Source organism: Hyaloscypha bicolor (genome assembly GCF_002865645.1).
Source record: "Hyaloscypha bicolor E unplaced genomic scaffold K444scaffold_60, whole genome shotgun sequence".
Lineage (NCBI taxonomy): Eukaryota > Fungi > Ascomycota > Leotiomycetes > Helotiales > Hyaloscyphaceae > Hyaloscypha > Hyaloscypha bicolor.
The window spans coordinates 950,833-1,229,610 of record NW_020194562.1 but is presented as its reverse complement, the minus strand read 5'-3'; the positions used below and the strand labels follow the sequence as shown (position 1 = coordinate 1,229,610).

The window sequence follows — 278,778 nt, the reverse complement described above, 5'->3', positions numbered from 1 at the left end:
GGAAGCAAATTTCCTTATATAAAAATAAAATAAATAAGGCTAGAATAAAAGAATTCTAGTAAACTTTATATATCTATATCTAAATAGCCTAAAGATTAAGATAATATAGATAATAAAAGCTATTAGAACGGGCTCTAGTTAGTTATACTTACCTAGAATAAACTAAATATATCTTGTAAGCCCGTTTTAATTCTTAAAGTAGCTAGGCTTATATTATAAAACCAGATAATTATAAGTACTTTAAACTCAAGTTATTAAATATATATTTAAATTAGAGACTTAAATAAATAAATAGGCCAAATTTTTAGGTAAGTTAAGTTATTAATATAAAAAAGTTATAACTAAAAAGTTTATATTATATTTTACTTTATCTCGAACCTTATATTAGGTTCTAATAACTTAATATAAATATATTATTTATAATAGTACTAATAATACTAGTATCTAGTACTAAGGCAAATACTATAATTATTTCTATTAAAGCCTATTTCTTTCCGTTTTTATAATATTTAATAAGCTCTAGAAACTCTTATTAATTTAGGTAATATATGTCTTTACTTATTATTTCAATTAGTAAAAATAGAATATATAGGCTTAGAATTAGTACCTTTATTTCTTTATCTAAATTAGTAGTTAAATAAAGCTAGCCTAACTTAATTATACTAGCTATATCTTAATTATAGGAAATAAATATAATAGCTATAATATTAGTAGTATTAATATTTTATTTTATCTAATTATTTCAAGTATTATTATCTTTAAATTTAGAAATAATAAAATATAATCTAGTTATACTATATCCAAGAATTATCTAATAAATAAAATTAAAGAAATTATTTTAGGCTATAACTTTAATATTATATAAGTCTTTAATATTTCTCTATAATAATTTCTTATTAAATAAAAATTAATTCTTAATCTAAAAGTTAATAATTCTCAAGTTATTACTAGTAATAAAAGCAAAAAAGTTCTAATAAGTATAATATATAATAATAGTTACTATATTCTATCTGGTTATAGTACTATAAATATAGTAAAACTTAATATAAATAGTTCTACTAATAATATATAGGGTAATCTTAATAAGTTAAGTATATTAACTAGTTTTTTTAGTACTAATATTAAATAAGAACTAGAGTATTAGTATATAGTAATAGAACTAGAGAGTATTATTAATTATATAAAAGGTAAAGATAAGAGCCTATAATAAGCCTTTACTTAAGGCTTTAACTTTAATACTACTTATAGCTTAAAATACTTTATATTCTCGAGAATAGCTTATAATAAATATTAGCTTTACTATTACTAAGAAATTATATATTATTCTTTTAGATTTCTTATAAATAGTTAGTAAACTAGCTAGACTAAGAAAAACCTATATAAAGCTAATATAGTTTTTAATCTTAATATTTTTTATATTCTTATTATAATAAAAAAGTAATACCTTTACTACTTTTTCTAAGTTTTATATTTAATCTATTATATATATTATTAGTATAATAAAATATAGAAATAGAAGAAACCTAATAGAGATAAAAAGGTAGTAAATTATTAATAAGTAATCTAATAAAGAATTTAAGAATAATACTAGATTTATAATTCTCTAGCTTTATAAATTAAATAATATTATAAGAATTAAAAGTTACTAAGCTTCTTAACCTATCTTTTTTAATAATTCTTCCTAAATAATTATAGGCCTAAAATATATATTAGATATAGATTTTAGGAATTAATTTTTATATTCTAGTATATATAAATAGGATATAGAAACAGGATATAGAAATAGGATATAGAAGTAAGATATAGAAGCAGGATATAGAAATAAGATATAAAAGCAGGATATAAAAGCAAGATATAGAAACAGAATACAGAAATAAGATAGGCAGGGCCCTATTATATCGTATTTTATATTCTATATTATAGAGCTAGAATATTTAGTATATTTATTAGCTAATATATATAATATTAATCTTTTTATTATATAACTATTTATATAAAAATTACAAATGAATTATATTAGGAGGTTTAGATAAGATCTACTTTCTAAGCCGGAAATAAGATAAAGTATTTATATTTGGTTTATCTTATATATAATTAATAGTTTATTATAAATAAGCTAGTAAAATATAATATAATAAGAATAAGAAAAATTATTTATATAATATATTTTTTCTATAGCTTTACTTATTTCTCTCTGTTTCTATAACTAATATACTCTATTATTAGTTTTAATACTTTTATAAAAATACTCATGAATTCTTAAATATTAAAGGCTCTTACCTAGAAATATCGGAATTTGGCTTGGCCTTATAAGTTAATATCTAGTAAATAAAAACTATTAACTAGATAGTATAGAAATAACTATTCTAAATAATTCTAGTTATTATTAAAATTATTATATAATAAAGGCCTCTGGATATCTTATTAGCTTTCTAGAATAAGGAATTAATAAGCTTGATCCAATATTTATAGTTATACTAATATAATAGTAATAAGGATAATAATATTATTAATAATATTCTAAAAGTATATTTTATAATTAATTAATAAGATTTTTATTTTTTCTAGTTATAAGTTATAGATCTAGCTAGTTATTTATTTATATTATTTTAATAGAAGTTAATTTAAGATAGTTATAAGAATAATAGCAGATATAATAGGTTTAATACCTAATTATTAGGTCCTGTTTTATGAAAATTTATAATAATTATAGATAATCTTATCTCGAAATAGAACTTCTATAGTATTAGAATAAGCTTTCTTTTCTAGAACCAGAATTAGTTCTAGAGAGGCATTTTTTCTTTTAATAATTATATTTAATTTCTTTTCTAAAAGAACTAGTATTATTTAAGTATTATATAGCCTTAATTTTCAGTTAGTAAATATTATATAATTTTGTAGATAATATAATATATAAGAAAGAAGAGAGTTAATATAGTAATATACTAAACTAGATAAGTAAAAATAAAATAAAGAGGCTATATATAGAATATTTATTATAAAGCTTTACTAGATTTCTATTAAAGAAAGTTTATATATTAGTCCTAAAAATTAGAGTAATAATATCTAAAACCCTAGTAACTTAATTTACTAAAAGAACTAATTAAAAATATAATACTAATAAAAAAAATAAGATTTTCGTATTTTATTATTATATAAATATTTTTTACTAAAATACTACTTATAAGCCCTCTAATAAGATTCCCTATTCCCTACTAGAATTCAAATATACTATATAGCTATAGTTCTATAATAGACTTATTAGTTAATATTATAATTACTAGTAAAAAGCCTATATAATAAGTAAAATATAAATAAAAAAGCAAAACTTTTACTAAAGTACTAGATATAAATAATAATAATATAGAAGCAAAGTATTAAGCCAATTATAAGAGTAATTAGCTTAAAATAGTCCGAGAAGTAGCCTATACTAATTTAGCTAATTATTTGGGAAATATTAAAAAGAAAAAGTATTAGAGTTTCTTAGCTAGATAAGAGACTAATTATAAATATATAGGCTATACCTATATTAGTTTTTCTAATATAAGATTATTCTAGTATAACTTATATAGGAAATAAATACCTAGTAAGAAAAATACTAGCCCTTAAAATATATTTAATTATATAATTATAAAGAAAATAAGTTCTTTAAAAATTATAGAATTGAGTTTATTTTCGGGATTAGTTCTTGGCTAGTATAAAAAACAATTATAAAGAAAAGAAAGTATTAGTCTAATAAGTATAAACTAAATAAAGAATATTATTAATATTTCTCTCTAGTTAATAAGTTAAGATATATATAATAATAATTATATATACTTTTAATATTATAATATACTTATATTATTTTAGTATTTTCTTAATTAAAAATAGTAGCCTAAGGCTATAAATCCTAGTAGAACCAAATCTGTATATAAATTAGATAAAATTAGAAAGACTAAAGTAAAACTTATAAAATATTATAAGCTAGTTCTTACTATTTAATAAACTATTTATTTAATATATAATTAAGAAGCTAAAGCTATAGAGAAATCCTTATATAACTATTAAATACTATATCTTTATAATAAAGCTACTACTAACTAATATAAGAATATGAACTAACTATTTATCTTATATTATATATTATTAGTATATAAGATACCTAATAATAAAAAATATAATTAAAGATATACTAAGATATAATATTATTTATTAAGTAAAATATTAGTTATTTTATAAATAGATTTATATATTATAAAGAAAAAAGAATAGTAATATATAGTAATAAAAGTTCTAACTAATAAACGATATTAATTATTAATAAAGATATTATTATTTTAATAATATAATTAGAAGACTCTAAAGGCTAATAGGAAACTTATTAATATTAGTTAAGTAATTAAGATATGAAAAGTAATATTTACTCTATATTAAGTTCTTAATTATAAAGGCTTCTAGTATAAAAGCCTATATTTATTAATTACTATTAACTAGTAGAAGTATATTATCTTTATTAATATTTTTAATATATTTTATAGTATTTTCCGAATACTCGCGTAAACTATTACTATTAATTATATTAAAAATATACGGTTTTGAAGTTTTTCCGAGCTTAGATATTTTTTTGAGATACTAAAGTAAGTAGAAAGGAAATTAGTAAAGTTATAAACTCGAAAAAGAAGTAATAGAAAATAATATAAAGAATTAGGAAATATTAATTTTTATATTTGAAATTTTTTATATTATATCCTAGCTAATTAATAAATAATAAGGCTCTTTAATAATAACTATTAACTAGAGACTAGACTAAAGGGCAGATAGAGGTAATATATTAGCTTATCTTATATACTTATATATTAACTTTCTAAAATAGCTCGGCTAATTTAATATAGTTATAAATTCTATTAAATATTATAATATTAGTAAAAATAATAGTATTATTCTAGTATATCTTCTATATTATAAATTATAATCTAACTAGTAAATATAAATATAGTATATAAGACTAAAGTAGTAATTATAAAAAATAAAAAGATTATATAGAAATAAGATATAAAGCCAGAATATAGAACTAGGATATAACTTAGTATACTTAAGACATTTACAAGATTTTATTACCTCTAATTCTTTCCTAAATAAACTAGTTTCTAATTAAAGTTAATAATAGCTATTAAAAACTATAAATAAATTTAAGCCGCAAAATTTGAACTCTCTAATATAATTATATATAGGATAAGAATTACTATTTAAACTATTTTAAAATATATAAATAAAATTAATAAAAGACTATATTTTATAAATACTTTACTTAATATTTGATTTACTACTTTTAAAATTATAAAACAAATAATTAGACTAAATAATTCTTATTATATATATAAGTAATAAAACCCGGAGAATAAGTAATTATAAACTTTTAGAACCTCTTTCCTAAGCTAAGTATAGTTATAATCTTGTAATTTCCTAAATAGAATCCGAATAAAAAATATTAATAATTTTATTATTAGATTAAAAAGTATAAGAAGAAATATAGCTAGAGTTTTTCAAAAACCAAGAGTACTAATTCTTTATAGTATATGCTTTTATTAAAATACTATTAAGGAACTTTATAATAATATACTTATTACTTTATACTTATAGGAAATATAAAGTTAGGAGTATTATTTAAATATAAGACTCGATTTATTAGGAATCTTCTCGAGAATACTTATTTATTTTTTTCTAATAAAATAAAGTTATTCTATCTTATTATATTATATTATATCTAGCCTGCAAGTTTAATTACTAAAGCTAGTAAGAGAATTATAATAGAGGAAAGAGATCTTAATACCTGGATTTGGGGATTTAGAAATTATATAATAGAAGTAATATAAGGCTATAAATAAATAATCTATTATATACTTAAAGTAATCCAGATTATAGGTTTCTTTATAGGAATTATTGAATTCTCTACTAGTATAACTATAGCCCATATACTAGTATTTCTTATAAAGTATTAAATATTTCCCGAGCTTATATAGAACTTTTAAATTAATTTAAATATATGTTTTTTCTATATCTTAATTCTAGTATAGATCCAAAAATATAAATATAATAAATAAAGACTAATATAATATAATAGCTACTTTTATTACTATTTTATTTTATTATTTACTATAATAGCTTTAAATTATCTTATCCTTAATATAAATTTCTTTACTATTCGCGAATTCAAATACCTGTTTTATATTTTATTAGGAATCTTAATCTAGTTATATCCGAGAATTATATATTAAAGTTTATAGGAAGATATAAGAATAGTTTAATAATATATTATCTAGATACTTACTTTATATTAAAAAATAAAATATTTTAAGAGGCTATATTAGATTTTATAATAAAATAACTGAGAATAGATATAATAGATAGTCCAGGAGTTCTTTAGGCAGAAGCTAGTACTAGCTTTATATAAAGTAATATAGATTATTAGTTTAGAAGATATTAAGAGAAATACTAGCTTTAGAATAACTTTAAATAAGAAAAAGAAGTGAATTTTCATATATTATTATAGGGGCCTAGGGGATTTCTTTATTTCATATTTCTATTTAGTATTATTATTTTTTAATTAAAAAAATTATCTAAAGAGAAGTTTTCTATTAAGTTAGTTCTTATATATATATTTATTCGAGCTATATTAATAGCTTTAAGCTAGAAATATCTAGTACTATTCTATTATATCTTTTGTACTATTTATTAGGTTACTACTAGATTTGTCTTAGCCTATAGGCCTTGCCTAAGGGCACTTATAATAATATAAATTACTATTATTACCTATAAGCGAAATAAGGAATTAGTAGTAAATTAATAATAAATTAGGGGTAATAATTAGAGCAGATATAATATAAATTTTATATTAGGATATAGATAAGAATATAGAAATAAGAATACAGAAATATAATATACTTTCGTTTTATATTATATTAGAAGTTTATAAATTTAAATAACAGAAATATATAAATATTAATATGAGTTTAATATGTGATTTTTGGGAGATGTTTAGTTCTTCTCTAGTTTAAAAAAACCAGATATAATTTGGTATAATAATAATTAACTTAATATATAAGCTCTTCTCAAAATTCTAGATTAAAGTCTAATATATAGAAGTTAAAATATTTTTTTATTATATTTTAAATTATTTATTATAATATATTTAATATAAATAAGATTAAGGATATGGCTTCTTTTCTTCTTATACTAGTTACTTATCTAGAAAGAAAGCTTTAGGTTTTTATATAATTTATTTTTTACTATAATAATATTATAATTCGAAATTATAAATCTAATAATACGAGTATTTAGGATATTAGTCTAGTATATTCTAGTATTACTAGTAATATATATACTAATAAGTTTAAGAATTCAATAAATAGTAAATTAATACTAGAGAAAGCCGGCTATAATAAGAAGTTAGAACAGACTAACTTGAAAATTATTATAGCTAAAGTTAGTTTTTAGAAAATAATAGAGAAATTATATAAGAAATTAATTTTAGTAAAGGAAATCTGAGGTTTATTCTAAATTGTTTTTTTATATATTACTACTTTCGAGCTTTTTTATCTAATTTACCTATTATTATTTTTTAAGAATATCTTTAATAAATTAGTATTATTATTATTATATAAGAAATTACTATAAAATTTCTCTTTGGCTTTTTTACTTAATTAATAAATATTATTCCTTTATTTCTTTTAGTATAGCCCATTTTTCTATTACTAATAGTTATAATATTATAATATTAAACTTATAATAAATAAAATAATAATTATAAGTAATAAGATAATAATATTACTAATTAAGTATATATATCTCTTAATATTCTTTTACTACACGCGTTTATATACTTTACTAGCCCTATTATAAGTACTATAAGAAGTTATAAATAGTTTATTAGTTTTATTTTTAAATGAATTTAGATATTTCTTTTATTCTAGTAAATTATTTATAATATCTCATATAGTATAAATAATAGTATTAACTTAAGCTTATAAAATACTCGCTATTTTATTATAAGTTAATAAATTAAAGAAAAGTTATTTAGAGGAAAATATCTAATATTATAGTAACTTAATTAGATAATGCAAATATAATCTATTTATATTATATTTAGATATAGGGATATCGGGAAAAGAAAACGGCTCCTCTAAAGCCATTTGAGGTTACTACTATTTATAGAGTATAATATTATTAAAAATAGAATTATACTAAATAAAAATAATATATTAATAATATAAAGTATCCGGGTTTATCTTTAGTAATATCTTATCTAGTATCTTATTTGCATTTATTTTAATTTAAGCTACTTTTATATATAACTCAGAACTCGAGTTATAACTATAAATCTTATTATAGTCTTTGCTTTTCTAATTTCTATAAACGCCTATTCATATTATAGAAAGGTTAATAAGATACTTGTTCCAGAGTTCGGGGTCATTAGAGAAACTGACTGTAATATTCTCTAAATAGGCAGTTATACCGGATTTAATGAGTAGTGTATTCTAATTCCCTATACCTGTTTACTTAACTATAATCTGTTTATTAATACACTAAATAATGCTCTTAAACTGGGTAATATCGAGGGAGAGCCAATTACGTTTAGTAATAATACTAGTAACTAGTCCGGGACCATAAATAAATAGCAAGCTACTGCTTGTATAATTATTCTGCAAAGTTTTAATAGCGAGAAAGGGGATGGATGTCTAGTTACTTCCGCGCCTAACTTTAAGGCCTAATAAGATACAGGCATCCGGAGTAATAAGATAATTGTAGAGTAATCGTAAAGCTAAATACATAATATTAATGAAGGAAAGCCAGGTGGATAATCTTTATAAAAAAATTATAGATAACGTCCGTCCCTGCATAGCGAGAAACCCACCGTGCCGAGAAAAATGATAGTTACTTTGACTTTAAACATGTCAAACTATGTATACACATCGATGACTTTTATATTTGTGCGTAAGCCGTGTTACATTACTACTGCTGAATACTCTAAGCCTATCCTACTAAAAAATTACGTTCGTATTGTCGCCCTTGCGCCTGGTTTGTGGACAGTCTCTATTCATAATATAATAGAGTCCCTTTACCGCAGCTCTACTATCGAGCTTTTATCACTTCTGGTACATATGAAAATGTTATTCCCGAGCTCTAGGGCCTCAGTACTTTGCTAGAAGTCGCTATCAACCTTGTGGCTGCGGTGGCGCTGAAATTCATATAATGTCGCGATGCTGGTCGGTACCTCTATGAAGGTGCAGGTCCTAATTTTTGTCACACCGCCTTGATGGCAGAATCGAAGAACAACCGAAATCACGCACCAGTTAATTCTGCCGTCAAGGCGGTGTGACAAGCATTCAGCCTGCCCTTTGTAATCAAAGGAGACCGAAAGCCGAAATAACCCCGCGTATCGCGCAGAATTAGAACGGAACCACGTCAACCCAGTTTTCTGCATCCTACAGACACCCTCTACTGCTTTCGCCTTTGATCGCAACGCAGACACATGGCTTACTCGGTCTCTAGCCTTCCTGTCCCTTCCGAGCTCGGTGACGAGGTTGACGATGCCGACCTCCCTCCCGGACACATATGGGCCTAGGAAGCAACTTTCTCCTTTATCTGCAAGAGCGAGAGGCACATGAAACTCAGCAACGACACCTTCTGCACGGCGTGCGATCGAGATAAATTGGCGGTATACCACTGATCCTTATCTGCCACCTCGGGCGGCCCCAGATTTTCGTTCTCGAGAAGATCCTGACGAGCAAGTCTGGGACTACAGCTTTAAAGATGATAACGGTAGGGTGATAACAGGGAGGGGCACACAAAAGCAGATGGAAATGCATTAGGCCTCACGACGCCTGCAAGTAGAAGGAACGCCGGACGCGTAGCTGCGTTCCTGTTGATGTGCGCGACAACAAACGGGTGCTTGTTGGCATAGCGAGAATGCAAGTTTTGGTTTCAAATATAGTTAAGGATTATATACTGTAAACGAGAGTTGCCAGCACTTCCAGAAACAGTGAGCCGAAATCAGAGCATCCCACCCTGCCTGACTTGGACCCAACTCAATCTCGTCCTCCCACAAGTTAATAAGTTGCTTTAGGAAGACCACCAATGCTTAGCGTACCCAAGTGTGAAACCCCCAACAAAGCAAACTGCTGTAACGGGACCGCCTAGAACAGCAAGGCCGCAGCCTATACTCCCAACTACTAAAACTCCGATTGATATAGTGTCGTTGATTGTCTTCTCTTCTTTCATGATGTACTCCTTTGTAGGATTCAGCCCTAGTCCTAGCCTATATATTCTGTCTTCGATGCCGAGCGACTCACATGAAGCATGTATCCTGCGAATACATTCATTGCACCCACGCCGACCTTCAAGGCCACGTTCCCAACTTTGCTTGCTATGCCTGCTGCTTCGTTTGTAGTGGCTGACCCAGCGCCAGTAACGCTAGGCTTGGCAGAAGAGGCACCTACTGGAGTTGCCTCCCCTTTCATCACATAGGTGTTGGCCGCGGTTGCTTTGGTGTTGTTCGAAGTAGTAATGATTTCCGCTATTTGGAAGGCAAGGGCCCCTATAGTCATGACCTATCGAAGGCAGGATTCAGGTGTTATCAATAATTCGAAGGCAAGCGAAAGAAGGTAGCGAGGCTGCAGTGAGTAACTCACAGGGTAGACTGCTGGATGGCGGGCTATCAGAGGCAACGTAAAAATGCTATTTGATTAAGCATAATTCGGAATTCATTCTTAATCGAGAAATAAGAGTTAAAGCAGTGCATTCTTCGGATGTTAACTTGGTATCTCATTGTGATTCGGCGAATGTCTACGAAAATCTACCCTGCGTAAGTCTGGTAATAACAGAGTTTCATTTGGATAAAGATTCTTCATAAAGTGGAGCGAGCACTGGTAAAACGAGAATTATAAGCGTTTCAACGGTGATCTCTTGATGGTATTTACGAAATTAATTTTTGTGAAGGGTTGGCCGTCAGGAACCTCCCTAGATGAGGAGCCTCAAATACGTGCCACGGAGATACAATTAGAGGTTCGACATCTCATCATTCAAAGGTGGAGTGATTGGGGAGCTACTATCAGAGTCGGTGCCGGAACCTGTTTTATTGTCAGGATCAACCTTTTCAAAGCGGAATTTCCACTTACCGCTTACATTGCCTTTATTCATCGCAAGAAGAACCTCAGCACCCTCACTCACATTCTCATCAATACTCCTGCTGGCAGCCGAGTTCTCGGTACTGGAGCTCCTCAGGCGTTCGTTGATGATGTTCTGGTATTGCCAGTTGTCTCTTTGTGCATAGCTTAAGCGCGTTTGCAGAGCTAAAATCTCGGCATTTAGCCGTTGCTCGCGTTCTTCGGCTTCGTTGAGCAGTTCTCGTGTACTTCTAGCGCGTCCATGAGATCCTTCCTCGCGGTGGGAGGACGTCCGCACAAGACGCTCTCTACCGCGCCCATCCCGCTCGATTCTATAGCTCTTGCCTCGCCCATCCCGCTCGGTTCTATAATTCTTGGCTCGTACTTGTCGTTTATCGAACCAGTCCTGCTAATCATCAGTAAAGTTGGCTACTGTACTTTGGAATTATGTGAGTGTACGTTAATTGTTGCGAGTGGAACACCTATATCTTCAGCGAATCGTCGCTTGACCTCAAGTGGAGGACTGGGGTTCTCGCTGAATTCACTCTCTAGTATCACAACGTCATCATTCGTGAGGTGATTAGGCGGTTCCATAGTGGAGCCTTCTGCTGCCTGCTGCTCCTGGGATCTGACTATGCTCATCAACCGCACCCTCTGAAAGTCTGCCGGCGTGGTAGTAACGACCTTCGCCTGCTTGGTTCTGACGCTGCTGTGAGCAGCAGTGGGACGTTCGATAAGCTCCGGGATTGGCTCCAGATTGGTCTCATCATCTAACTCCACGAGTCTTTGAAACCACATGTGGCAAGAGGCACTGTACAAGAATCAGCTTTGTTTCTAAAATCCGTCAACTCTTTGATTCGAAGGTTTCCAAAAAAATTTAAAAAAAAAAAATGACTTTCAATAGACTCGAGCATCGCTTACTCAAATGAAACGATCAATTCGTGTCTGAGCTTAAGTATAAAGACCTCTTCCATATAACTTACCATTGAGTTCTAGTTCCAACAGAAGCTTCCGACTTCGTTTGACAACGAGGGCAATGGTTACTGTCTGCGTCGTGATCCGAGAAGATCATACTCATGTCAACCTTCTGCCCTGGGCGAAAGCACATCTTGAACTGAGTCTTCCGGCTAATATCTTTTCCCGTCTTGTCTTCCTCAATAGCAAACTCACCCTTGAGGATTTTCTGGTGTCCATGCCGGTTTTCGAAGCGCTCTAGGAGGAGGACGTCGAGGATCTGGATCAAATCAGCATACAAATATAGTAGGCTCAAAAGAGGCACATACTTTCCAAGAGGTGACTATGTCCAGGGGGATCGTGTGTCGAAAGCCAAGTGCGTCTTCTAACGTTACGGGATCAGACTGCCAGCCCGTCCCAATGCCTCGAGGGGTCTCTTTCTCCAATCTCATATGACTCTGAAAGAGACAAAGTGTGTTCTTGATCTCAACTGTTATACAATGAAGTTGTGTCCTGACGCGAAGGATTAGTCATATCCAAGATTATATCGAGTTCTCCAAGATGTTTACAGAGATATAATGCCACTCTTGATAGTACTCAGGATATCATCTGAAGTCTTCGAATGCGCTTCAATCTTCGCGTTAATTGCCTTGAGCTGTGTAACTTGTTCTTCAGTACGCTTCTTTACATCTTCTAACATTAGATGCACGACGCGGACTCGAAACTTGATCTCCCCCTCAGCCAACTTAGTCGATTTCCTGCCACACGTTAATAACCATCTCATCGAAGGAGAAAGTAACAGACCCCATAGCCGCAATTGTTAATAGAGTGAGAGTCTCACTCGCGGAATGCAACTTCGTCCTCAGCTCCATAATATCCGCCTTCTCCGTCTGCCACAGCACCTTCTTTGACACGTCTATTACCCAGTTCCCCGATCCCGAAGCCGCCAAGTGACGGCCATATTTCCTGTCAACCTTCCCTTGAAAGGTGCGAAGTGTATCCAGCCAATCTTTCGTGATGTCTGTCGTGCTCACATCAGGGCAGTCGTAATTCTGCCAGAGCGCAACGACCTGCGACAGATGTCAGACTCCTAGTCTACTTTACGAATGGAAGATGATTGGAGACGTACTTGCAACACAGCTCGTTCAAAAGCCCCCAGCTCCTTGATCAGGCCCTGATACTCTTTCGCAGAGCCCCTCGAGTCGCTCAACGATTGCGCAAGCGACCACGCGATCTGGCCGACCGCTATTATGTCTCCCACGCTTCCGAAGGTAATCGGCATTGTGAAGCTGGCTACTACCGCAGCTCAACGATCTTCGTGTTTCCATGCGTGTGAGAGGGTTTTTATCGTGCGAGTGAAGTGTGTGTTGTCGCGAGGCTGAGCTGTCTCAACTCCGCCTGGCGAGAGCGCCTGTTGATGCAAGCAAGCGTCGTGGTGGGGTGAAGTGTGGGGGCCAAAGAGTTTGTCTCAAGTGATTCGAGAGTCGAGAATCTGGGGACCAGGAGGAATTTACATTGCTTGCCAAACTCATTTTGACATAATTCAGAGAAATGATTCCTGACGGGACAAATTGACGTTTGATGAGGTGAGTATGATCTACTATGAATTCGTGGTCAGAAGTCCAGGATACAGAGCACTCAAGCGCTGTAAAGCCCTATCTATTATCATCCTCTCCCAGTGCTACTATAGAAGTCCCTGTAATTACAGGGCGATAGCCTATAAGAGCCGAGAAGTGATCTCGCTTACTTTGCAGAAATGTTGGGCTTATGCTCAGCAAGACCTCCGTCCCTTTAGCTCTATGCAACTGTTCCAGAGGCAACAGAGTTCTTAAGAAGAGAGCTATATACCACAGTTCAAGCTTTGACAACACATGATCACTACGAAGTATGCGTTCACAGGTGAACAGTCTAATAAGAAGATTACTGATAGCCCTAGAACAGAGAGTGCGCCTGCCACCAGCCAAAAATCCTACCAACTTGCGACGAGACCTCCTGGAAAGCTATCAAGGAAATGAGGTCTCCCTCTTCTTTTGGTGCCAGGGTCTTGTTCCAGAGCCGTTCCGTCACCGAAGCTCGTCACGTGGTCCGGCACCATACCAACATCCCACAGTCCTGCATGCAGCGCCACGGTTAGCGTAGCGGGAGACCTCACTTTTTACCTTGCAACCATTTAAATCGCCCATGCCCCCTCATGCCTCAACGTAGTGCAACGCTTCTTTCCTTTCAATTGAGACCACTCTTGAACCCTAACGCACCGCGGAACTCTGCACTGCTGATTGCAGCAGCAGTGCAACCGCAACACCACGAGGCTAGCTTCGAGGCCTCTTCCCATTTTGGCAGCTCCGCCTTTGGACGGCGGGCGCTGCACAGCACCGCAGAATTCAATCAGCAAATCAGTTCGACCTTGATTGGAGCACAGAACCCCAGGCCGGCTGTTCCGAGAATGACGACCTTTTTAATCTCAGTGTTGATGCATCTTTTCTTTTCACTGCTTTGCAGGATGATTCATGTCCGTTCCCTGAGGTCGGCGCATTTGAATTTGGCAATACTTCACATCCGGAGCACTCATCATCTGGATCTCCTTTCCTGTCCACTATCGATACTGTTGGACACCAGAGTATTGGTAGCGGCGGCCTCAACTTCTCCGAAGAATGGAGGATCTCGAACTCATCTCTAATTGGGAATAGCACAATCCCGACCGGACTCTTCGGCGATAGTTCTGGCCCTCCACAAGATGTTCCCGGCTCAATAAATGTAAACTGCGTCCCATGGTCTACTGATCCGTTCCTTGAGGACTTCGACCCTGGTCCCTTTCATCCCCTGATCGTGACCTCTGGGAACCAAAGGCTCACAGCAGCCACTTTCGACTTCGATCCGGAACGGAGAACTAGCAGTCCCTCCGAAAAGCCAACTAGTAAGTCCCAAAAATAAGGTCCTAAGTAGGACGGCTCGAGTAAACAGTATCGAGTTTCCCCCTTTCTAAAACTTCGAGTACCACAGTCTCGGGTTATTGGAGTTTAATAGTAGTCTATGTAGCTTTGGAAACCCCTTCACCAATCTCTGGTGGATCTACAACCTCCCATTCTTCTGTCCTAGGGATCAAATGTACTTGGCCAGGCTACGAGAAGATTTTCAAGACGACAAGTGACTACAAGTGAGTTAAGCAGACCTGACGGTCTTCCCTCTGAGTACCACGAATTCTCATTTGACTGCAGCCATCACGTAAAGAATCATACCCGTCCCTGCCAATGTCCGACATGCTCCGCGCGGATTGCAACCAAACGGCAACTTGATCGCCACGTTAACGAGCGTCATCTTCACATCAAAAAGTACTTCTGCACATCCTCTACGTGTAAGCGGTCGAGAGGTGGTAGTGGGCTGCCTTTCTCCCGAGAAGCAAATTGTAAAAGACACATCAGGAGCAGGCATGGAATAACAGATACTGTGACTGTGTGTGATATGGATGAGGAGACAAAGAGGATTCGAAGACAGAGAAAGGTTACTTCGCGAGATGCAGAGTAGTTTTGATTGACTTCTCCCCGTTAGCAATCTCAATCCATTGAATCAGTAGCATATTGTTATCGGCATTAGTCCATTGAGTCTTTAGTTCCGACCTCGCAGCTACAGCATATACGTACTCATAAGCAGAAAACTTTTTCTATGTCTATTCTTGATTTTGGAATGCAGTATGCTGCAGCAAATCGTGGGTCCTCCATAGATACTTCGCCATAGTCATGAAAAGGGGGTCAATCACGTGGTTCATACTTAGCAAAGAGTACTGTACCTAGGTACTTATCATCTCAGACTCTTTGCAACTTATCACGCTAAGATCATCAAGCAATAACTTCATAAGGGAGCGTGGACATTTGCTCACTACGTTATTAATTTATAATACAGTATAAAGAAATTTCTTATAATTATAAAAGGAGACTCTTTGTGAATTAAATGTAATAAGCTAGTAACGATATAAAATGATTTTTTAAGAAGAGGAGTTTAAGATATCCAGGAATAGCTATAAACTATAGATTATAAAATATTATAAGAGGTAATAAGGTGTTTCCGGTATATATTGGCGTTGATTAACATCGCGGCTAGCAAATCCCGAAACACCATATTCATCAACGATAGTCATTTTAGAATCCAAAAAGGTAGCGGGAGCATGACAACCATACTGTGCGTTCATGCCAACGGAGCCGAAGCCAGTGCTTCGGTCTAAGTTATACTCAAGAGTAACGCCTTTAGGAAGGTTGGGGCTCGAGTAGAGCGTGCAAGAGCGTTTGATAGATACAAAAGGAGTGTGCCCCTGCCAATCCCTGTAACATCCCTGTTTTGCTCGCGTAGTATTCCTAAAATATGGGTGTACGCCCAAAGGGGAAATGACAGGAGGCTAACTCTGATTGGAATGCATAAGCACTCTCTCTGGGCAGACCCTAGAACGGGTGCTTATGCAAAGAGAGAACTATTTGATCCCTCCTGACCTCCCATATTAGAAAATTATTAATTCTGTAAGTTTTTCCATATAATGCCCTATTTCTTATATACTATCTCGCGATCCTGTATACATACTCGCTTTCTTGGGTATAATATATGTTTACTACTCTTGCCTAAGGTATGTCTTTTGCCAAGCCTTGCGAATAGCTTTATTCGCTATACCTATAGCTTCTATACTATAATACTATATCCCTATAATATTAATACTATAGTATATGATTTCTTATTTACTAAGTAAATTTAAGATTTAACTTTCCTTTATTATAAAATTAATTCTATAGTAAATAAAGCCCTATAAGATTAATTCTATAGTAAAGAAAGCCCTATAAAATTTAATTTTATAAGTACTTTTTAATATTATTTTAGTAAATTAAATTCTTTTCTCTTTATATTATAATAAATAATATAATATAAAATATTAAACTTATTACTAGTAATCTTATATTAATAAAAAAAATAAAAAGAACTTAATATAAGCAAAAATATTATTAATTTATATTTTTTTACTATTTGAAAATATAAAAAAAATTAATATAAATAAGATATTTTAAATTATACTTTAGCTATTATTATAAGAAGTATAAATACTAAATATAAATAAAATACAAGTCTAAGTTATATTATACTAGCTATAAAAGAAGTTATTAAGCCTCTTATTAGTCTTATACGAGCCATAATTCTCTTTTTAGTCTTGTAATATTATTAAAGTATACTAAAGTATATCTCTTTATTTCCTACTTTATATATTAATCTATATTATAGCTATTTAGTAAACCATGCCTTAATCTAATTATTAAGAAAGACCTATCTAGATAAAGGGTCTATATGGATCTATTTTGCTATATACTAGAATAAAGATAGTTAATTATAAAAGTAGATATTAAATAGTAACTAGTAGATATTAGTTATATCTAGAATCACGTATTGGGAATAAAGGTCGAGTTCTGAGAAAGTATAGTTATTTAATTAGTCTATAAAGTATGAAATTAATACCTAAAAATTAATTAATAGCTTACTAGAAGATTTCTATTATTCTCTTACGAGATATATATATATATACTTTAAGATACTAGACTCGAAATCTCCTGTAATAATATAATAATATAGCCTGTTTTATAAATATCCGGTATAGCTAATAAGTCAAAATTCGGACTACTAAATTACATAAAAGAAATAGTATTTAAAAACTAATAATAGTATATCTTCTATAATTCCCGTAGTATTAAGCCTAATTCTCTATATTAATGAATTCCCCGGGCTCTGGTACTCTCGCTATATAATTAATATAGGCTAACTAGTAATTAAATATCTATAATATGGCTCTATAACTATTTCCTATTCCCGTTTTATATATATATCTCGTTAAGAGTTAAGCTTTTTATTCTAGCTTTTTAGAATATAATACTTTTATTTATAAAAGATTATATTAGAGAAAAGAAAATATACTATATTTTAGCTTATTATATTAACTATAACTATTTCCCAGGACCTAGTAAGAATTATTATTAATAGGGATTTTATTATATATATAATATAAATAGAATTAGATATATTATTTAATTATAAATACAAAAATAATTTATAAAAGAGTTATCTATTCTAGTAAGAGATTATATTCTTAAGAATATGAACTTTAAGCCTATAGATATTTTTACTTATAAATATAGTAAGATATATAAGAAAGTAATAATATTTTATTAGTATAAAGAGAAGAAATACTATTTTAATATTATTAATAATCCAGATATATTTAGATTTAGATAAGAATACTTGAATATAATAGTTTATAATATAGTTCCTAAACCAGAAAATAATTATTTCTTACTAGTTTCTCTTATTATACTTCCTAAAGCTATTATAGATATAAGTAAGAAAAGAATCTAGTCTATAGCTAATTATATAAAACCTATTAAAAGTAGTAAACCTAAGAGAAATAATATTAACTAGCTAGTAAGAAGTCTAGAAAAACTATTTATTATTATTATAACTTAAGAGAACTTATAAAAATAACTTAATATAACTATTATTATAATTTGAAAGAATATCTATAGCTAAACTACTTATATAGCCTAGCTAACTATAGCTAGTATAATAATATTAATAGTCTAATAAACATAATTCGAGTTTTTAAGAAAAATATACTAGAAATTATAGTAGGAAATATAGAAAATACTATAGTAGCTATAGTAATTAAGCTAGATTAGATAGAGAATCTAGATAACTATATTCTAGAAAAAGTTAGTCTTAAGTATAATTAGAAAATACTATTTAAATTAATATGGCCTATAGTATAAACCTAGAACTAAAAGAACAAATTTACTATAGATACTATAATAGGAATAAGAATAATAATATTAATCCAGAATATATCTATATTTCTTAATTTTATTATTTACTAATAAAAGAACTTATAAATTATAAATATATTTACTAATTTAATAAAAGATAATATAAAGAACTATTTAAGTCTAGATAAGAAAGTTTTTCCTTTTTTCTTACTAATAAGTATTAGTAGTTTAACTAAATTATTTCTCAAGTCCAAAAAAGAGAATTTACCTATAACTTAAATACTTAATCCAAAAATATCCAGAAATTAATAGAGAATATCTAGTTTACTAGATAAGAAAGAGAAAAAGAAACTAGCTAACCAGAATCTATATATAGAAGTAAATAAGTTATATCTAGGGAATCTAAATAGCTACTTTACCTTAGAGGAAATTATATTGAAATTACTAATACTTTAGGTTCTAGAATTAATAAATAATACTAAGATTTAGTTATAAATAGTATTTCTATTAATATTATAACGGGTTTCTTATTAAGAAAAAAGAGAAAAGAAATAGAAATAACTAAAAAGGTTTTCTAAAAATAAGCCAGAGTAAAAGAAAAGCTATCTTATATAAGAAGCCAGAAGAATATTATTCTAAGAAATAATAAATAAGGAAATAGCCTAACTAAGGATATAAATATTAATATTTCCGGAAATAAACTAGATAAATTAGAAACCTAGTATATTCTTAACTATAATAAATATAGGACTTCTAAAATTAATAATATTTTAATAAGGCTATTAAAGAAAATAATTATTTTATTTCTAAAAAGTCAGAAAGAAATAAGAATACTTATTAATATCTTAAAAATACTAGATCTAGCTATTATATTTTAGAACTAATAAATTAAGAATAATATTTCCTATCTTACTATCTTATAAATAAGAAATACTATTATATTAAATATAGTTAGATATACTAGAAGATCTATAGAACTAGTAGCTATAGCTTATATAATAAATAGAATATTTAAAGAATTAGAAATACTAGCTTAGATATCTAATACTAATAGTATTAATATTCGAATATTACTAGCTTATAAATATATTATATAATCTCTATATTTCTGATTTATATTTTAAGAATCTTAAGAGAATATTAAATATAAAGAAATAATTAATACTAGAACTAAAGTTAATATTTTCCCCAAAAAAATCTCTAGAAATATTAGTAAAGTAATATATAATATTATAGATTATTAAATATTTATTATTATTAGGGCAGAATTTAGATTTATAGAAATAGTAATATTTAAAGCTAAGATTATAAATAGAATAAAATATTAAGATATATTCTTTCTAATTAAAAAAGCTCTAAAGATCTTATTTAATTAATTATTTTTAGTAAAAATAAAAATAAATATTATATATAGAAATAATAATTTATAAGATAAAAGATTTACTAATCCTAAAGATAACTAAAATACCTATACTATTATAATTATTTTACTTTTAAAAAATACCGGAAAGTAGAAGAAAATAATAGTTTAAAAGTACTAAGCTTCTAGAATTAAGGAATTAAATAATATGAAATAGAAAACTAAAGATAAAAAGAAAAAATAGAGCCTAATATTATAACTAGTAGTAATATTAGGAGAAATAGAAAAATACTGGAATTTCTTATAAATTCTTTTATTTTGGGTTTAGAAGTTTAGGAAATTAATAATATTTTTAAAAAAAACTAAAGTAGAAAAGACTCTAATTAGAGTATTATTAAAAGTAGTTCCGAATCTAATAAAAAAAGAAGTAAAAAGAATATTAAATAAAGATATTTCTAAAGAAAAGATAAAGTAATATCTTCTAATAATAAAGGAATATATTTCTAAAGCTAAGAAATATTAGACCTAAAACTAGACAGAATTCTGGAATATATAAGAGCTTAAGAAAAATATATTAAAATACTAAATAAAAAGGCACTTTCTATATTTAATTAGAAAGAAACTAAATAAGAAAATTACAAATTCCGGAGATTAAATAAAAAAAGTAATAAAGAAAATAACTATAGCTCTTAAAAAAAAGAATAAGAAGGTTTAACTAATAAATACTAATAATAGAACTAGAGAAAATCTAGGCAAATATCCGAACTAGTTTAAAAAATCTAAAGCTAGAGAATACTTATAGAAATATACTAGGAAATATAAGAACTATTTTTTACTAAAAATATTAGTTATTCTAAAAGATTTATAACTTATTCCGAAATGCCTTAAATAATTAGATATTAGTAACTAGCTCTAAGAAAAGAAACTAGCTATATTTCAAGAATTAATAGTTAATTAAGAAAGTATAATTATATTTAATTAGAAAGAAGTAAGAAAAGTCTATAAAAATATTAGCTTATTTATTCTAATTAAGATTATTAAATATAAAGCCTAGTAAGAAAAGAATTTCCTATATTCTAAAGTTCTAGTACTAGTAATAGTAAAAATATTATTAAAATACCTAGATTATAAAATCTTTAAGAAATATAATAGACTTTACTAGAATCTATAGTTTTTGGTTATAAAGAAGATTACTAGAACTTATAAACTAATTAATACTACTATAAAAATAAATTTAGTAATCCTATAAGATATTAACTTATTTTTATTTACTAACGAGATCTTAAAGAAATTTACTAGATATATTTATATTTTTCTAATTAATTTCTTTTCCGGATATAATTAACTTATACTAGATACTTATAATAGAAATTTAACTATATTTATAATACTTCTAGAGCTATTAAGAATAATTATATTATTTTAGAAAGTTACTAATTCTATTATATAGTTTATATAAGTTATTATAATTATTCTAAAGAATTTATTTCCCAAAATCACTATATTATTTATTAATAATATTAGAGTTAAGAGACCTTATATAAACTATAGTAAATAACTTATTTTATCTGGAATTTAGTATTTTATATTCGAATACTTTTAAAACCTGAATATAACCTTAGATAGAATTAAATAAGCCAGAGCTAGTATTAAAGAAAAATCATAGTTCTATTATAATAGTATAATTATTATTAGCTTTATTTATAAAGTACTTAGAAGAAGTTTTTCGAGTTCAGGAATTACTAAGATCTTAAGATAGGAATATTATAATAATATAACTAAAAGTAAGGCATTTATTAGAATTATTATTTACTATTATATTTGAATTAAAGGCTTTATAATTATTACTAAATTCATTTACTACTTAATAAGGAAAGATATAATATAGAACTAGAATAATAAATAAAAGCAAGCTATATGAATTCTTTAAAAAAAGCTTATTACTATTCTAATACTTTATAAGTTATACTATAATTTATTAGAAAATTAGGGAATAATTATATTAATAGTAAATACTAACCTAAATAAATAGAACAGAACTCTTAGTTAATATAATAATAAAGGAAAAAAGAGAATTATATAATATAAGTCTAGAATCTAAAATAATACTAAATAGAAATATAATATTACTAAAAGAAAATACTAAAAACTAATAAAGTATTTATAGAAAATATAATTCTAGCTATATGGAATTTACTTTATTCTTAAACTAGATACTAATATACTTATTATATAGCTAAATAAAGCGGTTATAAATCTTCCTAGAGCTCTAGTTACTTACTAGCTAATATAAATTTAACTATTTGACTTTAAAGTTAAATATATTAAAGAAATCAAATATATTACTATAGACAAATTATTAAGGCACCTATAATAAGAAAGTAATACTAAAGATAATAAGAATATTAATAAATAATTAGTAATAGAGCTTAATATTATTAGAATAGTACTTATTAGATAAAAAGTTTAATTAAAAAAAGTAGTTCTAATTTAGTTATATAATATTATTTTAAGGAATCTGACTTTTAAGCCCTTTATTAAATATTTAGATAATAGTATCTAGTTACTAGAAATTAATAATTAAAGCCTTATTATATCTGAAAGCAAATTAGTAATATTAAAAAATAATAAAATCCGGAAGTTATATAATAAAGGCAATAGCCTTTTATATATAATCTTTAGTAAAGTAATAAATAATAATACTAATTCTTATATTTTACTTAATAACCCGACTATTTTACTAGATTTCTTAAATAATAGCTATTCTAAATAATACTAGAATATTATATAATATCTTATAATATTTTCTAAACTAGAAGAAATATCTAGAACCGAGTTTCGAAAGTTAAGTAAAGAAGCTTTAAATTATAATATAAGAGATTAATTACTATAGAAAGTTATATTCAAAATATATTTACCTTAACTTATTATTAATAACTAAGAGTAAAGAGAAACTATTATTAAAGAGCTATATAATAAGATTAGATATATAGAAAGAGAAAATATCTTTTATTTAGTAGCTAGCTACTATTACTAGGAAAGTTACTATAACTATATATAAAAATATATTAATATTTATAAGATTTATTAGTATAAGAGTAAAAGAAGATAAAAAGAAGCTCTATATTTAATAAAAGCTATATTTCTTTTTTATTACCTTAGAATTAATATTATTAAATTACTAGACTATAAAAAATATAACTTATTAGTTATTACTAAGAATACCTTTTTAGAATAAGTTAAAGCTAGATCTTTAAAGAACCTAACTAATAAGAAGATTACTAAGTTTATTTAAAAAGAAATTATTTATAAATATAGTTTATTTAAATAGCTTAAAATAAATAATAGATTAGAATTTAAAAAAAATAGTAATTTAAGAACTTAATAAGCTAGGAATTAATAGAATTACGATTTTGGCCTATAATTCTAAGAGAAATAATATAATTAAAAAAGAATATTAACTAATTATTTAAGTATTTATTATATTTATAATAGATAGAAAGAAGCCTTAAATAGATTTACTATTATATATTCTATTTATTAACTAAATTACTATATATAAACTTACTGGATTTATTTCTTTTTATATAATCTATAATAAAGAAGCTATATTACCTATAGAAATATGCTTTCTAATCTAGAAAATACTTGAATAAAATAAAGTTTATAATAAAGAAATATTTCTGGAGATATATATAAAGTAAATATAAATAAGAGATAAAGATATTAAAGAAGCCAGAATAAAGAAAAATAGATAATACCTAGAGTAAAAGAAGTAATTTAATATTATTTACTAGATTTATTTAAAGCCTATTTCTAAAAAAATCTAGTTCTTATATATAATATTAAATTAATAAATTAAGATAAGTTAAGAAATATAAAGCTATTATATTATTAGCTTAGCCTATATAAAGTAAGATATATAAATTAACTAAAAGAATATTATATACTAGAAGAATTTAATAGTATTATATTTTAAGAAATATATATCGGGAATTAATTTAAGTAGTTTATTAAAAGAAATAAATTCTAATACTTTTTTAAAGACAAAGTTAATAATAAGTATATATCTATAAATAAATATTTTAAAACAGATATAGAACTAGAAAAAGAAGCTATTATAGAATACTATAAGTGAAATAGTATTTAGGAGATCGAGAAAGCTACTAGTATTAGAAAAAGTAAAGTATATTTCTTTTATAAAGAACTAAGAAAAAGTATCTAATAATAGAAGCTTTTCTTAATCTAAAATAAAGCTTATTATTTTTAATTTTTTATATGTCTTTTATTTTTTCTTTCTAATTATTATTTATAACTTTTAGAAAATATTATTATTAGACTATTATTCTAGAAATCGGACGAGCTTTATTATTATTTATTTCCTATTATTATTTAATTACTATTACTAAATAATATTCTTAATATATAAAATTCTATTATTAGATCTTAGAAATTAAATATAAAATATTTCTTTTAATATAAAAAATAAATAGAAAGTTAAGGAATTACTTTATAGATTCTTAATTCCGAATTATAGTAATAGATAGTAATTATATTTAGAAATAGGAAAAGAAAAAAAGAAAAAAGAAGGCCTTTTATATATATCTTACTAAACTAGAAATCTTTTAGAAACTTTACTTGCCTTTTTAACTAGCTATTTTTATGGCTTATACTGGTTTAAAGCTTAATTATAATATTTTTAAATCTCGATTTTAACTTGAATTATTATTATAAGTTTTTTTATAATATCTAAATAAACTTTCTAATTAGAAGTTATATATAGATAAAATAGCTAAACTAAAAGCCCTATAAAAGAAAAGGGAAACCTTATTAAACCTAATAGTTATTTCCAAAAATACTTAATAATATATAATTCTGGAAATCTCTTAGATATTAGATAAACTAGATTTATTTATTTAAAGCCTATTTTATATCTAGCTTATTTCTTATTAAGGAATTCACCTTTCTTCCTATATACTTTTAGCTATATTTAAAGCATATATTATAGCTACTTTAAAAATATATACTAAAACTTAGTTAGTATATTATATATTTCTATTTCTATATAAAGAGAACTTCTCTTATATAAAACTCTTTTTCCGATTATAATACTATTTTATTACCAGAAATCGGTTACTTTTTTAAAAAGCTAGTATAATTTACTTATTCTTACTATTAATCTATTTCTTATTATTAAATATTAACTTTAATATTAACTATTTCAAACTTAATAATAGTATTATAAATTCTATTTATATTATCTTATAGTTCTTTTTTTTATAAATCCTAATATCTTTAATATTATTTTTATAAATATAGATATTATTTTAAAGTTCTAACTAACTAAATAGATTTATATTATATAAAGTTAATTTTAATAAATACTAAATAAATAAGATTAGCTTTTAGAAGAAATATAGATTAGTTTTAGAAAAAGTAATACTTTATTTTAAGTTATTTTTTAATTTTATTATTTTAATTTTTTTTCTATTAATACTTATTTTATATTTTCCTAATATCTTTAGTATATTTATATATTTTATCTTTTATATATTTCCTATATTATTTCCCTTCTTTTATACTATTTTTTGAGTTAATAGAAATGTCTTTAAATAAATAAGGAATTAGGATATATCTATATTATAAAAAATTTATTATTTTCTTTTATATTTTAATATTTTAGATATTATTATTATATTTATATTTCTATTATATTACTTTCTTATTTTCCTATTATTACTATTTAGTTAACTTGCCTTAATTATTTCCTTAATTATATTTCTTTAGGTATATATATTTATATTCTTTTTATAATAAAAACTTAACTTTATATTTTATTTTTTATAATTATTTCAAATATATCTAATTATTATACTTATTTTCCCTATTATATATACTACTATTTTAGTTTTAGTTTTTTACTAAAAAGAAAGAAAAAACTCGAATATATATAATACTTTTATATAATTTAAGCCTATTTTAATTTACTTTTTATTTTGAAATATATTTAAAAGAAATTCTTATAATCTCGAGAATCTTTAATTCTATAACTTATAATTATTATACTAATAATATTTTTATAACCTATTAAGAATAATAAAATAGCTAAAATATAAATTTCTTAAGCTAGTAAAGTATAATAGCTAGTTCTTATAAGCTATAGTATTATTAAAAGCCTATAGATTAATAATATTAAAGTTTAGAGTATTAAAAAAGTTTAGATAATTATAGAAGGCCTACTAATACTAGAAAAAATAGCTATAATTACTGAATTTAATATAAATGTTCTAGATAAGCTAAGTAATATATATAATAAGCTCTTAAAATAAAAAACCTTTATTAGAGATAGAACTAAACTGTCACGTGTGGCGGTCACGTGACTAAGATCCAGCCATTTAACCGTAATTAGGCGTATTTACCGTACGGTGAATACTATAGTCTTTTGGTCCAGTGAACTGTAGTACGAGCCTAATTCTCACACGTTATATAAACTAGAATTAACTAAAAAGAAGCTAAAAGATTACTAAGCTAATAATAGAGAATTCGAGAATATTATTAAAGATATTTCTAAAGATAAATAAGAAAAGCTTAATAAGATTAAGACTATAGTAAATAGTCTTAATATTAAGAGTTAGAATGAAATTATACTATATAGTAAAGCTTTTAGCTAATATATTAATAATATCTATAATAACCTTAGTAAAAATATTTATAAGAAGTTATACTTTCTCTTTAAGATAAAAGCTTTAGTATATAAAGCTATTTAGTTAATTAATAAAGCTACTTTAGAATATATTAAGGACAAGAAATATTAGAATACTAGTATATTTACTAAATTAGATATTACTAAGATACTTAAGTATATTAAAGCTATTTCGGAACCTAAAGAATTAGAATTTAAGCTATTATTAGTTAATAATCTTAAGGCTAGATAGTATATCTTTAATATTTCTAGAATTCTAATTAAAGGAGTTTATAATAATGAGTCTTTTCCTACTTTCCGAAATAAGCCTAAAGAATAGGCCCCTATTATAATTTCAGCTTTAATTTAACCGGATCTAGCTAAGAAAAATAGAGCTAATTTAATAAAGCCTAGTAAGAAAACTACTAGTAGGGCTAGTAGAACTAATATAACTAGATAAGAAGAACCTAGTAAGAATAAAGAATAAGCTAAGCCTAAAACTCTTAATAAATAGTAGAGATCTAAGTACTAGATTAAATATAAGATTAGTAAAATAGAGAAGAGTAAGGAGAAATCCTTTACTTTAAAGGAAAAGATACTATCTAGAAAAACTCTCGTAATTATACCTAGAACTAAGAAATAAAAGACTAAAGATATTAAATTCAGAGAATTTAATAAAGGTATTTAGTATACTTATAAGATACTAGCTAAATAGAAGCTAATTCTTGCTTAGTAAAATAAGTATATCTTTAAGGAAATATATAATAGTATTTTGGGACTTATTTATAAATAAGAATATTATAGAATTAATAATAGAATTCTTAAAGTTCCCTATATAGGATATATTTAGTAACTTACTAATGTTTTTTTATTAATATATAAGATATTAAGGACGCTCTAAAACTAGTTACTAAAATCTATAAAGTTACTAAAAGCAAGAAATATATTTCTATTACTTAAATAAATAAGGAAATATGAGATTTCTTTTTTAAAACCCAGGAAATTAAGTAGTATAAATATAAATACCATATTTCTAATTAATTTTACTCTAATCTATAGCTCTAATTCAATATTATAATTCCTGTTCCTGAGTCTAGTATTACTAATCTAGATATAAATAGCTATATTTATAAGAAGAATTACCTAAAATAAATTAAGAAGCTTAGTATTTAAGAACTCTTAATAAAGGAAATAGAGATATTATAGTTCTATTTCCGAAAAAATAATATATTAATATATAGAGATCTTAGTAATAGCTATTTTATTTTAGCCTCTTAACTCTTAATAATAGATCTATTAATATAGCTCGGATTTTATAAGATATTAAATAAGTATTCTATTTATCTAGTTACTTACTCTTAGCTAGCCTAATACTATATTTCTAGAAATATTAATTATAATTAGTATAAAGATAATACTAAAGATCTGGCTATTATTAAAGCTTCAAATAGCGAATTTTATTTTAGTAAAGAATATTAAAATATTAGCTATATTTTCTTTAAATACTATAAGAAAACTACTATTTTGAGTAAGAAGTTCTTTAAAGATATTAATTACTTCTCTATTTCTAATAAATTTAAGCCAGAAGTAGCTAAGAAATTAGGTAAGTATTTACTAAAGGTAATAGGAGAAAAGACTTCAAATATAATCTATTTAATTAGATAAATAAATATCTTTAGCTAGATAATCTATAAGTCTGGAATTATAGGAAAGTATTAATTCTCGAATAATATATAAGTTAAAGAATAGCTTAATAATAATTTGCTACTTAATAGGCCTTTTACTATAATTCTAATAAGTCTAGTTATTATTAAGAACGAAATATATAAAAATGAAGTTTCCTATAAAGTTATTAAAGTCTTTTATCTAGAGCTTTCTTCTTTTATTAAAAGTCGATTTAAGAATATTATAAATAATACGAAATTCGAAAAAGCTATTTATTTAAAGTATATTAGTATAATTTATAATATAATTTACTATAATAAGCCTTTTTAATATCCTATAATAAAAGCAGAAATTAAGTAATAGTTAAAGGCAAATACTAATTAATATAAGAATATAGTTAAGCGAGTTCGGATTGCCTTTAAGTAAGTTCGGGAATATGAAATAAGACTATTTAAAAGTAATAAGTCTTATTTTAGATATATAGAAGAGAAATTAAATTAACTAATAAAGAAAGATCCTAAATATTTTTATTATTTTGAATTCTAAATAGGATTTTTCTATTATTTTTGGTATTTAGGAAACAAGTATAAATAAATAAGAGGTCGGATATAGTATAATAGGCTATATTTATTAAAAATTATATTATTTTAGCGGTTTTGAGATTTAGGTTATATAGTAAAGGCTATAGCCTTTTATATATAACTTACGGAAATTATATAAGAAAGCTAGTTTTTCTATAGATTTAGAGAATAATTCTTTATAAGTATTTAATTAATTAAGCTTTTATATACTATATACTATTTATACTTTACTATTTATACTTTACTATTTATACTTTACTATTTATACTTTACTATTTATACTTTACTATTTATGCTTTTAATTTATTATTTTACTATTAAATTACATTTTATACTCTAGTATACTTTATATGAGTTTTTGTCTTATTATAATTTCCCTTCTATAATAACCTAGCCAGATATTTAGAGAAGTATCTAATTAGGTATTCTTTATATTATCTAATTAGAAAAAGAAAATAGAACTCAGATATTTCTAGAACTAGCTAATAGAATAATAATAATAGAGAAATTAGTAATAGCTTATTATTATATTACTAAATTAGAAATAGAAATATAATAGAAAGAGAATTTAAAGAAGCTAGAAGCTCAGATTTATTATTTTAAAGATATTCGAATATCTAATATAGAATCTATTATATTTCTAATAATATTTTTAATTTAGAGAATTCTAAAAACCCGAGAACTATTAATTTATAAAAGAAAAAATATTAAAGAAATCCAGGATTTCTTTTATTAAATAGAACTAAAATAATATAAAAATAATAGAATTATCTAAATTATAAATATAATAAAAGTTATATATTATATTTCCTATTTTAAGAATATAGCTAAAAATATATAGAAATATAAAAAGTAATTAGTAAATATTAATATTATAAATTAGGAAACCTTTATTAAATTTATAAAGAATTCTATTTTAGATCTAGAAAACTATAATAATAATATTTTTACTAAGTTTAAAAATATTAAATAATAATTAAACTAGAATATTTAAAGCTTTATATCTTATTTAAATAATCTATTAGATAATTTAAAATATACGAATTTATTATAAGAATAGAATAACTTATTTAATAGCTTAAAATAGAAGATTCGGAATAAGATTAATTATTAAGGAAATATTCTATAAGAAAAAGAAACGCTTATTTCTATAGCTATAAAAATTAAAAATAACTTAAACCTATTTATTTAATAAAAATAAAATAATGAAAGAAAAGAAATAAAATAAAAAATAAAAATATTTCTATTATAAGATTTATAAAACTAGAATAATAAAGATATAGTAATAGAATTTATAAAACCGAATTTTATTTATTTTATTTATTAGAAAAAGAATTATTATATTACTATTTATTTAAATCAGGAAAACCCGATTTATTATAATTATAATAAGTCTAGCTATAAAATATATAAGTATCTAGAACTAAAGAAGCCGAGAAATAAATATATTTTATAGTAATTATATTTATTTATATTATAGAAAATAAAGCCCCTAAAATAAAAAGAATAAGAAAAAGTAAATATAAAATTAAAATATTAATTAATTCGGATATAAAGACTAATTATATAAAGAGAAGGCTAGCTTTAGATATAGGTATTTTATTAATATTAAAAGTAATTCCTTTAACCTTATTAAAAAAAAAGGAAAATTCATTTATATAAAAATTATATTCTTAGAATTATTATTAAGAATATATTAGGAAACTGAAAAGAAACTAATATATATTTTATATTATATAATTTTAATCTAAATTATATTAATATAATATTTGAATTCTTATAGCTTTATTAAATTAATTCTCTAATTTCTTTTAGGAAAATAATATAGAAATACCAGATTTAATTATAGAAAATTAAAGTTCTAAATATTAGGAAATTTACTAAAATAGTAAAATATAAAATATATATTTTTCTATTAATTACTTATTCTATAATAAATAACTAAAGAATTATTATTATTACTATAAACGGGATAATTATATTTTCTAGAAAATATTAGAACTTTTTTTTAAATATTTTCTATAAAAGCTATAAATATACTATTTAACTATTATATAATAAAATATTATATAAATCTAAAACCAGGATTCTAATTACTATATAGCCCTATATATATTTTATTAAAAAGGAAATTTAAAGTTTTTTTTAGAAATATCTTAATATTAGCTTAGAAAAGAAATAAATCTATTATTTTATTAGTTTAGCTAGTATTTTAATTATATTTATATATTAATTACTGGAATCTAAATAGAATTATTATTAAAACCCAAATATTATTACTATTTATTAGTAAAATAAAAATATATATAAAACTAGATTTAAAAAATATTTATTATTAGTTATAAATTTAAAAGAATAATAAATAGAAAATAGTATTTTAAATACTATATTATATCTTTTAAATTCTCTAATATTCTAATAATATTTTAGATATATATTAATTATATACTAATAAGCCTTATAGATATTATTTATATAGTTTATTTAAATAATATTTTAATTTATTTAGAAAACCCAAAATAGTATATAATAATAGTCTAATATATATTTAAATAATTATAATAATGCTAACTTTTTATAAATTTAATAAAATATGAATTTAATATAGAAAAAATAAAGTTTCTAGAATTTATAATTAGTTTAGATAATATAAAAATAGAAGCTAGCCAGATTATAGCTATTAGAAAATAGCCGGCTCTAAAAAATAATATCCGGAAAGTCTAAATATTTCTGAGTTTTATTAACTTTTATTAGAAGTTTATTTATAGATATTTTAGAATAATAAAAAAATTAACTAATTTATTAAAAACTAGTAGAAACCTATAATATTATTTTAGCTAGACAAATAAAATAGATAAGGCTTTTAGGGAACTATAAATTATATTTATAATAGTATTAATTCTTTATTATTTTAATCTAGTCTTAAAAATTTATATAAAAACAAATACTTTAGGATTTATAACTATAAGTATAATTTTCTAGCTTTTTAATAAAGTAATAGAAACCAGATAATATTCTATTACCTTTTATTTAAAAAAAAAATAACTATAATTAAAAACAGATATAAAATATATAATTCTAAACTTTTGGCTATTATTCTAGTATTTCATATTTAATAATATTACCTAATATATATCTAATATACTATTATTATTAAAATAAATTATAATAACTTGAGACATTTTATAATTAAAAGGAAACTAAATAGTTAATAAATAAAATAGATAAAGAAACTAACTGTTTTTGATTTCGGTTTAGAATACTAGCCAAAATATAATAATTCTATTAATAGACTATTAAAGAAACCAGATTTTATAATAGATATAAATAAAGATATTTTATTATTTATATTTTATAATAAGCTATAGAATATAGAATAGAAAGCCCTATAAATAATAATAATAGAATATTATACTGTTTCTATAATACTATAATATAAGACTTAGAAAAGAAAAAATAGGTATTTTTTAATTAATAAAATACTAAGGAATTCCAAAAAGAAAATCTATTTTAGTAATAAAATAATACTAGAAATATTACTATTTGAATTTATTACTAGTATAACTAGTTATAAGTAGTATATACTATAGATTATAGCTATATAGGTAGCTAGATGTAAAATAGTATATAAGAAAAATAAAGAGGTATTATTTAAGCTATTATTATAATACTAGTAATATAAATAGTTCGCAAGATTCTTGATTTTGTGGTCACAGAAGACGATCCCAGAGATTATTTGTTCATAGTATACTACGCGGGGCATGCCAAGCTCACGTCTGATCGCTTGCTATCTTGGACAAGGTTCGTGGGCTTATAGCCAAAGTCACCCGCTTCTCAATTACACCTATTTCCTAGCCAGGTCTAATCTTTGTATTACAGTTGGCGAAATGACCGCAACACTAGATGCCCAACGGTACAACGGAGCGGTATTCAGAATGTGTTAGAATAAGCCGAAAGTGATATCCTTATTCTACTAGACTGCTGTCACTCTGCGACAGCCAATACAAGTGCGGGCAACGGAGTTACAGAGCTCATTTCAGCATGTGCCTACAACGCAGTTGCAAATGAAGTTGGCTATTACTCCTTCACTAAAGAGCTTACTATTGAGTTCCGAGATCTAAGCACGAAGCCTTCATTTACAGTTGCAGAGCTATACCGGAACGTATTCAGCAGAATCCAGGCCCGTGGGCCCGAAGACGGAAGGGAACGACACCCTGTACCAATCCACCTCTCTCTTACTCAGGATAAACCTCAGTATCCCTGTAGTATACAACTTTCTATTTGCCCAGGACATGTTGATGGGAATAGTCGTGCTAAAAGCTCTCTTATGGACGCTCCTACAACCCCGCCGAGTGTTCAGAATAATTCGAACGTTTATCGTGGATCGAACCTATCCAGCCTACAGAGAGTTGAAGAGGTAACCGGCCACCTCGGTGAAGTCAGTGTCACAGATTCAATCTTGTCCTTATCAACCAATGTACCGCGAATGCTTTTGGCTGTCTGACTCCTAAAAGTTCGGGAAATTTGAGTGATCATGTGACCTTCAATCCTTTAGGCCGCAAACTTCTCGTCATGTGATTGCAATCATATCGAATGTTCTAGAATCGTTAGAAAGACAGGGATTCCCTAAAGTCACAGAAGTACGCCTCCTCTCTTTGCATTAATGCTTTTACCACATGATTTAGAGTACGTGGGTGCTAGCCTGCGGCTCACACGAAGCCTTCGAAATTGGTTAGAGTAGTGGAATTTCTATTGAGAAACGTTAGAATACAGTAGAGTTTCGAAATCGGCTTCAGTTCCGACTCTTAATGACTTGTTTTTGGACCCATATTTATGCGGCACTAACCTTCTATGGCTAGCTGGCTCGCCAACCTTTACCTTCGCTTATTTCCTTTGCTACATGTGGGCTGATTATTTAGCACGTTGCCGGTCATCGGCGCTGGTGGCGTTGTTTGTTACATTACGTAATGAGCTGATAACTGATCTGGTGGATGTTACCTGGTGTTACTGGACATATCAATCACAATCAGCTTTATCCTCAGATATTACTACTTTGACATGCAACCACAACTAAGCTCGCAACCGACACTAACTCTATCGGCCCCTCCTATCTCAAGGTGAACGTTTTGCTGCTTCAATCAGCCGTCGTTTGACCGGCGGTGGAGTCCGTCATGTGGCTTATCAATACATCGACTACCAGACTGGAACCGAAGCCATTCTACGAGCCAGATATTCCTCCATATGCCATATTATCTCATACGTGGGGTGACGACGAGGTTGATTTCCAAGAATTCAAGGAGGATAAACCGGCAAAACTCAGAGAAGGCTGGTACAAGATAAAGAACATATGTGAGAAGGCGCTCTGCGATGGACTGCAATATGCCTGGGTGGATACATGTTGTATCGACAAGTCAAGCAGCGCCGAGCTTAGCGAATCGATCAATTCCATGTTCTTCTGGTACCGCCAGGCGGCAAAGTGTTATGTCTTCCTGTCTGACTTCAAGCATGGAAGTACACCAGAGGATCAGTTTCCTAGATGCAGATGGTTCACACGTGGATGGACCCTTCAAGAGCTCCTGGCACCGCGGATCGTCATCTTCTATGATCGGGTCTGGGAGGAGATTGGCAGTAAGATTCAGCTTTGCCATGTCATATCGGGCATTACGTCAATTCCAAAGGAAGCCATATTGAATGATACCCCACTGGCCTACTACTCAATTTCGCAGAAAATGTCATGGGCGGCCTCGCGCGTCACAACTCGCATCGAAGATACGGCTTACTGTCTTTTAGGCATATTCGACGTTTATATCCCTTTGCTCTATGGGGAAAGACATCGCGCATTTTTCAGATTGCAGGAGGAGATTTCGAAGAACACACTCGACATGACGCTACTTGCTTGGGAACCCACGCCGGAAGATTTCGAGGATGGTTTCTGCAGTTTTATTGCTCGATCTCCGGCGTCGTTTAAGAGCAGTGGAAACATCCGGAGATTTGGGCGTGAGACCCGGGCTTGTTCTATGAGTGCGCGAGGTCTGCAGTTCAACGACAAACACCCGGCGAGGCTTATCCCGACTAGTCCGGACTATTACACTGATATCGGTAAGATAGGGAAGAGGCCGAAGCAATTTATTGTGTTCATAGCCGTGACGATGATAGGCCCAAGCCTTTATGCTCGAAATGGACGAGTCCACCTACGAATTCAAGTCAATGGCTTTGACGAGCGAAGGCCCTACTACTTTCAACCTCTAACCTATCCAATCTACTTGGCAACAATGCCGCGACATGCTTTCGTAAGTATCAAGGACAGTTTGCACTTTCAAGCAGATCCTAGGTTGAGAATATTCGACGGCTCTCCTCGCAAATTGTGGAACGAAGTCGACAGTCTGTTCTACTATTCTCGTGACAGCAATTTGCGAGTTCTTGATATGAGGGGCACATTTGGATCGATTTTGATGCAGCTGGTAGTTTTGGTCTTTTTCAGAAACGGCGAACCGCGCTGTCTTATATTTGATCGGAAGGAATATCCGGAATATGCGACTAAACTCCTGAACCATACCTGGTCCGAACACAATGAGGGTTGGGTTCCCGAATCTCCCGAGCTCTCGAAACTTGATAGTCACACGCGTATTTGCCAAGGAGGGAATAGCATCACCATAAGTTCATCCATTAAACATGGTGTGGTTAACAGCATTTCAAACAAAAGGATATGGAGTGTTAGCATCGGACTAAGTGAAATTTTTGAGTTGCCTAGATTCGGCGTAAAGTAAAGAAATCTTTGACACAAATGGCGTTGGTGTGGAAGGCGAAAATGGAATAGAACAACGCGAGTTATGTATACGTACAGTATTATGCAGTAAGATCTTACTATATAATAACTTTATAACATAGGTCTTTGTTAGCAAATGACAAGTGCCATTACTGCTTGAGCTTTTGACTCTTTGGCAGAGCTAAGTCAGCATCCGCCGACATCGGCTAGTCTATAGATAGAAGTCCATGTAATATATGGAATAAGGAATTGAACGAGTGCAGGGATCTAGATCTAGGCTAAACATATATGGTTAGTGCTGCATAAAATGTGGATCAAAAATAGAATCAATGAGTGTTAGAACTGAAGCCATTTTCGAGCTTTGCTGTAAGCAGTTGGTAAGTGGGTGGATGAAATCGACAAAGTTTCAGGCAGTGCGCACGGATAGCAGCAAGCCATCCAGTCAAACACGTGACACAAAGCATCAGAAACAGCAGGGTAGGATTAAATGGGCCGTGAACCGTGAAAAGGGAAGATCATAGACAGGAACAGCTTGCATATAAATACATGTTAGGAGAAGACGTAAGTCTACTATAGTATACGTCTCCGTTTAGTGACTGGGCTACTATTCAAGCTCGAGGAACTAGAAATACCAGCCCGCAACCTCCATAACTTTAACAGGCGGAACGTGGGTCCAGATACAGTCTTCCCAGACTTGTTTGTAAAGACGTAGCTACCAAATCAAACTTAAACGGCGACAATTATTTTACTAGCAAACCTGGCAGCTATAATACTAACCTCTCGAACAAAACTCGTCTGGAGTACCTGGACGATGCGAAGGGCTCAGACGAGGCTGGTACAAAACAGAAACACAGTGTTAAGAAGGAAGCAATGCACGTGACCTTCTAGTAACCTTCCAGAATCCGGAACGGATTAAAAATTGGGCCGTACGGAATAAAGAAAGACCGAACCCACTTCTCTCTCTCTCTTCGAAGAACCTTCTTATTTAGCTTTCAGCTAAACGTGGGTGCCAGCCTGCGGCTCACACGAAGCCTTCGAAATTGATTAGAGTAGTGGAATTTCAATTGAGAAACGTTAGAATGAGCAGTTGGCAAGTGTAAGGTGGATGAAATCGACAAAGTTTCAGGTGTGGCGCACGGACAGCAGCAACCCACCCACGCGAGCACTAATAAGCAAAACACGTGAGGACAATGCGTAAAAGAAAACCAGATCTACCATTGAAACTCGACTTCAAGTACGGGACGGATTATATTTACAGCGACCTGTAAGAAACAATACGGATTATATTTCCACCGAATTGTAAGAAACCACGCGAACCATGTTCGGAAAAGCGCCAAGACCGGATCGAAGAATCACCGAAGCGCCCGCCCTCTCTTCTTATCGAAGGCATTTCGAAGGCAAAAGGGGGTCAAAATCAGAAACGGCTAGAGTGCTATTCGTACTAAGTCTAAAAATGCTCTAGTATAATACCACATGAAACTAATCAGATTACAAAAATAATAGACTTGAAACAAATATAAAAGGAAAGGCAAATTCAATAAAAAGAGGGATAGCAAGCAAGTTCTAGGGGGCCATATATCGAGTAAGGAAAGCTCCCAGACCTAAAAATCAGAACTAATTAAAAGAAAAGAATAACGGCTATAGGCTAAGCATATCTTAAATAGTTTTAAATATAGCTATTAACTTTATTAGCTTTATAGGATCTGTATCTAGCTTTATATTATACTTCTTTTTATACTAAGTAGTAAAAGAAAGAAAGTTAGTTGAATTAAATCCGCTTTATACTTCTATTATAATTACAGGCTACCTTTTAACCTTAATTATTAGTTATACTTTGGCCTTTATTACTTGCGAGACTAATACTCTAATATATAAGAAGATCCTATTTTAAATTACAGGTATATTAGCCTTTTTCTTATAGATGCGAATATACTTATTCTCTATTTAATCTCGGCTTTCTGGTTCTTTCTTAATACTATACTCTAAATAGAATTAAGCCCTCTTATTTTTTTTCCCGTTCTATATATTTCTAAAATAAGTTATCTATAGCTCTTTTATTTTTTACCTAATCTCAAAGATCTATATACTATATCTAAATAGGATTTTTTTCTTTCTATTTATATAAGATATAGATTATAGGTTTTTTTAGAAACTCCGGACTATAAGATTCGGCTATAATATAAAGGATTTTAATAAATTCTTTTTTTTAATTCTTTTACTAACCTCTATTATATAAATATAATTCAGATATATATTAATTATATTTCTAGTAAAGTCTTTATAGGAAAGAACTTTAATATAAGAGCAGGCTTATAATCTAATTATAATAAAAAGTTACTTACTAAATACCTGGCCTTTTTTATTACTTTTTCTAAAATACTTAAACTTATATTCTATAATTATCTTTTTATTTTTAGTAAAGCCCGGTTTTCCCGTATTTAGTTTATTTAATTTATAATAGTTTATATTAATATTAGTTTTACCTATACTATTATTTATAATACTACTAACTATAATACTAATAGAAGTAATACTTATAAAAGTAGTATTAGTAAAAGTAGTATTTATAAAACTAGTATTATTATCTCTAAATAATAGAGGCTTTAGTATTTTAGATAATAGCTTTAATATTCAAGTACTAGAATAAGAGCTTGCTTTAACTAGCTTAATAAATTCCTATATTTTACTAAAAAACTATTCTTTTATTCTTATATTAATAGAATTTTTTTCAAATTTTATAGCCTGGAAATAGGCCTTAATTATAATATTCTTAATTCTCTTTATATTAATTAAGTTAACTATATTCTCTTTATTAGAATAGCTTTATTACTAGCTTACTATAGTATTATTTGCTTCTAGAATTTCTATATAAAACTTATTATTATTATTACTATTTAAGATCTTTTCTATAATAGATATAATATATATATAAACTTTTTAAATAAAAATTATAGTCTTTTTATCTTCTATTTCCTTGTTTTCTTTTTTATTTTAGATTAATTTTAACTTATAATTTATTATTTCTATTTAGCCTCTAACAATTCCTAATATTTTAATTATAGCTTATAGTTCCGGAACTTTTAGTTAGTAAATAGCTAGTTATAAAGATCTCGATTTATTTTACTAAGTTTCCTTATTTCAAATAACTTATAAAGCCTTTACTATATAGATCTGCTTAATTTCTTTAAGCTAATTAATATTAGAAATATTCTTTATATTAAGAATTTACTTGATCTCTTTTAGAAATATTACTTTTTTATATTATATTTCTCTAGATAATATTAAAATATAGCTGGAATTTATTTAATCGGGAATTAGTTTAAGCTATTTATTTGTTTTATTTATCTACTTTTTACTAATTCCCGTTATTATATATATTATTATTAGTACTAATATATAGATTAAATAAAGTAGTTAATAGTATTTAAGAATATTTACTTATCTAATTAATTACCTTTATTCTTAATAGCTATTAGGCCTTTTCCAGGTAAATCTTCTTAATCTCTTCTACCTAATCAAGATAATAGTTAACTTTAATACCGAGAACTTTCTCAAGCTCCGAAATTTCTATACTTTAATATAGTTAATTAGTATGGCAAAAATTCTACCGGCAGATGGGAAATTACAGACTAGATCCCAAACAAGCCATTTGTAGACGACGTTGGATACTGTTTCTAGATGAGGCTGAATGCCGTTTGTGGAGTCGGGACTTCGAGAAGCCAAAAATGAAGTAGCAAAGCTCAAACCAGGGTATCAGAATTGGACCAAAATCCAAAATCATGACCAGCAGGTACTGTAATCACGTTGGAATTTGCTGTACGGGGTGAGAACGCTTCAGTTGTCTCCAAGCCTTATTCCGGCCATCGCATTATTCTTCAAAATTCCAACATATGATAGATCCCGTAACTCATACCATAATGCTAAAGAGGTTATAACAGCTCTCTATATTCTAATACCAGAGGTATTATACTCGCCAGCGGCATCCCACGTTCATTATTATATTTGTTCCTATAGTTCTACTAAATTATAAGGAATATGTCTTCGAGTACAGATACTTATTTAACGGCATTCCTAGGTTCCGAAACCGATAGTAAGCTCGCTCCGTATTTTGCCTTATAAATTATTATTAAATCCGTATAAGCAAAACGAGTATACTAACCTGGTTATTTATAATAGAAGTCGTCTCTATTGCCTCGATTACAGAATTATTATTATAGCTTGCAATTAGTTCTCTTCTTATTAAATCGAAAAAGTTAATAGAATCGGTAGTAAATAATATTCTCTAGCCAGACCTTAATACGAGTCGGGATTATAAATTCATTACAGAAAACAATAAATGCTTTATATTAGTAAACGAATTTCGGAAATACTAGAATATTAGTAATAAGCCTTAGCGAAATTTTATATGTCTTCTTTATAACTATATAAGATTCCTTTTCTTGCTTTTATAGAATCTATTCAAAGCATATATCGAGTCCTATAAAATAATAATTCAATATTATATAATTATTTGAATATTTACGAGTTTTTAAGGTCTTAGATTATTACTAAATAAAGTCTATATCTTGGATATTTAGATCCTTTTTAGTAATAATAATCTGAATATAATAAATAAAGAAAAGAAATAGTATATAGTTAAAGCTACTTATATACTAATAGAGAAAATAATAAGAATCCAATAACCTAGTATATTAATATATATTATAATATAAGAATAAAAAAAACTTATTCTATAGCTTATTATTAAAACTAAAACCGAATATTATTAGATAATAAATAAGGAAATTGCTCTCTATTAGATTCTCTAATTTAATATTATTATTTTTAACTTAATTATAAGATAGTTATTCTAGAAGTAATAATAATAGCCCGCCTATATATACTACTAATAGGCTATTTCCTAGCCTTATTCTAGTTAGGTTAGTATATAGCCGGAAATAGTTTGAATTCGTTTTTTAGAAAAAATTAGTAATTATAATCTAATTATTAATAGAAAACTTTACTAGTTTTTTCTAATATATTAGAAATACTTTATTCTAATAGTAATAATAATAAGTTCTAATTAGATAAATAAACTTTTAATTATATTTAATAAGATTAGACTTAACTTATTACTTATTTAGATAATATTTAAAAAAGAAAGCTAGTAAAATATTAATATATTTTATATTCCGGAATTTCGAAATAATTAGTTTAATAGAGGCTCTATTAAATATTTTATTATTAAAATCGAGAAATTAATAGTTTAAACTAAAATACTTCTTTTTATTTTATTAGTTCTCTTTTTAATAGAGTTATATATAATATATTATAGTTTTTTAGTATTAAAATAAGTAATATAAACCGGGGTATTTAGTATAAAAAGTATCTAAAATAGATTATATATAATTTTACTATATTTAAAAAATAAAAAAAACATATAATTATAGAAATATAGATTTCCTTTATATAATTAATTAATAAATTAAGGTAATTTATAGATATTATATTAATATATATTATACTTTAATATAATTCAAGTTCTAATAAATAATAATATAGGAAATATTACTTAACTTATATCTGGCTTAATAAAAGATTTATTATTAGCTTTTTTTTTATTAAATTTATATTATAAATATTCTTTAAAACCTTTTTTAAGATATTTTAGAGCTTTTCTAATTTAATATTAATATAAAAAGTCAGGTTTTTAGTATTTTTATCTAAAAGCTTATTAATATAAAAGTATATTTAAAAGTAATTATTATTTATTACTTTATATATATATATAATAAATATATATTTATTAAATGTTTTTATTTTCCTTTTTAGAAATTTCTTAATCTTATATTTCTTCTTTTTCTTATTTTATCTAAATAAATTATTAGTAGAATTTAATTTATACTTTATTATAGATATATATTTTGTTTACTATTTTAAATTCTAGTTTAGAAGATAGAGTTATTTTAGGCTATTTTCGAATATTAGTTTTTATATCTTTAGCTATTTTAATTAAATCAAGTAATTTTAGTAGAAATTCTTATTAAATACTAAGAAACTTGAGAATCTCTAAGAACTATTAGATATATTTAGTAAATATAACCTGTACTAATAACTAGTTTACCGGAAATATATAACCGGGAGCTAGTAAATAGGGCTCGGTTAGGGTCGCTTCTAAAAGAAGTATATAAGAGCAAATATACTAAGATTTTAGAAAAGCCTCTAGAGCTATTTATATCTATAATTAATTTAACTAACTTTTGAGTATTACTCAAGATAATAAAGTACTTGAAAAATAATAGATTTGGGCTATTTAGTAATATAATTAGTTATATAAAGTTAAAGGAGGTTTGAATTATTTCAGTTAAGACTTTTATTATTAAGGATTTCTTATTTTACTTAAATGAATTATTAGTAAAGTTTTTATTTATATTTTATTAGATTTATACTAACTAGATATCTTTAGGCTTAATATTTTCGGATATTCTTAATAGCTTTAATTTTACTTTAATAAACTTTAAAATAAGTTATTCTATATTATTAATAGCTTCTTCTAGTAATTTCCTATATTTTAGAAAAAACAAGAAAATTTCTACTAGACTGAATTTTAGTTCTAGTATCTTAGAAATAAATCCTTTTATTAATTACTTAATTCTTTTAGCCTCTTTTCTTTAATTTACTATAGCTTTATAGACCTTTATATTATCTTCTAGTTAAGTATTCTTAAAAAGAATAATATTCTTTTATAATAGCTTAAAAATAAATCAGAAAAGATTAGCTATTATTTTATAATTAGTAAACTTAAGCTCGACCTTTTTATTTATATAGCTAGATTATATAAATACTTTATTAAAGCATATAATATGATTAGTAGTTATAATTAGAATTCGGCTTTCTTATAACCTTATACTATTAATAATATTTAAAAAAGTAAATAAAGATATCTTTTTACTAGTAGATTTACTTATTCGGAAAAAAGAGCCTATTATAATCTAGTAAGAGTTCTCGGTTTTAGTATTTTAATTTAAACTAATAATATTAATATTTTCTAAAAGAATAATATAATAACTTGAAAGCTTATTAAATAGGCTCTTTAAGTTAGCTTTACTAATAATAAAAAGGCTAAAAATATAAATATTTAAACTAAAATAATTAGTAATAGCCGAGTTTAGTTCCAGAAAATCTATATAATAAATAACCCTATTAATAGGAATTATTATAATTAGAATACTATTATTAGGATATTAGATTAAAGAACTCTCTAATATTTTCTAATAGCTCTATTTTCCTATTTTTATTAAAAATAATAGTCGAGATATATCTTGTTTTAGATACTATAAACCTAATTTATTAGCTATCTTAATACTTATAAAAACAGGTTTTGCCCTAAATAAGCTTTATATATTCGGTATAATATTTATTAAATAGTTCTATAAGAATTTATAAAGACTTACTAAAGCAGGAAATAGAAATATTCTTTTAATTACTAAATTCTCTAGCTTAAAAATAATACCGGAATATAAGCTAATAGCTATTATATTAGAAGAAAAAGTATTTATTTTAGGATATATAATATAGTTTTCTTATTTATATTTTTATTATTTAAATAATTATTTCTCGACTAGTTTAATAATAAGGCCAAGTTTATAATAATAAGAGAAAAGAAAGTATTTTTAATAAAGCTTTAAAAGAATATTTATAATATAAGTATATTATATATATTTTTATAATATTAAAAATAAATAATTAAAGCTATTTAGTATTAGAAAATAAGTTCTCTTATTCGGATAAAGGAAGTTTTTACTATAATAAATCTCAAATAATTCTAATAAATACTTATAAATATATCTATAACTAAATATAATTAATTCAAAGAAATATAGTAGAGAAATATAAATGTTTAAATTAATAATAAGATATTTCTGGATAGTAGTAGATATATAAATAAAGCCTGAAAATAAGAAATCCAGAATTAAGGCTTAAATATCCGAGAATAATTAAATTAGTAAAGAAATATTCTTAATATATCCTGCTATTTTCTTATTTTATAAGATAGTAATAAGACGTTTTCAGATAAATAATAGATTATTTTATATATATAATAAATAAGATATATATTAAATAAGAAGATTTAGAAAAATAATTAAAAGAACTAGATATAAAAAATATAGAAGGCAATAATAATAAAAACTTTAGAGGAATTATATTCTTATATATCTGTTTATATTAATATTAGACTTCTAATAAAAAAAGCCGGACTATTTTTAGATATATTTATAGCCTATAGCTATAATATAATATATTAGTACCTGAATAATTAAGATAGCTTTACCGATTCTCTATATAGTAATATAGGGAAAGTAATATATTAATATAGAATATTAATAGTATTTAGACCTGGATATTATTAGAGAAAGAGTTTATATTATATCGATTTTATAGTTTCCAAAAATAGAATATCTCTATATAATACTCCTTTAATACCTCTATTATATTAAGGCAATACTATAGAATATTAAAGCTTATATATAGGAGAATAATTAATATAGCTTTATTAATCTTTTATATAAATAATATAGGAGAAGTAGTATATTAAAGTAATTAATTCTCGAAAGATATTTGCCTAATAATTTAACTTATAATAGCCTTATTTCTATATTCTTTTATAAACTAGAATATTATAAGGAAATACTATTTCTAATAATAAACCGGGTATTATAGTTTAATAAAGTAATTCTAAGCTGAATTCATCTTATACTAAGATATAATAACTTAACTAGAGCCATAAAAAGACAAGTCTAAAGAAACTTCTTTTCTGAAATAACTATTTCTTCTAAAAATATAGATATTATAGATAAGAAGTTAGAAGAATTAGCTATCTATAAATTAAATAGCCGGTAAATAAACTACCTTATTAAATCCCTAGCCTTTATCTTACTAATATTCTTTTAGATAAAAAATATTATATTTATAGCTTAAGCTTTTATAACTAAGAAAAGAAGCAAGATAGTATTTATATATACTAAGAAGACTATAAAGGCAAATAAGACCTTTTCTCGGAAGTTTTATAGGAAACATTTTGTTAATACTACTTACGGTTAGCTATATACTAATAGAGAAGATATTATAGTATTTGAAATGAATTCGGAAAGTCTACCAGATTGCAAATATAGGTTATTTTTTATTCTATTAGAATTCAATTACTTTCAGGTAATAGATATATTAAGGAATCGAATATATACTAAATCCAATAATATATTTCTTAATTCTATATCTATATTATAATCTTGGTTATTTCTGGGACCTTATAAACCCTACTAAAACATATCTGCCTAATCAAGTTCTATCCAGTATTACTTAGGGGAGAAGTAGTCGTCCTTGTGTGACGCGACGTTGCCGATGTCGCCAAGAAGTGCTAGGTAAGGTGCCTTCGGAATGATGTTGAAGACATCGTAGGCTTTTAGAGCCTCCAAATGCAAGTCTGAGAGGATCTGAACCGCCATTGCGAGTGGAGGATTATGGACAAGACTGATTAATGCGCAACGGTTGCTGAGAAACCTCTTTAGGGGGCTAGGGTCCGTCCCTTGCTGAGGCGTCGCTAGGCGGTCGCGCCAAATGGAATTAAGCCTGAACCCCCAAAAAAATACGGTCCCACCCCTACACGCGCTAGCCCCTTCCCGCCCTAGCCCCCTACCCCCTGCACCCTCACCAAACCGGCCGCCCGCACAATCACCCCTCCCACCCCGCGCCCCGCACCCACCCCAAAAATTATCGTACGGGCCTAAAAATTTGAGATTCTGAAAGCGTATATACGGTTTCACGATTCTAGAACCAAAAATTAGTTAAAACGGCCTGTGGGGGCGGCCAAAAAGTGCTATTCTTTTGCATATATATTATACTAGCGGACAGTAGTCCGAGGGCGAGGGCTTCAGGGTACTAAGCGAGCCCTAGAGCGGGTACTACACCCCTCTAACTTACTCACTTATTATATAGCTATAACTTTAGTAGAAATAATCATAAAAATAAAAAGACTTTAGATTCTAAAAGAGCAGAAGCTAATAGTGATTTTGACCTCAGCTTATGCTTAATATTATTAAAGATTAGCCGCTATAGGCAGCCGAGAAAAAAAATCGGATTTACATATATAGTACTTTAAGCGAGATATACCTATTAACTTCTCCCTTAGCCAGGTAAATAACTACCTTATCTCTACTTTCTTAGTATATTTTGGGACTATAATTTTCCTATTATAAATATTCTTTCTATAATAATAGGACCTATATAAAATTACGATAGAAAGAGTATAAATAGGTAAGAAATCAAAAAAAATACAGTCCTAAGATATAATCCTATTTAAGACTATATCTTTTTTCTTACTTCTTATATTATATTCTAGTTTTATTCCCGAAGATTTTGCCTCTATTAAAGGCATTTCTAGCTTCTTTAATTCCTATTAGTTTACTATTCTTATATAATTTTTAATTATTTTATAGTTTATAAAATTATAATATATTATATTAGGATCTTCGAAATTTTCGAGAAAAAAAGTATATATATACTAATTAAAGTATTTATTTTATATAAAAGTAATTCTCTTATATTTTCTATACTAGTAAGTAATCTCTTATACTTCCTTTATTATAGTTATTTTTTTACTCTTATAAAAGCTAAAATACTTCTTAAACTCCTATTAAATATATTCTTGCCTTATAAGCCTAGTATACTTTATATCCTCTATTTTCTATATAGTTATAATACTAGTATAGATTTTATTAAAGTTGCTTTCGGGACAGGAGCTTCTATTAGGCAGTCTAATAGTTATATATTACTTATAGAAAATATCCTAATTAGAGCCTACTAGGCAAAAAGTAATAAGAATATCCTAAAAAGAAATTAGTAAATTCTTTAAAAATTCCGAAAATTTTACAAGTTTAAAAGAGCCTATTTTCTAGAGCCTCTACTTATTCTACTAGTATTTGTACTTTATTATAGGCTTTTTTTAATAGATCTTTACCTAGTATTTTAAGGAAATAGGTACTTTCCTAATTACTAGATATACTAAAGCCTTCTAGTCTTAGGGAATTAGGTAATAGTTCTATATAATATAGATAATAATAGGAACTTTAGGAATATTATCTATAATATATTCTAGATTTAAATTATTAATTTTAAACTTTTATAATAGGCTAGGTAAGCTATTAAAGAATACTTTTACTATATACTTCTCTATAATAGAAATAAGTAATTCTAATATCTTATTTCTAGCTATAAGTATTACTTATTAAATAATTTCCTGAGATATTTCTTTAGAGTTTGAACTCAAGAAAAAGATAATATAGTTCTTATATCTAATAGTAATTACCCTACTAGTAAACTGACTTTTATTAGAAGTATAAGAAACTAATACTATTTATAAAGTATATAAGAATAGGAAATCTTTAAAATTTTTAAAAATTTCTATATTTTTATTTCTTTAGAAAGTAGTATATTCTAAAGATATTTGCTTATTTAGAACTATATACTTATTAGTCTAATAAGTAATCTTACTTCTTTTAGAAGCATACTAGTTCTCGCCCTTACTAGTCTCTATAAACATGGCCTCTTATATAGAAATCCTGCCTTTAAGCTTTTGTTTCTTAGATAATATAATACTTTTTTTTATATAAGTAAAAACTTTTTACTTTAAGGGCAACTTGTTTAGAATAATAAAAGCAGAGAAGAAAGGAGATAAAGATATATTAAAAAGTACTAAGAATATAATAAGTAGTAATAATAGTAAATAAAAATAAAGAAATATAAAATATAAGAAATAGTACTATTAATATAATAATATAATAGGAAATTAGATTATTATTTTATACTAAATTAATATATAAATAAATAATAATTCTTTGCTTCTTATTATTCTACTTATAAATATTTATACTTTATTATTTTCTTCGAAATTTTCGAACCAAACCATGCCTTATAAATAGCCTCTTTTCTCTCGAAATTTTCAAAGTAATTATAATATAGCAGGTATAAAGCAGTCCTGCTCTTCCTTTATATAGCCTAATTTATAAGACCTCTACTAGCCTAATTAGATATTTTCTCCTCTTGCAAATTACCGTAATCTGCCTATAGTAGATAATTATTATATTAAGTAATCCTGAAATAATATAAAATAGAAATAGCTTACTAGTCTCAAGATTCTAATAACTAATTATAAAGTTAATATCTTTAAGGCCTGGGACCAAAAACAAGAAGTAATAGAGGGGCAGGAGCCGGATAACTTTAACTTAAAGAAAGATATATGAGACGAGCTTAATAAGGCCTAGAAATAGCTAAAGCTTAATATATTCTTAATACTAGAAAAAGAAAAAGAAAAGAATAAAAGTAATAGGCTATTTGAGTAAAATAAGAAGGCGGCTATAATACTAACTAAAGATATACTTATAAAATTAATAGTTTAAAACTATAAGAAATAAGTTTATAAGTATAATTCCTTGAAATTTTCGAAATTAATAAGGATTTTTCTTAGGCTCTAGAAATGCTTTAAGGCTTATATTAAGGTATTAGGAGGCTAGTACTATAATTAATACTTTGAAATTAGGGCTTATATATTATATTATATTATTTATTAAATTATAAATATATATGAGAATTAAGCTATTAGAAAGAAGTATAATAAAGAAATTAAGGAAAATACCAAGAATACTTCTTATTCTTATATCTTAAAAATAAAAGCGGCTTTTAGTTAGGGCTTTACTCGTGATTTTTAATACGAGTACCAGAAATATAAAAACTAGAAAAAGAGTAAATAAGATAAGAATTCTTTATTAGTATATAAAATAAGTAAATATATAATAAGCTTATAAAGAAGAAAAATAAGTAATTTCTCTCGAAATTTTCGAGCTAATTTAACTAACTAGAAGTAAATTTATATAGGAAAGATCTCCTTAAATATTAAGGCAGTTTCTAAAGATATTATTAAATACCTTTATAAATCGAGTATAAGATTCCCTATACTAAAAAAGAATTAAGGCTTTATTATTAGCCTTAATAATAATAACTTAATAAACTAGAGAAGTTACTAGTAGCGGGTAATACTTTATATAATATATATTCTTATATTTCTTTATATACTTTACTTTAATAAGATTCTTAGAATTAAGGTATATTATATTAAGGTTATTAATATAACTAGGGAAATAAATAAAATTAAGCTTAGTTTACTCTTTTACAAGACTTACTAAACTAGTAATAAGTTACTAGCTCTAAATATTTTAGAATTTTCAAGAAATTATTATAGCTAATATAATATTCAGAAATTAAGTTCTTCTATTTATATTATAACCGGGAAAGATTATGGCTAGATCTAGTCTATATTCTTTTTTACTAGTAATATATAGCAAGAATTAAAAAAGAATTTCTCTTTTAAAAAATTAATAAGTTTAATTAAGTAATTAATCCGGGCCTAACTAGAAAAAGTATAGTAGGTTTCCTCGGAATTTTCGAGGATTTTAACTAATTAATACTAGATAGCTAAGGTTTTTCTTAAGGTTTTTTATTATTACTTAATTAAAATAGACCTAGATTCTAGGCTCTATAATATGTATTCTTTCTATTATAGAGGCTATTAGTATTTCTCTTCTATTCTAGGATAAGTATTACGAGTATAAGATCTAGGGCCTAAAAAGCGTAATTAGACTATTTCTATTTTAATAATTCAAAGCTAAAGAAAGAAAAGAATCTCAAAGGAGCCTCGGATCTAAATAATTGCGAGCTATATACGGGCCCACATACTAGCTTAAGCTCGGGGTCACGTATAATAATCAGGTAACTACAGATGCCTAATGCCTCTCTAGCTCTAGTCTAACCCCTACTAGTACTATATATTATAATAATTATAACATTACTTCCCTCTTTAAAATAGGCTTATTCCCGAGCTTTAAAAGTCCCTATTAAATTTCAAGTTATAAGTTATATATTAAAGGTCAGGGTCTTTTATATATAACTTTAAAGAATTTCCGTCCGTATTATATAATTCCGGTAATATATTATTCTTGGTATAATCTAACTAATAGGGGAAATTCTGAGGCGGTCCTGGCTATTTGGGATTCTTATTATAGAAGCTTTAAAGAGCTAAGGCACTATTACTTAATAAGAAAGCAGGATACTACTCCGGATCTAGGTTCTATTCTTTTTACTAGACTCGGTACTTTAGCTTCCTATAAAGCAGTTTCACTGCTTATATCTCTTAAACTTTATATTCTATTTCCCCGTTTTATAATTCTAATAATAAAGGTTCCGGATTTATTTATTCGGGAAAAAAATTACCTGGATTTTTATATAGCTTCTCTATATAAAATACTAGATATATTCTTATTAATTCCGGAAGCTTAAGCCTAAAGAAATATTCTACTTATTTCAGGATTTTATATAATTCTTCTATATAATAAATTAGCTTATAGCTTAGATAATTATTCTTCTAATACTTAGTAGTAATTTATATCTTATTTCCTATTTTAAAGTTTACTAATTAATAATATTTATTAGTTTAAGTAATATAATATTCTTATACTTATATTATATTTTCTTATATCTTTTATTATAATTTATAAAGCTATATTACTAGGGCCTTTGCCTCTTATCTATTTAATTCTTTCTTTAGAATACCTAATTATACTTGGGTTTTCTAATTAAATAATATTTGCGGTTTATAGCTCTTTTCTATAAAAAATAGGAATTAGCCTATAATTTTATAAACTAGAGCTACTTACTAGTAATTAATTATTACTACCTATTTATCCTAATTATTCTAGTAATAATTTATATAGGAATATAGCTATTAGTTAAAATACTAGTTAATAATCTCTATCTAGCTATTAGTTTAGGAATAATTAGTAATTAATAACTTGAGCTTTATACTAATATATTTATAAAACTCGCTCTAGAAATCTAATATAAACTAGGGCCTTAATTAGATATTATAGTTTCCGGGATACTAACTTAATAAACTATATAAATAAGAAATAGAAGTACTAATTCTTTAGCTATTATTATATTTCAAACAGGAATTATAATAAGGTACTTACCTAAATAATTAATAAAGATTACTATTATATTATACTTATTTCTATTCTCTAGGCATTTCTTAAAATTTACTAATATATATTACTAGGAATAATTAGGAACTAGTAATAGATATAAGAGTCCTGGCTTCTTATTTCTAGAAATATGAAATTATTAGTAAGTATAATAGTTATTTCTATACTAATTAATATTTATATCTTGACTTAGCTAGTAATAGCAGGCCTAAAGAAGCTATTAAAGCTTGACTTATTCTAGATATCCTATTAGGGGCTATATATATGCCTCCTAAATAAGGGTAATATATAAGGATATTTTGGATATTATTATATTATTAGATATAAATAGTTTACTATATTATAAGAAAAAGCTATTTTATAGTATTTAAGTGCTTTTCTTCTTATTTCTTGCCTTGTCTTATAGCTTTTCTAGCTCTAGTAACTCTTGGTTCTTGCTTAATAGCTTATTTACTAGCTAGATACTATTATACTAGGTTTCTTTCTAAGCCGGGCTTACTAAGGCCTTAATTAGGGCTAACTAGAAATCCCGTATAATATTATTATTAATCTTTTATTATAAGAGGAGAATTTGGGTCTAGTAAACTACTATTACTTTATCCTAGATAATTATATTCTTATATTTCTTACTTAGGGCATTTGCTTATTTATTTAACTTATTTATCTAATATATAAACTTAAAATAATAGCAGGAAAAGTACTTTACCTAGTAAGCTTATTTTACTAAGAGCTTCTTTATAGTTATAAAATACTCGAGAGCTTAGTAGTCTAAGTAAATTATAAAAGGTACCTTCTATAGACCTTTTAGTTCCGCTTGCTATTTAGTTAAGAAGAAAATAATAGCAAGTATTTCTTTATTATAGATATTATAGTTTAGCTTTATTAACTATATAGTTTTAGAGAGAAAAATACTATCGGATATTAGAGTTCTATCTAGGGGTCTTATTATAAAAGAATACCGGCTATAACTTCATTTAGTATATTTGTTTTAACTATAATTAGGAGATTCGGATTATAGTAATATAAAATTAGTACTAAGAATATAGCTTGCTTTAGCTTAGTAAAACCTTTTTAATACTAATCTATTTACTTAAACGAAACTTCCTTATATATTAGAGCTATTAGAGGCTTTACTATACGGCTATATTCTATAATAAAATACTAATAAAAGTTATAAAAACCCAGAAAGCTTTATATTTCTTTAATTATCTTTAGTAATTACTAGTTCTTAATAATTATTATCTTATCTAGATCTATTTTAATATCTCTAGTAAAGATAATAAAGCCTAAATACTTTATATAAGTAACCTTAAACTCTAATTTCTTAATATTTACTTAGAGACTAGTATTTTATAATTACTAAAGGACCTTTTATATATAGTCTTTATATTCTAGGGAATTATTTGAGTAAATTAGAATATTATTTAAATAAGTTATATAAAAGACATTAAGGTAATTAAAGAAAATATTATTTATATATCTCTAATATATAATAGGGCTATTAATTAGGCCTTCCTAAAGAATTTTATACTTATAGGCCCTATATCTCATACGAAATATTATAAGTTCTTCTAATTCTAGATCTATTTAGATCTAATAGAATACTTACTAAATATCTAGCTTTATATAGACCTTAGTTTAAGCTAGCTATATAAGAGTCTTATAAATAAGAAAAAAAGAATAATAATTTTTCTGTATTAAGTTATTTAGCTTATAATAATTAATATAGAATTAAAAAGCTCTATTAGCTTTCTTTATAAAAAGAATTAGAAATATAAAAAAGAACTAGCTTAGCTTAATAAAGCCTTATTAAAGGTTCTCTTTAAGGAAATACTTGACTTCCTATAGCTTATAGGTCGATTATTAATAAAGCGAGAAATATCCTAGATACTCTAGGCCTTTAGAATTATTAATCTAAATCTTATAGTTATATAATTAATACGGGAATAAGACATTTAATACTTCTTTTAAGAAAATATCTATAAAATTCTTAAACTTCTCTAGTAAGACTCTTATTAGCTATTATAGCTTTGTTTCTCCTAGCTATTATTTGCCCGGAATAAACTCGTTCTTTTACTATAATTCTAGCTCTTTATTAATCTCAAAAAATAATATTATAAAGAAAAAGTTCTTCTTCTTCTATAGGTTTATCTAGAAAACAGCTAGCAAGATATCTATAATATTAACTATAGGCCTTAACTAGCTCTTATAGCTTTTTTTTAGATAATATAGTTTTAATATTCCTATTTCTGACTTAGGAAAAACCTTTATATTTCCCAAGGCCACCTATATTTCTCTATAGTATTAAGCTTAATTCTTTTACTATATATGGCTTTTTAAGCCCGAGTTAGGAAAAGAATAAGAGAATTTCCTCTTTATAAGCTAAGATTTCTAGAACTTATCTATAGCTATAGCTTTATTTCTTTTATTTATATCTTCTTAGTACTAGTTACTTTTTCTAGATTTCAAGTTCTTATATATAATAGTTAGAACCTTATCCTAACTCTTTTTTCTAGGCTAATTATCTAGCTAGATTAATCTTCTATTCTTATAATTAATTAGAATACTAATATTTATAAATTACTATTATTCCAAAATTATATTATACTTTCCTAATTCTATAACTAGTATAAGTACTAGGACCTTCTGTCTATTAATTAAGAGTATAAGCTTAATATAATAAGTAATAGGTACGGCCTACTTACTATTAAATTCTTTTATATTATAGGGTAATACTAATTAAATAGGCTTAATATCTAGAAATTATTTAATTATTTTTATAAACTTGAAATTAATAAAAGTATATCTATTTACTCTAGTATTAATAAGAGAAAAAGTCTTAATATCTAATCTATTATTACTAATTATATAAGCGAATATAAATACTTTATCTTCTAGTAACTAGCTCAAATTAACTTCTATTATATCTATATAATATGGCCCTAAAAAGAAAACTTCCTTTAGAAATCCTTATTTCCTTATTTTATATCTTTAGACGGCTTACTTATAGTAAGTACTACTAGCTTGGCTACTAAGACTTATATTATATACTTGGTTTTGGGCTCTAGATAGCTTCTAGATATATAACTAAATCTATTATAATTATAGTATTTAAGATCTAAGAATCCGGGCTTTAAGGCAATAGGCTTATCTATTACTAGAATCTTGGGAGCAGGCTTTATATAAAGGGCACTTCCTAAACTTGGCTTATTTATATCTTTATTAGCTTTCTTGAATATCTAGTCTTTCTTTTTATAATAAGCTCGAATTTATTAGTTATTTATAATATAGTATTATATAAACTTTATAATATAAATGGCCGGGTTATTATAATATATAGCTATGGCTTCTTAGAGCTTCTAGATAAGATTATTATTTAGGTTATTTTTAAGATCTTATAAGTTAATATTTCCGTCTGCTATATATCTTAGGAATAGAATATAAAATTCCTAAAAAATCTGGCCCTTCTTTATAAATAGTTTCTTAAAGGCTTACTAAGTATTATATTCTTTATTTGAGTTATTATATAGCTTTTCTAGATAAATATATAGTTTTCTAATAATCTCGTATATATATTAATTATCCTAGTTTAGGTAAGAAAAGATTAATATAAGGAAATAGCTACTTATATAGCCAGAAATATAAATAATCTTAAGGTTCTTTATCTAGTAAATATTAAAGTTATTATAGAGCTTATTCTTAATCTAAACTAACTAATTATTAAAGATAATACTATCCTTAGTTATATCTTTAAAAATAGGAAAGTTAGGGAATTTAACTAAATATTTACTTTCTAGAATAGAGAAACCGGTTATTTCTATAGGCTATATAATAAGCTTCTTAATAATAGCTTTATTCTTTTATAAGGCTTATTTAGTTTCTCTTAGCTAATTATAATAATTCTCGCTATAGGCAAGAATATTATATGTCTTTAGAATTAGCTTAATAATCTCCTTATATAAAGCCTTTAGACTTTAGAATAACTCTTAAAAGTCTGTCTTTAATAGGGCAGGTTTCTCTTCTTTTTTGGCTCTCTAAAAGAAAATATCTCTCCTATTATAAGTATTAATGGGATATTTGAACTCTTTAGGAAACTTAATAAGAGATTCTAGTTTACTTTCTAGTAATATACTAGTAATATCTTATACTATAGCTCCTTCTAATTTACCTAGTTATTCTGGAACTTGCTTTCTTATAGGTCTTCGTTTAGTAATAAGGTTACTAGCCTATCCGCTTGCCTGGCTAGTCTAGGGCTTTCTTGCCTAGTTATTCTAGGGCTTTCTTTTATTCTAATATTAGCTAACTAGTACGGGAATAGCCATAATATATTATATTTATACTTGTTAAAAACTAATCGGGTAGGTATTATTTAAATCCTTTATAGGATTAAGAAGTAGGTGAGCTTTGAATTATATTATGAGTATAAGATCTAGGGCCTAGAAAGTATAGTTAGACTATCTCTATTTTAATAATTTAAAGCTAAAGAAAGAAAAGGATCTCGAAAAAGCCTCGGATCTAAATAATTGCGAGCTATATACGGGCCTATATACTAGCTTAAGCTCGGGGTCACGTGTAATAATCAGGTAATTATAGATGCCTAATGCCTCTCTAGCTCTAGTCTAACCCCTACTAGTACTATATATTATAATAATTATAATAATAAGTAATAAGGAAGCTTTATAATTAGGAAAAGTAATTAACTAATTTTAATAACTTAATAATTATTTACTACTTAATAGGAATTAATAATAATTCTATAAATCCTCGGGAGAACTTTCTAAAGCCTAAGAAGTTTAAAAGAAAAAAATATAAGCTATATAAAAAAGGAATTAGCTAAGAACTTATAAGTAATTTAGTTATAATATACTTTATTTTTTTTCGAAAATTTCAAGGATTTCTAGTAATATAATTTATTTAATTAAATTAATAAAAAGCTAATATAGCTTAATTAGCTATTTAATTTTATTAAGCTAAGCTTAAGCCTAATATAGAAATTACTAAATCTAATTTTAATATTTTATTTAAGAATTCTGAAAGTAAAAGATTTAAATTAAGAATTTTATTTTAATTAAAAAAAACTCTATTAAAAAACTTATATAATTAAATAAATAAATAAATAAATCTTAAAATAAATAAATCTTAAAATAAATAAATCCTAAAATAAATAATAATAAAAAAGAAATTGAAGAGAATTTCTTTCTTATATTATAATAAAATCTTAAAATAAAATAAATAATAATAAAAGAAGGATTTAAGGAAATCTCTCTCTTATATTATAATAAAATCTTAAAATAAAATAAATAATAATAAAAAAAGAATTTAAGGAAGTCTTTCTCTTATATTATAATAAAATCTTAAAATAAAATAAATAATAATAAAAAAAGAATTTAAGGAAATCTTTTTCTTATATTATAATAAAATCTTAAAATAAAATAAATAATAATAAAAAAAGAATTTAAGGAAATCTTCTTTTTATATTATAATAACATTTTATAATAAAATTAATAATAAGAAAAAAGAAATTTAAATAATTCTTTTTTTATATTATAATAAAATTTTAATTTTAAAGAAATTATTTTATTTAAGTCTTTATTATTAAGTTTTATATATAAGTTTATTTTATATTATAATTATTTAGAAATTATTATTTTAGAAATTATTATTTTAGAAATTATTATTTTAGAAATTATTATTTTAGAAATTATTATTTTAGAAATTTTTAGTTTTCTTTTTTAAAAAAAAAACTTTTATTAAATCTCTTAACTAAGTTCTTATTATTAAGTACTATATATAAGCTTAGTTTAAAGACCTATATAACTTATATTTTAAATTAATATTTATAAGTAATAATAATTTGCTTCGAAAATTTTAAAGAATCTCGAAAAATTAATATTATATAAAAAAGATACTTAAAAGAAAGCAGTTTTTAGCCCAAATTTAGTATTTATTATAATTCCTTAATAATTGCAAAGAATTTAGGTATTATAAAAAGTAATACTAGCTTAGAAATATCTTAAAAGCAAACTTTAGACTTTAGTTTTAGCCCTAAACTTTCTTAAACCTAAAGATTAATAATTATATTATTAACTATACTATTTTAAATACTAGCTAGGTAATTTTAGGTATTTAGAAATTAGTATATATTGAAATTAGAACTAAGTTAATTTTATAAAAAAAGAAGAATTATATTATAAATATCTTTAGGTAAAGTATTTAGTATATTAGTAATAGAATTAGGGCCTAATTATCTATAATAAATAAAATAGGCTTTAAGAAAGGCCTCTTTATAATAGTAGCCATAATAAAGATAATTCTTATAAAAGAATAATTAAGAGACCTAAAATATAATATATTAATAAGAAATCCTCGAAATTTTCGAGAAATATTAGGGCTAAATTTAGGAAACTTATATTAATAAAAGTACTACTTTTATAATACAAATAATACTTTTATAATACAAATAATACTTTTATAATACAAATAATACTTTATAGTACCCAAATGCTAGATAATATCATTATTTCTCTTTAGGAATATATCTGCCCTATATATTATATTAGTTTCTTATTCAGGAACTAAAAGAAATAGAAAGGGAGAAGTAGGGGGAATTTAGCTTATCGCAAATACTTAGCAGGATTAGGATTAGTAGGCAAAGATATTATATCAGGTACTTAGCTATCCTATTAAGCTTTCCAAGTATTAACTCTATTACTATAAAAAGATATAAGATCAGATTCTCGTAATTTTCGAAGAAAATTAAAGATAAGAAGGGGGTATTTTAGCCTTATATATTACTCTAATACTGCAAGACAAGCCAGCTCTAGCCTTATATAACTAGTCCAGAGGGGAATATAAAGCGCTGCGGCATTTTAATAGTCTTAAAGGACTCTTTTGGTTCGTAAATCGTGGTATTATTATAGTTATAATTCATAGAGTTGTATATAGTGAGTTAATATTTTAATGTTACTCGGGTTATACGTGATTTTCTCTCATTGGCTGGATTAAGCGAGCCGCGATTTTAGCGTGTTTTGGGACCGTCTTTCTTCAGGAAGAATGGCAGTTCAAGGAATAGAAGGGTTCACCCACCAACCGCCCAAACCCACTTCCCGCCCAAGCAAAAAATCGATTTTTCTCACTGTTTATAATACTAATAATTGATAAAAATCGATTTCCGTTATTTAATAATACTGGCTCTCTTAATTATAGGAATTTTTATAAGAGGACTTATTTTAATTCTTTTTTATATTGCTTTAAAATTCTTAAAATATAAATAAAAACTCAGTTTTATAAGTAATATTAATAATCATTTTTACTTGAAAAAAAAATTGTGATTAAAGAGTATATTTGTTAAGTAAAACTTAACAAAATATAAAATCATATTAATAATTGATAAATTAATCTTAAAGTCGAATTTGGGCTTGGGCAGGAAGTAGGTTTGGGCGGTTGGTGGGTGAACCCTTCTAACCATTCGGCGTTTCCCACCTACAATTCGCCTAGCACGCCTTGTAGGTGAGGGATAGCGATACGCACAGAACAGCGATACGCAAATCTGAGATTTGGTGGGAATTTCTCCTTTTCTCCCTTTGAATTCTCATAACGCAGCGTAATAAAATAGTGTCTAAGTATTGGGAATTGATCCCAAGGTACAGGCCCTTTAGCTTAGTAAATTTTAAAACTAAAAAATTAAGGCGTTATTATGATGCAATTCTGCCCGATTTGCCCATACAAATTTTGGTGCGATTTGCGTATCGCTGTCCCTCACCTACAAGGCGTGCTAGGCGAATTGTAGGTGGGAAACGCCGAACGGTTACGGAGCGTAGGACGCAAAGACTTGCCCAAGCACAGGCCCGCTCCTATTGGCTCACGAAGCGAAATTGTCTGGACACGTCTCTGTATCTCAAGACATTACACATTTGATATCACGATGAATATGCCCTGCAACCAACACTTTTCTCTTAACCACCTTTGAATGCCTGCAAATAAGGGACATTGTCTGGACTGAGGTTCACTGCCCTGCCAGCTCACAGACTCTTCAGCACTTGGATCGATCGACTAATCAGCACCACTGTCACAACGTTCAAGGGCTTCTGGTCTCAGACACAAGATAGAAAATGCGCTTGCTCAAAACAGACACCATTGAACTCCATGAGTATTTTGATACTCAGATCCCACCATATGCAATTCTTTCTCATCGATGGGGAGATGGCGAAGTCACTTTACAGAAGGTGCAAAGTGGGGAAGGCCCACAAATGCCAGGATATCAGAAGATCATCAAGTGTTGCGCCCAGGCTATCAGGGATGGATGGAACTATGTTGTGAGTATTTGAAGTCAATTGCTACAATGGAGAGCTGGTCGTAGCCAATTGTTCAAGTAGCGAAACTGACTGTTGATCAGTGGATTGATACCTGCTGCATAGATAAGACGAGTAGCGCGGAGCTCTCGGAAGCCATCAATTCAATGTACAGATGGTACCAAAAATCGCAGGTATGCTACGCATATTTAGTCGACGTTCCGGATGGTACGGCCGACCATTCCCGCCCGGATTCGCTTTTCCGGCAAAGCAAGTGGTTTACTCGAGGTTGGACGCTTCAGGAGCTCTTAGCTCCGACTTTTGTGGAATTCTATGACCAAAACTGGATCGAAATTGGCACAAAATCCAGTATGCGCACTCTCGTTCAAGAAATTTCAAAAATTTCAACTTTAGTTGATATCGACAAGGCCTGCGTTGCAGAAAAATTGTCTTGGGCTTCTACCCGAGTGACGACTCGGATTGAAGATCTGGCTTATTGTCTAATGGGTCTTTTTGATGTCAACATGCCTCTGCTTTATGGGGAAGGGCACAACGCATTCTTAAGATTGCAGCTCGAAATTTGGAGTAGGACGAATGATGAGTCAATATTTGCGTGGGGTATGCCAAGCTTGGAGGCTCCGCACCGAGATCCGAGCTCCGCTAGACTGCCAATTCCCTCTTTGCTCGCTTCAAGGCTATATCTCTTTGAGGGATTGAACGGCATTGAAACGTTTGAGAGAATTTGGGAACAAACCTTCCCCGAAGCACACTTACTCGATGCCATAACATTGACCAATAGAGGAACGCGTTTGGATTTTCGCGCTCTCGAGTTCCCCGTCATCCGCGTAAGCCCGAACAGCGGTTTTTGGATGAACGAATTTCTATTACCACTTAAATGTGGTCGCAAAGATATTGTGCAAGGCATACAGCTTTTTGCCATACGTTTGTATCAAAACTCAGAACTTAACTGGTACCGGGATCCACTACTGGAATTAGTAAGTATTGAGTTGATTAAAGCCAACTCTTTGAAATCAGAGCATGTCTTGATCAACATCCCTCATTACTCTCGGAAAATGGCACGGCAAGTAGCTACTGGCTATACTGGCGTCCTGTTTGACACGGCTTCCCTTTCCGATAATAGACTACGAGTTTCGGAGAAGTTTTGCTCTTCTCCTAACGAAAGAGGGGGCTTTCAGTGGACCATTATTGACGGCAAGAACGTGCTACTCTCTTTCGACCAACAATTTTCAATATACGGACTCTTTGCGGCCCTACGTATTAGTGCTGAGTGGGCTGAGTGGGACACTATTCTTCTCCTTGAATACAAAGTTCTTCGCGATGGGGATGGAGCAGCCTCACTCTCTATTCAATCGCTCCCTAGAATCCAGGGACTAGATGACTGGATAAATACAAAGTCGCGAAGTGAATTGAGTGGTTTATTTGTGGAGGGGAATGATCGAGGGACTTGTCCTCTTCGAGATGGTAGATATATTTCAGCAAAGCTCAAGAAGGGTATTCATTCCGAAAGTCCCGTATTCAAGGTCACCATTACGATTAGCGCAGGAAAAGAGCAACTTGGGTCCTACGCCATTGCTGAATCAGATATCCACTCTCGATTTTGGCCTTAGACAAGCCTCTACACTATGCGATATCTCGTTTTTCCAACTATGGAAGAGCCGCGACTGGAGCTTCAACTTCAACATCGTTTGAGCTCCCCCACCATCTCACGTTTCTTAATGTCGCCGGTTTCAAGAAATTGAGCCAGTGGCGACGTCAAAACGATTGCAACTCCATGAAGGCCTGACAGAACAGTTCCAGGATAGAGCGTACTATTTACCCTGGTACGTATGGCTGCTTTCGCTTAATCCCATTTGCTGACTAGAAAAAATCTAGCTGAGCCGTTAATTTTGATAGTTTAAAGGCAAAGAAGAATTGCAAGTCTCTCTTTATATATTTAATGCTATTACAAATTATATTAACATGACCAGTGTGGGAAATGAGTAGAGTAGAGTAGAGTAGTGGGCCCTACTCATATTCTACTCAATTATATTTCTCACTACTCATACTCTACTCAATACTCAACTCAACTACTCTAGAGTATTTTTAGAGTAGTTGAGTAGTGGGCACGTGATCCGTGCACGTGACGCGCTAGCCTAATTTAGTAAGGCCCCGGGATGGCCCGAGCCTAGCGCTATTGTACTGCCCAATCAGTGGTAGTGAGGCTTGGTAAGCGAGGTAGAACCTTTACAATACTACTAGAACCACCATGACTCATATATTATATTATATTACTAATATAAGAGCTACAAATCAGAAATTAAAGGACTAGAACCTTCGAAATATAGCGGTTCTTTGTAAGTAGGGGAATAATAAAGAAGCCTATAGAATATTAGAATTTTCTATAAGAATACATGGTTTTCCTCGAATTCTCGCTTTTTTTAAAATTATAATTCCTTATATATCTTCAACCATTACTCTTATAATAATACTTTATACTATAAATATCTTTATATATACTCTATATACTCGAAAATGTCTCAGCAATCCTCGATTAAGCTTAATATAAGTCAAAACCACCCTGATTTTATATTAAGGTCCCTCGATAAAGAACCTCTTCTCTTTAAAAAAGGTTATCTAAAAAAGACTTTAAATCCAATTCAAGAGAACCCAGAGGAGACTCGTACGTATAATATTAGGTGCCTAGTACAAGGCTATTCGTAAGTTAATAATCTTAAAGTTTAGTATTTTTATATTAACTAATATTTTAGAAAAATGTGGCTAAATCAACGAATATATAGTCAAACGAGTAATTATTTAGCTCACTTTCGAAACTCACATAAGTTTATTAATCTTAATACTCTTTCTGATAGTGGGAATAGTAGTAAGTTAATTAATATTATTTAAAGAATTATATACTAATTAGATATTAGGTAAAAATGAAGCTTCTTCTTCTCAGGTCTCTCAACCAACTATAAATAGTCTTTTTAATAGACAATCAGGCCAAAGAGAAGATAGCTTTACTATTAGTCACTTTAAGAGATTATTATTAAGCTTTATTATTAGTAATAATATCTCTTTTCGAGTAGTTACTATTCCGAGCTTTAAAGCACTTTTAAAATATTTAAATTAGTAAGTACTTATATTATTATTATTACTACTATATAAACTAATATTTTATAGTCAAGTACTACCTTTATATAAGAAAACACTAAAGGACGAGCTTAATTTGAGCTATATAGAAAAGAGTTTAAATATTAAAGAAGAATTACAAGAGAATATTAATTCTCAAGGAACCTTCTCTATTACTTTAGATACTTGGACAGCTATAAATCAAAAGGCCTTCCTTGGAATTACTATATAAGTTTATATATTCTTATAATATTAAGTAAAGCTTATACTAATATATTATTAGATATTTTATAAATAAGGATTTTAAATTAAAATCTTATTTATTAGCTATAAAAGACTTAAACGATATACACTCTGGCGTTTATATACTTTCTGTCTTATTAAATGCTTTAAAACAATATAATATTGAGTATAATATTACTAGGTAAGTAATAAAATTATATTTCTATAATATAATTACTAATATATTTTATTTAGTATTACTCGAGATAATACTAGCTCAAATAATATCTTATTAAAGGCTTTTATAAAGCATTATAATAAGGAAGGCATTAAATTTCAAGGAGATATTTCTTGTATAGCTTACGTATTAAATTTAGTAGTTTAAGATATTTTAAAAGCTCTTATTAAGAACGATTACGATACTTCTTATTCTACTGATTTATATAAGCAAGAAATAGAAGAACTTGAAGATAGAGAAGAAGAAGAAGGAGAACAAGTAACAAGTAAGTTTCTTATATATTTTATAAGAGATTTATTAATAAATTATAGATTTATCGATTTAGAGAAAGGTTAGAAAGACTATTATAGGTCTTAAATATAACCAAGAAAACCGACGATTATTAGAAGCTCAGATTAAAGCTTTTAATATAGAAAATACTCGATTCCCTCAACTTGGTAAGTAATTAATAATCTAATTATTAATTAATACTAATTATTTATAGATCAAAAAACACGGTAGTCTTCGACTTATTATATATTAAAGAACTTTTTACATATATATAAAGCTATTGAGGTTATTATTAATAGCTCTAATTCGAAGGCTTTTAAAAATAAAAGTTTAGTTTTAACTAATATTAAAATTACTTATTTAAATAATATTTTAAATATAATTTCAATATTTATTAAAGCTACTACTAAGTTACAAGCCGAGAACTACCCTACTATATATTATATTATACCCGAGGTATATAAAATATATAATAAACTAGAAAATTTCAAAAAGGAATTTAAAGTAAGTCTTTTCTTAAACTCTTCTTATATTATTAATAATAGTATACTAATATTTAATAGGATAAAGCATTTACAGATGCTATTAATAAGGGTATAGCTAAGCTTCGAAAATATTATCCTAAAATAGGCGTTTTAGATAATAAAAGCAAAGCTTTATATTTAGCTCTTATTCTCGATCCTCGAATTAAACAAGAAGGATTAACTAGTATTAGCTTATCTAGTGGTATATCTTCGGATATATATAATAGATTAAAGACCGATTATAACATATAAGTAATTCCTTTAATTAACTTTTAATAAATTAATAAATTACTAATTTTATTTAGATATAAATATAATTATAATCTATCTCAAGCTAGATCCGATTTCTCGGATATTAATATGGCTGATTCCGACGAAGACGAAGACGATATATATATTACTAATAAATATTCTAATATAGAAGACGAATTAGTAACTTATTTAGAAGAAAAGAGAGAAGATAGAAAAGTAAGTATATTTCACTTAAATTTTATTAAATAACTACCCGATATTCTCTTAATCTCTTTTTACGAATTAGTACTAATATATATATAGACTAAGCCCTTAGACTACTGGAAGTCTAATGCCGCTAGATTCCCTGTTTTAGCTCTAATAGCTAGGAAATATCTAGGAATCCCGGCTTCCTCGGCTGCTAGCGAGAGATTCTTCTCTCAAGGTGCTCTTATTATGTCTAAATTACGTAATAGACTTAATAAGAGTACTTTTGAGATTATATCTTGTCTAAAAAGCTGGGGGTTATTTAAGGACGAATTAGAAGAAGTAAAAAGAGAGGAAAAGAAGGAGGAAAAAAGAGAGGAAAAGAATGATTCTGAAGAAGGAAATCTGTTTTTTATTCAGGAAAAGTAGTATTTAAGTAGCCTTATATAAGTACTAGTTTAGATTATATAGTACTACTATATAAGTACCTTCTTTTATTTATTAATAATTAAATAAACATTAATTTACTAAGTCACGTGACTTGCACGTGACTACTCTAGAGTTACTCTAGAGTTACTCTAGAGTAGTACTCTACTCTACTCTACTCAAGTACAATATTACGCTACTCAAACTCTACTCTACTCTACTCAAGACTACTCTAGAGTAGCTTGAGTAGAGTAGAGTAGTTTTTGCCCACACTGAACATGACTTAATAAAGCTATTATATTTAATTCGAGAGCGAAAAGTATAATACTTATATAAAATAAAATAAAAATTTTATATTATTATTTTTAAGTTAAAAGAGTTCGAGAAATTTCTTATTTAAAAATTATTATATTAATTATTTTTTATTATTTCTATTTTTAATAAAAGAAGATATTAAAGAATTAATTAAAGTAATTATATTTTATCTTTTAAATAATAATAATATAGTTTATTGAGACTTTATATAAAATATTTATATTACTTTAAATAACTTCTTTAAGTGCATTTGTTAGCAGCCCATTAGGGTTATCAAGTGTCGCCAAGTTTATAGTGAGTGTTGCCGTCTGAAAATTGTTTGAATTGTGTGACGGCGCTTGCTAGGGTCATAAGGGGGGTGGCTATCACATGACTGGTTTCACCTAACCAGCCGGCGTTTCAGTGGTTTTAGCTAGTATTCCCCCCCTTTTATCCTCTCCTTCTCCCTCTCTCTCTCCTTCTTCTCTTTAGCTTAGTATTTTCAATACATGAGATTCTTGGATCTTTGAGCCTTGGCCATTGCCTCGATCCCGCCGTCACAAATTGACAAGTATTTCCAGATACTCGGTCACTATGGCCGTTGACACGCCCGACGAGTTTCCGAGTGTTAATGCAATTGGCTTCCTCGTGATGCCAGGCGGCAAAACTCTCGAGACTGTTGCTGTAGATTAATCAAAGGAATAGATGTGGTGGTGCTGGGAATTTAGGTCAAAACTTCTCTCCCGCCCGAACACCAGTCATCATTTGAATAGGTGTTGTTGGGTTGCCATCACGGTTGTGAAAATGTTCAAGAGCCAGCAGAAGATCAAAGCAGACATCACTTCAAAAGCATTAAAACGCACAAGCAATACTGAAAGTCAAGGCATTTCATTGTTCAAGGGTATCTCGGCGCATTGAAAAATAAACGCCAATTATGCTTTGCCACTTCCACCTTCATCATCCCCTCTCAGTGATTGAATGAATTTTGAAATTAACGAAAACGCATGCATCGATCAACCACGAATGTCCCACCCTCCACCAGCCCAATGACAAAGAAAGACCGAGATCCGTGCAATCCAGATCCAAGCCCTGTCCTCACTTCTGGTTCTTCCAACGCGCAACATTGCCCTCAACACTGCTTCGTCTGACGAAAACAGCACCCTCAAGCTTGCGTTCCCGCTCCCTCAGGATCTTATTGCGCTCGCGGTCCAACCACTTCAGCGGATAATCCCACTCGCGAACCGGGATGCTGCTCGTCAGAAACTCCGTGCAGTAGCTGACCTTCCAGTCCGTGAAACCCAGATCGTAGAACGGGAGCACGAGCGTCAACTGCGGGATGCTGATTGGACGGGAGTTGTGGGCGGAGAGGACGCGGAGGTTGATGACCATGTGTTTGAGGGCGGTGAAGGCCTGAAGGGCGCGCACGAGGGAGGTGATGGATGCGAAGACTAGGCCGAAGGAGAGCGGGCCGGTCAACAAGGGGGTGGGGGTGCCGCGGGGGCCGGTCGGGATTGCGGTTGGTTCGGAGGAGGTAGAGGAGGAGGAGTAGGAGGAGGGGATGGATGTGAAGTCGAGGGTTACGAAGAGGGATTTGGTGTTGGAGGCGAAGTCGGGACCGAGGGTGTTAAGGGTGTCGATGACGGTTGTGGCCTTCGCTCCTCCCTCTTCTGCAACTTGAGTGGTATCCTCCTCCTCGTTGCCTTTGTCCTTGTTGTCAACTCCCTGAGAAGATTCTCCCTCCTTGGCGTGTACCTTCTTCTTGCCTTTACCCTTCTTCTTCACAGCAACAATCTCCACCTTCTCTTCCCTATCATAGCTCTCCAACTTAACCAAAATCTCGACCTGCTTATGAGCCAACAGATCCGTCTTCTCCTTGACGCTCATCTTCTTAAACTCCTCCACAAAGTTGTACTCAGGACCGTCAAATTCGGATGTGTAGTCGTGGTACGGGCTGCCGTTCGGGAGGAAGCGCTCGACGACTTTGACTGCGTTGCGAGTCACGCCGCTGGCGGTGACGATAATGTCTTTCTTGGACTTTTCGGCGCGTTGGTAGTAGACGCGTGGTGGTCGGGTGGGGGCGAGGAGTTGGTAGTCAGGGGTGGCGGGCAATGGTGATGGTCCGGAGGTGGGTGGGGTGTAGAACGGGTTGTAGGCTGGGACCTGGTGGCTAGGACCTGCGTTGGCTGGTGAACGAAGGTCATTGAGGAGGTTTTGGACGCGCTGGAAGGCAGGTGTGACAGTGTTTAGGGAAGGCAAAATACCTTTGGCAGCCATAGTAGGTGGTTGAGGGGTGCGAGGTACGAAGGCTGGCGTGGTCGCAGACAGCTGAGATGGCTTCGGAGATGGCTTTGGCGGCGGGAAGGCCTCAATGAAGGCATCCGCAGGAACACCGTTGTTGGTAATGAGAGTGCCGGTCTTGTAAGACTTGAATTTGAGCGACGGCTTCGTTGAAGACTCGTCCTGGATGCTCAGATTCGCAACTCCACTCTCCATCAAGCCCTTCTCCAAGCTAACACTGCCGATGTCACCCATGCTGTTGTCGGTCTGAGAAGAACCAGAGTCGAGGGCTCCTCTCTTCGAAGGTGTCTTTGGGGAGACTGCAGAGTCGTAAGTGTGGTTGGATTGTTGAGAATCTGTTCTTCGGATGCTCCCTCTCTTAGGTCTTGCGTTTGGATTACCCATCCCGAGCTAGTTTATGCCAGTGTTATCTCTGGCTAATAGCGCTTGGTGCTAGCTGTGAATTTTTTCAAGATTGTCGGCCGGACGATGGGGGTCTAAAGGCATGGAAACGTCAACAATGCCCGCTTAAAAGAAACAGTGAAGCGTGTATAAAGCGGGGCTTCGGGAGTTCAATGACTTACCCTGCCAAATTAGTTTCCTGCTTCTTCTGTCTTTAATTAACCACGTGAAGAAGACTGTGTAACCTAATAGAGTATCAGAATGATAATTTGCAAAGCGGAATGGGTGAACTTACAATCGAGAGGATAGATGGACTCTATCGATCTGTGCTGCTAAATAAAACTATGCCTCTTCCACGAGATCGAGGAATTCCTTCGACTCGGCAAGATATGAGGAGGACCAATGCGGATGTAAGTGTAGGGAAGATGTATGTAAGTCCAGTTAATGACCAGAGCAACTCTGTCGATCTGTGTCTTTCGGCTGGGATTGGGTTGGAAAGAATAAGGAAGAACTAGTTGCTAAATTGCTAAATTGCTTGATGACGAGCAAAGATCGACACTTTGACTACTATTGCCTGTTATGATAGAGACGGTTGTGATTGACTCTGGGACCGGCACGATCTATCACAGTCAGACTCGAGTAAGTGAACCGGTGGAGCTCCGGTTCAAGACAGAATGTGATCTCCTCTTTGTACTCTGAGTCGTTTGAGATGCAGTAAACAAGCTCAAGATATGTCGCAAATGCGACGGGAGTGGTACTTGGATGGTGAGCGAAACAGGAGTTGAGTTGTTGTGGGATGACGAAAGGAGGATAAAGGAAAGAAAGTTGTTTACGTACTAAATAAAAGGTCTTAAAAAGACGCTAACGTTGGTAGAATGGGATGCTTAGTTTGCAAAGAACAGTAGTGAATAGAAAGATCTTTGTTTGTTGATCAAAATGTGGGTAAAGATATGACGTAGTTGTGCCAAAAGGTAAAAGTTGAGGGCAGCAGCGAAGGCGGTAAGGAATATTGATAAATTTGGCAGGAGACGAAGTTGCTTCGTCTCAAGTAGTCGCTTGGAATTTGAGTTGAGATGAGCGGTTGTCCACAGTGTTAAAGCTGAGCGAGGTGGCAAAGGCGGTGAGAAATTTAGTAAATTTGACAAGAACCCAAGAGAATATTCGCTTGATGAACTCAGGGATGCTAGCGTCAAGACAAGGTGCTTTGCAAAAAGGGCAAATATGAAGCAGATAACAAAGGTGGTAAATGAACGTAAATGAGAAATGCGGGCCGAGATCAGCTCCGTATTAGCAAAAGGTCGCTTAACAATATGCTAGGTTGTATTGTGAAGGGAAGCTGTTGTCTTTGAAGAAGTTTGTTAATGATTTGAGGGGTCGAGTTTTAACGGCGAGTAGCGATCTATTTATGAACTCAATACCAACAGGCTATGGCAACACTTCAAATTAGATGAGGATTCCAGAGTAAATTTGCAATGGACTAGACTCCATCACAGCACTATTAGATATAGCAATTGTTTCAAAAGCAAAAGTGCCGCGGTTAGCAAGGCCGTCGCTTAAAGCTGTAAAGTGAGTGGACCCAAGACAAATAGTCAACTATGCAAGTTCAAACGCGAAGCACCAAAGCACGAAGGCAAAATACCAGACAAAGTTCAGCAAGCACGATGTTACCAGCGCAAGGTTCCCCAAGGTTGGGGGATTCATGCACATTGTCAAATTAGTTCCAAACGCCACATCTTCTCTTGCTGCCTGACACATGGTCCTGGCGCCTGGCCAAGGCTCGCCAGGGCACGCTTATGCCGACATTTATAAAAGCATAAGAACCCACACTCTATGCTGTACCTGATCCTGTACCTGATCCTCCATGCGGTATTCTATCCAACCAGCCAAACGCCTTGTCCAAGTCAGGTGATTTATCCCCACAGAACGTCCTTACCCCATCGCTTTCCCGAAATAGATGGCGGGGAAAGTATTACCGAGGACCAAGCTTCAACGCCGTCGACATAAAGGCGGAACTTCAGGATGCTCTGATCGCTTCCGGTGTTCTCAATTGTAACGGCTCCAAGTTTCGAATTACCAGCAGGAATATACCTTCAGGAGATTAGTGACTGTCAATGGAAAGATGTCAGGAAACTCACTTGATCATAATATCTCCGTCGTCAACCTGTCGATATGTCGGAGTTGGGAGCCAGAACTGACTAAGTGGACTCGTTGAAAATTCGTGTACGGTCGCGCTGATAGGCCAGTCTCCTCCTTTTGGCGGAGGGAAAGCGGTGGCAGCAAATTCGTGACGGTCACCTGAGAGAACCACAACACCGACCCCTCCTCGAAGACCCACATCCCACATCGCCTCCAAGATTTTCTGACGCTCACCGAGGAATCCAGCCCAGGTATCTAGGTTATTCACTCGCCAGTTCTTCGTAAATGGGACACTTGATACGACAATCTTCCACTTGACTCCTTTCGGCTCAGGCTTCTCGAGAAAAGCGAGAAGGTCTGCAAGTTGTTCTTCGCCCAGCATGGTTTTCTCTGTGCTATTGACCGGAAGCGCTGAATTTGAGTCTCGATGGGTTCTCGTATCTAGCATGAAAAAGGTTGCCGGACCTTGTGTAAACTCAAAATAAGTTGCATCGCTCCTGAGAGTGTTGTATGTACCAGCCTGTCGAGCTTTTGGTGGATTGACTGCAGTGTGGTAGTGGTGCCATGGATCTACTGCTGCTTGATAGACTCCTGTGGTATTGCGATCCCAATCATTCGCAATATCATGGTCGTCCAATACATGAATCCAGCTCAGGTTTTGCCCGACCTTCGGCCAATCTGGTGAAGCATAAACTTGGCGGTATTTGCTGCGATAGTCCTCGGCAGAGCTGCCAAAACGTTTCGGGACGTCAACATAAATGAAGTCTCCTAGAAATAGCATGAACCGAGCTCCTCCCGGAATCGACTTAATTACATCCGCCATGTGCCTAAAGCCTGGAATGGCTAATGCGTGATCGAGAGGATTGTACGGGAATCTAGGTATGATGCAGCTGGTTGTCAAGAACGTGAAATCTCCGTGTTTCGTAACCTGGCCTGCTTTTGGTGGAACAGCGAAAAATCCAGTATGGTTGTTGGATGTTGCCCATTGATATGTTCTATCCGGGTGCTGGGGTAGAGGAAAGGTAACAGCCTTTGTATAGTCGGTGGAATTGTCAAGGGAGGTAATTGTCCCCGCAGATTGCCAAGCTGGATCTTCGTAGGTAGCCGCTGGAGAGGCCAATCGATAGGAAACAAAGATTGGCAACTGGGACAAGTCTGGTTCCCTAACCAGCAAACTTGCCTGGGTAGAGGAGACATACCCAAGTCGAGCAAACGAAAGATTCTGCGTAGGATGAAATGCATTCGGACTGTATATGAGATCCGTGACAGCCAATACCAAGGCAACATTTATCAACAATGTAAGGAGTGACAGTGCTGCCGAGTTGGGATCTGGCAGGCCAGTCAAGAGGGTACGCCAGGGTCGAGGTGCCTTCTCCTCCAATATAATTGTCTCGTCGATTTCGACTTCCTCCTCCACATGCGTGGGTACGTCTTGGTTGTCTTTGCTTCGCAGATTATGAGCAAGAGGTTGATCCTCCACTTCCTTCTCCGTAACGATAATGTCTATGTCATCCTCTAGAACGTTGTATTGGGGAAGCGTAACGAAGCTGGCGATGAAAGAGGGAATGTAGATTGCGAATAGGCCGTAGATGAGAGGAGGGAGATGCTGTATTGCTATGTTAGTCCTCATCTGGTGATGCCTGCCAGAGGGGGCACATACATGGCCAGGGATCCATCTCAGGAAGATGTACCCGAGAATCCTCAACACACTAGAGCTCAGAACAGTTGCTCTGTCTTGGAGAGTAGCCATGGCAGTGTTATGGGGGTGCTGCCACAAGAAGGCAATTCACCCAAAGGCTTGCAAGAGCAGAAGCTGGATTGGGGAAGATGGTAGCTGTTGAAACATTTGACCTCGAAGCTCAGAGCTCATGAGGATCAGATGTTAGGCGGGCACGGGCCCACGTTTCTGGGGTTGCGTCATGAGCGATCGGAAACCGGGAACGAGCCACAGTTAGGCCTCTTCAGGCATGGCGGCCCCCATCTCTGTCCCCATCCCTGTTAACAAGCCTCACTGTGAATCGCTCAAGCGTCGAGCCAATGGGAGGGCTTTGCCATGTTGGCAGTTGACGGTTGCCGGATTGGCTTGGTATGTCTCATTTTGCTTTGTTTTCCTTCGGGAGTGTATCAATCGCGGATGGGAGGTCCAGACCAGGCCAAACATTAATAAAGGAGAATACTCGTAAAGCGATAGCTAGAAGCGGAAACCTAGGTTATCGATTGGTACTGTAGTGCAAGCTAAACCCTAAACCACCAAGGCTTACAAACAAAGCGAAAGATCTAGAGCTTCACAGGATCGACGCAGATCCGGTCATCTGATTGATCTCAGAGCGAACTGTGCCAAGCGCCGCCTGCCCCGCATTTTCACAGTACAGTACAGTAACAGATCTGCCTTTGCTGACAATCTCCCCCGCGTCTGACTTGACTCCTCGGCGCCCGACGGAGTGCGAGCAGTCGCCACGTTTGATTCGCATCATCACATGGTATTTGGACTGCTTACTTCGCCATGCAAATACACGGTACCACACGAAAATGCAGCAACCCCTCGAAGCGGCAAGCCGGTTGGTAATACGGAGGAAGTATCACGACCAGATGCCCCTGCGTCATTCGATGATCACCTTTGATTCGCTGGATTTTAGCCATGCTTGCTCCTTCCTATTTGCTATATAGATGCCCGATGTTTCTCACACAGAATTCTCGATTTTCGCTCTCCAAGAGATTGCTCTTCAACACCACTCCCCAGCAGCGTTCACACACAACAACAACATCTTTCCAGGAGTGGCGAAGAGCTGCCACCGGGCGCAACGACGATATGGCTACACCAAACAAGGTCCACCTTACGGTTGACAACACCGGCATTGTCCAATTCAAACCCCAAACCGCAGAAACTGCAGCAAAGACCTCCGAGCTGCTCCAGGAGAATCATGAGGCACGGCGTCAAAAACCTCAACAACTTAGAAACAGTTAGCTAACACGTGACCAGAAACACCACATCTTCTTCAACAAAGATGGGTTTCACAATCACATTGTCCACCATCTCCTCACCCTCTACGGCCTCGGTGCTCCTGCTGAAATAATCGAGCAACGCTACAAAGAAAATGTAAACTACCAGCGTGATATCATACAGTCGGGAGCGCGACCTGACATGAGCGACCCGGAAAATTTCAAGCAATATCTTGACAACGAGAAATACTATCATGAGTATCTCATTTTCTGGCAAAATGAAATGGAAAAGAAAGGTTGGGAAAATGTCCTGAATGAGTATGTGTTTGCTGGGGACGAACGAGCAGATGGTTTGCTTGGAAGATTCTACGGAGGTGCGTGCCCTTTCCCGGTTCTCAGCAAGCACTAACAGATCCAGGATTTCTCCATCCAATCATCCACCTAGGATTTGGAATCGAGTTTCACCAGCCGGCTATCATAGCAGAAGCGCTTGCTCAAGCTTGCTGCCACCAGAACTGGACAGGCGAATTCCTGCTTGCGGCCGAGAAAGATTCCAAATCCCGTGCGTCAACAAGCAGCAAGACAATCCCAGAACTTCTGGATGAAATCAGAGCAAATAAGAAGCTCTCCACAGCGGCCGAGTGGTCCGACCCGAACAAAATTCGAGACGGAGTCATCGCCCGTGCTTCAGACGAAATGTTGAAGTACACCTCTGAATGGCACGTAACACCCGAGAACCTGGAGCAAAAGACCGCCGAGATGATAAATAGCTGTATCTACTACACAGCCGCGGCCCAGAATCCACCGAAGCAGGTAAAAATCGACTTTTACTTTATGCACTGCGTCAACTCATCCATCTTCTGGCCAACCTTCAACGCCCAACCCTGGCTCTCAACGGCTAATAAGGTGCGTCTCCTGCAATGGAAAGGCTACCTCGACCTCGCTATGTACGCCTCTCGCCGTTCTCCGCCTCTCCTTGTATCCGAAATCACAGATTATGCGCCTGCAAAGCCGAAAGAGGCGGACTGGGAGGGTGTTTTTACGAGGCTGTTCGCGTTTGAGGATGATGGGCATGCGGTGAAACTTGGACGGGCGGTGAGGAATGGGGAACTGGTTAGCAAGGCATGGGAGGGTAAGGGAGAGGAAGTTGAGAGGGGGATGAAGGTGAAGGGTGATATGTGGGGAAAGATTGGGAATATGGCGATTGATAGTGTGGAGGATTCGGGTGTGCATTGGGCGAGGAGTGTGGGGTTTGCGGAGGCTTGGGTGGAGTATGGGGATCGGTCGAAGAAGAGCCAGTTGTGAATTTCAGTATGCATTGGCAAGGCCCTTCGCTTCACTTACTACCAAGAACGTAAGATCACGAGTTGTGGTTGTCTATTTATGTTCTGGGTATCTTACGAGCGTCTTGCTGTTTCTTCGCAAGTTAACATCCTACCTTCTCTTTTAAATCAGACGAAATCAAACGTCTCCCCGGTCCCAAATATCTTCAACGATGCAGCATCAGCCCCAGATCCGTCTTTTGACACACCTCCCCGCGCCAAAGCAAGAACACCCCTCTCATCATCCACCGCCACCACAGCGCCCGAATAAAACGGCGCTCCAAACGTACACCCGCCGACCTCCAAATTAAGTAAACAAACCCCGTCGTCTCCTCCATTCAGCATCGCCCCTCTCGCATAATTCCTCAACGGGACATCGATTTTGATGGTTTTGCCTGACGTAAAGCCGCCGAAGGTGTACGTAAGATTCAGATCCCTCGGGATCGAGTCACACGTCCCATTATATCCCACCACACCGTTCTCGTCGACTAGCTGTCCGCCTGAGGAGTTGAAGAACCGCGATGGGAGGGCGGACAGGGGTGCGAAAGGCAGATAATCAGCGTGCGTCCCTGAATCTAATAAACAGGTCGTGTTCTGGTCCGGCACCAGCTCCTGCCCGTTAAACGTGATGTTTGGCTTCGCGATGTAGTACCCGACTTGCCCACTCTCCACCACATTCTGCACTCGCACCAACGGGCCGGAGAATTTCGAGGTATCGATTGCACCGAGTAAGAGGCCGCCGGAGAGGGTTGAGAGGGTGGAGGGAGGGGCGTTGAACCAGGTGACCATTGTTTTTGCTTTAATGCGCGAGGCGGAGAAGAGGTTTTGCCGGAACGAGGGGCCTTGGATTGCTGTGCTGTTTGTGGGGATGTAGGGTGAGAGGCCGATTATTCCTTTGTCGTAGCTTGGAGGTGGGGCACAGGAGCCGTTGTCGCGGAGGCGTAATATGGCGCTGTTCTCCAGGGCGAGCTGGATATTCGGGATCGAGGACGTGGAGGTGGTGTTTGATGCGGTGGGTGAGGAGAGGAAGGTGAGTGTGTCGTTGGAGTACAGGTTGCCTTGCACAATCTTGCTGTTCCCTGCATAGACGTACTCGCTACTTATGTTTTGCGTGTGGGAGGTGAGGGAGAGAGCGGGGTTGTAGGTGGTTGTGTTTGGGACGGTCAGGTTGCAGGGCCCAGGGTCGAAGAGGTAGGGTGAGCCCCAGTGGACGAGGGCGCCGCTTTGCCAGATCCAGGCATTGGCGCTGCCGGTGTCCATTACTACGGTTATGGGGTGGGAGGAGGGCGAGCTGCCAAATGTTATGTTGGTTGTTACGCGGGAGTCGGCGCCGTAGAGGAACTCGATGGGGATGTAAATATAGGACGCATCTTGCCGGTGGGAGATTGAGAAGGCGGTTGAGAGACCGAGGAGAGTGGCTAGATTGAGAGCAGAGCGCAGCATATTTGAAGTCCAAGAGCAGGAGAACTGAGAAGACAGGTTCGGTGGTTGGACAAGTGCAGTTGGCACGTTAGGAATCGAAAACTCGATGTTTATGGAGAGGGAAAGGTACCACGACCTTCGACATGACGTTGGGTTGATCACCGAGCCACTAAGCTCCACTTTAGCCAGGTACCGACCACTCGGCAGTGCGTTGGCAGAGCGATCAGCAAGCCCCTGAAAATCAGATGAGAAAACTGCAGGAATTTTCGAATCGGACCTGGCGGGACGAATCATCAAGACGTCCTCGAGCGTTGGCAGCCGGGATGCGAGCAGTTGACAGGTCATTCAGACAGTGCGAGCTCGTTCAGAACTTTCGGAAGAAATCGACTTTGATTTCGATTCAAGGCACATCGACCTCTATAGATTTTGTGCAGTGGAATCTCGAATTGATGAAGTTCGATATTTCATGTTTCAAGTTGATGGAAGAAGTTTAAAGAAACCCTGGGGGGTCGCGGATGTGGGGGTGGTCTAAATTAGGCGGCGTTTCACGTGACGCTGCCGAGATTTTATCTTTCGACGTCAAAACTTCACTCCCACACATCAAAAGGACAACCTCGAGCTTCGAAATGCACTCACAGAGAGCCACTTCAGCTTCATCTGATCACAAATGCCCCGATGATGCGCGATTGGGGCTTGACAGCTTCCGTGTTGGCTCCATCTGAACGAGGCCTTTCCTTTGCCTTTTTATTTCCATGCGCCCGCGCGACTGTTCAGATTTACGATAAATCCTTGCTTTTTTGATATTTGCTGACTTGCTCTTTACTCAAGCATGCTATCGTCTTGAAACGCTTCTTCCCTGCCATTGACAATGGATTTTGGCTGGTCCGAGTCAGGTTGCCTCCCTTCTCGATCGGACAAGTGGGGCACTAGATCAAATACTCCAAGAATGGTTCATTGGTTCCGAGTTTTGCTGACCTTTCATTCCCTCGTCATGCCTTATATTTTCATTTGCCCCTCTTTTTGAGCCTTTCTCTTTACAATTTTCGTCCCTGAACCCCTTTTCGAGGTTTTCCCAGGTTTCGCTTAAACCTTTTCCCGTCCTCAAGCAATGACGGTATCACCGCGGGGATTGGCCGGTCCCAACTCAAGGTGCCAATCAACCACCTTCGCCCCAGAAAATGGTTGGGATCGAGAGGGGTTGTAAGAGTGTGGATTGAGAATAGAGAGAGAAACTAGCTAAGTAGACTCTAAGGCCTAACAAGGCAACCACGCGTCAGTAAGACTACTTCCGATGTCGCTCCTTCCACGGCCCCTCCTTTCCTTTGTCAAACTTTAAACCATAACCTAATCAGGCCGGTGTCTTCGGGCATCTAAAGCTTGTTATCTGACACCTACTTTTTCCCTTCTCAGGTTCTCTTTTATATTTTCATGCTCATGTTGTATACCATGGCGTTGGATGCTCCAGAATATTTTGATAAGGAATCCATTCGACCAACCCTTACTTCCGAAGTTCAATTCAGAGCACAAATATTCATAAGTGGGCTCTGGCAGCCGCTCAAGTATGGCCACCCGGATACCATCTTCCTCATTTTCAGAGGCAGACACCTCGCCTTCAACCTCCAGACCCGACTACATGGGACTGGATCTTGAAAAGCAAGAGAGCGCCAAAGACGAGCCCAACCGATCTGCAATAGCTTCTACCCCGTCAAACCCCAACAGCATATCCCGTGCCCGCATAACGAGAATTCAAACACTCACCCGAAGGGCTTCTAATCGCGGACGTTTCACACATCCTTTAGCTCACGTCAAGACTACCGATGCACAGATTGTTGACTTCGATGGCGACGATGATCCCTATCGTCCGATTAATTGGCCGTTTAGGAAGAAGTTGATTACAACTTTGCTGTATGGACTGACGGCGATGGGAAGCACGTGGGCGAGCAGTGTTTATGCACCAGCAATCGGTCAGATTTCGGGTCAGTTTCATGTAGGAGAGGAGGTGGGATTGCTTGGATTGAGCTTCTTATTAATGGGTTTCGGGTTGGGACCTTTGCTGTGGGCGCCTTTGAGTGAGCTGTGAGTAGAGTTCGAGAGTGGGTGATGCGGACGTCATGCTGATAGATTGGAGGAGACCCGCAGTTTTGGTGCCATATTTCATTGCCGCTTGCTTCTCTTTCGGAACTGCGACAGCAAAAGATATTCAAACCGTTTTGATCACCAGGTTCTTCGCGGGGTTATTTGGCTCGGCTCCAGTCACGAACACTGGTGGGGTGCTTGGAGATATTTGGTCTCCTTCACAGAGAGGGACAGCCATTGTTGGATATTCATTTGCTGTTATTGGTGGCCCTACTCTTGGGTGAGTAGATCAGCTTCATCAATTCCGTTCAGGACCCTAATCTCTATGCAGACCTATCGCCGGAGGTGCCATCGTTTCAAGCTATCTAAGGTGGAGATGGACCGAATATGTATGCTTCCTCGATCCTCGGCTTTTCTTATATCTAATCGCTGCCTCAGATCACAGGAATTATGATGATGTTCTTTCTGCTTTTAGATGTACTAATACTCGACGAATCTTACCCTCCTGTTTTGCTGGTCAACAAAGCTCGTCGGTTAAGGCATGAAACAGGGAACTGGGCATTGCACGCTCGACACGAGGAGTGGGATGTCAGCTTAAAAGAAATGGCCAACAAGTTCGGAAAGACGCCCTTCCGGCTCTTTGCAACACCCATCTGTTTCTTGGTTGCACTCTACGCTTCCTTCGTCTACGGAATTCTGTACCTGTAAGCTGTCAGCGAACCTCACTTCAACTCAACTCAACCTAACACTTCTCAGAAGTTTAGCAGCAGTACCAATTCAATTCACAGAAGACCGAGGATGGGGCCCCGTCACCTCGGAACTTCCCTTCCTAGCCCTCCTACTCGGAGTAATCATGGGTGGTCTAGCAAACATCTAGTCAGTCCCTCTCTCCCCTCTCTCTACCCATGCCCCTCGTCACTAATTCTTTCACCCAGCAACAATAAATTCTACATCAAGATATTCCAGGCAAACAACAACAAAGCCGTCCCCGAAGCCCGCCTCCCACCAATGATGATCGGCTCCCTTTTTTTCTCGGGCGGGCTCTTCATCTTCGGCTGGACCTCCTCCAAATCTATCCACTGGATCGCGCCCATGATCGGGTTCGTCTGCATGGGCTTCGGCTTTTCTACTATCTTCCAGGCGGCGCTCAACTACCTCATCGACACGTTCCAGAAATTCTCGGCCTCAGCTGTCGCTGCCACTACTTTCCTGAGAAGTGTGTTTGCTGCGGCGTTCCCGATGTTTGTTAATCCGATGTTCCATAACTTAGGGATTCCTTGGGCGAGCAGTATTCTGGGATTCATAGCTGCGGCGTTGATTCCGATTCGGTATTTGTTTTATATTTATGGCCCGATGATTAGGAAGAAGGGGAAGTCTACGGCTCAGGTCATGTAATAGTTGGAGATTGAGAGATTTGGATACCCATAGATTTTGATTTGTAGAGAAATTTTCCATAGTTGCTTCCGAGTTTGGAAGAATGAGTTCTTGGTGAGGTGCAGATCACCATTCTAGACTGACCAAGACCTGCGACTTCCTAGATCAAGAGAAACTAATCCCCGCACGAGTGGGGTGTCCCCAGCTCGCACTTTCCTGCACAATACGCGTTCGCATCCCTCTTCTTGATTTCCTATCCTTTCTTTCTCGTTGTATATTATTTGTTTTGGTACAGACGTTGCGGCTTTTTTGATCACGCTTTTGAAATATTCATGTCTAAAGCCGCTTCAAACCCGAGGCTTCAAGTATGAATCTCGGACCTTTGGTAAATAATTACAGTACCACTATGAGAGCTGATCTTAAGCTTCAGCAATGTGCCCTTTTCTCCCTTCCATCTGGTTCGCAAGAGCCTCGGCAGATGCCTGATCTGCTTGCTCAAGGAGCCCAAGTGTGTTCTTCAGCTCATCTAGTCCAGCAAGCGTCGGCAAAGAGCGTGACTCGACTGCTCTCACGCTCGCTAGAGCAATATCTAATGCTGTCTGCCCCTGTTCATCCTTCGCATTAATATCTGCTCCATGTTTGAGAAAGTCTTTCACGACTTTTGCAGCCCCACGTCACATCGGACGAAGCGATGTGCAGTGGTGTACATCCGTTATCGTCTCTAGACTCTAGCCCCTAGATCTGCGCCCTGCTGGGGCAGATGAAAACCGATTCTGAAAACTCGGATTTTGGTTGCAAAAAGCAGCGCTGTCCATCCCAAATTGGTCCTGACATGAACATCGATTTCATGTTTGGTCAGGAGCAGGAAATAAGCATTGCAAGCATTGCACATAGCTATGTATAGCGGTGTGGCCCCTCGCGCCTTTCCTATCAGTCGCGGCGGTGCCTTTTTTCAGTAGAGTCTGTATAACGGAAAGTGCTCGACTGTTACTTTCGCAGGATTTTAAGGCAGCGTGCAGTGGTGTACCGGTACCTCCCTCCTTGTCTCTTGCTTCGATATTGGCCCCATTCGTAAGAAGCAATTTTACCGCCTCATTTCCACCGCATCTTGAGGTCTCATGCAACGGCGTCGGTTAAGTCGTGAAGCTCGTTATCATCAACATCGGGTATCTGCAGAGCAGCTAGCATATTGCGGACCGCCTGCCGAAATAAATCTATTTATCCTTTGCCCATCATTTCTAGGAATGACCCAAGTTTGGAATAGCGTACAGAATTTTTTTGCACAGAAGTTAGACTGAGGTCTTCTGACTTTTCTGCTCTTCTCGGAGGATTCCGTAGCGTTTTTGTGATCGAATAAGCGCCTGCTCGTGTTCTATCCACCAGGAGTCGATGGAAGATAATTCGCCTAAATCCAGCCTGGCCAGCGCTGCCTCGTAGACCATCTTATCGACTCTGTCTCTCTCCAGGCGTACCTCCAATTTCCCACGAGACGCATATCAGCGAAGCGTATTCACGAGCGTCAGTCAATTCAGCGACCATGGAGAATATGTTTGACCTGGATAGAAGTCGCCTGGTTCACCAGGCTTCAGATGGCCGCCTTCACAATGAACATCAAAATCATCCATCTCAATATCCGCCTGCATACGAAGACAATCGCTACGAGGCACCTTCAGGCATGGCACCGGTTCTACTGCCTCTTTTATCCCCACGTCGCCCGAACGCTTCGTACGCGGCACGAGTTCCATCACCTCCTCTCCCTTCGACCGCGGCACGATTTCCATCATCTCCTCTCCCTTCGACCGCGGCACGATTTCCATCACCTCCTCCGTTCGCTCCAAGACTAGCCCCCCCCGTTGCCTCGGATTTTCGGATCCCTTCACCTCCAAGGGACCCACGAATCCCATTACCTACTACCTTCGATCAGCGCGGCAAAGGCGGCAAGCTTACGAACGCAACCAGCCGCAAGAATCCGCGGGTCCATAAATATGAACATATCCCACCGCCTGATCAATGGACGCTTCCTCCCCAACCACCTCGCCCCTCCCAAATAATACCTCGGAAGGTTGATATTGGTTATTCGACTCCTCTAGACCCAGCTGACAACTCTTCGTCTGGGTGGCCTTCACATGGGCTGAAGCGCTCGGAGGGCGAGAGAACTCCGAAGAGAAGGGTGGTGACCCCGACACATCTGACTGGACAGCCATGGGGCAGCACACCTACAACCTCTGTAGACTTCTCAAATTCTTCATTTGGATCGTCTCGGTCTGGAGTGCTCGGGGACAAAGCATATCAGTATAGGCCCCTTCAGGACATGGAATTCAGGTTGGTGAGGCTTCTTCCGGAAAGGAAGACTATGATTAAGTGCGAAATACTCCACTCTTCGCTGGAGAATCCACCTCGATATGTGGCTCTTTCTTACGCCTGGGGGGATGCCGGAAACACAAGAAAAATCGAATTGGAAGGGTCTCTCATCCCCATATCTGTCAGCCTATATGGTGCCTTGGAAGCGCTTCGCCAGAAGGCTGAGTCTGCAATGGTGTGGGTAGATGCCCTTTGTATAGATCAACAGAATAGGGGTGAACGCACTCAGCAGGTCCAGCTCATGACCAACATATACTCGACGGCTGGGTCCGTAGCAATCTGGCTAGGGCCAGAGGAAGATGACAGTGCACGCGCAACAGATCTTCTCCGCGACATTGCAGATCAAGCAAAGTCTCTAGAGAGGGTCTTGAGCTTGATACTATCAAGAGCGCAAAGTGACCTTACAGCAGTAGTTGCACTATTCGAAAGGGATTATTGGAGAAGGTTGTGGGTGGTCCAAGAAATATACAACGCGAGGTCAATTGAAGTATACTGTGGATCCACCAAACTCCCGTGGAAGACGTACCAACTCGCCTCTCAAACCTTCAGTCGATGCAGACGTGACTTAGACCATGCTCTCCCAGGTTCCAAAAGAGATAGCGGAAGAATTACAACATCGCCAAACCAGTTGAGTGCATCCCAGGTCTTAGTATACCAAGGCCCCGCCAGCCTTCCAGATCTTCAATCATACATAGGACTTCAAGAAGATGCTCTACTTGCAGTTTTACGTGCTTGCCGACGGAAGATTACCTCAGATGCAAAAGACAAGCTCTTTGGGGTCCTTGGTATTCTGCCAGAGGAGATCCGCAACGATTCTCGTGCAGATTATAACCTTTTAGTCAAGGATATATACACTGAAATCGTGGACTATCTCTTGAAGACGACTGAGCACGTGGATGTCATATGTGATGCTATTCATTTCCCGATCCATATAGGTTCAGCAAATCTACCCTCTTACGTCCCCGACTGGTCACACATCCCTCAAACAATAGCTATAGGCCACGCATACCACTTTTCAGCAGGGGGCACCACAAAGGCCAAGTGCAAATTTCTCGATGAGCGTCTAAATAAGCTAGAAATGTCGGCAATCTACCTAGATACCATCAATATTCATGGCGTTGCTGTAGGCACTGTTTGCACAATCGGCGATTACCTCATGGCATTTCTACACTGGAGAGCCTTACTTCTAGGTAGTCTGGTCGACGACAACGAAACCAACGAATGGGGTTTACTGGTCCAAGAGGGCTTCTGCAGGACTATTAGTCTCGGCCAGGTACCTGCTGCTTACAATGGATCAAATCAGTGGCTGACCACCACCTACCACATATTCGCCTCCCTTATCCGCAAGCGCTTGCCTCAACTTCCACTCGATCTCGAATTACAAAAGTACGTCGATGCGAAGGTAGATGTCAAACCCGAAGAATGCAGGCAATTTCTCCAGAAGCATTTTGGAGATCGGATGATGGGACGATGCTTTTGTCGTACAGAGGAGGGCCGGATTGGGATGGGTACTGGCTTTATGTTGCCCGGCGATGTCGTCGTCGTCCCTCTGGGTTGTTCGACCCTAGTTCTTCTGCGGCTGGAAGGTACGAGGTGTGAGTACCGGTTTGTGGGTGATGTGTATATCAACGGCTACATGGATGGGAGAGCGGTTGAGGAGTGGAATGATGGGAAGAGAGAATTGAGGAAGTATGTACTTCATTGAACGAGGTGGGGGAAAGCAGTTAAAAGGAACGGATCAATCACATGTCAACAAGGCTAAATCCAGGCATTTTTCAGTGACGGAGGGCTACCAGTCACAGAATCGAGAAGAGTGAAGATGTAAATTCAAATGCATTTATGTGTATTCTGTTCAAGGGGATGGCTTCTTGCTTGTGAATTCGATGCATATGATAGCCAATTTGGCTCGCTGGAAACCATTCCAGTCTGAAGTCGATCTCTAAAAAGCAAAGAACCAATCTTCGAACTCAACAATTGCTTCCCTTCGTCCTCATCTATCACAACGTCACTTTTCTGCTTTCGACACCCTCGATCTGGTCTCCCCCACCCCCACTTGGGCGATTCGTCACTTTTCTGCTCCTCGACATTTGCGACCTCACCCGTCTCCTCCATTTGGGCAATTCTTCAAGTATTGGCTGCAAGGAACGTTCCCAGCAGAGCTACCAAACCTGAAGTATTTACTCTATACGCTATTGACTATCGAACGGAGCAAGCAGCTCTCCATGAGTGAGGTTTTCGGTATTGCAAAAGTGGATGTAGCTATGACGGGTTAAGACCCGTAGTAGGACTGGGTGTCTTAGAGCCCAAGGTGCCTGCGTTGCCCTGCTAATAGCTCCGTATAGAGAACATATTACCGTGCTAAGCTTAAGCCTAGCTTTCTCTCCTTAGATTATTCTTCTTATATTTAGGGAAACTATTTAATTGAGGATATTATTGCCGACCCGTGACATTAGAATAATCTCAGCCTTTTGCTTATTTACACGAGCTATTTGTTTAGTTTGTCGTGCGAGATAGCTGGGCAGATGACTTAGAAACTCGAAGATCAACGTCGGGATTTGTGTTCGATATTGGAAGCGGTGCAATTAGTTGGTCCTCGAAGCGTTAACCTACGGTGGCGCTCTCGACCTGCGAAGTAGAGTACATGGCACAGACAGTTGCAGCAAAAGAAGCCATTTGGTTACGACAACTCCTTCAAGAACTATGCCCGACTGACGAATCCCCTTACGCAACGATCATTTACGCCGACAACCAAGGTGCTATTGCTCTTGCAAAAGCCCCCAAGTTTCACGCTCGAACCAAACATATTGCTCTCCGACATCACTTCATTCGAGAGAAGATTGCGGACGGAGATATTGAACTGGAATACATACAAACAAGTCGACAAATGGCTGATGGTTTCACGAAGGCGTTGCCAAAAGATGCATTCTATGCGTTCAGAGATGCTTCGAGCCCAGAGAGATATTAATGTCTTTTGTGGCCTTTATATTGTTACCCATATCCAGCTCAAGGGGGCCTGTTGAAGTGGGGTTCCGTTAGTGTGTTTTGCTTTTTATCGGGTAGGACTTCTGACACTGTTCTATATAATGGTCGCCTCCCCACCCTCTTAGAAGGGTATGCTCAATCAAGATCATTATCAAATCATACCTATGTTAACATCTGGCAGGAAACATATTGTCAATCTTGCTAAGAAGGAATGCGATTGTGGGTCCTTTTACGAATACCAGTCTCCTTGTGCTCATGCAATTGCTGCTGCAAAGTATCAGGCTGAAGACTCGCTCAGCTTCTTTTATAATGCATATTCAACGAGAGCATATAGAAAAACATATGGCCACCCTCTCTCTCCTATCTTAATCGAAGATCTAGCAGTAGACGGTAATATCAAACCTGCTATCCTCCGGAAGCAAGCTGGCCGTCCTCGTACAAAGCGAATCCGTAAAGGCACATGGCAAAGAACACAGACCCGGTGTGGTAACTGCCTTGATTGGGGACATAATAAGAGGTCATGCAGAAGTCAGCCCGTCTCAAACGGAAGGAGAGAACGTGCAAGGGACTGGCTTGCTGAAGGAGCAATAGAGAATTAGAAGTCAATTCTGATAGATAAGATCAAGAAACTGAGATTGAGGATGAGGACGAGGATGAGGATGAGGAAATTGAGCAAGAGGAAGAAGATCAGGCAGTTAAGGAAGAGGATAGTGAACTTTCAGATGTTGGAAGTGATCAATTTAAGGATTGCGATATGATATATAGTGTTATATGACCGGAATCTCGACGCCTCCCACCCATCAAGTTCTCGTAATCTCGCGCCGCCTTTGCTCAGGCTGGCTCAGGCCCGGCTCACCTTCGGCTCATGTCTGCTCAGGTCTGCTCACCCATCTCACCAGACATCGTCAACTTTTGGCGAGGGACCCGAAAAGGCCCCCTTTCCCAGCCAAGGGATCCCAAATCTGTTCCCACTGCACTTTCACCACCTGTATTAGCCAGAACTCATTCTCAGACAGTTACTCCCGTCTGCCCGTCTTCATGCAAAACGGCACATGCCTGACGTCATTCTCTGCGGTTTGCCTAGGGCTTCATACTCTATAAATGGCTATCTCCCTCTTGCCTTAACATATTTTATCTCCTATCTTCTCTCCTTCTCACACATCTCCTCACACATCTCCTCACACATCCTCTCGTCCATCCTCTCACTTCTTCTCACCCTCTTCTCATCCTCTTCTCACCTCTCTTTCCAATTACTCCCATTCCTCAAGCCAGACCTTCTTTTCTCGTTTCCACTCCAGATCTACACATCCACGCCTATACCATGAGCACCGAGCGGGCAAAAGGGAATAAGAGAGAACTGAATCCAGACGAGCGGATAGAGGCAGCCCTGAGGGATGGGCTCTCCAAGGACAGGTCCGGGATCAATAGTAATCCGGTTTACAGAAAACTTAATGAAAAAACCAGTTAATCATAATATAATATAATATGAGATTTTTAGGAAGCATATATTACTAATATTATAAAGTCAAGAATAGCAAGTACTAATATATCTTAGGTATAAAAGGAAATATCCAGGATCGGACTTATATAATATAGAAGATATAAAGTATATTACTAAAGCTATAGTATACTTAATCCCCGGTAAACTAGATAAAGAGACGAGAAAAGCAACTATTAAAATAGTATGAAATAAGATATAAAAACTTATATTAATATAGTAATATAAGAAAAACTTTACTATTTCTCTAGAAGTCTATAACTCGGTAGCTCCTATAAGTATATCTATAGGCTAGCCTATTCTAAAGTATTAATATATAATATATTTACTAATAAGAAAAATAGTATATTAAAGATATATTTAGATATATAATTCTACTATTAATAAAGAAAAAGGCACCTATATTCTTAATAATAAAGAACTATATTAATATAAAAGAGCTCTTATAATAGTATAACTATTATAACTATATCTATAAAGGATACTATATAGATTTAAATACCTTATTAAAGATATATTACTATATTTTTATAAGATTATAGGAAATATATAAGGTAATATATAAAGTAAAATACTAAATCTAAAGTAGAAATAAAACCCTGATTTTCATACTAACTATTACTAATAGAACCTTATTTATATAGTTATATAGAAAGATAGAAAGCTAGAGATTAAAATAAATTTCAAAAGAGAATTTTCTAAAGAAATATAAGATATTTCGAAAAAATAAGTTTAAAGTAATTTATTCTAAAGCTTAAGTAGTTACTAATAGCTTATATATAGACTAAAATATCTATTATATAAGAAATTAAAACCCGCACTTACTCTTTCTACTAATAGCCTCTTATTTTTACTTATTATTATTATTTCGGCCAGTATATTTAGGAACTATAATACTATTAAGGATATTCTTATTACTAGACTACTATTAGGTAAAAAGTACCGGATTATAGATTAAATAAACGGGATATTAAATAATTTAGTCTTTCCGGAAATATCTATAAATAGACTAACTAAAAAAACCAAAAACGAGACTATATAGAGCTACTAATATTTAAACTAGGTAAAAAGAGCCGATTTTATAAGAGAAATAGGGCTTTATATTATTCGTTATAAAGCGTTTATTAAGATAAATAATAAGAAATACTTACTTTAAATAAGTTTATAATATAATAAGCTAATTAGTAATAGATAGTAGCTATTTACTAGGGCAGGTTATAAAGTTTACTATATATAGGAACTTAAAAACTCTTATTAGCTACTACTTAAATAATATAAGTAATATAGATAGTATAATATATTGAATTAGTACTAGCTTACTAGTTCTTCTAGTACCAGGTTTAATTACTAATATTAGCTTTACTACTTTCATTTATAATAGTTTACTATAGAAGCCTATAAAATAGCTTACTATAGAAGCTCAGGAAACGCTTACTAATATATATAAGTTATCTAATTTATAATATACTAGAGGAAATCGCTATCTACTAATAGGTATATAAGAACTATACTTTAGATTCCTTCCTCTCCTTTTTTACTTTTTACTTTCCTATATCTAGTTATTTTATAGATTATTAAACTCTAATATATTAATTTTCTATTAATAAATTAATTACTTTCTAATATAATAGTCTTTTTTGGCCTGAAGTTCCGGCGGAATCTTATAGAAGATTTCTGCTCTATATTTATAAAAAGAAATCCGGATCTCTAATATTTACTTCCAAAAAAGTATCTAAATAAACTAAGGTAATATTAGGACTTTACTAATCTTAGTAAGTAGATTAATAATCTCTCTATTTAGATTACGGCTTCTATTATAGAAAAAAAGTATTAAAAGCTTAAGGTTTAATAGTATTATATTTATAATTAGTATTAAAAGCTTATTACTAAAAAGTTAGTAAATTATTATAGAATATAATAATAAGTATATATTATCTAATATAAGATAAATAACCAGAATAAGTAGTATTATAATTATTTTAACTATATTATTTACTATATAGTTCCTAAATATAATTACCTTATTTATATTTTATTAATTATTACCCTATTATAGAATTTAGAAAATATCTTTACCTTCTAAAACCTTATTATACTTTATATAAATAATTCCTGTATTATATACTAGAAAGTATTATAATCTATAGGAGATTACTATCTAGTACTAATCTATAGCCAGAAGATTAAAGAATAAAAATAGTTTCCCTTTATTAGTATTACTTCTATTAATAAAATATATTAATATTATTATAAAAGAAAAATAGAAGTATATATACTAGTATTCTAAAGACTATTATAAGAAGTAATTTGGCTCTATTAAATTTTACTTCTAATATAATAGGTAAATAACTAGTAAGATAAATTAGAAAGCTTATTACTAAGGTTATATTAATAATCTTAATATATCTCTCTAATATAAACTAGTTACTTTCTATTATACTATTACTTATATTAGATATTATAGCAGATATATAAGGAAAAAATGGCTACTAGTAGCTATATAAATAAAATAGTTCTATAATTAGATAAATTAGTAAAGATATATCTTTAATTATATTCTAGAGTATATTAAGAATCTAAATAATAAGAACTCTATCCTATATTTATATTTATTATATATTATAGTACTTTATTCGGAATTAGACTTATAAAACTATCTTAGAAATATATATAGTACTTATAAGTCAGATATATAAAAGAAATACTAATATTAAAAAAAAAAAAGTAATAATACTAAAATATTAGGTATTATTAAGAAGAAGTAGCCTTAATTTTAAAGAAAGCTAGAAAATAAGAACTATAAAGTACCAGATAATTAAAAATTAGTCCCTAAAGGTTATTCTAAAGATTCTCTTAGTTATATATTTATAAATATCTTAGTAATAGATTTTAATCTATATCTAGTAAATAATATTAAAATAATAGTAATATCTAGTAGTTCCTTATTACATTATAGTAGCCTAGTTAGTAATATCTGAGATAATTATAATAACTATTATAATATAAATACTTTACTCTTATTTCTATTAAATAATATTCTCGAAATAGTTTCTTAGGCTAGAGAGAATTACTATTCTCTCTAGATAACTTTATTAGAAGCTACTATTATTAATTTCCTTAGTAATTTTAAATCTTAGTATTTTAATATAATTATAAATACTATTTCTTTTTCTATTAAGTTTTAGGAGAACTGGATTCTATCTAGCCCCGAGATTTCTCTATTATATCTATTTAGTACTCTAATAAAGTTAGTTAATCCGGAGCTTTAAAATACTCTTCCTTTTTCTATATTAAGTCTACTAGCTATTACTGACTTAATTAAGAATACTTACGGAAATATACTAATAACTATATTAGGATATATAGAAAGCTTAGTAATATAGCTGCTTTATAATAGTTAGCTAATTATAATTAATACTAAGAGAAAGATATAAGAGGCTAAAATATTATTTACTAAATAGAAATAAGGCAAAATAACTTAGTATCTTATAAAATAGAGAGAATTTCCGTATAAGGGCAATATATAAGAGAGATAGAAAGATATAAGCTCGGAGTTTATTAAAGAGTTTAAGGTAATCTATTAAGGGAATTATTCGGGTATATAATTATTTAAGAAGTAAGTATTATATAGAAGAGTTAAATACCTTATTAAATAAAAGAATTATCCGGAAAATAAGAATTCTTGGGAGAAAGAAGCTATTATAAGTTATAAATAAATTATAGAGTTTGAGGCAAGTTAAAAAAGAAAACTATTATATTATATAAGTATTATTTTTAGCTAGTAACTTGGTTTATAATCTTATTCCCGTATCTATTATTAAAAGTATATTATAAATATCTGTTATAAGGCAAGTATATTAAAGGTACTAAATATATAATTAGCCCGGAATAATATAGAGCCGCTTTTATAATCTAGAAAGTTCTAAAAGAAGTATTATTTTTAGGTAAGAATATTTGCTTTCTAAGATATATAAATTATATTATAACTTTTTTTATAAAATTATAAATATAGAATTCAAATAAATATATCTTAGACTTAAGTAATATCTATTAATCTTTATAGAATTAGGCTTTAGTAATTAGTATTTATTCTATAATATATTATTATTTATAGAAAACTATAACTAATATAAAGCCTAAATAGTAGTAATTACTTTACCTCTAATAAATTAGGCAAAGGAGCTATATTAGGTCCCTATAATTATTTAGAGGCCATACTATAATCTTCTATTAGATAATATATCTTTATTTTTCTAAATTTATATATTAATATTTACTATATAAAGGAAGCTAGAAAGAGATTTTTATAAAAATAAATAGTTTAGAAAAAAATCTATAAAATAATACTTTATTAATTTAAGCTATATAAATAATTAAGGTAAGTTTAATTATAAATATATCTAACTATTAAAAAAAAATAGCTTTGCCTTAACTAAGTAATCTAGATTATATTAGATAGAGAATGAAATACTATAAAAAGCTTTTAAAATATATTAGTAAGATCTATATTTTTATAAATAACGGAATTTACTTAATACTAATAAGATATAATAAAGAATAAGCTAGAAATATTAATTAACTTATTAGAAATTCGTCTTATTACTTATATAAAGGATCTCTATTCTTAGTAATCTCTACTAATAAGAATATATCTCTTTGAAAAGAACCTAAATAAGTATTTAATTAGAGCTTATATAGAATTATATTAAGAAATTAGTATTTTATTTAAAGCTATAGTAAAAGAAGTAATATCTATTCCTATATACCGAGAAACCCTATATACTAAGAAAAGCTAAAGATACTTTAACTTTAAATATCTTAAATTCTATATTAATTTATAAGTCTATAAAAATAAAAGATTAGTAGTATTAAATAGCTATTTATTAGTAATTTAATACTTTTAGAAGAAAATTTTATATTTATATTATTACTTTTTGGCCTAATTTATAAGAAGCCTTTATTTATACTTTAGTACGAGTTTTTTACTATAGCTATACTAGTAAGCTCTTATTATTCCTTATATTTCTTAAAAGTTCTTATCTAAACTTTAGATTCTTATTTTATTTATCCGAGATTCTAATAAGCTTTATAGCTACTATAGTATATAAATAGTTATAGGGCCGTTATACGGGTTTAGTACTTCTAATAAACGGAACTAATAATTCTCGGCTAGAAAAAACTAACCCCATATCTTCTATTAAGCTTTATTTATTTCTATATTTAGTAAATAGTTATTATAAGACATTTTACTATTTTATAGAGTAAGTATAAAATAGAAAACTAATTATATTATCCTTATATATTACGTGACTTTTTTCTTATATAGATAGTATTATTAGAAAGTTATATAATTTCGTTAGCTTATTCTAGAAGATTTTAGAAATAAGTAATTATTAAAATACTATAAAGTCTTAAGCTCTCCTAAAACCCTCTATAAAATAGAAATAAAAGAAAAAGAGATATTATATTAAAAGCTTTATATACTATATATAGGCAAGTACCATTATACTTTTCATATTAGTAGGTTTAGCCCTTATTAAATCTAAAGAAATAATAATCTCCCTAACAAATGCCCCAAAACCACAATCCTGTCCTATATAGCTTTACAAGTAGGTCGATAATTAGTAGGTAGCCAGAGATACCTAGCAGTACCTTCTACTAGCCATTCACCAGATACATATAAGGTCGGAATGTATTTGCCGTCGGGAGAGAAGGCTACAGACATGACAATGCGAGAATGGCCCTCGAGCGTCTGCTGTAAGGCCCCTGTCGCTGCGTCCCAGAGCCGCACTGTCTCATCCCTCGAGCCCGACACGACCTGCTTGCCGTCGGGAGAGAAGGCCACAGAGGTGACCTCGCGAGAATGGCCCTCTAGTATTTGAAGCATCGCAGTCCAATATACTCCTACTCTAGGCTTTCTCTAGATCCAAGACGGAATATATTCCTCGAAAGTTTCTCGAATAAAGCTCTTCTCTAGTATAAAGACAAGAGCTAAATAATATACTTAAAGAGGGACCTATTTAATAATTAATTAATTATATAAGGCAAACTGCCTTATATTATAAATAAATATATATATCTTAGGGCTTTTATTAACCTTATTTATATTAGTAGAGTCTTGTCTAAAGGGATCCTCAAAATCGTAATATAACTTACCTTAATCTAGTTCTCGAGCTTTATTATTATTATAATACTATCTGGCAAGCATTTTATTAAGCTAAGTACCTCAAGCCAGAATATATAATTCGTTCTTAAAAATTAATAAATAGAGCTACCGTCTATAAGATTAATAGTAATATATCCTCTATTATAGTCAAATAGATAGTTAACCTAATAGAGATATAAGTATTATATTATTATAAGTAGATCTGGAACTAGTAGCTTAATTATCTTAATCAGGAACCCAGGTATATATAACTCGTATATATTATATTAAAGCATTTTAGATATAATCTCGAGTAATTTTGAAAATATAGTATAATTTATATCTGCCTTTCTAGAAAGAAATACTTTATTAAATGCCCTTTTAAATAAGAAGTTCTTTACTAATTAATAAATGAAATATATATAATTATTTTATATAGTAAGAAATAAGCCGTATTTATTTATAATTTTTATAACTTTATTAAGATTAGAAGAGATTTGCCAAGAAAGATTAGAGAGGGCTCCTACTTCAAGGAAATAAAATAGGCAGTATATAAGTATTATAGTAGAAAGAATAAGATAGTAGAACTCGGGGTCTTTGCGGTATAGCTATTTAACTTGCGGTAATATATAATTATAGAGCGGTTATAGCTCCGGTAATATATCCTAGCTCTCTATAAACTCAAGCTTCTTTAAAATAAGAGTTACCTAGAGAAATGTTTTATTAGCCTTAGTATATATCTGACCGCAAATAGTCTCTTATAGTATACTATTATCTATAATAAATAAAAGCTTGGATACTTTTAAGCTAATAAATAATTTAATACTATAAGAAATATACTCTTTATTTAGCTCAAGGCTAAGCCTTATTTTTATATTATTAAGTCTTAGCTATAATTCAATATCGGGTTAGTTACGGCTCGATATAATCTATTTAATACAAGAAGAAATTAAAGTAGTTTAATTAATAAGATTTAAAAGCTAGTAAAAACTTCTTTCGTATTTATCGAGTATATTAATAACCAGGTAAGTACTCTTTAAGCTTAGGTCTTACAAAATGCTTATAAAAATTTCACATAATATAATCTATATATTTATATCTTTAAAGAGGTCCTTACTAGTATAATTATACTTTTCCCGTATATATAAGACAAGTAATAGTTACTAGTTAATAAGCAAATAGATTAGGCCTCGGAGTATAGCTACTATATTATTAATATGCAAATCGGTAGCCTAATAGAAGAAGTATACTAATAGCGTAATTACTTCCTTGTCTCTTAGCTTTATTTATGGACTTATTTTATTAATAATACTACAAATCAGTATTGTCTTGCCTTTGCCAGGATTACCTTTGATCCAGAGCAGCCGGCTCTGTTTATTATTACGCTATTATTAAAAATCGGGATGTTCGAGGATCTATTAGTAAGAGTCTCGTAATAGCCCGCCCTTTGTATTCTCGATCCGCTTCTTGTCCTTGCAAGGATCTATTATCCGTAGGTTTTAAATACAGCTCTGACTCTGAGGGTCGGGTGGGTTCTGCTCGGCTTCTTGCAAAGAGTAATTAGTAGCTGGCTAGAGATAAAGTAATTTATTATATGTTTACCTGTTGGCGAGTTCTGGATCTCCTTTATAAGTCGTCTAAATGCGTGCTCTTTCCCTTTCCTATAGATAAGTGGCAAATGAATACCAAACAGACCTAGTAGGAAGTATGCCATGTCTTCTTGGCGGTGAGTCTTACGATTTGCCGCCCAGGACATTCGCTTAGCGACGCTAAAGTTCGACAAGGGGTCCCCTCGAAGTATACTAGCTAGAATGCCTGTTATCTCGCAGATGTTTCGCTCGAGAGAGGTCTTATTGCCTAATAGTTCTCCCTCTTTGGAGAAGAAGTCGACTAATGCCGGTGTAATAAGCTCTTGCAGAGTCCAGCCTTGTAAGAACCATTCGCTTTTCCGAAACGTCCATTCCCAGGCTTCGTTAGATCGGTCAGCCGAATCGGTACAAGGCCACGAAACATCTCGCAGATAAATGTAGTACTTGCTCGCATCCCGGTACCAGCGAAACATCGAGTTGATTGCTTCCTGAAGCTCGACAGCATTGGTTTTATCGATACAGCAGGTGTCCACCCAAAAGTATTACAGGCCATTACGCCTTGCCTGTTCTCCGCAGAACTATATCTTGCCGTAGCCAGCCTTGCCTTTGCTTGTGCCGTCTGTCAGATCCTTGAAAGTGATCTCCTCTGCTCCCCATCTGTGCGAAAGTATAGCATATTTCTTGGGTATATCGCCTTCAAAGAACTCGGTCAGGCTGAAGTCGCCGTCGTTATTGTACTGTAGCAGACGCATTATTCGACTAGGTTCGAGGATCGTAAAGAGGAGGGTTCTCGGTAGTAGTTGAGCCGTCGAGATGGCATAGATGCGAACGGTGAAGACTTCATGTCGGGTTGAGGCTGGCGCACTCAGCTGGGCGGCAGCCTCGCGGCAACAGCATCGTCGTACATAACTGGAAGCGCACAAGACCGGCCCAGTTGCTCAGGCTCACCGTAGGAAAGCTGGAAGTCATAAGCATAATGGATTCTTGTTGCTAAGACGGAAGCTAAAGAAGTCTGGGAATTGAGTGATAAAAAAAGAAATTCAGGACACAGTCTACCTTCGATCATCCATCTCTTGTCGAATTCTAGCCTTAAGTCTCAGGCTGGCATTTATTAAGCAGGCTACGGCGAAACTACGGCGAAATTACCGGGAGGTGCGGGGTCCGCCTAGCCGAGAATCGTTAGTTTTGTCGATCAGAGGTACCAAACCGCATAGCGGCCCTGCAACTGTTTGCGCGCCACAGCAGCCACAAAGCTTCTGAGGGCCTCGGACAAAAAAAGTAAGGATCTAAAGCTCAGATAAGAACTTTTGAGAAGTGTAAGGGACTATAAGAGCTCGCTAGTATAGCTGCGGTAATGGACTCGTACTAAAGTATAAGTAGAGGCTTCTTATAAATCAGGCGAAAGGGCAATGATGCGAATATAGAATTTTCTTCCGAAGGAGTCAAATTGCTAAGGAATAGCTGATCAATACGGCTAACCCTTTGTATTTATAGATTTATAAGTTGGTGTGGAGATTGACATACGTAAAGTCAAAGTACCTCTCGTTTTTCTCGGTACGCAGGGTTTCCCAGCACGCAGGGAGGGACGTTACGTAAGCTCATTGTCACCCGCAGTATGAAGCTAATGCCGGCGCCAGAATATTCTTTTCACTGGACCAGTAGTAAATTTTACTGACAGAATTACGGAATTAGAAGTAGAAAATTTAAGGTTAATAGGTGAGGTTAACAAGTTGAAGGATACTGCTACGGCAGAGTCAATATTTAAGCGAGATGCTCAAGAGGCCGCAAACCAGCTTACAGCGATGCTATATATAGCAGAATTAGAAAACCAGTATCTAAAGAGGGATATTCAAAAATGGGCTACTATAGTAGAAGATTTTAGAGTAAGTACTGCAGATTCCCACCAGATTGTGAATGAGGCGTCTTTGGTATTAGAAAAGTTAAAATCTTCACTGCCTTCTATTTGTATGTAATTCTTCAAGACAACTTCACTTGCGCTGTTGGGTTCGCTTAAATTGCCACTCATATCTACGGAAGTAAAGTGACATAAGCATATCTCATTGGTTATACGATCTCACCTAAGAGACGGGGTGCAAAGACAGGGGGCAGAGACAAGGGGCAGAAAATGGTGCCTTGCCGAATTCTAATTATATCTGGGATCGACGAGGAGCCGCATCGGGCCCCCCAATCGTCCAAGATAGGGTGCCTTTTTCCAATTATAGCTTTGGCGATCGACAGGAATCGACAGGGGGCCCGATCGAGCCCCGCAACCCGTTCGATAAGCGAGAGTCAGAGCTAACAGTTTGGCCTTGCTGATGACGCTTGATGGACGAGCCTGTGCGTTTGAGCTACTCAGTCACATGATCAATACTCTCCCCCCCCAAGAATAATTGCTAGCGCGCCACATTGACCAGGGCTTCTGATCAGGGGTTTATAGCCAATCAAAGGAAGGAACCTTCTAGAATTGCCCTTCCCTTTACTAAATACTGCCGGCAGAATCGTCCACTGCGCAATTGAAGCTATTCAGAGCTTTAGTACATACAATGGACATACATCGACTCCTTAATACTCCTCCGCGAAGACGCTTACCGTCTGAGATCCTTGAGACTCCACCACCACCATCACCACCACCACCAATTCCGCTTTCACAGCTCTCTATGCAATCATGGGACTCTCAAAATGGTCCCCGTCCTCTTTCACAGCTCTCTACACAATCGTGGGACTCCCAAAATGGCCCTAGGCCCCTTCGTGAGTCCTCCTTTATCTCGGCAAGCTCACAAAGTGATCTGCCACAGACTCCAAAGAAAGGACCTTATGCCCCAACACTTACGCGTACCGATCGAATACGAATCAAGACCGCTTTCGACTTTAATATCTCACCAGAGGAGATCCGCAAGCAATATGGCTATACAATCTCTCAAATCCAGCGTGCAAAGAATCTTCGGCTTACTCCTCAAGTCCACCGCCGTGGAGCGAAACCCAAAATCGATACCCCTCGCCGCTCTGCTTTAGAGAAATGGCTCCTTGAATCACCATCTCGTCGATACGTTACTTGGAGACATATACGAGAGATTGCTCCACCAGACCTTCGTTTACAAGATTGTGGACCATATGCTATGCGGACAGCTTTTAAGCTTGTCGGATACGGTCGACGGGTTGCTAAGAGGAAGGGGTTTTCAGACGATCCGGAGGTTATACAGGAACGTGTGGACTTTGCGGAGGAAGGCCTTACTTGGACGCCCGAACGTCTCTTTTACCAGATCTTTTCTGACGAGGTTTGGGCCTCTGGCGGAGCACATACGCAATCGTATGTAACGGTCAAGGAAGATGGCTCTGATCGCTTCGATTCTGAGTATTTACAGCACAAATATCGTAAGCTACCCGCTTGGATGTTCCGTGGTATAATTGTTATGGGAGGGAAGGGGCCAGCTACGTTCTGGGAAAAGGAATGGGGAAGTATGGACTCTTACAAATACGACGCCGTAATCCTGAATAATGTGGAATCGTTCCTTGATGCGAATCGAGATAAACCCTTTGTTTGGATGCAAGATAACGCCTCCTGCCACCGCTCAAAAGAGACCCAAGAGAACCTACGGATACGACGAATACTTTATATCAAATGGCCACGGTACTCACCTGATCTCAACCTTATTGAGCATGTGTGGAGTTGGATGAAGAATTGGATCCAAAAGCACTATTACACAGCTTACTACGATGCCTCCAAGATCCCGCTATCGCAATTGAAAAGGATTATATGGGAGGCATGGGAGGCTGTACCTATAGACTTTATTATGAAGCTATATATGTCCTGGTGGAAGCGGTGTCAAGCTGTAATCGATGCAAAAGGCGGGCCAACAAAGTACTAGATCTGGAAGGCGGTGAAGTGTGTATGTAGAGAGAATCTAGAAGATTCTAAGCTTTTTGATTGGCTATAACCCCCTGTTTAACCCCCTTGTAAGGCTTTCTATATTAGGTGCGCTAGCAATTATTCTTGGGGGGGGGAGAGTAGGATTGGAATGGCTTTTTGTTGTACGTCGCAAAAAGAAGGGAACTTTTCGTACTAGGCCGCAATGGCAAGCAGCTATTGGATATGACCTTGACTTGCGTGGCAAGGGTCAATGGGAATTACGTATATAACGCTTTGGACTTGAGAAAAAAGTCTTGAGAGAAATTTCTTAAGAAAGTACCGTTCTTAAGAAATTTCTTATAGGAGCTATACTCTCCTAAGAGCTATAATATCTCAAGAATCTTATCTCAAGACCTGTAATCTCTTAAGATATTTCTCTCGAGACTTTTCTCTTTAGATTTTATAGCTCTTATAAGAATATAGCTCTTAAGATAATTATCTTATAATAGTATAGTATTTGGGATACTAGGAGTCTTGGGAGAATTCTCTAAAGATATCTATAATTTTGAAAGTATTATCTTTATATTTATAGGGTCTTATAAGCCCTAATATCTTAAGATACTTATTTTTAATAAAAAAAAAGTAGAAATTAGATTGAATACTTCTGGAAGTCCGATATTTCTAAAGGTAAAAGTAGGTAAATAAGATAAAGAAAATAAAGAAGGCCTATAAATACTAATAGATAATAACCTTATAGATATAGCTTACTTATATCTTATATATATATCTATTTCTAAATTAATAAATAATATAAAATACCAAATTCGGACTTATTTTCTCTTATTAGACTAGTATAAGTAATTCTATAGACGGATTTAAGCCTAAATAGCTATTATAATACTAGTATTAGCTAATAAGTATTAGAGAATATTTCTATAGGAAAAGATAAAACAAAAATACTATATTACTTTAATCTAAGATATTAAACTAATCTAATCTATTCTATATATATTATAAAGAGATCTTATAATTATACTAACTCGTATTCTAATTCCCTAAACTTACTTTTCTAGCTATACTAGCTAGTATTCTAACTCCTATAGACTTACCTTATTATTTAGGTACCTATATACTTTATCTTATAGTTAATTATATAGCTAGTCGGTTCCTAAGACTAAAACTAGTTAGTAAATTAATTAAAAAAGTTAAAAAAATAAATACTTTTATTAGAAATAAAAACTTACCTATTATTAGTATTTTTTCTTATTCTTTTATTTCTTCTTATATTCTTTTAATATATTTCTCTTTTGTCTCTTTTTAAAGAATTATAATTAGATTAGCTATATTACTATATACTATAATATATTAACTAAAAGATACCCGGTTTATTTTTCCTAATTAGATATAAATTAAGATACTAAGAATCTAATCCAAGTTAGAAGTTATATAAAAACGTAAATAAGAAAGTAACTAATATAACCTTTATCTAAAGTATTATTAGCTAGGATATTATTAAATAAAGACTTTACTATAATCCTAATATCTATTTATAATTAGCCTGAATTTATAATCCGACCTAATTCTAATATATCTAGGGTCTCTAACTACTATATTAAATAAATATAATAAATATATATCTTATAGATATTATACCTATATATTAGTTATTTTAGGTAAGATAACTATATAGCTATACTAAAGCCGCTTATTACTATAAGAATAGTCTTATATTTGCCTACTAGTATACTAGTACTATATAGCCTACTAAATAGAGCTAAGTAGGAGAGGTAATTAGACTTATTATATTCTAGAAGTTTTTAAGTAAAGCCTTAGTAAGACTCTATAAATAGATCCAAAATACTTTATTTCTTCTTGGACCAGAATATTATAATAAATAAATAGCTTTACTAAAAAGACTAAAAACTAACTAGGATCTATAGTCTAATATATTATCTAGCTTTGACTTTTAATAGTCGAGATAAAGTTAAGTAAATCTTAATTATATTATTTATATAAGTAATAGAAGCTCGAGGAAAACTATAGCTAATAGCTTTATTTTACTAGATAATAAATCTATATTAGAGAAGAAATATTAAAAGATATATTCTTATAAAGATATAGATATATATATATAAAAGAAGTAGCTATAATACTAAGTATTACTAAATTAAATAAGTAATAAGTATTACTAATACTTAATATATATAAATAAAGACTTTATATAAGAATATATAAAAAAGAGATAGGAAAAGTATAAAAAGATATAGTAATAATTCTTCCTATATAGAGTTAGATATAGCTAATATATAATAGAAAAGATTAAAACTTATAATTAATTCCTATAGATTCTCTGGTATATATAAAGAGAAAGAGGTTTAACTAACTATAACTATAATTATATAGAAGGCTAGAAAAACAAATAATATTACCCTAGCTAGGTAGTAAAATTATTAAAACTTACTTAAGGAAATACTAAGGAAATCTATAAGAATATTAAAAAAGAAGCTAGAAAGAAGCAGAATTAAGTTAATTAATAAGAGATTTATAGCCTATAGCCTAGCTTTTAATATAGATAATATCTTATATATAAAACAGAAAATAATTATCCCGAAATAAATAGATTATAAAAGAATATTAGCTTAATTCTATAAACCCAGGTATTAGTAATAGTAAAGAAATAGTAAATAAATAAAATATTTATTTATCTAAAATAAAAAAGCTTCTAGGAACTACCTTATATAGTAGTATATCTTAAAAAGTATAAGAGAAAGAAAGATACTACCTATAGTAATACTAAATACTAGAGTAATCTCTATTAGAAAGCAAGTATAGGATTTATATAAGAAGTAAGTAAAAAAGAAAGAGGAAAGAATATAGAGAAATTAAAATAACTAAAAGGAAATATATAATCTAAAGGCAGGCTATAATAGTAGTCCGAATTAGATAAGAGCCAGAAATAGACCCTAAAACTAAAAATAAAAGAAAAGCAGAATAGTTCTCTTAGAATTAAAAACAGAAAAGCTAGTAATAGTTCTATAGGACCGAGAAAAGATACTATAAAATCCAGCTTTATAGCTCTTACTATTTAATAAACTATAGCAAATCTAGTTAAAAATAGTAAATAACTATATTAATCTAATAATTATTAAGGACAAATAGCTTACTAAGGCTCTAAGTATATTTATAATAATATATACTTTTATAAAAATTACCTAACTTAGTATATACTTATAGTCTTTATATACCTAGAGGCTAGTAAGAGATACCAGGCCCTTAAGCTTTTCTTTTTACTAGGGAAGTCGTATTAGTAAGTACTATAGTATAGTAGGCTATACTTATTAAAAATTATATTATTTTAGCGGTTTTGAGATTTAGGTTATATAGTAAAGACCGCGGCCTTTTATATATGATTTGTAGAAATCATATAAGAAAGCTGGTTTTTCTATAGATTTAGAGAATAATTCTTTATAAGTATTTAATTAATTAAGCTTTTATATATTATATATTATTTATATTTTATTATTTATACTTTTGATTTATTATTTTACTATTAAGTTACGTTTTGTACTCTAGTATACTTTATATGGGTTTTTGTCTTATTATAGTTTCTTTTTTATAATACTAGAAAATATTAGAATATAATATAGAAATATAAGCCTTTAACTTATATTTATTAACTCGCCTATTAAGCTAGTAAATATTATCTCTAAAAGAAAGCTAATAGTATTAGAGTTATTAGGCTAATAATATAGATTATCTATACTAATAGCTCCGTTATCCTTAATATAATCCTATATTAATTCTATTATAATTAAGCCTAAGGCTCTAATATTATAAGGTTTAGTACTTTTTAGGGAATAGGTATAGTAGTATTCTTGGTTTACTATAATTTTTGGGTTAATAGAAATATTCTAAGGCAAAGATTATTACTAACTAATTTTAATATCGCTATCTAGGTTAATAAGAATATTTAAATAAGTTAATAAACTATACTTTAATTCTTTTATTATAAGATAGGCAAAGCCCTTAAATACCTATTATAGTTAATACCCGTTCTATATTTATTACTTTATTAATACTTATCTATTCAAGTATTAAAGCCAAGTAAAGTTTATTAATATAAGAATTACTAGTAATATATTATAGAGAAATAAATATATACTCGAAAATAATATATAATAATTACTTAAACTTAAAAGTATTAAAAGCTAAAACGAAGTTAAAATATTAAATTTGTTATAATATATAAAGCTTGTCTTTAATATATAGTTCTAAGAAGCTTCTTACTATAATAATATTAAACGGAAGGCTTTTATACTCTATTATATTAATATAATTACTAATACCGAGCTATAGCTAATAGATTCTCTTATAGCTCCTTTATAAAAACCCCTCTTTAGTTATTATATATTTATATATTTTAATTCTAGTATTAATAGCTTCTATTAGTCTGAAATATATTATACCTGTCTCGGGATTAATAATATTACTTTCTAAGAATAATACTCTTTTTCTAGCCGGCTATTTTATAGTATTTTATCTAGTAGCTATATAATTACTATTACTATCTAGCTATTCCGTATTACTTCCAGAATATAAATATAGCCTATATTTCCTTAATTTGTTTAAGAAGAGCTATATATAGTATTTATTTAGGTTAGAAGTTATTTTAAGTATATATAATAGGGTAAAAAGGGCCTAAAGATCTTATTAGTTAGAGAGAATAGATCTAAGAATAGCCTTTAACTTATACCTCTTATAAAAAAGTTTAAGGACTAAAACGGGAGACTAACGGGAGCCAGAATAGGCTCCTATATTACTATTTATAGTATTATAAGTTAACTTTAATAGGGAGTTAATTTCTTATTAGAAACGGAATTACTAAAAGGTAATAAGTAATAAATAACTCCTATTTTCTCCTAAAAGAATAAGATCTTATATATTAATTATCTCGAGATATAGTATATATAATTCCTGGAATAGAAATAATAATAAGAGATAGAAAGAAGTATTAAGTATAGAAATATAGCTAGTATTAAGCTTAATATACTTTATTTTCTATATAAAGAATTAAGAGAGCTAAATAAAAATAATATTAAGAAACTAAAAATTTTATTTTATAGAAAGGGTAATTACTATTAACTAGACTTTCGAAATTATATTCCTGCTATTCTTAGCTAGCTATAGTTAGAGGCTACTATAAAAGCTTCTAGAATCTTTACTAAGTAACTCCTAGAAAATATATATAATAATTATCCGGAACTAGATTTTCCGCCCGGTTATTAGTTAGAATACCTCTATAAATACTATTAAATACTTATAATAGCCTAAGTTCTTTCTTTAGATAATAAGTATTAGATAATAGACCTATATCTTAAAAGTATAATCTCTCTTTTCCGAATCCAGAGAAGCTACTAACTTTTCTTTTTTATTTTAGATCTTAATTAGAAACTAAAAATAACTCAAATTAAAAAGTATTTAGCTAAAAAGAAGCCTAATAATAGTAAGATCTATAGTAAAATCCGTAAATATTAAGGATATAGGAAAGCGGGAAATCCATATTTCGAGAAATAATAGTAGGCTTATTTAGCTATTATATTAAATTATAAGAAAAAGAACCTTAAAAAGATCTTCTATTATACGGATTATAGGGCTATATTTAATATTTAATTAAATATCCCAGGACTAGTAAAGGAAATAAGATTAGGTATAATATATATAATATTTACTATAAAATACTATAAGATAAGCTCTATATCTATAAGTAGTTCGAAAGTACTAACTAAACTAAATAGCCAAATCTCTATTATCTTAATAATATTATTAGGAACTTCTAGACTAAAAAGATCTTCTATAATAATAGAAAAATAATATAGAAAGTAAATCAAGTAATAATAAAAGCCTTAGAGCTTATTATACCAGATATTTATAAGGCGGATTTCCAGGCTCTATATAGTAAAGTATAAAGCGGCCAGATTCTTAGTATTTTTAGTAAGCGAGACTACAAAAATATATAAAGCAGGATACTTTCCGCTATTATTAATTACTTAGTTCCTTCTCTTTTTAGCTTTTTCGAGAACCTTAATTATCTCAAAAATATTACTAATAGTATAAAATAATTATTCCCGCTATTACCTAATAATATAGTCTTCTTTACTATAGAAAATAAGTATTCTAATATAAACTATAAACCTAATTAGTATATAATCCAAGAATCGGAATTCTCTTATATATTCTGGCCCGGAAGTCTAGTAAACCGGATAAATCTTAAATAATAATAGATATAGATATTCGTAATATATAACTACTCCTATATATCTATAATACTAAAAAGAAAAAAGAAGTTATTAATAAAGCCTATTACTAGAAAGGCAAATAAGATTATCTTATATAAGTTTACTACTTTTGCCTACTAATTAGGATATAAGTTTAAGCCTATTTTTAGCCTAATCTAGTAATTAGCTAATAAGGATATTACTTATAGTACCTTTCTAAAGGCTTATAAACCTAACCGTTATAAATATAATAAAGCAATATTTAAGGACTATATAGGACGGATAGCAAGTCTATTCTCCGAGGCTTAGCTAATAATAGTAGAGCAGGTAAGTACTATAGTCAAGATAAATTATTCTAACGGACTACTAAAAAGATCCGGGATCCCGTATATACTAGATTATAAACGGGATAGATTATCCCTTTTCTTAAATAAGCTATATAATACCGGCGAGAAATAATATAATGAGATATTATCTTTCTTTATCCACAGGTCAGTATACTTTATATTTTTCGGTAAGCCGAGTCGCCCCACTCCTCGTTCTCCTAAAGAGGTATTGCTATTAGATACTCCAATTTCAGCTTATCCAGAAGACGATCAGGTAAGGGAAGAACAGGAAAGACTAGCATAACAGGAATAAGAACGGCTCGAGCAAGAAGAACAACAGAGACTCGGAAGAGAACGAGAACGGCTAGTACGAGAACAAGAACGGTTCGCCCGGGAGGAGCAGGAGCGGCTTGTACGGGAGGAGCAAGAAAGACTCGCAAGAGAACAAGAGCAGCTTGCAAGAGAGGAACAAGAGCGATTAGCGAGAGAAGAGCAGGAGAGACTGGCACGGGAGGAACAAGAAAGACTGGCCCGAGAGGAGCAGGCTACTAGGGAGGAACGAGACAAACTCGCACGGGAGGAACAGGAGCGGCTTGCAAGGGAACAGGAAAGACTTGCATGAGAGGAACAGGAGCGGCTCGCACGAGAAGTACAGGAGAGACTGGCTAGAGAGGAACAAGAGTGATTAGCGAGAGAAGAACAAGAGCGCCTTGCGAGAGAACAGGAAAGACTTGCTCGAGAGGAACAGGAACGGCTGGCAAGAGAGGAGCAGGAGCGGCAGGAGCGTCTTGCAAGGGAGGAACAAGAAAGACTTGCGCGAGAAGAGCAAGAAAGACTCGTACGAGAGGAGCAGGAGCGTCTTACAAGGGATGAGCAAGAGAGACTGGTACGAGAGGAGCAGGAGCGGTTAGTAAGAGAAGAACAAGAGAGAGTCGCAAGAGAAGAACAGGAGAGACTTGCGAAAGAAGAGCAGGAGCGACAGGAGCAGGCTGCTAGGAAGGAACAAGACAAACTCGCACGGGAGGAGCAAGAACGCTTGGCAAAAGAAGAACAAGAGCGTCTTGAGAGGGAAGAACAGGAGAGGCTTGCGAAAGAGGATCAGGAGCGGTTAGCAAAAGAGGAACAAGAAAGACTTGCAGCGGAAGAACAAGACTATATCGTACAAGAACAAGAACGACTTATTAGGGCGGAGCAAGAATAGTCAGCAAGAGAGGAACAAGAGCGAGTTATACGAGAAGAGCAGGTAGCAGAGAACCTTGCTAAGTAATAGAAAGACAGGCCCAAATAAAAGAAGCCCGATAAGAACCAGCTAGACAAGGGACCTAAGGTGCCAAGAAGTCAAAACGGCATATAAAGAGGTCTCCGTATATCGGCTTTAGCCAAAAAGAGAGAACGGCCACTTATATAACTTGACTTAAAGAAAGTTACTAATAGTAAGTCTTCAGAAGCTAACTATCGTTTTATACTGCCATTATAGGTATTTAACTTTTTACTAGAAGCCGCAGGAGATCAAGTTAAAATTAATAATACTAGCCATCCTCTATAGCCTAGCTTGGATTCTTTAGTAGCAGATAACTCAATAGCCTCAGGCAAGCTACTATAACTTGCTTCTGACTCCAGAGAATAAAACCAAGCTATTAAGAGGCCTATATAAGAGAAGCAGGGAAAACTTATAATAGAAGAAAAGAAGCGGCTAGTAAGGGAAAAGCAAGAGCGGGTTATATATAAAGAGCAGGAGAAACCTATAGGAAAAGAGTAAGAGGAACCTGTAACTAAGGAAAAGGAAAGGCTTATAAAGAATATTACTAAGTAATAAGAAGAGAGACTTGGGCAAAAAATATCAAAGAAGAAGATATAAGACTAGAGTAGACCTAAGGTAATAGGAAAAGGGACCCGAAAAGGTATAGGTATAGCAAAAAGAAACCAGCTACTTACTTAGTTTATATTTGAGACTCTTAGAGATACTAAGTCTCAAGAACTTATATAAGAAGATCTATTACCCCAGATTACTATAGAGAATAAATATTAAACTATAGCAGACCAAGAAATTATCCGAAATCCTACCTATAGTATATAGCCTAGTACGAATTTTTTAATAACTAATAATAGTAACTTAATATTTGCCTTAAATAAAATACTAGATTATATTACTAATTCTAAAGAATAGATTTAGGCTATTAAGCTATAAATAAGGGCTTGAGTTCTCTTTTACTTATAGCTAAGCTTATATATCTATAGACTATAAGATAATCGAGTAACCAGGGACTAGACCTTTCAAGAGTTTATATAGAATATAAGATCTATAATTACGGTATTTGAAAAGTTTTATATACTTTTTTAGTTAATTCTTCCGACCTATTAGAGGCCAGGCAAATAGTAATAAAGTATATAAGAAAACGGATTTATATATTTAATATAAGCTTCCGTATATTAATACTCTAAATATATTTTAAGAATATTACTATAAATAGTATAAATATAATACTTTTAATTCCGGAATAGAATATTAATATAAATAATTTCCTAACTTCTATATCTGAGAAATACTCTAATTTATAGACGAATTCGGAAGCAGACCGCTCTATTCCAGAACCTAATCTAAAGAATAATAGTTTAGAGAATAAAGAGACTATTTATAAGAAAGTTACTAGGCATAATTCAAGGTAAGTTCTAACTTAGATAAAGATAGTTTAAACTACCTGGTCTAGTTATATAATAGTATTCTCTATTAGTATCTTTGGTATTAGAAAAGTTAAAATCTATACTACCTTCTATTCATTATAATTTTTCGCTACTAGGCTCGCTTAAGTTACTATATATATTAACGGAAGTAAAATAACCGTTCTACTAGCTATAAGCATATATTATTAGTTATCCCATAATCTTACCTAAGAGACAGGTATAGAGACAGGTATAGAGACCAGGGGCAGAGACCGGAGGCAGAAATTCTTGATCTAAATTCAGGTACCCTATCTAGCTCCCTTACCAAATTCTAATTATATCCGAGATTAATAAGAGAGCCGTATTGGGCCCCCCAATCATTTAATACTAGTAGAGATAGGGTCCAAATAACTTCCCTGCCTCTTTCCAATTATAGCCTTTAGGATCGACAGGAATAACAGAAGCGGGATCGGCCCCTAATTATCTAATAGTAAGGGGCAGACAAGCTCATATATTTGGACTAGACTAGAATAGCTTTTTATTATATATTACAAAAGAAAAAGACTTTTATTAGGGCAAGTATAGCTATTAGATATACCTCAACTATCCTGCCCCTAATATTATCTATCCAAGACGTTATTTAATTCCTATACTAATTATATACTAATTCTTGAAATAAAAGAATCTTTTAAATATAATTAAGAACTAATAGGGGTACTACAAGAAGAAGTATAAGTAATAAGAAGACTCCTGCAAGAATAATAAGAAAAGAATAGAAGACGGATATAAAGCAAATATTAATTTTTCTTATAATATATATTATAGCTTATATTATATATATTAATACCCTCAAACAAAAATAATATACTATCTAGCTAGCTAGGAAACCAATATAAAATAAACTCGAAAACCTAAGAAATAATAAATAGTCTAGAAAATATATTCAAAAATTAATAATAGCTACCGACTTCGGTAACTCAGCTTATTCTATAAGCTTATCCATCTAACCTAGCTTTATTATTAATATAGTAATTATAACGAATCTGAGCGCTTATTTATTTGCCTTCTATACTTAACAGAAATTTGGAATATATAGGAAGTCTAGAGAGTAAGAACTCGGTAATAAAGTATACTACTATTAAGACAAATATATCTTGGTCGGAAATCGGATTTTATAATATACTTTAGGGATATTAGTATAGAGAAGAGGTATTATCGGATCTGGTATATAGGTTATCTATAATCGAGCTTAATAAGTTACTAGCTATCTCATATAATACTATATTAGTAGTAAGTAATAAAGAAAGTAAAGGAAATAACCTAAGCAAGGATAGTAAAGAGTCTATCTCCGGTTCCTATTATAGAGGCTAAGCTATAATAGAATAGTTTATTAGTCTTATAATAACTAAGATAGGTTATGCCATAATATCCCGAAGTATATCTACCCAAAGATATTTAGTATTATATATACGGAGTAGTTCTCTATCTATAATTAGCTTAATAGAATACCTGTAATAATACTTCTTTTTATAAGAGAAACAGGCAATCGGATTACCCTCTTTACCGGGTATTATATAAAACCCATATACTACTAGCTACTCAGGAGGCTAATATTTATAAGGCTAGTATCCGAAAGAGTCTAATCTAGATGAAATCATAGAAAAGGCGGCTAGAATTTAAACGGTCTTTAATATATTAATTATTAATATATAGATATAGAAGTAAGATAATCTAGTATTAGATAACTTTAGTAAAGGAGTCAATGCTATAACGAGACTTAGTAAGGGCAATAGTGACTTCTATAGCGGATAGGTACTATTTTTAGTATATGGAGCCTATTTGAGCCCCTCTAGTAAATAGAAGGTTTATATAGTTAAGTAATAAAGTTCTATATTAGTAGGGACAAACTAGTATTATAAAGGGGCTAATCTCGCAAAGTTTATTCTGAGAATAGAGGGGTCAAAATATGGTCCCTACTATCTTGGTTTAGAGATCGACTCAGGCTCCTTATTATAAAAAGTTTCATTGGATTAAAAGGATTTATACTTCCCGAATACGGAGTAATTTTAGATATAATGCGTATATAAATACAAGGTGTGCTGTATTATGAGGTCATTATATATTAGAACCGAATTAGGACCCTCGTTCATTGCTTATTATCCAGCTGCTTTATTCAGATCCCCAATCTTTTAGCCGCACACTACTCGTCTAGCCGCCACTCATATCGTCTTCCTCATGTCCTCCCGTCGCCATACATGGCTTCTACCCTTGATTCGGATATTACTTTTAATATAGCTAAAAATATTATTAAATAGGATTACGAATTTCTGATCTTCGAGATATATATTCAGCCATTATATGGGACAAGCCAGTATAGACATTAATAGATAAAAATAGAAAACAAAACTTATAGGTAATACCAAACCTTTCCGATACGTTTATACTTTCAATCTGCATACGCTAAAGTTAGCCTCAAACTCCCCGATACGCATTAATAACCGGACTCTTCAATGCACTTATTAAACTAACCAGAAATGCAAATGCGTAATGCCGAAATCAATTAAGAATATCACCGCCTTCTTGAAGCACCCAAGAATCTGCTCTCTTCATTTGCCTTTTCCCCTCCCTGGTTCTGACTACCCATTCCTGTATATCTTCCACCGCCATATAAGGCGACCGCCTATATTCTAGCAAAAAGGACTAGATCTCAGCCGGGCTAAACTCCTGCTCCGGTATCTTATTTGCAAACTCTGTTATTAGCTTCCTGAGCGTAATTTTATCTCCTCGCCGGCTCCCGTCTAGTAAGGTATCATCACATATAAATAGGGCATAGAAGAGTCGAGTATTAATATCCTGGTTAGTATACCCAAGCTCTAGCTTTATATCCACTCGACCTGGTCAAATTAGTACAGTATCGAGACGCTCCGTATAGTTCGTTATCATAATTAGTACCCGTCCTTCCTGCGAACCAATACTATCGAGAACATTTAGAAGGGCTAATAGAGACACCCTTCCTTGCGACTTTCCCTTTATTAAAGAGCTTATCTTATCTTGACTAGTCTTCGCCGTCCGGTACTATCAAGATTATATTGCGTCTACGGCATTAATATCTTCAAGAAAAATAATACAATATACGGGGAGTTTAGTAAATAGCTCACCCAGTAAGCTATTGTCTATACTAGAGATATTGAGGATATAGATATCTAGGTCGCAGGCCCCGGCAATTGACTTTCCGGTCCCAGGTAGCCCATATAATAGGTATCCTTTCCGGTAAAGAATGCCGTACCGAGAATACCACACTCGTATTTCAGGATCCAAGAAAGCCTTAATATCCTCTAATAGCGCCGTCTTCTTCTTCTCGTCAAGAATAACGGTATTAAGTAGTCTAATATCTATTACTCTCGTTTTTTTCCAGTCGCCATCCCGATACTCAAAGACAGAGATCTTATTCTTAAGTAGCTTCAGGTACTCAGCTCGATACTCGCTAAAGAACTCCCTCAGAACACTCGGAGACCTGCCTATATAGGAGACTGAGATCTCCTCCTCGCGGAACATTCGGCCCTCTTTCTGGATACTCCGAAACGTAAGCAGACGACTCTTGTAATAGAAAGAAAAGCTCCCATTCCAAGGCGAGTACTAAAGAGGTTTCTTCTGGTTCCTATCGGAGTAATTATCGGCATACCCTCTTCTCCTCGCACCCATGCTAACAAGAGAGGAACGTGCCTTATGGGGAAATGGCTGAGAGGATATCCAGGCGACAAGCATATCATATGCTTCGTTAGAATGGGAGACGTAGACTATTGAAGCTATTGCTTGTCAGAATGTATTATTAGTAATCTGAGGAGTTACGAACTGAAATGCGTCGCTACAAATGCTCCGAAGAAGTCTTTAATATATCTGCCAAAGAATACGGCTAATCCGCAGATATAAAGCATACGACCATAGCTATTTGGGTTACTAGCCAGGAGTTACTGGAGGGCAGCAGAGATATTAGTAAGCCCAGGGAAGAAGACGTCTACCATTAATATCGGGCTCAATAGTAGTGGCTGACTTGGCAGAGAATAAGCATTATTATAAGCAGCTATTGCAGGACGTGTTTTGGGTGAGCAGCAAGGCAAAAGGTCGATGGTAGGATAGAATACTGGTCTAAGTCTAGTGAAGCTGAGGTCGGATATGGGAGTGAGTCTGTCCTTGAGGGTCAGAGGGGATCTGTGCCCTTATATATTCATTGGTTTTCGTATCATTATCCGTAACGGAAGTCCATTCTTGTACGGCCAATGCGGGACGGTCGATTAAGGAAGCTGATTCTGTTGGCCTCTGGATGAATCGGCGGCCTACGGTTGCAGCATGATATATTAGCTCCTTGAACGATCAAGCTGGCTTCGTCGATTCTCATTATGGAGCAATACGGGGGAAGCAAGACATTGACGTAGAGCACTGGTAGCGTTCGGACTGCAGATATTGTTAGAGGAAGAGTTTATGGTATATCGATTATGAAATTCTCCAAAAAATGGAACCTCTCCGTATAGTCCCCCGATCCTTGAGAGCTCCCCATTAAGTTAAGGAAATGTTACAGAGACATCGTAGCTTGTATACAGGATTCGTCGATCGAATAAGATACGGTTAAACGAGAAGCCGATACATACTACGTACAGGAAAGATATATGCGACCTCCTAATCTGGCCATTAATACCAAAGTGAAAAGACATATATGCTCTAGAGGAGCTTAAAGTATGGTGTTTTATTATGGACTAAGCGGAAGCGACCCCGGATAGGACTAGTAATTAGAGTCCCAAGTCTTCGGAAACTTGCCGCCATCCCTTCTGCTCGAGCTACTAAAGAGCAGCCAATGTTTCTAAGGAAATGAAGTACGTGGTTTGCGAAGTAATGCAAGGACCGTTAACGTTCTATTCTTGCGAAAAGCCATAGGTTCCTGTATAGACGGAGCGGCCAATCCCTCCCGATACCTGGCGCCTTGCTGGAATTGGTTGGGCAGCATGCGACAAAAATGTCAGCTCGCTCTCGCTAACCTCTACGGTAACCTCGATCTGCGGCCACCTGAGTGATCTCGATCTGCCCCCAACTCCTCGGTAATCTTTACTTTCGCTCACCTGAGTCTACCCCACTTCTTCGGTAATCTCAATCTGCGGCCACATCCTCGGTGGATCTACTTTTGCTCACCTGAGTCTACCCCACCTGGGTCTATGCCCCACCACTCGTCGGTAACCTCGATCTGCGACCGATCTTTACTAGTCCTCTCGCTCACTCCCACTCTGAACCTGCCTCGTCTCGATTCTCGTTCATCCTCCTAGGCAATCTTTACTCTCGCTCACTCAACTCAGATTCAGCCTCGTCACTGGTCTCGATTTTCGCCCACCTCCTTAGTAACCTCGACATTTGCTTACCTCAAGTCTGCCTACTGGCTCGGCTGACCTCCACACGACATGTCTGCAGACTTGCTAGCAAGGATTGAGCGTAACCTTTGCAAAATGGGGGAAGAACTCTGGAATATTAATGGTCCAGATAATATTATTAACAAGGTACTCGAGAGACTCTCATTATTGAAAGCGTAACTCAAAGTCCAGAGATCATTACAAGCTACTGCAAACTTGCTACAACGAGTACCAAGCAACAAAGCTCTTCCAAAGCAGCAAGCTACGAAAGTGAAGCATTTGGTTCGCTTCGCCTTTCGAAAGAACAGTCATCAAGAGCTTCCTGAACGAGGCAAAGAAGGCAAAGAAGGCAGATATCGGAAACTACGCAAATTGGATTGCAATACTTTAAAGCTCTATGGGTTATCTTATACGACCGAAGAAATCATCAAATTAGGTAATACAGAGTTTGAGCTCCTCCAAAAACGTATAGCAGAATTCATCTATTATTACAATCTTTCCTACCTTTTATATCGCCCTAATATAGACAAAGCAGTCGATTCCAAGCTCGAAGATCCCGAGGATAATAAGTCATTCGACAAATTCATATAATATACACAATATGGTTTCTTAAAATAGACTAAGGCTAATTAGACCAGTATATACTGCCCGACGACTATTAATACGCAAACGAAAATACGATATAATTATATTACCGAACGAAGCGGCTCAAGGTAGATTTAATTATTGTACCCCCTTACAAATAGCAGACAGCTAATTGCAAAAGCGCCGACAGAGAAAGAGACAAATATAACAGAAGACGATAACAAGACGAAGCCGGAATAATGTGAGTTGTATCTCCCTAGAAATAGCAGACTTGAACTGATTTCAAAAGCTTTAGCAAATATAAATACAAATGAATATAACGGAGATGCCTTTATTATTAATAGACATTACGTACGAGAGGCTCTAGATCTCAATAATAACGAATATCTTGGGGAAATATGGCTAATAATTCAAAAGAAGGTATATAATGCCATTAATGAGAATATATTATTCCTTAATAAGAAGAGGAGAGCATTTATTATAATTTGGATTTCAGAAGTCTTGGGTAAAGAGTTAGGTAAACGAAGCAGACCGTTTCTAATGGTCGATTATACGAGTAATAAGGAAGTATAACCAACTAATAATAGAAATATCGATATACCTGTATAAACAATCCATATAATTAATATAATCTCACTTAACTATTCGACTTTACAGGTCCATTTCCCTTTAATTTTCAATATAATAAGGAGGCTAAGCTATCTAATCGAGAATTCCAACTTCTATAAGTATATTCTTAATATCCTCAAACGTTTCCAGCTTTGGATAAGGGCTGCCTTTGTTATAAATGTCATGACCGTTAGTATACTGGCCATACGTCTTATTTGCCTGATATATATATAGCTTGCTATCCTTACTTTCGAACTTCCAGCCAGTCTACCTAGTAGGGACGTAACTACTTAGAACCGAGACATCCAGTATGAGAAATGAATAGATTAGATTAGATTAATGGCTATTAATCTAATCTATTCATGAAAAATACCCATTAATTATATTCTATTTATACATTAATCAGATTAATCATGAATATTCATGAATAATTTGATTAATGCGCACGTGACACATGCACGTGATTAGCTAACCTAATTAGGTAGCGCTCCGGGTACTCCCGCCCTAGCGCCACCTTGCCACCCAATCAGAGGGTGGTGACGCTTGGTAAGCGAGCCGAACCCCAATGATACTTCTAGAACTACCTCGACTTAAGTACTTAGTAATAATAACAATTCTATTAGTAAAAATTAGATATTAAAGTAATAGAATCTTCGAAGTAAGGTGATTCTTTCTAATTAGAAGAATAATTAGGAAGCTCTTAGAATATTAGAACTTTCTATAAAAATACATTACTTTCCTTGATTTTTTATTTCTTACTCTCACTTTACTTATATATAAAAACTCAACCATTACTCCTATTAATATACTTTCAATTACAAATATACTTATTTATATTAGGTATACTCGAAAATGTCTCAGTAATCCTCGATTAACCTTAACTTAGCTCAAAATCATCCTAATTTTGAGTTAAAGCCTCTTAACGAATAGCCTTCTCTTTTTAAAGGAGGCTACTTAGAAAAGATATTAGATCCTATACAAGAGAATCCCGAAGATATTCGTACGTGTACTATAAAGTGCTTAGTTCGAGGGTATTCGTAAGTTAATCTATTAATATATAATAAACTTTTAACTAACTAATATTATAGTAAAAAATAGCTAAATTAACGAATATATGCACCTACAAGTAATTATTATACTCATTTTCGAAGCTCTCATAAGTTTATAAACCTTAAGGCTCTTAAAGAGGAAGAGAATAATAGTAAGTCTTCTAATATTAATTAAAAAGCTATATTTACTAATATATTTAATAGGTAAAAGCGAAGCTTCAAGTCAAGTATCTCAACCGACTATAAATAGCCTTTTTAATAAGCAATCGGGACAAAGAGAAGAAAGCTTTACTATTAATTACTTTAAGAGATTATTATTAAACTTTATTATTAATAATAATATCTCTTTTCGAGCAGTTATTACTCCGAGTTTTAAATTACTTTTAAACTATTTAAATTAGTAAGTCTTTATTATATTTCTCTTTATATTATATATACTAATACTTAATAGTCAAACGCCTCCTTTATATCGACAAACGCTTATAGATGAGCTTAATTTAAGCTATATCGAAAAGAGTTTAAATATTAAAGAAGAATTACAAGAGAATATTAAATCTCAAGGAACCTTCTCTATTACTTTAGACGCTTGGACAGCTATAAATCAAAAGGCTTTTCTTGGAATTACTCTATAAGTTTATATATTCTTATAATTATTAAAGAAAACTTATACTAATATACTTTTAGGCACTTTATAAATAAGGATTTTAAATTAAAATCTTATTTATTAGCTATAAAAGACTTAAATAATATATACTCTGGTATTTATATGCTTTCTGTCTTATTAGATGCTCTAAAACAATATAATATCGAGTATAATATTACTAGGTAAGTAATATAAATCTTGTTTAATTTAAATAATTACTAATATATATATTATAGTATTACTCGAGATAATACTAGCTCAAATAATACCTTATTAAAGGCTTTTATAAAGCATTATAATAAGGAAGGCATTAAATTTCAAGGAGATATTCCTTGTATAGCTCATGTATTAAATCTAGTAATTCAAGATATTTTAAAAGCTCTTATTAAGAACAATTATAATACTTCTTATTCTACTAATTTATACGAGCAAGAAATGGAAGAACTTGAAGATAGAGAAGAAGAAGAAGTAGAACAAGTAACAAGTAAGTTCTCTATTTAATTTATAAGAGATTTATTAATAAATTATAGATTTATTGATTTGGAGAAAGGTTAGAAAGACTATTATAGGTCTTAAATATAACCAGGAAAACCGACGGCTATTAGAAGCTCAGATTAAAGCTTTTAATATAGAAAATGCTCGATTCCCTCAACTTGGTAAGTAATTAATACTAATTACTTATAGATCAAAAAACCCGGTAGTCTTCGACTTATTATATGTTAAAGAACTTTTTACATATATATGAAGCTATTAAAGTAGTAATTAATAGCTCTAATTCGAAGGCTTTTAAAAATAAAAGTCTAGTTTTAACTAATATTGAAATTACTTATTTAAATAATATTTTAAATATAATTTCAATATTTGTTAAAGCTACGACTAAGTTACAAGCCGAAAACTACCCTACTATATATTATATTATACCTGAAGTATATAAAATATATAATAGATTAGAGACTTTTAAAAAGGAATTTAAAGTAAGTATTTTTTCTTAACTTATTCTATATTATTAATAATATTATACTAATTTTTAATAGGATAAAGCCTTTACCGATGCTATTAATAAGGGTATAGCTAAGCTCAGAAAATATTATCCTAAAACAGGTGTTTTAGATAATAAAAGTAAAGCTTTATATCTAGCTCTTATTCTTGATCCTCGAATTAAACAAGAAGGATTAACTAGTATTGGCTTATCTACTGGTATATCTTCGGATATATATAATAGACTAAAGACTGATTATAATGTATAAGTAATCCTTTTTATTATTCTTTAATAAATTAATTACTAATTTTTAAATTTAGATATAAATACGATTATAATTTATCTCAAGCTAAATCCGATTCCTCGGATATTAGTATGGCCGATTCCGACTCCAATGACTTGGATATATATATTACTAATTCGTCTTCTAAGATAGATAACGAATTAGTAACTTATTTAGAAGAAAAGAAAGAGAATAAAAGAGTAAGTAAAATTTACTTAAATTATATTAAATAATTACCCGATATTCTCTTAATATTTTTTAATAATTTAGTACTAATATATATATAGACTAAGCCCTTAGACTACTGGAAGTCTAATGCCGCTAGATTCCCTGTTTTAGCTTTAATAACTAGGAAATATCTAGGAATCCCAGCTTCCTTAGCCGCTAGTAAGAGATTCTTCTCTCAAGGTGCTCTTATTATATCTAAATTACGTAATAGACTTAATAAGAGTACTTTTGAGATAATATCTTGCTTAAAAAGCTGGGGGTTATTTAAAGACGAATTAGAAGAAATTAAAAAGGAAGAGGAAAAGGGGAAAAAGCGAGATTCTGAAGAGGATAATTAGTTTATTATTATAGAAAATTAGTATTTAGGTAGCCTTATATAAGTACTAGCTTAGTTTATATAAGGCTGCTTAATGTGTATCTTAGTTCTTTTTTATTAATTAGATATATGTTATTTTACTTAAATCATGTAACTTTTACGTGATTATTTATGAATATTCATGAATAATTATTCTAATCTAATCAAATTACATAAGTATCCCGTTAATTAAATTCTATTCACGCTATTTATGAATATTCATGAATTATTTAATTAATCTGAATAATTTTTTCTCACACTAGAGACATCTAGTATAATAGTTCTTTGAGGGAGAATGAGCTCTAATATATATATGGGATTTGGATCAATAACTTGAAGTCCGATAAGCTTTAAAAGGTTATTTGTAATCAGATATTCGGCGAGTTCCAGGAGGAAGGTACTATTAACTTCGAATAAATCGGGTAGAGGGCCTATTTAATACTTATATGGATGGAAACTATAGTCTGTGAGAACAAATATATATCCATATACATTACTGAGGTCTATAGTCCGGATCGCCATAGGTCTGGCCTATCGAGAGTATGGCTTATTATAGTTAATACCTAGTAGGGTGGTATTATCAGGGGCAGCGAAGTGGCCATGGGCTAGATAGATGCCGAGGACCCTCTTAGTACGATTCCGAACGAAGATTATAGTAAGGTTATATATGTATAACTCAAGGATTTCCGGTTATTGTGAATTGGTCGGGAGTATATTATAACTATATAAACTAGTTAAAAATCGACCAATTTCAGAGCCCCCGTTCCTTATATATTACGGCTTTCCTCCAAGTCCTGGACTTTTAGAGCCTTGTTAAGGCCAGGAATGTCGAATGGTTTTGCTCCTATAGTTTCGTAAAGCTGGCCAAGTGCGTAAATGTGCGACGGTTCTAGATACGAGCTGAAAACGTACGAGCTTGAGGAGAGGAATAGGACTATTGCCTGTATAGTATATAAGTAGCTATGATAGGCTATAGGATGGATAGAGGCTTGTCCTAATATTACCTTGGCTATGGAGGATGTGGTTATGCCGTGGCGAGATTTGGAGAATGAGGTTGACTTATTTATGTAGAGGCCAAAGGTAAAGTCGAGCCTATAATGCCAGAGGCAATTCCTGTGTTTTTAATAGACTATATTAAGTGCGATGGGCAGAAGCAGGTATGGTAAAGGCGTGCGGTACGAGGGAGAAATGAATCTGGTAATATATATTACTGGGGTAAAAATGCTAATATAGAACGGAAAATAGTTACGTAACGGCTATCCTTAGTATAGGTGGGGTGAAATCTATTAGCGGAGCTGGGCGGAGCCGTTCCGGTAGAATAACTAAGTTATTGTTATTGCTCAGGAATAACCTTGGGATATCTGATCTCTTGCTTACAATTCGAGAGGTTAATGAGGTTATTTATGTACGAAATTGTGGTTTACGGGACTTTGCAAGTGGTAGGGCATAATACCATATAATTCGCTCAGCAAGCCGATAGTGGCCGAGTAGACCCGGTACATTTGGGCTCCAATACTCTTCAGGCTAAAAAGATATGCAAAATTCCGCTAAAATTGAAATGCTCCTGAGTACTTTTCTAGTAAAAATTTCGCCGACCGCTTTAGGTATATAGATATTTTGCAAATTCTGGAAGCCTTAATATAATACCCGATCTCAAGAGGTGGCTAAACTATAGGTATATATACTATGGCTATACGGCTTATATGAATTAGGAATAGTACGAAATTCATTTGCTAGCGTCTTCTACTTGTCCTCTTTATAACGGTTCAGAACTAGACGAACCTAATAATAATATGGACCTCTTTATCTGTTATTTTTTTGCCAAACTAATATTAGATCTATTTGAGATATAGAATAAGATTACCTAAGATAACTATAATATGTTTGCCTAGAACCTGGCAAAGGGCTCCGTAATACCAATACCCTGGTAAGGCTTTTATAGTTATATACTATAGTCAAACTCGGGGCTTATTATTTAATTTCGATCAAAAGTATTACCCCTTAATAGTTTAATAACCAAGCTTACTAAATAAGTCTACGGCTATCTTGCTTTAGCTACTATATATTATGGCTTAATGCCTAACTCTTCGGTATCTGTCTAGGTTATGGAAATCATTACTAGTATTAGGTATTTATTTATAGCTAGTATGATTACTATAGCTAAGCTAGATATTATAGTTATAGACTTTGCCAAGTAGGTCTTTGTATATTATTAAATCAATTTATACTACTAGCTAATATAATACTATAGGTTCTATATAGTATTATAGAAAACCCCCTAATCTCTAGCTAAAGACAAAATCCATCTCTATACTACTAAACTCAAGTAGTTATCTATTTCCCTATCTCCTCGATTTACGAAAATCCTCGAAAACATATAGAAAAATATGGGTCTAATAATAGATCTAGTATCTTGGGTTTTAACTTACCAAGATCTCTCAGGTATAAATATCCTTGTTAATCCTAATACCGGCTATATTACTAGTATATTTGACTGGGCAGATACTACTATCGAACCATTCGGTATGGCTCTATAGGAACTAGAGAGTATACTTGGTTACAGCTGCCCTAATGGCTAGTTATACTTTGGAAGTGATCCTTTTTCTTTATACTTTGGATATAATTCTTTCCGATTACGAGTGCTATTTTGGAAGACTTTATTAAGAGAAATCGAATATATAATCTCGGATAAATGTTGCTATGCTATTAATGAAGTTAGAACCCTTGGGGTTCTATTCCGATATGGTTTTCGCTAGAAAAATGGGACGGTAAGCCCTATAAAGGATACTACCTATCTTGATATATTTCTCAAAGATGAGTTAAAGTTGACTGAGGAGTTATATGGGTCGGAAGGGACAGATTAATTAAGGTCAAGCTATTTGTTCCTCTATTATAGGAGAGTTCTAGCTAATATAGGAAACGGTAAAGGGCAGTTGCGTAGACTGGCATAGGCCTTAAAGGAGTGTAATAGAGACCCTATAAGCTACTTGTATCTGACAGGTTCTAACCCTATATAATTATCTAAGAGATTCCCTATAATACTATATTACTATTAGATTTCCCGAAATATATAATAACTTACCTAGTTAATGACCTTATAGCGCTTTAGAATGGCTTTAAGAGCAGTAATGTTTAGTGCGAGTTTTGCGTTAATTAAGACTTTATAAGGCCCCTTTACCGTTTCCATGTGTATCTCATTGCCCTTAAAAGATACCAATCCCTCTTTACGAGTAAAGACCCACCCTATTATCCTAAAAGGAGTTACATAAGAGATATCTTGCTCGTTTAGTATAACCGTTCCGCAGTTTCCGAAGTCGAATTCGGCCATGTTCCTAATAGATTAGCCAAGAATTTGGAGTCTAACGGTGGCTTCCAACTAATGTAATTACAGATATTCAATCAAGTCTTCGAAGAAATCGGTACTAATATCAGACAGATTACTTGCTTTTCCCTTGATATATTCGTAAGCTATAAAGCGACCTCCGTCGACGAGCTTAAAGATATGTCCGTATATGTCTGCAAGATTAACCTCTTCTATCCGGATTAGTTTCGCCCAGCGACCCGAAGGTTCTATAAAGGAATGGCCCAGTATCACGTTGCCAGCTACAACCTTGGTATGGCCATGGATGAGGTGGACTCTAAGCCTCTCGTAGACGTTATACTTAACAAAAATCTCGGTAAGGTTTTGTAAGTGTGTAGTAGATATCTCTGATTATAGCTCCTTGCTATTAACGAGTATATTATACCTGAGTTTCATTTAGCCATGAACTATCGTTAAGTCATTTTGAAGTACTGAAGTGAGACTCATGCGGTAGTCGAGTTTTGGAGATCAGCAAGAGTTAGCTGGCAGTGGAAGCCCGGAATTTGGTTGGGGGATGTGATTAAAGCCATGGTTATTCCAAATGATACGAGTGCTTCTTGGATAGGGGCAGTAGATCCGCAAACGATATCGATTGCAGAAGAGGATGAGGATATCTATACCTGAAGTAGCCCTCTGGAGAGGCAAGTCATTTTCTTGTAGGAGCCTTACCTAATCAGATTCTGTATTCAGAGCCAGCTCTCCAGGCACGAGTAAGTTCAATGGCTGCCAACCTTTCCCGCCGAATCGCACGCAGTGCATCGTGGAATGCTACCTGATTGACCAGTGAGTGCTCCGATAGTAGAAAAGTGTGGTATCAAAGTTTGGTGGCTTGCACATGGGCCAGATTGCAAGTCAACCGAATACAATTAGGTGAACGTCAGGGTGGTAGTCGAGGCAGGTACACCGGCTGTCCCTTATACTCAGAAGCGGGCCGCTAATTATATGCAGATCAACCAGTAATTCTTGATAATAACGACCCAGTTCAATCAAGTGCTGGGGATGAGGCCGAAGGCACTTCCGGTGATGTCGATATTGGACACATTGAACAGGACGCGAGTCTGTACGACACCTTCGCAACCTCAGAACTCGCCTCTGAGCCGTACAGCGTGCCTTCTGCTCCCGCACAAGCTCAAACCAAGACCCTCTCCCAATCCTCCAAGCCACTGTATCAGACCAACCAGCAAGGTCTCGACGATATCACTCAGAGCACATCAGTGGAATTTGCGCTCCACTCCCTCCCCAAGCTTCCCGACAACGGCGATGATGGATGGACAGATGAAAATATGGCTGAATTGGAGAAAGAACTAGGTTTGGCTTTGGGAGAGCAACAAGTGGAATCGTTATCGGCCGGCACACCTACCTCCCCAAGTCCTCGCTCGGCCGAGGCACTACAGGACGAGATCCAGAATCAAGAACGCAGCGAAACCACAGGTAGCGAACCATAAGAGCTGCGAGACGCTTCTCGATGTAGTACCCAAGCTCAAGGCCTTGAGTGGGAGCAGCGAGAGACTCGGATGGCTGTAGAACCACTTGGGGGGAGGGAACTTGTAGAGGAAGAGAATGACGATGAGCCTATCATTGAGCACCAACTCTCAGAACGGACACAATTACAACAGATCCTTTGCGATTTCTCTACCGATTTAACTCTCCAAGCTATCGTTGCTCGGAAGGTATCTGCCATCAATCTTTTCGTCGCGCTCGCCTCTCGACAGGAGTTTCAAACTCGCACTCGCAAGCCACGGTCGGTTCCAGCCTTCAAAGATCTGATCAAAAGATCTGATCAAAAGGGAATCTCCCGCTCCCAAGCCCTCCCAACCGGCTATCGAATTTCCCGTCGTTTGTCAAAAGACTCAATGTATTTTTTGCATCGGAAACGAGCGGCTTCCCTACGAGCAACGAACGCGCACCTTTAACCGCGTTTCGCACATGTGGGACCATGTCGAGAATGTTCACTTGAGCAAGGTGCCAGCAGAGCAGCGGATCATCTGCTACCACCCTGTCTGCAAGGCTCAAGGATTGGTTCTCGACCACGTTATGCACTTCAAAAATCACGTGGCGAGAGTCCACAAGATCGACCTCCGACCGAGGGTTTTTCCTTATTGATTTTTTCATCTTGCGACTTCCTTCTTTGATTCCATGCTATTGGGAGTTATGTAGACCCTAATTTAGCTCAAGTTGCTTTTGGCTTGGTCGGGGGTAGTCACCGGAAGCATATGGTAGGTTGATCCCAGCTAATATTTCACGGCTCGCCTTCATTTCCAACCACGTTTAGAGGTCTCTTCAATTATATCTTTATCTTTTCGTTCCGTCCTAAGTGGCTATTTGATCTAGATGGTCTGTATTGGATGCCCTTGTGTTTGATGATCTCTCGAACGGTCTATTCAGACATTACAGAATACAGTCGCTTGCACAATCGGTCAAAATAATTGTGAGCACAGACCATGTCAGCCATTTTTGGCGCTGGCACCCCCGCGACAACCGCCCAGAAAATCGGACGTCGACTTCACTGCACAATCATTCTCGCCGCTGCGAACGAGTCTGTTCGTCGTCGAAAGTGCTTGTGGGAGCCATGACTGACAATTCATCTGTCAAGGTGGATGGAGATGAGGGATGGGTTGCTGGATCTCTCAATGTGAGGGGACTGGTGAGATGGGATATGATGTGATTATAAGCCTGCGAGAAGAGAGGCGAGCTTCCACACGCATGTACAATACTTATGCCTTATAGTTAGATGTGTCAAGAACCATACACTGTACCAACAGGATAGCAGTGGTTTACAGAGTAATCGATCCTCCATATCCCACATATCCCTCCTTGCTGATTTCGTGCCTGAACTTGCAACCGCTGCTGCTGCCACTGGATCTGCTGGGACAGGTCCTGTTCTCCTAGCCTGATGTGGTCGGCCGCAAACCCCTAATCAAAACCAACGGCGCTGCTCTGCCAACGTGGGGGGTTTGAACCGGGGATCGCTTCATCCCAATTGTAGTAAGCTCTACGGCGCTTGATGCCCACTCCCCGGGCACTCCGTTATTCCACGTATATCCTGCACCCCATCCTCCTGCGCCCCATCTTGTCCCTCCTCTACAACATCAAACGATGCGTGGCCCGACCCATTCGGAATCCCGAATTTCAACTGTTTTCCTTTCAACGACTTTGGTAGCGGTTTAGCTCCCATGCAATTGCACTTTGTGTCCAATTCCGTAGACGCCGTATTGCGGACAATCTGGTCGAGGTTCGGATTGCGAGTTGTCCGCAGGATAGATGAGAAGTTAGCAGCGTAGCTGACGCGGTTTATATAGAGAGCACGGATCCCGACGAGAGTAGCAAAGGTAGTGACGAGGACAGAAAAGAAGTAGGCGAGAAAAAGATCGAGGGTGTTATATTGGAAGATGTTCTGTATAATGTCTGACGTGACGGCTGTAGATCTATTTCATGTAAATGTTAGCCAAGGGCCTAAGACGTTCAACAGCCTGAAATAACATGACACTCTAATGGAATTTGGATTACACCTATACTTACTCATTATACTTTGTCACATTCCCGTCTGCGCCAAATAATGACATCGTGAAATTAAACCACATCTCCTCCAATCCTGCCTGGATCGTCAAATTCGGAAATAGAATACTCCTCGGCTGTTCTGAAGCTAGAGTATTCAGGTCGGGCCCGAAACCCAACTTGGTGTTCAGTACCGACGTAGTAGAATCAGTCGCATCTACGGCGATACTCAGATCCCCAACGATAACATTGGCAAATGCAGTGAGCAAGCCTAGGTAGGAATAGGTTTGAAACACAGGGGAAGTGGATTTGTCAAACTGTGTAGTGTTCACGGGGGCAGTGATGTCCCGAACAATAACGTAAGTACTTCCCGAAATGGCGGTAGGATTGATGATTGTTCGATCTAGCAGATCAACTGTCTGCAATGTGTTCGTGAAGTGGAAATGCACAGTGTAAGATGTGTTGTAGAGCTCACAAAGTACCCCATGGATTTGAGTCCCGTTAACCGTCTTAGTCCAACCAACTAATAGTTGTTCTTGATTATTCAGAACCGCGGTGTATGCTAGCGCCTCGGTCACTGAACTCGCTGAGAGGGGGTATCCCATTCTCAGACTCAGAATATCCATGGTGGTTGAATTTGCGGTGTCACATTGCACCGATGGTCCAAAGAATTGTAAGGTGTAGGTAGCGTTCGGAGCTGGGCTTTCAATAGAAACAATATCACCTCCGATGAGTGCAATGGATGCTAGCCTGGAAAGTTGGGCAATCGGCTTTTGGTAATTCGCTGTATCCACCGGTTGGCGGCTCCCTTGGCCCGGAGTGTGGTGGAAATTGAAATTAACAAATGTCTCCGCCGCGGTAAAATTCGGTGCCTTGACGGGCAGATTGAGAACTTCCGGCGCGACGGCAGGTATGACGAACAATGTTGATGGAGGCACGATCGTTGCCAATGGAATGGTCCTAGTAAGGGATATCTTGTGAGTTTTCTTCTCAGGCTACAGGATCATACTTGGTTTATGAGCTTACCACGTCAGCAAGGCAAGAAGGGCCCCAATCTTTACCCGTTTAAGCATCTCGATGCTTAAGAAGGAAAATGGATCAGTAGTAGCACTAAAAGTCGCGTCTAGTGCACCAATAGACATGCTTTTCTGTCGAAACATAACCCAAATGTGTTGTATGTATGCTGTCGAAACAGCACTGACAAGGCAGGCTTTGACAAGGAACGTGAACGCAGTACCAAATCTGGTGGCCCATTGTTGCGATGTCTTGCCGACAGGTTGTCCAGCCAGGGAATTATAGTACAGATGATGTCCAACGGCCAGAAGAGTTCCGGATGTCAGGAGTACAACCATCTGAGTTGGTACTAGCCAGCCGATTCTCCAGCGGGACGAATTCCTGTCACTCTGATGGGCAGCGTTCGGTGGCTCGAGGGCGACTGGAGAGGAGTCGCTATCTGGTACCTCAGCCACTTCAGAGGCTGACTTTTCCATGGCTATGTTTGCAATGTTGGCACGTATGGGATATGTTCGCTTTAGAGGGTGTAATCAGATACCACAGTAGTCTTAGGGATAGAGATCAGCACCTAGAAGAGCGGGGATGGGCGCGCGGGGACGCAGCTAAATAGACAGAACCAATGCACTAATACTACATACAAGTCAAGCGTCGAGAACCAAAATGAAGCCACTGACATCTACACGTGTCATTCTCGAATGGATTTCTTATCAAAGCGTGGCTGCTGTGGCTGCATGTACTAGACTCTATTGAACTTCTTCTACGCTAGTTCTGAAACCTCTACACCGTAATTGGTCATGGGAGAGTGGTGATAAGATGCGGCTGGAGAGTCGAATGCACTCACAACGCCTCACGATAATTTTGTTCGCCTAGCGAGATAGACAACAAGGTGTGAGATGAAAAGGAGTCGAGAAATAGAAGGACTACCTAATGCAATATTCATCATGACTGTAGGTCGGACGTACCTGTCTTCTCACCCCTCTGATAGGGAGACAAGCTTTCAGCCTGCCGCTGCTGGACTTCCATCGGTCGAGGCAGATGCTTGAAATATTCGGCCAGGGCATCTAGATTCCCTACTCATTAGCGTGGAGATTCTCTGTGGAATCTACATACTCCGCAACTTGCTACCAGTTAAGCGGGAAAGTAAGGAGCGAAATTTGATGGCTAGATTTGATGAATTTGATGGCGGCTATTAGTTAGATTTGAGCGTTTTGAGAGGTGTTCGAGGTAGATCTGCTGCATTTGCTCAATTCGAACGCTGGCAAAGGGCGGTGAGCAAAATAAGCCTAGGTGCATACGTTGATCTGCTTCGTAGGGGACACCACGTACAGGTGTTGAGTCTTCGTCCCCCGTGCCAGGCGCCGATATCCGGCGATATGAATAAATCCTCAGGCAGAAGTCTACACCCCACGTGCAACACGCCTTCGGCGATAGAGAACGTGCGAGCATATGGGATCGATTGCGTTTAGTGGACGGTCTCATTCCGTCTCTCTCTACATTCTTCCAAGACCTTTTATACCTGCAACCCTGTGCTAACTGCGTTAAAAGATTGATAAGAATGCCTCCGAAACAGAAACATCTGAAGCCGACGGTGCTCACCACCATCGAGCAAAGTTATAAAGGCGTGAATCAGGAAGCCAGTCAAGTCACAGTCCAAGTCACATAATATAAGGCAGCCAGAACAAAAGCTCGTCCACCAGCGCCACCCGTATAGACATCCCAGTGCCAATTAATGCTTGTGACTACTACTTGAATGGCTGATATGTTCACGGATGCCTTCCGCAAACAGCGGAGGAAGGGTCGAGCTGCAGAGTTTCGTGGGGCCGGGCCTGACTCAATCCATTGCACTGAAATACACCAATCACCCTCCGGAGGAAGTGCAGATAAAGTCTACGTAGGTGACTAGGGTAATGACGGGCCACAGTACAAGCATCCAAAAGGGGAGGTTACCGAAGAGGCAGGTTCCGAGTTGAGTGAGCAAGAGTAAAGATCGCCTAGGAGGTGGCCGCAGATCGAGGTTACCGAAGAGGTAGGGCACAGACTCGCCTTCGTCGGCACTGGGATTGACTACGGAAAGCGATAAGGATCAGAAGACCAGCGATTTTCGAATCTGGTTTTCGACCTTCGATATCTGATTTGTGGCACGTGTGTACCCTACCAAAAATCACAAACACCTATATACCATGCCTATATATTACGTCCCCTCTCCCTGTACCTCTATTATTACTTTAAATATTTCCTCTCTTTAATTCTTCTCACTCTCTTTATAAGTATAAGGGTAAGAGAGGGAGAAGGGGGCAGGGGGGAAGGGAAGGAGGGGGGAGGGCAGGGCAAGGGGACCTTACTAAAAATTTATATTACAAAGCACTAAATTTTTAGTACCTATAGCCTATAATTTAATAATTATAGCCCTAAAATTTAGTAATAAGTAGCCTATAATTACAGGGCTTCCTTTTCCTCGCGAGTCGCATGCCTTAAAGCTCGCTTTTCGATTTTCGCTTTTCGCTTTTCGCTTTTTGCTTTCCATATTTTAACTTTTACTTTTTACTTTTTACTTTTCACTCGCCCTCTATCTCCTCCCCCTCCCCCTCCCCCCCCCTCCCCCATCCCTATCTATCCCTCTCTTACCCCTCTCTCGTATATATATAAATAAGAATTAAAAAGAGTGTAATATTTTAAGTAGTAATAATAAGTAGAGGCATAGGAAGAGAGGGCATAATATATAGGCGATTTTTGGTTGGGTGTACACGTACCACAAATTAGACATTAAAGGTCGAAAACCAGATTCGAAAATCGCTTGGTCTTCTGATCCTTATTGCTTTCCGTACTTCTTCCCTCGGTAAGTAAATCGGGAGTTACAAAATTCACCTTACGGATCAGGCCGCAAACCAGATTTGTTATAAGGCACAATATCGGCTAATAAGATACCGCTGGATACTAACTAGTCTTTATTTAGCCTAGTACTATTACCCCCCGTTCGTTAATACGAGCAATTGGTCAATCGGAGTCTCTATTGCCCAATCGCGGGCCCCGATTACTTAATCGCCTGCTTAAGCAAACTCCGGTTTATAAATACGAAGTCGAATACAAGCAAATTTTTAAAATACTAAAATACTTTAAACCCTATAAATTATTAAAATCCTATTAATATAATTTATTAGAAATAATTTAGTTAATTATATTAATTAAGTAATATTAGCCCTAACCTTTTATTATAGTTATAAAATCTTTTTATTATAATTTTAATTTAAAACATATAAAATTATATATATCTTTTAATCTTTAATAGAATTTAATCTAAGAAAGATTTATTTGAGTTTCTTATAAATATTAATCCTTTTTATTTAATTAAATTTTGGCCTTTATCCTTTATTAGAAAGTTATAAATTATTTTAAAATTGGGCTCTTTTATTAGCAAATCGGGCTCCTTGCTTAGGTCTAATTAATTAATTGCTCGTATTAACGAACCGGGTGGAATAGTACTAACTAATATTACTAGTATAGCCTATATTACGGTCCGCAAACTTTCTATATCTCCAAAAGTCGGTATTCTAGTACTAGAGCTAACCCAAACTAGCTTGATTCCTGTATTTTCTTAGATGAGCTAATCTCAGATATAAGTAGTTCCGGAGGAAGGGATACTGCATTTACGAAATAACAAAAATAGTAATAGTTACCGCTTCTATATTTTATCCCAAACTCTAGTATATTTTATTACTAATTACCCTTGTCTAGTACTCTATCTCTGACTCTTTCTTCTATCTCTATTTATTACTCCTAGTAGTAATATAAACCCACTTATTACTCCTCCTCCTTCCAGTTAATATAGCCCTATATTAAGCAAAACGAAATATCTAAAAGTTTGGGTAATAACCCTTAGTACTAAAAGACTAAGGTTAGCTATTTGTTCCCGTTACTATATACTTTAACTAATTATTAATAGGGAAGCGGCCTTAAAGTATTAAGAAGGGACGACTATAGCTACTATAACGGCGGGATTAATATAATAGTTAAAGGCTCAAAGTTCAAAGAATCTTATATATTAGAAAATACTAAGCTATAGAATAAAATAGGGAGGATGCCTTAATCTTTAGTATTATTTCGTCTAAGTAATTCTGGCTTAGCTTCGTTTTATACCTGTTTCCGATATCCTGTCCTTAGCAAATTATGCCCTTATACTAGCCGTTATATTACCTCTCTCTAAAGAGAAGTCTAAATGCCCTTATTTAGGGAATTATTTAGCTATAGTATAGAAAAGAAAAAAGAGGAAATAATGGCCATTAATCCTATTCCGTCCAATTTCTATAGCTTACTTATAATCGAAGTATAGTCTTGACTCTACTAGAATAACCCAGTTCCTAGTACATTCCGGCTAGTCCTTAGTATCCGTTACTTGTATTATACCTATACCCATGTTAATAATATGGTCTGAGAGTGACATATAAGCCATAGCCAATATTGGGACTATTATTATTGGGCGGTTTTCGAATAGGGGTGGCAGATCGAGTCTATTTATTAATATAGGCTTCGATATAGTAGCTTGCTTGCCTTTCTTCTTGGTTAGGGTAGCAGTATTTGGCTTGATTATACTGTTTTTAAGCTGCTTAATTAATTTCTGGGCCTTCTCGAGCTTAATATATATATCCTCAAGTTATTTCTCTATAGTAGAGACTTATATATTAAGGGTAGCTACTTGAGCTACTTTATTATTAAATTCCCGGGTCTTAAGCTATATGATTTTGGTTTTATAGGAGCTTCTAAGGGGTTTTCCGACTTCTTAAATAGTATTATCTACTAATTTGTTAATATCTATAGGGTATTGCTTCTTTAATTTGGCCTTTAGGATTATTTACTAGCTCTTGGTTTTAGACTAGTGCTTTATATAATAATTACTACTTAATACTATATGTTTTCTAGTTATAATAGGTATCTTAATACTAGTTTGGCTACCTTTATTATGGTTAGAGTCTCCTTTATTACTAGAAGTCTTTTCGTCCTTAGTCTTTTCGTTATTGGAATCCTTACTATTATCCGATATCTTATATTTCTTGGACAAGCTAGCCTTATTCTTTTTTGCCTTCTTGGTATTTGGCTCTATAAGGTTAATTAGGTAGCCCTTATTAGTATTGTTTATTCCGCCCATTTGACTATTAGACTTGTTATTACTAGTAACTAAAACCTTTATTTTATTATTATTAGAATATTCTGCCAAGATATCTTCTATAGTAATTTCAGGTATATTCTTAAGAGTAGTACGGGCCGTATTCTGTATATTGACCTGTTTTTGGGTAAGGGAATTACTATTTTCGTTTATAAAGGTGGTTTGGCCGGTAATTATATTAATAATAGTAGTAGCTACTAAACTTGAGATATTACTACTATTACTCAAGTTATCTAGGATCTAGCAAGTAGCCTTATTTGGTCTGGCTGCCGATAATATATTACCGGGATTTCTTGTCTGTTTTGCCTTTATTAATGGTTCTATTAAGGCAGTAGTAGTAGTATAAATAGTTGAGGTTATAAAGGTTAAAGTAGTTGGGAAGGTTTCCCTCGATTTTTTAATAATATTTCAAACTAATATAGGCGAGTATTTACCTTTGGCTTAGCTTTAAGAATTCACTTTTTTTGCAATTTGCCTAAATAGTAAAGTATAGCCTAGTATAATAAAAAAAGGTATTTTGCCCAGATTTCTGGAAAAGAGAATAGGTACTAATATAGTAGAATAAAGGAAATATACTAGGGTTTAGATAAAATCCGGGAAGTATCTAGGTTTTTCTTTTTCTCCTCTAGTTATAGAGGCCTTATTATCGAGATTTATTATTATCTGGGTAGTTTTTATTAAACTCGTTCTCTTTAGTATACTAAATCCATTTGTTTAGCTAGATAGGAGGTCTTACTTTATTAGGGTTCTGCTTATAGAATTTATATAGTTCAAGTACTAAGTTCTTGAAGTTTAATATAAGGTACTATTTGTTATTTATATCCTATTTCTTTTATTTAATCTTATAGTAAAGCTTACTATAAAGTACCTTGGAAGAGAGGATCTTTTCGATTTCCTATTTGAGTTTACTATTAACTTTAGTAGAACTAGGCTCTTTATTAGTCTGGCCGGATAGTAGGTTAGCAGGATCCTTATAAAGTCTATTTATATAGAAAATTAGCCAAATCCTATATAATAAAAGAAGGTCTAATTAATATAAATAGCCGACTATTTTATTAATTTTAAATAGTCTAGTAAGGAGGTAGTCTAATTTATTAGACGGACGGTCCGTTTTCTATATCTTTTTAATTATATAGATTATATTTCCTAGACTAAAGTCTAGTTCTTACTATTTCTTATTAGTTTGCTTGGCTTAATACTCCTGAGCTATTATTATATATTCTCGGGTATAATTAATAGCGGTATTAATTCTTTTAGTTTACTATTATATTTCTATTTAATTGAGTTTCTTTCTCGGTATTTTGAACTCTATTATTAGTAGTATCTAGTTAAAGTTTAGCCTGGGTTTATAGCTATAGTTGATTATTAAAGGAAATAAGCCGGTTAATTTATATGGGCAGGCAGTACTTATAGTATTAAGTACCGGAAGTAAATTTACCTAATTATCCTGGAAGTAATTAATAAAGGAATAAAGTCGGGTATTAATAATCTAGTTAATAATTTCTGTTTATTTATTAGTTTGGGTATATTCTATAGTTAAGAGCTTTAGCTTAGTTCTAGTTAATCTTAATAGTTTATTTATAAAGTCTGAAATGAATTAGGGTTCTTGGTTATTTATAATAGTAAAGAGAAATTCTCGGAATTACTAGATATAGTAGTAGAATAGGCCAGTAGTAGTTCTGGCTATAGTATTCTTGGTTATTAGTAGACTTATATATTATTTGAATAATTAATTAATTATAATAAATATATTATTATATTTCTTACTTATAGAGCTAGGAGTATAGAAATCTATAAACAAATTATTTTATGTTTTTAGGGGAACTAGTAATAGGTATAATAAGCCTGGTATTTTATTTTTTAGCTTATAAGACCTTTAATATTTGTAATAGTTTACTATAAAGCAGTTAATATTTATAAAGAAAGTAAGCTATTAGTAAAGTTTCCAAACTAAGATTTTTGTCTTATTTTAACCGGAATATATAGTAGTTATTATACTATAAATTTGTTATAGGAGCCTAGTTTATAGATTATTATATCTGTCTGGTATAGTAAGTTTTTTATTATAAAATATATAGCTATTTAATATTTCTTATAGATCTATATTTTCCCGGGCTTTCTTGTATTTATTCTCTAGAACTGGGTTCGTCTAATTAGCTTATAGGACTTTGACTATAACTAATAGCTTGTCTATTTCTTTTATCTTGGCAGGAGTATAAGCTATATCTTTTGTTTTAGTAGAAGCGAGAATTAGATCTAATAGAATAACTTGTCTAGTTTTCTTAGCCTTTTTAGCCTGTTTCTGGATTAGTATAAGTTTGTTTTTTCGGGATAAGATATTAGTAATAGTATTATCTTTATCTGGCTAATAGGTAATCTAGTAATAGAATTATAATAGGAAACCTATTTATCGGATTTATTATTTATTTAAGGGCCTTTTAGTATTGAAATATTCGAGAGCTTTATAGTTAGTAATAATTAGAAAATTAGGTAAGCTAATTAGTTCTATTTATTATTTCCGGAGTTCTTGGATAATAGTAAGGAGTTCCTTATTATGAATTTTGTAATAGCTTTCGGCTCCTTAAAGAGCTTTGAAATAGAACAAGATTAGATACTATTATTCGTTCTTTGAACTTTTTTAAGAGAATATACTTATAGTAGCTAGGTCCAAATAGTCGGTTTTCAGGCGGATTTCCTTATTATATTTGAAATAGAGAAATATAGGGGCAGAGAAAAGCAAATTCTTAAGCTAATTAAAGGTATCTAGCTAGGTTTTATTAAATATAAACTTTAGTAAAGTATCCCTTTTAGTTAAATAATTTAGGGGGCGAGAGATATATCTATAGGCTTGGATAAACCTATAGTAGAAGTTATAGAAGCCTAAAAATAACTATATTTTCCTTTTTATTATAGGTTAATACTAGTTTCGAATAATAGAGGTTTTGGTAGGGTCTACTTATATATCCTAATCCGAAATAATAAATTCTAAGAATATTATTTTAGAAACTTCAAATTTATATTTATAGATATTAACTTATAATCCGGTATCCTAGAGCTTTTATAGAACTATTCTAATATACTATTAATACTTCTTTTTATTTTTGGAGAAGATTAGTATATTATTAATATAGGCTAAGTAAAAGTTATTTAAATAGTTTATTAGGATAGTATTAATATATTACTAGAAGGTTACTAGACTATTATAGAGTCCGAATAGTAGAACTACCGGTTTAAAGAATTTATATCTTGTTCTAAAAGCTGCCTATACTATAAAAGCTAGTTCTATATGAATTCGATTAAAAGTATATTAAATATCTAATTTAGTAAATACTAATAATTTGGCTAATTAGTCGAGAGTTTTAATAATAAGTAGTAGGGGGTAGTAGTTCTTTTTTATTATGGCATTTAGTTATTAATAGTTAATATAAAATTATAGGCTACTGTCTTTCTTTTTAATAAATAAGACTAGTAATAAAAAGGAAAATTCGAATGGCTTAATAAAACCCTTTTTTAGGTTCTTAATAAGATATTCTTTTATTTTTTCGAGTTTACTAGAGCTTATCTTATAGAGGTGGGCTATTCTTATTAAGGGATCTAGTCTATTAAAACAGAGCTTGTAATTAAAGAATTGAGACTAGGGAAGCTTATTTACTACTTTCTTAGAGAATGCCCTAGCCATATTATATAGCTATATAGAGAGGGATATCTGGAGTTCTTAAAGTTCTTTGGGATTAAAAAATAGTATATTACTAAGGGTATTAGGTTTATTTATATTCAGGGAATATATTAGGTTACTGGTTTAAGTATAGTATCCGGCAGGCTATAGTATTAGTTATCTAATTACTACGGGTAGTAGTAGATATCTCTTTAGTTTATAACCCTGTTTCTTAAGTATATAGTTAATCTCATTAATAGTAATTAATCCGACTAAGTTACCGGAGTTTTTAGTACTTAATTAGAAAACAGCCGCTCTAATAAAATAGTAGAAATAGTCTAGTAGCTTGACTATTTCAAAAGTATTAAGGTCTAGCTCTTTCTTTCTTACTTGGTATTTGGCTTTCCTTATAAGAAGGTCTTATAGAGGGATAAGAAGTATATTCTTTTATTTCTCGGATCTGGTTTTATTAGTTCTTTTTAGGATTCTAGTTAAAGTATTTTTGGAGCGGTTATCTTTTTAATATTTCTTATTAAAATATTGGATTTTCTAAATAAAGTCTGGCTAATTTGTCTTATAGTTCTCTGGCTAATAGAGTTAATTCTATTAATAGTCTAGTAGGATATTATACTTTACTAGCTATTTCCTTTCCAGGATTATATTATAAGAGCCGAGGTTAGTAGTAAGTAGGTATTATTGAGTTTGGGAGTACTAATTAATAGCTAGATCTATAGTAACTAGATATTAAATAGCTTTACTAGATTATTTATTAAAACCTTATAAGGAAACGGGGGTTTTGAGTTTATATAAGGACATTTATAGTACTTTTATTAAGGGGCAAATATATTTTTGGTTAATTAGAATATATATATTTGCTCCGGTATTTACTAAATACTAGAAAGTTATAGTTTTGCCTTTCTAGTATACTTAATAATTAATAAGGAACTAGTTCCTGCTAATTAGCTAAGTGAGATCTATAGGTTCTTGATAGAATTCTTATTCTAGAAAGGCTACTTTTATATCTAGAGCTAGACTTTTCCTGGCTTATTAATATTATATTTCTTATTAGATAATAGATAAGAGTCAGTATCCTTATTATTTATTCCTGAATTATTAGCTTTTTCTAAATAATTCTCTTTAATAGGTATAATTTTATTAAAGTTAGGACAGGTACTTTTTATATATTTAGGCTTTCTATAGCTATAATAATAAAGGCCCTTTGGCCGGTCTAGTCTTTTCTCAAATTCTTGGCGAACTGCTTCCTTTAGCTATAAGAATACCGGCCGCTAAGGTTAATCCGTTAGATATAGAGTTACTATAACTCCTTGGATCCCGGTAGGCTTTTTAGCCCGAGATAGTATTTGGTAGCAAGTAGTTTCTACTAGTTATTTCTCCTAGAATTATTGATTTTTAATTAAGAGAAGCCTGTTTTCTTATTCCATATACTATTTAGTAAGGTTCCTGGAAGTATTAAACTTCTTATTACCCAAGCTTTTAAGTAGCTTAAGATTTATTTTATTTATTAAGTTATTATATTAGTTATTTAATAACTTTCCTAGTTTTATTATTAAGTAAGTAAACTTTATCCAGAATATCGGAAATAGCTTATTCTCTTATCTCAGGTACTAGTATATCTCTTTTGCTTCCTAGTACTCTATCTCTTTACTTTTGCTATAAGCTTACTAGAGACTCTTAAAGATTTATTTGGTAGTTAAGATCTATCCGACTAATCTAGGTTCCAGTCAATTATAAATAAAGTTATAGATATTTCCGGTAACTAGTTATATTATATAAGTAATCTTTAGTAGTTTGCTATTAAATTCAGAGAAGTTCTATATTAGTTTATTTCTTATATTAAATATCTAGTTATTAATTTAGTAATTATTCTTACCTGTAAATAGGGCAGAATTCTTAATTCTAACGAGCTATAGTTAATTACTATAAATAGAAAGCGGGAGGGAGCCTTGGTATTGGCCCCTAAATAGTTCTCCTAATAGAGATCTATAATATTCCTGAATATTTGCCTATTTGGATTTCTACTTTATTACTTTTTCTTATACTAGTCTTTTTCTTATATAGAGTTAACCGGTAATTGCCTCTAGCTCGTTAATTTTCTTAGTAAGTTAGTTAATATATAAATGGAATTTCTAGTAGTATTTCGCTTGTTTATTGGCTATAAGGCGGTATTTATTAATAAGGTTATCCCGTATAAGTAATTTCTACTAGGTCTTATCTGTTTTTGAAGTATTTATATTAATTTTGAGTTTTAAATCGGCTAGTTACTCCTTAATATTTTCTTCTGGAATAGTATTATAATGGTTTTCCCGGTAGTATAGGTTTATAATATTAAAGTCTGGCTCCTTTATTTCGTTATACTAGGGCCTTTTATCTAATATACCTATAGTAGTAGTACTTGGCCCTGGGCTATCTATAATAGCTTTAGAAAGGATATTAGCTATAGAGGTAAATACTAAATAAGTTCTTCTTATTTAATATTAGTAAACTATAACTAATTATTATCTTATCTAGTTTTAAGTTAGTAGACTAAAATCAACTATTATCTTTTCTTATTTTAAATTAGTAAACTATTACTAATTCTTCCTATACTAGGAGAGGGGGCCGGTTTTTTTACTCTTATTAGTATTAAGGAAATATTATTTGCTCTAGTTAAGGGTTAGGCTTTAAGATTAACCGGGTTATAGAGGATAATATCTTTCTTCTTTTATATTAGTAGAGAACTGACTACTAGGAAGGGAATATTATTTGCTCTAGTTAAGGGTTAGGCTCCGAGGTTAACTAGGTTATAGAGGATATTATATTTCTAGTTAAGCTCTCTAGTTCTTTATAGTTCGAGGAGGTTATTAAATATTAAAAGCGGTATTTTGTTTTTACTTTCTAAGAACAAATACAGGTTCTTTACCGGTAGTATTATATTGCCTCTATAGGCCGAGTCAAATAAGTTTAGTATTATGTAATAGTAGGATTAATATAATAGTTAAAGGCTTAAAATTCAAAGAATCTTATATATTGGAAAATATTAAGCTATGAAATAAAGTAGGAAAGATATTTTGATTTTTAGTATTATTTCGTTTAAGTAATTCTGGCTTAGCTTTATTTTATACCTGTTTCTAATATTCTATCCTTAATAGATTATGCCTTTATACTAGCTATTATAGCTACTTTCTTATAAGAGTATATACCTAAAGGAAATATAATATTTCTTAGAATAAACTATATCTAAAGATAGGAATACTAAACTAATCTAATTACTTCCCTAACTAGTAATACTTCTAGTAAAGAGGTATATTATTCTTATTTTACTATATTATAAAGCTAACTTAAGTCAAGTTTTTATAGAATCTATTAGCTCCTTTATAAGATAAGAATTAAAAACGAAAACAAGCCCAAGAACCCGAAGAACTACTTATTTATATACTAATTAAGTGCCTTTAAAAGTAATTACGAATATTTATAGTATACTTGGCTTTTGGAAATATATTTGGCTAGTTAATAGCTAATAGTATTACTAATAATAAGATTAATTCAATTAATTATTAAATTGAAAAATAAAAGTAATTCAAGAAATACTTCAAATAAGACTATTAGACTAGGAGGGATTTCGAAAAGAATAGCTGGCTTGAGAAATACTAGGGGCCAGAAAATAATATAAATTACTTACTTATAAGGAAGAAGTTATTATTATTCCTTTATAGTAAATTATCCGAAGCTAGTTCTACTAGCTTTAGTAATTAAAAGCCAAGAAATATTAAAAGTGCCCTATACCAAAATATATATTATAAAACTATACTTATAACTAAAGGTAGCTTTATAGGCAAATCCGAATTAGGTATTATAGCTATAAATAAGAGCTTATATTAAATTCTTCTCGAGACTAAGTAAATATTTCCTAATAATTTCTTATTTTATAATGATTTATTTAAAGAAACTTATAAGATAGTATAGAATAAAAATAAGGCTAGAATTATCTATAATATTTTATTATTAATAGTTTCTTTTATAGAAATCCTAGCTATATATAGTACTAAGTATCTCAAGATTCTAATTAAAAGTATTAATAAAGGCTAGAATAATTTTATTTCTATTACTAAAACTCGTTTATAATCCGACTACTTTATAGTATTTAGGCGAGGGGTATTTACGGAGAATTAGCTCAAGAGAATTAAACCTTTTATAGGCAAGCTTATAGATATATCTTTCTTTATAGCTATATATTTTATATACTTTCTATTCTTAACCTATAAAATAAAGTATAATACTATAGTATTTAATATTATAGATTAATAAAATATTTATAATATAATAATAGTAGTAAGGGGTATTATTAAACTTTTTAGACTAGTAAAATATAAAAAGGAACTTTATTAGGAAATTCTTGCCTTTTTAATCTCATATAATTATAGTATAGTAAGGATTTATAGCTATTATTCTATAATTAATAGAAATAAGACTACTTTCTATTATTATCCTATTTATAAATTCGACTTTATAGAACTAGATAGCAAAAATAAATAGATTTCTTATAAATTTACTAAAAATATTTATAATATATAAATATTAACTTACTTAAAAAGAATCTATTTAGTTATTAATGAATTACTATCTAATATAAATTTTGAGGTCTTATAATAATCTAAACTAAGGAAATCCGGACTTTTATAGAAGTTAGAAAGTTATTATTTATCTAATTAAACAAGTTATAATATTATATTTCTAAAGGAAGCTAATAGTTAATTAAGCCGTATTAGTTTGCGAGATATTACCCTAGATACTTCTCTATTTTAGAGAATTGAGGGAAAAGTATTTAAAAAATTAAGGAAAAGAAATCGGCCTATAAAATTATATTAGTAAATGGCCTTATTATTATTTATTATAAAGGGTTTTGGGAGAGCTATATAATATATAAAACTATTAAAGGAAATAAATATGAGGTTATAATAAATGTCCGTAACTAATAATCTAAGTAGATTATTAATTAGTATAATATAAATTACTTTCTGTATTTTCTAAAGTCGACTTATTAGCTTTAATAATAATAATACATTATATATAAAGATTAGGTAGCTAAGATAATAAGTTACTTCTAATTATACTATATCTTATTAATATATTTAAATACTAATAAAAAGCCCTAGTTAATAAAACCGAGCCTAGCCTAATTTATAAATATCTGTAATTACTACTTAATTAGCTACTATTCTATATCTATTACTTTACGAATGACTTTCGTAGTAATTATTAGAGGATTAGGCTATAGTATTCGGATTTACTTTATCCTATAAAATAACTATAAGTAAGGATTTCCCTTAATTTGACTAGGAAGCTTTTAAGAAGAAATATACTATATAATTACTTAAAAATATTTTTACTTTTAGTTATTCTTTTAATAATTATATTATTATCTCCTTACTTTATTTTAAAATATATATTAGAATAGTAGTAGTCTTAATTATTAAGCTCTTAGCTATAGCTAGACTTTATATTACTCTTATAATTAGTAATTTGAGAAAGTTATTAAATATATATATAATTTTTATATAATATAATAAGCTTATATTAACTAGTTCTAGAAAAGATATAACTAATTTCTTAATAATAGAAACTAGCCTTAGGTCTTATATTATTATTTTTAGAATCTCGCTAGTATTTTTATATACTATAATATATAAAGTAAGTTCGGACTATATCTTATTTATAGATATTTTAAGGTCTAATAAGATATAATTATATTAGGAATAATCTTTATATAATTATTAGGGTACTAGACTAAACTAATAAGTATTTAGAATATTAATCCCAAAAATATTTATAGCTATATCTTTATATTATTTCTCGATAATTGCCTGGTAGCCTATAAGTATTATAAAGGGCTACTTAATAATATAGCTAGTACTAATCCCGCCTTTTTTCAGGAGCTAATTGAATACTTTTAGAAGAATGCTTTAGTAAGTATTCTCGGACTTTAGGTTTTTCTTAAAAGACTATTAAAGTAGATAGTTAAAATTGGCCTTAAGAATATTAGTACTATTATACTAGATATATTAGAGGCAAAATATAGAGATATTTATAGAATTACGGGATAATATATTAGTTAGAAAGATAGAATTATTAATTTTAATAATAGAGAGTCTTATACTAAAACTATAAAAGGTATTTATTAAATCTTTATTAGTAGAAAGATATTTCTAGACCTAGTAGTACTAAAGTTATTATTAAAAGACAAGGATATTATCTGAGGATATTTCATATGAATTGACTTATATAAGGCTTAAAGATAATAGTTATTGGAATATAATTAGTAGTATAGGATATTACTAATTTTTTAGGTGCTTTATTTTATTTAACTAAAGGAATTTGATCTTTCTATTCTTATTATTACTTTATATTTCCTAGAACTACTTTGGCTACTATTCTATATTTTGGGTCGTTTTATATAGCCTACTAACTAGCTTTTATATATTATTATATTTGTATTCTTAAGTAAGAACTCTCTATTATCTAATTCTTAATAAGTAGATTTCCCAAGTTTCTCTAACTAGCCCTAATTATATAGTGGTTTTATTATTAGTTATATAGAATATATTGAGATATTTTAGAGCCAAATCTGGCTTTTTTATAGGTATTTCTCTAACTTTATTTTTTTAGACAAACCTGTATTATAGGAAAAAGCTAGCTATTCTCGTAATATGAATAGCCTGCCTATAGGCCTCTGAGATTCCTCTAATAGTTTCCTTAAAGGTTTACTAAAATAAGTTCTTAAGTTTATAATAATTATTATAGTAGTACTATTTTTAAGAATTCATATAGCTAAGTATGTTTTCGAACTTCTATAAAGAAATACTAAATAGAAGAATCCTAGCCTTAGCCTAGTTAATTATTCCTATTATATATCTGGTATTAGAATCTATAAAGATATTTATCTTATAGAAATTATTATAACTAAGGACTAAAGAATATATTAATATAAAGAGTAATAGAAGCTTTATATGAACTTTTCTTAAGTTCTTTATAAAGTAAAAGGGTAAGACTCGAGAAAGAAAGTCTAATTTTTACTAGTAATCTTAATAAATAGCTTTAATAATATCTAAGGGCTTTATTTACCTGTATTTCTATAATACTATAAAGAATCTATTTATGAAATTAGTCTAGTATAAAAGTGGTTTATATAGCTTAATATATCTTATAAAACCTACTATAGTATTAGACTATTATAATACTGCCTCTACTAATAGTTTAATAAAGAGACCGTTTATATACTATACTTAAATATAGGTAGTTCCGGGAAGCTTTTTAATTATATATATAGAAAGTAGTAATAATTAGCTAATATTTCTATAATAAGTATAGGCTGCTATAATTTATTTATAAATTACTCGAGCTAGTTTTAAGGTCTTTATATCTAGGGCTGAGCTCTAAGCTCGAAATTAAATAATCTTAGATTACTTAACTCTTGCTATTATAGTATAGCTAAATATATTTTAGATAAGTATAGGATTAGTAGGTTTACTAATAAGAGAGATAGTAAGTTTATTATATTATTATTATATTACGGTTAACTGAGATTTAAAGAAGCTATTAATTATATTATTAAGAAAGTAAATAAAATATATAATAGTAGAATATACTATAGTAATAGTTAATTATTAAATAATTAATTATATTCGTTATACTAAAAGGTAAATAAAAGATTAGAGATAATAAGAGTAAATAGGATAATTATACTACTATTATTATAAAGCCTTTTAGTTACTAAATAATTAATTATACTTATTAAATTTAAAGACATAAACTCAAGAATCGAAATACTATAGAGTTTCTATTACTAGAATAGATTATTATAAATTTTTGGTAGTTTTTAGCTATATTTTTTTTTGTTTTAAGTTAGGAGATAATAAAAATATAGCTAGGATACTAATTTCTTTTAATATTTTCCTATATATAATTTTCGATTTCCGAATTTACTAAAATATAAAAAGCTTACTAGAAATATATATCTTAGGTACTTAGGTAATAATTTTTCTATAGTCTAATCTATTTCTACCTGAGCCGGATTAGCTAATTTAAATATAGTATTCCCGAGCCTTATTATATAATTATCTTTTAAAGAAGAGTTATTATTAAGTCTTATATACTAGAATAGCTAGTATACTATTTGAGGAGTTAGTAGTTACGGAATTAGAGGCAATTATTACTAAGGACCTAAGGAAAACTATATAATATAATAATACTAGGGATAATAATAAATATGTAACTTATTATATAATATATTAATTATTTCTAATAAATATATTATGCCTTATATTTGCTTCTAATATTAATCTCTCTATTTTCTTTATAGTATTTTACTAGGTATCTAATTCCTTATTCTCTCTACTTTAAATACTACTTCCCTTAATTATACTTACTCCTATATTAATAGAAGAATAAGGTTCTTATTAGATATTTGTCCTAATATATATCTAGAGACATATAGGTATATAGAGCTTGAGCTATTATATATCTACTTATAAGAGAAATCTTATTTGCCTCGGAGCCGGACTATATTCTAGTATATATATATTATAGGCAGAGTTCTATTTGGGAATTACTAGAAGATCTAGTTCTAAGGCTTGTTTTCTTTCCTATATACTAGTAAGTACTACTTATATTCTTTCTTATACTTAAATGCCCTTACTTATTCTTACTCGAATATTTATTATTATTATTACTAGAGTTAGGATTACTATTACTTAAACTACTATTATAATTACTACTAGAAGGCTTATTCCCTTATAATATAACAGCTCTAATGGCCCTATTATACCGGAATTGAAATCGTATTATATTGTTATAAATATAGTTTATCTTTATAATAGTTAATATAAGTTATATTACTAGATAAGAGCCGGGATAATATATACTAGCTAAAGCTAGTTAAGAGGAACGAGTATTACTATAGTAGCTTAATTATAAAGTCGTTAATTTTCCTAATATGGCTAATACTCTTAATAAGTTAGGCAAGCTAGCTAAAAGAAATACCTTGCCTATTATAATTTTCCCGGACTATTGCCGTAAAAGAGTAGTAGTATATAGAATACGGACGGAACTTAATCTCGGTTAGTATTAGTAGGATATTACTAGATAATAGGCCAAGGTTATAGTAGTTAGATAGTATCTCTATATCTATGGTCTATAGTATAGAAGGTACTAGCAAAGGCAGTCGACTCTTAGTACTAGAGACTGTGGTGACTCTTGGACCTTGAACTAGTAGGGAGTGAGACTTGAGAGAGTGCCGGTAAGACTTTGAGTATAGTCTTTATTAGCGGGTAGACTTCTACTCAAGATAGTACTTATGCTTTTTATATATTGGGCCGTTATTAGGTAAGGATAGTTATTCCCGCTTCCGCTTAGTAGTTTGTAGTCTCCTATTATCCTCGTCTGACTTGGGAGTATTACTAAACTCGTTTGTTACTATAACTATTCCTATAGCTCCCTAACTTGTCTTGACTAGGCAAGCCCAGATCTTTTATTCTTCTTACTAGATAGATATTACTAATCTTTCCGGTTATTAGTACTGCTGCCATATTTTCTTTTACCTCTTACTATAATTACCTGCCGCTCTTATTATTATTATTATAGTCCTTATTCTCTTGCTCTTCCTTCTGCCTCTATCTCGGGGAAGTTATTAATATCGTACTACTTATTGGGATTAGAAGGAGGAGCCGGAGTTATTAAGTCGGTAGTAGTCTCTGGGTTATTGAGAAGACCCTTGTCTGCTACTACTCTTTCGGTATAAGGATTACTCGAGTCGTTGCCGCCTAGTAGTATAATTGGATCTTCTATACTATATTAGAAAAACTGGTTGTCTATTTCTATAATAAAAGGTATTAGGTATACTCACCTAGACTACCGCCTGAGTTATTGCTTAGTACTAATCCATTATTATTAAAAGAGCTGCCTTTCTCTATAGCCGTATCTCTAACTTCGAAGGCTAAGTTTTTCGGATACTAATCCTCTATTATAAAGTACTCCTTCTATAGTATAGTATATAGCAGTTGTTTAATAGAGAGAAGGTCATAGTCATCGTTATTATTATTGCTATTATAGACTATACCGGTCTCTTCTTAGATTTCTATAGGTTAGTTACTATTACTACTAGCCAAATATCTCGATCTCAGAGCTTACCTCTAATTCCAAGCTCGTCTTCTCTACTATTAGCTACTGCTAGTAGGGCCATACTGAGAGCTGCCTTGCTAAGCTTGCTATACTAGAGCTTATCGAGGATACTGGATTGTTTCGGGGCAGGTTTGCGGGAGGCCATTCCTAATACTTAGTAACTGGTATTGCCTCTGCTACTGTAGACGGACTCCGAGAACTTCGCAAGATATATCGGTGGCTTTTATTAACGAGATTCGATAGATAACCGTAATTAGCTTGGGGCTATATGTTATTAATCTTAGATCTGGTAGTTAATAGTACTATATGGGGGCGATGCTATCCGAACCGGAGCTTTGGGATATACTTGCGGCAGATGGTTAGAGTTGTATTAGGTACTATATATGGCTTTTATTACTTTGCAGGTTATAGGTCTTTATTACTAGTATTGCAGGTATTATTATTATTATTGGTATTTACGGAATAATAGTATATATATCTTGGTGCCTCTGCTTCTCTCCCCGTTTACCCGTATTAGGATCGCCGCTCCGTACCGGGCCTGGTGGAGTAGAGGGAGTATAGCCGTACTTATTATTAATTGGAGTTACTAGATGCTTGGGATAGATCTCAGACTATACTCGGCTTAAGGGATTATAGGAAGACTTGTATAGGCCGATAATGATTCTACTTGTTGCTCTCCTAAGCCAATCCCGGTTCTTTCTCTAATTTAGCCATATTCTCATCTATCTATCTATTATTACCGCTGTTAGAAGACTTGGGGAGGGGGTGGAGCGCAGACTTTACTAATGTACTTCGAGTAATACTGCTAATACCTTGCTGGTGGGTCTGATCTTGCAGTGGTTGGGCTTGTACGGAAGCAGAAGGTACGCTGTACTGCTCGTGAGACCCAAGTCCCGGGGTTGTCTCCTTAATATAGCGGCCCTCCTTAACGTTATACTATGGACCAGATATATTAATGGACTCTGTCGGTACTGAGGAGAGTTCTGAGGTTAGAAGGGAGTTATATAGACTTGCGTCTAGTTTAATATGCCCGGTATCGACTTTACCGGAAGCGCCTTTGGCCTGCTCCTAGTACGTGTTTTATCCAAGTTATTGTCATTATCGAGAATTACTAGTTAATCTTTATATAATTAGTGGATCGCTTCTGTATATAAGGATAGTCGGTATACCTACCTCTCCCGCCCTAATATTCACCCGACCCTAATTATGTTCGGTTAGCTTGTAGTTTATCCCTGTAAAGAGCTAGCTATTCCAGGTACTGAAAGGTGGACCCGGTCTTTGAGGCCTTAGTCGAGATCTTCGGATATAAAGCCGTCCGCTTCTCGAGAGATAGAAGATTTCCGTCTATTTACCGTTATTATTATCAAGAGTATACTTATATTCTAGAGTAATAAGTCAGAATAATTCACTTTTAATATAGGTTTTTAATATACCTTTAGCTCTTGCTACCGTATTTCTATCTGCCTTAATTCGATATCCAGAACGGGAAAGAGTCGCCGCAAGCCTGTATGCTTTCTGGCTGCTGCTAGAGTTGGGTGAACGGATTAAACGGCTAGGTTTAGTAGTCTAGAGAGTATTTCGCTTGAAAAGTGGCAGGTTTAATAGAGGAAATGTAAATGGAATAAATCTCGTATTCTTAAGGGTAGCTATTATAAAATAAAGTAGGCAGAAAGCAAACTAGTTTAAGTATATATATAATATTTACTAAGGGAAATTAAGTGGCTTAAGTATAACCCGTAAGCGCCTACTCGTCGAAACTGGGCTTTTCTTATTTATATATTAGCTTTGCTATTTATAACTACTATAGGCTATTCTGAAATTAAATAATCCGGTCCTATATATGAAATCTTAGCCCCTCCAGGCTCCTGCTAGAATTTATTTATTATACTAATCCCTAGTCTTCCTCGGCTTTACTAATAATTAAGAAATCGGCCTATAATTAGTCTAATCCTGTTCGAAATCTAATCTATAATACCTATCTAATAGAGCTTGCGGTTATTTCTGCGGAGCTAAGCCCAAATTGACTTTCCCTTTATAGAATTGAGACTCTGCGGTATAGATTATACTATACTAATTCTAGTGGCAATTATAGTCCTACTAGGGTAGTACCCTGGAACCAAATAATTCTTGAAATAGCCTTTAAATACCAGATCTATTATTCTAATATGTAATAACTACTAATTGAGCTCTTTCCGAGGTTATATAACGTATCTTCGTACTATTTTCTATATTAGCCTGCCTGCTTATAACCTATTCTCCTACTACCGGTGTTTTATATTTGGTCCCTAGGATACTTAATAGAAGCTTTAATAATACTATTATTATATAGATTATTACCTGCTATAGCTACGTTAGACAGAAATCGGTCCTACTTATTATAGATTAGTCTAGATTAAGGCATTAGTATATGTCGTTGTCTCTACCGGCCTAAGGGAGCTTACCGAGATCCTTCTCGTTATAGATTAGCCCAGATTAGCCCAGATTAGCCCAGATCCAGGTATATGCGTATATTGTTTTCTCCGTAGTATAAAAGAGCTTACCGAGATCCTTCCCTTAATGCGGATTACTATAGTATAGCCAGGTAGAAGCTGGCTATATTATTATAAGGCATTACTTCTATTAGCCAGGTTATATTATATAAAAGGAATACCAAGGGCAGGCCTCTACTATTGCATTTACTAAGGGAGTATTACTATAAGGATTATAATAGTATAACGGCGAGAAAAGGGAGGTGAGGTGAGCTTATACTCGTATCTCAGTTAATGTAATATCCTCCAGAGGAATAACCGCTATTGCGATAGTTAAGAGGATTGAATCCAGAGTAGCAGATTGAGGGTTTTGGCTTCAAACTAGCTGTACCGTTAAGGCTTTTAGCTATAGCAGGGCCGCAAACCAACTATTATAACCCTCGATATAACTGCCATACTGTGCCTTATTATGCGGTCTTATATAAATAATACCTTGTATAGTATCTAGTAGGGTTATATAATAGGTAGTATACTTATAAGAAGTACTAAATGTTAACTTCCAGGATTTATATTATTGTCTCTTTAGCCCTTTAATACCGTATAGAATTATTAATAACTACTATTAAGGTTAGTATTATATATATTTGAGTATAACGTCTTGTGGCAAACAGGAGTTAAATGAGTATTTAATAGATCGGTATGTATTTGTATACGTTAAAGTTGAAATTTGCGAGGTTCGGTAAGTCGTTTGGTATGGCTCTTGTAAACAGGGATCCAAAATCGGCCCCGAAAGAACCCCTGCCTTATTCTTTCCAATTTTAGCCAGCGGCAGTCGTAACCGAGGAGCCCAAACGGGTCGCCCCTGTCCACCGTGGGCTTACCTCCTTGGCTCACTTGCTCAGCCTGGCTCAGGTTTTGCTCACCTACAGCTCAGGCTATAGCAGCAGCTGCTCAGGTCCAAAGACGGAAATGGAAAATGCTCGTGTCGAGATTCCGATATCGAATAAGCTGTTATAGAGGTCCTAGAGTCAGATGTTATACCAGAGGTCATGCTAGAGGTTATGCCAAGAGTTGCAAGTGGAAGGGCAACTCGTTCAGGGAGAGTATTAGGATAGTTATAATAAAACGATGGTATTTCAGAAAGACACCAAATGGTTATTAAATATCTCAAATACCACTATTAAAAAGTTGTGGTGTATGAGATATTGAACCCTGGTGCGCCAGCTCTGGCTCTCTTATACGCCAAGAGAACGGACTTGGATCTGATTATGGGTTGGTTGTCGTCTTGGGAGACTATGAAGGAGGGGTAGAGGAGGGAGAACACAGAATTCATTGATTTAGTGGCGTCGCTGAGGATGGAGAATATGGATAGGGTTGTGGGCTGGTCTCTTACACCGCTTAGGCTTCGAATCTTCAGAGATCCTTCAGAACGATCCGGCGACAAAGATGATAGAGTCGCTCTGTATATTGCACCTGAGTATCTATATAGCTGAGTATTGTGTCCTGTGCTCTAGTTGTCTCCTTAGTTGTTCCCTAGTCAATTTAACTGGGGTATCATCTTGATTGATACTGGCCACGACCTGCGTACTGAACCTCCCCTTAAATGAAAATATGAAAAGGATATAATAGCCTTAATAGTTTCAAAAGTACATGATCCCTCAGCTAATACGCTCTTAAAATCCTTCAACTAGTGTACTGTACCTCCACCTCACCCGCCGCCCAATGGTTCTCAAATGCGTCTACACTCCCTTCCAGTACTTCGTGAGGTATTCTTCCACACTAACAGGTTTGATATCAGGGAACTTAGAATTGACGTTAGCCTTAAACTCAAGCCCCCCGTCGACGATAAGCTGCATGAACTGGTGGAAGAAGAGTTGTTCTGGGTCGGGATTTCCAGCCAGCACAGTCTTGATCTGGCTTTCAGGGTAGTGTGTTTTCTCAAAGCTCGCTGCAGTGATACTCTCTGCCAGATCGACAACCTCCGCATAACTCTTCTCGTCGCCGACGATCCGGCTATCTGGATCCCAATGTTGGAGGTCCAGGCTTGCTGCCACAAATTTGCCTACGTCTCTCATGTTTGTGAAAACTACTTTCTGGGAGCCGTCCCCGGGAATCAAAGCTGTGCGCTTCTTCATGTCGATTAGAAAAGGGGGTCCAGCATAACCAGAGAGTGCTTCGGCTTCATTGCGGGATGTTCCCAGGCCCCAAAGATTCATCCAAATACCATTGATGAAGCGCGTGTACTCCAACCCAGATGCTTTAACAGCATTCCAAACCGTGGTCTTCGCTGCATAGGCATTGACAGAGCCATAATGGTCTGTCCCCCAATCCGAAGGTACAAAGCGTTTGACGCCAGCATCTTCAGCGGCTTTCAATAGAGCAAGCTGCGAAGTTCCGAAGTCTGGACCATATGACCAGATGCAGCTGATCACGGTATGTACTCCTTGGAGAGCAGTTTCGAGACTCTGGGCAGAGCTATAATCCACCAAGCTCACTGACACCCCTTTTTCCTCCAGAGCTGGTCGTTCTGACCGAGACAGCACCACCACACGATGCTTTTTGGTGGCCAAAATCTCGCGGACGACATTGGAGCCGATACCTGTAGTGCCGCCGGCAATGGCGACAGTAACCATAGCGAAAATGAATTAGGAGTAAAATGAATTCGTAAGGGGAATATAAACTTGAAAACTGTTCAATGTCATGTCTACTGTTTCGGCGGAGGGAGTAATATATATCGTCTTCAATCTTTATCTGCTTGTCTCTGGCCAGGGTTTCTAATTCTAAGCTTGATGAAAATCAGTTGCTTCGAAATCAACCCTGCAGAAAACATGTCGGCCGAAAGTGGCCGGCAGCACTATCATCTTCAGCTTAGTTAATTTCTCGGCCGAAAGTGGCCGGCAGTACTGAGGCCATTAGCGGGCTAGCGGACAAATCCGAGAAGCGAAAAGTGATTTTCTGATTTTCTGATTTTCGCGCCCACACCCCCCCCTTATTCTTGACTACTCCTAATCCCCCCTTAGCTTGCATGGTCCGTAAGGCAAATCCCATGGATTACGAGGCATATCTCTATCTCCCTTACTCTCTATATCCTCTATACTACCTATATTACTCGAATTATCTATATCTCCTTTGTCCCCTTCTCCTCTAGTATCCTTACCCTCCTCTGCTATAACCTCCTTCCCTATTGCCTTCTGACCTTGTATCTGTCTTTGTGCTCGCTTTCTATATCTTGTAGGCGGTCGAGGCTTTAGTATAAAGGGTTTTGCAGATATAGAGCAAGGCTTTCCAGACTTAGTAGGATTAGTATTAAGTTAATAGAAAGTATAGACTTTACTATTATTATTATATCTATAATTTATATAAGTACTATCGAATTCGCCTTCTATAACTATATAGTATTTGAAAGGGCCTCTCGGTCTCTTCTTATTACTATAAGTAGTATAAGCTTAAGAGAATTCGGTTCCGTAAGTATATACTAAGCTTGCCTCCAGATTTGCCTTACCTTTCTCTAATTTTTTTAGCTTCTTACCCTGGTATAGCTTTATCTTTCTAACTTTAGCCTTATTATTAATTTGCTTTACTACTTTAGTAGTATTATTAAATAATATAAGGAGATTAAAGTATTATTATAGAAAAGAAGAAAAAGATTATATATGAAGAAAAAGTCAAGAAGTAGAGAGGTTTATTAGTTAAATATATTAATAGAAGAGGATATTATAGACTAAGTCTAGATTATTAGAGAATATATTATAAATATTATCTTTTTACTTATTTATAGCTTTATTGCCTTTTCTATTACTTTTGCCTTTACTAGAGCTATTACCTAAAGCTATATTTAATATATCTTTAATAAAGAAGAGCTTTAATAATAGTATTATATATTAGAATTAAAGTTATTTTTGGAAGAAGGTTAAGGTTAAGGTTAAGGCTAAGGTTAAAGCTAGTATAGCTATATCTTTATTATTTATTTTTGGGATATAAAGATATATATTTAATATAATTATTTAAATCCGAATAAATTTATAATAAATAATACCTGAAAATAGAAATATTAGTACTTAATAGCCCTAGATTAAGTATATTTAAATATTAAAAAAATTATAATTTTAGGTATTATAGTTATAAAAATAAAGATATAAATATTCTTTTTCTTACTAACTCATAAAAGCTAAGGTATACTAATAATAATTAAATTATATTTGACTCGTATAGTTAGCTAATTTACTTTACTAATTATAAATAATTCGAGATAATTTAAATTTCCTTAAATCTCTATATATAGCTTATTATATAAATTTCTATATCTCTATATTTAGTAATACTATAATTATAATTTTTAGATAAGAAGAATTCCCTTATTCTAGTATATATAATTATATTTATTTCTTATTTTTCGAATATATAATTATTAAATTAGAGAGGCTTAAGAATTCTAAGTAATACTTTTTCCTAAAAGATATATATCCTTAATAAATAGTAAAAGTAAATATGGAATTATATAATAATATAACTATCTTATACTAGTAACTTTATTTTCTATAAAACTATAATTCTATTCTATTTTTATTCTAAAACCTTTATTCTTTTTTTATATTTTTCGATTTTACTATTAATACTAAAAGCTTCTGCCCTCTACTAATATTTTCTCTATTAATACCTTTATTAATATCTTTATTAATACCTCTATTAATATTAAGAGCTAGTATCTAATTACCTTATAACCTTCCTCTCTTTCTCTGAACCCCTTTTTACCCCTTCTCTAAATCCCTTTTCCTTACTCCTCTTCCTTTAATACTTCTTTTATTAATATTAAAAGCTAGTATCTAACTGCCTTATAATCTTTCTCTCTTCCTCCAAACTTCTCTAAACCTCTCCTCCAAACCCCTTCTCTAAACCCTTTCTCCTTTAATACTTCTACTAATAATACCAAAAGCTAGTACCTAATTACTACTTCCGGATTACTTTTATCCAGAACTCTTATATTATAAGTCTTTAATCTACTTGCTTTTTAGAAAGCTAAATTTTAGATCCCTTCTTTCCTTTTCTAATATTTCCTTTTTCCCTTTTCTAATATCTCTTATACCTTCGGGCCCTTTGGGAATACTTTCTCTCGAACTTCCAAAAAAGAGGCTAACTCCTATTTAGATCCCTCCAAACTTTAATATCTCCTCCCCTCCTTTAATATTTATAAAAGCCTTTGGGCTATTACTAAATACCCCTATTCTTTATCTTGAAATATATACTAACTTATTCTTATAGGAAATAGCCCTTCTTTCTCTAATCTCAATTTCTTTAATATATACTTCTTGCCTTTGGGCTATTTAGATATCTTCCCGTTTGCTTTTATAGAATATATACTAATTTACTTTTTAGTTCTCCTTATCTCACCTTTCCTTTAATATTACTATATATATACCTAGTTAGTACTAGTTCTTATAATTTATAGTTAGGCTTTCTATTTATTAAATACCCGGATATTTTATTTTACTTTTACTTTATATATTTTATTTTATATACTTTACTTTTCTTTTATTATAAGTTAGGATTCAAATAGTATTTACCTTAAATACTTATACTCTCGGATATATAAGATTCCTATAAATCTTTTGGGATTATAAACTAGCCTATTTTGGTTCGGGGAAGCTTTTTTGAAAGTATTTCAGGAATTATAATATTTATTATAATTCCTCTTAAAGATTAATATAATATAGGTATTTCTGGTCTATTCTCTCTCTATAAAGTAAACCGCTGCCCTAAGTCTATATAAAAGTCCTAATTATTTCTCGAATTAAAATATAGGTACTTTTTATTTCTATTAAATTAGATATAAAGAATAGCAGGCGCCTTTGGGCTAGATTATAGTACTAGTTAAATACTAAGACTTCCTATATCTATCTCGCAAACTTATAGTTTAAGATATATTATATTTAATAGGGCTTCTATATCTAATTACTTTATATTATAGTAAAATATCTTAGTATTATAATTAGGAGAGTTCTGCTTTATAATCTTATCTATTACTTATAGATTTTCTAGCTAATAAGTCTTGGCTAATAGCTAAGAAACTTATTAGCTATTCTATCTAAAGCCTCTAAAAGCGGGAAGTTATCTTAATAAAGACTTAGTATTAAAAATAGGTTTAACTAATTAATCTAAATAAGGAGTTTATAGTAAGAGTCTTTATATATAGGTAATTTCATATAACGAACTCAAGTTCCTATCTCTAGTTATATGAGTAAGCTATATAAGAAACTCTTTCTGGCCTATTAGAGTAGTCCCTATTCCTAGTTATATAAGTTATAATATATAATAAACTCAAACTTTTCTTAGATTATTTTTGGAAGAATTAGTAAGCTTTTCTAAATAGATTTATTAAGGCCTTGGTTTTTAAAGATATTAGTCTAGTCTTCTTACTTTTTCCTTAGGTAATAGTTTGGCTCTTAAGAATTATATATAAATGTCGGAATAAATAAGGAGATATACTATATATACTTTCTAGATAAATTAGAATAGAACTTATAGAATTCCCGTAATATTTTTATTAAATCTATAGTACTAGCTAGTAAAGACTTTAATAACCTTAATAAGACTTGAATTATAAGCCCGGCCCTTAGATTTCCCGTTTAACTTAAAGGTTAAGTAGTCTATAATAGGTTACCTATTATAGAATATATTATACTCTTTTCCTAAAGAGTACTAGATACTAGTAATAGTCCGGAAGCTCTAAAGCCCTTAAAACTCTTTATAAGTTTCGGGCTTTAGGGCTTTTCTATAGCTAGCTAATTATATAAAGTCACGTGACTATACGGGTCCGGTATTAATATAAAGTAATTAATAACTTTATATATAAATATAGTATAGTTTTTAGTATAGCTAGTCTAATATATTATATATTTATATATAAATACCTGTAATTTTATTATTATAATATAATATATCCTTAATATAAAAATCCCTTTATAACCCTAGACTTTTAGGAGCCTCTTTTATACTAAAGGCAAAGTATATAATACTATTTGGGTATTAAACTCAAAAGGCAAAGAATTATAAAGGCCCTAATAATTATAAGACTTTATAAACTTAGGTAAATTTAAGTATTATAAAAGTATTAAATTTAGTAGCCTGACTTTTAAATTATATAAAAACTAATTAAAAAGTATTACTTTAAAGTATTAATTATAAATTCCAAGTATATATATATCTATAAGGAAATAAGACCTAAAATAGTACTAAGCTAATTATAAGATATAGGAAAAAGTATATTAAATATTAGGCCTATTTTTTCTTAACTATCTTAACCTTGGCGGATATTTATATATAATTTATTAGACCTTATATAATAGGTTTACTTAGGAGAAATAAGGTTAATTAGCCTAGGGAGTTTAATAATAATAATTAGACTTCTGTCCAGAATAATAGGCAAAGTACTAGTAGTAGCCCGGATATCTTGGGTTTTACTTATAAAGCTAAAGATATTATATTTATTAATTCTTTATATCTAATAAGAAAAAGAAATAGTATATTTATACCTCTAATATACCCGTTACTATGGAGTAATACTTATATAATTCATAAGATTAATTATAGTTCTCTTTACTAAAGAAGAAAATAGTAAAATTAAAAGAGGATCTAATAACCTACTATTATTATTATTATTATTATTATTAGGATTAGCTTTAGTAGTACTTTTAATAGTACTTTCCGTATTATCTTGCGGCTCCCAGAGGTCGGTAAATAGAGAAGAATTCTAGTATATATAAGTTAATTAAACCTAAAAACAAAAAAGAATCTATAGAAGAAATAAAGAATAAGAGCCAGAATTAAAGAAAAGAATTATATATATATCTTTATTTACTTACCGGTTTATTAGATTCCTTCTTATTCTTAAAGTCTTATGCCTATATTAGCGGGTAATATTTTCCTGGGCTCTTTAGGCCTCCTTAGTTTATTATTTAATCTTCTCAAGTTACTATATCTTTTAAGTATTTTCTAGCTTTTTATAAGTAATTTTAAGATAGAGATCTTTATATAAAGTTTCCTTTTAAGTATTTTCTAGCTCTTTATAAGTAATTTTAAGACGGATATCTTTATATAAAGTCTTATCTTAGTATAAAATAAGGAAAATTATTCAGATATTCTTAGGGCCTAGATATATACTATAATAGGAAAGATTAAAGATAATTTAGATAGAACCTGGCAAGACTATAAGTTCCTGAACTCTTTTATTATTAGGACTAGTATAGAGTACTAGTTTATTTATATTATTAATAAATTAATAATAGTAAGTAAATCTGCTAATATAGAAAGAGAAATAAGGAAGTAGCTACTAAGAAATTATATTAGAAAAAGTAGAAAAGACTCGATTATTTATTTCAAATTAAAAGCTATCTATTAAAAAATATCTATTAGAATTTATATAGAGAATCTAGTAAAAGAAATAGGAGAAAACTTATTACCGATTTCTTTAGAAAGTTAAATAGTTCTTTATTTAGCTCTCTAATTCTTTATATTATTAAATACTTACTTGCGGAGAACTAGCTATAAAACTATAGTCTATAATTCTATAAGACTAGATCCGGCTATATTTTGATTTATGAGACCTTAAAGGGCTCCAGATAGCCTATTACTAGTATAAGGAGCTATAGCCTGGATAGTAGCCTGAGTAACTCTTGTATTTATAGCCCGTTAAGCTTATATAGTAATATAAATACTACTAGAAAAGTAGTTAGGTCAAGTAATATGGCTTATAGTAAAAGGAAATATAGAAGGAAGTAGTTATAGGGCTATTAGAGTAAGAAAAGCCTGGGGTAAAATAGAACTAGTATCTGGTAGCTATATAGTAATAGTAACTAGAGGAATAGGTATAGTAGATATTCTTAGAAAAAAAGATATAGGATAAGAATATTAAGAAAAGCTAGAGATCTAAAATATCCTAGATATAAAGAAAGAGGCAAATATAAACGGAATTCCAGAGCTATAAGGTTCAAGTCTACTAGTATTACTACTCTAAGCAAGTAAAGCAGTAGCCTTTATATTATATTTATTATTAGTAGATTAATAGAACTCATAATATTAGATATTACTATACTAGTATTTAGCTATAGAATATATAGTATTAGGGCAGGTTTTGAGAAATAGTAGTACTATTTTAAGAAATAAGAATTTGAGGATATAGAATATTTATATAATAGATAAACTTAATAATTCTATTAGTACTACTTTTAAAAGTAAGAAAAAAGTTTCGAAAATAATATATTTAATAATAAATAATACCTATCTTAATATACCTAGTTATTCTATAACTGGCTTATTTAATTACCCTATATTATTAGAAATATTACTAATAAAGGGCTATTTCTGGATAAAGTCCTAGATTATTAGGAACTATACGGGTATTCTTCTGGCCTATATATTATTTATATATTCTATATTTATTAGGATAACTTATTTGAGGATCCTATTCCGTATAATAGTAATATTATATTTACTAGTCGGCTTCTCGGACTTTCCTAATATTAGTAGCTGCCCTAAGGCTATATATATCCGGACTATATATTAGAGCTAGTAGTAAGCTTAAATATATAGTCGGTTACTGTTTCTATTAGTATCTCCTATATAAATATTAGCTATATTTATACTATAAGATATAAGCTTCTAATAGTATTACTTTAGTATTTCTCTTAGTAAAAACTCATTAATATTTATATTAGTATATAAGTAAACTATTTATATAGAGCTATACGAGATTATATTACTTACCCTAAACTAAATAATTATTAAGGATTATATTATAAAGCTCTATATCTATAGGGTAACCCTAGTACTATACCCCGCCTGAGGGCCTCGTATATAGTCTAAATAGCTTACTGGCTATTATATTAGGCCTAGATCTGTCTTTTCTAATTCTATAAATATTCTATAAGTCCGTAAACCTATATATCTCGTTTTGGATCCGCTATATATAAAATACTAGTAAAGTAATCCGGTTCTATAGGTATTAGTAATTATAACTTCCGGTATAGGCCAGTTCTTGAAAATAGTTCTATATATACTAATTAGAATTAGTTATATAATCCGGTACTATAATACTAGACCTAATAGCCTTAATAAAAAGTAGTATAATTATTAGTATCCGATATTTCCTTCTAATAATAAAAAAAATAAGAGGCAGATATAGAGAAACGGAATTACTTATATACTACTAGTATAGCTAGCTCTTCTAAAGCTCCTACTATTAGGATTTAACCCGCTAATTCTCGGTACTTTTCCTAGAAATAAAGTAGTTCTCTATATATATAACTAACGGATTAGCTATCTGCAAGAATATAAAGTATACTTTAGTAATAAGGGAGAATTCAGAGCCTTAATTAGCCCTAAAAAAGTAAGGGCAGTAGCCTATTTAAATACAAATCTAAAGATACTACTATATAACCAAATAGGTAATCTAATTAGAGATTCTAATATATACCCAGATAATATTATATAAATAAGTATTAATATAAATATATATCTCGATCCCAAATAGTAATAGCTTATTATTTCTATTAATTAACTAAATCTAGTCCGGCCCAGGTATAATATATTCTCTCTTTTTAAACTATATCCGTTATATTTATAGTATAATTACCTCGGGATCTAGGAATTATAATATTATATATAAGCTCTTCCTATAAATAATAAAATATATTAGTAAATAAGGCTCTAATCTTCTAAGCTAGGACGAAATAGTAAAGTATAGAAAAACTAACCGGGTTACTAGTAAACCTTATTAATAGAAGTATATATATAAATACCGCTATTTATAACCTATAATCTGCCTATTATTTAGCTTACTCTATAGTATTATAAATAATTACTTGTCTGCCGCTTATTTATCTATTATAGTTATATAGTAAATAAGATTAAGCTTCTTATATATACAGATAACTCTAGTAATTAAAGCTATATAACCGTAATTCTTAAGATCCTTAAGTATTTTCTTATTTATATCTTCCAGATAATATAGGATTATAATCTATATATAAAAGAAAGGTATATTTACTATTTAAGTATATATTTGGATATTCTATTCTTATAATTGCCATTAGACTATATATGAATTAACTAAGATTCTATATAAATCTTTTAATCTATTTGTAATTTCTTCTTAATTAATATTTATATAAGCCCATTTAGTAATAGCTTTGTAATATAGTAATAGATTTATTAAAAGTTATAGTATTATTTTAATAAAATTCACTAAGTTATTTTAATAGAGATTAAGTTTAGGGTATACTTTACTATTATAATATACTTTCTAGTAATATAAGTACTAAAAAACTCGAGTAATATTACTCCTATATAATTTTATTAATTAATTACTAAAAAAAAGTAATTAGCCGGCTTTTTAGTTATTTTAATAGTTTAATTTTCTTATTTCTAACCTCGGGAATATTAAGGAAGTTATTAGACCTTATTAATAGTATTATCCTAGAAGGGCTTATAGCCTATAGTCACCTGACTATAGTAATTTGTAATAAATACTTAATTTTATATTATATTACCCGGCCTAATTTTGGCATAATTTCACGCAGTAGTATGGGCTCTCACTTCGTTAATTAGACAAGCAAGCAGCCTTACTATTATTGCGTTATCCAAGCCGAAAGTCACGTGTGGGTACTATACCCCTAATTAGGAATTCTGCCTTGGGGAGGAGGGGGGGGGGGGGGGGGGGGTGTGCGGGGCGCCAGTGCGAAAATCAGAAAATCAGAAAATCACTTTTCGCTTCTCGGATTTGTCCGCTAGCTAGCTGTGGGCCTCAGTAGGCAGCACTACCATCTTCAGCCTGGTTAATTTCTCGGCCGCTTTCCGACTCTCACCGACTAACATGAAAGCAGCCGGTGCCATAATCTCAAGGCATGTTCAAGAGGTTAATCACGCCACTAGATCCCGTGGCCAACAAAAAAAGCCCGCGACATTGAGTTAACTCAACCTTTTGAATTATTTATCTGCAGCCTAGCCTCCTAACTTGCCACTAAATTTCTAAGCAGATCTGCGTAAAGTCTCATGTACTAATACCCCCCCCTACGCCCCGCCCTCGTCAAATAGTGTGATGAGGCAAGGATGATTCTGGAGTGGCTCAAATGAACAGAAGGTTAATGGCGGGTTGGGCTCAAGACTGGCAATAGCCTTGTCCACGGATTTTAAATGGTGTGCTATGTTAAAACATGTCAATAATTTAGATTGAAAAGTTCTAACGGGCCAAAGGAGGTGCTTACTAGCTATTTGCCACCTTCGACCATAGTGCCAGCTTGCCTCCCTCAGCACTTCTAGATCTTGAGACCACTGGCCTCGATCAGTACTACCGTGAAAGCTGATTAACTCCTCTGTAGCGCGGAATATAATATAACAATAGGTTGGAGGGAGGGCAATCATGCTGATTTCCCCCAAACAGCGATTAAAACTACGCGCCACATCGATGACAATCCTTTCTGCCGTCTTCAGTGCGAGTGAAGATGCAGTAGTTGCAACAATGTGGTCATTGCCCTGGACGTCTACAGGCACGACTGACGAATAATCAGAGGGAGAGCTTTGGCCATGGAGAACAAAGAGAGCACTTCGCGAAGATTAGCATCACCCCATGATATCTGGCGGATTTGATGCTTACGCAATGACAATTGCCGAAGCTTCGCAATACTCGCATAGAGAGCCACTATTTTGATCTATAAGAATTCCCAGGAGGCGGCGAATGTCATCGTCAAGTCGTTTCATCTCACCATCAGCTCTATCTGGCTGAGCTGTAACTTTTTGTTGGCGGAGGTAGACCGCCCGATCAAGCAGACGGCACGCCTGGGCGACACGGCGAAAAATACCGATGGTGTTGATAACGGGAGTGGCGTTGAAAGATAGATCGAGATTTTCACAATCGTGAGGAGGTTGCACAGGTATGTAGCGCCTCTCCACGGCAAACGGCTTGTCAAATGCTGTATCTTCAATGTTGAGACATCTGGTCAGGCGGTTTAGCAATGACGCCTACATTTCATATCACGAGGCATAATACTACGTAACTAGAACGAAGAACTTACCTATCCCGAATAACTATGCCCCACCATAAATTGAATCTCTCTGCATTTTCGAGCCAGGCATCACTATCTTTGGGAAGATCTGATTCCAAGCGTTGATTGTGTAATCCCATCCAAGAGCCCATCCTGGCAGACAAGCCTATTGTTCCATAGGCTGCTTCGGCCATGCCGGATGCATGTTCGTAGCATGCAATTAGGACGCCTGCCTGGACCAACTCAATCGATGCTTCCAGACATGAACACAAATGCCAGTACTCGCCCTTGACAATCTTATAGAGCGGGTCTTGTCCTGTATCAATCACCGCGTATCGAATCAGTAAACAGACGCCAAGCAAGAGAACCGCGAAGTCCGGCCGTTTTGTCTTGCTGAATTCTGTCATTCTTTGATAGAAGAGCCTTTGCGAGATGACCGGCATCCACTTATGGACATTTTGAAAATAAATCTGGCAGGCTCCATACACTTCTCCTGGCTTCGATTGTAGCAGTTCGCAAACCTCTTCGCTGAGGTTTGCGAAGTTTACCGCTGCGAGTTGCTCAAGAAAAGGGGCGTGGTTGCCGACCTGTCGTCTACCACCTGGTGGGTCCTCGTGTCTTGAGTGTAGCTGGGCAGGACGAGCGATTTTCGAAGTCCCGGGTATTGCCAATTTCTCCACTTCTCTCAGTCTGTTGCGCAGGTGGCGGAACTCATCTGCGAGGGAGATGCTTGCAGTATCACTATAGATACATTCCACATGATCTCTGCGGTTCACGTCAACTGAGTAGGCTCAATCAGCGGTCGATATGATCTACAGGCGCACTCACTTCTGGCATTGCAAGCAGCTTGGTAGCCTCTTGTCACACTTCGTTTTCCGTCGCCGACAGTATAGACAGACATTGTCTGCCCGTGATGGACTGGACCTCCTCACCCTTGTCCTCTGAGATTGTCGATCGTCATCCATCAGACGAAGCACAATCTCTGAAGAGTGGTATGACAATCAGTTAGGCGTACGGATTTCGGAGCACCGACGCAATGTACGATGTGTACGACATATGTTAGCTCCCCCGGCCGAAAGCGGCCGCCGGCCCAGCACGAATGACGCCACCTTTGAATAACTCGGCATCTGGAGCACGCGTCAATTTTTTGGTCGCGTGCGGCTCGGCCGAAAGCGGCCGAGCGTGCTTCTACTATGATCGCAGGACCTTAAATATTAGCGGCCACCCTAACCGCGATGGGGCAGGTTATTACTATGTTGACCTTAACCCTTTATGGATATGAGTTTCTCAGACCTTACTTCATGGCAGCCTCATCTATTTGCTTACATATAACTGAGTGGAACAAGCCACGGGTTAAAATGAGGTCGATTGTGCCTGAGGTCGAGAGTGTCCTCTCTGGCTGGTCGGACTCGCTGAACACCACATAATTGATATTTGTGCATCTGGTCCAGAAGACACACATCTGCTGACCATGTCTAAGATCCTAACCGTTTTTGGAGCCACGGGCTCTCAGGGTGGCTCTGTTATCAAGTCGATTCGCGAGCATCCAACACTCTCTCGCACGTACAAAATTCGCGGCGTTACGCGGTCGCTGCACAGTGCTGTGTCGAGGAGCTTGGCTGCGGAAGGAGTTGACATGGTCCAGGTAGGGCCGAGTTTGACAGTTATAGGGTAGCAGCTGATTTTTAAAAGGCTGACCTTAACGAAGTCGAGTCAGTGTATCGTGCAATTCTAGGGTCGTACGCAGTATTTGCAATGACCAACTGTGAGATGAATTCAGTTGATATAGATCTGAACAGCCGAAACTAACTCATATGCTGATAGTTTGGGAGTACCGATCTGCAGAAGTCGAATTTGCGCAAGGGAAGGCTATCGCCGACGCATGTAAAAAGGTCGAGATCGAATGTCTCATCTGGTCTACGCTCAGCCATGCTACGACTGGTATTTTCCTGCCACATTTTAAAGTAGCCTATTAAGTCCCTAACAAATTCAATAGTCAGCGCAGGGAAGCTGCGTTTGATACACCACTTCGACTCGAAGGCCGACGTTGAAACTTATATTCGATCAATTCATGTTCCAGCCAGCTTCGTCAATCCCGGTTGCTTCATGTCCAATCTAAAAACGATTCTAACAAAGGTGAGCCATGAGTACTTTGTGTTTGCTTTTAAGCTAACTATTGCAGACCGACGACGGCAGCTATGAACTTACACTACCTATGCCTAGCACAACAGAAATTCCCTTGATTGATGAAGCCAATGATACTGGGAAATGGGTTGCCTCAGTCCTGTCCAAACCGTCAGAGGCACTAGGACAACATTTTCTTGAAGCTGCAAGGTGGTATACCATTAATGATATCTGTGCCATATTCGCCAAAGTCACAGGCAAACAGATACTATTCCAACAAGTTTCCGAATCCGCCTTTGCAGCGACTAACGGTGAAGAGGTATGTGAGGCCTGGATCTTACTGAGAGACTACGCATACTTTGGTTTGGATGCAAAAGTGAGATTGCAAGCGTCCCTGGAGGTAAGCTAACCTCTGGTACTGAGTCAGAAGTGCTTTGCTAACCATACTGTGATTTCAGTTTCTTGGTCAACAACCCACGTCTCTGGAACAGTACCTTGTTGATTCTTCACCGTGGTAGTGTCGACACAATCATGGCCGAGGCAGTAAAGGTAGAAGCATAGCCTAGTTCATGGTACTCCAAGTTTACCTAGTACCGCTCCTCTCCCTTCATGTCGGTTGAATATCATAGCAATAGTGGGTCAGAAACCCTCAGGTGTAGGGTAACCATGAGTAGGTAGCTAATTTCAAGTTGAATTATCTGCACATTTACAAAATGTACTATCCCTGAGACAATACCTCAATCGCAGCACTGTTCTTCTGTGGGCTGTATTAAGTATCCTTATTATATTTATGAATTGAAAGATTCTCGCAAGGGAGCTTTGTTGGTCCAACCTCTTCGTCCGATGCTGATGCTGGGGCTTGTTCTTCTTCAGCAAAGGGATAATCAGTATAGCCCACTTCACACTCCTTATCAAAGAACTTGGACGTGTCTGGATATGCAAGTCGGATCTTTTTCTTCAGACGGACCGGCAAGTCAGGCTTCATCAACGTTGTCAACAGGGTTTGTGACGAAGATAACCGGGTGGAGACTTACATTTGCAACAAAGTACCGTCCGAAGCCAATCAGTCCTCCCTTTTCCTTAGCAGTACTAATGGCGACGTCTCTGTCGTATCCGCCCGTAGAGATCAGGGGCCGCGATCCCCAAATGTTACGCAGGAAGTCATTTGATTCGCCTGGTTGGACTTCCCGAGGTTTAAATCCGTTCACACATGGCTCCACAACGTGAAGATAGGCTAACTCCGGGTACAGGTCACGCACGCGAGATATGAGCTCCATGAAGGTGGGAGCAGGGTCTTTCATGCCCATACCTAGATTTCCGGGGAATAAACTTAGTACGGAATTGCGTGAGGGGAAGACGTAGCGAATAGAGCATACCCCAGAATGTGGCCCATGGGCTCACACGGATTCCAACCTTTCTTGGTCCAATTCCAGCCACCACAGCTGCGATAACTTCCGAGGCAAAGTGGATCCTATTTTCAATCGAACCGCCGTAAACATCAGTCCTGTGATTGGATGTGGTTTGCAGGAACTGATCGATCAAGTACCCATTTGCACAATGAATCTCCACGGCATCAAAACCTGCCCTGAATACCGCATTTTGGGCCGCAACTGCAAATAAATCAACATATTCTTTAATTTCGGGTATGGTTAGAGGACGAGGGTTCGTAGAATAACCAGGCATAGGAATATCGCTAGCTCCGACATAGTCGAAGTCTGGTGCATTATTGATCATCTTGGGTTCTAGTCCTCGTCCGGTGGCCAAGATCTGAAGCACAATATAGGAACCCCTTTCGTGTACTGTATCAACGACCTACAGATATTGTTAGTCTCTCGCAAACATGCGAAGATAGGCTTTAAAACGACAGGAACGATGTCTGACCCCTTTCCATCCCGCAATTTGGCCTCCGGTCCAGATACCGGGGACGTTATACCATCCAATTGCCCTCTTTGCAATATATGTGCCTTCAGTGATAATCATAGTTCCTTTGGTGCTAGCACGCTGGCCATAGTACTTAGCACCTAGTTCATAATGCTCCCCTCTACTGTTACATGCAAATAGCGTTACTGGTGACATGACGGCTCGATGGGACAATCGCATGTCACCAACCTGAATGGGCTGAAATAAAGCCATGTTCGACAAGATTATTGAGACGTTACGATAGAAACTCTATCACTAGACCACATATATCTCCCCCTTATTTGTGATTCGAGTGACGGCAACTGCTGCTAAATATTTCCTTAAGCTTGCTTAGTAACGTCTCATCTTCAAAATATCTTAAAAGGCTGAAAGAAAGCCTATTTCGGCCGACGGTAGTTATTATCCGAAGTCGGCCGACCCGAAAGAGCGGCTTATTACCACGTTCCTGGGCTCTTTGCATGCCACGCAAAAAAAGACCTGACAGGGCCAATCTCAAGACTTATCTGTAGCGGAGATATCCACGTATCTTTTCACAATTTTCCCGATTCCACGCGGACGATTCAAGATAGTGGGTAAAGAACCTTTTGAGGTCTGGAACCAAGGGATAAAAGATAAGACCCTTGACAAAAGCAATGCCTTGGATAAGATAATTACCACTTATTAGGAGCTTGTCCAAAATATAAACCGAAATATTTATAATCTCTTGATACTTGAAAGGTGCTAACTAGTGAAACTCTAGGTATAAGAAATTCACGAAAATAAAACCAATAAATTATTTAAGTTTAATAAAAATAGCCATAATATTTAGAAATAACTAGAAGATATATATAATAAAGTAAATAGAAGAGTTCTTTAAATTACGGATATTATCGGGATTAATATAATAGGCTAGCTAAGCAAATTTCTATTCTTTAATATATATATTATAAAGTAATTATATATAAAGAAGCCGGAGAAGTTATAAAGCCCTATATAATATTAGTATTACTTTCTAATATCGAGTATTTTATTTAGATTAGAGATTATTAATAATTATATTTGCAAATTAATAATTATAGGCTATTACTTAAAAGCAAATAGAGAACTTCTTATTAAACTCGAGTATAGCTAGTTTGAATGGCTTTTAGTAAGGAAGCTAAGCAGGCCTTTATTTCCTGTAACCCAATTAAATATTTAATGGCAAATGTGCTCCGAGATCTTAACCTTAGTTCGGATAATTATTTATTCGCGCTTGATTAACTATAAAACGATAAAGAACTTGCCCGATATTGTAGGAATGAGAAAAAATATCTTTTGGCTTGATTACGAGAGTATGGAGGAAGTGCCCGACGCTGATTGGCATTAAAAGTCGCGAAGTAATGACTGGGAAGTGAATATGACACATGCTCTCGTTTGCCATATTGTTCGGCAAGGTGTATATAGCAGCAGCGATATTGCAGTGCTAACCTCGTGACCAATTGAGGCTTTTCCAAAGCAGCACAAAATGTCCAAAGATCTGCGTCAAGCTGTTCGTCGCTGTAATTCTCGCTCTAGTGCCCTTTTTGCGACGTACAACATACTTAGCTCATATTAGATCTCCCGTTCGTTGCGCGTCCCTGAAATGATCAATGACATGATTACCCTAAAGGCCATTCTAATCTACTGGCACCGGGGTTTGCCAAGACGAAATCGGCATTCAGCCTCACCCAGAAACAAATATTCGACCTCGTCCACAAATGGCTTGTACTTCGCATCTGGTTGTTAACTGAGCAATCACTGGTTTAGCGCTGACATTTCGCCGCGGAGCAGTCTCCGAAGGGTATTCACATGCTCCTTACACTGCTTGCTCCTTTGGGATAGGTGGGGAGACGAGTAACAGGGTAACTTATTTTGTTGCACATCGCAAAAGGGTGATTTGCAAGCCCATTTCGGCCATGCAAGGGGAATATGCCACCCCTCCAACAAGTTACAACGTAACGTACCGCACCCACACCCGCAGCGCTTTCCATCCAATAAGCAGCGCTTTTCCCATGCAACAAAACTTGCAATATGTTAGTGAAAGTCTCGGAGGTGCTTGGAGGCCTTAGCACAGATGGCAAGCCATAGTTTGATGCTCTCCTTCTCCTCTTGCAATCGTTCTCGCTGGCTTGCAGCCTTGTCCGAACTAGACGGTAAGGAGTGGATTTGCATTTCTCGGAGGTGCTCTTCGAGGTTGGTTATCTTAGTCATCGTCTCTTGAATTTCGTTTGTGTGCTGGAGGAAGGTTAAGTCTTGTAATATTTATATTTTGAGTAACACTGACCGTATCGAGAGATGGGAGCTCTTCTTTGATTCTTTGGTTGCTTGGAAAGCCACGAGTGTCAGAGGTAGCTCGCATTTTAGGGTCGGCTGGGTGAAGTCGAAAACAGTCAGCGTAACACTGGTGGATGATTTGGTGGATCGTGACCTTAGGACACTCATGTCGATGTACAGGTCGATGGGGCAGAACTCCCACTGCTTCTCATGAAACTGTTGGGCCAGGTTCTTTGCGTCTGCACCCTCCAACCCCATTGCTTTTATACTGGTATAGAGTTCTTCGAGATTGGCTTGGGAGGCGCGAGTCCTCGATACCGTTCCTTTGGAATCGATGCACGAGTCCTCTTCGGTCCAGATGAAGCAGTATGCTGAAGACCCGTAGGCATCCTTTCGATAACTGTGACGAGGAAATGAGATCGAAGGAGCCTCCGCTCTTTCCATACACGGCGTGATGAAGGCGTTCTGCTTGGGTGACGCCATGGCCGCACCATAGACTTCTCCACCAGTTGACAAGGCTTTCAGGCGGGGAGCGAATCAACCTGCCTTGCGCTCGACCAGGACGGGAAGGGCGGCCGTCGATCTTGTCAGGTTTGAATCTTCGCCACTCTATCCGAAGGAAATACTACTTTGAATGTTGAATGATCCGATTGAATTGCGCAACTGGAGTTCGAACAGAGAATGAATTAGAAAACCGCGCATGGTTATACTTTTGAGCCAAGCTGCGGGGAGACTCGACAAAGCCATGCGGCTTGGGCCGCACTAGGGGTGGCATAAGTATGGATTTGAGAAGACTAATATTGTATACGTAAAATATATGGGGTTTAAACCAATATTATTTATTAAATTGTGGCGTTTTCTTAAAGGGCTAAAAGAATAGTAATAAGATTACCAACCCCCCCCCTTAAATTATAAAAGTTCTTCTCTCTCGGAATTTAACAAAAATTAACTTAAAAGCCCGTGAAAAAGCTGCTTGGGAATCTCGACTTGATCTGCAATTACAAACAATAGAGCAGAACATCAAGCCTGCACATCTTCGCAAAAATGTTATAGTCAATTGTGATCCTAGTAAGCTACATGGATAGTCGAGAGATTTAAGACTCGTGATGTTGAGCTGCTCGCTAGGTCTGTCAGCCAGACCGACATCCAGCAGCCTCGTACGTAGCCAGGTTTGCTTTCTCCTCCAATTGCATTTTAGATGCATCCCGATGCATTGCTGGAGCCATTGTTTTGCTACCTTGCAAGAAAATTCGCTGTTGGTATTCGTCCCGTGTTTTTGTGCTTACGATGTGTCTGAATCTAGAGCTATTCATTCATTCAGAAGATTCTGGGGAAGATATACTTTCTGCCACCATTAAAGCAATGAGGTGCTCAAAGGAAAAAAGAGCGCAACCCATGTTTCCCCCTCACTTCCTTCCCCACCCCTATCAACCAATCTGCCAACTCATGAGGCCACTATCCGCGAGGGTGTATCCATGAGATAACATTTGAACCAAAAAGAACTGCAAGAACATACCGGCCGCACGAATGACATAATAGAACATCTTGAATTCTGATTTTCTCACGTCTGAAGTGAAGGGATGGGGGCGACGCCATCAGACTCGCCAATTTGAATTGAACTGTATGGGGATGCCGAGAACTCGCAGTGTAACCCTGCTCCCACTTCTTCAAGCAGTCCGCTTGTTCTCGGATTTATACTCCTAAAAAAAAGTCTTCTCAGAGATATCTTTCTCCACGTATACTGAAAGTAAACCAAGTCATCGAAGATGGCGGACGGCCCTTTTAAGGCAAAACGACTGAACCCGTCGAATAGTAAAGTGCAAAGTGGGCAACCAGCCACGACTGATTGAAGCGAATGGGTATCAGGATGATGGTCGATTGGCTCGTCGAATTTATCGAAGGTGGATGGACAGATGGCACCTTGCTTTGAGCCGTGACCATAATGTGAGACTATGTTGGAACTAATGGAGGGAGATGTGTTGATATGATCCCGTAGCGGTTGTCCCTTGTATCCTTGGTCGTTGGATACTATGGAAAATCCAACACAGTTGGTTGCAGAAGGCACGATCAATATTCCAAGTAGAGCTTTGACAATGTGTATGCAAAGGGGTAGATAAGAAGGTTCTTGAAGTTCTGCAAGTAGATAATTGGACAGCTTGGTGCTGGAACAAGGTGATTCGAACAAGCAAATTGTACAAGGTCATGCCGAAGTAACCAGATGTTCCACGCCTTGCTGGAACAATCGAATGTCAAGAAGCAGATTGGATGAAGCCGTGACAATGCAGTTCCGAGTACTGAGATGTGGGAAGAGTAATGTACCAAGACCTATCGAAACAATCAGGAACAGTGTGTCAAATGAATAGATTAGATTAGAATACTGGCTAGTAATCTAATCTATTCATCAAAAATACCCACTAATTATATTCTAATCAGATTCCAATTAAGGTAATCATGAATATTCATGAATACTTTGATTACTCTACACGTGACTATTGCACGTGATATACTAACCTAATTAGGTATGGCTCCCTATCTAGCATCGTCTTTGCAAGCCTTTCGCCTACTAATTAGGCAGCGAGGTGGCGCTAAGGCGACACTAGAGCGGGGCCTCTACTTAATTAGGCTAGTATATCACGTGCCACAGTCACGTGTAGAGTAATCAAAGTATTCATGAGTATTCATGATTATATATTCTAATCTAATCAAATTATTTAAGCATTGCGGTAATTATATTCTATTCAAGCTAATCATGAATATTCATGAATATTCGGAATACCTTGATTACTTTTTTGACACACTGATCAGGAAATATTTAACGAAGTTGTGCTGGAACACTCTCTGATGGACGGGAGGAAATTTTGTGAACAGTTCTTGAGATAATCTCTAATGTACTGGAGGAGATTGCATGCGGTCATACTGGAGCAATCTCTGATGCAGTGATGGCGGTTGTACAACTTCAGTTTGGGACAATCACAGTGTACAACCGGAAACAATGGGCAAGGCTGTCGTAGATTTCAGTCACGTGATATGACATCGCTTAGCCGAAAGAAGCCGGCTTGAGCCGTTTAAAACCGCTCAAAGGCCGTGAAAGACTTCGGCAAGTCCCGACCAATGAACGTCTCGCAATGCAGACCGCCAACGTTAGTGTCAAAGCTGCATCTCATCGCTCCCGCCTTGGGAACGATGTCTGGCAAGTAACCAAAGCGGACGGTACAATCGAATACATCGACACCGACCCCGACACCATGGACAACCTGAACGACTCCACTGCGTCTCCCGCCTCTGAGCCTCGAAAGCAGAAAAAGAAGAAGGTCCTGCTCATGGGCAAGTCTGGCTCCGGTAAGAGCTCCATGAGGAGCATTATCTTCTCCAATTATGTTGCGAAGGACACCAGACGCTTGGGAGCTACGATTGATGTCGACCTCAGCTCTGTCAAGTTCTTGGGCAATCTGACCCTCAATCTCTGGGACTGTGGCGGGTGAGTTGCTATATCTTATGTCAATTGTCGTACAAACACCCCTCTTTCAGCCTTGCTCGCAAACAGACGTAAAAGCTATTTGCAGGCCTCAACCTGGCTTGCAACATATCTCCTCCGCAATTTGGCGCTATCTGAGAGCACTACGAAGCTTTATTCAGCCTCTGCTGCTATACCCTTTGTCATCCGAATCTCGAGACCAAAGCTGACTTCTTGCAGACAAGATGCTTTCATGGAAAATTACCTCTCCCAACAACGCCAACATGTCTTCTCCAACGTCGGTGTCCTCATCTATGTCTTCGACATCGAATCTAGAGACTTCGACCGCGATCTACTTACATACCGCTCCATCATTGCTGCCCTCGGCCAATTCTCACCCACCTCGAGCGTCTACATACTCGTCCATAAGATGGATCTGGTTGTTCCTTCCCAACGCGAAGATATCTACAATGAACGAGTCGCTCTCATCCGATCCAAGTCCGATGCCTTCGCTCCCATCCCGTTTGCTACGTCTATTTGGGACCAATCCCTCTACAAGGCCTGGGCTGAAATCATTCACGATCTCGTCCCCAACCTCGACCAAATTGAGAATCATCTCGGCGAGTTGGGCGAGCTTATTCAAGCGGAAGAGGTCTTGCTCTTTGAGCGCTCTTCCTTCCTTGTAGTTTCCTCTTGGTGCAGCAGAATTGGCGCTATGAATCCTACCTCCGACCGATTCGAGCGCTTCAGCAATATCATCAAAAACTTTAAGCAGACCACCAGCCGCTACACCGGTACCCCAAAGAGCGCCGAGCAATTTTCACTTTTGGAGATGAAGCTCCCCAATTTCTCGCTCTTCATTGTCAAATTCACTACCAATACCTACCTCTCGGTCTGCCTGCCCCCAGGCGAGGAGCGGTTCAACCTTGCGATGGAGAACTGCTATATTGCGAGAAAGAAGTTCGAGGATCTCGACTCTCCAGCAAAGAAGGGTGCTGATCGTGGTGCAACTTCTGGATCCGTTGAGGCTTGAGTACGTGTGGGATGATGGGACGGCGTTGATTTGGAGGATGGCTTTAGACATGGCGTCACATGGCATGGATAATGATTGACGACTGATGATTCTGCATGGAATGGAAGGAAAATACCCAGGCGTTTACGGTAGACAGAAAAGGCAATGCAATGCGATGACTTCCACAATGTTCTGATCAGCTCTGGTGCATTGATTCGGGAATACGCATTGTTCTTCGCCCTGATTGCAATGTTCCAGCTCGACAAGGACTTTAATTCAATATCTAATGGATATTTCAGTGCTTACAGCACAAGAGAGCATTCTCACAAGAAAAGTCGCCTTTGGCTAACCAACTGCAGCAAATGGGCGGGGAGCGGCTCAAGGATCCTCCCCGAATAATAAAAATAGGCGATTCTGCACAGCATCGACCGTCGTCAAAAAACCTTCTTCTCCCATCTGATAGCAAGCCAGCCAAGTGGTCCCACGCGGTAGTGCCCGTCCATGACATAGGATTTGCGCGTTAATGACCTGTTCTCCACGAACCCCCGCGGAAATGGGCGAGGCCACAAAGGTGATCGCGAAAACACCCCGTCCCAATCCTTCACTGGATATGCGATCCACGAGGCTAGAGACACAAGGAGGCGAAGCAGCTGGGAGCCTCTATTCCCCTCCCCTCTGATCCTTCCACAAACTGCCTGTTGTTGAATGGCGAACATAGGAGCCACAGCGAGTCCTTCATCCTTCAGCATGGCCTGCGAGGCTGTTCGCTCTGCTTTCGGAGTTAAGGTCTGGATAGCTTCTCTTTAGCCTGTCAGGCTGGCAGTCAGTTCAAAATAGATGTGGCTTCTTCCATTATGCGGGTTTGGATTCCTATGGCTTTTCGAAGAACCAGGAGGCTGGGGAAATGTCTCTCTCTGTTGGAGTGGAGAGAAGTGCAGCCTCACGAGAACTCTAGCTCCCCTTTCCACGTTTATGAGGATATACGGGACTTAGAGTCTCATTGGTGCTTCGCGGGTGAAACCGAACATTCTTTGAGATGGGGAGAGATGTGGGCTTGCGGAGCTATTGACATAGCCCAATTGAGGGATAAGCGTTTGGAGATATGATGAAGACCAAAAGCTCCATGTGTTGTTGTATAAAGATGCCAAGCTCTTCCCCCAAGATGGAGGGAAGACAGCGTTGTTTCCTTATTGCAATTGCTCCTGGTTCAAGATTCCCTCTTCACTTGCAAATACTTCCCACACCCATTGGGGCGTGCTCTCGGCACAATGTTTCTCTCCAAGCTGGTGTATTTCTACACCCCTCATCGCTGCTCTCAGCGAGGCAATCTTTATCGTTAGTCCTACCCCGCCATCGAGCCTCTTATTCCCTCCGAGCGTGCAGACTAACCTCTCCAGCCTACGCTCCTAATAATCAGCATCCCTCCAATCCCAATAATCACCCCAAGCCGCCCCATCACCTCCATCTCATTGATTCCATTCACGATCCCGACACCAATACCACCACCACTGGCAACATCGCCGGCAGAACACCCTCCTCTAGCACCGCCCCTCCCTGTTCCCACCGTCGGCCTAGCACCCAAAACTCCTTCACCATCAGCCATGGCCTTGGGGGCACCACCGTCCCTCTCATCGTCACGCAAACCTTCGAGTCCATGGATTGGAGCACTGTTATTATCTCAAACCTCCCACCTGTCGCTCCACCGCCCGCTTACCGAACAGAGACCCCAGTACCCAAGAGCTCGACTGATCTTACCATTCCTCGAAGCGACATCCAAGCGCGCTTTCTGCTACTTTCCGTAGACTGGCGAAACATTGGCGGCCAAAACTACTTGGCCTCTATTCAAGTAAGCATCATTGGAATCTCCACTTAGATTTAACCACTGACGTTGGAACAGGATCAAGGTGGTTGCGAATCCTGCTGGGTCTTCTCCGCCACCGCGCTCATCGAAACCATGGTCCGCATCCAGCACGGCATGTGGTCCAAACACAGCGAAGACGACTTCCACGACCAAATGGGGGTATCGTGCGCTCAAACTGGCGGACCTGACTTCGCCTTAAACTGGGTAGCCAGCACGGGCGGGGGCGTTGCAGACAAGCAATGCGACAAGTATTATGGGGATGATAAGCCTTGGTTTCCATGTGGTGATCGCAGTAGACGCACTCTGAGGATCCCGCAGTATCAGAGCCTGAATACGATTGTGGATCAGAAACAGTGGTTGGTTCAGGTGGGTCCGATTGCTGCCCGCTTTACTGTTTATTGGGACTTCTTTAGTTGGGATTGGACGAAGGGGCCGTATAAGTATGATAGCACTTCGGGACTTGACGGGGGTTATTGCATCCTCATCGTCGGATAACACCGGTGCTTGGATCTTCAGGAACTCATGGGGCCCTGGATTCCGGGTCGATGGGTATGGGAACTTGGCGTACGTCTCCCCTTCTTCCCCCCTTCTTCCCCCCTCTTTCTTTTAGGATCACTTGCTGATGAGTTTCCTTGGGTAGCTACGGAACAGCTCAAATCGACAACTGGACCAAATTCGGCACCACAAACGTCAACCCCGATCCCTGGACCAGAAGACGGCACCACAACGGCATACTCTACCAATCCGGCAACCATCCTGCAATCCGGTCACGCGCTCGTACAATCTAACGTGAATCTCGATCTCAACGACCCTAATTCGGCGGGGAATCTCTACGTAGTAGCCGTCCCCGCTTCTGGCAAGATGCAAATGTTCTACCGCGCCAGCTCCAACAACCCTTCTTGCCATTGCTCTCTTAATAAGACGTGGATCTCCACCGAAACCTTCGAGTCTGGGATAGGTGATACGGCGCCCGTTATGGTGCAGGATTATTGGAGGACACAGGACGAGAACACACCGGGAGGATTCCAACTGCTGGTGGTGGTGAATGGGCAGGTGCAGCATTGGCAACGTGTAAACACCGACATAACCAGTAATCCTCCGAAGGCTGGCGGTAAGTAATTCTCCCTTCTCCTATCTTTATGTCCCATTCTTTCGAGTTTGGCGCATCAGGACTGATGATTTGCAGGACCGGGGAGATGGCACCACGTCCTCACGTTCGGGATTGACATCAAGAATGTGTGGGGTTTGGTGCATGGCAGCTATGGGATGGCGCTTGAGGCGGTGGTGGAGGATATGCAGGGGGTTTTGTGGCATTGGCAATATACGAACTCATGGGCAAAGGTGGCGGTGATTCCGAACTTGCCCTTTCCTTAGAGAGAGGGTTGGTTGATTTAGGGGCGTCGAGGGATTTCCCTTGTTGGTGGAGAGGTGGGAAGATATTTGGGCACGGGTTCTTTTGACTGGTTGTGGCGTTTTGGTAAGGCGAATGGGAAAGGGGGTGGAGTTGGATTGGATTGGATTACTGGCGTTGGGAGGGCGCTCGGAAGAGGCGGAGTTGTGGGATGGCCTGAGTAGCATTAATTCGCATCTTTTCACAACATAACTAAATATAAAATGGTGCCTTTTCAAATCTGGGCTGAGCTGTACTTGTAATCTCTATTACTTTGTGGTTTGGCTCGTTGCAATTCCGCTTCTAACCGGTAAGTAAATTGATGAAATGAGCTGGTCTACTGAGAAGCGGTGCTGCGGTGGAATCAGAGGGCTACGAGATTGACCACAGTACACTTTCGAAATTGAGGACAGTGCTTCAATTCAATTTCAATTACCATCTTCCAAGCATGGCATAAGCCTTTGTTTGCTGAAAATTGAAAACAAACGGGAAGTCTGCATTGAAGATCACCTGCCATATGCGATTCCTGTAGGGGCATCGAAACTAACGAACATTGTCAAGATCCTGGGTCAATAAAGCTGTTGGAATTACGGTTCTTCGCCTCCTGCTGTGCCATTTCTCTCGTTGTTGAATCTAGAGATTGGCCGCGTGGGCATGCTGCTAACAACGCACAATGCAACAAAATCTTAAGTTGGATCGGACCGTGTTCTTCTCACTCGAGAAAGTGAACCACAATTTGCCGGTCACTCCCTCCGTGTTTCGATTTCACATGATTAAATTCTCAGTCGGAAGATCAACTTGTGGCGGGAACAAACCCTGTTTCACGTGATCTCATCTCAAATCTCAGATCTCGAAACAATCTTTATCTCAACTCGGAGATGAAAGAAGTACCAGTCTTGTCACCGCGAAACATTCCAAATTTCATTCTAACAGCTAAACGAAAAGAAGCTTAGCCGCCGATCCCCTCATGGCCACGTAAGTCCGCGCTCCCCACGAGGCAACAACTGTACTGAATGAAAGCCAAGCCTTTCTAGAACTCTCCTAAATCTCGCTCACAACTCCCGAATAAGGACACACGCAAGCACAAAAACATGCACAAACAAAATCCACTTGGCGTGGCGAACAGGCAGAATATATGCATATTAAGTAAGGAAAGTCCGAGGAAACGAAATAGATGGGGGGAAGGGGCCGGCGAGAATGGCTCGGTGGTCAGACAGCGAGGGTTTGAGCCTCGCGGGAGAGGGAACTGGATCTGCAGAGGAAAGAGATTGAGGTGCACAGCCACTTGGGTATCAAACGGGATAACGGATGCGGCACGACAGCAGAAGCAAAATAGAAATTCCACCTCCAATTCTGGAGCTGACTGAGGGGGAGTTGGTGTTGGTATTTCTATTCTTGCCGTTGCTGGGGACAGCCAAGGCGAAGGATTTTGGCTGAAGTACCCCCGTACCCAATGTGGCGTAGTTGTTGCTCTTCTCTCGCAGGAGAGGCTGCAAGCACCCCAGATCATCTCATCCGATGTTTCTTGCGCTTCTTCCACGAGGTTCATCCCCACTTACCCGCCACTTGGTTTTAAAAAGATTGGCTTGGAGGTTGATCCATCCTGGCCGAGGTAGTCATGGCCCCTGAGAAAGGCAGCATCATTGCCCCTGGCTGCAGTTTCGATCTAACCGCCTCGAGCAAGTGGGGGTGTGCCAACTCCCAGCCGATGCTGCAATTGGCTGGGACGACGACAGCGGGGCAGGAGCGCCGTTTCAGCTTGACGACTTGGGGGTCCCGTTCTCCAGATCGCTTGGTGTTGTGCATGCAAACACAAACTCTCCAGACGAAGGACCATGGGAAAGGACTGCGATCGCGGCCAGAGACTAGGGGCCAGACGGCAGCATGCAGAGCGCTTACAGGTTGCCTTACGACCTAGACGACGGATTCAAGGGAAGCTGCTGCTGTCAGACTTCCCAGCTGAGCAAACCACATGCAGGAGACAGGCTGCCCACTTGGGAAACCATGCAGCCATCGTGAGAACATGGAAAAAGTTCGCCTACACAGACCTCAACCCTGGTGAGCGTGAGCGGCCACCCCATCCCCCTTTTGCAATCGGCTGTCTCAAGAACACCACGCCCCAGGACCACTCACGTCACCCAGCCAGTTGATTCCCAGTTATTCCTGGCCGCTCAGGATCATGCCTTCACCCTCCCAATCTGCCGCCGCAGCCCCAGCCAATCACTCTGCCTATCCGCCTCCCTGCACGGCCAGATTTGCCTTCTGTTTTACAGGAGCGGTACTTGGCAGGTACCGGCGTACTCTTGTTTGACGTTTATCCTCCGCGCATTTCCCTTTTCCTCCCTCTTGCTTCCAATCTCACCTCGTCGTCGACCGCCCCTCGCCCACTGTTCGTTTCGCTATCTTTACTTGCTTGCTTGCGCCCATTTACATTCTTTCGCACACGCTCCTTACACTTGGGCTAGGACCCGACTTCGCTCTTTAGATTGGGTCGCAGGAAAGATTCGCTCTTTGAAATAGACGCTCGTGGTTTGGTTGGTTTGGTTTGGACGACGACAGGGAGAGCTGTTGCAACACTGCGAAACATTAGGACTGGACAAACAGCAAAACACTAGCAGGAAATTGGAGGAATTGAACCTTTCGAGAAAGAGATATTGCAAATAGGACCTGCGTTGGACACGGGAAGTGGGGCTGAAGGGAGAAACTGGTACAAGTGCAATTTGGATGCTGGGGAACTCTTGGGTCAACATATCACCATCTGGATCGCAGAATTTCCTGGACGAGGCTCGCCTATACGTCATTCCAGGTCTCGTGAGCAGTTAGTCTGTTTACTCTGCGGCTCGGCGTGGCAGACGAAGGTCACGAAAGGACGCTAAGGAGTATATCTCGACCCGATCTCGACTCCACTCCTCAGCCTCCATCTCCTTTACACCTTTTTTTCTTTTCGCACCACCAACGCGTCCTGCCAACCACTTCAACGCCTGGTTTTTGCAGAGTGATCACTCCTTTTCACCTGCAGAGACCGTTTCTAACTCTTTCAAACACTTTGCCTGCGTGCAGGTCTTCGTTTACCGAAACATACCGTCATTATGTGTCTTGCTCTCTCCACACCTGCCTTGATGGCAGCCTTTCTTTGTTTGCTTACACCTACTGCCGCTTTCTGGCGTATGCCATGCCGTACCCGCTCTGGTTTGGCCCGAATTGACCCCCTTGTTTCGAATGGTACGATCTCTCAACATGTGCATGCCATTCATGGCTCTTCTGGTAAGTGTACTCAATCCGAGTTCGATCTCTGACGCCACCACCGCTTCGCCCCGGCGGATCTTGGTCATGATGAATATGGTGTTGTCACGTTTGCGCAATGCTAACTACTGCGGCTTAGGTTTCTCCATTGATGCTAGTTTCGATGAGTTGATTGCTGGTTCTTGCACTTCCTGTCAAGTCACTCAAGACAAATCTTCCTACTGGACTCCGGCCCTCTACTTTCAGGACGCGTCTGGACAGATCAGCTTGGTTGACCAGGTTGGAGGCATGCTTGCGTACGTCATTTCCCCTCTTTGATGCAACGCGTTTCTACTCCGCCTTCTTTTCCAAAGCATTTCTCTGCATATCTATCGGTCACCTGACAAGTGCGGGGTACCTTTCCTCCTGTTCGTGACGGAGGAATTTGCTTTCAGACAAGGCTGGGAGATTGGCGAGGTTCTCCCATCTTTGAAACTGCACCGTCTCGTTTTGAGCCATAGATCGGGAGATCAGTCTGCATGTCAAGCGAGGGCCCCTTGCTTTGTCCATCCTTTACTTTCATCCCTCTACATTGAATCATTACTAACAATTCCTCAAGGTACTACCTTCTGTACCCCAACGCTGGCAACACCAGCTTGTCTGCTTTCCCCGCAAACTTCCACATGATCGCCGGCAATACCAACTACCGCAATTTCAGCTACCCAGTCCCCGACATCCAAAAGTCTCTCTGGTACGAGGCCCCGTACAACACTCAGACTTTTCTTGAGCAAGCTGCATTGGGTTTCAATTGCCTCAACTATGGAAAGACTCCTGAGGGTTCCCTTTATCGCCACTTCATGCCAGACAAGGCTTATCTTGATGCCAATTGTGTTGATGGTATCCGTCTGGAGTTGATGTTCCCAAGCTGCTGGGATGGCCAGTCCTTCGACATTAAGGACCAGAAGGAGCACGTCGCTTACCCCTCCCAAGTCATGACTGGCGAATGCCCCTCTGGCTTTCCAATCCGCTTGCCATCTCTGTTCTACGAGACAATCTGGAACACCTATGCCTTTGCTGGTAAATCCGGTCAATTCCTTCTCTCCAACGGTGATCCAACCGGTACGTCCTCTCCTCCCTTTCCTTCAAACTTGCTAACCTTTCTCTCAGGCTGCGGCTACCATGGCGACTTCATGATGGGCTGGGACCCCACCTTCCTCCAAGACGCAGTCGACCAATGCACCAACCCGTCCGGCCAAATCGAAGACTGCCCGCTCTTCCACATCCAAGCCGAAGACAGCAACTGCAGCATTGACCTGCCATCCGCTCTTGTCTCCGAAAACGTGCTTGGTCCCATGGGCTCCCTCCCAGGCAACGTACCCATCGTTTCCGGTCCCGGTCCCGCCTCAGGCGCCACAGCTGGCTCGCCCGTCACCGGTGCACCACCCGCCCCTTCTTCCCCCGCCGGCCCGATCCCGATCCCCACGCTGAGCTACTCGGCTGGTAAGTCCCTCGCATCCACCGATACGTACATCCCGGGTGGCATCTTCGCTGTCTCGATCCCGTCCACTGCGGATATGACCACCACCTCAACTCCGATCGCACCACCAGCTGTTACACCGCCTCCGGTTCCGACTACCAGCAATACTGAGAGCTTCTTCAGCACGCAGTATATTACGTCCGGTCATGCTGTTCTCGAAATCCTTTGGGTAGAGGAGATCGTTACTGTTACAGACCCTCTCACCACCACGGTTCTGGTTCCAGGCCGGAAGCGCCACATCAATCGCCATCTGCACCAAAACGTACATTAGATGGGTGGTACAATGAGCAATGGTTGGGACATTCATCTTTGTGTAGATTACACTTGGGATCTGGCGCTGGCGTTATTTTGTGATTCTCATCTGGGGCTTGTTGTACATATGTCCACCGCGATGTGGTGGTACATTCGTGCTTGATCTCTGCGAGATTGAGGCCATTCATGATGCATAAGCATAGCGGATTCGGCGAAAAATGAAATAAGAAATTTTACAAATATTGAAAAAATGAAAGAAGAAAAAATTGAAGTGCTCCTTGATGGGGGTGAATGTGATGTTCTCGAACTCGAAAGTAACATGTCCCTTATTGTACAATATGCCAAGTAGCTGGTTGAAAGAACGAGTAACCAGCGGTACATTGGATATCTCAATGTGAAAATGTACAGGCATTCAACTGCCGGACTAGAACATGGACAAGAGTTTCTTTCAATAGTTGAGTTGCTGCACTTCGCAATGCATTGCTCCCAAGCAGGACATTGTGCTTGCCCGCCTTGAGGAATATATACTTTCTCAGCTGTGCCGTTGACCCCCCGTACTCAACAACGCGCTACTTCCAGCCCGAACATTACAAGTACTCAACCTGCTTAATGTAATCTTACACTCTCGCGGCTGTACATTTGACTCCGTGTCCTTGACAATATACTCTTACTGAGTGGGGCATTGTGCTTCTTGGTCACGAGAATGTCCCCGCCTCTTGCTGTTTAATCACCCTCTCCATCTTCCAAATATGTAATTGGCACATTTAACTTAACTATTGTAATCTTGCACTATCTCTCTTCCTGGCCGGAGGCGACATTTGAAGCGTCACCTGCTTGCAGGACATTGAAGGTGCCTGGTACACGGAAGATTGGATCTTTGAGTTTTGTAGACTACACCTGGGAAGGTTCATGGCGTTCTGCTTCTTTGAGAGTCTTACTGGTTTTCCATCTATATTCTTGTTCCTCATGTCTGTAAACAGGGCAGAGCTGTCGTCAACATCATGAAGAGGATCAGCTTCGTGAAGAATCTGTCCATCGACGATACGATAATACAATCGAACTTCTCCATAAATCTATCGTATTGGAGTGGAGTCATCGCCAGTCCGAGGCCGCACGCCGGTGCTACGGCGGCCAACGTCAGAAATGTCTTACGCCAACCCGAGCAGCTACTCGCATGTCACCTTTCCACGTGCAGAGTCGATTATTCTGGAGGAAAGCTATACTACCTCTGAAAAGAGAAGGATTTTGAATGCTCTAGTGGTTTTGCACCCTCATGCATAAATGCACAGCGATTCGATTGCGGGGGAGAAAAAACAACGTAATTTTCACAAGAGGTGAATGAGAATTATTCCTCTTTGATGACGTTATGTATCAGATTCGAGTTGAAGGATGTGCAGCTGAAGTGTACCGATGCCGTCATGCCTTGCTGGACATTAGCTTCTTTTACCATTAATAGATACAAGATTTTAGATCAACCCAATGGAAAAATCTCATTGACTGAACATGTTGTTATCTTACAGGGATCTCATTGATCCGAGAAATGTACATCATCTAAGTGACTAAGTCGGACAATGACCTTGCATTCCTCGAATACTGTACATGTTTGCTGTCGTATGTCAATTGACTTTTTCAACTTGAGAAATATATATACCAGTCAACGTCAAGTCAACTATTCTTATTCTTCACTGTACTTTTTGCATACTCGGATAGAGGAGACACTTTACCTGTCACATATATGCGAATTTACGTCGAAAGATAGTTGGGAAACAGTCTCATCTATGACTTTGTGTCGATTATCAAAAATTGACTTCATCTGTGATGGCCTTACTACGTTCATCTGATTCTTTGGATTTATGGTGCTGCCCAAGTACAGAAAGTTTGAGACGTTCTATTGAACTTCCATGATTGTTGGGTTGATTGGCATCAAGATTGTGCCGTCTATTATTGCAAAGTACATTTGTCGAATTAACAAAGTGAAAAACTTTGTATGTTGAAACTTTACTTCAACATCCCCCTTCCCATCCACACCCCCTCTCAGACTGCTTAGATATACAGTGAACTTCATGGCATCTCCTTCCAAACCCCGCGCTCTGAGCTCAGAATAACAGCTTCCCATCTTCCAGTCGCAGTTCTCTTTACAGCACAAGAGAACCCTGAACCCCGCAATCTCATCGCCAAATTGTTGACAATCGAGTCGCACCCGTTGTTCCCCTTTCACTGAAAGCGAACTTGGCTAAGGTGGGGTTGTTGAAAGCTGTGGATTCCATCTCTGATAGCACCAGATCTTGAATACCATACGCTACCATACGCTGAAGCCTTGCAACTTGGAAGCGACAGGGGGTATGGCAGAAGATGGTGTGAGCTGGTCAAGAATGGTGAATACTTGATGGAAGTGTTTCCGGTTGGTGATTCCCTATGCTATCTCAATTGTTGCCCTCAGCTGAGCTCGAAAGCTGGGATGGCGAAGAAGATATAAACCTTGAGGCGTTTGCCTCTTCAAGGTGTCGGATGGACTTGACAGAGTGATAGTCCACGAGCTTAGATTATAGTGGTTTCCGTTTTCTCTGGCCATACAAGACTATCCTGCAGCTTGTGTGGCCAATACGACGACCATGTCAGTCCAACACGCATAAAAGTGTTCTCTGCGGTGTGGATAACTCTGGCAACCAAGCAAAGGTCTTGCGTCCAGTTGTTCCAGGGAAGTTGAGCAATCCGAATGATATAGAGAGATCTGTTCCCCAAACCTATTCTATTATCAGAAGCAAAAAATATCCGTTGATCCTTCACAAATAACTGTTTCTCGTGGTGCGTCCCTAAAATCACCATTTTATCATACAATCTGGCTGAGAATCGATTGAAGTGACACTCCACATCCAATGGCCCATCTTGTATCTCTTTTTGGATGAACTTAGAAGCCCCTTCTATGATGAGTGAGCAACCACAGTACCAGTGGGCGTTCGTCTCTGGGTGAAATGACTGGTATTCTAGCCTGCCCATGGAGTGATGGCTCATCTCTTTATGTGCACCGCCAATGTACAACATGCTAACTCACAAAGTGAATGATCCATTCGCGGGGCTGAAGAAGAGCGCTCTCATTCGGTGAAGCAGCGTCGGTGGAGGCGCACGACTGGAGGCGTTTTTGGTGGGGCGTACAGCCCGCCCTTGGTAACACGACACGAGGCTGGAAAAGCCCGATGCCGGGAAGCCTCGCGGTGTTCTGTACAGAAAGAAGCAGAATGGTGCTAAAAAAGAAAAAACCGATTGGAAGATACAACAAGAGAGGGCTTGTTTGATCCCGAATAGGATATTCGGGAACAGCCAGGCGGGAGATTGATGAGGCGTTGCTGCGATGTGAGGAAGGAATGAAAAGATGTCGACCACGGTTCGTGTTCGAGGAGATGAGGTGCGTGAATGATTACAAGAGCCTAGGGGAGTTGCTCCTCCCCTCCTTTGACTTTTCCATGAGATGCGGCTTGTAGACTATTAGCGACCATACTGTCCACGGTCTCGGACATCAATAAATGGAAGCTGCTTCTTTCAGGACGATCTGACCAAGCATGCAATTGAATCTGAGGACCAACTCGAGCTCGACATGGCGGCTTGAATATCCATATCTAAACCTGAATCAAATGGCCGTCAGGCTGAGTGGAACATCTTCCATTCCATAATCTACACAACCCCGACCCCCGCAACGCAACCTATTCTACAATTCACCCATCCGATGTTCCAACAAAATTCTACCTCATCCTCTTCGCGGCTCTCTCCGCCCGCTTCTCAGCTTCCTTCTCCCACCTCTCTTTTTTCAACTGCTCCTGCCTCTTCTCCTCATACAACCTTGCCTGCTTCCTATCCGCCTTCTCCGTCCTTCCACTCAAGAGCTCCTTCGCACTGCTCATAACGCCACTCCCCGCATCCTTAATCTCATCCACCGTCCCCTTCACATCCTTAAACGCCCCATTAATGACCTTCCCTAGGACCCCATCCGGCGGATTGTTCTCCCTGATCTTGCCTAATTTCTCACTTAATGCTCTTTTCTGGGCGTTTTGGAAGCGGCCGGATAGCTCGGCTTGCGAGAGGACGGGGTTGGCGGCAAGTTTTAACTTCCCTTTGTAGGGGTTCTTGGGCTCTACTTTCGCCCCGGGGATGGCGTTACTAGAGAGGGGTGTCATGTTGAAGCGTTCTCGGAACCAAGTTTGTCGGAAGAGGGTTGCTTGGCCGAAGGACATGAGGCCGGAGACGAAGAAGGAGAGCTGGACTGCTGCTGGGAGCCACCATGTGAAGATCAGGGAGAGAGCAGGGAGACCCCACTTCATTGCGTTGAAGACGGCGGGAGAGAAAGTTGAAGTGCCCATTTCACCTCCTCTCTGCTTTATATTAGCCCACGTCTGGAAGGATGGTAAGGGAGATCGTACCCGGAGAACCCAATGCAACACGCCAGCCGTAGAAATCGGAAGCAGAAGTAGCGGATCCGGGACAGCAAGATTGGTAAACCACAGAATACCACCAGTCTCCAGTCCAGGAACTGGCAATTTAGACATAGCTCTCAGTATGACAAACGTCCCATAGCCAGCTATAACCTGTGTCATCGGGACAAAGCTCTTCCACAGACTAATGCCAGCCCTTTTATTGATCAAAGAGAGTTCTTGTCTAGCCCTCATAATCCCATCCATATCCGATGCTCTTTGCGCCTCCATCATCCTAGCCTGGATCGGTTTCGTGATCGGCATTATTTCTGACATTCGAGCTGCGTTATCTGCTGCGTTGATGTATGGCTTGAACATGATGGCGCGCACGAGGACTGATGTGAGGACGATAGAGATCCACCATGGGGTTCCGGCGAAGACATGGATGTGCTCGAGTGTCCATTCCATCAGTGCTGTAGGCCCATAACCGTAGTCTAGCCCTAGGGACTTGAGATATCCAATGTGCTCGGGGATGTTGTACAGAGACTCGGAGGTAAATTCTGTTGCGGAGTCGAGGGATGTGACATAGTCTGAAGGTGTAGAAGCTGCTGAGCTTGCTGCTCCTATTGGGGTTGTGGTTGTCGCATTCGTGACCGGAGTTGCAGCTGCCGCTGGAGTACTCGATGCATAGCGCACGCCGGCGCCATTCCGTGTTAAAATGTTTATTGGGGAGTATTGAGATCTTGTATATGCCCTTGGAATTGAAGTTGTGCTCTTAGAAAGGAGTGGAGTGGCTCGTGTGGGCCCCTGTTGTACATTTGAAGAAGAGAACTGGGGAGGTCAGCAATTGTCTAAATTTCTGCATAGATGGACAGGTACTTGTCTGGACGAAAAGGCCTCTATTCGCCGTCGACCAATGCCTATGGTTTGGCTGGACCAGCGCAGGCCTCTGCCAGGTATCATGTTGTGGAGTTGCCGTGAGCTCGTCGCAAAAATATTTTGAAGATCAGACAAATGCAGAAGAGCACAGTTTTGTACTAGCGTGATGTATCTCAATATCAAGCATAATTCTCTATAAATCGCAGCACAATCAATTGAGTTTGCTGGGGCGCCAAATTTGCTCTTCAGATTAACGAGGAGGGGTTGGAGCTCATTGTTGTATATATTCTGTGTTGTTAATTCATTTTTCAATATATTTTAAGCCTCATCTACACCAACAACCTCGGTCCATGCAAAACTCCCGAGAAGCTCCAGCCTTAAGAAACTGTGTATTTTTATGCCTCTTGCTTTGCTTTATGATGCCATCACCCGTGAGTTCACAAGGTACAATTCCCTAACGCCGCTGGTATGTGCAGTTTTGGAGTGAAGTCTGTACTCATTCCAAGCTCGTAATATCATCCAAATTCCCTTCTCTCCTCCTCCGCTCCAATGGGTCATCTCGAATCTCAATGCCTGGTCCTACAGGATGCCGGGTTCGGCCATTTGGGAATACCTGTGAACTCACGCGGTTAGCCATCTGCTTGCACAAAATATATTCCCCAGGCATCTCCGGACAGGGATTGCCGCTAGGACAGTCTACTCCAGCAGCCCAGGCATTATCTTCAGAAGAAGTGAACAGCTGCAGAACAAGGCTTTCTTACCTTTGTGCCGCCCCATCCTAGCCTGAACGCAGCCTCATTAGCAAAGAGCTCTCCAAACCCCAGCATAAGCCCATTTATGAACGGCAACAGCAGATTGATCGCAGCCCCCCGGAGTAGTCCCCAGAACGTAGGAGGAGTGTATAGAATCATCGGAGGTGAACTCGAGGACGACGGAGGAGAAGGAGAGATGTCATCGTTGCCGGAATACTGCTCCGAGTCGGAGGGAATGGTCATTGAGGATTCGGTCAAAGGATTGACTCGGTCATCGGAAGACATGGTGGGCTTCTGAATGCCTAGATACAGGCACCCAGTTCAGCGGAATCCGGAACGCGATTGGGAATTGGAGGTTGTTGTTGAGAAGAGATGCATCTATGGGTGAAGCTTTCGATATTCGGCAAATACCGGCCTAGGCCACTAAATTTGGAGAGGTGGAGCTCTGGCGGGGTGACGTTCCTGAACTGCCTTCGCGCTTGCCTTGTGGACGTGAATACACCCAGAAATTTCTGCCTCTCCTTTGCCACAAGAGGACCTTTTGCTGATACTTCGAAATTTCGAGAAATAACCAACGACATCGTACAGCACCATCGCAGCCATGGCGGATAATCAAGAGGAGCTCATCATGCAGTTTATTGACCTGACTGGCACCTCTCCAGGCAAGGTAGTCTCAGCCTCATCTGCGTTGGAATTTACGAGATACTGACCCTTTATAGGCCCAGCAATATCTTGGAACAAATCGATGGGACTTGAACAGTGCAGTCACTGAATACTTCGCCAGCTTAGATGAAGGCACTGCAGGAGGGGCCATGGACGAAGATGAGCCTGAACACGAACCAGAACCATACACAGGGCCGCGAACTCTGGATGGCAGACCGGCTCCAGCATCGATCCCAAGTGTTGGTTCAAGCTCGAAAGCCCCGTCCAAGAAGAAGGGAGGATTCGCAACTTTGGGTTCCTTAGGTCAAGCTGGAGGGGCTGGAGGTCATGCAGGGCATGGACATGCGCACGACGAAGACGATGATTCTGATGATGAGGATTTCGAACCTGGTGAAGAGCCAAGAGATCTGTTTGCTGGTGGTGAGAAGTCGGGTTTGGCTGTTCAGGATCCTTCAAACCGAGACCGAAATGACCCGAGAAAGGTTGTGAACGATATTCTTAAGAAAGCAAGAGCGTATGTTCACCTTAGTTTACCATCTGACGCCTACTAACAAATCCCAGAAATGCTGCGCGACCAGGAGGAGGTGAACCCTCGGCATCTGCACCACCATCTCGATTCCGTGGCGGCGGCATGACCTTAGGCGGAGACGATACTCCCTCCCAAGCCGTTCCCGATCCTTCCCCCCGCGCAGCCGACCCTGGCCCGACACAAACCCGCATCCTACACCTCTGGGAGGATGGCTTCAGTATTGAAGATGGACCTCTGCGCCGCTTTGACGACCCTCAAAATGCTGCTGATCTCCAAATGATCCGACACGGCCGTGCCCCTCTTCACCTCATGGGTGTTCGACCTGATCAACCCGTGGATGTCCAGCTCATTAAGCATGATGATAAGTACAAGGCGCCTCCTAAGGTCTATAAACCCTTCGGTGGCTCTGGTCAACGATTAGGCAGTCCTACCCCCGGGCCTTCTGGTACTACCACTGCAGCCGCGACCCCAGTTGCTCCTGCGCCAGCTACGCCTTCCACTCCTTCTATCCCACAACCTGAGATCGACTCCTCGCAACCCACGCTTTCCCTGAGAATTCAGTTGGCGGATGGTACGAGGCTGCCCGCTCGTTTCAATGCTACACATACCATCGGCGATATCTACGGCTTTATTGCTCGAGCTTCTCCTAGCAGCAATGAGAGACCTTGGGTTTTGGCCACGACCTTCCCGAATAAGGACCACGTTGATAAGAGCTTGGCTTTGGGTGATGTTGCGGAGTTCAAGCGCGGTGGAACGGCGGTTCAGAAGTGGACTTGAGAATTTGTGCACGGGTGTGAGCAAAGGATGGGAAGCATAGATGGGGATGGCGGAACCTTTTCCTTCCAATTCGCGTGATGGTCACGATAGCACGATGGATGGCGTTTCGAGGGTGGATACAACATATTGCATACGTTCACCTAGAAGAGCGATAGATAGAAGCAAAAGTCATGAATTTTTCGACGTGCTTGGATTCCATACTTGCCTCTAAAGTTGTGACACTAGCTTCCCATTAGACAAGTGTCTCTCTCCCATTATCGTTTACTCATTTGTTTTTCTGCTTCTTTGCAGGGTGTAATCGCTGGACAACAGATCACTTTGTGTCAAGTTGATCCGCATTAACCGTTGTAAGCTGGTGCGATCCAACCCCGCGAGTGCTATCTTGACTTCCACCCCATTCCCAATGACTGATTCGCGGCCATCAGTTCGAAGGGCCGCATGCAGTATCAACACCTAGAATTTGGGTTTGGGCATCCCTCCGAAGTCTTGAACTTCATCCAAAAGAACTTTCATCGATTCCAGCTCGCATCAGCAATTGGCCTTCTCAACAGGGTTGACCGAGTCCTCGGACAACTTCTCGCCGGAGATGGCAGGGAGCGTGAGTGCCAGAAAGGAACCGGAAGCAAAATCTGGGTTCAGCTTAGCATCGCCTCGTTGTAGATTGTTTTGGAGAAACTTGGGGGCCACTCTGCTTGCTTTCACACTGTCTATCCTCTGCTGGTGGGTTAGTGGATTTCGATTTGGACCACCACAATAAGGTTCTATCCTTTTTCAATGGGACCAGGTACGCGACTATATTTTTTAACTCGAAATCAATTGACTGCGTGCTCACTGTTTCCTCCGCACACGTATCCACCATGAGTCCAACTTCCATGCAGCAACCCGGCTGTTCCTTTGATACTCGATACGGGCTCAAGAAATACACAGATCACACTCAGTAAACACCTTGCCTGCCATGATTGCTGGAACGGTATGTAATATGCGAGACTCGGGGTAAGCTTCATCATCGACACGAGCTACGGGGAAACTAATGGTCAGGCGTATTGAAGTTTCCGATGGACTGGAATGAGACTGAGCCAAGTGCTAAAGTCACCATTGCTATCACCAAACTTCCAGCGAGAGTCTCCGTCACTGATCCCCGATGCAGGGTTTCTCTGAGTTATTTCTTCTCTTTCCAGATCATTTCGAGAGCCGCGAGACATGTTCCCCCCCCCCCCCCAAAAAATGTCAGCTGCTCTTGGATCACGCCTAATCGTCTCAACCCCATTTCAAGAAAGCAATGCTAACTCGGAAATCTTCCGCCAGACGGCGGTCCTATCCTCATAAATCCGGGTCGGCCTTTCACTAACCCTTACAATAGATAGCAATACTCTAGATCCTACGACCCCATTTAGCAGGCGAGCCATGATATCCATAGTTCATAAAATTTGGGGCACGATCGAAAGGTTGGGAACTTACTTACAACAACACTAATTCAATGCCAAGAGAATCGCCGCTGTATTTCCTGGCCCTGTGGTATTGGAACAAAATGCAGTTGGCTTGAGTCGTCAATTTCTGTCTTGGTACCTATTCGCAAAGCTAATGAAATATAAGCACTGCTCGATCGCGGCCCCCTCTTTCTGCACAGCCAAATATGTACGTCGGTATTTCCAGACCGGAGAAATGACAGCTGAAAATATGATTTGTGAAGTCGACGAGCTTCCGTTCATTGGAATCCGTTCAGCACGTGGCAACATTGCCGCGAAATGAGGAGGACCCTCAAGAGCCCTCCAGTTTCAGACAACCGAAGATGCATTGGATGCACAAGTTGTCATCCAAAAATAGCTGACTAGTTCATATGCTATCTCTTCAATAGCGTTTAAGGCAGAGGACCCGAAGTGTTTCCAAGTGAAATCGGTCAATGAGCGAAGACGTCCCCCCTTTCTAGCTGGCTGTGACCTGTGGGATGTGAGTCTTGTAACGCAGGAGCAAAACACATTAATCCAACTCTTCGGGATCCCGACTGTAGACGGAAATCCGGAATACCATTTTATCAAATCCGTCATTACGGGGGAGCAGCTGACTTGGGTAGCTGCATCGCCAAGAATGGGGCATAAAGGCGATCTAAATTCGGCAACCCTTCCTCGGGACGCACCCGTCGGAAGCCTGAACATCTTTACCGCCATCTTTCGTCCGAACAATCAAAGGTTGAGCCGAACGCGAGAGTTCCATGATTGAGACTAGTGTCCAGGGTGGTGTCCCTAAGACCAGGAACCATTCCCGCAGTCGTGTTCACGGTTTCGATACGTTTTCGTGATGCAAATCGCGTCTTCTCAGAGAATTTGCCTTTTACTTTAACGTCATTCCATGGCTTATTCTTGAACTGCATCTCTCTTTTCACAAACCCTCTCTTCTCATCTCACCACCAATCTCTCCTGTTCACAGATTCCAATCATGTCTCCTCCCTCGCCCCAAAAGAAGCACATCCACCTCAACTTCTTCGAAAACGCCTGCACAGGCTCCCACATATCCCCAGGACAATGGCGCGACCTCTCTGACAAAACTCATGGCAAAGACCGCCTCCCGTACTGGCTCTCCTTAGCCCAGCTAGCGGAAAAAGGCAAAATCTCATTCATCTTCTTCGCAGACTCCTATTCCCTCTTCGACATCTACTCCTCCTCCATTTCTCCCATTCTCCGCGCTGGGGCTCATTGCGCTGCTCTGGACCCCATGGTGTTAATCCCCGCTATGGCATCTGTTACTAAAACGGTAGGATTTGGGGGTACGGGGAGCACGAGTTATCTGAATCCTTACATCTTGGCGAGAACAATGAGTAGTTTGGATCATCTGACAGAGGGGAGAGTGGCGTGGAATGTGGTGACGAGCTGGAGCAAAAGTGCTGCATTGGCGTTGGGGAAGGAAGATGTCGTACCGCATGATAAGAGGTATGAGGTTGCGAGCGAATATATGGATTTGGTTTATCGGTTCTGGGACAGTAGTTGGGGGGAGGAGGCGAAGGTTTAGGATCGGGAAAATAGGGTAGCGTATGATGCGGAGAAGGTCAAGAAAATTGAACATAAAGGTTGGCCCTTTTATTCTGGTCTGGAAATGGAGTTACTGATGAGAAGACAGGACAATATTTGAAGGCTTCTTCCCCACACCAGACACATCCTAGTCCTCAGCGAACACCTGTACTATTCCAAGCTGGCACTTCGAAAGTGGGGAGAGAATTCGGATCAAAGCATGCAGAAGCTATATACGTTGGTGGGCTGGTCCCATCCCAAACCGCTCCGTCGATAGCGCAGATTCGAGCAGGTGCCTCAGCTCAAGGTCGGGACCCGCAATCAATAAAATTCTTCGTGGGAATTACACCTATACTCGGGGCAACATTGGAGGAAGCACAAGCAAAATACGAGCGAGCGAGAGAAAATGCTGATGTAGCTGGTGGCCTCGCACAGTTTTCAGGATATACAGGCATAGACCTCAGTAGATTCCCACTAGACGAGGTGTTTGAACTCAAGGATGCGCCGGGCGACGCTGCCACGCATACTTTCCTTGAGAATTTCAACAAGGCGACTGGGAATGCTGAGCCTTGGACTCCAAGAAGGTTGGGTGAGACGATGGCCCTTGGAGGGTTTCATCCTGCCCCTGTCGGGACTCCCGAGATGGTGGCGGATGTTTTTGAGCAGTGGATTGGTGAGGCAGATGTTGATGGTTTTAATATTGCGTATGTGACGAGTCCGGGCAGTTTCGAAGACGTGGTATATCTTCTTCGACCGGAACTCGTAAAGCGGGGTTTGATGTGGGAGGATTATGATATTCCCGGTGGTACTCTCAGGGAGAATCTGTATGGCGTGGAGGGGCAGAAATACTTGAGGGATGATCACTATGGACACAAATTCAAGTATCCGAGCGACTTCGAAGGCGATACTGCTGTCATGTCCAATATGAAGCAGGAGGTAGTGAACGGTGAAAAGAGCGAGGTGACGAGCAATGGAGTAATCAAAGGCGGGCCAGTCACTGTGGATGAGAAAGCTGCGTTACACCAAGCTGCATAGTCAATTTTAAAATTCCCAAAAAATCTTCTGTACGTCGAATAGTCGCAGCAATCATCTGTTGACTTTGGACGAAAAACGCTAAGCGAGAAGCCCTTGAAGTCGCTCGCCACAACCTCCAAAACACCAATCCTCTTTCTCACTCTTATCCCTTCTTCTCCGTCTCTTCCAAGAACTCAGTCCAACTCTTCTCAATCCCCTCAACATCCCTGTCAAGCCCGAAATTCGCCCCTCTAATCTCCACCGCTTTCACACCACTCCTCAGATCCTGCACGTACTGAAAGTACGTCCAAAGCACATCATCCCTCGCACACATTAACATCACTGGACACTTCACACCCGTATAAATCCTCTCAGCATCCTGCTCCCACACGGCCCCATAAATCAAATTTCTCCCCTTCCACGCCCTAACATGATCCAACACCTCTCTCTGCCACAACCCCAACTCATCTCCAATCCCCATATTTCCCAAATAGTCCCATGTCTTCAACAGGTGGCTACCATCCTTAACCGGTTCATTGAATGGAGAAAAGTATTTCCCTTTCATCGCTGCCCTCTCCGTTGCAGTCATAACAGCTGGACCCACGAGACATATACTTGAGACGAGATCCGGGTACGTGGCTGCGATCTCCGTAGCCAATACAGCGCCAGAGTGGTGACCGATTATGTGGACTTTGGGCGTGAAGAGATTGAGGGAGTGGAAGACTTGCATGAAGATCTTGACGAACCATTTGGTTCCCAGAGTTGAGATTTCTGTGATGTCGGAGGGTGAGGGGTCGAATGAGTTTCCGAAACCTGGCATGTCAGGCGCGAAGCAGGCGTAGCCTCGGGAAGAGTAGATGGTCATTAAGAACGTATAGGACGCGGATGAGGAGGCGGATTTGTGGAGGAAGAGTAGAGGTGTGGGTTTCTTGGGTACATCTTGGTATGGGAGAGCAAAACGATAGTGGATCTGCCCGCATGTAGTGTCGATGTAAGCTTTTTTGATTGTTGGGGATGACATCTTGGAAGGAGCGTATGACTTGTGAACCGAAAAAGGGAGCAAATGTGAGCTTTCAAAAGAAGAATGGGTTGAATGAGATATATTCATGGCGGCAAGGGTGGGGATGTTGGCACCTGCGGAGATCGGTTGCCCGTCCCGAAGACACTGGTCTCTCATTTTCAGACTACTCATTTGGCTTGTGTGCCATCAACTAGCTTTTCCATAACTAGATTTTCTACCGACGATCTCAGGTATAATCATACGTTACGTAAGATCAAAACCGCTCCAACGGAATCCTGCGGATAAACGACGGTTAATCCTTCCTCGATCCCACAATTACACATCTTTCGAAGAAGCAGCAACCCGAGACTTCTCGGGATCACTTGCTGTGTCGGGACCACTATCAGCCATTCCGTCGATAACCTCGTTATGTTCATTTCCTAACAACTCCCTCACGTACGGACGACCCGGCGGCGGAGAGATTAGGCAGATAACATAGTAAACAAGTCCACCCCCAAGAATCCAATGAACCAAGCTGCCTGGAAGCATTTTAACCATCCGGGAGCCAGTTTTCTTCCCGAGATTGCTTGCACAAACCCAGCTTTGCTAGTATTAGCATACAGACGTGAATATGTGAAGGTTGGCTTACGAAAAGAAGGCCAGATTCCGAGTGTCCAGCCCAGAAATGCACGCCAGTTAAGCCCAAAGGCAAACCAATAGATCGATGAGCTGTTCCCAACATACAGATCTGGTACCTTCCAGTTTCGTCTTCTCACCAACCAACTGCATGTCTGTTAGGCAGCGGAGGTGGTTTTTAGATATCAAGACTTACAAATCAACTGCATTGATGGCCGCAAGTGGAGAAATGAACATCCCAAAAGAGTTCAACACCGTGATGAAAGTTCCCGGTGCATTAACAAACCGCCAAGGGTTAATCAAATAGCCCACAAAACACATTATTAGACTCCCTCTTTTGACATCAATCCAGCGTGGAGCAATCGAGGCTAGATCCATACCCGCTGCGACGGAGTTTTGCACCAGGTTAACCTATTCGTCATCAGTATCGGAAGTGAAATTCAGGCGGTCACCATACCGCAATCTGACTCCAGAAAAACCCAAGACCTCCAAAGAAACACCCAGCTCGCGTAGCGGCATTATAATTGTGCGTGAGTAAGAACTCGAGAAGCTGGATGGGCTGCCAATACGCTTTTCCATACATGTTTTTAACAGCACCTGTTGCAAAAACGCCGAGCATGGCCGTTATTGTAATTGTGAACGGCACTGTGAGCAGTTGATTCAGAACTGGAGCACGCTTCGTCTTGGAGTATCGAGTCCAGTCGGCTTGTCTGATGCTACTCCCAGTCCACGAACCTGCAACGGAACTCACTGCTTGCAGCATACGGAAGCTACGGGTGTTGAGGGACGAGTCAGCTGGCTCCTGAAATATGATCACTGCAGATGGCCATATACCTGCTGGAGACCACAATACTCGGACCCAATACGGAAGCTCCTCCATTCGCAGCAATGGCCCAAATGAACAACCCTCCCATCGTGGCCACAGAAGCTCCGAAGGCATACCACAAGTACTTATGGTACTTCGTGGGATGGACAAGCATTAATGGAGTAAATAATATGATGTAAATAATAAAGCCAATGAGCTCATTTGTTGTGATAGCTGCGGATGCTGGCAGTGTGTTGATCATGTGCTGGAAGGACGGGAAGATACTCGAAAGCACCACTTTCACAGCGAGCCCTCCCCAGTACGCCTGGATACCGAAACTGTCTGGAGTAAGTAGAGATCATTGATCAATCGATATTTGCTACAATACTTACTAGATAAAGTTGACGAAGCATTTGAGCATTACGACGAAATATGAGCCATACATCCCGAAAGATGCTCTGCTCATCATTGGAAATCCGCAGTGATATTGAACCTACAACCCAAATTAAAAACTGCTGAACAAATTGTCTGCATTGAAAATGCAAAGAAGATCTTACCCCAGGCTCGCCGCACACGAAAGCGATCAAACCAGCAAGAACAGATCCCACAAAGACCATTCCGATGGCCTCGCCTGCTGTAAGTCCATTTGCAAGATTACTGGAACCCAAAGACCAAGCGGAGGAGTTGACTGCTGCAGCAACCCTGTGGACGTCAGAATGGTTCGACAGAATTGGACGTATGGGATGCAACTCGCCAGAAGCCAAAGTAACCTTTCGCAGTGTAGTTCCGTTCATCAGGAGGAGCAGGAATAATGTCTCGATTTGTCCATCGATTAAACGACCTATCATCTTGTCCTTCTTCCTTCACTTCCCATGAAGTAAAGGTGCGAGGAACATGAGCAGTATGGCCCCTGAGGGTCAATGAAACCATCGTTGTAGTGAGCGTTCAATGGATCTGGATGTCAAGGTGCAGTAAAGTAAAAGAAACCAAAGCCTCATCAGCTGGTCTTAAAGAGGAAAATGTCTAGCACTACCATTATTTCATGGTCTCCAGCTGGGGTTTGTTATCACACAGCTCTTGGCTCCGGCAATAAACAACGTTCCTGAATCCTGACAATCAAGATAGGGGCGGCAGCTAGGGTAACTGCCAATGCCAAGAAATACGCGTAGAGACTTCGGGAGGGGTTCCGATGTGGTGGTTGATCTTGTCCAAGGTTCAACTGGACATGGTGGAGACTGCTAAGTACCGAAGATACGGATGGTGGATAACAGGATGCTTAGACCTTGCAGATAGCAAAAAAGATAAGAACAGTGAGTGGGGGGTAGGATATCGACTTGGGGAGTCGACGGCTATTCATGCTTTATCCCACCTTTGATGTGGATTCAGCTGTTTTCAAGAGTGCGGTGTTTCTTGGGGATCTTGATTGTATGCGAATCAGCGATCGAAGCGCTTTTCGAAATGTCGGAGGCTCCAATCCAAGCGTACGACAAAGAGGCTCTCGTTCAACGAAATCCACACGCAGACTTTCCAACGATCGAAACCACAAGACCAAACTATGATCCCACGACTTTTTGGAACCCAACTAAGACTCCAAAACCATCATGGAAGCCTGGAGATGGCGCTTCTATGAATGGCTGGTATGGAAAACCAATGGTTGCCATTGATCCTCATCAACCAGGCAGAACAAGCAACCAGAACTACAAGTTAATGATCTTCTCCACGGTGCCTCGTCCAATCGCACTAGTCAGCACGATATCCGCGGACGGAAAGCGTCAGAACTTAGCACCATATTCCTACTGTAGGTACTGGTCGAGAACGCGTCCCTATTTACGAATGTTTCGTGATTTTCTCCTGATATCATGTCATCTCCCGAAACCATTTCAAGCGAGCATTGCTGACTTCCCCGTTATATAGTCAACAATGTGGCCAGTGATCCGCCAATGTACAGTATCTCGTTTGCTGGGAAAGAAGCCAACGACAGTCTTACAAATCTTTTAGAAACGGGAGAACTGTGTATCAGCATAGTCAGCGACTGGTTCTTGGAGGCTGCAAACTTCACCTCGGTAAACACCCCTCCTCATCTGTCAGAATGGCCACTCGCCGGGCTACACCCTCTCAAGAGTTCCAAGGTTCGACCGCCGCATGTGGCGGAATCTGCTTTCAGTATGGAATGCAAGCTTCATAGCGTGACGCCATTGTTCTCGAAAACAAAGGTCAACAACGATGGAACTCCTGAGCGAGCGAATACCTTGGTGCTGGTTGAAGCAGTTTTGTTCCATGCAAGAGAGGACGCGATTGACCGGAAAAGGGAGACCGTGGATATCAAGGTTTTGAGGCCTGTGTGGAGGGGTGGAGGGATTACCTATGGCACCTGCTTTGGAGGATGGGAGACACCGAGACCAGACTCGTTCAGAGCGCTGAGAGAGACTCAGCCTATCAAGGACATCTTACAGACAATCAAATCCCTGGAATGAAGTGGATTTAGAAGAACCGTCAGGGAACGATCTCACTCAGTAGACTATATCAGATCGTGGAACAGGCTGCATGATTTGATAGGTATTGTGAATACTTCTTGAATTGTTCCAAACTAGAGGGGCGTACGACTCATGTCAAAGTCGCCAATATCGAAACCGTTAATGATATCAAGGTTATCGAAAGTGAAAAGTGATTCGTCGAAAGCTGACTGTTGCTGAAAGTCAATCGGCATTGAGTAATCCTGGGCCAGAGGGGGCACGATCGAGAATGTATTCGCGAGTGAAGGTTGCCCCGGAGACTGAACAGGGCCGGCGAAGTCCTCGAACAGCATTTGTTCTCCTGCCATATCTGCAACAATCTGAGTCACCTCGGAACTGCCCTCCTCGTTGCTAGTCATCGATGGGAGGAGATCGGGGTAAAGCCGTTTGATGGCTCGACGCGGCTCATACTTGTTCTCCTCGACGGACTCTAGCAGTGATTGTTTGACAGCTTCGTAGGTATCTCGGTACTTTTTTGCTCCCGGCCATCGTTCCGTGATGATGTATAAGACAATACTGCAGGCATTCATATTGTTGGAAGTCTTTATACTGAACACCTCTTGGGGAGAAATCCAAGTACAGTACACCAATGTGAGTCCTGGACGCGTTAGATGAAAGTATTTATGGGCAGAATTATCAACGTACCGGCGAGGAAAACAGAATGCAGTGCCATCAGAGAAAACCCAACTGGTATGCTTTGATGTAGTTTCTTGTAAGTCTGACAAACATCTCCGCAAGCCTCAGCGCAGAGCTTCAGAAAACGAAGATTCGTATCCTTTGTTGAAAGAAGTGGATGGAGTAGGAAGCTCATGCATTTGTAGTAATAAACCATCTGCCATTAATCTTGTCAGAGTTTATGGTACGTGAAGTAAATAGAGTGTACATACGTAGTAGCCATACCCATCGATTAATTTTGTATCCGTTGTTGTTGTTGCCTTGTCAGCGTTGTGCCTTCTCGCATCCCGTGGAATTTTATCTTTCCATTGTTCCAGTTGTCGAATAAATGACTCGACTTCAAATTCAGTGGCATTCGTCGAGTTGTCCACGCGATATATGCTTTGCTGAATTTGGGACTCAATACGTCGCAATCGACAAATGTGGATGAAGCAGCTTAGAGAGGTGGATATTGTTGGGGTCTCATCTGCAGGCGTAGACTGAACGTTGCTTAAAGCAGCTTCGAATGCTGCAACATCCTGAATGGATTCATCGATGTCAAGCGGCAACTTTCCAAGTCAGCATTCGGCAATAAAACAAAGCAGGAGTAGAAGAAATACCTCAGCATCGATATCCCGATCCGATATTGCAAATGGCCGACCAAGAATAATAGAAATTTGCCGATCAAGGCAGTAACAGGTCCAGAAAATTCTCTTTCGCATTTCGACATCTAGAAGAGGGTATTTCTTCACAGGGGTCTTGCGGTGAAGACCGAGGTCTATGCAAGTTCTAAGTTATCTGTCAGCTGATGTATGGCTAGTAAAATATAAGTAGACGGCAAATCAGTGGTTCGCTCACCTCATTGCCAAACCAATGTACGTCCTGGCAGTCGGAAATTAGCATGAGGTTGCAAGAGCAATGATAAACACTTACCATGCCCCAGGTCCTTTAGGTGCCCGAAGACTATAGATAGCCAATAGTATCAAAATCTGGATGGAACGAATGTCATGATACTGAAGCATCTCGTCCAAGTACTGCATGCCGGCAGAATTGGTGTCGGTCTGGGAAGAAAGCACCGGTCTCGCCAGTGGTCTCCAAAAATCGAGCTCCACTGGCATAGACAAGATGCAGGACACTCCTGTCGTATGGATCGACGAGGGTATCTCGGCTATGATGGAGGGTTCGAATATAATTGGAGTGCAAGATTGGCTATCAAGTTGATATATGTTTCAGATAGCCCATGAGAAGCTTGTCTGCAATATTCCCAGGCATACCCCCCAGTTCTAGTACCGAATCGCCATCGAATGTTCCATCGGAGGATGACTTTGGGCTGAGATGTTCTTCGGTCCGGAGTCCAAGGTCAGGCTCAACTCTGGACTTCACAAGGGATCCTACCATTCGGCTCATGGTAATACTGGATGAAGCGCCAATATAACCACCGCTGGCTTCCAACGAAAGATCTCTGAGTATGTCCACCACGGCATTGACATTCCTGTCTCTTGTGTTGCCTTCCCACTCCACACCGGCCTCAATATAATCTTGGGATGTATCGATACATGGTCGTTTTGGTGGTCTTTGCGTTGGCTCTGGTACGGTCAATTCATTCGTATCTGGCTGATCAACAAGCTGTGCTGCCTGCAATTGACGCCATTGACTCTGCCCTTCATCCAATATACCTTCTCTCAACAATATCCCTTCCAGCTCAGCTACCCGGTCCTCTGCTGCCCTGAGATATGGGTCACGACTTCGAGGAACTGGAGGTTTGATGTATAGGCAGTCTGCATTGAAGCTCCTGCAATTGGAGCAGGTTGGTGTTTGTCCATCACATTTCTGTTTTCGTTTCTTGCATCGTTGGCAGGCCAGAGCTACACGCGGACGCCTTGGTGACCGTGTGGCATTGTTCTCCGAACCATTACTTTGCCTATCCCTACTCTCGGATGGAGAGCCGACAGAGATCTGATTGTTGGCGGTCGATGGCATCGCGTCGAAGTGAGGCCGGTTGAGGGGTCGTCTGAGGTAAGAGAGTAAGCATATTGATGGACAGATCCACTGGGATCGAGATATATTTTAGAGTGCCCCATGCTGCCTTATCGAAGATGGAACTCGTGAAGAAAGATAAGAGGTGTGGAGAGTCATGTTTGAAAGTGGGGCGTTGAGCCTCGTGGTTGACAGGGGTTGTTTACGACTCGTTAGTCAGCGTGCTGTAGTCTCAACCTTACACGTCAAGGACATCGCGATTGGCAACTTAAACAGGTACTCGTACCCCCCAATATGAAGGAGAATGATGTAACGAGTTGGCATATCTTTGCTTGTACGAATCGACCTCTGTGGTTGGTCAACTGACAAGTTGTCTGACAATCTCATACTTCACTCGGAGGAGACCGCAAATCGAGAGACCTATGAGGGGAACAAGATGGCCTATGTCATTTGACAGGGATGCGGCAGGAAATTTGCAGGACATACATGACATGAAGGAGGTGTAATGGCAACACACGATTGGCGGGATGGAGTGCAGACAGTACCCTGAGCCGAGGGAGCAAAGTACTGTCTCAAAATGCCTTGCAGGCTTGCTACTTGGTCCTATGACGCTTATTGTTGGACAGAAAGAGGACAGGCAGTCTACAGGATGACGGCGAACTGACCATAGGCCTCACAAGACTAGGTTGTGCTGATAAGAGAGGTCAGGCGGTGGCAGGGGGCAGATCAAGAGAATGTGTTGTCAGTTGCATATGCTCTGTCATATTGGTAGTCGAGCGTAACTTTTTTCTTCTTCATCCCAAAGTCGGTTAGTAAGCTCGCCGCTTCTACTCGGGCGCTAATTACACTCGGCTCACCCTCTCCTCACCTAGCTCACCTGAGTAGCTTGAGTAACCTGAGTAGTCCCTAAGTAGCCCCTGAGCAGTGCCCACTTCTCACTTACGTATTTGATCTCTAATTAGACTGGATATAGACTAGGGCCTTTTTATTTCATTTTTGTTAAGTTTTGGCAATGATCTCTGGAAAGCCTAAACAGGCTCTCAAGGATCCCGAACTAGACCCTTATGAAAATAGATCCACGTTATGTTATGGGTTATTACCTACAGTAATGGGGTGTCTTATTCAAATGAAGAAATTGGTTTGTTATAAATCCTCTCCCTAATACTATTTATAACCGAATTCCCTTACTCTAATACAATTACTAAGCTATTTCTAAACTTCCTATTTATATATTACATATTCTATACCTCTATAATCTTTTATTTATTATAATTTATTAATAATCTTAATATTACTAGACTTTTCTTATATTAAAATATAAATTATTAAAGGATTTTATTATTATAAAAGACTCTAGAATTAAAATAATAAAGATTATTTCTATAGTAATTATAGAATAACTAGAAGAAAAAAAGCTAGATATATTACTTATTTATTACTAAGAAGGCTGAGCTAGACTCCTAAATAAGCTACTATTATTATTACAAATCGTATAGTAGTAGCTTTCTCTTATATTAAATTATATATATTTTTTGAATTTCTTTTATCTAGTTTATTTAAACTCTAGATTCTAAATTTCAAGCTATAATATATTAACTAATATAAAAGGAGTTCTATTACTATAAACTCGATATTATTACTAAATAACTCTAATAGCTTTCTAATTATATTGGCTTTATAAGAGAGAAAAGCCCTGAAATTAAAGAAAGAGCTATAGAAAGCTAAGAATAATCTTAAGAAATTAAAGAAATAATAGATATATTATAATAAGGTTATTATATAATAGAACTTTTACTAGTATTATTAAGTTATTAATTTTAATAATCTATTTAGTCTTATTTTATAGTTACCGGAAATTAATAGATATTAGATAGCTTCCTTAGATATAAGGGAAAACTACTCTAGCTATAAACTTTATTAGTTATTAAAGGCTATGTCTTTTTAGCTTGATATATTAATTATAAGTTTAAAAAAACATTATTATTTATATGTCTTTTTTATATTCTTAAGAGAATAACTCTTATTTTTATTTATTATTCTCGATATTATAATAGATCTTTTAGAAATATATATAAAGAGGTTAGGTATTATTACTTTATAATAAGAGAAGTAATATATTTTATCTAGAATATAAATAGAAGCCCGGAATTCTAATTAGTAAAGCTAATTAATAAGGAAAATACGGATTTTAATAAAATAAAAATATAGTTATCTAATTATAAAAGCCTTTATAACTAGAGCTATTAGATTTATAATATAATATAATTATATAGATTAAAGCTTATTAATTATATTATAAAACAAATAGTTATTATAAATCCTAATAATAATTACTTTATATTTAGCTATATCTAGAAAGCTATAAAGAATTCTTCTTTATATAGGTTATCTTATAATAGAGAAATTATATTTCCAGATATTATTTTAAGAGTTATTAAGGATACTATTCTTATTATTTAATTTCTTAATAGCTAATACTTCTAAGTTAATTAATTCTATATTAATTAAGAAAATAGCTAGAAAAGATATATTTAAATTAGTAATATAAATAAGATATATAAAGGAACTATTATAACTATTATAATAGTTTTTAATAATAAAGCAAATTCTAGTCTTCCAAATATATTATATTAAAAACTTTATTAGCTAAGATTAAAGATAGGAAATATAATTCTAGCTTTAATACTTTTATAAGGCTTTGCTTTATTAATAGCTTTAATTTAGGTAACTAGAGCCTGGATTTATTAAAAAGTAATTATTTCGAAATAATATTTCTTTTTTATATATAGTTATAGACTATTATAAATCTTTATTACTTTTAATTTATAAGTTAAAAGTATAACTTAAAAGAATATATAAGAAGTTTTATATTAATCTTTTTAATATTAATAAGAAGTTAAATAAGGTAAATAGAATTAGCTTCTAAGAATTTTTTAATAACTTTTAATAATATAAAAGTTATATTTTAATATATAATATAGATTTATTAAATACTTTTTAAAGAGTTTTAAATTAAAGTAAGTACTTAATTATTTAGGGTATTCTAATTATTTTAAATTAGCCTATAAATAATAATAAAGATTTCGTAATTAGTTTTATAAAAGAACTATAATAGGAAAATCTAAAATAACTATATAATTATAAGCTAGAACTCAAAATTAGAACCTTATAATATTTCTTCTTTTATTAATTATTAGTTTACTAGTAATATATAGTATTATTTATTATATAGATATAGAAATACTAGTTATATTAGGTTAGTAAAGTTATTATTATTTAGAAATAGGGATTATAGTATTATAGTATTAATATATAATCCCTAAATCTATTAAGCCTAAAGAAGTCTAGTTTACTAGTTAAGTTACTAATAAAATACGAGGTTATATAATTATATCCCGTATCTCATATCCTATTACCTATATCCTATTACTTATATCTTATTACTTATATCCTATATTTCGTATCCCGTAACTATATATATAACTCTCAAAGAAATAGCTATACTAATACTAGAAACTTTCTAAAAAATACAAAAAATAGTATTTCTCTCTAATTATATATAAATTCCCTAATCTAGTCTAATACTAGATTTTCCCAAATACTTTATATATTTATATTATTTCTGAGGTTTTAGTTATATATTAAAGGCTATAGCCTTTTATATATAACTTCCCCTCTTATAATATCCTCCTATTCCATATATCTATTTCCCGCTCTATTTGTATTTAACTTATTCCTCTATATCTAATTATATAATATTTATATTAATTAAATACTTAAAAGTATTTATTAGCTTTAATTTTATTATGAAATTAGCAGGATTTAATTCTCCCTTAATCTATTTAACTTCTATAATCTCTCGTTATTTATATACCTAATAAAGATATATTATATTAATTATTAGATACTTTTCTCGAGTAGTTCCTAATTTAATAAGGCATTTATATAATAACTTTGAATTTATATAAACTACTAGTAATAGTTCTATTTCTAGTATTCTATTAATTATAGATTTAACTAAAGCGCTTATATTAAAGCTATAAGCTATACTATAGAGTTCCGAAGCTAGAATACTTCTAGTAACTTTCTTATATTTAGTAGAGAACTAGTAAATAATATTAGTATATCTAGTTCCGTTTACTAGAACTAGAATATATCCGATTTAGAAGAAGAGATTTCTATTATTTATAAATAAAGTATTCATAAAAATAATTAAATATAAGGACTTCTTTACTAGCTTTATAAATCTTAGTTCTCTAATAATATTCTTAATTTGCTATTAAATATACTTATTAAATACCTTTATATTAGTTTCCGAAAGTTTAATAGCTTAAGTAATAATTAATAGATTATATAAAGCTTCTAGTTAATAGACTAATATAATATATACTTCTCTAGTATATTAGGTAATATATTAGTCCTTAATAGAAAGATCTTAATAAATAGTACCCTTATTACTTATAGTAGTAATATTCTTTATAGAAATAATTCGGAGGTTTTTATACTAGTATTCCTATATAAGAGTAATTCTAGTAGTATTTATATAAATAATACCTCTATTAAACTTGAGATTATAGTTAATAATAAGGTATTTATATTTCTTGGCTAAAAACTTAGTCTTTTAGAGCTTCAGTTATTCTATTTTTATAAAATTATTATTTCTAATAAATAGAGTATTATTAATTTAAAGGCTAATAATTCCGAAGAATTACTTATTATAAAGGAGGTAAGAGTTATAAGTTAACTATTTCATAAAAAGCTTATTAATATAGTAAGAATAGTAAGTCTTAAACTAGTAGTTCCTAGTTTCCGGTATACTATATAGTAGTTTTATAATCTTTAGAACTAAATTATTATTCAGATTTAGCTCTCTAGTAAGCTTATAAAATAAGTTAATATAAAAATTATAATTAAGTAAGGTTATTAATTAGATATAAGCTTGCGAGATATTATATAAATATAGCTCTATAATATCTATTATTATAGTAGTAATACTAAGAATAATTCTCTGGCTAATATATTAAATAATAAGTAATTATATTAATATTATATATTTTTTATCATTATTATAAGCCTAGATAACTAGTCTCGATTTCTTAAACTCTCTCTCTATACTCTTATTCTTGATCTTATTAATAAACCGGGAGTTAAAGATATATATTTCCTTTAGTACCTGAGATCTAGGAATAACTTCAAATATACTCTTTTCTAGGAGGCTAGTAACTTTAACTTAATAAGAGTTCTTATATAAGTTATTATCTTATAGAAATACCGTAATATCCGGGTTCTTATAAGGGCGTTCTCTACTATACTTTAGTAAAATAGCGGGAATAGCAGGAGAAATCATACCTGTATTACCTTTGGCCTTACTATAAAGTTCGGAAATAGGTTCAGGTTCGGGGCCATTAGTAATAACCTTAATATCTCTTATATAAAAGGGCTTTATAGAAATTAAATAGAAGGTAGTATTACTATATAGTAGAGCTAGTATATAGTTCTTCCCGTTAATAGCTACTAGCTTATATGGCCTATTCTAACTACTAGGTTAACTAGTATTCCCTTTATATTATATGAGAATATCCGAATTTAAGAGAAGTTTATAGATATTAGTAATACTAGGACTATTTCGGGTATTTAGGGTATTTGTAATCTGGTATCTAGCTTAAAGCTTCTGAATTTCTACTATTACCTTCTTAAGTACTACTAATTACTATAATATAGTTAGTAATAGGATATTATATTTAGTTATTTGGGATAAAGTACTATAAATCAAGAGAGTTAGGATAATACTATCGGGTCTAGTAGAATTATTAATAGCCTTAAAAGCTATTTAAAATATGGTATCTTTATTAATTCTATTAATTTTGGCTATAATAATAAGGTAAGTATATTAAATTAGGCTATAGTAGTATTCTATAATTCCGATAAAATTATAAGCTTTTATAGAAACGATTTTGACCTTAGTTCCTATAGTATTTGCAAGCTAAGTAAACTTCTTACTAGTAAATTATTTTCTAGTATCTGCTATAATCTAATTAGAAGTACCTAAATAGGTATTAATCTAATATTATTTTAGGGTATTCTAAATATATAATATACTAATATTTTAAAGCTATTAGCCGGCTTAATATCTAGTACCTTTATTAATAATATAGAATATAGGCTTACTAGAAATATAGAAAATATTAATAATAATAGAGTAGTTAAAGCTAATATTATTTCTTAGGTTAAACTTAAATTATCCCGGTAATTATTCGAATTTCTAGTATTACTCGTAGTATTTTATAAGATATTTAAGGGCTCTTATATTAATATTATAGCCTACTTATTCTAGTACCTTTCGAAACTTACTAATAAATAAATAATTAAAACGGTAATATAGATATTATAATTTGATTTCTATAAGAAAGCAAAAATTATAAGTAAAGAATTCGGAAATAAAGCTTTATAAAGTAGTATTCCAAAGTAAAAAAAAGTATTTAAAATATTATACTATAGATATAAAGCATTTATTAGAAGTAATAAGATAATTAGTAAGATTATTAAAGTAAATTCCTAGCTTATTTATATTGGCCAAACTAAGTAAAAATAAAGTCTTTATAGATATAATATAGAATTATACTTGCCTAATTAGTATTCTTACTATTATAGATCTAATAGAGAATATAGATCTAATACTAAACTAGATATTAACTTAACCTTTAGTAGTTTTATTAAATTAGATACTACTATTAGTTTACTATAAAGCTTGGAATTAGTTAGAACTAGTAGTTAAGAATCTAGAGGCTCCGGTATTAATTATAACTTTATAAAAGTAATAAGTATTATATCTTAATATATTATTAATTATAAATATCTAGATATTTTTTATTTATTTAATAGATTTCAAGATATAGTTTTCGCCTATTATCTAATATATAAGGAAAAGGGAAGTGAGGTTATTTATAAGGGTATTAGTTATAGGGATAATAGAAGTAGGGGCTATAGGAATAGCTAAGAAGCTCTTAATAGAAATAAAATAGGAATTAGAATAATATTTCTTTTCTTTATCTATTTCTACTAGTAAGGCTTTAAAAGTATTACTTACTAGTTTATTCTTACTATTCTCGTTATTCTCTTCTCCTTTGAATTCGGTAACGTACTATATATAAGTACTACTAAAGTATTTATTAAAATTACGGGTATTTCGGAATCTAAATTAGTAAATATTTCTATTCTTAAATTAAGTCTTCTTAGTTTCTTATTCCTCTAGTATATATTTCTATAAGTAGTATTCGGGTCTCTTATATATAAAATATAACTTTGGAATATAATTATTATAATTATAAGGCTTAAAGTAGTTATTACGGATTCCGAAGTTATAATTAGGTCTATATTATTAATTTCCAGATAAATAGTAATTTAGAGAGTTTTAAGAATAGTATTATTAATTAGTAAAGTAAGTTTTAGTAATAATTTATTACTTTTTCTTATAAGTAGTAATAGATAATTAGAGCTTATTAATAAGCTAGCTAAGATTATTAGAAGAGTCTAAAACTATATATTAGTATACTAGTAAGCTTTAATAAGAGGTAATAATCTTATTATATAGGAATTTAGTATTTTATAAAACAGGAATAAGGCCATACTATAATTTATATAGGTTATTAATTAGTATTTGGATAAGCTTAAATATTATCTTTTTAGAGTTCTTTATTATTATAATTACTAAAGTAATAGTATTTTATTTATCTAAATTTTAATAATAGAAACCGGGGCCTTTAAAGAAGCTATAAATATTTATATAGGCCTCTTTATATATATGGCTCGAGAGCTAGTTATTATAGAAATAATCTTATACTAGTTCTTTTAATATAGTAGGAAAAGCTCTTACTAGTACTTCTTCTAGAAGCTTTATATATTAGTAAATATTAAGGAAAATAATAAGTTTATAATTAAAATTACTATTAGTTCCGTTATATTTCTATACTTTAGAATATATCTTTACTATTTCCCTAATAAGCTTCCTAGTAGAAATAGTAGGTACTAATTAATAGTAGTTCGGGTTTAGTAGTAATACTAGTAGTAGTAAAGGTAAAAGTAATAAATAGCCTTAATTTAAAAAAATATAAAAATAGCTTAATTTCTCGACTAAAATCGTCTAGTTCCCTTATATCTAGTTTTATCTAGAATAAGATAAACTAATATAATAGATTCCTAAAGAAAATCTATTCTAATTAGATTATTATTAATAATATTAGCTTTATTTCATATATTCTTTATCTTTTCTTAGGTAAGATTAATAAAGAATTACGTAATAGTAAGGTTTCTATAGTTCTATTTAATATAAATACTATTATATTAAAGTTAGGGTTAAAGATTTTATATAAGTATATAGTTAATTAGACTATATACTATAATATTAAAGTTTTTAAAGTTATCCTAAAATAGATCCTATAAATTATTATTACTTTTCTTATATAAGATATATTAATATATTTTAGTAATTATATATTCCTGAAGTTTAGTCTTTATTATAGTTACTAGGTTAATACTATTTTCCTATTTCTTAATTAGTTTCTTTCTTTTATTAGTATCTATACTAAACCGAGTTCAGGTTTTCTCTAGTATATATATATAGTTTATAATAGGAGGGGTTTAAAGATAAAGTAGTTTATAGTAAGTTTATAGAAAGAATTCGGTAGTAAAGATATCTAGATATCTGGTTTAGATACCAGATACTTAATAGGGTATTAAAATAAATATTTCGCCCTTAAATATTTCGTTTATAATAAGAAATTTAGGAAGTGAAATATTATAATTCCGGGAGAATCTAAAGCTCAAAAAACTTGATTTAATAGTAAAATCGAAATAGTAGTTAAAGAGCTTTAAAGACATATATAGGATATATATTTTAGAGAAAGAGTTCTATAGATACGGGTATTATATAAGTAGAAAAGATAGTTTCCAAAAAAGTAGTCTTAGGGCTAAAAGAAGTTAGTTTTAAAAAATAGTAGAAGTTAAATAGATAGATAATTAAATAGCTAACCGCTTATTAATTAGTAAGAGCTAGATATCTTTTTTATAGGCTACTAAATACTTTTATAAAGTTAATAAATAGTTCTTTCCTTTAATATAGAATAGACTAGATTTGTCTTAGGCTACTAAATGCTTTTAGGACTAATCTAAAATCTTCTCTAATCTATATATATAAATTAATTAGTATTAGTTTACTAGTAATATATAATACTATTATATAGGTATAGAAATACTAGTTATATTAGATTAGTAAAATTATTATTATTTAGAAGTAGGAATTATAGTATTATAATATTAATATATAATCCCTAAATCTACTAAGCCTAAAAGAGTCTAGTCTACTAGTCGAATTACTAATAGGATATAAGGTTATATAATTATATCTCGTATTTCATATCCTATTATTTATATTTCATTACTTATATCTTATTACTTATATCCCGTATTCTATATCCTGTAATTATATATATAACTCCTAAAGAAATAGCTATACTAATATTAATAAATCGGATTTTTAAGCTAGTTATAAGCTAGCTAGAATAAACTAATTATATTATATAGTTCTATAAAATATAATTATAATCTTAATAATAAGTTTAATTTAAAAATCTAAGCTTATTAAAAAACAAAAAATTATTTTATTTTATTAACTAAAATTTACTAAAATTATATTATTAATATTAGAAATAATAATAAATATAACTCTTTAGTTATATATATTTATAATTATTTATTTAACTCTATATATTATAGCTAGTATAAGTATATTATTTCTATATATTATATTTAGTTTTTTAAATATTTATAAATAAAGAAGATTATAAATAAATAAAAATTCTTTTAATTATAGAATATAGTATTTCTTTTTATATTAAATCTTTATTAAATAATACTACTTATAATTAAATAAAATATAGAAATAAATACTATTAATATAATTAGTATAGGAAAAAACTATTTAAGCTATTTAAGCTATTTAAAAGTAATTATATATAGGTTATATAAATCTAGTTAATTAATATTTATTTAATTAATATTTATTTAATTAATATTTATTTAATTAATATTTATTTAATTATTAATAGATAAATAATATTATATAAGCTTAGTAAGATATTATTTTAAAAGTACTTTTATTAAGTCTATTATATAATTTAAATATAATAGAAGTAGTTTAGGAAAAAAGTCTTTATTTAGTAATTAGAAAAGCCTAAGCTTTATTACTACTTAATTAGATAATATACTAGTACTAGTTCCGGGCTACTCTAGAGACTTACTATATTAGGCTAGCTTATAGCTTATATATATATTATTTAATTATTTTAGAATAATTTAGAATAGTTAAATAAAGTATTAAATAAAGAATAAGTAATAGGAAATATATTTAAATAGAATATAAATAGAGTTTATTACTTTATTCTTTTCCTATACTAAATATAATTAAAGTAATATATTACTATTCTTATAAAATTAGATTATAATTAAATAAGTATTAGAAATTCTAATTAAAATAATTTTTTAGTTTAGAAATAATCTTATATCTAATTTTATATAATATTTAAGTATTTTATAAATTAATATTCGATTATAAGCTAATATAATTTAAAATAGTTTTAGCTTATAAAGTGAAAATTATTTATATATAAGAAATTACTAATTTAAAAGCCCTTTTTATATATAAAGAAGTTTTTATTTAAAAAGAAAAATAAAACTTATATTTAAATTATATAACTTTTTTAAAAGTAATTATTAAAATAGAATTCTAAATATTCTTTTTGAATTTTATAAAAGAACTAATTTTAATATAACTTATAACTATATTCTTTCTTTTCTTAAACTTATTATTTTACTCGTAATATTAGTATTATAAAATTTATAATAATAATACTAGTTAATATATTAGTTTAAAAGTTATTTATATTAAGAAGTTTAATATATAATATTAAAAAGAGTTTTAATTTAGTATTTTCTAATTCTATATATTATTATAAACTTTTCTATTATTAAGGTTAAGAATACTTTATTAAATACTTTTTTATTAATATAAAATAATACTTCTCGAATTTAATTATTTAAGTTATTTAAATTTCTATTTTTTATAATTACTTTATTCTTATTACTTTATATTTAAAAAGATATACTAATTATATTATATATATTATTAAATAAGAAACTCAAATATTGAAATCTCACGTGCTTTTATATAATTAAGGCGAGTATTTAATTATAAGAATAGTACTTTTCTTTATTTATTTTTTTAAAATAATTAAGTTATAAGCCTAATAATATAAGTCTATATACTTAGGGTATTTAATTAATAAATAAAAATTTCAAATCTTTAAATCTTTAAAAATTAATTAATTAAATTATACTTTACTAACTTCGGTTCTCTAGTTCTAAATATAGAATTATAATTATTCTTTATTATCTTATAACTATTAAGTATTAAAAGAGAGTTTAGTTTTCTAAAGCCTATAAGCAAATTTTCGAGGCCTAGAAAATGCCTGAAAAATGCCCTAAATATATAAATCTATATTATTAGGCTCGTTAATATAAACCTTACTTTTTAAAATACTATAAACTATTCTTATTCTATATAATAATACATTAATAGCTTTTACTAATAATAGCTATTATAGTATTTTAAATACTATATTTTATAAGTAATAAATATTTCGAAATTATTATTCTATAATTATTTCTAAAGTCTATTTTAGCTTCTAATATTTTTATTTATATTTATTATTTTAATAAATCTACTTATAACTCAGAGATATAAATTCTAATTCTATTATAATAAAATTATAAATAGTTATTTAAAGTTTAAAACTATAATTTCTAAAATAGTATTACTAATTCTCTATTATAATAATAATTAAATATTATATTACTTTAGTTCAAAAATCCGAATTATTTCTCTATTATAATAATAGCTAATCTTAATTAATTATTTATATATTAATATAATAGTTTAGTTAAAAAAAATAACATAAAATTAGGTATTTTAGAAATCTATATTATAAAGTCTCTTATTTATAAATATTAAAGAAATGTTTTAAAATAATAAGACTCGGTTTACTAATTAATTATATTTATAATAGTTAGTATAAGAATAGAAATAGTTCTAAAAGAATTCTTGTTTTAAGAAAACTAAAATAGAAATTATATTTAAGTTAGAAAATAAAAATATATAATTTAAAAAGTATTTATCTAACTTTAAGAAAGCTAAATTAGCTCCTTAATAGTATTAAAAGAGCTTTTAAATATATATTCTGGCTTAGTTAGCTTTTACTTAAGCTATTTAGGCTATAATTAGACCGTATTTAGATAGGCTTACTCTTAGCTTAAATTAAAGTAATAGCTATTTATATCTAAATACTAATATAAAACTAGTAAAAAAAAAGTTTAGATCTAATTTATATAATAATAAGAACTAATTATAAGAATTGTATTATATCTAAAAGTAGCTAAGATTTAATATAAGAAGTTCTTTAAATATCCCTAAAATAGCCTTATATAAATAGTAATAGAATTAATAACTATATAAGAGCTATAATAGTATTAGCCCTTACCTGGTGGTGTAATGATACCCGGAGGCAGCGGTACCCGCGGCTCTCGCATATGGCTATCGGTATCCTCTCAATCCCGGCTATGAGCGATGAACCAGAGCGTGTATTCTCTGGAGCTCGCCGTATAATATCGTGGGAGAGGGGCCAGCTTAGTCCTGAGACGATCGAGATAATCGAGTGCTTAAAGCATTGGAAAAAGAGTGGGATCTTAGATAAATTTCTTGAGAGCGAGGACGAATGATAGATAGACTAGTCCCTTTTAGGAATAATCGATACTAGCGATACCTTATCGATACCTCAGGTATCGAAATCGACGCTGGATATGATGACTACCTCGAGACAATGGCCAGAAATCGGCGGAGATGACTTTCCAGCCGATGTTCGAACCAGCTTTCTAGGGCGTCGGCTCTGCACTCCACCTCTCACGTCCTGTGGCCGCGTTCTCTTCAAGGCACTGCTAGACCTCCCAACATGAGTTGCGACCCACGCTTCCGATCCAGTCTTTGAGCACTCCCTTTCTCCTTGTTTCCCAGCAGTCCTAGCAGCTGTTGGCACCCCATCTTGTATACCCATAACAACCTGTATGCCCTGAATGCTGTGGCCACCTGCTTTCTCGGAAAGAGCAGCCCTTTGCATACTGGGAGCATTGAGTTGTGCGTCGAGAGAGACTCGTCTCGCCGGACAGGAGCTGTGTTCGTACAATTTTGGGCTCGAACCTCTTCGAGGGGAGGTGGTTGAGTCGAAGCTGTGGAGGGAGGGAGACGCTGGCCGGCAATCATAGCCCGTCGTTTCGGGGTTTCGATTCCGTTGGGCTTTGACGGTAAACCTGCATTCGCTTCCTGGACGTTACGGATACCGTCTTCGTCGTCCATGATATCTGTCTCTCGATACCCAAGCCTTTTCGCCTTAGCAAGTAGCTTCACTAGTTCTCTTGCGCTAATTATTTGGAGTCACACCCCGACGACGAGATCAAGAAAACTGGTCGCTTGTAGACTCGAGTATCTCCCTGCCATAAGACTCGAGGATTATACGCACGAGAGGTGAGTCAGTCGTAGCCTTTCCGATCGAGGGAGAAACGTCTTTGAGAGTGACAGTGTCACTAGTCGTATTGGACGATGTTGAGCTCGAGTGGGAGACGATGGAACTCTGTGCGGATGACATTACGATACTCATTGGGGTGAAGTAGGGTTACTTGTGCGAAATTATCGTCCGCGGCGTAGAAGAGTACGGGAAATACAGATGCGAAGATGAGCGGAATGGCCATACTTACCTACTTTAAATTGTCACAAATGATACGCACATGGACTGTATTGCCTTGTGAATGATCGTTGTAGAGAGGTGACCCCAAGATAGCCATCTTAGTTCTATGTTAAGCGAGCTACCAGAGTCATTATATATGGAAAACACTCAACAATTAGATCATAAGTGATATTTTATTTTGAACATGTTCAAACCGACCAGCTCTCTTACTGCGATATATATAAGTGGCTTTGAGCTGGAATTAACTATCGTCAACTCAATCTCTATTTCATAATCACTTAATTTCCCAACGCAGCAAATAACGGAACCGGTTATTTTACCACAGTGCTAAGATAGCGCGTTGACCATATCCTCCAGCGGATCCAGCAGATTAGCAACGAAATCAGTCTCTTTCATCCCATCATTGCTGTCAAGCTTGAGACACCAGGAAACCAACTTGCAGTACCTTTCTCCCACAACCGGCTTCAGCTGCTCTGTAGCAATGTCAACAAGGTAACCGGCCCAGCTTTTGGGGTCTCCTTGGTCCAACCGCAGTGCCACAGACTCCAGGGGTTGCCACATTCCTATCTCGAGTAGAACAACGCCCAGGCTGTACACGTCAAACTCCTTGGCGTATTTCTTGCTGTCCTTTCCCAGCTGCCGTTTCGGGTGCTGATAGAGGTCAAATTCCCAGATGGACCGCTCGTCCCCGTCCCTCTTGATAGCACCTTCCTTCCTGGTCCGCGCCTCGATCGCGCGGATCAAGTCGTAGCCCATGAGGTAAGCGTCCTCGAGATCAGTGCTCGGCTCGTCCGGTTCCTCTTCCTCCCACTTGCGGAATGACACAACGCTCGACGGGGTGATGTTCTTGTGCACGTAGTCGGCAGCATGGAGGAAGAAGACGGCCTCGGCTAGCTTGTACGCAAGTTTGAGTCGCTGGTTCAGAGGTACTTGGACCTCGGGGAAGGGATCGGTCCTGATACGCTCCTTCAGCGTCGTGACAAGGTCGGTGCGGTACGGGGCATAATGGGCAAAGAGGAATTGGCGGCTCTCGGCGTGGTAGTGGTAGAATTCTACCTTGAGCAGCCGGATGTCGGCCGCAGGATCAAGGTAGTTGAGCGCTGCAGCGAGGATGCCAACATCCGTTTCGAGCTTGTTGAAAGCGGACGTCTCTGAGGCAACGTTCTCCGATACACTGCGGGCGGCGAAAATGAGCTGTCTGTCTTTGAAGCTCACAGGGAAACTGCGGAGGTCGGGTGAATCGGCGAGAAGTAGATCTAGCTGGCTGGCATCTTTCAGCCGCATTCCCAGGCCTAGTTTCTTTTTGTCATCTGGCTCGAGTTGGACAAAACGCCGGAGGCCCTCGTTGCTTCGGATGATAGCTGGGGCTGGTACTCGGCCCGGTCCTTCAGGTGGGATGTCGAGCCGAATGGCGGTGCGGACCTCGGGCGGGAGACGAATGACTTTCACGTCTAGCCTATCCAACATGTCACGAAGATCGTTATGTAGTTGTAAAAATTCGGACCGCCTGATAAACCAAGTCAAGGCGAGGGCGGCTCTGCTGACGCCTGTGCTTCGAAGTGCCTTGAGGCTCCGGGGCGCTTTGTCCATCAAGCCCTTGAGATGTCTTGATATCTCCTGAAGCAGCTGCTCGTCATCGTTGGACAGTATGTGGTTCTGTTGCTGCTGCCTCCGGTTGTCGAAGTATTCCTGGACGTTTTGGAGACCCCTCATGTCCATGGAGATGCCCATTGCGAGAGCGCCAGCCTTGGACGAAAACTCGGCGCAGGCGCTAATGAACTGGTAGACCAGAGTCCCTGTTGCGATGGCAGTTCCGATATCCATGGCGTAAAGACCTGAGCTCATGTGCCCTAGTCAATGTGTTGGGGTTTTGGGGTTGCTGGGTTCGATTTCGGCAGCCTGGCGACTCATGTGCTGCTAGTGTACCCAGTTGACGAGGAGGTAGCGGAGCGGAAGCTGCAATGTTGGAGATATAGATTCCTAACACACCTAGACATCAGGTTGGGCCGTGAGAGGGCTTTGGACATGAATGGGCTCGACTGCCCTACCCCGAGGAGCCGTTGTCCAGTCCGGACACCATCTTGTTTTCCCCACCACTCAGTAAGGCAGACACAACGCGCTTACCTGCAGGGACATGGATTTTGAAAGTTCTGGAATGTGATAGAAAGGTAAGGTCGGGGAGGCTGTCTATGATTGGATGGTGAGGATAGGTGCTTGTAGGCAGCCGTAACCAGCATAGTAAGGCCCCGAGGTCACGTCTCGTTCTTTATTAGGCCTCGGAAACGGCTTATATTGTGTTCGCACGATCCTTCTCCCAAAGCCGTCTTAGACTTCGTGGTAGCCACCGCTCTCATCCTCATAGCCCAAGTGGCTCTTGAACCGCCGACCTGCTCCACAGAAAACATCAGCCATACCGCATCACATATAATGGACGGCGTCCCGATCGAAGATTTTTTTGAGAACCCTCCTATTTATGGGCCTGACACTTCACCCTTCACCGTGGAATGGACGTCGCCACACGAGACTTTCGTTGATTTCCCCACAATCAAAAAAAGTCTACTCGAGGACCCGAAAGGATGGCTCGAGGCTGCGAGCAACCATCCTATTGCGCGGAAAGGCATCCGACTCGCGCCTTCTCACGACGATCCAAGAAGCTACGAGGAAAAAAAGAAAGGATTCTTGGCTGAGCTCCGAATTCTACGCCATGCGCAGCACCCCCACGTCATCAAGATACTGTATGCCTACATCTTTGACGGCCTCTCAGACCAAAAGTATGCAGCTATCGTCATGATGCGGGGCAAAACTTTCCCCGAAAGCTTCTCGACGTGGAAACCGGAGAAGATGTATCAGGCGATGGAATGTCTGGCGGGGGCCTTAGACTATCTCCATGCGATTGGAATCCGCCATCGAGACATCAAACCGCAAAACATCCTCTTCGACAACAAGAAGCCGTACTTTCCATACTTTGCCGACTTTGGAATATCAAGAATGGCCCTGATAAAGACACTCTCAACAACAAAACCCTTTGCTGAGAAGGGAAGGACTGCCCAGTTCTGCGCCCCGGAAGTAGAAGATGGAGGCTCTCGCGGTCGATCAGCAGATGTATTCTCCTTGGCGACAGTTTTTGTGGAGATGCTGGCCGCCTACTATTCTGGCGAGGCAAAGAACAAACTTCACCAGAAACTTAGGACCGGAGGGCAGGAAGCATCCTACGCCAAGAACTTAGATCAGGTACACGACCTGATTAGAGCGTGGCAAGATTCTCATGCAAAAAAGTGGTCGGTGATAGCCGCCATTCTCCCTGTCTTTCAGGACATGCTCGACGACGACCCAAATAAACGCCCCAATACAGCGAAATTGGTCAAAAGTCTCTCTGAAAAGCGGCCGAACTGGCCGGAATCGCCTTGCGATTGCAGAAAGTTTCCTGATACGCCAGAAGGGAAACTACTAGAGTACTGCAGAAAGGGTGACGTGAAAGCTCTTTCCGAAATTCGGCAGCTAAAGGAGATCAAAGGAGCAATTCACCTGGCCTCGACTCTCGGCCATGTGGATGTCGTGAAATATCTGTTGGAGCAAGGCTTCAATGTAAACCTCCAGGACTACAGCGGACAGACCTCACTCCACTGCGCAGCTGGGGACGGCCAGAAGGATGTTATCAGCTGTCTCCTGAATCACAGTCCCTCAGCGAATCCAGCAAACGCCAAGCTTGAAGACTCCGACCGTCTTTTGCCTCTACACTGTGCGGCAAGTCACGGGAATAAGATAATTATCAGTCAACTGGTCCAGAGATACAAGGAGGGTGTCAGGGCTCAAGACCATTCTGGCCGAACGCCTCTTCACTATGCGGCGTCGAGAGGGAACCTAGACGCAGTTAAAATGCTAGTGCTAGCCGATGAAAGTACCAGCAATAGCTCGACGAAAAAGAAGGAGAAGCTCGTGAACATGTGCGACAATACGGATCGTACGGCACTCCATCTCGCTGCTCAATTCGGATCGCTGGATGTGGTCGAGTATCTAGTGTGCAAGAAAGCTAGCGTTAAAAAGGTTGCAACATACGAAGGTAAAAAATGGGCCGCTCTCCACTTTGCGGTTTATGGGATTAGAAAGGGTGGACAGTACGACCAAGTGGCAAGCTTCCTGTGGGAAAAGACGAAGGACTCCCCGCGCATCTGGATGGATATTAATTGCAAAGCAACTCCGTGTTGTTGTACTTCTGAGAGGGCGAGAAAGATATGCAAAGAGGGGGGCGATAGCGGTACAGATTCCGAATCTTAAAGGCGTTGTGTACTTTATATTGATGTCTATGAAATGCAGAATCTGAACATTCCCCTAGCCAGCCTAGCCATAGCCGCACTGATGCAGCCGCTCCTCCGTCCGAGAGCCTTGATCTTGCCGGATTCCTCGCGGTCGTGCAGTCGTGCAACGTGGACCTTCTGCCCATCACCTGGCAGCCGCAGCTGGGCCAGCTCGGTGCTGGAGCATCCGGGGTCGTTCACCAGGCCCTCGTGAATGTCCAGACTAGCTTTGCGTTCAAGCTGTACGCCGATTCGGGACCACTACCACCAGAGGCCCGCCCCACAGCCCTGAGAGGGGCCCTCCACGAATTCGCAAACGAGATCCGCGTCCTGACCAAGCCGTGGGTGCGCCGGGAAAAGTGCGTGGCGAATTTGCTAGGGGTTGGCTGGGAAGCAAAATACGACGACGGCGTCTTGTGGCCAGTCTTGGTGTTTGAAAAAGCGCACTGGGGGAACTTGCGGCAGTTCATCGAGTCGGAGGAGGGCAAAAAGTTGTCGTTTGACGACAAACTTAACATCTGCAGGGATTGCGTCTCTGCTACTTTGAAGATACATGAACACGGTGCAGAATCTCCCCCTCTTCTTTCTCATCTCATTTCTACTTACTTCTCCTTCTTTTCTTTCCAATAAACTCTTACGCCTTAGCGGAATGAACCTAACGACTATACAGACATCATTCATGGCGATATCAAACCGGACAACATTCTCATATTCAACCAGGGCTCAGATAAAGGCCCAGATGAACGCTTCACGGCCAAGATAATTGACTTTTGTTTTTCTCACATTGGGGACAGCGATACGGAGGAGGTATCGTTGCCTAGGAGTCCACCGTGGGAAGCTCCGGAGTATAGCAAGAAGCGGATCCCAATAGGCGATGCGAAAAAAGCAGACATTTACTCGCTCGGTCTCGTCTGCTTTTGGTTGGTATTCCGGGACAACCTCCTCTCGTACTGGGCACATCATTCGTCGGACCATGGCAATGCCGCTTACCCTGACCTTAGGCGGCCTGACGAAAAGAGCATATACAAGCTGAAAGTCGAGAACGGGCTGCATGACTTTGTTGAACAATACCTGGCCCATTACCGCAACACAGCTCCAGAAAGCCAGCTAGTTCGGCTAGAAAAGTTTTGGTCGCTTTCCTTGAATAGGAACCAGACAGAAAGAACATCGAACTTGCTGGTCTTGCTCGGGCTTATCTCCAACATTGAACCTTCTGAAAAGCACCCCGTCTTCAGTGACTTTGACTTAAAAAGGATTTTTAGCTCCACGCCCTACGGAGACGAGCCCGTTCGCGCCTATAAACAATTCCAGCTAACTACGAAAGAGAATAGCGCTGGCCTACGCCCTAGTTCGCCATTCGACAGTTGGATCTCAAAGTCTCTCTACCAGCTCACTCAAGTCGACTACCGGCTGCGGCGCCAATTGGTGACGAGCTGGGAGACGAGGCTAGCGACGGGTCAACGAGACGATACGTATCAGCTCGCCTTATGCAAGGCCATCGGATTCGGCACTGGAAAGGACCCGCGGAAATCGGACGAATTAGTCTTTGGGAGCTCAAGGCCTATCATTGACCTAGAGCAGGACATCAAGAAGATTCGTTACGGAAGGATAGAGCCCGAGTTCCAAGAAGCATTCATGAGATTTTTCGACAGCGGCAATGTGGCGTGGTCAAATGTAGGCGAGGCTCACGTTCGAGATGAGGCAAACAACGTCAAGGTCGCCTACGAGATGGAGATCGAAGACCTGGAAAACACCCTTGGAAGCAGTTGCGAGCTTGTCATGCTTCTAAAGCAGCGTCTGGCAGGGATTATTACTCAGCTCGGAGAACTGGACCAGGCAGGACGACTCTATTTGGAAATCGAAAAAGGAATAGCGGAAAGAAAAGACACAAGTCCAGACATGCCTCAGGCTTATTTCGCGAATAAATTCATGGAGGAGAACTCTAGGCAATACGAGCTAGATAAGGCAAAGAAAGAGAACAACAGACGGCTTCTGAATAGCCGCGGCGAACTGGCCGCGTCCTATCGAAGTCGCGGTTATTGGATAAAAGCTAATTGGTTGGAGCGGGACATCTTGGATAAGAAGAAGGATCTGCTAGGAAACAAGCACCTGGAAACGATCGAGACCATGGAAAGCTTGGCCATGACCCTTGTGAAGCAGAAGCGCTGGCGCGAGGCCGAGAGCCTCGAGTTGGTTGTCTTAGAGACTAGGAGGAGCCAGCAGGGACCGGACCACCCCCGAACTCTGCGGAGTGAGAAAAACCTCGCAGCCATCTATGGTTGCGTGCAGACATGCCGAGAGGTGGAAAGGGAGGTCGTGATACCGGCAGGGGCAAGAACAGCAGCTATCCCATCAAAGAAGAAGGTGACGGCCGCGGAAAGAGGACAAAGGCGCTGGAAGATGGCCGAGGAGCTCCTGGGCTGCGTGCTCAAACGCGGCAGCCGGGTGCTGCAGCGTAACGACCCTGACATGGCCGATGCCAGAGCCGTGCTGGCTGCAGTGTACCACCGGCAGCGCAGGTGGGACGAGGCGGCGCAGCTGGAGAACGAAGTGCTGGAGCTGCGAACGAGCCAGCTGGACGGCGACCACCCCGACATATTGGCTAGCCTGGGCAACTTGGCCCTGCTACTCAAGATGCAAGGCCCCGATTGTGCGAAGCTCGCCGAAGCCGAAGCCAAAGAGCGCCATGTCCTGGAAGCCCGGCGGCGCGTCCTGGGCCCGCTCCACCGGGACACGCTGATGGCGCTGGCAAACTTGGCCGCTACTTGTAATATGAGATGCGGAGAGGAAGAGGAAGACCGCGCCGCCGAGGTGAGCAAGTTGCGTGCAGAGCTCCAGAAGCTGACAAGGGAAGCACGGCGAGCGAGGAAAGATGAGTGGAAGCAAAGGCGAAAGAACGAGCGGAGGCAAGAGCGGAGGCAAAAGCTCAAGCAGAACCTGGAACGAATATGGCCTGGAACGGTGGTCTCGGCCGCCGAGTCTCAGGCCAAGGCTGAAGTAGACGCGTGGTATAAGACGACGTTTGGGGCGTAGTTCACTAGGTGGCGGCATATAAATACTGTATGTAGTAGCTTCTAAAATAAGATTCAGTATACTAAGATACTTTAAACTTAAGAGAAGTTGATATTTAAAGAGCAATTAAAATGTTCGATTATGACCCTTCTCTCCCACTAGCTACTTCGTATGCTAACTTGCGGGAATACGAAGGATGGCGCCGTGGCAGTGCGCGTCAGACGATGCGTGGAACAGATACCAAGATGCGGTGCAAGCGAACTGCATATGCGGTACGGTGCAGAGAACGATTTGACTGCGCTTTGTCGTGCAATCGGTGTCGAGCCGCTTCCGGAAACGTGTGAGCAACGCGAGGAGGTAGGAGACCGTGCAACGAAAGTTGGTAGATTTATACTGACGCGGATCATAGGCTGTACGAAGGACATACGTCAATATCGTTGATTTGATTGAATGGGGACGAAGTGGTAGTGAGGAAAAAGTTCAGACCTTCTACGACGTGGCAGAGCTGCGAGCCTATACCAAGGAGACGGGCAAGATATTTCGCAACACGTTCAACCAAGAAGGCGGCAATGTTGTCTTGAGACACCTGCTTCGAAAGATCTTTCGAGGGAGCTTATAAAAAGCTCGAGTCGGGATACTGGGGATGTGGAAAGCGGTTTTGATGATGCGGGTTCGCGGAGATCAGGGGAGGTCGCAATGCGGCGAGTAGGACGAAGTTGTTTACGCTGGCGATTGTCCGGCGATAAGTGATAACAGAATACAATTACTCAGAACGCAGCACAGTTGGCTGACATGTCTTCGGTAGTGTTGAGGCTGCTGATGCTTCGTGAATTGTAAGATTCAGGGCCACCAGGAAGGGATTGTACTAAGGCCCAGCTTACCCCTCACTTAATACGAAGAGAGGGAGAAGCTGATCGTAGGCAGAGCCCCGCCCTCTGGGATATCCTAAACCTTTGCATGAATGAGATCGGTCACAGAAATCATACCAGCAACCTCGTACCCCCTTTGTCAGTGAACTGTGCCGCTGATGTGATTCTGCCTTGCTCTCCCGTGCCACTAGCCTTGGTGTGACCCCTTCTGGACGCGGCATTACCATTGCATGAATCTCCACCTCTGTTTGACCCCAACCCAGCTAATCCTGCACTCTTGCCAGTGAACTGTGCCGCTGATGTGGTTCTGCATTATCAGGATTTACATGAATCTCCCAGTGCCATTAGCCCTTGGTATGACTCCTTCGCGGCATTGGCGTTACATGAATCTCCACCTCTGTTTGACCTATACCCAGCTGATCCTGCACCCCTTTGTCACTAAACTGTGCCGCTAGTGTGATTCTCCCTTGCCAGGATTGGATCTCCCAGTACTACTAGCCCTTGGTATAACTCCTTGGATACGGCATCGATACTGCATGAATCTCCACCTCTGTCTGGCGTCTGCCAGCTGACCCTCCCCTTCCCCCTCCTCCCTTTGTTAGTAAAGCTCCGGTGCCAATACAATCCTGGACTGCTAGGATTTACATGAATCTCCCAGCGCCACTGGACACTAGTGCGACTTGATACGGCATCACTGCTACGTAATGTCACCATTAGCAGGCTTGCCACCGGCGATCTCCCCTCTCTCGGTCCCACTGATACGATTATCCCTTACATAGCATATATAATCCCTCTCCTAAGCCTTAGTATAACCCTTTAGTAGGGCAATCTCGCAGCTGCATGAATCTCATAACGATCAACCGGCGAACTAGTCATCCCAATCATCCGTCGAGATAGAACTGGTATAAGGCCCTTCCCGAAGTAATATCACATGTACATAAATAGCACAGGAATCAAACTCGCTGTCGGAGCACCTTGGCCCTTTACCCTCTTATAAGCAGAACAAAAACTAGGAGAAAAAGAAAGAGAAAAGAGACACGCGAGGAAAGTATAGTATTAAAATATCCAAAAGTAAAGAGGAGTAAATTAAATACCACTGAAATTCGTATTATATAAAATCGCTCCTATGGACAATAATAAGACGTTATGGAATAATGAGGCTGACCTACTTATCACGTGTATATAAGCGAATATACATCTAAAAATGGCTCTGGGGGAATCTTGGTCGCAAGGGAGCTAAAATGGGATCTGTACTTGAAGATAAGATAAGGAAAGTATAACCGAGCATCAAGGGAGCCAGAACGAGCCCCTTTGGAAGCTAAAATGGCCTCTCAGCGCATGCTCAGGCTGACTCTGCCGTGTGCTCAGGTTGCTCAGGTTGCTCAGGCCGAGCTCAGGCCGTGCTCAGGAATGCTCACCCTCGGCTCAGGTTAAGGCGGCAGCTGCTCACGTCCAAAGACTAAAACAGAACCAGCGAAAAAAAAAGTTGAGTCTGACTTATGTGGAAGTCACCGCCCCTGTGAAAGTCTTCCTGGCTAGTTTTACAAAACCCCTTTCTCCAAGAAAGCTACCGGAACATCCACTTTCTTCAGTCTGAGGAACTCAGCAATGAACTTTCCCAGAATATCATATCCAGCATTTGCTGTCACGCCACGATCCAAGTGGTCGTGGAGTAAAAAGTGCACAGCCCAAAGATTTGGGAACTCCATGCGATCAATTTCCTGGCCCTTGTATTCTTCGTCCATCAGATCTATCAACTTCTCTGTGCTCAGTAAGCTGCGGAGCCACGGCCATTCTTGTGCATTACGTGCGAATAATCCGACGTTACAATTTGACCCCTTGTCTCCAGCTCGTCCGTACACGACACGTCCTAGTGGAACTTGTTTTGTGGGGCCAAAAGAGCTCAAATCAACAGGGTTTGTTGGCGGGTATGACGGCTGAGATGCTGGGTGTATAGTAGTCTCTGTTGGTGGCACAAACGTCATCGGCGATGCACCAGTTGAGAAGTGGATTGTTTGTGTTGGTTGTGGAATGAGTGTCGGAAAGTATTCGGTAAACTATCAACAAGTCAGCTTGGACCCGATATCAAAGTGCAGATGCCAATTCTTACGACTTTGGGTACGGCAGTCCGTAGGTCGGCATGGAAAGTGGCTGCCGGATAAGTGTCTTCAGCTCCAAGTCAGCATCTGACCTGTTTAAGAGCCAGTGTATCAAAAAAGTATTCAAGGTATTCAAGGTATTCAAGGTATTCAAGGTATTCATGAATATTCATGAATATCTTGAATAGAATATGAGTAGCGTAATTCTCAAAAATTTAGAGTAGAGTAGAATATATATTCATGAATATTCATGAATACTTGTAATTACTGGTCGCGTGACTTCACGTGACCATGGAAAATCAAGGTTTACTTAATAATTATTAAATAACTAAGGCGCCTATTAATAGCTCTAGTTAAACTAAGCTAAGACTTATATAATACTAGCTATATACTAATTTTCTACAATAATAAACTAATTATCCTCCTCGGAATCTTGTACTTTGGTTCGCTTACCAAGCCTCGCCGTTGCCTAATTGGATAGCGAGGTGGCGCTAGAGCGGGAGCAAGCGGAAGCTTTACCTAATATAGCTAGCTCCTCACGTGCAGAATCACATGCATACCACTCAAAGTATTCATGAATATTCATGAATATTCATGAATACCATGATTAGAATATGAATAGAATATGAGTAGCGGGTAAATTTTGATGAATAGAATAGAGTAGTGGTCACTACTCTATTCTATTCTATTCATTTGACACACTGTTAAGAGCAAGGTTCACTTACGCATGTTTATGTCAAGTGCCGGTCTGATGAAATTGGTTTCGGAGAGATCTTCGGCATGCCTGGCCTGTGCAAACAAGCGCACATCCACGATACAAGAGTTCTGATTCCGTGGATTTTCAGGAGTCGAACCGTACACAGAGATATCCCAGAGACTAAATTTCGCCATCCTTGATTTTCCGAAACTATCTCTCAGCTGGTCGTCAAGTAGTTTCACTCGCTCATCAATATCCAACCCAATCATAGCCCAATGGAGCTCTGCTTGATATCCACCGAAAGCCGTGAGGCCCATCTTCGTCGCAGCTGGAGGTGGCTTTCCAGTGATGCCAGAGAGCATGACCCGATTTGGTGCGAGTTCAGTGAAGCAAGCCTGATTGATCACCGCCGTGACGTCGCAGTTGAGATAGTACATCCCTTGAATCTCGTACAAAAGCTGCTCTTTGCATGTCTCGATGGATACAAGGCCCCCAGTGTTCTTCGCCTTGGTGATGATTACGTCTCCATCATGTGCAATCTCTGCAATTGGATATCCTAAATCGTTGATGCCAGCCCAGTCCAAACTCTTGAAGCCGCAGAAGTTTCCGCCAGTAACATACACGGAGCATTCAATAAGATGCCCAGCTATCAGAGATTGTGCAAGTTGGTCGTAGTCGGTACGAGACCAGTTATGCCACCAAGCTGCCGCTCCAACAATAGGAGAAGCATCTGCCACCCGGCCACAAATGACAATGTCTGCGCCAGCTTTGAACGCCATTGCAATTCCCAGGCCGCCCAGGTAGCATTGGGCAAATAGAGGATCGAACCCCCACTCCTCAAGTGATTCCCCCGTGCTAATGTGCACAAACTTCCTCGGGGCTTTCTTCAAATCATCCTTCACAAGATCCGAAACGACATCACCCTCAATCCACGCAACCGCTAAATCCAGCCCTTTCTCCTTCACCATCTTAACCACAATATCATACAACTCCTTCGTTGCAACAGTCCCGGCATTCGCGGCAAGCTTGATACCTTTCTTGGCGATATTCTCCAAGGCAGGTTCGAGGGCTTCAAGGAAAGTCTCCTCGTAACCGATCCCTAGACCGTTTGCAACGTTGTAAGCTCGTGTTGGAATGTTCAACTCGCTCATCCAGTCGCCGACTAGGACGTCGATGTGCTCGTCCATTGCTGCGGCCTTGGCAATCTTGACGGAAGTGAGGAGTTTGAAATTGAGAAGTGTTGCGAATAAGTGTCCGACCTTGGTGGTCTGGAGGAATGAAGACTTAGCGTTCCAGGTTGATTGCAAGCCGAGATAGAAGCCGCTAGGCTCCTCCGTCCAGCGGCGATTATCGGGGCTCTTGTGTACTTGCGGTCACTGTCCTTGCTTCCGATACAGATGCTGAGAGTGGGGTTGCTGTCGATACTCGAGGAGGCGCTTATTAGTCACTTGTCGGAATAGCTTCCGGAGTACCACAAAACCAATTATCAAATATTTGTGACCCCTATTTGGAGTTCAGAATATCAACAACTCGAATGTAACAAACCGGACATGAGGCTATTTGAATCAAACACCCCTCTTATTCTCATTGACGGCTTGTCACGTGACTTGGAATAGTCCCCAAGCTTGTTGAACTAGCTAAGTAAAGAAGCGAGGGTCACGTGCTTGCAATGTAAACCAAGTAAAACGTACTGAATTGACTGCTGTTCTACAGTGGTAAGTAGCCCGTATATATAGCCCTGAACCCCCCTAAGGACTTATATTCCGAGGCATTATCGCAGCGTACAGCCTTAATTTTATGCCCTGATTCCAGCTCCACTAGGGCCTTAAACTGCAAAAACACAGTTCTCAGCTGCTTCCTAGTTTTGGTGAGGTATACCCACGATTTACGGGTATAATCGTCCGTAAATATAAGCATATAGGTGTCCCCTTCTAGTGTGGGTACACTATAAGGGCCCCAAAAATCGCTGTGGGTCTGTTCGAGTGGAGCTGTAGCCTTCTCAGGGGCCTTCTGGCTCACCACCCGCACTGTTTTAGCCTTAATACAGGGCTCGCAGGGCTCCTGAAGAGCCCCAATAGGCTCTTTAAGCCCTGTAGAAACAGTGTGTTCCAGCTTTAAGCACGTGGAGCTTAAGTGTCCGAACCGGCGGTGCCAGAGGTGGTTACTAGCTTGGTTTTCCGGTACAGTGGTTGCTTTTAGCCCAATATCAGTGCCTTGTGGGACACTGTCCAGGGCGTACGCTCTCCCTAAGCGGCTAGCAACCCCTACTACTGTTCCCTGAAACTCAATTAAGAGCTTCTTTCCAGTGGAACCAGTGGTAGTGCGTATGGTAATGCCCTTATCCTGAAGCTGCAGTACCGAAATTAAGCTCCCAGCGAGCTTAGGTACGTAAAGCACTCCAGTAAGCTTTACAGTTCGTACGGAGGCCCCTAGGGCCGCCTGCAAAAGCACAGTACCCTCCGCAATAGCCGGAATCCGGGCCCCATTTGCCGTAGTTACTAGTATAGGGGTGTCTAGCACCCTATACTCAGTAAAAGCCTCCCGTAAATAAGTCATATGCCGGGAGCTTCCAGAATCGATGACCCATAGTAAATCCTTACTATAGGTGGGCTCTGCTAGAGCCATCCAACTGGTTGCAGCGCTACTAGCATTCGCTATAGGCTTCTCAGTTGATTTTCCAGGCCCTGGAGAGAGTCCTCTGCCTCCTCCAGGGGTTGCTAAGGGCCCTGTACTAGGGCTCTTTTCCTGATTTTCTTGCTTCTCTACCTTCTTGCTCTTGCAATCAGATTTTCTATGGCCTTGTTTACCACAGTTGAAGCACTTCCCCTGAAATTTAGGGCTCTTTCCCCCTGTTTTGGCCAGTAAAACAGATTCCTTCAGGGCTTCTTTTGGACCCATTCTCCGTTCATGCTCACTGAAGCGAGTTACTATTGCACTATAATTAGTGGTGGTTCCACTAATCTCCGGCTGCAATATCAGGGGAGCGAAGCTCTCATCCAGTGCCCTAATAGCCCCAAAAAGAATCGATATTTTGAGGGTTTTAGAGGGCCTTTCCGTAGAATCGATGGTTCCGATTTCGTACTGTAAAGTACTCAATTCCGTGACTACCACAGCAACAGTGGCACCCCGTTCCGGTGGCTTATAGCTGGTAAAAGCCTGAATTTTAGCACTAAGCTACTGCATGCCCAGGGGGGCATATAGTGCTTCCAGTGCCATCCATTGCTCCCTGGCCGTTCCAAGGAGTAATATATGCTGTAAGGCCCCCTGAGCACATAAACTCATGATTATAGTGCTCGCCTTAGCGTCCTTCACCTCCGTACGATCACCGGAAGGCCCTGAGGCCTTAGGATCGCTCCCATCTCCAGAACCAGAACCCCCTGTAGAACCCGGTTCTACAGTAGCAATTTCAACCCCTAGGCTAACCACGTTTCATAGGCTTTGACCAATCAAAAGCCTACGTACCTGAACGCTCCAGGGCCTATAATTGGGCCCTGTAAGCCTGGCGATCCGGGGCTTTTCCACACTAAAGTCGTCTTCCATAGTATACTTCTGAAGGATATTTCCGGTAGGTGCAAGTGAGCCGATTCAGTGATTTATAGTGCGTAAATATAGGGCGTAGAGGTAGCGTCCGGTGCTTATAACCTTTTGCAATGTTTTGTAGGTTGACGACTTGATTTCTCAGCTCACGCGGGGTAAGCACTCTATATATACACCCGGTATATAAACTACAGTGTGCCAGCGTACACCCAGTTCCAACAAAGCTCCCAAAGTCCCACGATTCCCAGGGATTTCTCCTCTAGACATTGTTGCGCGGTGTTAATGAAGCACAACTGCATCAAATTCTACTTTCAAGCAATATTCTAAGAAGTCTTTCCGGTGCCAGACCGCAGCACAAACCGTACTGGTGGTGATGGTGGACTCAGCTGCACAGTGCCTTCACTTTCGAGATCTAGAAAAGAATGTTCAAAAACACTAAGCCAAATTCCCTGGAGCAAGGAGTGTCAAATTCTTGAATATGTCGCAGTTCATTCAAAATACAAGCAGCCAAACGTTTAATGAGATTCCAAAGCGTGTTTTCCTTCATCTGAATCACTTCCTCCGATTACGCTGACAATGGATTAATTTCTGCTGCCAAGTTCCTCTTCGCAGTCACCCAATCAACCTTGAGGCGAGCTTCAAGAGAGATGGTGTGCATTTTGGTAGACTTGAAATATTGGGAGAGTTCATAAACGTTGGGCTCCCGGATAACATTGACTTCTCATCATACCTGGAGGTAGTGAAAATCAAAGACTAATGCAAACCAAATGCCTTCAATCTTCCACTTCAAGCAAATATCTTGTACATTCACTGCTTTTTACTGCTCGGCGAGCCGCAGTGCGATCAAAATTCTTGCGCGATCAAATGTCCATCTGCAGCATGTAAGATCTTACAGCGGGTCGAGTGCCCCCGGAGGTTCTATATGCGATAAGGGCAACCCAATCGCCGAAAGAATTCCATGTGTAGCACGTCAGACATTCATAGCCAAGCTTTGAAATTGATTTCAAGTAAATATGCTAAGCCAGGCCACAACAAAAGCATTATTTACGAAGGCGGGTGGCATTAAAAATCGTCCATCCGCTAAAACGCGAGGCATACCAAAATCGCTACGTTTAGAAATCATACCAAATCTCGACTCAACACTTAAAACTCTTCAAAATAGCTTTGTGAGATATAAAAGAGGTAGATCTAACTTTTGTAGAATTTTTGTAATAATTAAATATAATACGGAATTATGTGAATTTCTATATTGCGAGGGTCAAGATTGTGCCCGCCCTAGCTTAGCGAATTGGACGAATTTTAATGCAGCCCGCCTTCGTACTCCTCACCATCGTCTGGGAAGAACACCAGTGGTCTTTTCTTTCCAAACAATGGATTGGAAAATAGAACGATATTTCCGGCCAAACACATAGTGTACCAGATAGGAAACGAAAGACGACAATTCAGGAAAGTTGCTCCCTCCCTCATAAGTCCAATCAACGTTGTCCATTCCAAGGGATAGATGCTCCACGACTTCTTGTTAATGACAAACTGGAGCATATGTTTAAGTAATTACTCACAGCGTCTGCTTCCGCCTGGATATGCTTGTCCCAGTTTTGAAATGATTTTTTCACTGCCGCAATATCATATTTGTTAAGCTTCAACAGTGTCGGAATCTCCTCACTCAAATGTTTGACTTGGTATGGTGTAAAACCATCGACGAGCTTCTTAACCTAAGTTGTGTCGAAATTCTGAGACCCTCCTTTCTTCATGCACTCAAATGTGTATTGCGACCACGCTTCCATACCTGGATAGAAGACTGATTTGCTCAATATTCCGGCCCATAACTCCCTTCTCTCCAGTAATCGCCACGACTTCTGGAAAGAAAACATTCTCTTCAGCGTTGTGATGCCAACTAAAAATCGTCATGTCAAAGATTGCCATGTTGGTATACTAGGGAGCTGACTGAATCTATTCCTCCCTCTTATTTGAGAGTCGTTAGCATGGGATATAGAAAGACACATGACTGTATTACTGACCCGAATAGTGAGTATTGTAATAAACCCTGGATATCTGCTTCCTCCTTGACCTAGAACTGGAAGGTAGATTGAATCGATGCAGCGAATCAATATATTGTCGGCGTTGACTACTGAAACATCTTCTACTTAGCGGCTTGTTTGTCTGGAAAATGTACAATGTTCTTATGGTGAGGTGTGGCCCCAAAACTGACTTGGAGAGCTTGCTTGTTTGCATGCAGCATAGTTACGAGAACGAGCTTTTAGGAATACATACTTCCGTCCGCAACATAGATCGCATTTTCGCTTGCCGTAGATTTGGTTGCGTTTGAAGTTGATATCAGAGTGAAAGGTTGGTCTGCCCACGGTTGAACCATGATGCAAGAGACCTTAAAAAACGGACTGGAAATCAGACAGCGGCTGTCAGAATGAATATTAATCCTCTAGCTTGAGAAGTGTCGAATATGGATTGTTTGCGCAAATATGAGGGCAAAAGAATCTTAGTACTGATATGGGAAAAGAGACCGGTAGGGTCCTTGTTCCCCAAATTGCCCCAATGTAAGGAGAGGAAGAGGAGTGATATCCGGTGCGCCTTTTTCTTACGATATTTCAACTTTCCTTTCACTTCCCTGTCTTCCCTATCATGTTCTCTATTAATTGACCAATCATACTTTCAACCAATCATCAGCGTCATAAGAATAAGGCTGACCTACGGAGGTACAGCCATAATGATAGGAATAGCGCTAGCAGGGGTCCGAACTTTTCAACCTGGTATCACAACAACAACGTATCGTAAAAACTTAAAAAAACGTAGCACTACTATACGGCACTATTATGGATATTTACAGCGTTTAAACAAACTTTTTGTGTTTTGTATAGCAAAAGTTATCGAGTGTTGAAATCACGAGTTTTCTATTGACCCCTGCTAGTGCTGTTACTATCATTATGGGCTGTACCTCCGTAGTTCCTTCACCACTTCACCAGTTTTTCTCGCATAAGCACTAGCGAAGGCGTTGGTACGACTGAAACACTTTCAATTCGATCACAGGTCCAAATTGAGCAGCACCTTCGATTTTCCTTCCTTTTGCCGCAAGTCGCTTGAAGTTCTTGGTTTGTTCAAAAATCGAGATCTTGCTAAGCTTCATACGTTAAAGCCACCAACTGTGAAGACTCACAATTTGTGGTCGAAACCCTCGGAATTGAGTTCCGGCTCCCGAGAAGCCTGCAATTTCTCTAGTGACCTGCAGATGTCCCTGAACCCCCTGGCCACACATTCTAGGGCCATTCAAAACTTGATCAAACATCATTCGTCAGGAAACAGATAGGACGGCCGCTGTGGAGTAGTGGCGGCGGGGCGGGGAAGAATGGAGGTAAGGAAGAGAAGTGGGCCGGGTTCAAAATCTCGATCAGGGTGTGTCACCTGCAAGTAAGTTCATTGTTCCGCGATAGGGTATAACATATCGATAATGGATTATTCTGAAGACTAGCATAGGGCCAGACGTGTAAAGTGCGATGAGACGAAACCGGCTTGCATACGATGCCAGAATTTCCGGCTCGAGTGTGGGGTTACAAAGTGAAGCAAAAACCCACGCATTCAACACAGCGCCTCCTTCCTTTGGTTCCCAAGATCGAACCTATGTCAACGGCTGTCACCCCCTTGGCACTTACTCCTGCTCAACCATTGTCCACCAACGATCAGGAATTGAGCTATTTCAATGTATTTGTAGGTACCACTTCCCGCAATCTTGGAGAGTATCTCGACACACCTATATGGTGCCATATTGTGCTTCAAGCTTCAGAACAAGATCAATTTATCAAACATGCGATTATTGCTCTTGGGGCCTTGAACAAGAGCCACGACGTCACAGCGGCCATCGGAAACTTGTCTGGAAGGGCTTTGGCAGCTGGAAGCGCCCACTATCAGGTTGCCTTTCGATACTATGGTATAACTATTCAAGGAATACGCAAAGCATGCCAAGAACAGCGCAAAAGCAGGAGGACAATTCTGATTGCTTGTCTACTCGCCGTCTGTTTCGAGTACTATCACGGGAACTTGGACTTGGCAATAGCACACGTCCAAAATGGCATCAGGTTAAGTAAGTTCCCTTCTCTCTAGCTATACTCCATAAATAAATCTCACTTGACTATGCTTGGTCGAGTCAGCCATTGGCCTTGTCACGGATATGGCTAACCGAAATTGGGGCAGTTAATGAACGGTTCCTCGGTCTCATGCATTTAACCTCATTTGATGGACAACAATTCCTCCAGGGAATCATAGAAGACGAGCTCATTTCGATCTTTACCCGTCTCGAGCGTGACATATATTCATGGCACAAGGCGAATCTTGTCGAAATGCACCCAGACCTCCAGAACGTCGCTGCGGCAATCATCCAAGCCATTCCCACCCAGGGGTTTATCGACCTGAATGCGGCACGGAAGTTTTTCGATATCCTGTTAACACAAGTCGACAGGTTCGTGTACAATATCGATGAGCGATTGTGGGATTATTCGGATCCCTCGAGCGGACCGAGACCTGTATTTCAAGTCGGCAATTCAACTGGCGCCATTTTCTCACCAATTTATCAACAACAGCGTGTGAAGTTCCTCAAACAAGGACTCACTTCCTGGCGCAAAGCTTTCCAGCCTGTTCTTACCCAGTCTTTGAATCTGGGAGGGAAGGATCTCTTAGTCGCCAAGACACTCCTCCTTAATTTTATTTGCAGTGCTGTAGCTCTGCATTGTTGCTTTGGCCCCGAGCTCACATACGATGCCTACGTTTCGGAATTTCGAACGGCGCTTTCAACAGCAGGCACACTCTTTAACGTTGCAGTCTCCAAGTTGGGGCATACCTTCGTAGTTTCGTCGATTTTGATCAAGTCGCTGTTCTTCATTGCCTCAAAGTGCCGAGAGACATCTATCCGCACCGAAGCGATAAATTATCTGCGATCCATGTCAAGACAAGAGGGAATTTGGGATTCCCATGTAGCGAGCACATTTGCCACTGCTATCGTGGAGCTAGAAGAGAGTGACGAGAGTGGTTTAATACCTGAGCACAGGAGGCTGAGAGCAATCAAGACTACTTTTGACCTGCACAAACGTCAAGGGAAGCTGAGGTTTTTGACGGCAACAATGGGTACAGGACCCGTAGGATTTGTGGCTCATCGAATGGAGCTTTGCTGGTGACGTAAGGCGCAAGAACGTTAAGCCGCTCTTCGGTTGGCGGTGCGATAAAGTCAATTGGACCACCGACCGTCAACGGAAGTCTCCAATTGTTGTCCGTAACAGCTGCATGCTGCAATGAGCTGGGGATGAACATGAGGGGAATCCTCCTGAAAAGGAATGACTTTGGGCTTCTTTGGGTTTTGTGCAGCATATTCTCTCGACTCGGCAGGCGAATTATATTCCCGAGGAGAGCATATGCAGGGTCTCTATTGAGTCCATCAACAGCGGGGGTGGCTTGAGCTGAGAGGTCCGGTCCGGGCAGCACGCCACAATCACCAAAAATCAGCGTCACATCGACATGATCTGCACAGACTGGGCCTGGACAGAATCACTGCATAAAACACGCGGCACTGCATTAACCAAACACTTGATTTGGAATACGAAGTCACCTTATCTTTCTTCGATTTAATCCCTCATCTCATGGAAATGCCGTTCCCGGGTGCTCGTTTACAGTGAGGTCCCTGTATCAGTTGCTAGCCTTTCCTACGGTCGCTTTTAAGGCTTCACTTGCTTATCTTGCCATGGAATTGTCAAGAGGCATTTAGTTACGATGATAATAAATTCACCGCCTATCATGTCCCATCTCCTCCTCTTGGCAATAACTTGCAAGTTCATACGTTACTCTCCATTTGCGAGCACTTCACTTACAGTCCACAGTACTCTTATCTCCTGCACAAGCAATAACACATCTCCGCATCCTCCCTCTCGGGGACTCAATAACCTGGGGCTATGGCAGCACGAACGGCTCTGGTTATCGAGCTCCCTTGCTCACTCTGCTCACTTCACCTAACTCCACTTTTACAACTTCAAAACCAAAAATAACCTACATCGGTTCAGTGACCTCCGGAAACCTCCCTCCACCAAACAATGCCAATGAAGGACACGTTGGAGCTCTGATCTCACAAATCGGCGACTACGCAAAAGTCCCCCTAAGTTGGAATGGAACATTAGAAGGAGACATCGTATTGCTCATGGCCGGGACGAACGACATGTTCAACGCGAACATCTCGCCTAATGGAGCACCTGGGCGATTGGGGGCTCTCATTGACGAAATCGTCACTGCGTGGCCAAAAGCGGCAGTTTTGGTAGCAACTTTAACGCCGTCTGCAATTAATACTACACAAGATAATATTGAGGTCTTTAATGGGCAGGTGGCGGGTGTCGTGAGTAAGAGGGCGAAGGCGGGGAATAGGACATTGGTCGTATCGATGTCTAAAGTTACGGTGGGAATGGAAGTCGATGGTCTCCACCCTGATGATGTGGGCTACACTCTTATGGCACAAGGGTGGTATAAGGGGCTTTTGGAAGCGAAATCGAAGGGGTGGGTTGATGGGGTGGCGAGTGGAGCTGCTTTGATGGGAGGAGCGGGCTGGCTGATGTGGTTTCCGGTTGTCTCATTGGTTTTACTGGTTGGTGTATAGAGGAAATAGGCTTCTGCTTCTGACATAAACCTATGAATAGCAGCATAAATGATAATGAGTATGAAATATTGGGAAGGCTATCTGATCGTGGAACCTTAATTTGCATAATAGCGGTTTGGTGTTCATTGGACAGCTTGATTAAAGCACCACCCTTGACCGAAGAATTTGTATAAGAATCCTAAATCAATGCTTTATCCCTGACTGACTATCAGAACGGATATCCATATACCAAGAAATTTGTCCCTTGAGCCGTTTGTTGCAGATCTCAGCACTGGACCCAATTTAAAATCGTCGTGGACGGGCTGACTTCAGCTCTCAGCGATCTTGAAGATCACCATCTCGTACGCGGCCGGCGTTGCTGTGATAGATGTGTTCCTGTTCTGTAGTATTGGTGTAGCATTCTTTCTACGAATATGTACCTACTCCAAGGCCGGGAATGTTGAAAAAGTTGTCTGAGAGGGTGGCTGCACCAGTTGACGCGACAAGACCCATCAGGTAGCCTGTGCCTCGAGTGCCTCCTGTGGCCAGATCGCGGGCCGTTTTTTCATGAAGCGTTTCCGCAAGGCTCTTGGAAATAGAATCACTGTTCTCGGGTATGTATACTCCCCATGAACGAAGATAATCGCGGAAGATTCGAACCAGATGTTTATCTCCCTTTAAGAAGGTTTCCTTTGTCCATCGCTCAAAGTCCTCACGATACACTCCCAATAGATTTTTATCTCCATATTCCTGCTGTGTGTATAGCTCCATACGGTTTAAGAGCTACGTATTGACAATAGATTCTGTTACTTTAGCTGAAAGATCTACCTCTCTGCCTCATCTTGTTACGTCGGCATGGTAATATTGGAGGTCGTGGTTCGTAAGGGGATTTAGGATCTTAGGAGCTGGTGTCGGCTCTAGTGCAGGCGCCATATTGTTCTGATATCGGATTCGAATCGTTTGGATAGTATTTCAATTGTGTCTGACGTAATTGACGCTGGGAGAGATGCTGTGATAGCAAATAGGCTCAATTAAGAGGTCCGCGTAGTTGATAGATATGGCAGATGGTGTTCAAGTGCCGTGGATAATTCTCTAAAGTAATTAACGCTGGCAGAGATGCTTTACCGTAAGCTGTTCGGTTTCGTTCTGGTTTCTTTCGAGAGTAATAAGTCTTCTCATCTACCTGGTATGCCTGGCAACAGCATAGACAATATACTGTTCTTCTTCCACGTCGTGAACGGTAATTGTTCTGCGTGATGGACGCACTGGTGCTTTGAGCTATTCGACCTGCCTAGCAGTTCGACTAGGAGCTTTACAGTCTTGATTATCTTCCTTATATCAAGTACGCCTAGCGTATAATGATAAGATTCGATGATCTTTAGCACTCTCACGATACTAGCGCCAAGTATCCTTTCGTTTCAGCGCGTTCAGTGTGAGAAATGAATAGATTAGATTAGATTAATGGCTATTAATCTAATCTATTCATGAAATTTTCTCATTAATCATATTCTATTCACGAATTAATTAAGCTAATCATGAATATTCATGAATAACTTGATTAATGTACACGTGACCGCAGCACGTGACAGGCTAGCCTAATTAGGTAAGAATCAGGCTCTAGTGCTACCTTGCTTCTAGAGAGAAAAGCTCGCTAAGGCAGTGCTAGAGCAAGAACCTTACTTAATTAGGCTAGACTATCACGTGCTGTAGTCACGTGTATATTAATTAAGGTATTCATGAATAATCATGATTAATTATTCTAATCTAATCAAATTACATAAGTATCACGTTAATCAAATTCTATTCACGCTATTCATGAATATTCATGAATTAATCAATTAATCTGATTAATTTTTTCGCACACTGAGCGCGTTCGAGTCTCTTCTGAATAAACCTAGCTGTTCTGTGGTCAACTGTATGGTTAACCACTGGCCAGTGTTGGGAATACAGGGTTTGCAAACGAATAGAACAGTAGAAACGATTGTATTGGTGTTGATTTGTTTATGTTCAGTAGTAGAGAAGAGGGAATGCCCTCATATGTAGGGACAGAGTTGAAATAGAGCTAGGCCTGAATAGGCAGCTATGTCCCGACAACTTTGGCACCCGTGAATCAGATTAATTCGAAATCAGAACCTCTTTCCATGTTCCGTCCGGTCCTGGTGAAGCGAATGCATATGAACGTGTGACAATGATAGGTAAGTAGTATTGCACCTAGCCATCGTGCTAATTCTGGGAGTTCTAAAGCTTATCTCTACTAATACTAGGACCTTAATAGGCTAGGGGCACGCCGTTACGCGTGTACCTTGAGGATATACTTTTTAAGCGATTGCAAGGGGCGAGAGAGGGACATGCTTCTTGCTTACCTTTTGTGCGTGTGCCGGGGGCTAAAGAATAGCCGAAAAAGAAAGTCTTACTTTACAATAAAATTACAAAAATTAGCTTGCTAAGCGCGGGGGAAGGGGGCTAGAAGGGGATCACTTTCTCAAATATATGAGCACCCTCTCTGGATTTGCCCTGAAAAGGTGCTTATGCATCTAAAAGAGAGTCGAGATTCAAAATTCCTGCTTTGGGCATACACCCATGTTTTAAGAATGCTACGCGAGCAAAATAGGGGTGTTGCAGGGGTTGACAGGGGCACACTGATATGATAGGTATAATAACAAAACTTGGCTGTAATGATTACTCAACCAAGGTCAGAACTTTAGACTATTCGCCTACCACAGTCTCGCCTCTTGCTAATTCCAACATCGTAGTAGCTGCAAATGACTAATCACAACTCTTCGTGTACATGTCCGCCCGGATTCCCAGGTGCATACCCCGGATCTGACGGGGAAAGGAACTTCGGATTCTGCACAATATGCCTTGCCCTCTGCGCAGCTCCAAAAGCGCCAACGAAATGGGAATCTAACGACATGCGAAACTTGTCCTGGTACTCTGGGAGAGCAGACGCAAGAGCAAGACGCATCTCTTCCATGCCTGAGTCTGAGGCTTCGCCACTTAGTACAACGGCCCGCAGATAACTCAGTGCGTCTTGATAAGACCACTTCTTTCTCATTCCTGCGTTGAATACTTCTAAATAAAGCTTGAGATTTTCAGATAACTCCTGATGTCGGGCGGGGTCAAGCTAGAGAAGAGAATTGTGTGAGCTAAGTATACTTGCTATAGATAGAGGAAAGTGCAATGACAAAAAAGGTGAGCACTTACGATACTGCCACTCATCTCTCCAAACTTTGAGTAGTGTTCAATGTTATACGGCTTGCAAATATACCGCCCAACATCGAGCATAGCTACTGAAAGGCGTTCGGGCTCGTAATTGAAGACTAGGGCCAAATTGGTGTAATCAAGATCGCAACTTTCGTTTGGTGGCAGCTTGAATTCCGTACACGAATCCATATTGTACGCAAGTCGATCTGCGTTTAGGCTGCCAGTAACTTGTTGATACTCCATTATCAATCCCTCATCAATCGCGGCTTGTTTCAGTGTACCCAGAGCGTGATTCCAATATGGACAGGAACAACGATAGAATTAATAGTAACAGTCTTGATCTGTTGCAATGTCGCTCTAAAGAGAGAGGCTACCTCCGCGTCACTCAGTGATCTATAACGTGGACGGTGAGCTATTGATTTTGTCCAAAAGAAGCACGGCTGTACTAACGCCTGATTCTTGGGATCTTTCCACGTCTCTGAGAAAAATGACTGCCATTCATGGTTAGCTACAACGCGAGCAACGGAGACCAATTCATCAGCGTCGGTGTAGTAAGCGGAACTCCTGTTTCAATCACTTAGTTCAATTGAAAAAAATTGAGATATGTCCAGGGTCTCCCTCAATCTCGATTTACTTACAAGTAAGTGTGCCCAATGTAATCCCAACCGGATATGGCATTACATTAGCTACTAAAGATAAGAGAAGTAGTCGGAATGACCAGCTGATTGTTTTTATAGCGGCAACCATTGAGTGTTATTTTTGCATTCTATGTTAGAATCATGGAGAACCGCTACAAAAAAAAATCCAGCATCAATATAGCCACATGATACTGAATATAGGTGGGGAAAAAGTAAAAGCGGTGAGATAGGGGAATTTAGGCTCGGCAACGATTGCTGAGCAATCTATTAGTAATCGATTAGCTATTATTATAATCGATTAGTAATCGTTTACTAAACGATTATTCTACTGTTTTTACCCTGCACCCCCCTATTTCTTTCCTCTCTCTCTCTCTTTCTCTTTATTTTCCAAAAATATTATTAAAATATCTTTTTTACTTGAATCAAATTTATTATTTATATAATTAGTTTTAGTAAATTCCACTTTAAGTATTCTAAATATATTAAAATTAAAAGTATCTTATTAGTAATTTTATTATATTTATTATAAAACTGGATTATATAATATATAAATATTAAGAGATATAATGAATTACTTAAGTTATTATTATTAGATTATAATATTAAAAGCTAAAAGTAAAAGCCAAATTATTATAAACTAGTAATTTAAATAAATTTAATATAAAGCTTAAACTAAAAAGAGAAATAAAATTAAAGGTTTTAATAATAAAGTTTTTAAAGCTTTCTTTAATATAATAATTATTACTAAATCTCTAATTTCCTTAATAATTATATAGAATTTTACTTTTTATTTTTATTAAATAAAGCTTATAAAGCAAGATTATAACTTCTTATTTTAAAATTTATAATAAAGTTAAAGAAGCTTAAAGAAAGTATAAAATTATTATATAAAAGATTATTTAATTAATAATTTTACTTATTTATATTTCTTTTAATAGGAGACAGGGGGTCCGAGGAGCAAGTTAGCAATGAGGGAATGAGTGGACTTGAAAGTAATCATGATTAATATTATTCTGACATATCCGGGGGTGCATTAAAAACAGCCACTGAGACATGCGCTGTGAGTGTCCTTACGTCGTAGCCTCCCTCAATTCCCTGAGCCCTAGCAACATCATTCCAGAACCCGCTAGTCACCGGCGTCCGATATAATTCAGTCCAGAGGAACCCGGCCAATGCATGCGAAATTGCATTCCCTCCTCGTAGCCCCGAAGATACACAGATCCCAGCGAAAAGTTTAGCGTACCATCGACGATTAGGAGTGCCCGAGCTCCCCAAACCACCCATCAGCAGAATCCAAAGTATCATTTCAGGATACTCCTTATGCAGATATACTAGGTCGACAGCCTCTAAGTTAACTCGCAATCGATCGGAGAGTAGGTTATAAAAGGGCAAGCCCCGCGGAAGATCTCGCATGAACATGTTGATGTGGAATATGACAGCGTTCGCGAAGAGCATGAATATGGACAGTTTCGGCTTGCCAGATCTGACGACTTCGGACAGGAGCAATGCGACCACTCGACGTTCTTAAAAGCCAAGTTAGTATATACAACTCACTTACATTCAAGAGGGATCTCCGGGAGTGGATGAGTCAATTCCCCAACATGAAGGGCCACGGTAGCTCCCAACAAGTCCCAAGGCACTCGGCTCTCAAACCGAGTTGCTATCAAATTGATATGGAAATAGGCTTACCAATCCTCTCCAGCATGTCACTCCACGAGGGGAATTCAACTTTCCGAGTTAAGTGAATCGCGGAATCTTTCAGAGAAGAGAGATTGCGTATGGCCCAATACACCTGCATCGTCTCCCTACTGAGCTCTTGCAAGCCAGTGAGATGGAAAAGCTTGGCTTCGTATAACATGGCCAGTGAACTGTACAGTCCCCAATTTTCCGGTCGTTCTTCGTCATCCTGTATGTGTAATTTGAAGCGTGGCTGGGTTTCCATTACATTTGCGGCCTCGACGTCCACCCTATGCGGTTAAATAATTAGGAAATACCATAACGGATAGGAAAAATAGGGGTTTCACTAACCAGGTGGCCAATTTTCTTGTATGTGAATGCACAGGCAGGGCTTGTATTCCACCTCTGGTTTTTATCAACGCCTCTAGACCGTCCACTAAGACAACTTAGCAACGCATTTTCTGCGGGAGTAGAGAGCCGGGCGGGAGCCGGGAGGATGAGACATCTCTCTGAGCAGGGGAAAATAAGAGCCCGGGTATGAGATAAAGAAATACGTTCTTTACGTACTGTGTACTTTGACACCCGGTGCGTTTGCTGCTATATTCTAACACCAGGTTATTAGTTAAGTATGAAGTTGTGGCGGAATTGGCTAAAAACCTCAAACTTAGTCAAGTTTGCCACAACGGCAATTGATGCATCTGTGGCAACGTGGTTTGTCTTCAGAAGACTTTTGTTCAGCCAACGGATTGACTCTGCTTTGTGATACATTACTACTGGGGGAGGCGGTTTCCCTTGAAGGGCCACCAGTTGCCATGCTGAAAACATTAGGGTTACGTGCAAAAGTGCCGGATCTGTCATGGCAAAGGGTATCCATTCTTTCCTTGGGTTGACTGGGCAATCGCTTTCAGCGAATACTGTTTGATCTGCCACCAAGTATTTGATCAGTTCAAATGCAACGAACTGGAAATGGCAGCAAAGTGGGGTTGGGGGTCTTATCGCATCAGATTGCTAATTTCACATCATTCCAGAAGATTTTGATGCGGCCGGTTCAAAGTAAAGATTGAGTAGAAACTCACAATGATAGGTTAAGAATTGAGTTTGGCCAACCTCTGAAATGGGCAAGGTATAGAAAGGATCCATAGCATTGCATTCTGGACCGCGATGTAAACGGGCCTTTGTGGCTTCCAACTGACATTGAATGACAGGGCTTCTTCCGGTTAACCTGACTTCATCTGCATCCTTGCTGTCGTTCTCCTCGTTTCGGGGTTTGAGCTTTGCTCGGCTCGACTGTCTTGGTCGACGACGTGGCTTACGCCGTGCATTGGAACGGATCAGTTCTCGCAGTGTACCGCGGGGGCGGGCTGTCCCCGTTTCGGGGACGAAATGTAGATTCTGGATGCCAATTTTAGCTTCATGCGGGATAGGTAAGGTCCACTGAGGTGAAAGAACCGGAGGGGATCGAGGAACCTACCACTGGGGACTGCACTATGCTCGATCGAGATATGAGGTTAGCAATGTATTATCAGTTATACAGACAGGTGGGTTTCCTTACGCGATTGGCTTGGGTCATTCACATGGACTTCTTCTGCAATGAATTCTAAGTGCTGGAATGGCCCCCCACTGTCCGAAGGTGATGATGATTCCTCTGTTTCGGATAACTGGGAGGATTGCGCTGGCAGACAGGTGTGTTGAAGCATGCTTCGTTCATTTGAGTTTCCAAAAAGGGGCTGGAAGGATGTGGTACTTGTCTGGTTTGCCCATTTGAGTCAGCGTCGCATCATGTCTCCGCATCACTTGCAGCAGTACACCTCGGCAGAAGGCAGAAGAAGGCCATGAAAATTTATGGGACACAGGCCGTGAGCCCAAAACTCTGTGGCTCCCCAGAAGGTTTCTTTTTCCCAAGGAATGGGATTGGGCTGGGACGAACTCAATGCTCTGATTAGTTACGTCTCAGGCACTTGAGCGGCAGCCACGGGAAACCTCACAAAAACGGACAGCCACTTCCGTATCCGTCTAGCGTTCACTCCACGGCACCCTCCATCATGCACGTAGCTGAATAATGCATCCTGAACTTGGTTTTTACCTGAATTGCCACTTAGAGGCATCCCTAAATCTCGATCATTCAGGAATTGCTTCCGATTCGCACAAAGGCTCGTGATTTGAAACATGAACACAAAGTACTCATACAATTACTTTTTACCGCTTGATGACCTAATTCAACGCGAGGCTCTTCGAGATCGCCAATAAAGGATATTCAAAACTTTAAGAGTAAACGAGATCGGATTTAAAAATGCCTTCTGCATTTCTCACAAGTTTGCTAGGCCGACGAGCCTCAATAGAGAATATAGAAACGATGAAATCCCTCGAACCTCCATTGAGAGACATGAGGACTCTGCTGTCTTTGTTTCGAGATAAATCCTCAGAACCATGACAGACGGATACGGTCAATACTGTGGTTGGGACACTCACCACAATAGTTTTCAATATCCAACAACACTTGCAAGACTTGGGCCACCCGATTATGAAATAAATTGTCAATCAATGTCCCTTGATCCTCTACTCTGGGTATTTCTCCTTGTTACACCACAAGTGCTCTAACCCGAGTGAAATCATCAAGGCTAACATAACCTCGTCAGTCAGAACAAGAAACTTTGCAATACGGCTCCCCCTCAAGCTCCCAAGTGAAGGGGGCACCCACAGCATCCGAAGTAGCTGGGACTCAACTTTCACCTGCAGCGGGAAATAACGCTTCGAAAGTCTCCCCATCTCCAAAAACCGTTCGAGCCCAAACGAGGCGTTCACAGGGGCGGGGCCAAATTGCGAAATCTCCACCAGCAGCCGACAAGTCAGAAAAGCGCAGGCAGCAAAACCGTATCTCTCAAATAGCCTTCCGTCAACGTAGCAAAATGACCCTCATGGCCCTGCAAGAGGAGCTCGACCAATCAATCTTAGTGAATGATGTGCTGTACGGTACTATAGAAGCATTTTTGGAGAAGACGGAGAACCTGAAGAGGTCTATTGAGGATGTCCTGGCGTCTAGGTTCAAGAGGTCGCGCAGCGAGTCTCAAGCCCAGTTGTGATGGAAAGGGTAGGTTATGGGATTAATGGATAGAGCAGGCGACGATGGAGGGTGGACAGACTTTGAAGCAATGGGTTTCTGAGATACTCTCTGCAGTTTCCAGCTGATACCATGCCGGAAAATATTTGGGTTTACAGGACTGGTGCGCAATACTTGTGTTGGCGTATTCTTTTGTCTTGGTTTTCTTATAACGAACTCAGTTATTTTTATTCTCAGTCACAGCTTGACACAGCACTACTCATATAGATTTGTCGAGTGATGGTCAGTGTCGCCCCGCCCTCGCCCCCCTCTGTTCCTGGATTACTCAAGGAACTGTCATGTTATTATCTAAACGCCGCTAACCAGCTCTATATTATACCCATCACTTGATGACAAATCGAGCATAACACCCTCGTTCTAGTTCTTAACTTGTTTTTTAAGGTTAAATATACTAAGTGGCTTACAGTAGACTTATTAAAGGCCGGTGAATCTTGGGGAGTGAACGTAAAGAGAGGAAATCATGAAGATCACGTGGTCAAACGCACCCCTTCCTTTCTGTTGGAAATGGGTGCCTAGGGCTGGCAGTGGCAATTCAGCTAAACAGGGGGTTTCAGGGATAATAGGGGTTATTTGGGTGTCTATAAATAGGTTTTAGATCACCGTAGAATGGACCGTCGTCATCGGAGAACCATTGCACGTGACCTTTTGCGTTGCCTTCTCAACACTTACCTACGAAGGCCGCGCGCTGTGTTCTTCAGCTCCGAACCTAGGCCTTTCAGCTATACACCACACGCTCTCCAAGAGCAACTCTTGGGGGTCTCCCTCTCACGTATACTCTGGTGGCCATCCCAACCGGCGGGGAAGGTTCACAGTTACCAGCCTATTGGCACGTTCGCTCATACTAGAAATGCATTCTGGGGTCTGCACATTATGTACTATAATTCCATAGCTTAGCACCTCCTCATATCCTTCGGGAGGTCACAGGATAACGAGTTTCACTGGTACTCTGGTACTCCGCTGGACGTAAATAGCTATCAATCAATCAATCAACCTACGAAGGCCGCCGTTAAAAGTCTGGATATTACAGGGCATATCCCTGTAGTACAGGGACTAAGTCGCTAAATCCACAGGGACTTATAGGCCACTTTAGCGAGTGTTAGGCTATTACGACGTGGCGTGGTATGTGTGCAAATCAACAAAGACTCTTCCAGGCGCCTTATAATAAGGCTGGAAGCCTATAATTTTAGTGACTTTCAGTATGCGACTGAGAAGATTACAGGGTATTATAGCGCTTGGACTCTGTAATCTCTAGACTTTTGACCGCGACCGTCGTACACACTTATCAAATGAAGTGTGAATTTGAGTAGTTTCAAAAGGTATGTGCGCAATCACAAGAACTTTAAGGCGAGAGCCGGGACTACAAGTTTGTTCCTATTTAGATAGCTCTAATTATAGCTTTATTGGTTTGGGGAGGGCGTCAATTTGAGGAAAATGAGGCGTCGACTTACTGGCTGCGGAAAGTGAGGCGAGCAAGCGAGACATGGCCCGCAGTGTGGGAAAAGAGTAGAGTAGAGTAAAGTAGTGAACCCTACTTATATTCTACTCAAATATATTTCTCACTACTCATACTGTGGTGGGGATTTCTCCCCTGGTCACATGGTTCTGTCATGTGACCTCCGAACATCTGCAGTCCGCAGTCCGCATATATTACCCCTCTTTCCTTCTCTGTTATAGAAACAAACCAACCTTCACTCATTAATTTCACGTCTCACTCGTACGTCGTGATCTCATGCTGTGGAAGCCTATTCAACTCTATATATTACTACTTGTTTTATATCCCTATTATAATACTCTAATTAATTACTCTAGAATATTCTAGAGGAGTTGAGTAATATGCACATAATGCTATATGTAGTATTTCACGTAATAAGCTAGCCTAATTTAGTAAGGCTTTAGGGCAACCCAGGCCTAGTACTAGTATTTTACTTAATTAAGTAATAGCGAGGCTTAGTAAATAAAATAAACTTTAATAATACCTTTAGGCTTCTTTAGCTACCAGGGAGAAATCCTTTTCTCAAAGTATTCTTATTATATCTAAATTACGTAATAGACTTAAATATTACTTTTCTTTTATAAAAAACTAATACTTTTCCTTAAAACATTTTTTATATAATATTTTTTCTCTTTTTCCTAGCTTTTTAAATAAGATATTATTTCAAAAGCATTCTTATTAAGTCTTTTTAAGTAGCCTTATATAAGTTTTAGTTTAGCTTATATAGTATTACTAAATAGGTATCTTATTTTATTTATTAATAATTAAATAAATAATAATTTACCAGATTTATATAACTAGCACGTGACTACTTTACGCTACTCAAGCACCACATTACGCTACTCAAACTCTACTCCACTCTACTCTACTCAAGACTACTCTAGAGTAGCTTGAGTAGCTTGAGTAGTTTTTTCCCCACACTGGAGATCTGCTTGAAAGCGGTGAAGTATCGTTGGTAGAGGGACTCCCAGGAAGAGCTTTGGCGCTGAAAGCTCTGCAAAACTGCTCTAGGGGAAAACAACGCCCTCTTCATGCTTGCTTAATTTTATGCCTCCTTTTGATGGCGGGAAATTGACTATTTCTTTCCTCCATTTGATCCACCGAGCACGTGTAGTTCTTTCACAACAAGCTTCAACGCTTTCATAGATATCAGACTCCCACCATTCAGCGATCATGATTCTGACGAGACGCAATTAGATCAATATTAGCTTCCCGGAGCTTTTTGAGGATAGAGCTTTGGCCATGCAGGATCAGGTACGTGGGTATCGATTCCAACAACATCGCCGATCTAATGCACAAGCAGCATCATGGGGTACGGTTGGGTGGCAAGGCACATGACAATCCTCTTCGTCCAGGAGACGTGATGAACGCGGAGCCAACACAAAGTCTCCCTCAAAATGAAAGTGTCTCTGGTCTTTGTGAACAATGCCAATGTCTTGTGGCTTGGCACCAAGATCCATGCCGGCACATAGGCGACGAGACCACGCTGCCGATATATCCTACAGAGCACCTCATCTTGAATGATGAGACGAAGTAGAAGACCTTGTCATCAAGCTGTCATAATTTACCTATTTTGGTGTTGTTTATTTCATAAAATACGTCCGTTTCAGGTTTCTTATATTGCGGCACTACTTACGTCCATTCAAGAAGTTGGAGAAAGGCTAACATGTTGCTTTGCGTGTTTCCAGGAGCTATTACTCGTAGGGCGATCTGGAATCATGTGCAACCTGAGTTCGACCAACGTTTGAATACCATTCTCACATGAGCAGCGCCGCCTTGCTCAGGGTCAGCTCAGGGTCGGCTCACCTTAAGCTCAGGTCTGCTCAGGCCTGCTCAGGCTTAGCGCAGCTAAAAATAGCCTTATTAGAGATTATCAACTTTTAATAAGGCGCTTAAAAAGTCCCCTCCACCCCAATAAGGATCGCATATATATCACTGCTAATATATAACAATAGATCAAGAGACTTTGGATCTATAAGGATATTTTTGTTAATACCTTTTGAGAATCATTTTTTCTTCTTATTTTATCTTCTCTCTTATATTTCTAGCCTCTATATAGCAGGACGCCAGTCGAACATACTAATCTCATAGTTTCAATCATCGATGATTATGATCTCATCATTCACACAATCATTGGTAGCCTTGAACCTTTTCTCGCTTTCCCAAATCTCATCCCCATCTGTAGCCTCGAATGGCCGTTTCAGGAAGTTGCCAGTCTCTACCAGCGGAGGTATACACGAAGGTGATGTAGGTCCTGGTGAAGGAGATGGAGATAGCGACCGAGTGTGTTGTCGCGAAGGGTTTCCACATATCGGTTTAGGCTTAGTTTCGAGAGCGGGTAATGTTACAGGATCTCTTGAAGTGAGCTGTTGTTTGATTTCGTCTTTCCACAATTTAGTAGCGTCCCATATGTACTTGGTGAACTTCCCCGTCCGCAATTTTTGGCATGTGTCCTTCCAAGAGTTTGGCTTGGGGTTGACCAAGTAGACCAAGTCACTCTCAAGCAGTTTCCGCAAAGTCTGTTCTAGCAGCTTTTTGCTCGGAGGCTCCATCTGACCGGGAACGACATACAAGCAAAGATGTAAAGGTGACTCGTTCGACCTTTTATCGTATATATGCGATGCTGCTAGGACATACTGCTCGTCTTGCCTAGGTTCGCAATTAGGAAAGTGTGCTGCGACAGTCGAATCGGTGGAGTTATCAGTCAGCGAACTCATTTGCTGAGAGAATCGAATGTATGGCTGTGTTGGCTCTTCAGAACCCTTCTTGCACCAATCATACACCTGATCTATGACCTCACTTGCCGTTGTATCCGAGTCCCATTTGAAGCCTTTGTCATCAAACCAGCATCGACTTTGGTCTGCAAACTCAAAAGTAGGGCTAAGGCGTGAGGATGAAACACCAGCTACAGGGCGTAGTTCCTGCCTTTGTGAAGCTAAAGCTGATGCGAGGTTTTGTTGCACTGTCTGATTTTTCAAGACAGTCAGCAAGGTTTCTGCGTTATCCTTCCCTAAGATCTTGGCACGTTTGATGGCGACTGGGATCGACTTTCGTCCATGGTACTGGCGGAGTAGGTTCAACGCTTCTTCATCAAACGCAAGACAAGATATGACCCTCTTCAGCTCCCAGTTTCCAGCAAAGGATGCATGATAGTTGATTGTCGTGAAAAAGTGTTTTTCTGGGACATCTTGGCATTGACGCCGTCTGGCTCTGTTAGTCCAAATTTCTTCCATCCTCCCAAGTACATCTTCTGATACCAGAACATGGTTAACGTTTAAGACATTCTCTGCGTTTCTAGCAAGCTTCTTAGGACTGCGTCCTTTCGGTAGGGTTGAGAATAGTGCATCAACATTCTCTTTGGTAATGCAGAGGCATCGGAACAAGGACTCGACAATACATCCTGGGCGGAAAACGCCTAATGATGAATCATAAGTCGCCCACTTAATGAGGCTGAGTTCCTCCTCCAGCATCACCTCTGTAGTGTCCTCGACGGCGGCACCCCAAGTCTCAATATCCTTTCTTTGTTTTTTCCTGCCAAGTGAGAAAACATCGCTGTCGGTATCAGCCGTGGTGAAGCCATTGTCGTGGACTCGGCCCTTGTCTTGAGTAGGATTCGCAAGCATCGGCGCATCGCTAGCTGGGAAATTATTGAAGGCCTAAATACATCGCGGGCCCAGTCGTATATGTAGTCAATGATGAGAAGTAGTTGCAGCGCACTGTCTCCGTCGTTCAATTGGCCGCTCCAGAGGTTGACAATTTCCTACTTAAATTAGCAATGCCATTGAACGGATGTAATTCAACCGTATGCTTACATATAAATGCTCGTCAGACTTTTCAGAGATATAACATGCGGATAGTCGCCAGCCCTCTCCTCTGTAAGCAATATACCATAGGAGTGGCCCTCCGTACTCCAGTGTCATTTGAGACTTCGCTTGTAGATCTTCCTGTATTTTAAGCATCTTCGAAATTGGCTGTGCAGTTTGTATATTGCAGGCATCAAATGAGGCGCCATATCTTGATTTGGCCTCGATGACTAGAAAGGGAAAGAGAAGAGCGTTTCCTTTATGATTTAAAACTGTACTTTCCACCGTTTCCCATAAAGTCTTAAGTGCGGGATCATCTCCTAGTTGACCAGCCATCAGATCATGTTGGGCAAACCGGCGACTGAGGCTGTTTGTTTCCTGGAACCCGAGAATTCGATCAGGCCGCCTGTTCTTGAGGTGCTCCTCGGACCGGTTCTCAGAGAAATCAAACGACATCATTTCATCCGCTCTGGTTGAAAATATTGTGTCGGTCTCCTTCCTGCAAGGATAGCGCAACGTTAGCATGAGATAGACAATGCCTTAAGTTAGTTGCTAAAAACTTACAAATTCGATAGTCTCAGCGCCTCAGGACACTGACATGGTCGGCGGTTTCCCCGCCGAGTATCTAGATTCCTTTTGATAGCACCTGGACACTCCACTACTACTTCTACTTCTGGCCTCCACAGTCTTTTACCACAGGATATGCTTTGTATGTCAGAACATGAGATACCTGCTTCGACAGCGCAGCTTACCAATCGATAGCCAGATAAAAACGACGCAAGACATCCTGTTCCAATCGCAGTCGCGTGTCCATTTCGACAGGCGCATCGTCGATAAGAGTTGCTGCAATTCTAACAATCTCCCTTGCACGTTTTGTTGTTTCGCCTCTCCAGAGAAGTTGATGAGATGAGGTGGAAAGGTCGCCCATGGGGAAGGTCAAGATGTCGAATTTTTGGAAAGATCTGACCTGCTGAAACGTATTGAAAAGGTGCGTTGGCCATTGATCTGGAAGGATAGTTGTTTTGAAAACTATGCCCAGTTCTCTTTGGAGTCGCTTTTCCTCTCTCTCTTTGCTCATTATAATCAACATTGAGATGATAGTGTGCTTTGATTGGAAAGACGAGGTCAACCAAGAATTTAGACACGTTCATCGAAGGCATCGGGAAGATATGTAGATATGGAAGCTTGACCCCAGTTCCAAAGCTTTGCATTGTAATTAATTATTTACAGGGTATGGAGATCTTGAGACACGAACAAAACTTCTCTGCATTATCATCCGTGCAGGTGTTGCAGGTTATAGCACCAGGCCAGGGGGAGCAGGCTACTTTCCTTCTGACAAGTTAGCGTATTTCGCAGCGGGCATGTTTGCAATTCCTACAGTTGACAAGAAAGGCAGGTGTGTTGAAAAGCCACAGGAGGCTGCAGTGCATGCGAAGCAAGGAATGACAGGGTCGTGGAACCTCCGTGTTTGGGCAGCTTTCAGCAGACAAAAATTGGCGAAAAAGGTCATTCCCCAAGCTTACCTCGTTGGCCGCGTCTAGTAAACCGAGGCCACATCTTCTTTGGTAAATTAAGGTTGCAAGGGAGCCAAAATGGGATCTGTGCCTGGAGACAAGCGAGGAAAGTGTAACCGAGCATCAGAGGAGCCAGAACGAGCCCCTCTAGGAGCTAAAATGGCCTCTCAGTGCATGCTCAGTCTTACTTAGCGTGTGCTTAGGCAGTGCTCAGGAATACTCACCCTCGGCTTAAGCTTGCTCACCATAGCTCAGGCTAAAGCAGCAGCAGCAGCTCAGGTCCAGGGACGGAAATGGAAAGTGTCGTGAGAACATTTCCATTGAGTATCGCTGATATAACAGCCATGTTTCAGGGCTTAGGGTATAAATACCAATACCTAAAGATACCGTACCTTTTAATTTCTAACCTCGTTTCTATCAGTGTTGGTAGAGACTATTGATAAGTATGGCATAGAGGCGAGGACAGACACCGTAACAAAATCTCGATAGGTTTAAAGAGATGGCTATGTTAGGACCGTAGACACTACAAAATTCATATACAAACAAACCTGGAACCAATACCTGATTCTTAAACGGCCGGAAAATAATCTCCTACGGAGGCTCTGGCTGATTGAGCGGAATGCTCAAGCCACCAGGACGTATCTCAAGATGGAGCAGCGACTGCTTAAGTCTAAAGACGAAAATGTAGAATGCCATGAGAACATTTCCATGTGAGATTACCTGGTATGTCAACATCTGCGCATAGCCACGAGTGACCTGCTGGTCCCTACCTTGAAGGGCGTATGGAAAGGCTGCAATGCACCAGCACAAGGAATCGCAACTAAACTGAGGTATTTGAAACCCATTTAGGAAAAGCCGCGGTAAGAAGCCCATCGATCAGTCCTTCAAACTCGTCTTGCCTCCAAATCGCTCGTTAGCATACTGAAATCGTTGATTGTTGATGACGAAGCACAGAACGCTGTGGGAGAACCTGCCACCGAGAAATATTGCAGATGAGAATTGTTGTCATTTTCCATTTCATTGTCATTTTCGTCTCCTAACAGCAGGAATTAAGAACTACTCAAGTCAAGGCACACAACTTACTAAAAACTTCGAATGATGCTGAGGGTAGGTATTTCCTTGTCTGAGGGTGGATCTCTCAAACAGCAGTTAGATGGGCCAAGTCTCCTGCACGGATAGAAAGTTTCCTGCTCTTCTAGCTAGCTCTCCCCAAGGAAGCAGTTTTTATACCTGTCCGTGGAACTATACGCTCTTGGCTATGGCGGTGCGCTGTGAATGAGATATGCAGGACTTCTGTCCAGAGAGGGGGGGACATTGTCAGCAAATTTTACAGTATCAACAGGGATGCCAATCTCACCAAGAATCCCAGTCCTCTTCCGCAGCTGATGTATATAAAAACATGCAACGCACCATGAGCAGGGAATCAAAACCGACGGTCTGCGCCACATGTCCATGCAAGGAGAACCCATGGGGTAAATCCCATCGATCCAGTCATCGCCTTATCCCTCGCTGCCTCTTTATCGGGCAGGTAACTGTCAATTTATGATTAGAAACACAACAAATCGCCCAGTCACACCTACCATGGTATAGTATCACCAGATGAAAAATTGTTGCCAACTGCCATTCCACTGTCGTTCCCCCTTTATTCCCATTGTCCCGCCTGCAGAAAAAAACAACCAACCCAACCATGCAACCAAGCAAGCATTCTCAAGTCCCGTACCCAAAGCATGTTCAACCTAAACACTGCTTGTAGCGAACGGCTAGCCTATACGTGAGCTGTCATCGAATGCAGGGGAATACAAGGGAGTTTGAGGCTTGTGGGAGTGAAGCGGTCCGCGGATCGAACTCATGCAGACCCAAGCTCATCACTTCTGCTGAGCAAACAGAAAGCTGGTTGGAAGACTTTGAAGAGCTGAAGGGACTATGTGGGCCACATGCATATGCATATGCGAAGGGACTCTCGCTTAAGAGCCTCTCCAGCCTGGCACGGAGCGGGTTCACATGTCAAATGCATAATTGGTTATATCGATCGGGAAGGGGAACGTTCAATTGGCATAGTATTCATCAAGGGTATCTAGCTATCTCCTTCCGCCCTGTCTGCTTCAAGGATCATCCTCCGATTGCTCTCTCCTTGCTAGACTAAGCCATCTAGCAATCAAATCGGGTCACACATCTTTTCACACTTTCACTAGCATACAGTAACTTTTGTTGATTGAGATCAGAAACCATCGTGGTAGACCATTCCTTTCCAGCGGGTTTGTGGCTGAATTGGTTCGTAGAAGGTACAGGGTGAGAAGGCGAAGTAGTTGAAGAGGGGTTGAAAGAGAAGGGAGGTGATTAGAAGACGGTCCCGTCGGAGAGGATTGCGATTGGCGGGCATTGCGTATTTGGACGGGAGATTTCGGCCATTTCTCTGCCTCCCTGTTCTTTCCATTAGCACAAGACATCAAGATCAAAGGAGCAAGGGGAACAAACCTTCCAACTACCCGCCTCCAGCATTTGCGGCAGCGTCAACTGAAATCCCAGCACAGTATTCACCTCCTCCAACAGTAAATCCAGGAAGCCCACCGTGACAGCCCGCCACTCGATAATCACATCGTCATCAGGAGTAAACATTGGCACAACCTCAACCGTACTCCCCTTCTTCAAGCCTTCCTCTCTAAACCTCTGTAGCCCCCTCTCCTCATCGGCACTCTTCAGCGTCAGGACACCCGTATCGATAAATAACCCTCCATTCCTATATTCTGGGAGCCCGGTCATCAGCTCGGCGCCCGCGAAGTGGATATTCATTAGCTTGGACATCGGCTGCATGAGGGAATAGCAGAGCCATTGTGTCAGTTTGTGGAATGGGACAATCGTTTCCCAGGGTTGCGTTGCGGGGACAAGCGCGAGGAGGGTGAGTGGCCAGGCGTCCCCGAGGGAGGTCCCATCGAGGGTAGTGCGAGAGGGGGGCCAGATGGGTGCCAGGCCGTCGATGAGGACGGACCAGAGGGTTGGGAGGGAGACGATCGGGACGGAGGAAGCTTGGGTTGTGGGGTGGGAGAGGAGGTAATCTGAATGTGTCAGTTCTACTTTCAATGATATAGAGGGGGGAATTACCCAGTATATTTCCGGGCCTGCCATCTGCGCCAAAGAGAGTGTCGTTATTTAACGCATCTGCCAGTCTGATAAGAAGACTGGCGCGTCCTTCCAACCCTGACATTTGGTTCTGCTCTGTAACTTGTAGGCCAGCTACCATCTTCTCAACCGTCAATTCCTTCAATCCTGCCGCATCGACTTGATGTCTTTGCTGCTTATTACTGCTGAAAAGCCCATCCTTGAACATCTCGAAACTCGCAATGGCCAACCCCTCACTTCGTTTGTATATCCGACCATTCTGCTTGCTCTTGTACGACCACGCCGTTCCAGCCCCCGCATCGAGCAGCACAGAAACGAGGAAGAGGTCGATAAGCCGCCGGCATCGCTCCGAGGGATCTATCTCCTGTGGCCAGCTCGAAAGCAGTTCTGCGATTCGGTCTCGTCCTCCGGCGTTGAAGTGCTGCCAGCGGCCGTGAGGTGGGATGCTTGCATAATCAGGATCGAAATCGCGCTGCACAAGACCGACAATTAGCTTCGTTAATTAAGGTGGTACAGCAGGAATGCCACCTTGATAATTGACACGACGAATCTCGTGGTGTTGTCGAACTTGCTCATGTCGACATCGAAATGTTTCAATTGGTTTGCCTTCGCCTTCTCCAGCACCGGCAGACATCTCTCGCGCACGGCGCCAATGCCCCGCAGGTATCCTGCTGGGTCGACGTGTGGATCTGGCGCCCTGGGGAGGTTGATCTTGGGAATGGTAGGGGCAATTGGCTTCGCCATCTTCGAGAAACCCGGGGTTCCGGGCGTGACGGGGGATTTGAGTGATGATTGAGAGGACATGGAGCCGATGTCTGCGAGACTGGAAGAGTTCTTGCGCGAGCCGTCCGAGGTCGTGGAGCCAGACGTCTTCTTGCGAGAGAAGAGACCCATGGCGCGAGGCGACGTCGTGGTTCCGACTTATCGAGGAATGATGGGCGGGCTTATCGAGTCTGTGTGACTCGTGCTCGTGCTCGTCCACCTGTCAAGTTAGCCGGGCGGGCGGTCTGGAGCGATCCCGATTGGAGAACGGCGGCAGACACAATGGCAGATACAGGTCTCCGTGTGACTCGGCGGTGGTCGACTTAACGTTGGTCGAGATGTTTGGAGGGCTGGCAGCTGTGGGAAGGAGTTTGGAGGAGATGGGATGGGATGAACTTTGTTGTTGGAGTTGGATTGCTCGAGCCGCAGACCGCCAATGGGAGCGAGAGCTTCCTGACTCCCTCTCTTGCTGCAACCCACCAGCATCAACTCCCGGCCCAACTCAGGGGACGCGCTTCTATTGCCTTCGCCAGGGCCCTTGCTGGGCGCCAATACGCCAATCCAAAGATCCGCCAACAAAAGACCGGTGGGGTGGTTCTCTGCTGCGCGGAAGCGCGTTGAACTTTCCGCTGGCTCTGGCTTCCGGCTGTCAGCTTGATAGGGTTGGCTCGGCTTTGCTTTGCTGCACCTCTCCCCAGCGATGTGACGAGCGTAACCCAGTGGGAGATAATGGGCAGGGATTCAATGATGGCGGGTGCTTCCGATGTTACGTTCTGATGCAGGAACAGAACATCACTCCGAACATCCCTGGAGCAGTGTCGCTTCGACTCGGAGACTTCGAGAAAGAACCCAAGACACACGTCCGTTTGGGAGAGCCAACGTGGGAGGGAGGGTTTATGGGGAGGAAGATTCTCGACGAGGTGCTCGAGCGTGGCGGTGTGGGCAGCCCATGAAGCCAGAGGAGGTGGACAGCCGTTCTGGGAGGATAGCCGTGTCTTTATTTATGCGGGGGGCGACAGCCCTGGCGATCCTCGAAGCCTGTCAGAATCTGGCCCTCACGGTTCACGTCGCGATCCAGTTCGAGGACCCCGACTCGAGTGAGGTTTGCAAAACCAGCTCGGGGCGGGAGAGATGCGACCCCACGAGTCAGCGTCTACAAGACTACAACACGACACATCTTTCGCAACGAGCTTCCAACAGATGGGGTAGCCGTATCGAGATATTAAACAGATATGAGCTTCTACCTCACAGTCGGCTTTACCAGCCGCTGTGCCATCGTGCCATGCGAGCTGCCCCAGTCATGTGATGAGCTCGATGTTCCCAGGTCCATGGTATCCAGAAACGGGTTTTGCGCCGCGAGTCATTGAGTTTATCCGATGTGAGACGTTCCTGAAGAGGGAAGGAGGATGTAATTCCCGGGAGAGTGGTGTAACTTGCACTGACCTCGTCCGACTACGAACCTCATGCAATTCTGGAAGAATCCGACTTGCTCGGCAAGATAAGATCTTAGGCGTATTTGTTCGTTTGTTGACGCGCAAAACCTGCTCGAAAGTTGTTGAGCATTGTATTCTTATGGAAACGTCGAGATCCTTGGAACCTTGTGCTGACTTGTGAGATGACTGAATATGCCATGAATAGACGAGGTATGCAGCATGTTGCATGCATCACTTTGGCCTTTCCACATGTAGGCTATGGAAAATTGACGAGGAATGCAGCATGTTGCATGCATCACTTTGACCTTTCCACATGTAGGCTATGGAAAGGTGAGTCTTGAGAAGCATCAGGGCCAAGAACGAAATGTGGTCATGTGACCAACTCCTTCCGACCCGTCTTTGAAGCCTTTCCTCGCATTAGCTCACCGAAGATGGTTCTACCTCCCTCATGAGTACAGATTCGACCAGTCCTTGCTTGTTAAAGCTGGACATCAACAAAATCTAAACCCTCCCCCAACTCCTCCCAATGTCACATTCCCACCAATTTACGATTCCTTGCCTTCATCATCTTCATCCTCATCAAGCATTGAAAATTGAGAGCCTCTCTCCTTTCGTGCTTTATCCTGCTGTCCTTTGGAGACTCGGAGGGCTCCTGTCAAACAAAGCCCCAGAACCACGACATAAAATCCAACAATGAGAGGGACGAAGATCTCGCGTTGCTTGAAATAGCTGGGTATATGGTCCTGCGGTAATTCAGCAAATGGTACTATTGAGCTGAAAACGACTATTGAACCTACAAGGATCGTCTGAGAGAGGGCTGACATCTCACCTCTCGGGAGATTTGGGCGAAAAGCTCAAAAATTGGTGCTTCACAGTGCCGAGCCTTCTCGAGTACAAAGATTTTGAATAACAAGCCTATAACTCAGAAGAATGTGGCACAATTAAGATACAAGCCGATACAAAATGAGTGTACTGTGTTGGATGAAAGTGATGATTGAGGAAAGAGAAGTTTGGAAGAGAGACACGTGATGGCTTAATAACCGCGCGTTAAACTACTCGTACGGTCGCCACTTCCAGACTTGACGCAACTTGATATGCCAGCGAAACGCCCAAAGGGAGGAACCATACAGGACGAGCATCACTTGCCACTCTTCATATTTACGACCTTCAATGCCTTTTACGACAACTCCGACTAACATTAAATGCATAAATTTCATATATTTTCTGCGTCAAGATGGATGATTTGAGCGGTCTAGACTGGTCTGCGACTCCGAACACAACTACAAACAGAGCACCGCAGGGCACAGGGAATTATTACCCAGCATTAAAGCCCACGCCCCCTCCTCAACTGTCAGGTCGAAGCACGCCAATATCTGCGCAAGGCTCTGGCGCTCCGAAGCCCTCTCCGTTTGCGCCGCCCAAATCGTCAACACCAGACAGCTTCTCGAATCTGGTATCTTTTGGATCCTCGAAACCCAACACTCTTACACTACAAGAACAACAGGCAAAGCTGCAGGCAGAGAAGAGGAAACAAGAAGAGCTGAGGAGAAAGCAATATGAATCACAGTTTGGCGGCTCTCAGGCTTGGGAAGGGCTGGGGAATAGAGGACAATTTGCTGTAACCTCACGAAGTACCACTCCTGCGACTCGACCTTTACCTCCGAACTTCGCCCGTGCTTCGTCCCCAGCTATAAATGGCAACTCGACACCTGCGAACGATGACGACGACGATCTGTTTGCAGCATTCAATGCGGATACCAAGGTTGATAATGCAAGCTACTACCCTCCTCCTTCCGTGCCTAGCAATGGCAGAAATACACCAAGATTTGGCACAAGCAAGCCTCCAGATTTGACTAAGCCGCAAGCTTGGGAACAATCTGGATCATTGGGGGCAGATCTGGGAGATGATGATGACCCTTTTGGACTTGGGCAAATGAAGCAAGGCAGCTCTGTGCCTGCCCCCATACCAAGTATTAATGACGACGACGACGACTTTTTGGGAGACTTAGGGAAGCCGGTGGAGGAGGTCAGGAGGCCAAGTACAGCTATCCAACGAGAGGTTATGCCGGAGCCAACCTCCGATCAGGAATCGGATGATCTTTGGGATAAAGCGGTGGCAGAGCTTGTAGATATGGGCTTCTCGGCGGAGCAGTCGCGGCGAGCTTTGACGGAAAGTGGTTCGGGTCTTGATATTCAAGCTGCCGTGGGATGGATCTTGAATGATGCACACAGGCAGGCGAAGCAAAAACAACAAGGCAAAGATTCAAGCCGAAATGGCTCAGCTTCAAATGGGGAACGGAGGGATATGTCTAGAGATGGACCAAGGCGAGAGAATACTCGCGCTTGGATGAGAGAGGAAGATCGAGATCGGTTACAGCCTCGACGGGAAGAGAATAATTCACCAAGCGGGGATGGAGATATTCCGAAAACTGCAGCGGCTGTAGGAAGTAATTTTCTTAAGACTGCAAACTCGTTATGGAAGACATCACAGAAGAAGGTTCAAAAGGCAGTTGCTGAATTCCAGCAAGAGGGGGAAGATTCCAGCCAGCCGAAATGGATGCGAGAGGCAGCTGAAAGAGAACAAGCGGAGAGAAGAGCAGCTGCGGAAGGACGTGGTCGACGTCCGCAAGAAAAGGTTCCCGAGGTCACCGATGAAGCTCTTATGCTTGAGGGTGGCGGTCGACCTCCACCAAGGAAAGCAAGAGCCCCTGAACCACGATTTACACCGTCAAGCTCGGACTCTTCACGTGATCAGTCACCAGCTATGCCAAGACCACCGCCAGAACGAGCAGCTGCTCCTCGATGGCAACAGACAGCCCCCGATCCACGTTCCAGGGTAAGTAAACAGATTATTGAAGAACAATCTGCGCAGGCATACGTCAGTCCAGCCCGCCGAAAGAAAGCAACACCGCAACCCGCCCCTCCACAGCCCGGGCCGGATCTTCTCTTTTCCTCAGCCCCATCAAGACCCGCTCAACCTGCTCGAATGTCTCCAAATCCGTCACCAGGCCCTTCTAAACCGTCAACTCCAATCCCGACCCGACCTAAAGCACCACCCCGGAAAATCCCACATCTCTCCACATCTGCAAGGGATCAATCAACCAAACATCGCTTGGCGGGCACGGAACACTTCAAACGCGGGGACTACGCGGCCGCACACCAGTCTTACTCGTCATCGCTCTCTTCCCTCCCTGATCGTCACCCAATAACTATAATCCTCCTCTGCAACCGGGCCCTCACTGGTCTCAAAACTGGCGTCCCTAAATCCGCTGTCACGGACGCGGATACAGCCCTCGAACTCATCGGACTCTCGCGAGGCGATGGCGAGACCATCGATCTTGGCCCGGGCGAAGGCAGTGGTAATAAAGAGATGAAGGAATTCTACGGCAAAGCACTGATGCGGAAAGCTGAAGCTTTGGAGCAGATGGAGCGATGGAAGGATGCTGGTGATGTATGGAAGCTGTGTGTGGAGCATGGAGTTGGAGCTTCAAATGCCATACAAGGGAGGCAGAGATGCGAGAAAGCTCTTGCTCTGAAACTACCTGCTTCACGAACTGTTACACCCCGTCCAGCCCCTAAGCCCAAACCCAAATCAGCGCTTGCAGATCTCAGCGGTGCCGGTGCAGGAGAAGACTCCGAGGCTGTGAAAAGGTTAAGGGCGCAGCATAAAGAGGCGGAGAGAGCGGACGACGAGAAATTCGCTCTTAGTGATAAAGTCGAGGGAAGAATTAGTCAGTGGAGAGATGGCAAGAGGGATAATTTGCGCGCGTTGATTGGCAGTTTGGATAGTGTTATGTGGGAGGGAGCCGGGTGGAAGAGGGTCGGGATGCATGAGCTGGTGCAGAATAACAAGGTGAAGATTAATTATATGAAGGCTATTGGGAAGACGCATCCAGATAAGGTACGTTTATGCTTTGCCCCTACTTGCAGGCGAGTTGAGTTTGGGTTGGACGAAGGGAAAGGGCATAAAGGCTAATGGGAAACAGTTGCCGCAAGATGCGAGTACAGAGGTGCGCATGATTGCCGCGCTGGTGTTCGCGACGCTGAACGAGAGTTGGGATAAGTTTAAGCAGCAGAATGGGATGTAGATACCAACACCAATTAGAAAGAGAACAACCAACTTTTTAAGTCCTTCCGGGCCTAAAAGTTGTCTACATCTTGGTCCTTGAAGAAGCTTCCCAAGGATAATCTAAGCCTGGATCGCTACCACGAGGCAGTACGAATGGCACCCATTGTCCCGCGTCCAAATCTACTCCTCAAGTAGGGCTGAATGAAAAGTACTCGGGAAGGTGAAGGAATCTGCAGGCTTTATAGGGTGTTCACTTCTGGAATTCAACTCGGGAAAGTTTCTCCTGTGGATGAGGATTTTGTGCAAGTTTTGCATTGCCGGATCATCACGTGAGGTGATGGCTTTATGTATTAAGCAAACCCCAGCAATTGGGAAGCTGTTATTGAGCAAGTCCTGCCTCATCTACTGTTTCGAGAGAATTATTTCTTTTATGCAAGATGCAAGCAGACTTTGAGTCACTGCAAGTATCCCAATCGCCTTAGTGTGGTAAAGATCGGGAAAACGCGGTCGTTATAACGCATCATTGCAACTGCTTTAGATACAATCATAGTATTCGAAGAAGGCCAAGGCTGCGGCATGGTCCTGGGGATCTTGGCTTGTCATTGTTTGTGTTTGGCATTCCATGAATACGACAGGGGTGCTTCTTTGTAAGAGCAAGTGATTGGGGTCTTCCTTTAGCTTTTGTTGCTATTGTCAATTTATATTTGTTGTCATTTGGCCTAGCTCCCTTTTGGCTTTATATTAGGAATTTCATTGCCCAGAATGTCCCTTCAAAGTCATTGAGTGTGTACGAGATTTGCGAGTTGCCAGCCACCTTCACCACGTTCATTGTTCTTGATAGTTCGGGAACATTGGCATTGTGTCCCGAACTTGCTGGATGTCCTAATATATATGGAGCATTGAAAGCTGGCGTGGCACAATTGCAATGTGGAGGATACTTCTCAAGTCTTGTAAATGTTTCCAATCGTGAAAGTACAATTGATGGCAGTTGCCAAAATCATAATTTCTAGAGGACCATAGTTCATTGTTCCAGTTACTAAAGTACAAAGTGATTTTCTTCAATAACTCTGTTATTCGATGTTTCTATACCAAGTCACCAAGTCGCACAGGATGCCAAGTCTCCTAGTGGACTGTCCCTCGACAGTTGATAGAATCGAAGCTGCTCCCGTCTCATGAGAAGGGCTAATAACAAACAAGAATTCTGTTCCGTCCTTCGAGACCAATTGCCCGATCCAAATATCCTGCAATCTCTCTCCGGGAAAGAAACTTAGGAGTTCGTCCCAAATTTGCTCCCCATACGGAGAACAGTCCATAACGTCAATACTATTCCTACACCAGTTTCGTCAACACAACACACCTTCCCCTCTTCGGCATCCAGCAATCACTACTCACCCAGGAATCGTATTCCTTCAACTAGGAAATTGGGAAAGCCCATGCGTGCCTGCGGTAGTCCACTCAGGATTACACCAAATGAATATCTTTCAGGTCATCTCTAGGTTCCCTACTATCCTCCTCTCGCTTACGTCCACCTACCTTATCAGTCCACATTTCTCCATCCATCATCCCGTATACGAATGCGGGCCCAATCACTTGGTACGAAATTGAGTCTATCTGGCGAAGTATCATCGGGGCTCTAACTCCGGGGATGAGAGCAACAAGGTCTCCTTTGCTGACAGCAAGTGGTGCTGTTCCAATGTGTCCATTTCGTGTCCAGAAGAATGCATTCCCAACTGCCATACTGCAAAGCCGATCAAATGTCTCTGCCAGACCAAGGGATACAATCATCAGGACCAATTTTACTTCAGGAAGATAAGCCAGGTTTCTTAATCCAGGAGTCTCGAGAAATAATCTGCGGATGGATGAGCTTTTCATTGCAAGTCGGTACAATGAATCGAATGAGTCTTGTCCAATTCCATCCTCGCAGGCCATCCAAAGAAGTCGGATAATCTCTGTTTGTTGTTGAACCTCGATTCGTGATGCGATGCCCGGGATCTGACAGATTACGCAAGTTATCGCATCTGGGGTTGGATGGTCTCTTGGATGTAGCATTTGCGTAGGGCTCAGTTTCAAAGCAGCCTGTATCCAACTTTGAAGCACGTGCACTGTATCGATGAGCCATCTCAAATCTCTATCCATATCAGAGATTCTGGACTCGTTCGGCCGAACGTGTTGAAATATTCGCCCCTCAACTACGCCTACGATCTTCGCTTTGGTGACTAGAATCAGATCCTCGGATTTCAGCTCAAACATTCCATTCGAGCCATCTGCCGAGAGCCCTCTTGGCCCCTTGGTTTCTTCTGATGCTCCGAATCGCTTGAAGTTCATTTCCCAGCGTGCCATGGTGTGATTGAAGTCCGGTACCCACGAGGGAATGGAACCCCGCCACGGCAACCCGTTGACAAGTTCAAGTAGACGGATAGATTTTTGGTGTCTCATCAATGCAACGCATGCTTTCCAATAAACCACGTCGCAGTCTAGAGCATAGTCCGGCTTTGGGAGCTGAACTCCCAGCCTCTGCATCAAGCCGTAAATGGCGAAGATCTTATCGACTGGTACGGAAGCTAAACATCTCGTCAGACGTGTGAACACGTCCATGATATCTCGTTTCACGTCCGGAATCCCCCATTTGTCTCCTTGGTACTTTTCTTTCGTCGTCTTTTGTACCCAATGGCGGATTGTCTGCCTAGCCAACAGTAGTTGGGTCCCAACTTCATTCTCTCTGCTTATCAATTCCCCAGATAAGTTCTTGGCATTCTTAGTGTAAAGCCAATCATTCAACTCGAACATGAATTTATCATAGTCCGTTGATTTTCGAGCAGTTAATAAGATGACTCGCCGTGCTAGAGCCACCTCCTGCAAAGTCCACACCCTTTCAAACCACGAAATTGGATATAAATCAGGAAGGCTGATATCTGACTTTTCTGTATTTCATTAGAAAAAATTATCAGCAGTTGCAAGAGCTTTTCGAATACGTACCCTCCCATATTAGGCCTATTTTATGCTGCAGTTTTGGGCCGTGAAAAACGAGTTCGCCCATGTCCCATCCTGGTGTTGCCTTCACTGTTGCATGTTCCTTGAACACGAGCCTTAACGGCTTTTCCAGAACGCCGACGATGTGATGTAGCTTGGCAAATTGGACAAGTTTATTGCCTGTTGGGTGTACTCCCAGCCAGACAATTACTTGCTTTGCTTTGCTGTAGACATCGCCCATAAGCTCGACCTGTAAACTCTTCTCTGCTACAGAGTTCTGATTGATGCATATCTGGTCGATCCACAACATCCTCGATTTTCGCTTTAGCCGCAAGCGCTCCAGGGCCGCTCGACAAGTTGCACTAATGAGGAAACTCTCTCCTTCGCATAAAATGTTTTGATCAAGTGGTTGACCCTCCCAAGAGTACGACAGAGCTTCAAACTCTGCAGGGTCATCCAGTGAAACCTCGAGAAGCTTGATGGCGACCGCCTCGTGACTTTTTCGTGATGGAAATAGTTCCAGAATCCGTATCGAACGCGTCGCTTGGAGAGGATGGTAGATGTACATCTTCAAGTAAGTAGTTTGCGACTCATGTGGGTTTGCTGAAGGTAAAAACGAAGAGTGATGTTTATTTGCAAACGGACAGGTGACTCAGTGTCCCAGATCAGCGACAAGCAACCTTGGAACTAGGTAGCCGAGGCTGTGTTGTCACGTGCTTCGCCCCCCTATTAGTCACTTGCCCACTCCTCGGCTCTCGGCAGGCTCTGTGCTTCATGTGATCCTTCTTGCTCGCAGTGTTTAGTTTCACCAACATCTCATTACTAGCTCTCCAAACTATTACAATCTACAACGGCATCTGATATAGGCCCCCTTCTCAACTTCTGTAAGTTTGTGCGTTCGGTCTGTGGTTCCGCCAAGATTGATTTATGGCTCTTTTTACACGCAAGTTTCCATTTCAAACTAGGCAGCAGGTAGAGAGAATGGAATGCATGACGGTGAGCGAGTGTAATGCTCGAATTTCCAATTTATGAGGGTTATGATGGAATAATGAACCGAGAAAGACACTCACAATTTCAGATTAATTCTAGTTCACCCAATCTCCGACGTTCATTTTTGAAGTGAGGGCATGTGTTCCATCACAATGTGCTTACCTCTGAATTCAAGGGGCTGAATTTGGGAGGCAGGTAAAACCACAATATGTATTCCGGAATCAACTCTTGATGCATTACACATCAATTGGTCATGCATTTTGAGTGTGCTTTGCGGAGGGACCACCCGAGTAGTGCTAAACTGGCAAGCTCTCTGTCGACTTTCGCTTTCACAGATTCATTTCGCAGTCCCCATCACTAACCATGGTCTATCTTGTGAGATTACTCAAATGAACAGGTATAATGGTTTTCATTCTATAGCTAGCCATCCAACCAGTGCTTGAGTTGTCAATGTACTGACCACGCAGGATTGGCAATTGATACTTGGGGATTTATCCCCGGCAAGACAGAACATTCTGCAAGAACTCAAATTATCCTTATTTGTCTACGAGTCAGTAAATCTGACGATTAAAAGCCAGTAAATACCCGAGTGAGATAGAACATGGGACAAGCTCCTCGTTCTGAGATTTCAAGTTTTCTCTGGTTAAGCGAGTACACCGAAACCACCGATAATGGGCACTTTCGTTTTAGTGCGGCATGAAGGATTATTTCTGGATCCTCGATGCTTCCCTTAAAGTTGAACGCTCAAGCTGAATGTCCGAAATATGAAGCGCCTTTGTTCTTTTTACTCGTGACATCACCCCAATTGGCACTCCTTTAATGTGCTTTGTTCCTTTGAACGAGTTGCCCAAACCCGGCGACTCGAGGGGAATCCACAATGAAGCTTTGTTCCTAGCCTCTTGTGAGCTTGGAACAAATATGAGCATATGTTTATTTCGTCTTATTAGATAAGGAGTGGCATCAATGCTGGGTACATTTCATTCCCTCAAAACTAAGACTTGCTATTGTTATCTGGAGCTGCCTCTAATTTTATCCGACAGAAAAGTACATTTCAATTGTTTTGGCCCTTAAAGAAAATAGTCACAATGGCGGAGCAGCTGCGGCAAAGGCCAGATTCAGAGGAAGAGAGAGTGCTATGGTTCGCAAGTCTTGCGCCCAATCGGTCTAACCTGAACTTTGAAAACTTCAAAGTCGGTCTTCAAGCTACCGAAGAAATAGTCACAACGATCCAAGAGCTTATTGAACAGGCGTATTATAGCCATGGTTTGGACAACGCATCATTATTACCAGGAGGTCCGGATTTCAGAGACACTGTGACCGAGACAACAACAGCATTGCTCACAATCTTTCAGAACGTCCCAACGCATTGGATGAATGATTGGTGCGAGGCATTGATTCTTGATATATGGAGCAAGAATCGGTCCAAGAAAGAGGAAATACGTGAAGGCAAGAAACCTGAACCCGCCTTGGCAGACAGTCCCACAATCGGGAGGGATGTTCCACGAATCTCTGAGCCCCCTCCTCTCCACACAGCACCCACGACGCCCTCCGAGGAGAAGAAGCAAGGTCCACTTCCGATCGATCAGAGAACTTTCGCACTAGAAGTCATATCTTCCGATAAAATTAAACTTAGATTGCTCCCCCCCGAGATCTTAGAAATCATCTCCGTCCGATGTGTTCCAGAAGGAAAAGACCCGGCCCTGGTCCGGAACTACCAACTGAACTTATTCGTCGACGAATTTGAGGAAGTCCTAAATGCGGTGAGCGGCGACGAACCTTACAAGTTGGCAAATGGAAAGCTTGTTTACTTTTCCAGACCTACGAATCAGACGTTGAGGGCTGGAAGGGGTACCCAGCACATGATTGAGAATCAGAAACAGTTCGAAGTTGCTGTCACCCACCTGCTACACAATACGAATGGAGACAGTTTAACTTTTACATTTTTCGAGGAGAACAGCCACCAAGAGAGAAAGAGAATGGGTGTTGAGAAAAAGGCAGCAGAAGCAGCTCAGATAAAGAAGGAGAGTGAGGCCAAAAAGGCTGTGCTTTTCAACCAAAAGCAGAAGCAAGAGCGAGAGAGAGCACAACATGCACGCAACCAGCGAGAGGCAACTAGGGTCAAAGTTCTGGCACGTTCGAAGGCGCAAGCACCACCTCTACCCCAAAGAAGTGCAGGAAGCAAACCAGACGAGAATAATATTGAGGTGGGCGAATCATCTAATACATGTGTTCAAAACCCAGTCCAAGATCAGACTCATTTCTCTTTCAACACCACTCCACAATCATCACTGGCATCTGCGAGTAGCTTCTTTGCGAATGGCATGAAGACAGACAAGGAGAATTTTGGGAAAGAGCAAGTTCGTGTTCCCCAAAACGGACGAAAGTCCAAAATAAGGGTAAAACCACTGGATCCATCCCCGGCCAGTCTCGCCGAGCCAGTCGCCAAGTCAACGCCACCGAGAAAACCACGCCCTGGGGTGTATCGTGACAGTGTTCCCCTGAAGGCCATACCGACACCGCCCTATCTTCCGTCCTCTTCTGTATCAACAATAGACAAAGAACCGCGCAAACCGGAATTCGATAGTCTCCTCTTCCCTCGGGCTAGTACTCCACCGCCTCTCAGAAGAAAGAGGGCCATAATAAATGCAGTCGTCACAACTGTCAACGCAGGGAAGAAGATTAATGCGACTATGACTGGAACTCCCACCCACCCCGAAAAGGCGGCCCTCTTTGCCCCAGATCCTAATAGGAAAAGGCGGGAAAGGGAGGAGAAAGCCGAAAGTCGGGATTCTATTACGTCCCGAAAAGGCCAAGAACAGGCAAATATAAGACGAGAATCTGGATTTTACCCACAGTCCCCTTCCCCAGCGATCAAGAGGAGGGAAAGTGTTGCATCAAGAGTCAGCACGAGAGCGTCTATGTCATTACGTCCTATTTCCGCAATTAAGAATGTTTTCAGGCGCGAATCGAAGGATGTTGCTCCGGTTCAGGAGCAAGTCGGTACATCCGAGGACTACTATGCGGAGGTGTCCAGGAGAACTTTCGTGCGTGGAGGCGAGAATGAGAAGGATCTTTCGGTCGAGAGGCTTAAGGAGATTGGCAATACTGAGAGATTGGAGGACACTGAAGTGGAGGAGCTAGAGCAGCCTGATGATTTTGAGAACCCCGATGAGTTTTTGGTTACTCGGTAAGTCCATCTATAATCCCAAGGATATGCCACTAAAGAAATGTGCTGACTGTAAAATAGTTTACAAGCTTTCCAGAACTTGAAAGAATTGAGCCAAATCCGACCAAGTGTCGAGTCCGCACGCTGGATAGACTGCTGCCGCACATTTCAAATCCAGTGTGGGCTCCGATAAGCTCGATAAGCGACGATTAGATAATCGCGCTAATTTTTCGATAATCGATAATCGACCATCGATTACGATAATTATCGAACTAAGGCCTTGGCAATACTACAGGGCCACTACAGGGCCACTATAGGGCCAATGCGCTATATTTATAGGCCTCATACCACCTTTTCTTTACTATAGCAGAATTCCGATTTAGTAAAGGCGGTATAAGGCCTATAAATATAGCGCATTAGCCCTGTAGTAGCCCTGTAGTACTACCAAGGCCCTGGACCCACTATTATTGATAGATTTAGTACTGTAAAGGCGGTCTAAGGCCTGGCGTATTGGCCCTGTAGTGGCCCTGTAGTGGCCCTGTAGTGGCCCTGTAGTATTGCCAAGGCCCTGGGACCCACTATTATCGATGGAATTATCGATGGGCTCGCTCAATGGCTGGCGGGCCCACTTTTATCGATGGAATTATCAATAACTGGATTAAATACTAGCTAGTCTATGTTATATAATAGACTATTAAATAGAAAGTTAAAAAGTCTAATAGTATAGTAATAATAGTCTACTTTTATACTAATCTTAATACTAATCGGTTTATAATTGAACTAGAAAGTGAGATGTTCATGTAATGGGGCTCGCTGGCTGGCTGGGCCCACTTTTATCGATGGCATTATCGAGGCGATGGGGCTCGCTTAATGGCTGGCTGGGCCCACTTTTATCGATGGAATTATCGAGGTGATGGGGCTCGCTTAATGGCTGGCTGGGCCCACTTTTCGATGGAATTATCGAGGTGATGGGGCTCGCTTAATGGCTGGCTGGGCCCACTTTTATCGACGATAATTATCGATATCGATCGTTTATTGATCGCTTAGCCGATAACGATTACTAATCGATAATCCCGATCGATAATTTATCGGAGCCCACACTGTTCAAATCAGCCCTCACGAGGTAGAACTCAACGAAACCGTCAAACTCGCAGGCTTGAAAACGTCGCTATATCAATATCAAGTCTATGGCGTCTATTGGCAGATGAAATCCTCCAGAGAAGTTGGCGGTGGCTTCGTCGCCGATGAAATGGGACTCGGAAAAACACTTTCTTTCCTTGCATACATAGTAGCGGAAAGGCAGCTAACCTGGCTCTGGGAAGAAGTGGAGGCAACTCGCGCACTCCACGGCCGAAAACATCTCAATGAGATTGAACAGCATCAGGGCGACCGCTGTCCCAGTCGTCATGAACGTCCAGGTTGGATTGTATGTCCCTGTGCCTCTTCAAGCCCGACTTCCAAATGGCCTGCCAAGGCCGGTGTCAGAATTGCTTGTGTACCGCAGTCTTTGGTCTTACCCTGGGTTTCGCAATGGTTTGCACATATTGATGAGACTGAGAGTAATCTTGCCATGAGACTAGTAGTCGCTCATGACGCTGCAAACCCAGTTCCGGCTCCTGGTTTTGGGAATCTGGATGCACGACATGCAAGAAACATCAAGGAGTTGAGTGCCAAGAGACACATTTTCGACAACAAGGCCAGTAAGTATCACGAGGAGACTGCGAGACCTCACCAAGATAGATATCTTGTTTTGACGACTCCCAATTCATACAAGAGTTGGGTCAAGAAGTTCGAGTATGGCGGCCTCTTCTTGTCTTATGCCAAGTCGATTGAGAACCCCACTTGGGTCAAAGCAAAGAGCGGAGGGATTGTCTTTGGTCTCGCCATGATCGATGAGTGTCACGAAGAATATTTCAAAGAAAAGGGACGCGCAAGAGTACTTTCTGATTTGCCACTTACCAACAACCCATTCATCTGGGGCTACTCTGGCACGCCGATCCTCAATACACCGAGAAGCATTGAAGGAGTTCTGTGGGCCATCGAACAACACTTCCCCAGAAAAGACAAGTACTCCATGACCACAGGCTGGGACGAGAATCCAATCCTCAGCCAATACCACTACAGAGCTCTCGACATGATCTGCAAAAACTTCGAAAAGCATGTCAAGAGCCGAACTGGAGATCATCAAGTAGCCCAAAAACTTGAAGACGACTTCACCCCCTTCCTATTCCGATTCATGATCCGACGCACTGCAGACTCATCTTGGATGGGTCGGCCCCTCATCAAGTTAAAGAAGCACGTCCACCAAGACATCGTCCTCACACATAACCCCAAGTTTGACGCCAAGCTAGATGATCTAGTGAAAGTTATCGAAGACGAAGCACTCGTGATATTCGCCGATCTCCTCGAAAGCTGGAGAATCAAGGATCCTGTTTACCGGACGGTAAATTTTCCAAAAGGGTTGACATTCAATCGGAGGTGTAGGGTGGAATGGAGGCTGCGGATCATTGCGAGCTTCCCGTTTTTGGTGACGCTTTCAAGCGTGCATCATAAACACCACTTGACTTTAACGACAGAAGAGGTGATCAAATATAAGGGAACGAATGTGTTTAAATCTCCGTATTCGCTTTACTTGAAGCAGATTGTGGCGAGTAGCTCGAAGTGTATTTGGTTGAAGCAGTATATCCTTGAGCTGCTTCAAACTATCGACGTTGATGCGAAGGATCAGAAACTCGTCATTATGACGCTATTCAATCCTGTTGCCCTGATCCTCAAGTTGGTAAGTATTTCCCCCTCTCTAAAGAACTTCTCATTTTGCTGACAGAAAGATAGTTCATCGAGCGACTCGTTCTTCCAAGAGACAAGAAGAACCGAGTGGGTCTCATCTGCGCAGGCATGAAAGCTCGGGAGCGCGCCGCAGTGCTCGACGCCTTCACAGACGCCATCGACAAAGACTCCGGCCTTCGAAAGCAGAAGAACAACTTCCAAATCCTCGTAGGCACAACGAGACTCATCGGAACTGGTTTGCAGCTTACCAGAGCAGCGAATCTGGTCCTGATGGAGCCGGATTACGAGTTTTATCGTGAACTGCAGGCAGTTGCGAGAATTCATCGTATCGGCCAAATAAATCAGAGATCGTATTCCTTCCGCCTTATCAACGAGGGTTCCGGGATTGAGAACAAAATTGTCAAGAGACAGGAGGAGAGAGGGGAGATGCATGGAAGAGAGATACAAACAAGGTTGCTTTCAGAGGCCATCGCTACCGAGGTCAATAGCGATCCTCTTGTCAGAACCCCGAAAAAATATTAATTTATATAATTCTTTATTAAGAGCTATTTCTAGAAATTCTTATATATAAATTAAGATATTTAAGCTTTTAAAAAAAATAAGCCTTTAAGTATATAAGCTTTTATAATTGCTTTATAGCTACTTTACTCAAATCTTACTAAAAGTTTTCCAAAACTCTTTTTCTTATATATTAGGCTTATTAAAGCTCTGATTTTTCTTAAAATTATATAAATTATAATTAATATATATATAAGTATTTAAATAACTTGAAAAGTATTACGAACCTATAAAGGGAGCTTACGAATAGTATATCAAATAATTAGATTAGATTAGATTAATGACTATTAATCTAATCTAATTACGAAATATACTCATTAATTATATTCTATTCACGTAGTAATTAGATTAATCATGATTAATCTGATTAATACACACGTGATCCTACACGTGACCGTGCTAGCCTAATCTGGTAACGCTCCTGCCCGCTCTAGATCTAGCGCTATACTAATCAGGGGCGGCAACGCTTAGTAAGCGACCCGAAGCTAAATTAAAAAAGGGGGAATATAGGAGAATAACTAGTTTATTATTATTGAAAGCTAGTATATAGCTACTATTATATAAGCCTAACTAGGGCTACCTGATAGGTGTCTTAGTTATTTAATACTTATTAAGTAAATAGTGATTTACTATAGTCACGTGACAGATTAATCAGATTAATTATTCTAATCTAATCAAAAAAAAATCTGAATTACATTAATTATAATCTAATTACATTAATTGATTAATTTGATTAACGTGATTAATCCTTTGATACACTGCTCACGAATGGAGTGCTTGCGAGGGGAATCGTTTATTGAGAATTCTAAGGTAAGGAAAGAAGAAGAGGTTCCTTAAGGAGAGAACCAAGTTTAAGTACAAAGTGCACGCGTGTAGCTTAGCGAGCCGCGCTAGTCCCAATTAGGTGCAGAGCACGTGACGTGACGAGAACTGTCACAAAAAGTTTAAGAATTATAAAAGTTATAAGTTTAAGAGCTTAAAAAACTAGAAATAATATTGAAAAAAGAACTTTAAAATTTTATATATTTAAAAAACTCTTTTTTAATAAAATTCTAATTAATTTAAATTAAAGAAAATAATTTTAAAAGTATATTAATTATTTATAAGCTTATAAATGTCTTATATTTTAAGTAATTTATTATATAAGAGGTTAAAAGCAGAAAATATTAAGTGTAATAATATAATATTATATATAATATTTTTTGGGGGGTTTTGGTAAGAGGATCGCTATCGACCTCGGTATGGCAATACAGGGGTTATAGGCCTCGGTAGTAACCTTCCACCTGGACTTACGCGCCTCGCGACCCTCAAATTCCACTCATATAGGATCGGGGGCAACCATGCCTCCCAGACCACAGGCATTTCTACTGAGTCGCTGGCTCGCTGTAAGCGGAAACCGCCCTTGTCAACATATCCGATCGTCAATTGCTCCATCGATTACGATTTCATCACGAAGGCAGCGTTCCAGTTCTGCAAAAGCAATGCCCTTGCTCCAGGCCGTGAGGCCTGACGGAACGTGTACGTATGGCATATCCTCATTGTTCTAGATCCTAACATTTATAGTGGACGATATTTCAGAAGAACAGCGCATTATCACACGCCAATCCTAACATGAAGAAAATCCGTTTCTGCTTGGAAAGGTGAGCAGAGCTGCTTTACTGGTGAGTAAGGGTGAGCAAGGGTGAGGAAGGGAGTCAAAGGTGAGTCAAAGGTGAGTGGATAAATCACGCTCAGGGGGATCCCCTTCTGGCTCCTTGAGAATCGGTTATAGTTTCCATATTATCTATATATAAACTTTTACAGGCCTTACTACCTAAACATAGCCACATCTCTGGGCCTATTAAGATATCGTGACGGTGGCCGTTCTAGCTCCCCTGTCACACCTATCAAGGGTCCTCGCCGGAGCCGAGTTAGGTCCCCTTTTTTAGCCGAAAACAAGCCAGACCACCCAGTCATCGCGAGTAGTATAGGAATGATTGATGAGATTAGTCCGAAACTTGGTTCTCATGCAATTATACACTGGCTACGATAGGAGAATGACTTTGAAGTTGAACTACACATTCCTGCGTCGCCATGTTTGATTCTTGGAGGCATGCGTTGAGGGCCTCGCTTAGGACTTGGATACCCAGTCATGCCAAACCAACAAACTTTCAATTTATCCATCTTACATAAAACCTGCCCGTATTGCCCCTGTAAATGAATTGCAATAATTTCGAAGTTATTAGGTTGTTCTGAATATTTGCGCGCCGAATCTGTTGTGCTGAACAGCCTGCGCTCACTTAGTTCTTTAGTCAAAACACCACTTTTGCACTCCCTCCATTACTCTTTGTTTTGGTTGTACGAGCCTTGCCCAATTACACTATTCATCTTACAAGGCTGTTACCTGCGTCATGTATGTTAGTCCTCATTTACAAAATCAAGATATGAAGTTAGACTGGCAACAGTTTCTCCTTCATTTTTCTTCCTATTAATATGCTAGGCTCGCCTAGTCTGAGTACAACTAAACTACAAAAATAACTGTCTATTAATTATAAAACATATCTTCACATTCGCAGCCTGCAAGAATTATTCCTTCTCGACCGGCGCATTGCCTATTTCTCTCAATGCCTGCAGCTCCGCCCTCTCACTTGAAAGTTCCACAGGATCAACCAGATTTCCACCGAGCTCAGCAGCCCTCCTCCTCCTCTCTAGTTCACCCTTTTCGTCAGCCGTCAACGGCACACCTGTATCTGCCAGCTCTCTCCGAATTGGGATTCCGGGTCCCAGTTCTGAGCTTTCGAGTGCTTTTGATTTAGTCACCTCTTCCCTCCACCGTGTTGTAGATCGTCTACCGTACCAAAATGCAAAGGTGCACAATGAAAGTACCAAGAGCACGCCAAGTCCGATTCCAATCCCTATTACCGCTTTGGCGGTCGTGGACAAACCACCTTGCTTCGAGGGAACCGAGGGAACCGAGGGTGATGAACCTGTTGTTATGCTTCCCGAGCCGGAGGTACTTGTGCCAGAGCTTGGCTTGGGTGTTTTGGAGCTTCGGCCCGCTGTGCTTGCGTTTGGCACTGCCGTGCCGCCATTCGAACTTGATGTGCCACTGGAGTTCGGGTTGGACGACGTTGAAACTGGGATAGATGTGCTGGTATCTGCATTAGATGTACTTGTAAGGGTATTGGTTGAAGACGAAGCAGGTAGTGGAACTCGAGTAGTCGTACTTGGGGATGCGGAATTGCTGATAATTGTGGAAGGTGGAGAGGCGGACGAGGAGGCAGCACCGATTGGAATGCAGTCGGGAAGGGTAAAGTCTTCGGGGCAATTGCCGGACCCACAGTAAACTTTGCAGCTAGAGCAGAGGTTATTAGCATCGATTCGGTAGTACAGGAACTAAGGGATATGCAGTACAGCTGGACTGCTTAGTAGAACAGCCAGTTGTGGCACCTTTTCGCAACTAGACACTCACTTCTTACTGCAAGCCGCATCACCGGACGTAGGGCTCGTTTCCCAGCAGTTTGAGTTGCCGACACCCAGAGGAGGCTCGCCAGCAAGATTGTCATCGCAGTTCCCTGGTTGGCCGATTCCATCACTTCCACAACGGATGATGATGTTGCCTGAGCAAAAGTCTCCTGGGCCTGGGCAGACGATTGTTCCGTTGCTTTAAATGCGAAAGGTTAGCGGTTGTTGGTGTTCCTGAGCTTAATTTCGCTCTTCGCTAACACCACAATTTGGGGAATTGTGGGTCAGGAGGATCTGCATTCTAGGCAAGGGTACTCACAGGAACTCTATTTGAGCGGACACGACAGCGGCGTATGTCGCGACAAAAAGTAATTGGGACAACATCTTCGCATTGTTATTTCTTGAAGAGATGTTTGGGGACGAGATTTCTTCTCGGACAGCTGAGAGGTTAATTACGGCGATCTCCTTATCTTGGCAAGCCACCACGAAGTTATCCCTTTTGTCTGTGAGACATTGCCAGCGCTAGCAGCCGCATCTATTGTCCCTAATTCAGTTGATAAAACGGAGAATCCCCAATCACATTTTAGCAGCTATGCGGCTGTTAGCACTGGCAATGTCTCACTGAGGAAGGATATAAATAGAATCGCGTCCCACGTAATAGAGTTGCCATGGCGGGTTGTGGAGCTTTCCCAGCCGCAGCTGAAATAGCAGACACTTACTCTAATATATTTATTATTTGAAGCACTTTAATATTCTGCTTCGCCTCCCAGAGATAGTGGTGATATTCAATATTTCAGTTAAGGAAATATATCAGACATTTGGGCTCGAGAACCAGGAGTCAACGCGGCTAGGTGAATTAATGGAGAGAATCGTGGACATCGGTAGGCATGAACTTAGCAGGAACCAAAATAGGGTGGAAGTCTATCAACAACTTCTTGATCTGGATTGCGGTTAGCCCTTGTTTCAATTGTGAGGTAACATTCCACTAACGAAGAAGCGCCATGCTGACACAGTGCAGCCCCAAAGATCACAACTTCTTTTGCAAAACAATCGATCACGCAATGATCTCAGAAGATTTACCATAAGGATGTTCCTCATTTTGCAAAGGCAGGATTTGGACATGTGGACCCCACTGGGAAGGCAAGAGCAGACCATGGGCTGAAGCTGTTGAGTAAAATCAATTTCTTAGGGTGTGCGGAGTCAATAATGCAAGCTATGCTTAACAGAGGAGATGCGAGTGATGGTTGAAACTGGTCATTGCACAAAAGAGCCAGGGTAACAGTGATCCATAAAAGCTTGACAGGTAATTCCACGGCTAAACCACAGCCTCTGTTACACACTTCAGCAACAAAAGTTTGGTAGGTTTCCTGACTGGAGGTAATAGCGGCAGATGTCTACGCTTATGTGGTTTAGACGTTGTAAGATACGAGATCAGGGCAAAATTAAAGACTGGCCCCGAAGCTTGCGTAGGGCCGCCAGGCTTTAATTTTAGCGAAGCGGCCCAGATCTCGATTCGAGATTAATTGGATGCCTCAGGCACTTATTTAAGGGATATCAGCTTTACTGACTTTAAATTCACTTTGAAAATTCACTTTTTGAAGGCTAAAAATTTTCCAGGTAAGCTAAATAAGGTAGGTTTTAATTTCGAATTCCAAAGCTTCTTTCCTTTAATAAACACACATACACACATGTAAGTTAACCCCATACCCGCTACGGGCCTGCCCCTGGCCTGTAACGCTCTTTACGGTCCATAGAATGTCTTCTCTCCCATCTGCTCCCGCTGCTTCAGTAGTACCAGCACTAGCCCCAGCTGCAGCTCCAGCTTCAGTACCACTACTACTACTACCACCACTACTACCACTACCAGCACCAGCAGTAGCAATAGCAGTAACAGTAGCAGCAATAGCAACAGCACCAGTAGCAGTAGCACCAGCAGCAGCAGCAGTACTAGCACCAGCACTAGTACCTGCCCTGCCTGCCCTGCCTGCCCTGCCCGCCCGCCTAACCCGCACCATAACGGCGCTCTCTTTGCTAGCTCCGCTACGGGTGCCTGTTTTGCGGCCGGCCGTACCACTAACCCCGCCCGGCCTGCTAACCTGGAGGCTAAGCTTGGCTAATTTATTAGTCAAGTTCATACTGCCGGATATATATATTATATTAGCGGGTCGGGTATATAAATAGTATATATAGTTATGGCTAGTTAGTTTGGAGGAAGCTATACTAACTACTATTATAGTAATAAGAATATCCGTTATTCTTTTTATAAGTACTTTTTATACCTATTTACTAATCTTTTACGGACTATAACTAATCTAACGGGTACTTACAGGTACTACTGCCGCTCCCTTTCCCTCTCTAGCTTTAGCTCTAGTTCCTGCCCCTACTATTACTAACCCACGTCCGCTTTACCAGGTCGCTTCTAGTAATTATATAGGTAACCGGATTACTTCCGGTAAATTATCTTTATATATATATATCTGCTACGGATTATTATAAATTATAACTAATATATAAATAGCCCGCCGCCCTATTACTTCTTATTACCGCCGCCTACTTACTCTTTCTCAAAAAATATACTATTTTGCTAAGTTCTATAAGGAGCTAGTAGCTCTTTATAAAGAGGAGACGAAGGTATTAGAAGAAGAGGAAGGGATAAATTATTTAGTACCGGAGACAGAAAAAGAGAAAAGAAAGAAAGAGGAAAAGAAGAAAGAAGAAAAGAAAAAAAAAAGTAAGTAGAATAAGAAGTTATAAATCCTATAAAAAGTTATCTAGGAAAGATATATATTTTTAATATTTAATAATATAATATTCTCGGTCTATTTAAGCCCTAAAATATTTAAAATAATAATTATAAGTTACTTATAAATAGATATAAATACTTATAAGTAGTTATAAATAGTTATAAATTCCCAAATCTCTTAATCTAACTTATAAGGCTATCTAGTACTTATAAGATACCTATAAGAAATAAAGTACTAAAGTAAATTAGCTAAGATCTCAAAATAAGTTATATTAAATATTCTAGATAGATTCTTATATAATAGAAAAATACTTAAGCTTTCTATAAATAATATATGGGAAATCCCTATATAAAACTACTTATAAATAAATACAGGTATTTATAGATCCAAACTAATAATATAAAAGAATTAATCTTATAACTTATTAATAATTATTATAAAGTATAAATAAACTAGAAACTACTTCCGGGAAAAAGTAATTCCTAAGCTAGTATTTATAGTAAATAGCTTAATTTATAGAATTACCTATAACTAGCTATTAAAATTCCCTCTAAGTAAGTAAGCCTTAATATAATATACTTATAAGCTTATAATTACTATTCGGGTTTTATTATATAAATCTTTTTATAAATATAGGTTTTATAAAAATAGTACTAGAGTCCTAATCTTAAAAGTAAGCTAAGATAATAATAAGAAAAAAAGATTAATACTTTATAACTATTTTATAAGTAGCTTATATAAGTTATTACCCGAAAACTTATCTATATCTAGGAAATCTACTAATTAATATATTCGTAATTAGCCTAGTAAATATCTAAGAATATAAATATTAAGCTCTAAGACTATAGTATTTAATATAATTAAGAAATACTATTTATAGAAAGTTAACGGATCTATAATAATTCGGAAAAAAAGATCTAGAAAGTAAATATAGCTAATTAGATCCGTAATTAATATTAGCTAGTTTATATAATCCGAAATTATTACTATTTTATTCGGGTTTGAGTTATTAGGTAATTTACTAATCTAATAAATAAATTCCTAGCTATTCTTGCCCTTATAGACCCATATATTAGTTTATAAGTAAAGCTACTTAAGCTATAGCTAAATAAATAATTATTAAAAATATATAATAATAATATCTATTTATAAATTATATAATATAACTAGAAAAATCTAAGTAAAATCTTTATTAAGAATTACAAGTATTTCTCTAAAAAAAAAATTATTTACTATAAATTATAAATTTACTAAAAGCTAATAAATAACCTTAAAATAGTATTTATATTATATTAATATCTTATTTTAGATAATAAAATTCATAAACTAGAGAATCTATCTAAAAATATTCTATTTTATAATAGAACTTATAAATAATTTATAAAGCTTAATTAGAATCTTAAATTAAAAATAAGACATATATTTATTTAGTAATAAAAGAGCTATAATACTTATAGATATTATATAAAAAACTATTTGCCCTTATTTATAAAAGTAATAATAAAGTACCTTATATAAAAATATCTTACTTATATTTCCTAGCCTTTATAAATAGAAGTAGGCTATTTATAAATCTAATTTAATAACTATAATAATTTTTATAAAATATAATTACTAATTAGGATTAAGCTAGGCTTATATTATAATTATAAATAATATCTAGTTCTCGAGAATATATAATATAAATAAGAAATAGTATTTACTAATCTAATTCTAGATAAAAAACAAGAGCCTATAGTCTATAAGTAATTATTACTAGTCTATAAGCCTATATATAAGTAAGAAAAGGCTATAATTATAATATAAGTTAAGAAATAGAAATAAGAAACTACTATTATAAGTAAGCTAATACTAGAGATTATTATAAAAGTAGTATTTATATTAGTTCTAGATTACTAATAAGTCTATAATTAGCTATTAGTAAAGGCTAATTAAGAATAATATCTATAAATTACTTATAGATATAAATAGAATAATCTTATTAAAATACTAGTACTATTTCTAGTTATTTTTTATTAAGCTATAAATAATATAAATAGTCTAGTATATTAGGTAATAAATACCTTTAACTAAATATAAATCTATAAAAAACTATAGGCTATAAATAATTATAAGTAAGAGTTATAAATAATACTACTTACCTAAAATAGGACTATAATAATATATATAGCTAATCTAGTTATTATTACCTTATTAGTAATACTTCTATATATAAGTTTTTAAAACTTATATAAAATAGGCCAAAAACTTTAAATATAAATATTACTAGCTATTCTTATATATAGTATTATATTTAAAAAAAGCTATTAAGATTAAATAGATATTTATAGTTTTTATAGCTAGGGCTATAAGAGAAATATTATCTAAAAAATAAATTATTTACTTTCTCTTAAAATAAACTATAAGATACTAAATAAAAGGAAATTCCTAATATATAAGAAATTCAAATAGCTACTAAATAGCCTTATATAAACTTATATAATAGGTATATATATACTAGATAATCTCGTTATTTATAGCTATAATTATAACTATTATATAGTATATTTCTTTATATATATACTTATAAATATACTTAATTACTTAAACTAAAATATATATTTTTATATTAATATATAAGTAAAATTTCTAGAAAAAGTACGAGTTATATAAAATAATCTAGTAATTATTATAAATAACTTACTAGTCTCAAGTACCGGATTTATAAACTATAAATATTTACTTATTATTCTAGTAATAATACTTAGGATAGCTATTTTTATAAATTATAGTATAGTTTATAAAAGCTTTTAGGAATTTCTTAAAATATATTAACGGGCTATAAGCTTCTTTATAGACTATATACGAGACCTATATATAATTCTCCTTATATAGATTATAAGATATATTACTTATAATTAAGGCTAGAAGCTTGCTTATAAAATTCTATAATAAATCTAATAGCTTAGTATATATAACCTTATTTATATATTTAGATATATTAAACTTTATAAATACTTATAAAAATAAGAATAAGTATAAATATAAAAGCCCTTATTTCTAGTATTTAATTATATAAATATAGCCTATATATAATCTAAAAAAGCTATTCTTAAAATTTATAAAAAGCTCTTAAATCTTAAATTAAAATATATAAGTAATTAGATCTAGCTAGTCTATAAATTATAAGCTATATAGCTCCTAAATAATCTTTAGCTATTACGGGTTAGCTATAAAAATAATAAAAAAGATAGGCTTTCTAAAATAATAAATAATAATTATTAAATCTTAAAAAAGCTATTATATAAACTAATCTCTATTTATAAAAGAAAATAAAAAAACAAATTACTAACCTAGATTAGCTATTAAGATATTTTTATAAATAAAAGTATTTATTAAACTATTATATATATTTATATAAATCTTATCTTAATATAAATAAAGCTAATTAAGAAATATAGTCTTATAAATAATAAAAGTATCTATAATATATTACTAAAAAAGCTAGTAAATATAAAAGAGAAATAATACCTTATAATTATAGGTATATAAATAGAACTAGTAAAAGAATTATTACTTTAAATAGATCTATTAATAAGTATAATAAGTATCTTATAAGATTATTTTATAGTATTACTTATATTTATTATATAAAAAAAGTAATATATAATAAAGTAATATATATATTATATAAGTAATAGTTATCTAGTAAAGTTACGGATTTTAATAGCTAGACTTATAAATTATAAAGAAGATATTATATTAATTCTTATTTATAAACTTATCTAAAAGAATTCCTACTAGCTTTATAGCTATAGAAAGATTCTTATAGTAATAGTTTACTTTAGACTAAAGAATTAGATATATTTATAGGCTAAGAAAAATCCGAAGATAACTCATTTAGCTAGCTAATTACTTCCGGGCTATTTTATAGATTTATATAAAAAAATTATTATAATTCGCAAGTATTTTATAAATGCTATAGAAAATAGCTTAATTAAATTACGGGTAATATTATAGTCAGAGATTAGTTATATAGTCTGGATTATAAAAAAATAACTAGATAAAAACCAGAACCTATTATAAGCCTGGCTTTAAGAATCCCTAATAATAAAATAGCTTCTTATAGATTTAAAAGTAGTAAAGACTATAAGAAAAATTAGTATATATATCTTTAGTATAGCTTATAAATATAAAAATAAATATAGAATTACATATTCTTATATTTTAATAAAAGCTATAGGCTTATGAATTATTTCCTTTAAAAAGTACTTATAAAAAAAATAGAAATACTTATAATTCATTTATTACTATATTTTCTTTCTTATAATAAAGCTCAAATTTCTAATTTATATTTATAATTATTTCTAATATCTAGTACCTTATACTATAATTCTCGTATTTAATATTTATTAGGCCAAGATTATAAGCGGGCTAATTCCGGAATTATAAATAAAAGCTAATAAATAAGACAAAAAAAAAAAAAAAAGAGAAAGAAGTAATAATAATAAAGTAGTTTCTACTAGCTAGCTATAGGCCATATCTAGCTTATTATAGGTTTAATAAATCCGTTTTCGAGGCCAAGGGTTATCTTTATTTATAAGAGGCTATATAGGTCTAATATATATTTATTAAAAAATATTCGGATTAATATTTATAAAAGAGAGGTATTTTATAGCTCGTTTGGCCTAAAGAAAATTAGTAACTAAGTATATAAGTTCAGATATATAAGAATAAAGAAACCTTAT

General features: G+C 37.3%; 63 protein-coding genes across 63 annotated transcripts; 33 read left to right on the top strand and 30 right to left on the bottom strand.

Moving 5' to 3' along the window:
• The first annotated feature begins 10,331 nt into the window (after positions 1–10,331).
• On the top strand, positions 10,332–10,591 carry K444DRAFT_612699 (uncharacterized protein). Its single transcript, XM_024880189.1, has one exon. The coding sequence runs from the start codon at positions 10,339–10,341 to the stop codon at positions 10,504–10,506; it is 168 nt and encodes a 55-aa protein (XP_024737471.1). The 5' UTR covers positions 10,332–10,338; the 3' UTR covers positions 10,507–10,591.
• A 183-nt stretch (positions 10,592–10,774) lies between these two features.
• K444DRAFT_612697 (uncharacterized protein) lies at positions 10,775–13,465 on the bottom strand. The gene is made up of 8 exons (XM_024880188.1): positions 13,228–13,465; positions 12,903–13,168; positions 12,668–12,856; positions 12,428–12,611; positions 12,128–12,378; positions 11,604–11,955; positions 11,157–11,550; positions 10,775–11,108 (listed from the first exon to the last, which is right to left on the bottom strand). Exons 1-8 carry the CDS (start codon positions 13,378–13,380, stop codon positions 11,038–11,040), a joined length of 1,860 nt encoding a protein of 619 aa, XP_024737470.1. The 5' UTR covers positions 13,381–13,465; the 3' UTR covers positions 10,775–11,037.
• Positions 13,466–13,907: 442 nt separating this feature from the next.
• On the top strand, positions 13,908–14,922 carry K444DRAFT_395293 (uncharacterized protein). Its single transcript, XM_024872482.1, has 2 exons — positions 13,908–13,983; positions 14,035–14,922. Exon 2 carries the CDS (start codon positions 14,290–14,292, stop codon positions 14,773–14,775), a length of 486 nt encoding a protein of 161 aa, XP_024737469.1. The 5' UTR covers positions 13,908–13,983; positions 14,035–14,289; the 3' UTR covers positions 14,776–14,922.
• An 18,004-nt stretch (positions 14,923–32,926) lies between these two features.
• Positions 32,927–33,669, top strand: K444DRAFT_721882 (uncharacterized protein; the record flags this gene model as incomplete). The annotated part of the gene is made up of 2 exons (XM_024888536.1): positions 32,927–32,966; positions 33,164–33,669. The coding sequence occupies 2 exons, from the start codon at positions 32,927–32,929 to the stop codon at positions 33,667–33,669; spliced, it is 546 nt and encodes a 181-aa protein (XP_024737468.1).
• A 526-nt stretch (positions 33,670–34,195) lies between these two features.
• Positions 34,196–36,017, top strand: K444DRAFT_589172 (HET-domain-containing protein). Its single transcript, XM_024878091.1, has one exon. It carries the CDS (start codon positions 34,337–34,339, stop codon positions 35,930–35,932), a length of 1,596 nt encoding a protein of 531 aa, XP_024737467.1. The 5' UTR covers positions 34,196–34,336; the 3' UTR covers positions 35,933–36,017.
• A 23,093-nt stretch (positions 36,018–59,110) lies between these two features.
• On the top strand, positions 59,111–59,907 carry K444DRAFT_473433 (HET-domain-containing protein; the record flags this gene model as incomplete). The annotated part of the gene is made up of 2 exons (XM_024872907.1): positions 59,111–59,314; positions 59,395–59,907. Coding segments are annotated over 2 exons (717 nt in total), but the record flags the coding sequence as incomplete, so codon positions are not given.
• A 4,327-nt stretch (positions 59,908–64,234) lies between these two features.
• On the top strand, positions 64,235–64,426 carry K444DRAFT_513594 (uncharacterized protein; the record flags this gene model as incomplete). Its single annotated transcript, XM_024873517.1, has 1 exon — positions 64,235–64,426. A coding segment is annotated over one exon (192 nt), but the record flags the coding sequence as incomplete, so codon positions are not given.
• A 1,284-nt stretch (positions 64,427–65,710) lies between these two features.
• Positions 65,711–67,513, bottom strand: K444DRAFT_663307 (uncharacterized protein; the record flags this gene model as incomplete). The annotated part of the gene is made up of 1 exon (XM_024886815.1): positions 65,711–67,513. The coding sequence occupies one exon, from the start codon at positions 67,511–67,513 to the stop codon at positions 65,927–65,929; it is 1,587 nt and encodes a 528-aa protein (XP_024737464.1). The 3' UTR covers positions 65,711–65,926.
• Positions 67,514–69,420: 1,907 nt separating this feature from the next.
• K444DRAFT_528419 (uncharacterized protein) lies at positions 69,421–71,396 on the bottom strand (the record flags this gene model as incomplete). Its single annotated transcript, XM_024874722.1, has 3 exons — positions 69,421–69,598; positions 69,646–71,252; positions 71,307–71,396. The coding sequence occupies 3 exons, from the start codon at positions 71,394–71,396 to the stop codon at positions 69,421–69,423; spliced, it is 1,875 nt and encodes a 624-aa protein (XP_024737463.1).
• A 1,059-nt stretch (positions 71,397–72,455) lies between these two features.
• On the top strand, positions 72,456–73,891 carry K444DRAFT_643073 (uncharacterized protein; the record flags this gene model as incomplete). Its single annotated transcript, XM_024884818.1, has 3 exons — positions 72,456–72,572; positions 72,627–72,960; positions 73,005–73,891. 3 exons carry the CDS (start codon positions 72,456–72,458, stop codon positions 73,889–73,891), a joined length of 1,338 nt encoding a protein of 445 aa, XP_024737462.1.
• Positions 73,892–74,037: 146 nt separating this feature from the next.
• K444DRAFT_528322 (acid protease) lies at positions 74,038–75,351 on the bottom strand (the record flags this gene model as incomplete). The annotated part of the gene is made up of 1 exon (XM_024874714.1): positions 74,038–75,351. The coding sequence occupies one exon, from the start codon at positions 75,349–75,351 to the stop codon at positions 74,038–74,040; it is 1,314 nt and encodes a 437-aa protein (XP_024737461.1).
• Positions 75,352–76,913: 1,562 nt separating this feature from the next.
• Positions 76,914–78,965, top strand: K444DRAFT_652685 (MFS multidrug transporter-like protein). The gene is made up of 6 exons (XM_024885822.1): positions 76,914–77,406; positions 77,459–77,686; positions 77,738–77,795; positions 77,845–78,110; positions 78,163–78,282; positions 78,342–78,965. The coding sequence occupies exons 1-6, from the start codon at positions 76,964–76,966 to the stop codon at positions 78,799–78,801; spliced, it is 1,575 nt and encodes a 524-aa protein (XP_024737460.1). The 5' UTR covers positions 76,914–76,963; the 3' UTR covers positions 78,802–78,965.
• Positions 78,966–80,245: 1,280 nt separating this feature from the next.
• Positions 80,246–82,994, top strand: K444DRAFT_612689 (uncharacterized protein). The gene has a single exon (XM_024880187.1). It carries the CDS (start codon positions 80,318–80,320, stop codon positions 82,844–82,846), a length of 2,529 nt encoding a protein of 842 aa, XP_024737459.1. The 5' UTR covers positions 80,246–80,317; the 3' UTR covers positions 82,847–82,994.
• A 13,018-nt stretch (positions 82,995–96,012) lies between these two features.
• Positions 96,013–96,633, top strand: K444DRAFT_528483 (uncharacterized protein; the record flags this gene model as incomplete). Its single annotated transcript, XM_024874726.1, has 1 exon — positions 96,013–96,633. A coding segment is annotated over one exon (621 nt), but the record flags the coding sequence as incomplete, so codon positions are not given.
• A 7,307-nt stretch (positions 96,634–103,940) lies between these two features.
• On the top strand, positions 103,941–105,004 carry K444DRAFT_629482 (uncharacterized protein; the record flags this gene model as incomplete). Its single annotated transcript, XM_024883058.1, has 3 exons — positions 103,941–103,968; positions 104,058–104,077; positions 104,552–105,004. The coding sequence occupies 3 exons, from the start codon at positions 103,941–103,943 to the stop codon at positions 105,002–105,004; spliced, it is 501 nt and encodes a 166-aa protein (XP_024737457.1).
• Positions 105,005–111,621: 6,617 nt separating this feature from the next.
• Positions 111,622–112,845, top strand: K444DRAFT_395090 (uncharacterized protein). The gene is made up of 5 exons (XM_024872481.1): positions 111,622–112,004; positions 112,050–112,293; positions 112,496–112,570; positions 112,624–112,683; positions 112,732–112,845. The coding sequence occupies exons 1-4, from the start codon at positions 111,909–111,911 to the stop codon at positions 112,680–112,682; spliced, it is 474 nt and encodes a 157-aa protein (XP_024737456.1). The 5' UTR covers positions 111,622–111,908; the 3' UTR covers position 112,683; positions 112,732–112,845.
• Positions 112,846–113,144: 299 nt separating this feature from the next.
• On the bottom strand, positions 113,145–120,294 carry K444DRAFT_528535 (uncharacterized protein; the record flags this gene model as incomplete). The annotated part of the gene is made up of 3 exons (XM_024874731.1): positions 113,145–113,318; positions 116,847–117,019; positions 120,030–120,294. Coding segments are annotated over 3 exons (612 nt in total), but the record flags the coding sequence as incomplete, so codon positions are not given.
• Positions 120,295–121,773: 1,479 nt separating this feature from the next.
• Positions 121,774–122,052, top strand: K444DRAFT_528197 (uncharacterized protein; the record flags this gene model as incomplete). Its single annotated transcript, XM_024874699.1, has 1 exon — positions 121,774–122,052. A coding segment is annotated over one exon (279 nt), but the record flags the coding sequence as incomplete, so codon positions are not given.
• An 889-nt stretch (positions 122,053–122,941) lies between these two features.
• K444DRAFT_629480 (uncharacterized protein) lies at positions 122,942–124,934 on the bottom strand (the record flags this gene model as incomplete). Its single annotated transcript, XM_024883057.1, has 3 exons — positions 122,942–123,374; positions 123,469–124,404; positions 124,471–124,934. The coding sequence occupies 3 exons, from the start codon at positions 124,932–124,934 to the stop codon at positions 122,942–122,944; spliced, it is 1,833 nt and encodes a 610-aa protein (XP_024737453.1).
• A 22,491-nt stretch (positions 124,935–147,425) lies between these two features.
• K444DRAFT_612683 (NAD(P)-binding protein) lies at positions 147,426–148,681 on the bottom strand. Its single transcript, XM_024880186.1, has one exon. It carries the CDS (start codon positions 148,543–148,545, stop codon positions 147,652–147,654), a length of 894 nt encoding a protein of 297 aa, XP_024737452.1. The 5' UTR covers positions 148,546–148,681; the 3' UTR covers positions 147,426–147,651.
• A 9,070-nt stretch (positions 148,682–157,751) lies between these two features.
• K444DRAFT_612682 (uncharacterized protein) lies at positions 157,752–160,009 on the bottom strand. The gene is made up of 5 exons (XM_024880185.1): positions 159,775–160,009; positions 158,977–159,711; positions 158,559–158,897; positions 158,170–158,507; positions 157,752–158,106 (listed from the first exon to the last, which is right to left on the bottom strand). The coding sequence occupies exons 1-5, from the start codon at positions 159,909–159,911 to the stop codon at positions 157,976–157,978; spliced, it is 1,680 nt and encodes a 559-aa protein (XP_024737451.1). The 5' UTR covers positions 159,912–160,009; the 3' UTR covers positions 157,752–157,975.
• A 170-nt stretch (positions 160,010–160,179) lies between these two features.
• On the top strand, positions 160,180–161,817 carry K444DRAFT_561129 (NmrA-domain-containing protein). Its single transcript, XM_024876925.1, has 6 exons — positions 160,180–160,591; positions 160,639–160,711; positions 160,771–160,887; positions 160,943–161,082; positions 161,129–161,470; positions 161,529–161,817. Exons 1-6 carry the CDS (start codon positions 160,418–160,420, stop codon positions 161,586–161,588), a joined length of 906 nt encoding a protein of 301 aa, XP_024737450.1. The 5' UTR covers positions 160,180–160,417; the 3' UTR covers positions 161,589–161,817.
• On the bottom strand, positions 161,808–163,203 carry K444DRAFT_643067 (FMN-linked oxidoreductase; the record flags this gene model as incomplete). The annotated part of the gene is made up of 5 exons (XM_024884817.1): positions 161,808–161,834; positions 161,903–162,049; positions 162,105–162,379; positions 162,447–162,882; positions 162,952–163,203. The coding sequence occupies 5 exons, from the start codon at positions 163,201–163,203 to the stop codon at positions 161,808–161,810; spliced, it is 1,137 nt and encodes a 378-aa protein (XP_024737449.1).
• A 5,303-nt stretch (positions 163,204–168,506) lies between these two features.
• K444DRAFT_528200 (uncharacterized protein) lies at positions 168,507–169,748 on the top strand (the record flags this gene model as incomplete). The annotated part of the gene is made up of 2 exons (XM_024874700.1): positions 168,507–168,739; positions 168,956–169,748. 2 exons carry the CDS (start codon positions 168,507–168,509, stop codon positions 169,746–169,748), a joined length of 1,026 nt encoding a protein of 341 aa, XP_024737448.1.
• Positions 169,749–170,736: 988 nt separating this feature from the next.
• Positions 170,737–172,340, top strand: K444DRAFT_721864 (cysteine proteinase). The gene is made up of 4 exons (XM_024888535.1): positions 170,737–171,062; positions 171,125–171,573; positions 171,625–172,152; positions 172,229–172,340. Exons 1-3 carry the CDS (start codon positions 170,996–170,998, stop codon positions 172,081–172,083), a joined length of 975 nt encoding a protein of 324 aa, XP_024737447.1. The 5' UTR covers positions 170,737–170,995; the 3' UTR covers positions 172,084–172,152; positions 172,229–172,340.
• K444DRAFT_395002 (uncharacterized protein) lies at positions 171,949–172,812 on the top strand. The gene has a single exon (XM_024872480.1). It carries the CDS (start codon positions 172,111–172,113, stop codon positions 172,705–172,707), a length of 597 nt encoding a protein of 198 aa, XP_024737446.1. The 5' UTR covers positions 171,949–172,110; the 3' UTR covers positions 172,708–172,812.
• A 950-nt stretch (positions 172,813–173,762) lies between these two features.
• Positions 173,763–174,606, bottom strand: K444DRAFT_394953 (uncharacterized protein). Its single transcript, XM_024872479.1, has one exon. It carries the CDS (start codon positions 174,525–174,527, stop codon positions 174,009–174,011), a length of 519 nt encoding a protein of 172 aa, XP_024737445.1. The 5' UTR covers positions 174,528–174,606; the 3' UTR covers positions 173,763–174,008.
• A 1,527-nt stretch (positions 174,607–176,133) lies between these two features.
• K444DRAFT_476449 (uncharacterized protein) lies at positions 176,134–177,801 on the top strand (the record flags this gene model as incomplete). The annotated part of the gene is made up of 4 exons (XM_024872938.1): positions 176,134–176,242; positions 176,361–176,517; positions 176,820–177,319; positions 177,368–177,801. Coding segments are annotated over 4 exons (1,200 nt in total), but the record flags the coding sequence as incomplete, so codon positions are not given.
• Positions 177,802–180,316: 2,515 nt separating this feature from the next.
• K444DRAFT_394850 (uncharacterized protein) lies at positions 180,317–181,065 on the bottom strand. The gene has a single exon (XM_024872478.1). The coding sequence runs from the start codon at positions 181,029–181,031 to the stop codon at positions 180,528–180,530; it is 504 nt and encodes a 167-aa protein (XP_024737443.1). The 5' UTR covers positions 181,032–181,065; the 3' UTR covers positions 180,317–180,527.
• A 661-nt stretch (positions 181,066–181,726) lies between these two features.
• Positions 181,727–182,959, bottom strand: K444DRAFT_528313 (uncharacterized protein; the record flags this gene model as incomplete). Its single annotated transcript, XM_024874713.1, has 2 exons — positions 181,727–182,353; positions 182,402–182,959. Coding segments are annotated over 2 exons (1,185 nt in total), but the record flags the coding sequence as incomplete, so codon positions are not given.
• An 808-nt stretch (positions 182,960–183,767) lies between these two features.
• K444DRAFT_528346 (TOM13-domain-containing protein) lies at positions 183,768–184,308 on the bottom strand (the record flags this gene model as incomplete). The annotated part of the gene is made up of 2 exons (XM_024874716.1): positions 183,768–183,884; positions 184,033–184,308. 2 exons carry the CDS (start codon positions 184,306–184,308, stop codon positions 183,768–183,770), a joined length of 393 nt encoding a protein of 130 aa, XP_024737441.1.
• A 316-nt stretch (positions 184,309–184,624) lies between these two features.
• On the top strand, positions 184,625–186,179 carry K444DRAFT_589132 (SEP-domain-containing protein; the record flags this gene model as incomplete). The annotated part of the gene is made up of 3 exons (XM_024878090.1): positions 184,625–184,690; positions 184,743–185,200; positions 185,248–186,179. 3 exons carry the CDS (start codon positions 184,625–184,627, stop codon positions 185,990–185,992), a joined length of 1,269 nt encoding a protein of 422 aa, XP_024737440.1. The 3' UTR covers positions 185,993–186,179.
• Positions 186,180–188,425: 2,246 nt separating this feature from the next.
• On the top strand, positions 188,426–190,045 carry K444DRAFT_652677 (putative dibenzothiophene desulfurization enzyme A; the record flags this gene model as incomplete). The annotated part of the gene is made up of 3 exons (XM_024885821.1): positions 188,426–188,966; positions 189,015–189,053; positions 189,104–190,045. The coding sequence occupies 3 exons, from the start codon at positions 188,426–188,428 to the stop codon at positions 190,027–190,029; spliced, it is 1,506 nt and encodes a 501-aa protein (XP_024737439.1). The 3' UTR covers positions 190,030–190,045.
• K444DRAFT_612670 (alpha/beta-hydrolase) lies at positions 190,015–191,041 on the bottom strand. The gene has a single exon (XM_024880184.1). The coding sequence runs from the start codon at positions 191,027–191,029 to the stop codon at positions 190,172–190,174; it is 858 nt and encodes a 285-aa protein (XP_024737438.1). The 5' UTR covers positions 191,030–191,041; the 3' UTR covers positions 190,015–190,171.
• A 79-nt stretch (positions 191,042–191,120) lies between these two features.
• K444DRAFT_561110 (uncharacterized protein) lies at positions 191,121–193,394 on the bottom strand. The gene is made up of 8 exons (XM_024876924.1): positions 193,204–193,394; positions 193,007–193,151; positions 192,842–192,942; positions 192,479–192,787; positions 192,102–192,414; positions 191,841–192,055; positions 191,658–191,791; positions 191,121–191,609 (listed from the first exon to the last, which is right to left on the bottom strand). Exons 1-8 carry the CDS (start codon positions 193,377–193,379, stop codon positions 191,491–191,493), a joined length of 1,512 nt encoding a protein of 503 aa, XP_024737437.1. The 5' UTR covers positions 193,380–193,394; the 3' UTR covers positions 191,121–191,490.
• A 513-nt stretch (positions 193,395–193,907) lies between these two features.
• K444DRAFT_589124 (flavo protein-like protein oxygenase) lies at positions 193,908–194,923 on the top strand (the record flags this gene model as incomplete). The annotated part of the gene is made up of 2 exons (XM_024878089.1): positions 193,908–194,247; positions 194,364–194,923. 2 exons carry the CDS (start codon positions 193,908–193,910, stop codon positions 194,921–194,923), a joined length of 900 nt encoding a protein of 299 aa, XP_024737436.1.
• A 113-nt stretch (positions 194,924–195,036) lies between these two features.
• On the bottom strand, positions 195,037–196,656 carry K444DRAFT_528507 (uncharacterized protein; the record flags this gene model as incomplete). The annotated part of the gene is made up of 6 exons (XM_024874727.1): positions 195,037–195,560; positions 195,608–195,794; positions 195,850–196,185; positions 196,237–196,405; positions 196,475–196,498; positions 196,550–196,656. The coding sequence occupies 6 exons, from the start codon at positions 196,654–196,656 to the stop codon at positions 195,037–195,039; spliced, it is 1,347 nt and encodes a 448-aa protein (XP_024737435.1).
• K444DRAFT_612667 (uncharacterized protein) lies at positions 196,366–197,627 on the bottom strand. Its single transcript, XM_024880183.1, has 2 exons — positions 196,475–197,627; positions 196,366–196,405 (listed from the first exon to the last, which is right to left on the bottom strand). The coding sequence occupies exon 1, from the start codon at positions 197,594–197,596 to the stop codon at positions 196,829–196,831; it is 768 nt and encodes a 255-aa protein (XP_024737434.1). The 5' UTR covers positions 197,597–197,627; the 3' UTR covers positions 196,366–196,405; positions 196,475–196,828.
• A 12,587-nt stretch (positions 197,628–210,214) lies between these two features.
• K444DRAFT_513638 (uncharacterized protein) lies at positions 210,215–210,373 on the top strand (the record flags this gene model as incomplete). The annotated part of the gene is made up of 1 exon (XM_024873520.1): positions 210,215–210,373. A coding segment is annotated over one exon (159 nt), but the record flags the coding sequence as incomplete, so codon positions are not given.
• A 123-nt stretch (positions 210,374–210,496) lies between these two features.
• K444DRAFT_663288 (uncharacterized protein) lies at positions 210,497–211,436 on the bottom strand. Its single transcript, XM_024886814.1, has one exon. It carries the CDS (start codon positions 211,050–211,052, stop codon positions 210,627–210,629), a length of 426 nt encoding a protein of 141 aa, XP_024737432.1. The 5' UTR covers positions 211,053–211,436; the 3' UTR covers positions 210,497–210,626.
• Positions 211,437–211,506: 70 nt separating this feature from the next.
• On the bottom strand, positions 211,507–213,531 carry K444DRAFT_612665 (uncharacterized protein). The gene has a single exon (XM_024880182.1). It carries the CDS (start codon positions 213,283–213,285, stop codon positions 211,768–211,770), a length of 1,518 nt encoding a protein of 505 aa, XP_024737431.1. The 5' UTR covers positions 213,286–213,531; the 3' UTR covers positions 211,507–211,767.
• A 570-nt stretch (positions 213,532–214,101) lies between these two features.
• K444DRAFT_511844 (kinase-like protein) lies at positions 214,102–214,578 on the top strand (the record flags this gene model as incomplete). Its single annotated transcript, XM_024873478.1, has 1 exon — positions 214,102–214,578. A coding segment is annotated over one exon (477 nt), but the record flags the coding sequence as incomplete, so codon positions are not given.
• Positions 214,579–214,968: 390 nt separating this feature from the next.
• Positions 214,969–215,349, top strand: K444DRAFT_511261 (ankyrin; the record flags this gene model as incomplete). Its single annotated transcript, XM_024873459.1, has 2 exons — positions 214,969–215,091; positions 215,203–215,349. Coding segments are annotated over 2 exons (270 nt in total), but the record flags the coding sequence as incomplete, so codon positions are not given.
• Positions 215,350–217,093: 1,744 nt separating this feature from the next.
• K444DRAFT_394649 (uncharacterized protein) lies at positions 217,094–218,863 on the top strand. The gene is made up of 2 exons (XM_024872476.1): positions 217,094–218,795; positions 218,851–218,863. Exon 1 carries the CDS (start codon positions 217,371–217,373, stop codon positions 218,766–218,768), a length of 1,398 nt encoding a protein of 465 aa, XP_024737428.1. The 5' UTR covers positions 217,094–217,370; the 3' UTR covers positions 218,769–218,795; positions 218,851–218,863.
• K444DRAFT_394650 (uncharacterized protein) lies at positions 218,864–219,544 on the top strand. Its single transcript, XM_024872477.1, has 3 exons — positions 218,864–218,880; positions 218,943–219,104; positions 219,157–219,544. The coding sequence occupies exons 2-3, from the start codon at positions 219,015–219,017 to the stop codon at positions 219,364–219,366; spliced, it is 300 nt and encodes a 99-aa protein (XP_024737427.1). The 5' UTR covers positions 218,864–218,880; positions 218,943–219,014; the 3' UTR covers positions 219,367–219,544.
• Positions 219,545–221,157: 1,613 nt separating this feature from the next.
• On the bottom strand, positions 221,158–223,599 carry K444DRAFT_663285 (DUF1446-domain-containing protein; the record flags this gene model as incomplete). Its single annotated transcript, XM_024886813.1, has 3 exons — positions 221,158–221,673; positions 221,727–221,782; positions 222,441–223,599. The coding sequence occupies 3 exons, from the start codon at positions 223,597–223,599 to the stop codon at positions 221,158–221,160; spliced, it is 1,731 nt and encodes a 576-aa protein (XP_024737426.1).
• A 5,657-nt stretch (positions 223,600–229,256) lies between these two features.
• K444DRAFT_394622 (uncharacterized protein) lies at positions 229,257–231,379 on the top strand. The gene is made up of 3 exons (XM_024872475.1): positions 229,257–229,369; positions 229,426–230,039; positions 230,150–231,379. The coding sequence occupies exons 2-3, from the start codon at positions 229,481–229,483 to the stop codon at positions 231,124–231,126; spliced, it is 1,536 nt and encodes a 511-aa protein (XP_024737425.1). The 5' UTR covers positions 229,257–229,369; positions 229,426–229,480; the 3' UTR covers positions 231,127–231,379.
• A 316-nt stretch (positions 231,380–231,695) lies between these two features.
• K444DRAFT_612660 (carbohydrate esterase family 3 protein) lies at positions 231,696–232,667 on the top strand. The gene is made up of 2 exons (XM_024880181.1): positions 231,696–231,770; positions 231,823–232,667. The coding sequence occupies exons 1-2, from the start codon at positions 231,740–231,742 to the stop codon at positions 232,584–232,586; spliced, it is 795 nt and encodes a 264-aa protein (XP_024737424.1). The 5' UTR covers positions 231,696–231,739; the 3' UTR covers positions 232,587–232,667.
• A 227-nt stretch (positions 232,668–232,894) lies between these two features.
• On the bottom strand, positions 232,895–233,336 carry K444DRAFT_629459 (uncharacterized protein; the record flags this gene model as incomplete). The annotated part of the gene is made up of 2 exons (XM_024883056.1): positions 232,895–232,966; positions 233,010–233,336. The coding sequence occupies 2 exons, from the start codon at positions 233,334–233,336 to the stop codon at positions 232,895–232,897; spliced, it is 399 nt and encodes a 132-aa protein (XP_024737423.1).
• A 1,999-nt stretch (positions 233,337–235,335) lies between these two features.
• K444DRAFT_721799 (uncharacterized protein) lies at positions 235,336–236,012 on the bottom strand (the record flags this gene model as incomplete). The annotated part of the gene is made up of 2 exons (XM_024888533.1): positions 235,336–235,689; positions 235,770–236,012. The coding sequence occupies 2 exons, from the start codon at positions 236,010–236,012 to the stop codon at positions 235,336–235,338; spliced, it is 597 nt and encodes a 198-aa protein (XP_024737422.1).
• Positions 236,013–237,415: 1,403 nt separating this feature from the next.
• On the bottom strand, positions 237,416–238,349 carry K444DRAFT_629457 (uncharacterized protein; the record flags this gene model as incomplete). The annotated part of the gene is made up of 3 exons (XM_024883055.1): positions 237,416–237,897; positions 237,966–238,067; positions 238,097–238,349. The coding sequence occupies 3 exons, from the start codon at positions 238,347–238,349 to the stop codon at positions 237,416–237,418; spliced, it is 837 nt and encodes a 278-aa protein (XP_024737421.1).
• Positions 238,264–239,976, bottom strand: K444DRAFT_394580 (uncharacterized protein). Its single transcript, XM_024872474.1, has 6 exons — positions 239,637–239,976; positions 239,556–239,564; positions 239,161–239,476; positions 238,742–239,007; positions 238,652–238,688; positions 238,264–238,520 (listed from the first exon to the last, which is right to left on the bottom strand). Exons 1-6 carry the CDS (start codon positions 239,652–239,654, stop codon positions 238,375–238,377), a joined length of 792 nt encoding a protein of 263 aa, XP_024737420.1. The 5' UTR covers positions 239,655–239,976; the 3' UTR covers positions 238,264–238,374.
• A 462-nt stretch (positions 239,977–240,438) lies between these two features.
• Positions 240,439–241,436, top strand: K444DRAFT_394561 (uncharacterized protein). Its single transcript, XM_024872473.1, has 2 exons — positions 240,439–240,649; positions 240,721–241,436. The coding sequence occupies exons 1-2, from the start codon at positions 240,512–240,514 to the stop codon at positions 241,162–241,164; spliced, it is 582 nt and encodes a 193-aa protein (XP_024737419.1). The 5' UTR covers positions 240,439–240,511; the 3' UTR covers positions 241,165–241,436.
• A 3,351-nt stretch (positions 241,437–244,787) lies between these two features.
• K444DRAFT_629456 (uncharacterized protein) lies at positions 244,788–247,575 on the bottom strand (the record flags this gene model as incomplete). Its single annotated transcript, XM_024883054.1, has 5 exons — positions 244,788–246,331; positions 246,412–246,454; positions 246,507–246,727; positions 246,776–246,996; positions 247,250–247,575. The coding sequence occupies 5 exons, from the start codon at positions 247,573–247,575 to the stop codon at positions 244,788–244,790; spliced, it is 2,355 nt and encodes a 784-aa protein (XP_024737418.1).
• Positions 247,576–250,348: 2,773 nt separating this feature from the next.
• Positions 250,349–251,872, bottom strand: K444DRAFT_528584 (DUF1688-domain-containing protein; the record flags this gene model as incomplete). The annotated part of the gene is made up of 4 exons (XM_024874738.1): positions 250,349–250,432; positions 250,487–251,064; positions 251,111–251,600; positions 251,657–251,872. The coding sequence occupies 4 exons, from the start codon at positions 251,870–251,872 to the stop codon at positions 250,349–250,351; spliced, it is 1,368 nt and encodes a 455-aa protein (XP_024737417.1).
• On the top strand, positions 251,777–253,016 carry K444DRAFT_394513 (uncharacterized protein). The gene is made up of 2 exons (XM_024872472.1): positions 251,777–252,059; positions 252,172–253,016. Exons 1-2 carry the CDS (start codon positions 251,931–251,933, stop codon positions 252,841–252,843), a joined length of 801 nt encoding a protein of 266 aa, XP_024737416.1. The 5' UTR covers positions 251,777–251,930; the 3' UTR covers positions 252,844–253,016.
• A 600-nt stretch (positions 253,017–253,616) lies between these two features.
• K444DRAFT_612658 (uncharacterized protein) lies at positions 253,617–254,190 on the bottom strand. The gene is made up of 2 exons (XM_024880180.1): positions 254,121–254,190; positions 253,617–254,066 (listed from the first exon to the last, which is right to left on the bottom strand). The coding sequence occupies exons 1-2, from the start codon at positions 254,145–254,147 to the stop codon at positions 253,869–253,871; spliced, it is 225 nt and encodes a 74-aa protein (XP_024737415.1). The 5' UTR covers positions 254,148–254,190; the 3' UTR covers positions 253,617–253,868.
• A 367-nt stretch (positions 254,191–254,557) lies between these two features.
• On the top strand, positions 254,558–257,411 carry K444DRAFT_528522 (uncharacterized protein; the record flags this gene model as incomplete). The annotated part of the gene is made up of 2 exons (XM_024874730.1): positions 254,558–257,224; positions 257,310–257,411. The coding sequence occupies 2 exons, from the start codon at positions 254,558–254,560 to the stop codon at positions 257,409–257,411; spliced, it is 2,769 nt and encodes a 922-aa protein (XP_024737414.1).
• Positions 257,412–258,669: 1,258 nt separating this feature from the next.
• K444DRAFT_612655 (uncharacterized protein) lies at positions 258,670–259,373 on the bottom strand. The gene has a single exon (XM_024880179.1). The coding sequence runs from the start codon at positions 259,319–259,321 to the stop codon at positions 258,854–258,856; it is 468 nt and encodes a 155-aa protein (XP_024737413.1). The 5' UTR covers positions 259,322–259,373; the 3' UTR covers positions 258,670–258,853.
• A 1,182-nt stretch (positions 259,374–260,555) lies between these two features.
• K444DRAFT_471610 (HET-domain-containing protein) lies at positions 260,556–260,900 on the bottom strand (the record flags this gene model as incomplete). Its single annotated transcript, XM_024872883.1, has 1 exon — positions 260,556–260,900. A coding segment is annotated over one exon (345 nt), but the record flags the coding sequence as incomplete, so codon positions are not given.
• A 1,537-nt stretch (positions 260,901–262,437) lies between these two features.
• On the top strand, positions 262,438–264,543 carry K444DRAFT_663279 (uncharacterized protein; the record flags this gene model as incomplete). The annotated part of the gene is made up of 1 exon (XM_024886812.1): positions 262,438–264,543. One exon carries the CDS (start codon positions 262,438–262,440, stop codon positions 264,541–264,543), a length of 2,106 nt encoding a protein of 701 aa, XP_024737411.1.
• Positions 264,544–265,651: 1,108 nt separating this feature from the next.
• On the top strand, positions 265,652–267,905 carry K444DRAFT_561080 (uncharacterized protein). The gene is made up of 2 exons (XM_024876923.1): positions 265,652–267,297; positions 267,351–267,905. The coding sequence occupies exons 1-2, from the start codon at positions 265,723–265,725 to the stop codon at positions 267,825–267,827; spliced, it is 2,052 nt and encodes a 683-aa protein (XP_024737410.1). The 5' UTR covers positions 265,652–265,722; the 3' UTR covers positions 267,828–267,905.
• Positions 267,906–271,220: 3,315 nt separating this feature from the next.
• On the bottom strand, positions 271,221–271,754 carry K444DRAFT_394444 (uncharacterized protein). The gene is made up of 2 exons (XM_024872471.1): positions 271,627–271,754; positions 271,221–271,506 (listed from the first exon to the last, which is right to left on the bottom strand). Exons 1-2 carry the CDS (start codon positions 271,689–271,691, stop codon positions 271,311–271,313), a joined length of 261 nt encoding a protein of 86 aa, XP_024737409.1. The 5' UTR covers positions 271,692–271,754; the 3' UTR covers positions 271,221–271,310.
• Between the last annotated feature and the right edge of the window lie 7,024 nt (positions 271,755–278,778).

What these genes read in the sequence shown, in the direction of transcription:
- K444DRAFT_612665 (XM_024880182.1), bottom strand. Translation starts at nt 213,285, where the DNA reads ATGAGCTCAGGTCTTTACGCCATGGATATCGGAACTGCCATCGCAACA.
- K444DRAFT_395002 (XM_024872480.1), top strand. Translation starts at nt 172,111, where the DNA reads ATGGGGCCCTGGATTCCGGGTCGATGGGTATGGGAACTTGGCGTACGT.
- K444DRAFT_612670 (XM_024880184.1), bottom strand. Translation starts at nt 191,029, where the DNA reads ATGTCATCCCCAACAATCAAAAAAGCTTACATCGACACTACATGCGGG.
- K444DRAFT_394650 (XM_024872477.1), top strand. Translation starts at nt 219,015, where the DNA reads ATGCGGTACGGTGCAGAGAACGATTTGACTGCGCTTTGTCGTGCAATC. An exon ending in CGTGTGAGCAACGCGAGGAG is followed by an intron (nt 219,105 to 219,156) that starts GTAGGAGACCGT and finishes CGCGGATCATAG; the next exon opens with GCTGTACGAAGGACATACGT.
- K444DRAFT_394622 (XM_024872475.1), top strand. Translation starts at nt 229,481, where the DNA reads ATGCCAGAATTTCCGGCTCGAGTGTGGGGTTACAAAGTGAAGCAAAAA. An exon ending in CCAAAATGGCATCAGGTTAA is followed by an intron (nt 230,040 to 230,149) that starts GTAAGTTCCCTT and finishes AAATTGGGGCAG; the next exon opens with TTAATGAACGGTTCCTCGGT.
- K444DRAFT_612667 (XM_024880183.1), bottom strand. Translation starts at nt 197,596, where the DNA reads ATGCCATCGACCGCCAACAATCAGATCTCTGTCGGCTCTCCATCCGAG.
- K444DRAFT_612689 (XM_024880187.1), top strand. Translation starts at nt 80,318, where the DNA reads ATGGAGAATATGTTTGACCTGGATAGAAGTCGCCTGGTTCACCAGGCT.
- K444DRAFT_589172 (XM_024878091.1), top strand. Translation starts at nt 34,337, where the DNA reads ATGTGGCTTATCAATACATCGACTACCAGACTGGAACCGAAGCCATTC.
- K444DRAFT_395090 (XM_024872481.1), top strand. Translation starts at nt 111,909, where the DNA reads ATGTCTGCAGACTTGCTAGCAAGGATTGAGCGTAACCTTTGCAAAATG. An exon ending in CGAAGAAATCATCAAATTAG is followed by an intron (nt 112,294 to 112,495) that starts GTAATACAGAGT and finishes TAATTAGACCAG; the next exon opens with TATATACTGCCCGACGACTA. An exon ending in ACCGAACGAAGCGGCTCAAG is followed by an intron (nt 112,571 to 112,623) that starts GTAGATTTAATT and finishes TAATTGCAAAAG; the next exon opens with CGCCGACAGAGAAAGAGACA.
- K444DRAFT_561129 (XM_024876925.1), top strand. Translation starts at nt 160,418, where the DNA reads ATGTCTAAGATCCTAACCGTTTTTGGAGCCACGGGCTCTCAGGGTGGC. An exon ending in GCTCAGCCATGCTACGACTG is followed by an intron (nt 160,888 to 160,942) that starts GTATTTTCCTGC and finishes CAAATTCAATAG; the next exon opens with TCAGCGCAGGGAAGCTGCGT. An exon ending in GATTGCAAGCGTCCCTGGAG is followed by an intron (nt 161,471 to 161,528) that starts GTAAGCTAACCT and finishes CTGTGATTTCAG; the next exon opens with TTTCTTGGTCAACAACCCAC.
- K444DRAFT_395293 (XM_024872482.1), top strand. Translation starts at nt 14,290, where the DNA reads ATGCCTCAACGTAGTGCAACGCTTCTTTCCTTTCAATTGAGACCACTC.
- K444DRAFT_394953 (XM_024872479.1), bottom strand. Translation starts at nt 174,527, where the DNA reads ATGAACCTCGTGGAAGAAGCGCAAGAAACATCGGATGAGATGATCTGG.
- K444DRAFT_612660 (XM_024880181.1), top strand. Translation starts at nt 231,740, where the DNA reads ATGTCCCATCTCCTCCTCTTGGCAATAACTT. An exon ending in CCTCCTCTTGGCAATAACTT is followed by an intron (nt 231,771 to 231,822) that starts GCAAGTTCATAC and finishes TACAGTCCACAG; the next exon opens with TACTCTTATCTCCTGCACAA.
- K444DRAFT_394649 (XM_024872476.1), top strand. Translation starts at nt 217,371, where the DNA reads ATGAGATTTTTCGACAGCGGCAATGTGGCGTGGTCAAATGTAGGCGAG.
- K444DRAFT_663288 (XM_024886814.1), bottom strand. Translation starts at nt 211,052, where the DNA reads ATGGACGACGAAGACGGTATCCGTAACGTCCAGGAAGCGAATGCAGGT.
- K444DRAFT_394513 (XM_024872472.1), top strand. Translation starts at nt 251,931, where the DNA reads ATGGAGCCGATGTCTGCGAGACTGGAAGAGTTCTTGCGCGAGCCGTCC. An exon ending in TGGTTCCGACTTATCGAGGA is followed by an intron (nt 252,060 to 252,171) that starts ATGATGGGCGGG and finishes GGCGGCAGACAC; the next exon opens with AATGGCAGATACAGGTCTCC.
- K444DRAFT_612699 (XM_024880189.1), top strand. Translation starts at nt 10,339, where the DNA reads ATGTATCCTGCGAATACATTCATTGCACCCACGCCGACCTTCAAGGCC.
- K444DRAFT_394850 (XM_024872478.1), bottom strand. Translation starts at nt 181,031, where the DNA reads ATGTTGTACATTGGCGGTGCACATAAAGAGATGAGCCATCACTCCATG.
- K444DRAFT_612697 (XM_024880188.1), bottom strand. Translation starts at nt 13,380, where the DNA reads ATGCCGATTACCTTCGGAAGCGTGGGAGACATAATAGCGGTCGGCCAG. An exon ending in TTCCACTCGCAACAATTAAC is followed by an intron (nt 11,551 to 11,603) that starts GTACACTCACAT and finishes GATGATTAGCAG; the next exon opens with GACTGGTTCGATAAACGACA. An exon ending in GAATAAAGGCAATGTAAGCG is followed by an intron (nt 11,109 to 11,156) that starts GTAAGTGGAAAT and finishes ACAATAAAACAG; the next exon opens with GTTCCGGCACCGACTCTGAT.
- K444DRAFT_612683 (XM_024880186.1), bottom strand. Translation starts at nt 148,545, where the DNA reads ATGGTTACTGTCGCCATTGCCGGCGGCACTACAGGTATCGGCTCCAAT.
- K444DRAFT_721864 (XM_024888535.1), top strand. Translation starts at nt 170,996, where the DNA reads ATGTTTCTCTCCAAGCTGGTGTATTTCTACACCCCTCATCGCTGCTCT. An exon ending in TCAGCGAGGCAATCTTTATC is followed by an intron (nt 171,063 to 171,124) that starts GTTAGTCCTACC and finishes TAACCTCTCCAG; the next exon opens with CCTACGCTCCTAATAATCAG. An exon ending in ACTACTTGGCCTCTATTCAA is followed by an intron (nt 171,574 to 171,624) that starts GTAAGCATCATT and finishes ACGTTGGAACAG; the next exon opens with GATCAAGGTGGTTGCGAATC.
- K444DRAFT_612682 (XM_024880185.1), bottom strand. Translation starts at nt 159,911, where the DNA reads ATGGATGACGATCGACAATCTCAGAGGACAAGGGTGAGGAGGTCCAGT. An exon ending in AGCTGCTTGCAATGCCAGAA is followed by an intron (nt 159,712 to 159,774) that starts GTGAGTGCGCCT and finishes CGTGAACCGCAG; the next exon opens with AGATCATGTGGAATGTATCT. An exon ending in GCTTCGGCAATTGTCATTGC is followed by an intron (nt 158,508 to 158,558) that starts GTAAGCATCAAA and finishes ATCTTCGCGAAG; the next exon opens with TGCTCTCTTTGTTCTCCATG.
- K444DRAFT_612655 (XM_024880179.1), bottom strand. Translation starts at nt 259,321, where the DNA reads ATGGCCTGCGAGGATGGAATTGGACAAGACTCATTCGATTCATTGTAC.
- K444DRAFT_394561 (XM_024872473.1), top strand. Translation starts at nt 240,512, where the DNA reads ATGACAGACGGATACGGTCAATACTGTGGTTGGGACACTCACCACAAT. An exon ending in CCCTTGATCCTCTACTCTGG is followed by an intron (nt 240,650 to 240,720) that starts GTATTTCTCCTT and finishes TAACCTCGTCAG; the next exon opens with TCAGAACAAGAAACTTTGCA.
- K444DRAFT_652685 (XM_024885822.1), top strand. Translation starts at nt 76,964, where the DNA reads ATGGGACTGGATCTTGAAAAGCAAGAGAGCGCCAAAGACGAGCCCAAC. An exon ending in TGGGCGCCTTTGAGTGAGCT is followed by an intron (nt 77,407 to 77,458) that starts GTGAGTAGAGTT and finishes GATAGATTGGAG; the next exon opens with GAGACCCGCAGTTTTGGTGC. An exon ending in ATTGGTGGCCCTACTCTTGG is followed by an intron (nt 77,687 to 77,737) that starts GTGAGTAGATCA and finishes ATCTCTATGCAG; the next exon opens with ACCTATCGCCGGAGGTGCCA.
- K444DRAFT_561080 (XM_024876923.1), top strand. Translation starts at nt 265,723, where the DNA reads ATGAAATCCTCCAGAGAAGTTGGCGGTGGCTTCGTCGCCGATGAAATG. An exon ending in TTGCCCTGATCCTCAAGTTG is followed by an intron (nt 267,298 to 267,350) that starts GTAAGTATTTCC and finishes ACAGAAAGATAG; the next exon opens with TTCATCGAGCGACTCGTTCT.
- K444DRAFT_561110 (XM_024876924.1), bottom strand. Translation starts at nt 193,379, where the DNA reads ATGGTTTCATTGACCCTCAGGGGCCATACTGCTCATGTTCCTCGCACC. An exon ending in TTTTCTGGAGTCAGATTGCG is followed by an intron (nt 192,056 to 192,101) that starts GTATGGTGACCG and finishes GATGACGAATAG; the next exon opens with GTTAACCTGGTGCAAAACTC. An exon ending in GCCATCAATGCAGTTGATTT is followed by an intron (nt 191,792 to 191,840) that starts GTAAGTCTTGAT and finishes ACAGACATGCAG; the next exon opens with TTGGTTGGTGAGAAGACGAA.
- K444DRAFT_612658 (XM_024880180.1), bottom strand. Translation starts at nt 254,147, where the DNA reads ATGTCAGCCCTCTCTCAGACGATCCTT. An exon ending in CCCTCTCTCAGACGATCCTT is followed by an intron (nt 254,067 to 254,120) that starts GTAGGTTCAATA and finishes GAATTACCGCAG; the next exon opens with GACCATATACCCAGCTATTT.
- K444DRAFT_394580 (XM_024872474.1), bottom strand. An exon ending in CAAACTTGACTAAGTTTGAG is followed by an intron (nt 238,689 to 238,741) that starts GTTTTTAGCCAA and finishes ACCTGGTGTTAG; the next exon opens with AATATAGCAGCAAACGCACC. An exon ending in ACCGGGTGTCAAAGTACACA is followed by an intron (nt 238,521 to 238,651) that starts GTACGTAAAGAA and finishes AAGTTGTCTTAG; the next exon opens with TGGACGGTCTAGAGGCGTTG.
- K444DRAFT_394444 (XM_024872471.1), bottom strand. Translation starts at nt 271,691, where the DNA reads ATGTTGTCCCAATTACTTTTTGTCGCGACATACGCCGCTGTCGTGTCC. An exon ending in TCCGCTCAAATAGAGTTCCT is followed by an intron (nt 271,507 to 271,626) that starts GTGAGTACCCTT and finishes TCGCATTTAAAG; the next exon opens with CAACGGAACAATCGTCTGCC.